Raw genomic sequence first — 204,357 nt, 5'->3', positions numbered from 1 at the left:
GGGAAAAAAATTAAATGACTTTGGCAGCAATTCATAAGACCCATCTGCTCTCCATTTCATGACTTGAGGAAATGGAAATAATTAAATTTACTCTGTTGTTTACATATTAGAGGATTCAATTTTTTTTTCAGTTTAAACTTAATCTCACATGAACTACATTTTCTATTAAAAATATAAAGAGGAGCTGGGTGCTGTGGCACATGCCTGTAATCCCAGCAGCTCCAGAGGTTGAGACAGGAGGATAGAGAGTTCAAAGCCAGCCTCAGCAACTGCGAGGAGCTAAGCAACTCAGTGAGACCCCATCTCTAAATAAAATACAAAATAGGGCTGGGGATGTGGCTCAGTGGCTGAGTGCCCCTGAGCTCAATCCCTGGTACCCCCAAAAGTATTAAAGAGGGTCCAACTCACCAGAAGAATCCAAGATTAAGCTGGGTACCATGGCATGCGCCTATAATCTCAGTGATTTGGGAGGTTAAGACAGGAGGATCATAAGTTCGAGACCAGCCTCAGCAATTTAGTGAGATGCTATCTCAAGATAAAAAAAAAAAAGTCTAAGATTATCAACTTCTTGTATTAAATTATCAAATTCACACTTTGAAGATCTGCAGAGAAACAGAACTCTGCTTTATACTGAATGCCAATTACCTTGAATTAAATTACGTTTAAATTTTTAACAAGAAGTAAACAACATTGGATATTGATGTCCTCTAGTTACTATAGTTCATCTGGGTTACTTTGTTCTATTTTTTAAATGTAGTGGTAATATTTCAATATTTAGAGGAAATAGATTAGAAAATTAGAAACTACAGTAGCTTAAAACAAAGAAAACAGCATAAATGGAGCATGTAATTCCAGGAACTCTGAGGCTGAGGTATGAAGATTACAAGTTCAAGGTCAGCCTCAGCAACTTAATGAGGCCCTGAGCAACTTAGTGAGACCCTGTCTCAAAATAAAAAATAAAAATGGCTGGGAATGCAGCTCAGTGGTAGAGTATACCTGATTTCCATCTCTAGTGCTGAAAGAATAATTTTAAAAAGAAAACTGTAGCATAATTAAATAAAACTTTATCATGCATAATTATACAAATTCCTGGTAGCCTTCCAAACTCACTGAATTTAATAAATTATATAAAGGGATTTCTTTTCTTTCTTTCTTTCTTTTTTTCAGTACTGGGGGGTTGAACCTAGGCCTTGCACATGACGGGCAAGCATTGAGCTACATCCCCAGCCCTTTTTAAAATTTTACTTTGAGGAAAGATCTCACGAAATTTCCCAACCTGACTTCTAACTTGTGATCCTCCTGCCTCAGTTTCCCAAGTAACCAGGAAAACAGGTGTGTACACGGTGCCCGACACAAACACAAAAGAACTTTTAAAGAGGAATCAAATATCTTCATCCCTCAGAGCCTTCCTGTGGTGTCATCCAGCAAAATATATTAAGCACATCTTTTTATGTTAATACCAACTAATCAATTGTAATTGGTATAATTACTACTTTGCCATTTTCTCCTAGTATTCATTATTGCTGAATACATAATTACAGCACAGGATATAATTTATTCTTTGGCAATATGTCAATTATAGACCCAACACTTTCAATACATGTTTCCCTTTATAGAATTTGTATGTAATATAAAGAATGCAATGTAAACCCATCTCTTCGGTGTTATAAACCTGATAATTTTAGTGAAGGCTGAAGGCTGTTTGTCTCTACAATTGCATCTGCTCATCTTGTGGAGGAAAGGACATTTTTAAAAAATAAGGCAGAAGGAAGTGACATAGGCCACTGGCAATATAGATGGTTTTTCTTTCTTTCTTCTTTTTTTTTTTTTTTTTTTTTTTTTTTTTGGTAACAGGATTGAACCCAGGAGCACTTAACTACTGAGCCACATCCCCAGTCCACTTTATTTTTTATTTTGAGAAAGGATCTCACTCATTTCTTGGGGCCTCACTAAGTTGCTGAGACTGGCTTCAAACTTGTGATCCTCCTGCCTCAGCCTCCTGAGTCCCTAGGATTATAGGCATGAGTCACTACACCCAGCTGATGGCCTATTTCTCCTTTCAATCCCTACTTCTTTCCCTCTGAAAAGACACCAGACAATGGTATTATCAAGATATTTTGCATAGAAACTGATGATTCTACAGACACTTGAAAGTACCCATTTCAACACTGCTGATCACATTACTACCACCAAATTCAGAATGATAATGTTTTGTTGTCCATTTTTATTTGAAGTTTTAATTTCTGAACTTTGAAACTAAAAGTAAGGGACTTAGGTGAGAGTATTAGAGTGGTATGTGATTTAAAAAAAAATAGTATGTGATTTTTAAAAATATATTTATTTTTTAGTTGTAGTTGGACACAATAGCTTTATTTTATTTACTTTTATGTGGTGTTGAGGATCGAACCCAGGGCCTCACATGTGCTAGGTGAGCACTCTACTGCTGAGCCACTCCCCCAGCTCAATATGTGATTTTTTTTTTAAATTGGCACTAGATGCAAAGCATATATAATTAAGATATTTTGGGAAAATGCAAAAAAAAAAAAATCAAATGGTATCACAATTTCTTTGTGACCCCAAGCAGCACTCAGTAAAATTTCCAGCTATGAACAACCTCTGTAGAGTAAGTAACTGTAGTCTCCAATCGATTCTATAAAAGGTACTCAGCAATGCGCTCCATTAGCCAAGAGTATATCCTGCTAAGATATAGTTTCTACCAACGAATTATTTCCTTTTGATTGGTATTCATTATGAATGCTATACTACTACTTTCTTCAAACAAATTTAATGATGCATCTTGCCAAAAAGGGGTAATCTTAGACATTACAGGTGTTATAAAAGGTAGACCTACTGGTAGAACATTTGCCTAGCATGCATAAGGCCCTGGGTTTTATCCCCAGTACTACAAAACAAACAGAAGAAGAAGGTAGATCTTGGTGTCCTAAATTACAGATGTCAAAATTGTTGAAGAACATTGCTCAAACCAAAAACTAGGACTCAACAAATTTTGGTTGCATTTGGTTCCCCAAGAAACAAACTCTGAGATGGAAATTGGCATTCAAGAAGTTTATTAGGAGGCTGGGTTTGTGGCTCAGTGTTAGAGCACTTGCCTAGCTCGCATGAAGCACTGGGTTCAATCCTCAGCACCACATAAAAATAAAGGTATTGTGTCTACCTACAACTAAAAATTTAAAAAAATCTATATGTGTGTGTATATCTATATCTATATATATATATAGATATATATATATGTACACACACATATATGTATATATGGGCTGGGGATATAGCTCGGTTGGTAAAGTGCATATATATACACACATATATATGTATATATATTTAATATATATATTATATTTATATTATATATGTATTATTATTTTGAGAAAGGATCTCATTAAATTTCCCAACCTGACCTCTAACATATGTACATGTGTACACACACACATAGAGATTTTTTTAAAGAAGTTTATTAGGGAGCACGTTGGAATGAATACTTGTGGGAGAACCAAGGAAGTATGATTGACCAGGAAATGTTGAACTGTGCCACTTTTGCAAGAGAGGCCTCCGCCAAGCCTATAGCTAGCCTTGGAGCTGGAGTGGCACTTTAAAGTTTGAACTGGGGTGGGCAACCTGTAAAACCCATCAATCAATCATTGAAGGTGGGCTGCTTCTAGTACTGAGGCTGGATGATGGGCAAGGTGGCTCTCCTCAGCTGAGGCAAGTCCCAGAGAGGGACTTGGCTGAGAGGTGCCAGCTGGCTACCTTCCCAGAAGCTGAGGACATAAATGTTTTGGACGTTCAGGTGAGTGATCTGGGCAGCACCTACCACAGTCGTTACAGTGTGAAATTGGCAATGGAAAAGGCATTAAAATAGTAGACATTTTGTACATCAAAAATAGCCATGGGGGTGGGGGTTAGGCTCAGCAGCAGAGTGCTCACCTCACATCTGCAAGGCCCTGGGCTCGATCCTCAGCACCACATAAAATTAAATAGAATAAAGTTATATAAAAAAAAAATAGCCATGGCTGGGGATATAGCTCAGTGGTCAAGAGCTTGCTTGGCATGTGCCAGGTCCTGGATTCCAGATTCAGCACAATAACAACAGTAATAATAATAATAATAATAATAATAATATAGCTAAATCTATTAAAAACACACAAAAATGTATCAGAAACTTTGCAACTGCTAGAAGAAAACATAGGGCCAACATTCCAAAATATAGGTTCAAACAGCAACTTCCTTGATAGGACTCCTACAGCTCAGAGAATAATACCAAAAACTAATAAATGGGATGGCATTGCATTGGAGAGCTTCTGCACAGTGAAGGAAACCACAGAGCCCAAGAATGGGAAAAAAATCTTTGCTAGCTACTCCTCCAGCAGGGGATCAATATCAAGAACATACAAGGAACTCAGGAAGGGGATAGGAGGTAGGAAGGATAGTAAAATCAATCAGACCTTATTACCCTATGTGCATATGTGAATACATGACCAGTGTGATTCTACATCAAGCACAACCAGAAGAATGAGAAGTTATACTCCATTTATGTGTGATGTGTCAAAATAGAATAGTGTCATGTATAACTAATTAGAACAACAACAACAAAAAGAACATATTTGGAACTCAAAAAAACTTACCACCAAAAAAGAAGAAATAAATCAATAAATGGACAAATTAACTAAACAGACACTTAACAAAGGAAAATGTGCACGCTTGTGTGTGTGTGTGTGTGTGTGTGTGTGTGTGTGTGTGTTCAACATCTTTAGTTAGAATTGCAGCCATTGAGAATACAAATAAACGCTGATAAATATGTTGGGGACAGTATCTGTCATTTTGTATAAAAATTGAATAACTGTCCCTATTTAAAAAAAAAAAAAAAAACAACCCTTGTTTAAGCACAAAAATAAAATACTGTATTCTTGACTGGGGATGTAGCTCCATGGTAGAGGTCATATTTACCATGTGTGAAGCCCTACTCAATCCCCAGTACATAATAAACCAGGTGTAATGGTGCACACTTACAATCCCAGCAGTTTGGGAGGCTGAGGCAGGAGGATCAGAAGTTCAAGGTCAGCCTCAGCAACTTAGTGAGGCCCTAAACAACTTAGCAAGATGCTATCTCAAAATAGAAAATAAAAAACACTAGGAATGTGGCTCAAAGGTTAAGTGCCGCTAGGTTCAATTCCCAGCATCACCCCCAAAATCATAATAAAAAACTATATATTGTTCCATAAATATACCACAATCTACAGTTGTGGGCTGGGGTGTGGTTCAGTGGTAGAGTGCTTGCTGGCATATGTGAGGCACTGAGTTCGATTCTCAGCACCACATATAAATAAATAAGTAAAATAAAGGTCATGGACAACTTAAAAAAAAGAAGACTCTACAATAGCTCTCAACTGTGTCTATGCCAATTCTATACCTTATTCTCTGGTTTATAAGATAGATATGGGCTTGGGATACAGCTCAGTATAGAGTGCTTGCCTAGCATAGATAAGGCCCTGGGTTTGATCCCCAATACAGAAGAAAAGAAAAAGAAGATAGGTTTGAGTTGGTTACTAAAGTAGTCCTTATACCCTACTGGTGATGCACACCTATAATCCCAAAGAGACAGGAGAATCACAAGTTCAAATACAGCCTGGGAAATTTAGTAAGACCCTGTTTCAAAATACAAAACAAGGGGCAAGGGGCTGGGGATATACCTCAGTTGGTAGAGTGCTTGCCTCACATGTAGAAGGACCTGGGTTCAATCCCCAGCACCACAAAATAAATAAATTAAAGAATAAAAACCAAAAAGGACTGGGGATGTAACTCAGTGGTTAAGGATTCCTGGGTTCAATCCCCCATACCAAAAAAAAAAAAAAAAAAGAATAAAAGTAATGGGATGTAACTTATTGATAGAACACCCCTGGGTTCAATCACTAGTAACACAAAATTTTTTAAAAAAATAGTAGAACGTGGGCTGGGATTGTGGCTCAGCGGTAGAGTTTGCCTAGCACGGGCGAGACCCGGGTTCAATCCTCAGCACCACATAAAAAATAAAGACATTATGTTGTGTCCATCTACCCCTAAAAAATAAATATTTTTTTATTTTATTTTATTTTTATTTATTTTTCAATTTTCGGCGGACACAACATCTTTGTTGGTATGTGGTGCTGAGGATCGAACCCGGGCCGCACGCATGCCAGGCGAGCGCGCTACCGCTTGAGCCACATCCCCAGCCCCAATATTTTTTAAAAATAAAATAAATTTGGCTTTAAAAAAAATAGTAGAACCTTACTTCCCATGAATTCCCATCTAAGATTTTCAATTTCAACCAGGTAAATAAACTCAGATCCTCATTTCTGCCCATACTAGCCTTCTACCTAATTTGGCCCCTCTCTATTCTCCTCCTCCAGGAGACGTCTGTAAACATATTATTCTACTCTCTGCCTTTTCTGGATCTGCAGACCACAGGCTGTGCCAGAAAACTCGCCTCTTAGTTATACATTATCTCCGTCTCTCCAGGGTCCTGGAGTACAGACGCTGATCCTCAGTAGATGGAAAGCTCCTCTAGAGCAGAGACTGTACCTTGAACCTTCCCTTAGCATCTGCCCTGTTAATGGGCACATGGTGGGCTTAGAATAGATTCGGAGATTTAGAAACAAAAGGGACTTCAATTTCATTTTACAGATGAGTTAACAGAGACTCAGAAAGAATAAGTTGTAATCTTCCTCTGAACTCCCACATTACTCCGTTTGTACCTCTTTTATGGTATTTATTGCTTTCTGTTTGTGTTTTAATTATCTTTCTACCTGTTGTACCGGTCTTTCTCTGTACTTTTATGAGCTACTACTCATTTGCCCTTGGCTTGAATGCTGGTCTTCCCTCCGGCTCTGTCTTGGGTCAGCTAATCTGAGCCATCCATCCCCAAAGCCTTCAGTGACCCCCAATAAAGTGGATGATTCATTCATCTTTAGTCCCACAGTATCTCAAGTGTCAGCTCCGTGGGAATGTACTCCTCCCTAATCCTTGTGTCTAGCGGATGGCCAAATTCTATCCATTTACTATGGAAATGCTACATTAACTCTGATCCCTGTATTCACTGCCGTTTGCCATGAGTTCAGTCCTCCTCGTCCCTTAATGATAGCAAGAGCTTCTTACCTTCTCCTTATAATCTTTCTTTTCCTGTTAATTCACCCTCAAAGTTGCTACCTAAGTTATTTTCCTGAAAAATTAATAAGACCCTTTGACACCTACAATAAAATCTGAAACTTCTGAGGCTACAGGTGTAGTTCAATTGTAGAGTGCTTGCCTCGCTTGTGTGAGGCCCTGGATTTTATCCCCAGTACCACAAAATAAACATATTTCTTAGTCTGGCATGCAAAGCTTGTAAGAGAAAGGCCAATAGTGAAGCCAGTGGTTAAGTTATACTAACTACCAGGAAGTGAATTTTGAGTGTTATGTGAGTGGTATGTGACCTCAGGCAAATTTATTTACTTCTGTGTGTCTGTTTTCCCTTGTTTGAAAAATAAGCACATGCCATGCATGAAGGCATACCCGCCGTAATCCCAGCCACTCAAGAGCTAAGGCAGGAGGATCACAAGTTCGAAGCCAGCCTGGGCAATTTAGCAGGGCTTTAAGCAAATTAGCAAGACCCTGTCTTAAAGTGAAAATTTAAAAGTTCTGGGAATGTAGCTCAATGGTAAAGCATCCCTGGGTTCAATCCCCAGGAACCCACCCCTCACCCCCATCACACACACACAAAAGATCAGGGTGTGTGTGTGGCTCACTGGTGGAATGCTTGCTTACCATGTGCAAAGCCCTAGGTTCAATCTCCAACCCAGAAAAGGAAAAAAAAAAAAGATGCGGCTGGACATGGAGACATGCCCCTGTATCCCCAGTACTCAGGAGGATGAGGGGAGAGAGTCATTTGAGCCCAAGAGTTTGAGACCAGCCTGGGCAACAGAGCGAGACCCTGTCTCAAAAGAATAATAATTTTTAAAAGATGCTATTTGCCCTTTTTGCACAGATTCCATTATCTCCATGGCAAAAACAATCTTCAGGTCAACTTGAAGCTGGGGCTTTTAAGAAAGATGTTATGCCTGAAAAAAACCAACCTTCCTTTCTTAACTCACATTACACTGAGGAAGAGGCTGGAGTCATGGCCAATTACTTGCACATAGCTGCAACGTCTAGAGCAGGAAGGGACCAGAAATTTTTATAACCCTAAGAGAATGGCAAGAGAGCTTCTTGAAAGATCTGATGGTATCTACTCTAATCAGGTAAATCCAGCAAAAGCCAGATGTCCTCAGGGGGGAACCCGGAGGCAGGGAAGCTGTCCCCTGTACCTGTGTATGCTGCCGCATCCTGTCCTCAGCTCCGGGCAACTGTCTTCAAGTCATTAAAATTCTTGTGTATCTACCTGCTTGACTTTGTTGGTGCCTTTTATTTTTTATTTTAATTTTGGGTCTAGGGATTTAACCCAGGGGTGCTTAACCACAGAGTCACATCCCCAGCCCTTTTTACTTTTTGAGACAAGGCCTCACTACGTTGCTGAGGCTCCCGAGCCTCTGGGATTATAGGTGTGCGCCACTGTGCTGGGCTGTTGGTGTCTTTGGATTAATTACAACCTCATCACCCTTTTATAACTACACAGACTGGTATGAGAAACTGGGGGGAGGCAGAGATGGAGCCAGGTTGATCCGTGGGTACTAAGTTATAGGTAGACTGGAGCAAGAATTACAGTTCCGTTATTGCAGAGCAAGATGGCCTTAGATAACAGCAGTGCATTTCAAAAAGCTACAAGAAAGGAGTTGGAAGGTTTTTCATCATAAAGTATTGATGTTTGTCAGATTATCCTGATTTAAAACATTGCACAAGGTATTCAGGTATCAAAGTATCACATGGTAACCCATAAATGATATATGATTTTCAAGTTTTTATATAGAAGATGAAAAAATTAAGTTAACAAATTTTAATAAAAAAAGAAGTGAAATTGGCTGGAAGCTCCTCGATTCTGAAGTTATTTTGGAAGAAGTTTTTCTAAAATTCGAGCAGAGAGAGAGTGCAAGATTCCTAGGTGCCCAGAACACCTTCAGAGGAAGATCACAAGAATATTGTAGCTTAAAGTACAAAGGTACCAACTCAATGCTGGTGTCCCTCAGACCTTGACTTCAGGTGGTTTGGCACCGTAGTTTGGAAAAATGGACACATTGAACGAGGTCCAAAATACTCTCTCCTGGGCATTTTAGTTGCTTTTAAAATTTCATTTTATGATGGTACTAAAAATTGAACCTGGGGAGCTCTACCATCGAGTGACACCCTCGGCCCTTTCTATTTTTTATTTTGAGACAGGGTCCCTCTAAGTTGCTGAGGCTGCCTTGAATTTGTGATCCCCTAGCCTCAACCTTCTCAGTCCCTGGGATTTCTGCTGTGCACCTCCAAACCTGGTTTAGTCTGGGTGTTTTAAATCAGCTCTTGCCAGAGGAGCCTGGCTTCCTGGGGTCCCTAATGTCTCCTTGACAGGTTAACTGGGCTTGTCGATGGGAGAAATTTAAACCAGTGAACCCTGAGGCCTGGGACACATAGCTGGGTTAGAGACTGGTGTCAGCGCAAGAATTGAGGATCCATTCAAACCACGCCACCGCGACCCTGAGCAGCTTCCCGAGCAGAACTGCTGAGGTGGTAGAATTGGGAGTGGACGAGGGTCGCTGAAGCGTGTCCTTTAACTGTCATTGGTGGGGCTTTCAGTGGCATCGTGGAGAAGACAAAGGAAGAAGGAAAGTGAGGCAAATTATAGAGAAGTGAAACATGTTAAATGAGAACAGTAATAGAAACCCTCGGGGCTATAGAGTTACATAAATATTATCGTATCAATGTTTGATTATGTCGACCAGGTAAAGGTAATGGGGTTTATTACCACATTATCACATTACATTTTTTTCCCCATATTTTTTGTTGGTTCATTCTCGCTGCCCCTGATGATGGATGGGATTTGTGATTACATATTCATACCTGCGCACAACATAACGATGTAATTTGGTTAATATCAGCTCCCCAACACTTCGCCCCCTCTGGTTTATGTTCTTCACAGATGCATACTGTTGTTGTTTTTTTTTTTTTAATTGACACATAATATTTGTGCATATTTGTGGGGTATAGTTTGATAATTCAATATTTGTACACGATGTGTGTAATGATCAAACAGGGTGATTAGCATCTCTGCCTCTTCAAGCACTAATTGTTCCTAGGTATTGGGAAGCTTTGGACTTTTCCCTTTGAGTTATTTGAAATATACAATAAACGGTAAGTTACGGCCAACCTACTGTGCTGGAGAACACTCGAATGAATTAACCTCTCCCTAAGCCTTCTCCCCTGGCCCCTTCCTAGCCTCTACTCTCCACTTCCATGAGGTCAACTTCTTAAGCTTTCACAAACAAGTGAGAACATGAGTATCTGTCATCTGTGCCTGGCTTACTTAACAGGATGTCCTGTTCAATCCATGTTGCCATAAATAACAGGATTTCATTCATTTCTATGGCTAAGAGTATTCCGTGATGTGTAGGGACCACACTTCCACTCATCTGCTGATGGACGCCTTGATTGATTCCATACCTTAGCTATTCTAAATAGTGCTGCAGGGCTGGGGATGTGGCTCGAGTGGTAGCATGCTCACCTGGCATGCGTGAGGCACTGGGTTCGATTCTCAGCACCCCATAAAAACAAAATAAAGATATGTGTCCACCTAAAAAAACTAAAAAAATAAATATTAAAATAAATAAATAAATAGTGCTGCAGTAAACATGGTAGTGCAGGGGTCTCTTGGACATTATTTCAATTTTGGGGGACTTAGACCTAGTGGTGGGATAGCTGGAATCCTATGGTAGTTCTATTTTTGGTTGTTTGGGGATTTTATTTTCCCTTTGTTGTTGTTTTGTGGGGCTGAGGAGTTCTACTACTGAGTCCCATCCCCAGTCCTTTTTATTTTTTATTTATTTTGAGACAGAATATCATTAAGTAGCTGGGATTACAGGCCTGCACCACCGTGTGTCTTTTCTGTTTTTGAGACAGTCTTGTTTATGTTTCCCAAGCTGCTCTCCAACTCCTGGGCTCAGGTGATCCTCCCTCCTCAGCCTCCCAAGTCGTGGGGACTACAGGTGCCAGCCGCCATACCCAGCTATTTTGAGGAATCTCCATACTGTTTTTCATAACAGCTCTACTAATTTACATCCTCACCATCAGTGTATTCAGATTTCTCCTTTCTCTGCTTCCTCACCAGCATTTATTTACTTTTTGTCTTTTTTTTTAATGTAGTCATTTTTCTGACTGGGATAAGATGATATCTCACTGTGGTTTTGATTCGAATTTCCCTAATGATTAGTGATGTTGAGCATTTATCATATGCTCTTGTGTAGTTATCTTTTTGCTTTTTGGTGCTGAGGATTGAACCCAGGGCCTCTAGCATGCTAACCATACCTTCTGCCACTGAGTTATACCCCAAGCTCCCTGTATGTTTTTTTTTTTTTTTTCAAAATGTCTATTTATCTACCTATTTTTTTTTTTTTTTTTTTTTGGTACTGGAGATTTAATACAGGGACACTTAACCATAGAGACACATCCCCAGCCTTCCCCTCGCTTTTTTTTTTTCTTTCAATATTTAGTGTATTAGTTGTATTTGGACACAATACCTTTATTTTATTTATTTTTATGTGGTGCTGAGGGTCCAGCCCAGGGCCTTGCATGTGCTAGGCAAGGCTCTACCCCTGGAGCCACAATTCCAGCCCTTTCCCCCACCTTTTATTTTTTATTTTGAGACAGGCTCTCAGTTGCTTAGGGCCTCATTGAATTTTTGAGGCTGGCCTCGAGCTTTCGATCCTCCTACCTCAGCCTCCCAAGTTGCTGGGATTACAGGTATTCAGGATCACACCTGTCTATTTTTTAATCAGATTTTTTTTTTTTTTTTTTTTTTTTTTTTGCTGCTGAGTTACTCGAATTCCTTAAATATATTCTGGAAGTTAATCCCTGTTGGATGTTTAGTTTCAAAATATGTCATTCCATTTCTCAAGTTATCTATTTTCTCTGTTGATGATTTCCTTTGTTGATGGTTTTCCTTTCTATTTTTCTGGTCCTCTCTTCATGAACCAGGACACATTCCCCTTAGCACTGGTGTGTGATAGTATACAGGGAGGATTGGCAGAGAGCTCACTCAGGGCCCAGTGTTCAGATTTTGTTGGGACTTAATTACATAGATAAGAGGAGTTGTTGATGGGTTGATCTCAGTCTCCAGGTCACCTGATACCACCCAAAGCCCCCACCAGGGGTGAAGTAACATTGTCAGTCTTTCTGGTAGGGCCCTAAGTCACACTGTTAGAGTATCCAGTAAGATACAGGCCCCCAGACAATGATTCTCCCGTCAGGCGCAACATTCCAAATGCCTGATAGGAGAATCTTTACAGAGCCTAAGGCAAGGGCCAGAACTTCTCTTTGGGCAAACTCTTTTTTTTTTTTTTTTGGTAGTATTGGGGATTGAACCTCAAACATGGTAGGTAAGCCTCTACCACTAAGCCTTTTTCTTTTTTTGAGTCAGGGTCTTACTAAGTTGCTTGAACTGGCCTGGAACTTGAGATCCTCCAGCCTTAGCCTCCTGAGTAGCTGGGATCACAGGTGTGTGCACTGTGCCTGGTCTGGCTTGAATTCTTTTATTTATTTATTTTATTTTTAGTTGTAGATGGACACAATACCTTTATTTTATTTATTTTTATGTGGTGCTGAGGATGGAACCCAGGGCCTCGCACATGCCAGGCAAGTGCTCTATCACTGAGCCACAGCCCTGGCCCCTTTGAATTCTTTACTTCATGTGTTTATATAAAAAAGCAAGGGGGGCTGGGGATGTGGCTCAGCGGTAGTGCGCTCGCCTGGCATGCGTGTGGCCCGGGTTGGATCCCCAGCACCACATACCAACAAAGATGCTGTGTCCACCGAAAACTACAAAATAAATATTAAAAAAATTCTCTCTCTCTCTCTCTCTTTCTCTCGATCTCTCTTTTTCTCTCTCTTTCTCTCATCTCTCTCTCTTTAAAAAAAAATTATCTAAAAAAATAAAAAAGCAAGGGGCTAGGATGTGGCTCAATGGTAAAGTGCTGCCTGGCATGTGCAAGGTCCTAGGTTCAGTCCCCAGCACTGCAAAAACAAATTTAAAAAGATAGCAAGGAAACAGGCATGCTGGTATACATCTGCAGTCCTATCTACTTGAGAGGCTGAGGCAGGAGGATCTTTTTAGTCCAGAGTTTGAGGCCAGGCTAAGCAACACAATGAAACCCTATCTCAAACACACATGCACAAAAATAAAAGGAAAGAAAAAAAAATAAAAAACAAAAATAAAAGGAAAGAAGGAAGCTTTGTGAACTGGGAATGTTGCTTTGGTAGTGCGCCTGCAGAGGATGTTAAGACCCTAAGTAGGAACTCCAGCAGTGCAAAAATGGATAGAAAAGTAGCTTTGTGTTGGGGCTGGTGTAGAAAGCTCTTGGAACCAGCCCAACACAGTCCCAACCTTTGTTAAAAGAAACCATTAGGGGCATATAAAGAAAAATCTTTTGAAATCTAATGGGAACAAAGCTACACTCCCAAGTACCAGTAAAACGGTGGTTCTAAGAATGTGCAGGAAGAGGGCACCAACTTACATCAAAACTGGGTTTGGGGGCTGGGCTGTGGCTCAGTGGTAGAGCCCTCGCCTAGCATGTGTGAGGCCCAGGGTTCGATTCTGAGCACCACATCGAAGTAAATGAATAAAACAAAGGTGTTGTGTCCATCTTCGACTTAAAAAGTTTCTTTAAAATGTCTTTGTTGGGGCTGGGGATGTGGCTCAAGAGGTAGCGCGCTCGCCTGGCATGCGTGCGGCCTGGGTTCGATCCTCAGCACCACATACAAACAAAGATGTTGTGTCCACCAATAACTAATAAATAAATAAATATTTTAAAAAAAATAAATAAAATGTCTTTGTAGAGGGGTTGGAGGTATGCTCCATGGTAAAGGGTGTGTGTTTAGCATGCTCACTTCAGCATGGAGCTCGATCCCCAACAGCATAAATAAATAGAAAGAAAGAAAGAGAGAGAGAAGGTTAAAAACAATGGCTTTGCACTTTCTGGTTTAGAGTATGGCGTGTAATGAGCCGCAAGTTATCTTTTTTAACAAGGAAACAGCTGGGGGGAAAAACCCAGAATTAACATTTTTTTTTTCTTTTCTGTTACTGGGAATTGCTTAAACACTGAGCCACATCCCCAGTCCTTTTTTATTTTGAGACGGGGTCACACTAAGTCGCTTAGGGCCTTGCTAAATTGCTGAGGTTGGCTTGGAACTTCCGATCCTCCTGCCTCAGGCTCCCCAGGCACTGGGATTGCAGGCGTGGACCACCACCCCTGGCACAACACCTTCTTAGGTCTGTCAGAGAATTGAAGATACGGGGCAAATAACTGTCCCCAAAACTGGACAGACAGGTGGAAACAGAGAATCACAATCAAGGAGAGCTCAAATCTCCATGAGAAAAAGTATTCGTTTAGGGAAACTAGACCAAAACCGACGAAATGCAGAAGACTCAATACCAACAAAATTCTAGGGGCTAGAGGTGTAGCTCAGTACTACAATGTTTGCCTAGTTTAAGCAAAACCCTATTCTAATAATCTCTAGCCCCACAAAGTAAATAAATACACTAAAAATAAAAATAAAGAAAAGAAAAAAAAAAAAGAAAGAAACTGGGCACAGTAGCTCAGGGCTGTAATCCCAGCAAATCATCAGGAGGCTGAGGCAGAAGGATCACAAATTGGAGGCCGGCCTCACAACTTAACTAGACCCTAAGCAAACTGGAGAGACCCTGTCTTAAAAAACAAAACAAAACAAAACAAAAAAAAACACAAAGGACTGGGGATATAGCTAAGTGTTAAGTGCTCCTGGGATCAAGCCCCAGTACAAAAAAAACAAAAAAAACAAAAAAAAGGGAGAAAATGGAATCACATAAAAGACTCAATTAAAACCAGAAAAAGTAAAAAAAAAAAAAAAAAGAGTGGAAAAAAATAGGAACAAATAACTGAAGCAATGAATAGAAAGCGGTAATGATATGGTAGCTGCAAACCCTACTACATCAATAATTCTTTCACTTCTCCATGATTTAAATATAACAATTGAATTAAAAGACAGAGGTGGTGCCGGGTGTGGTGGCATTTGGAAGCTGAGATGCTAGGCGTTCTGTGGTGTGTATTCGGCAGTTTTTCTTTGAAGGAAATTTGGTGTTTCTTTTTTCTTCTCAGAGAGTTCGTTGTCACATGAGGCTGTCAAGGGGGATTGTCTTAACTTGTTTGTGCCGCTATAAACAAATCCCAGTGAAAGGTATAAAAAAAAAAAAAAAAAAAAAAAAAAAAACAGAAATTTGGGCTGGGGTTGTGGCTCAGTGGCAGAGCACTTGCCTGGCATGTGTGAGGCGCTGGGTTCGATGCTCAGCATCACAGATAAATAAATGAAGAAAATAAAGATCCATCAACGTGTAAAAAAAAAAAATTAAAAACAAATAACAGAAATTTATTTTTCACAGTTTGGGAAGCTGGGAAATCCAAAATCAAGCCACCAGCAGGTTCAGTGTCAATTTCCAAGATGGTGCTTTGAGTGCCCTGTCCCCATGAAGGTAGAAAGGGGACCTAGTTAGTTCGTTCCAGCCTTTTTGTAAGATACCGTTCTCATTTCCCAGGGCACAGACCTCCTTACCTTCATCACCTCCCGAAGGCCCACCTCGCAGTGAGGCTGCACTGAGGATTACCTTTCAACACTAATTTTGGAGACGATATAGACATTCAAACTATAAACCGGATTATAGTATTCCTTGTCTTGAAGCCAAATCTACGACTCTTACATACGTCAAATCTATATATGTTTAAACCATATGTGTCAAAATTCACCAAACAGTCCACCTCATTATTTTTTCATTTTTATTTATTTATTTATTAATTATTATTATTATTATTGTACTGGGGATTGAACCCAGTTGCACTCAACCACTGAGCCACATCCCCAGCCCTTTTTATATTTTATTTAGAGACAGGGTCTCCTTAAATTGCTTAGGGCCTCGATAAGGCTGGCTTTGCGTTGGTGATCCTCTGGCCTCAGCCTCCTGAGCTGCTGGAATTACAGGTGGGCACCACTGCATCTGGCTCCAAATTGTCCATTTCAAATGTGCTCATTTATGCACATGTGAGGCCAGAGCACTGAATAAATAAATAGAATGAAATAAAAAGGAGGGCCAGTGTGAAAGTCTTTGGCCTCTTTCTTTGTTCTTGGCAAGGCCCTTATTCTATTATTTCAGTGGCTATACAGGACAAAAGAAGCAGAATAACTTTCAAAAGAGTTACTAGAACCAATTATCAGTAAATAAATTCAAACAAAAAATAAATATCCAAATTTCAAGGAAGCATACTTTGGTAAATTAGATAGAAAGGGATGCTCACTTAAAGGGAAAGAAATTCAGATCAGCACAGACTTCCCAACAGCAAAATTGAATGCCAGAAAACAAGAATAACATCTACAATATACTTAAGGAAAGAAACTGAGGAAAAGATTATTATTTTGGGGGGTTGGGGGAGTACTAAGGATTGAACTCAGGGGCACTTGACCACTGAGCCATGTCCCCAGCCCTATTGTGTATTTTATTAAGACAGAGTCTCACTGAGTTGCTTAGCACCTCCCTAAATTGCTGAGGCTGGCTTTGAACTTGTGATCCTCCTGCCTCTGCCTCCTGAGCTGCTGGGGTTACAGGCATGTGCCACAGCACTGGGCAAAGATTATTTTTTTATTCAGTCAAACTGCCTTTTCAAACATAAAGGTTATAAACAAACACATTTAAGCCAGCAATAACTCAGAGAATATTAATTGCATGCATGCTTCTTGAAGAGACTGCTAGCACTGCCGGGGGAGTGAGGAGGCTGAGGCAGGAGGTTTGCAGTTCAAAGCCAGCCTCAGCAACAATGAGGAGCTAAGCAACTCAATGAGACCCTGTCTCTAAATAAAATACAAAATATAGCTGGGGATGTGGCTCCGTGGTCAAGTGCCCCTGAGTTCAATCCCTGGTACTCAAAAAAAAAAAAAAAAACAAAAAAAAGAAAAGAAAGAAAAACAAAAAAAGCTACTAGCAAACTAACAATAGCCAGCCAAGAAAATGTGGGCAAACTTTAAAGGGACTGGCAGGAGATTTTAATGTTTTGAATTCCAGTTTTCAAACTAGCATGCCAAAATCAAGTTAGGGAGAAGAAAAAAATGAAGGGAATGAAGATGACATAATATTACATACTCTGTCATCGTAGGAAGACTTGAATTACCAAAAAAAAAAAAAAAACTAGAGAAGGGGGAGGTAACTTGAAAACAGAGTAAGTCTGCAATAGCTCAGACTCAAAAGGTATCTTTTAAGTGTGACAAATCAAGTAGGCAGTGGAGTTGGGGCATAGCTCAGTGACGGAGCACATGCTTAACCTGCAAGAGACCTTGTGTTCAGTCCCCAACAGCAGAGACAAAAAAAGCAAGAGATGAATAAGCATATTGAATGACATAAAGGTAGGCCCTGAGTCAGGTAATGCTACCAATTGAAATTGGCTCAAGAAAGGGGAGGGGAGACAGGAGGAAGAGGATGCACACCCATGATGCCCATGGCAGGGAAGCAATAAATACTGTTTTAAAAAAAAAGTGCTCAGGGAGGGCATTATGTAAAGGTAGAATTACAAACATAATCATGAGAAAAAACAAACAGGGGACTGGGGATATAGCTCAGCGGTAGAGCTCTTTCCTAGTATGAGAGAGGCCTTGGGTTCAATACTCAGCACTGAAAAAAATGCACCCATCTGTAGAGACAGAGATTGAAAGCGAACACAAAATACAGAATTGATCTTCTTCACTTTTAAACACATCAGGCACACAGAAAAATACATGAAATATGAATTACAGAATAATCAATAGTTGCAAAGCACATGCTCATTAAGTATTACCCAAGTCAGGAAGCGGAACATTGCTAGCATTCCTTCCTGATCATAATCACCAACACAGATAACTACTATTCTGACTTTCATGATAATTATATGGTTTTTTAAAAAATTTATAGTTTGACAAACTATGTATAGATTCCTAGTCTTGCCTATTTGGGGACTCTTTGGAAATATTATAATCATACTGTATTTATTCTTTTGTATCTTATTTATTTTTTCACTGCTCTGAGAATCAAACTCAGAGCCTGGTGCATGCTAGGCAAGTGCTTTGCACTGAGCTACATTCCCTGCCCATCTTCTTTTATTTAAAAATGTGTTTCAGATGCATCCATTATATTGCACATGTAGGCAGTTTGTTCGTTTTCTTTGTAGGATAATAAACCACTGTTGCCTGAGCATAACAACTATTTACTAAATCCCAATAATGGCGTTGTATGAAATAGAGAAATTGTAGCTCGTTTAGGTTTTCCTTTGCATTTCACTGATCACCAGCCCTCCTTCATGAATTTGTTACCTATTTAAATGCCCTAATTTTTGAATTGTCTGTTCAGGGTGTTTTGCTCGTTTTTCTAGTAGGTTGCTTTTGTTTTCTTGTTTGTTTTTTTTTTTTTTTTTGAGATAGCTTTGTGCGGGGGGTAGGGAAGTATTGAGGATTGAACTCAGGGGTTCTCTGCTTCTGAGATACATCCTCCAGTCCTTTTTATTTTTCATTTTGAGACAGGGTCTTGCTAATTTGCCCAGGCTGGTCTCTAACTTGTGATCCTCAGCCTCCTGAGTAGTTGGTATTACAGGCATGCACCACTGCACTTGGCTCTTTCTATTATCTTGATGATGTTTTTGGATGAACAAAAGTTCTACTTAATATAGACTAATTTATCTTTCTTTTTCTTTACAAGTGATGATTGTGTGTGTGTGTGTTTGTGGATGGAACCCAGGATCTTATGTATGCAAATCAACTGATGTTTTTTGAAATTAAATTAAGAAATATTTGTCTTGGGAGGCAAGTGGTAAGTTTGAGGCCAGCCGGGGCAACACAGGGAGACCTTGTCTCAAAATAAAAAATAAACTGGGTAAGGTGGCGCATATCTGTAATCCTAGTGACAGGAGGATCACAGTTCAAGACTAGCCTGGTCAGTTTAGCAAGATCCTGTCTCAAAAAAAAAACAAAAAAAACGTGCTGCCGACATAGCTCCGTGGTAGTGAGTTTGCCTGGCATGCTGGAGGCTCTGGGATTAATTCCCATCACCACAAAATAAGTATATTAAAATAAAATGAGTTTCAGGACTAGGGTTGTGGCTCCTGGTAGAGCGCTTGCCTAGCATGTGTGAGACACTGGCTTTGACCCTTAGAACCACATAACAAATAAAATAAAGGCACTCTTCCATCTACAACTACAAAAAAACTTTTTTTTTTAAATTTAAAAATAAATAAAATGGGTTGGGATGTAGCTCAGTGGTAGAGTGCCTCAGTACTGGGTTCAATCCCAGGACTATAATAAAAATTTTTGAAAACCAGGAACCAGGACACTTTTGTCGAAGGGTTGGCAGTACCTCAGTAATAGAGTCTTGCCTGGCTTGCATCCCCAAAACAATGAAAAAAGAGTTTCTTTAACCAGAGGTCATGAATGCATATGGTATCACCTAAATTTTTATAGTTTTGTCTTTGGTTTGTTTGTGCTGAAGATTGAACCCAAGGCTACGCCTATGATGGGCAAGTGCTTAACTACTTAACTAACATCAAGCCCTAGTTTTGTCTTTCTGACAGATCCATACCCTTTGGAATTTTCTGGAATTGACTTTTTTTTTTTTTTTTTTTTTTTTGTGGTGCTGGGGATTGAACCCAGGGCCTTGTGCATGTGAGGCAAGCACTCTACCAATTAAGCTATATCCCCAGCCCTTGGAATTGATTTATATGAATGGTACTAGTTACTTTAAAAGGTGAGAATAAGGTTCTGGGCTGAAAATGGGAAATTGCTGAAAGTCAATGTGGAAAGCATTTAGACCACCTGGCCCCTTCTCCACTCGGTGTAGCCAGGCAAGGACCTGTCCAGGTAGGCGATATGGGCTGGGCTTTAGGTGTTTGCACACCCCATACTTGGGGCTAAAAATGGAGGGAATCAATGAAAGTTTGGTTTTCTTCTTCAACTCTGGACCCTGAATTTAGGCAGTTAGGAATATACTCTCTGAGAGACTCGGAATTCTTCTACAAAGAAATTGACCCTGGAGAAAAGACTTAACAGATAAAAACGTTGGTGAATACTCCATCCCTAGGTCCACCAGATCACCTAACAACAACTCAATGGCTTTAAACAACAAATTTAAACCAGGTGTGGGGGTGCACGTGTGTAATCGAAGCTAGTTGGGAGGCTGAGGCAGGAGGATTGCAAATTCAAAGCCAGCCTCAGCAATTTATCAAGGCCCTAAGCAACTCAGAGACACCCTGTCTCTAAATAAGAAATAAAAAGGGCTGAGGATGTGGCTCAGTGTTAAAGTGCCCCTGAGTTCAATCCTTAATACCAAATAAACAAGTAAATTAATTAAATAAATAAATAAATAAATAAATGAATGAATAAAAAGGGCTGGGGGTGTATGTAGCTCAGTGGTAGAGAGCTACCCTAGTGACACACACACACACACACACACGTATAATAATAATAATAATAATAATAAATGTTACAGACTAGAATCACCCAAGGGAAGAGGCACGTAGGATGGGTTCCAGGAGAGTTTTAGGTGTAGAACACCTACCTGTCCTCTCTCAGTGGAGTTTGCAGACAGGTTTTATTTCTCACAGCAATGGTGTGTGACAAAGTTCATGGAGTACTGCCAATCAGGGAAGCTCACCTGAGCCTTGATGTCCAGAATTTTTATTGTGACTTGGTCACGTAGACATCACTGATTGTCTAGGTGGCTGACCCTCCAGCCCCTCCAGAGCTTGAACTGATACTGCATGGTTCAAAGCCCCCACCATAAACCGCATTGTCAGCATAGACTATCTGGCATGGCCTAAGGCCCCCAGGTAAACAAAGACATTCTTATCAGGCAGAACATTCCAAGAGTTTAGAGATTACCTCTCAGGAGGTGCGGGCAAGGGCCAGGCCCCTCTTTGGGTAAGGTTAATGCTTTACTACACATGCATGAACAGCAGGTGAATAGCAGGAGGTCAGGATCATTGGGAACCATCTTAAAAGGTCGCCCATGACACTCACCACTTAGAAAACATAACTACCCCTTAGAAACTTCCCCCTCTGGAGGATTTGGATCAGCTCCCAGCCCCCGATCCCTAAGGATTAAACCCAGGGCCTCATGCATGCTTGGCAAACACTCTGCCACTGGGCCACATCCCCAGCCCATAAGTGGATCATTCTTAAATATAATTAGACTACCACTCTTTTTTTTTTTGGTACTGGTGATTGAACTCGGAGGCGCCTAACCACTGAGTCACATTCCCAGCCATTTTATTTTCTATTTTGAGACAGGGTCTCACTTAGTTGCTCAGAGCTTTGCCAAATTGCTGAGGCGATCCTCCTGCCTCAGCCTCCTGAGATGGTGGGATTACAGGTGTGTACCATGTGTCTGGCTAGACTACCACCCATTTAAGGAAAATCTCCACTCTAGGAGAGAGAGGCCAAAACAAACCATGAAGGAAAAGAGAACTTAGAAAAACCAGAGAGAATTCAGGGAATAAAGCCAGATTAGAGCCTGAGGCTGTAGCTCAGTGGTAGAGAGCTTCCCTAGCACTTGTGAGGCACTGAGTTCAATCCTCAGCACCACATAAAAATAAACAAATAAGGGTTGGAGTTGTGGCTCAGTGGCAGAGCACTCACCTAGCATGCTTGAGGCATTGGGTTCCATCCTTAGTACCACGTAAAAATTAAAAAGAAGTTGTGTCCACCTACAACTAAAAAAAATATATATTAAAAACATAAAAAACAAACAAACAAACAAACAAATAATCTGGGCACAGTGGCACACACCTGTAATCCCAGCAGCTAGGGAGGCTGAGAGAGGAGAATCTCGAGTTCAAAGCCAGCCTCAGCAATTGCAGGACGCTAAGCAACTCAGTCTCAGTGAGACCCTGTCTCTAATAAAATACAAAATAGGGCTGGGGATGTGGCTCAGTGGTTGAGTGCCCCTGAGTTCAATCCCTGGTACCAAATAAAAATAAAATAAAATAAAAGCATGCTATTCATCTACAACTACAAAAACATTTTTAAAAAAGAAAAACTAGATTTTAAAAAAGTAACCAACTGAAAAGCAAAATGAAACAAATGTTACGATATTAATAGAGAGATCAAATATTGCGTCTACAAGTAAAGAACAAGATAATTTAGTTAAAATATGATAAATAAGCTAAAATTTAAAAAGCTTAATATTTGGGGAGATGGGAGAAGGGATGTGCGATGAAGTATTGTGGGGGAAGACTACAAGTTAGGTAAGTCTTCGTTGTCTAAAGTAGGTAGTTGTCAGGGGTGAATTCAGGTTTTGCAGGGCCTGAAAAATACAACTGGGGAGACATTCTTTAAGAAAAGTAATGCAAGGCTGGGGTTGAAGCTCAGTGGTGGAGCACTTGCCTAGCATCTGTGAGGCCCTGGGTTTGATCCTCAGCACCACAAAAAGATAAATAAAGGTATTGTATTCATCTAAACTACAAAAAAATATTTTTTTAAAAAAAGAAAAGTAATGCAAGACTGGTGTAATAGCATGTACCTGTAGTTCCTACTACTCAAGAGACTGAAGCAAGAAGATTGAGAGTTTGAGGCCAATCCAGTCAATTTAGCAAGACCTTGTCCCTTAGAAAAAAAAGGAAGGAAGGGAAGGGAGAAAGGAAGAAAAGAAGAATAATACAAAATTACAAGTTCAAAGTTACTGATGGGATTTTGAAGTCAGATCTGGTGGTGCACTAATTCTAGACACTCAGGAGTCTGAGGTAGGAGGATCACAAGTTTGAGGCCAGACTCAGCAACATGGCAAGACCCTGCCTCAAAATAAAAAATAAAGGACTGGGCAGCAGGGTGTCTCAGTGCTAAAGCATCCCTCAGTTCAATCCCGAGTGTCAGCACCAAATGACGGAGACAGGTGCACACCTCATGAATCTATCAAAGCCTTTGTTCAGCAGCGAAGGCAGGCATCGAATGGACACACATTCTGGAGAGAAAATGGCTGCCATTACAGGAGGGGTCTGGGCTTATGTAAGTTACACACTGGGAGACTTCAACCACTGAAGACTTCAACAGGACTTGGGCATTCAGGAAAACCTTTGCAAACATTAGCAATTTGTTTTTACTGGGCAAGAATGGAGAGTACTGTCACTGAGGAAGGACATATTGGGAAAGGATCAATGCTTGCCCTTTTCCAGGGATTGTCTTGTCACTGGGTGATATGTACTTCCTTCCCAGGAATTGTCCTGTAACTGGGAAAAGACTATTGGGAAAGGATGGATGTTATCAATGTTTTGCCTTCTTCCTCCCTTCCTCTGCTCAACCACACTGTGTTGGGGGTTGTCATCTCCATATCCTTCACCCAGGACCACAAAATAATAATAATAATAATAACAACAACAACAACAACAACATTTAAGAAAGAAAGAAGGGTTTAAAGCTGGAAGTGTAGCTCAGAGTTTAGAAATACAAATACCAAAAGAAACAACTGAAAGGATTGAAGGTTGGGCTGGGGATGTGGCTCAAGTGGTAGCGTGCTCACCTAGCGTGCGTGAGGCACTGGGTTCGATTCTCAGCACCCCATAAAAACAAAATAAAGATAGTGTGTCCACGTAAAACTAAAAAAAAAAAAAAGAATTATATTTTAAAAAAAAGTATTGAAGGTTGGATATTGAAGAAATCTGGGTAGAATGAGATATGCCATGGAATTGCTTTCTTATCAAAAGTCCTAGATGTTATTTGACTTTTTGTCCCATATATAGGTCCCCTTCCTTGTTTAATTCACTTATTTATTCATTCGTTCTTTTCTTGTGGTATAGGGGGTTGAATCTAGGACTTCACACTTCATACATATTAGGCGAGCAAACACTCTACTATGAAGATATAACTGCAGCCTTTTTTTTTAAAATGGTACTAGGGACTGAACGCAGGGGTACTTTACCACATAGCTATTGAGCTACATCCCCAGTCCTTTTTACTTTTATTTTTATTTATTTATTTCAGTTGTCAATGGACCTTTATTTATTTAAATGTGGTGCTGAGAATCGAACGCAGTGCTTCATGCATGCTAGGCAAATGCTCTACCACTGAGCCACAACCCCAGCCCCCACCCCTAGTCCTTTTAACCAGTCCTTTATATTATTTTCTTGAGATAGGGTCTTGCTAAGTTGCTGAGGCTTGCTTCTACTTGTGATCCTCCTTCTCAGCCTCCTGAGTCCAGGGGATTACAGGTGTGTGCCATTGACCTTGCTCTTCAGCTCTTTTTAAAATTTTATTTGGAGACAGGGTCTTGCTAAGTTGCCCAGGCTGGCTTCAAACTTGGAATCTTCCTGCCTCAGCTTCCTGAGTAGCTGGGATTACAGGCTCATTCATTCTGTTTTAACTCCATACCTCAGTTCCAACTCCCCTTCTTTGTTAGAGTGTCATTCTAATGTGTTTAATGACCTCTCTTGATCAATATGGTGAAATAGGCTGTTGGCTCCTTCCCCTGCGTGCAAATGTGGAGAAACTACCTGTTTCCAGATAACAACAAGCAAACTGTAAGAAACTCCTGGGCAGATAAGGTTGTTTTGAACTAGTACGTGTGTACTGGGGAGTTGGAGTGGTGGTTGCACTCTGGGACACAGAGCATTGCCTTGGCTATGAAAGGGTCATTTGGACAAAATCAGCTCATTTTCCTTCCTCTTCTTGCCTCTCCAGCCCCCTGGCATTGGATAATCATTGCCAGCCCCGACTATAGAAATATCTGCAGTCCAATACCAGGGGTGGCTTTATCAGAGCACCAAACCCTGCTAGACTGATGAGTTAGAAAAATGGGGAGGTGGGGGTGGACTGGCCAAGGGCATTATTCCTCCTCTTTAACCAAAAAAATCCCCTCTGCTGGTGGATGGCAATCCAGGGAGGGCTTCCCCCAGTGGTCCTTCCCCAGAGGGTTTGATAGTGAGGTTCAAACTCTGAATTGCTACTTAAAGGAAAGGGAGGAGGTATGATTAATTGGTTTCGTAGTACCTGGGGATATCTACCCTAGGGCTACTCTCCTCCTCTCTCCTTAAACTTTTCTGGGTTAACAAAGAACTAGGATCTGGCTTTTCATCTTTTTCCAATAGGCATTTCCAGAAAGAGTTGCCAACACACTCAAGGAAATATGCATTCACAGGCCAAAGGAAAGCAAGTAAAACTACTCAAAAAGGGTGTGTGTGTGTGAGGTGGGGAGGACATATCTATCAACCAAAGCGCCAAGGAATTAAATAAATGATGAATAATTTGTTTGTGAATAAGTTGTTCCGTTTGGTTTTTGTTTTAAATGTGTGTGTGTGTGTGTGTGTGTGTGTGTGTTGTATGTTGGAGATTAAACCCAGGACATCACATATGCTAAACATGGGTAGTAAAACCACTGAGTAAACCCCCATCCTAAATAGTATAGATAGATAGATAGATAGATAGATAGAGATTGATAGATTTTTTTTTCTTTTGCAATACTAGGGATTTAACCCAAGGGCCCTCTACCACTGAGCTACATCCCTAAACCCTTTTTACTTTTTTAAAAAATTTTTAGTTGTAGATGGACACAATACCTTTATTTTATTTATTTTTACGAGGTGCTGAGGATTGAACCCAGTGCCTCATTCGTGCCAGGCAAGTGCTCTACCACTGAGCTACAACCCCAGCCTCTTTACTTTTCATGTCTCTCTAAGTTGCTGAGACTGGCCTTGAACTTTCAATCCTCTGAGTCACAGGCATGAACAGACCTGTGCCACTGCACCCTGGTTTCAGCTAGCATGTGTCTGTAAGGGTGCTTACTTTTCCCCCTTTCTCTATTTTAACTCCTTTAGCTTTGATGAACCCCCCAAACAGACCTTATCATTAGGACTGTGAGCATAGGTAGATTATATGGCAAAGGATACCAGAAAGGATGGAGAAGCAGAGAGTGGCACATGGCAGGAAAAAGCCAACAAAGAGTCTACAGATGAACAGTTCTGTTGTGGGCAACTGGGACTTTGTTTTGCTGGGGTCCTGCTGAGAAACCACGTGAAATGCCTCAGAATCCTTCCACTGGTGTCACTGAAACCGGAGTTTCAATGTTTGAGATGAGAGTTTGAGAGGAGATTGCCCACGTCAGTCACCAGTTTCCTCCGGGTTCTTGTCTCCCAAATTTTTGAAGAATAAAATCCATGGACAGTCATGCAAGGAAAAGGAAACGGAGCAGGATTTTTTAAGTGAAAAGAGATGGAACTTCCACCATATAGGAGGGGGCATGATAGCAAAAAACTCCATTTTGGTGTGCCAGCTTAGGAGTTTATATGTAGTTCTGGGGAGATCATGGAGCAAAATGTATGTTAAATAGAAACTGAAAAAGTAACAAGGGCTGGGTTGTGGCTCAGTGGTAGGGCACTTGCCTGGTGTGTGTGAGGCACTGGGTTCAATTCTCAGCACCACATATAAAAAAATAAATAAAGGTCCATTGACAACTTAAAAGAAAAAAATATATATATATAGTATCAAGGCTATAGCCTTCCTACCTTCCTATTGTCTTCCATCTGAGTTCACCCCTACTTTCTGATATATATATATATATATATATATATATATAAATATATATGTATATATATAAATATAAATATATATATACATATATATAAATATATATATTTAATATTTTTTAATTGTAGATGGACAAAATACTTTATTTTGTTTATTTATTTTATTGTGGTGCTGCGGGCCTCACACATACTAGGTCAGTGCTCTATCTCTGAGCTACAACCCCAGCCCCACTTACTTTCTGTTTTCCAACTCTGAGACCAAGGGGTTGACCGGAGGTGTTCGACAGGAGAGCCACAGGTTTTTTACATTGAAATAGCCTTGCTAGTGCTCATTAATTTGTCTACGGGTTAGCCTCCAGGTGTGTTTTCTGCATTTGAATAAGACTGAGCATTGATATTCTTATTCACCAACACCCATTAGTTGGTGGCCGCCCTCCCCGACAGATATTAAGTCCCTTCACTTCCACCTCTCTGATTGTGTTGCTCAGCAATTATACATTCCTGGAGATTTCTGAAAAAGACCTCCGTTGGAGAAGGACAGAAACAAAGGCGCTTGAATGGGAATCTCCTAGGGTACTGGGAACTGTTGACAGCTGTAACAGAAGTCAGATGGATTAAGAGAATTTGGAATATGGCATCAATGGTATCTGCTTCTCTCTCTCTCTTTTAATATCACAATGAAATCACCAAGTTAAAAAAAAAAAAGATACCATTTTTTTTAAATTGCTATGACCAAAATACCAGACAAAAACAACTTAGAGGGGCTGGGGATATAGCTCAGTTGGTAGAGTGCTTGCCTTGCATGCACAAGGCCCTGGGTTCAATCCCCAGCACCACACAAAAATAAATAAATAATTATTTGAATATATATTTTTTTATTTAGGAAGAAATATTTATTTTGGTTTAGTGTTTTTTGTTTAGAGTATTCAATCTGCTGGCTCCATGCTTTGAGCTTGAGGTATCTGAAGGGCACGGTAGAGGGAAACTGCTTAGTTCAAGGCAGTTGGGAAACCGAGAGAAGGAGCGGGGCGGAGAGGGAGAGGGAGGGGAAAGGGCCTCGGAGAAGATGAACTTTTCCAGCCCCGGCCCACCCAGGGACCTGTTACCTTTATCTAGGTCCCACATCTCAGTATTCCATTCATTTATTAATGGATTAATCCATACAATGGAAATTAACCCACTAAGGAAGTCAGAACCTTTATGATCCAATCATCGTTAGAAGCTCCACTTCTGAAGACATGACATTTGGAGGGCATTCCAGATCAAAACCATAACAGAGATCTGGGTGGGTGGTGCACACCTGTAATCCCAGTGGCTTGGGAGGCTGAGGCAGGAGAATCGAGAGTTCAAAGCCAGCCTCAGCAACAGTGAGGCAGGCGCTAAGCAACTCAGTGAGACCCTGTCTCTAAATAAAATACAAAGTAGGACTGGGGATGTGGCTCAGTGGTTGAGTGCCCCTGAGTTCAATCCCTCATACCTCTACAAAAACCCATAACAGTCATAATCTTTAACATTTTTCTTTTTCTTTTTTTTTTTTTTTTTGGGTACCGAAAGGGTTCTTATTTATTTATTTATTTATTTATTTATTTATAGTTGTTGATAGACCCTTTATTTTATTAATTTATGCATATGTGGTGCTGAGAATTGAACCTAGTGCCTCACACATATGAGGCAAGTGCTCTACCACTGAACCACAACCCCAGCCCTGAACCCAGGGGTTCTTTTTAACTGAACTCTACATCCTCAGCCCTTTTCATTTCTTATTTTGAGGCAGGATCTTGCTAAATTGCCCAGGCTGGCCTGGAACTGGCCTCAGCCTCCCAAATGGCCAGGATTACAGGTGTGCTTCACAACGCCTGGCTGGATTTGGAAGTTTTTTAAAACAAAAAATCAAAACAGCATGATTTGGGGGCTGGGGACACAGCTCAGTTGGTAGAATATTTGCCTCATCTACACAAGGCCCTGTTTCAATCTCCAGCACCACACACACACACACACACACACACACCACACACACACACCACACACACACACACACACACACACACACACACCACACACACACACACACACACCACACACATATACAAAAGAATGGCATGATTTGGGGGGTTATTCCTTTATTTGTTTTTCAGTACTGGGGATTGAACCCAGGGCCTCACACATACTAGGCAAGCACTCTAACACTGAGGTATATCCTGAGATTATTTTTGAGACAGGGTTTCACCAATTTTCCGAGGCTGGCAGTGAAGTCGTGATCTTCCTGGAAAGGCCTCCCAAGTAGCTGGGATTACAGGTGTGTATCACCACATTTGGCTGCTTTCTACCATGTTATTAATGAGACCTGACTAAATAAAAAAGAAAGAGAGAAAAAAAGAAAACTGGGCTGGGAATAGAACATAGCTTAGTGGTAGTGTGCATGTACAGGTCTTTAACTTCAATTCTCAGCATCCCATTAAAAAAAAAAAAAAGGCAAAAACTAAATTGAGCTTATGGAACACAGTGTGTCCCACATACTAGGCAAGTGCTCTCTACCACTGAGCCACAGCCCCACCCCGGGTGGTCCATTATTAATCTCCCTCTAGATAACATGTCTGATGTGTGGATTACGATGATAATGGTTACCTAGTTTACTCTTTAGGAACCTGAAGGCCACTTTGCTGAAAACACTGACTCTTCACGTAGGCCTGCCCAAGTTGGATGGGTGCCTGACTGAAAGGGGATGAAAAGGCTTGGCATCTCTCTCTTCACTTTGTGTCTGTCTCCTGTGTTGTCCATCAGATTCTACTCAACTCTGCCCATAGACCTATTAAACATTTGAGAAATGTTTTGTCCAAAATTAAAAATAGAGGGGCTGGGATTGTGGCTCAGCGGTAGAGCACTCACCTAGCACAGGCGGGACCCGGGTTCGATCCTCAGCACCACATAAAAATAAAGGCATTGTGTTGTGTCCATCTACATCTAAAAAATAAATAAATAAATATATATTTATTTTAAAAAATTTAAAAATAGAGTTAATTTGACCCAGACTTTAAAGCTAAAGGCACCTGCAGCCACCATGGTTGGAAACCAAGACATAATGAAGAGACGTGCACCCAAGATCTTCATCTATTCCCAGAAAGGATATGAGTGTTCTTCCCCTTTATTAACCTATTCCTCTTCCTCATTATTCCAGAAGTCGGAGAAGGTGATTTGGGAGCAAAGCTTCTTCTTTTCCACACGTTGGCTACTGAATAAAGCCTTTCTCAGGCCCCGACACTCATCTCTTGGGCATTGGTTTTTCCATGGGATGAGCCTGCCAACCTGGGTTCTTTGATTGATTGATTGATTGATTGATTGATTCAGCACTGAGGATTGAACTCAGGGGGCACCTCACTATTGAGCTGTATCCCAATGCCTCCCTGGGCCCTTTAAGATTTTTATGAGGCCGAGGTTGTAGCTCAGTGGTAGAACACTTGTTAGCACTTATTAGGCACTGGGTTTGGTCCTCAGCATAAAAATAAATCACTAAAATAAAATAAATCAATAAAATAAAAGTATCGTGTCCATCTACAACTAAATATATATATATATATATATATATATATATATATATATATATATATAATTTTATTTTTTTAAAGATCTTTATGGTTATGCATAGTAGCTAGATTCCTCCTGACAAACTCAGACACGTGTGGATGATTTCATGATTTCAGTTCATGATCACTCCCTCTCCTCGTCCTTGTCCTCCTCTCCCCTTCTCCTCCCTTTACTCTACCAGACTTTCTTTAGCTTGTTTATTATTTTGTATTTGGTGCTTTATGTAAAAAATTATCCTTCCCTCCCCCTTTCATTTATTTTAGTCTATTTTCCGCATATGAGAGAAAGCATTCAACTTTTGAGTTTCTGAGTTTGGCTAATTTTATTTAATATATTTTCCATTTACATCCTTTTTTTTGTACCAGGAATTGAATCCAGGGGTGCTTAACCATTTAATCAGCTCTTTTTATATTATATTTAGAGGGCTGGGGATGTGGCTCAAGTGGTAGCGCCCTCGCCTGGCATGCGTGCGGCCCGGGTTCGATCCTCAGCACCACATACCAACAAAGATGTTGTGTCTGACGAGAACTAAGAAAAAATAAATAAATGTTAAAATTAAAAAAAAAAAATTATATTTAGAGACAGGGTCTCTGCCACAGTCTGGCTGGGCACAAATCACCGAGCCGCCACAAAGCACTTGTATGTTCAAACAGGAAACTTTGTTGCCCGAACTCCACCAGCACTCCACGCACACTCCTCGGGAACTCTCTTCCACTCCACCGGGCTGCACTCGAACTCACTCTGGGAACCCCGGGAGAAATCAACGGGAACTCCAAAGTAGGGGGCCACTGAGGCAGCAAGAGCGGCCCTATTGCCTGACAGTAAAGGTCTAATATACAATTGAATACACAGCTTAACATAACCATCATCATCTCGGTGGCTCCCTGGCGTCACCTCTCAACCACTCCCTTCTGGCAAAAATGCCAGGCGTGATCCCCAATCGGCTGACTCAGCTGTGGCCCTCAACAGGTCTCATTGAGCTGCATAGGGCCTCCCTAAGTTACTAAAGCTAGCTTTGAATTTGTGATCCTTCTGCCTCAGCCTGCCAAACTGCTCGGATTACAGTGTGCAACACTTTTCCATTCCTTTACTGACAAATGCCATAATTTCATTCTTTTTAGTGGCTGAGTAGAACTCCACTCTCTCTATAGAACACAGTTTCTTAATCCATTCATCTGTTGATGGGCATTTTCCCCAGCCCTTATTTAATTTGATGCAAGGTCTTGTCTAAGTTCCTAAGACTGGCCTCGACCTTTTGTTCTGAAAGAGTAAAGTTTCTAAGCTGCAAAGCCTGAGTTAAAATGTAAAAGACCGGGCATTGTAAAGTTTCTAAGCTGCAAGGCCTGAGTTAAAAAGTGAAGGACCAGGTATTGTTAAATTCCTCTGCCACACCCAGAACCTGAAATTCCTGAGGCAGTTAAGACAACGCCCTACTGGCCATTTAGCCTAGGGCCCTGTGCAGCTTGTCACGTAGGTATACAGGGCCCCAACCAATCAGTTTGAATGTGTACCCCACTTGGGAGTGACCAATCACCCCCCCCCACCTGTTCCCACCAATGAATGTGCTAATCATGTATGAGAGTTGTTGTTCAATTTTCCCGCACCTCATGCTGATTTGTTCTGATGTATACAAAGCCCCGCCCTCCCCAAAAAGTGAAAAGTGTACTTAAGCACTGCTTAGCCTCTACTCTGGGCTCTGGGATGCTCTCACTTCTTGAGTGAGCCTGGAGCCTCAGCGAGCTGAATTGGATCCTCCATAAATCCCCTTCTGCAATTGTATGAGTCAGTCTCTTGGTGGTCTCTTCCTCCGACTTTTCGCCGGACCCTTACAGTTCCTTCTGCCTCCGCCTTAGGAGTCACTGAGATTACAGGCCTGTGCCACCATGCCCTGCCTAAACCTGTAACAAAACTACATTTAGTTGCAAGTTGCTATTAAACTTACTTTCTTCCTTTGTTCATTTTTTTCTGTCTTTGCTTCTTTTCTTTTGTGGTCCAGGGGCACTCTACCACTGAGCTACCCCCTGGCATTTATTTATTTATTGAAGTACTGGGTATCAAACCTAGGCGTACTTTACCCCTGAGCTACATCCCCAGTCCCCCAGCCCTTTTTATTTTTTACATTGAGACAAAGTCTCCCTAAATTGATCTCAAACCTGGAAACCTCCTGCCTCAGCTTCCTGATTTTCTGGGATTATAGACATGCAACAGCATGCCCAGCCAGAAAACTTTCTTAAACAAGAAAGAAATATGGGGACCAGGTTGTCCCCTGCTCTGAGCTATTGCATTTGATAATCAGGATTTTGCTCTGAGCAACTCCATTTTGAGTTCAAGCACTAAGGCAGAATGACTTGGTAACTTGTCTGGGCAGATAGATAACCACTAGAGGTTGGATATACATACAGAATTGATGGAAAGGGACAACCCCCAGATGCTCAGCACAACTATAAAGCACAAACTGATAATTTGTACCAAAAACATTTTTTACCACCTATCCCTGTGAACACACTGAATTAAATCTGAGGCACATGAATGAATCCATGCCATGATATGGGTGTTGTGAGCCAGGCAAGAGGGCGCAGCTCAGTAATCCTAGCTGCTTTGGAGGCTGAGGCAGGAGGATCATAAATCCAAAGCCAGCCTCAGCTAAATCAAGGCGTTGAGCAACTCAGTGAGACCCTGTCTCTAAATAAAATACAAAATAGGGCTGGGGATGTGGTTCAGTGGTCGAGTGCCCCTGAGTTCAATCTATGGTACCTCCCACCCCCCAAAAGTCAGCCTTATCGATTTAGCAAGGCCTTAAGCAAATTAGTGAGACCCTATCTCAAAATAAAAAAAATAAAAATAAAAAGGGCTAGGGATGTGGCTCAGTAGTTGAGCACCCCTGGGTTCTATCCCTAGTATCAAAAATAAAATAAAATAAAATCAAGTGAATGACACTGAGGTCCCTGTGAATCTATTGTTATTTGATAAATTCTGACATTGTGGAAAGACATAAACGTGTCTGGCTTATGTTAACATCATAGCTCACTCACAACTGGCATAGTTGGCAGGATTCCATTCCTTAGAGAAGGAATCCAATGATCAAACAGTGACAAAATAATTGAAAATATTCAAAATATAGGTAAAAATGGCAATATAGATAAATTTTGGCACCCATACCAAGTTCTGCCAACCTAAGGCAAACCATTTGTGGTGAAATCCAACTAGGGCCCTGGAAGGAGAGCACACCTCGGATCTGTGCAGAGAGGTATGGTAGGTTGGAGATCTGGAAGGCACTCAAGCCTGCACTCAAGCCAGTTATGAGAACTGGTTTACAAAAAGAAACATATAAAGTAGCAAAAATAAGGGAAACAAACCTCAGTTCACACATCTACAATTATTCCTCTGTAAGGTGGACAACAGAATTATACCAAGAAATTATTTGAGTGGGCAAGAAAACTAGGAAACCAAAAAAATTAGCTTTAGGAAGAAGATAAGGAACAGAATAAAAAGAAATGCCCTAAAATGGTGCTTGTCTTCAGGGATCCATGGTACCCCACAGAGCAGGAGGTTAGAAGAGAATAGCAATAACAGCCCCAGAGGAGATAAAATTAGATTTAAAGGATCCTACTGATGTAAACCCTTTAATATACAGAGATCCTAAAGAGGAACCTGCAAAATATTAAAAAGCCTGAAACAGGTTGGTTGGGACAGATTTCGAGCAAACTGCTGCTCATAAAATGGGGTAACTCAGGGCAGGGCACAGCCTTTTCTCCACAGAAGTTTATTTATAAACGTCATTAGTACATAGACCACGACTAGTTAAAAGATTTGAAAGATGGAATCAAAGAACCAGCCTTCAGATCTGGGATTGTGGCTCAGTGGTGGAGTGTTTGCCTAGCATGTGTGAGGCACTGGGTTTGATCCTCAGACCTCATAAATAAATAAATTAAATAAAGATATTGTGTCCATCTACAACTAAAAAAGAAAAAACTAGGCTTCAGCTGGGTATGATAGTGCATGCCTATAATCCCAGGGATGTGGGAGGCTAAAGGTAGGAGGGTCAAAAATTTGAGGTCAGCCTCAGAAAATTAGTGAGAACTTATCTCAAAATTTAAAAAATAAAAATAAAAAGATATGGGGATGTAACTTAGCGATAAAGTGCCCCTGGGTTCAGTCCCCAGTACAAAAAAAAAAAAAGGGAGGGGGGACCAGCTTTAGTTGAGCATGGTTATTTCTCAACTCTGGAGGCTGAGGCTGAGTTATACTGTCATGTATAACTAATTAAAACAAATTAAAAAAAAATTTAGATGTTTTTGCTGAGTGTGGTGGTACACTCTTGTAATCTCAGCTACTCCAGGAGGCTGAGGTAGGAGAACCTCAAGTTTAAGGCCAGAGCAGCAATTTAGTGAAAACCTGTCTCAAAATAAATTCAAAAAGGACTGGGGTATTGCTCAGGGGTAGAGTGCTTGCCTAGTGGGCACAAGACCCTGGTTTCAATCCCAGCTTGAATTTGGCTTTTGGGCTGCTTTAGTTTGTTGACTCATAACCTTTGGCATCTTCCCTCCACCCCTAAATGGTGAAGAATTGCCCCAGTACTGTACCTGCTACCTACCCCTCTATATTAGTCAGGATCTCAATTCTTTCATGGTTTTGGGGGGACCTTAGCCATAAAATCCCTCAGCAATTGTATTCCAATCCCAAACCAGCATCCTGGACCATTCCTTGTAGTGATTAATTTGTATACTTACACAATAAAAACACAGCAGTTTTAACATCAAATAAAATATAAATGTAATTTAAAATGGGCAGACAACACGTCCTATTTGACCATAGTACAGTAGATTTACAACTGAAGGAGGTGATAAAGTAAATCCATACATGAATAAATCCTCTAGTAAATCCATACATCTCTGTGACAAATGCAACAATATCACAAAATTTTGAAAAAATCACTTGTAGTTAGTTTCAGAATGCAATTATTTTTGTACACCAGACTTGCTTTCTTATTTCCATTCCATTTTTTTTTAAACAGACAGATAGAGAGAGAATTTTAATATTTATTTTTTAGTTTTCGGCGGACACAACATCTTTGTTTGTATGTGGTGCTGAGGATCGAACCCAGGCCCCACGCATGCTAGGCGAGCGCGCTACTGCTTGAGCCACATCCCCAGCCCTCCATTCCTTTTTTTTTTAGTTGTTGATGGACCTTTATTTTATTCGTTTATTTATATGTGATGCTGAGAATCGAACCCAGTGCCTCACACATGCAAGGCAAGTGCTCTACCACTGATTCACAACCCCAGCCCCATTTTTAAAAATCTTATTATTAATTTATAGCTATCTTTGCTAGGGATACTTTGGAGGATGGTGATTCATTACATAATAAGGTGCTAGAAAGTAAGAAAAGACAATCTAGCAAATTATATCCTATATATCCAAAATGCATACTATAATGAAATGTTATTGTATTAACATGGCATTGGCTGTACGGGAAAGTATTCAAGGTTGTAGTCCTGAAGGTCTATGCTCAAATTCTGATGCTTCAACTAACCAAGATTCTTTTTTTTTTTTTTTTTGATCTGTTTTAACAGAGTGATAATTCCTATTTTTTAGTTTTAAAATTTGTTCACAAACAATTTCAATTCTATTAAAGAGTTACAAGTACAGCACAAAACCGTTTTTCCTGGACCATTTGGAAGCAAACTGCAGACATGATACCCCATCACTTTTGAAATTTGTTGATGTATTTCCTACAAACAAGGATATTTTCCTATTTAGCCATAGTACTACTATCAAAATCAGTAGATTAACACTGATACATTACTACCACCTAATTCCTTAGACCCTGTTCAACTTTTACCAACTGTTTCAATAATGTCCCTGGTACCAAAATAAATATACCATTTTATTTCAATTTATGGTGCTGGGGATCAAACCCAGGGCCTCACACATGCTAGGCAAGTTCTCTGTCACTGAACTATATCCCCATCCCTGACCATTTTGAAGTTTAGTACATGAAGTACATTCATGTCATTGAGTCTGTTGGAGGGGCTGTGAGAAGCTGAGCAGTCCGCTGGGCTAGGGGCCAAATTTTGATTACATCCAAGCACTGCTGAAGCAGGAAAACTGTGGTTACTAGTGAAAATTTTTTTTGGCATATCACTGAATAGTAATAATAAGTACCTATCTGCCATCTGAATAAAACGGTAAGCAAAATCAGGTATCATCCCTTTCATGGAGTTTAATGAGACAAATATCAATCAGATAATAACACTAGTGAAAGCATTAATACAAACAGAGACATTATGATGAAAGTATTATGTACTTCTTTTTTTTTTGAGAGAGAGAATTTTTTAATATTTATTTATTTTTTTAGTTCTCGGCGGACACAACATCTTTGTTTGTATGTGGTGCTGAGGATCGAACCCGGGCCGCACACATGCCAGGCGAGCGCGCTACTGCTTGAGCCACATCCCCAGCCCCAGTATTATGTACTTCTGTGTTAGACCTTGATCTAGATACTTTCCATGTATCAATTTAGCCATCAAATAATTTATTATATGTACTATAGTAAAAATACATATAACTATTTTCCTTGCTGATATGAGTATGTGATGAAACAGGCAGAGAAAGATTAATTAAGTCATCCAAGGTCGAACAAACAGTAGGTGACAGCTGGAATTCAAATCCAGTCAGGCCTGATTTGAATTCCTATTCTATAATGCTTCTTAGAAATAGTCTAAAGGGAAGAAACAGAGATGTATATGAACATCTAACAAAAATTGTTTTGATCTAGACGGGAACTTCTCTAAGTTGGAGGAGGTATTAAATCTGTAAAGTTTGTAGGAAAGGTGGTGCAAAATGATCATTCCAGCTAGAGAATAGCATATGCAGAAAGCCCTGAGGCAACAGGGAGCATGGCACAGTGAAGAAACCAAACCCAAGGCCAGTGTAGCAAGAATGTAGAAAGCCAGTGGAAACTAGGGCATGCTGTGTCTAGTGAGCCAGTCCTGCTCAGATGTTATAGGTTTATAAGCTCTTAAGGATTTTGTTCTTCACTCTAGGATCAATAGGAAGACAGGAATGTTGTTTGGAAGAGCAAGGATCAGCTCCCTTTAGAAAAGATCACTCTTAATGCAGGGGCGTCAGAACTCACAGAGCTAAGGGGGTAGTGTCTTGGGGTGGGAATTAATTTAGGATAGTGGAAATGGAGACAATTAGAGGGATTTGGGCCAATATTTAGAAAGCTAAATCAACAACACTGTGTGATAGATTGGATATGAGGAGTCAGAAACTGCAGGTTTTAAGAATATCCAAACTATCATTATTATTTTCTTTCTTTCTTCTTCCTTCCCTCCCTCCCTCCCTCCCTCCCTCCCTCCCTCCCTTCCTTCCTTCCTTCCTTCCTTCCTTCCTTCCTTCCTTCCTTCCTTCCTTCCTTTCTTCTTTCTATTATCTTTCTTTCTTTTTTAGGGGTCCCAGGGATTGAACTCAGAGGCACTTGATCACTGAGCCACATCCCATACCTATTTTGTATTTTATTTAGAGACAGGGTCCCACTGAGTTGCTCAGTGCCTGGTGTTGCTGAGGCTGGCTTTGAATTCTGGATTCTCTGGTCTCAGCCTTCCCAGTCTTTGGGATCACAGTTATGTGCCATGGTGCCCAGCTGGGGTTACAGGCATGTGCCACGGTAATCCCGTGTAGACACAGCATGCCCTAGTTTCCGCTGGCTTTCTACATTCTTGCTACACTGGCCTTGGGTTTGGTTTCTTCACTGTGCCATGCTCCCTGTTGCCTGCATATGCTATTCTCTAGCTGGAATGATCATTTTGTACCACCGCCCCTAACTCTCTTTCTACTATAACTCAGTACATGATAATATTGAGATAGGAAACATGGAAAATGTAGAGATTTGGGGGGAAGATTCTTGAGTTTTTTTTATTTTTTATTTTGTTTTGAGACATTGTCTCACCAAGTTGCTTAGAGTCCTGCTAAATTGCTGAGGCTGGCTTTGAACTTTTGCTCCTCCCGCTCCAGGCTCCTGAACCACGGGGATTATAGGTGTGCACCACTGCGCCATGGTAGATTAAGTCTTGAATATGCTGAATTTGACATTCATGTGGAAAAATTAAATAGGCTGTTGTCAAGAAGGGCCTGGACCTCAAAGGATATATCTGAACTGAAGATACAAACGTGGGAGTCATGTTCATAGCAGCACAATTCACAATATCCAAACTGTGGAACCAGACTAGGTGTCCATCGGTGGATGAATGGATAAAGAAAATGTGGTATGTATGTACAACAGAGTTTTATTCAGCCATAAAGAACTAGCTGGGGATGTGGCTCAAGCGGTAGCGCGCTTGCCTGGCATGCGCGCGGCCCGGGTTCGATCCTCAGCACCACATACCAACAAAGATGTTGTGTCCGCCGAGAACTAAAAAATGGATATTGAAAATTCTCTCTCTCTCTCACTCTCTCTTTAAAAAAAATATGAAATTATATCATTTGCAGGCAAAGGGTTGGAAGTTGAGAAGGTTAAGTTAAATAAGCCAAACTCAGATGGTCAGAGAGACATGTTTTCTCTCTTATGTGGAAACTAGAGAGGAAGAAGGAAAAGAAAGGTGTGGGGGTGGATCTCATGAAAATTAAAGGGAAGTCAGCAGAGGGAAAGGACCAAAAGGAGAGAAAAGGAAAGAAGAAATACTGGAGTATGATACTGGGCAAATTACATTGTTATATTTGGTGTAGATACAAATATGTAACAATGAATCCCACCATTACCTACCAATAAATAAATAAGGGGAAAAAAACAACAAAGCCACTTGCAAGTTAACTAAACAGAACAAAACAAAATGTGAGAGTTATCATTGTGTAGATGGTGGCATGAATGGATGCTTAGGGGAAAATTATTGAGAAGAGAAGGAAATCTAGGCAGAATTTGAGAAAACCCAGCATTTAATAAGCCCGTGCAGAAAAGGGTTAACTTATTAGGCTTGATTACTAAAATTAAGAACATTCCGGGCTGGGGATGTGTCTCAAGCGGTAGCGTGCTTGCCTGGCATGCGTGCAGCCCGGGTTCGATCCTCAGCATCACATACAAACAAAGACGTTGTGTCCGCTGAGAACTGAAAAATAAATATTAAAAAATTCTCTCTCTTAAAAAAAAAAAATCCAAAGAAAAGCTTAGTTTAAGGCCTCCTGGGAAATAACCTCTATGTACTTGGAATATCCCAATAAGTATATTTTTTTGTATGCCTGAGGCTTGTGAGCATGAAGTCGTTACCTGCCCATGTGACTCTGACATCAGGGCTTTGGTGAGCTTCCCCACTTGGCAACACTGCACATGTGTTGTCACCCATCATTGCTAGGAGAATTAATGTTCGTGCAACTCCAACAGGAGGGGACACCTGGAAACTCGGATTTGTTTTCTTCTGGTCTTTGCTCCCCAAGCCTTTTCCCTTTGCTGATTTAAACCCGTGTCCGATAACTTCAATAAACCATAACAGTTTTCAAACTTACGTTAAGTTCCTCTACCAAATCATTGAGCCTAAAGGTGCGCCTGGGGACCTCTGACACAGTCTGTAAACTAGAAAGAGCAGTCCAAGGGGTTGGAGGAAAATTGGGAGAGGATGGTGTCATGAAAGCCAAGGAAATAAGTAATTCCAGAAGGGAGGTTGGCCAACAATGTTAAGTTCCCTGGAGAAAACAAGTAAGATTAGGGGTAAAATATGTCCATTGTATATCAAAATATAGAAGTAGTCCACAATCATGGTGAGTAGTTTTGTTAGAGTGATGGGAGTGGAAACCTGGCAAGAGTGGAATGTGACAGAGATATTTAAATAAAAAGATCTGTTTTTAAAAAGTTACATGTTAATTTCATTATAAATAAATTTAATAGAAAAATACATCAAAACAATTCATCTAATAATCCAATAGGGATTTCTTTGAATTTATATCATACGTTAAAAACTTCTACAATGGGCATACTTTCTGAATCAGCAATTCTTTCTATTTTAAGAACTCTTCAGAAAAAATAATTATAGATATGCAAAAATCATTCATCAAAATTCTCATCTTTGGGGCTGGGGTGTGGCTCAAGCGGTAGCGCGCTCACCTGGCATGCGTGCGACCCGGGTTCGATCCTCAGCACCACATACAAACGAAGATGTGTCCGCCAAGAACTAAGAAAAAATAAATAAATGTTAAAAATTCTCTCTCTCTCTCTGTCCCCCTCTCTCTCTCTCACTCTCTCTTTAAAAAAAAATTCTCATCTTTTAAAATTTATTTTTCAGTGTTAGGTGGACACAATATCTATTTTATATTTATGTGGTGCTGAGAATTGAACCCAGTGCCTTGCACATGCGAGGCGAGCACTCTGCCACTGAGCTACAACCCCAGCCCAATCATCATTTATATTTATTTTTTTAGTTGTAGTTGGACTAAATACCTTTATTTTATTTATTTACTTTTATGTGGTGCTGAGGATCAAACCCAGAGCCTCACACATGCTAGGGGAGTGCTCTCCCGCTGAGCCACAACCCCAGCCCCCAGGGCCTTATGCATGCAAAGCAAGCACTCTGCCAACTGAGCTATATCCCCAGTCCTCATCATTGTTTTTAATAACAAATTTGAAACCACCTTATTATCTAATCTTATTATCTATGGCTAATATATTATAGTACCTCCACATAATGAAATCTATGTATTATCTAATTGGAATGTCTCTGATTTCAAGAACTATATGTAATGTGTATGAAAACACTTTGTAAATTGTAAAGTACTATTAAAATGTGTTTATTACTGGTATTACCAAAGTGTCCCTGAAAGACCTTTGAAACACAGAAAAGTCAATAGGTAGTAACTAGCTGCAGAACTTTGCTATCTGTCCTGCTTTTCTTGGCCTTAGTGGTTCTTATAGTTACTCAGATAATAGAGCAAGTTAAATGTGCATCATGAAATGCTGAGAAGTGAAGTTTAAATGATAAAATGTCACCTTTCTATTCCTTGACCTTATCCACTGGTGAGTGCAAGCTTGGCATATTTACAGAAATGTCCCAAATCTCAACTGCAGCTCAGCATCCCTCTGCTGATCCTTGGACACTGTTCTGCACCGGCTATTGACCACAGTTGCTCTGTTTGTGAGGTATAGACCAAGTCAGGTGTGATGGGTGATGGTGCATGCTATAATCCCAGCAACTTGGGAGGCTGAGGTAGGAGGATCACAGGTTCCAGGCTAGCCTCAGAAGCTTACCAAGACTTAGACTCAAAAAAAAAAAAAAAAAAAAAAAAGTGGGAGGAGGGTTGGGCTAGGGATGTGACTCAGTAGTAGAGTGACCCTGGGTTGGTTAAATCACACAGATCTCTCTCTCTCTCTCTCTCTCTCTCTCTCTCTCACACACACACACACACACACACACACACAGAGGTACAGACCAGCGAATCCTTTTGCAAATCCTCATGACACCCTCTGGGCTACTGCCTTACTGCTGCCTTCTGTACCTACTCACCTCCAGTGCTGTTTTCTTGAATAACTGGAAATATTCCATTTCTGGCTATCCGATATGTCCGAAGGTTTTTCTCCACAGCAGACCCTATCAATATCATGTTGAGAGGGTCATGAGCTAGGTAAGGGGAATGGCTGGACATAGCCTCTCCCTATACATACTGCTGGGATAGGCCCACAGCATGATTTAGCTTCTTAATGTTTTCTCTCAATAGCACATAAGAAAAGGATTGTTTCCCACACTAGTTCTGTCTCCTTCAGGGAACTCTGGGTCTACTTTCATATCGATGTTTAATCAGACACTAGGTATCATTATTCATACTCCATAAACACTATTTGTCAAACAATCCTGAGGAAACACCCTCTCACAACTGAGAAATGAAGCAAGTTAAGTAAGCTGCCCCAATCGCAAGCCAGTAGGTGGGGAAACTAGGTTTCATAGTTAGCATTTTGGTCCTCTATGATATTTGGTTTCTCTACCAGACAGGTTTCTACATCACATCTCAGACTCTTCTGTGAATTTCATGTTTTCTCAAGTAAGATTTCTGGGTCCCCAGAAATCTTACTTGAGAAAATCAAAGATATTTTAGAGTCAACCCATATTCCATGACAGTTAAATTCTAGGCACTGCTTTCTCAAAGCACCCCGTGCACTTCAGGGGCTGTTTCCTCCTTATTAAAGTAATATAATTTTGGAGGGATATTGAGAATTGAACCCAGGGATACTTTACCTCTGAGCTACATCCCCAATACTTTTTATTTTTTATTTTGAGACTAAGTTGCTGAGTCTGGTCTTGAACTTATGATCCTTCTGCCTTAAGCTTCTGAGTCACTGGGATTATAGGGATATGCCACTGCACCTGGCTCAAGTTATATAATTTTTAAAAACACCCTCACACTTTTTTTTTTTTTTTTTTTTTGGTGCTGGAGATTGAACCTGGGGCCTTGTGCCTACCAGCTGAACTATAACTATATCCCCAGCCCAAATAAAGGGAAACAGTAGCAGGTATCAAAAGGTTAATAAAAACTTTTGGCTGAAAAATTAAGTCCATTAACCTTATTATTATTATCATTTATTGAGACAGGGTTTAAGGTGCTTAGGGCCTAAATTGCCAAGGCTGGCCCTGAACTTGCAATCCTCTTGCCTCAGCCTACTGGTGGCTGGGATTAAAGGTGTGCACCACTGCACATAGCAATAACCTTATTTTTAAAAGTAAATTTATTTATATTCCATATTTTTACCACCTATTAGATACTACCCTGGTCTAATCAACCATTATTCCTTAACTGAATTAGTATTGTATTTGAAATACAACAGGTCTTTCTTCTTCCACTTTTACCCTTTATAGGTGATTTCTCTAGAAAGTAGCCACACTGACTTTTTTTTTCAAGCTTCTGCTTTGAGCTGGGTGCAGTGGTGCATGCAATTTGGGAAGCTGAGGCTGGAGGATGACAAGTTCTGCTTTGAGTCTTTGCTAAAAAATTCATCCAGGGTTTCACATCTTACTCAGTGGTCTTCTGCTTTTTTTTTTTTTTTTTTTTTCAGTACTGTGGATAGAATCCAGGGCCTTGTAAATGCTTTACTACTGAGCTGTAATCCCAGTCCCTTCACTCAGGGGTCTTAAAACTGGGATATGAGCTGGTAGTTGGTGCACACCTGTAATCCCAACAACTCAGGTTGAGGCAGGAGAAGCGAAAATCTTAGGCCATTCTGGGGAATTTAGTGAGACCCTGTCTTAAATTAAAATAAAAAGGGCTGGAGATGTAGATCAGTGGTTGTAGGTCCTTGCTTAGCATCTGGATGGCCATCTTAAGTGAAAACTGCCATCTTAAGATAAATTTTTATTTTCCCTCCCAAGGGCCTTTCTGAGAAAGGCTCACCACTCCCTCATACAAATCCAACCCTTAACCACCTGCATTAGGACCCACCCAGCTCTAATACCTGAGCCTGCCCCACAAAAGTCAGAACCCAAGCCTGTATTGCCTCTGTCTCTGGAGAGATGGCCTTTATTTGTCAGCTCTGACAAATAAACTCTCATGTTTATCTCTGCCTGGTCTCTTTCATTTCTCACTGGCTGGTCTCCTAGTTCCTTGCTTTCCTTTCATTGGTGCTGAAACCCAGGATCAGGTTCCTCAGTGTGCCCACTCCCCTTTTTGAGGGTCTCTGAGTGTCCTGATCTGAATTCCATCATGGAACCCAGCCCTCCATTCTGCTGAACACTCTCTCTGCACCCACCACTGGACATTTCAGTAAGACCCATCTCCAGTCAACTTAAATGAACTACGAGTCCTGGGAAGTGACCATTGATTGTCTGGCACTCCCAGGGTTACCATGTTGTCGGGAGCACTCCCAGCCACAGCTTTCACAGCTATGGCTGATCCCTACTATTGACCAGGTCTATAGGGGGACTTTTATTTGGGTTTTGAGAAAAACTACAGGGGAGGATTGGGAATTGTTCCTGGTGAGACCTCTCAGGCTTGGTTTAATCTCTACGGGCTTCTGCCCTACGTAGTCCTAGCTGGGTACCCAAGTGCCTCTATGGGCCCTGCCCCCAATGCTTACCCAGTGGTGGTGACAACCCCTGAGTGTAACCAGTCCTCTGGACTGGGTGATACTAGAGACTGGGGGAAGCCCCACCTCTAAACTCACCTCCTATATCTCACCATGGGCAGCTCCTCATCCATTCTCTCCCGTAGTCCCCTAGGTTGCCTCCTGGCTAACCTAGAGTCTCTCTCTCTCTCACCCCAGACCTAAAAACCCCAAAACTTATCTGTTTGTGCAACCAGATCTGCCCTTAATATCCTTTGGACTCTAACTGGCTGCTTAATGGCACTTTAGATCCAAATATTATCAGAGATCTTTTCAAGTATTATGAGCATTGGGGAAAATGAAAAGGATATCATATTCAGGCCTTCTCCTCTCTAGTTCTAAGCCCTCTTTCTGCAACTCTTGCTCTCTAGCACAAGTGCTCTTAGCTCTCACCTCCCCTATGCCTGCTTCCAAAGGGACAAAAAAATCCTACCCAGGACTCTTCCTTCTTCAACCTAGCTCATGAGCCTCCACCATACCACAGTTCTCTTTCTGATGAGGCCACCTCAGCAAATGTCCCCTCAGCCCCTCCACCCTTCTCTCCTCCTGCTACACGATCATGGGCTGCTGCTGCCCAACCCACATCTCTGTGTCCTCTATGCGAGGTGGCCTGGGTAGATGATGTAATCTGGGTTCATGTGCTTTTCTCTTTGTCAGATATTTCACAGAGAGAAAAGCCGCTTGGGTCCTATACTTCAAGCCCCACCAAAATTTCAGTATCTGACCCAATCATATGATTTGACTTTCCATGATGTCCGTATGATCTTGTCTAACACCCTCCTGCCTGAGGAGCACAGGTAAGTTTGGGAGCAAGGTAGAAATTATGCTGATGAGGTACATCAGACCTCCCCTCCCCATCTGATTGGCACTGGAGCAGGCCCTGATTGGAACCCCAACTGGGATTATAATTAGCCTGGAGGAGTAACTAGTAGAAACCAATTCATTACTTCAGGACTTAGAAAGGTACCTCATAAGACTATCAATTATGAGAAGCTCCAGGAAGTCATCCAAGATAAAAATGAAAATGCTCAGCATTTTTAGATCACCTGACCAAGGTTTTATTACAATATACTGATCTGGACCCTGAGACTCCAGATGGGAGACAACTACTAATGACCTACTTTTTCTCCCAGAGTTTCCCCAATATTAAGGCCAAACTAAGGTGCCCTGAGAGGGGCCCCTAACTCTCCAAGCTGAGGTTCTGGGAGTTGCCTTTAACCGGAGAGACTAGAAGGTAATCTGCTCAAGCCATCCATCCGGCTTCAGCATCTATCCCTGGTTCCACTGGCCCATGGAAGGGTCCCTCAGGACCACTAGGACCCTGTTTTAAATGTGGTCAGATTGTTCACTGGTCTCATACATGTCCTAAGCCTTGCAAGTCTCTGGGCCCTTGTCCTAAATGCCATCAGAAGGGACACTGTGCTGCTGAATGTCCCTGAACCCATACCAGCCCCGGGCTATCCAGCCCTTCTGATTCCCCTTTCCAACACTTAGGACTGGCTGCAGAGGACTGACAAGGTCCCTATCACCTGACTACTACCATCACTCTGTGGGAATCCAGGGTAACTCTGTGTATTTCAGGTAGGCTGTCTCTTCCTCCTAGGTACTGGGGCTACATATTCAGTCCTCAAGGAGGCCTACCACTCATTCTATGACCTCTATTGTTGGGGTAGAGGGCAAACCTTACCAGCCCTTGCAAATATCTAGCCTTGTTTGTGCCTTTGGCTCTCCAGTTTTCACCCACTCCTTTTTGGTCATTCCACAGTGCCCTATTCCCCTTATGGGAAGGGACATTCTCACAAAGTTGGGGGCTACACTTTCCTTCTCCCCAGAAGGGCCTTATACCATGAGCCCATTCACATTCATCTCAAAAACCCCCTCCATTTTATAAGGGCTTACATTCCTTACCCCGTCTTCTGCCCCCGCCATCCACTTTTATCTCTACACATTTTCCTGGTGGAAGATCCCAGTCTTACTTTCTTTTTTTTTTTTTTTTTTTTAAAGAGACAGAGAGAGAGAATTTTTTTTTTTTAATATTTATTTTTTAGTTCTCGGCGGACACAACATCTTTGTTGGTATGTGGTGCTGAGGATCGAACCCGGGCCGCACGCATGCCAGGCGAGCGCGCTACCGCTTGAGCCACATCCCCAGCCCCCCCAGTCTTACTTTCCATATGTGCTCACCTTTAAATCCTGCTACTCTCCTCCCAGCTCCTCAGGACTCTTCCACCTCTTCTCCTCTTCCCCATTCATGCATTGAAACTTTGGAGAAGTTTCTCCCATATCCCTCCCACATACAGGAAGCCCCCTTGGAAGGGGGTAATGGGAAGGCAACATACACATGGTTCACAGATAGCGCCTCCTTCCTTCAGGAGGGAGTTCATCGGGCAGTGCAAGCTATAGTCTCTCTAACCTCTGTTGTGGAAGCGGCTCCTCTCCCCAATAATACATCTAATCAGCAAGCTGAACTCATTACCCTCATTAGAGCCTTCACTTTGGCAAAGGGAGGCTCCCTCAATGTCTACACTGACTCTAAATACTCTTTCCACATACTTCTCTCCCACTCTGCTATTTGGAAGGAGCGTGGATTCCTCACCACCAAGAGAACTCAATTACTAATGCCCCTTTTATCTCCGGTCTCCTTCAGGCCTCAATGCTTCCCACTGCCATTGGAACTGAAGGATGGCAGCTAAGTAACCCCCTTCTCCAGTGGGCATTTCCTTTCCTGACCTCTCTCCTTGTCATAGGCCTTTTGCTAATGCTTGCCCCCTGTGTCATTAGATTTATTCAAGACCAGATTCAAAGAATCTCTAGCCAAACTGAAAACCAGCTTCTTATACAGGACTTTTAATCCCTCACCAAAATTGGGCCATCCAGAGTCAGCATTGCCCAGCACCTCCTGACCATCACCATTGCCCCTAACAAGGGTCCAGATGCCATCCCTTCCAGGGAGAAAGAAGCTATAGAAGATTGATCTACACCCCTGTCCCTTAAGGAGCCCAATAACAACAAAAAGGGGAGAATGTAAGGTCCATGCTTAGCATCTGGATGGCCATCTTAAGAGAAAGTTTCACTTTCCTACCCATGGGCCTTTCTGAGAAAGGCTCACCACTCCCTCATACCACCCCATCCTTAACCACCTGCATTAGGATCCGCCTGGCTCTAATCCCAGAGCCTGCCCCATCTGCCTGGTCTCTTTTATTTCTTGCTCCCCTGTCTCCTGGTTCCTCGCTTTCTTTTCCATGGTAGAGTGCTTGCCTAGTCAGTGGGAGGCCTTGGGTTCAATAGCTACTAATGAAAAAAAAAAAATGGATGAGGGTATTAAACTCATTTAGTGTCCATTTTTCCATTAGATTTAATTTAAAAATGTCAGTATTACAAAATGTCAGAAATTACACTGCAACTAGTTTAAACTTATGAAAAACTGTAGAGTCAACTGAACATGTTTGAGGAGAGAAAATGTTTTTTCCAAAAATTCTTTAATGGACATAAAATTTTATAAAAATTAAAGACCACTTCTGTATTTGGCCTGGTCTCCTTAATAATTCTCTTATCTTACACCTTTCTACCCTAAACCTTGCTCAAGGCATTCCAGCCACAATGACTCCTAGCTTGTTCCTCTAACAAGCTAAGAATCACTGTTTGCCTCAGGCCTTTACACTTGGAACACACAGAGTCCTTCACCTAATCAACAGAGACATTCCTCAATCATCTATCCCTTTCACTCTTATTTTTTCAGGGAGCTCCTTTGTTTTGTTTTTGCTGTGTAATCTCAGCTAAATCTGACACAAAACAAGGTTAACACTTGTTTTTCTTTTCTTTTTTTTTTGAGAGAGAATTTTCTTTATTTTTTAGTTTTCAGCGGACACAACATCTTTGTTTGTATGTGGTGCTGAGGATGGAACCCAGGAGGCACACATGCCAGGCAAGCGAGCTACCACTTGAGACACATCCCCAGCCCAACACTTGTTTTTGAATGAGTAAAAAAAATGTTCTTTTTTTAGCCATAGGGCAGGCTGGCCTTTAACTTATCCATCTACTTCTACCTCCAGAGTAGCTAGGATTACAGACCCATGCCACCACGGACAGTTTCATATGGTTTATTTTTTGGTACTCCAGAGTCCTTTAATCACTGAGCCACAGCCTCCGTATTTTTATTGTTTAATTTATTTTTTAATAGTTGTAGATGGACATCATGCCTTTATTTATTTTATTTTTTTTTATGTGGTGCTGAGTATCGAACCCAGTGCCTCACACATGCTAGGCAAGTGCTCTGCCACTGAGCTATAGCTCCAGCCCCTCGGTTTTATTTTTTTATTTTAAGACAGGGTCTCCTTAAGCTGCTTAGGGTTCCCTAAATTGCTAAGGCTGGTCTCTCAACTTTCAATCTTCCTGCCTCAGCCTCCTGAGTCTGAGGATTACAGACTCAGTATTTCAGGCATGGGTCACCATTTATGTGGTTTATTTTAAAGACTTACATCAGTATACAGGTAAGTTTCTTGGGAATATTGTCAAAAAACTAAGAATTTATGAGCCTAATACTAAAGCAGCCATTATAATACATAAACCCATCTAAATACTTAAACAATTTTTCTTTAAAAAATTTGTAGATGGACACTATAAGGTCCTTGCTTAGCATCTGGATGGCCATCTTAAGTGACAGCCCGCCATTTTAAGGAAAAAGTTTCACTTTCCCGCCCAAGGTCTCTCCCTCATACCAACCCAACCCATACATTCTTGAGCCTTCCCCATAGTCCCAGAGCTCAAGCCTGTTTTGCCTCTCTCTCTTATGGAGAGATGGCCTTTATTTGTCAGGTTTCACAAATACACTCTGGTGTGTATCTCTGCTTGGTCTTGGGCTCTCATTCCTCACTTTCCCTTCAGACTCAATACCTTTATTTATTTATTTATTTATTTATTTTATTTTTATGAGGTGCTGAGGGTCGGATCCAGTGCCTCCAAGCGCTCTACTACTGAGCCACAACCCCAGCCCTCAAACCCCCCAATACTTTTTCCAGATAAAGACAACTCTTAGGGCGCTGCCACCCTACTAATCCCGGGACTCGAAGAGGGACTCCCAGGACGTAATGATATTGGGTAGAGCGGTGACACCCCACACTGTCACACATCAAAATCTGCTTAAGTGAATTTTCAGCATCCATCAGCTCTCTCTCCCACTTCCTGATTCAGGTCTGGGGTGTGGCCGTGGCATCTCGGCTTTAAAAAGCTCCTCAGTTGACTGCTTCGTAGCAACGTTTGAGATGCACCTTAAGAAGCCCTAAAGAGCCTAAGGAGTTGCTTCCTTAGTGGGTCTTTTCAGGCTATTCTGGTGACCACTATCTATCCATATATAAAAAAAAAAGCCCGCTTTACCGCTCCCCTGGGTCACAACCTCTCAATTGAACAGGCGTCAAAGCACCGCAGAGACCCAGGAGGTGGCCACAGTGGAGCCAAGAGGACTCAGCGTCCGACTGAGCCGCAGGTGAAGCTTCCCCGGAGACGCTCCCGTCGCGAGGGATGGTGCCGCCTGGGAGACATTCGTTCGGGAAGGAATCCGGCCCAGACTCCGACCCTTCCACCCTTCTCCCCATCGCACCACCCCTGCGTCCGAGCTCATAACCACCTCCAGGCAAAGGCCATCCAGTGCCAGTGGCCTCTAGCTTTAAAAGCTCCTTCGGAGCTAAAAGGCCGTCGCGCTGACGCAACGTACCGGCCCCAGAAGGCCGGAGAGGAGTCGAGGACGGCCCCGCGCCCGCGCACCGAATTCCCGCCTCCCTCCGGAGGACGTCCGTGCGTACGTGCGCGCGCCGTGTCCTCTCTCCCTTAACCGCGCGACGCGAGGGCGGGGGCACCCCGTGCGCGCACGCTCTCGTGGGTTCGCTCGCTTGCTCGCTCTCGGCGGCCGCTCTCGCTGCGGCTGCGGCTGGGGCTGGGGGCGGCGGCGGCGACGCGGGCGGCGGGCGGCGCGGGGCGGTCCGGCGGGTTCAAAGAGGAAAACATGGCGGAAAACAAAGGCGGCGGCGAGGCTGAGAGCGGCGGCGGGGGCAACGGCAGCGCGCCGGTAACTGCCGGGAATGCCGGGCCCGCGGCGCAGGAGGCGGAGCCGCCTCTCGCCGCGGTGCTGGTGGAGGAGGAGGAGGAGGAAGGCAGCAGGGCTGGCGCGGAGGGCGGCGCGGCCGGGCCCGACGACGGGGGGGTGGCCGCGGCCTCCTCCGGATCGGCCCCTGCTGCCTCTGCCCCAGCGGCCTCAGTGGGCCCTGGAGTGCCCGGGGGAGCCGTATCGACGCCGGCCCCAGCTCCAGCGTCGGCTCCCGCTCCGGGTCCCTCGTCGGGGCCGCCGCTTGGGCCGCCAGCCTCGCTCCTGGACACCTGCGCGGTGTGTCAGCAGAGCTTGCAGAGCCGGCGTGAGGCGGAGCCCAAGCTGCTGCCCTGTCTTCACTCCTTCTGCCTGCGCTGCCTGCCGGAGCCCGAGCGCCAGCTCAGCGTGCCCATTCCGGGGGGCAGCAACGGCGACATCCAGCAAGGTGAGTCGGAGGCCCTGCCCTACGTCGGGCCGCAGGGGATTTGTAGAGCCCAGGAGGATCTGGGAACCAGGTGCTAGGGACCGAGGCTGCGCGGACCGGCGCGGTCCTGTGGCGGGGGTGGGGTAGGGGGAGTCTAAGACGCTAAAGACATGGCCCCTGGGACAGTTCCAGAGCGGCTGGACCGCCAGAGATATGGGGAGAGTGAAGGGAGGGGTGCCGGTTGCGAGACACTGGGGGAAGGGACTCTGGCTGCGAGGGAGGTTTGAGGTGCGGATACTAGTTGAGCCAGGTTCTGCAGCGTGTGGACCCTGACCGGTAGAAAAGAGGGGTTTGTGAGACCCGTTGTGAGTAGGGTTTTTTGGGGAAAGGCCCGTACCTGGAGAAGGGTTGTTGAAAGAGTGGGTAGGAGATACCGGCAGTGAGGATGGATTGCTCTTCAGGGAGGGAAATGGACCTGTTCTTGCTTAGGAGAAAGAACTACAGCTTAAATGGAGGTAGGTGAAAGACATTTGGAAGCTTGGGGCCAAAAGAAGGCTCGTGTTAGAAAATAATTTTAAGATGACATTGGGAAGGAGAATCTGGGGAAGTGGTAATAGCTGTGAAGGGCCTTCGTGATTAGGGAAAATCCTAAGATTTGAGGATGAAGGAGAAATGAACTTGGAAGGGACATAGGAGTTAGGAGTGTTGGGCATGCATTTGCTTCATTTATTGTACGTTAATGAGCTTGTAGTTAGGGCATTATGCTAGGAATGAATAAAATACCCAACGAAAATGTCATTCACACTCTAGAGAGAAAACGAATATATATCGTGCAATAGTGGAGGCTGGTATTCGGTACCATGGTTGGTGACACAGTGCAAACTTTGCAATAAAGGAAATCCTTGAGATGGCTTCTTGAAGGGTGACTACATCACCGGGTAGGAGGATATTCAGGGCAACAGAGTCCCTTTTTATATTTCTAGAATTAAAGGATGTGTAGTGTGATTGGAGGAAGTTAGATTGGATTAATGGGTGGAATAGATGAGGGTTCCACAGTCCCTTTTCTGTACTCTTAGGTCTAGGTGTGTTTTGGACTTCAGAATATAGTATTTTGGAATTTACCTTTTTCTAGTAAGATCTCTTATGTAGTATGCTAGTGGGATCTGTTTTTAACTTTTTACTATCAACTTGTTTACATTTCTGCATTAAAATATCATGTTGAATATCATGTTGTTGAGATAGACAGTAGCCTCCAGAGATTCAGGTTGGTTTTGTTGCAAGCTTATGAAAAAACTAAAATTTCAAAACTTTATTTTGGTATGGAGGATTGAACCTACTGATTCTTAACAACTGAGCCACATCCCCAGCTAAGTTGCTGAGGCTGGCTTAGAACTTGCCATCTTCCTGCCTTAGCCTCCTGAGCTGGTGGGGTGTGCACTGTCACGCCTGGCTAAAATTTCAGAACTTTTAAATTTTGATTATGGACCTGTTCTAAAGGGTTGGAATTTATCCTGTAGAGTATTCTGTTTAATAGAGGGCCTTCCTGAAGGCTTTTATAATCAATAGTTTAAAAGGATCAGATTTATGATTCAGAAAGATCACTTGAAGCACTTGAGAAATGAAGGCAGGTGAGGCTGGAAGCAGGGAGACCAGTTAGAATCTCAGAAGTAATCTAGGTGAGAAATTATCATTTGAATGGGTAGTTTAGGACTGAAAATGAGGTGTTACACAAGGTAGCATTTTTGTATGGGGGAATGGTAGGCACTTTTTGAAACACTGAGTTTGCATGTCTCCTTTGCCACTTTTTACTTACTGTGTGGATAGATTAATTATTCTTAGCCTCAGTTTTCTCATTTGTGAAATAGGGACAAAACTATACATACTTAATAGAGATATTGAGAATGAAGTAAAAAAAATGTATAGTGACTAAGTACATGGTAGTTACTAATGAAATGGCAACTAGTTTATTACTGATAACTGACTAAGTGGAGGTGGGCATTGAGATTGATGTGAAGGGGACACATGTTGGATGAATTTCAGGTTTCTTGTTTGGTGGGTGGTAGCTCTGTTAATGTAAATAAAGAATTCAGGCATAGGACTGGAAGATGTAGGGTGCTTGAGATGTACAGTGGTAGAGTGCTTGCCTAGCATGTGTGAGGCCCTGGGTTCAATCCTCAGCACTCTTAAAAAAAGAAAACCAAAAAACCCAAAACAAACAAAAAACAGGCACAAAAGCAGGTGTGTGTGGTGGAGGGAGGATATAATGATGAGTTCTGTCAGATATGGTTTTGAACTATTGGGACATGCAGGGAAGAATGTTAATAAGAATGTTAATAAGAATAACAGGGCTGGGCTGTAGGTCAGTGTTAGAGTGCCTGCCTTGCACGCGTGAGGCAGTGGGTTCAGTCCTCAGCACCACATAAAAATGAATAAATATATTGTGTCCATCTACAACTAAAAACATATTTAAAAAAAAAATAAGGTTTTAGTGGATGGAGAAGATGTATCGAGGATAGCTGCTTATGGCCCCATGAGCATGATAAGACACATGGGATTCAATGTTCTTGTGAAAACCTGGATTAGGTGAGAGATTTAGAGGGAACCCAACATGCAAATTATGTTTGTGATTTAGGGACTGAGGCTATAGAGTTGGCTCTGAAATTTATGCAGGAGAGGGAAGAATAATCTGTAAATTCCCTCTTCAATTCTCTATCATTTGTTTTTGAACTAGAATAAGTAAGTGGAAGCAAGTTGATACTGTCAAGAAATCTTAAGTAATTGCTTTCTAAACAACATCTAAAACAAATTGAATGTGGGAATCTACCTTGTTTTTAGGTAGAGCATATAAAAAAATACCTTTTTGGTAGTAACTCATGTACCTTTTGCTCCTGAAAAATGAGAACAGGCAATGCTAATATGGACACTGAATTTAGAGGTAGGGAATATATTTTTGCCACTTGATTAGAGGTAGTTTATGCTTTTTCTGTTATAGTTTCTTTATCTCTATAATGTCATTCTTTAACATTCACTAAGTTGAATTTTGAATCTGAAATTGCCTTATAACTGAAATGCTTTAAAAATGCAAGGTATTATTAAACAACATGTGATTTCATCTTTTCTATTCTGGAGAGCCATAGCTGGTAGTTCAAATCACCATCTTTCCTAAGTGGTTCTCAAACAATCACAAGTATACTACTCTTTCTCTCCTAACTGATCTTTTTTTTCTAAATCTTTTGATAAACTTATTCTCACGGTTTTACTGTCTCTCTAGGTTAATAGTTCTCAAAGTGTGGTGTCTAGACCATCATCATCTTCATCAGCAGCAGCAGCATCTGTTATGAATGCAAATTCTTGGGCCTCATGCCAGACCTTCTGACTGGCAGTCTGTTTTAACAAGTCCTGTAGGTGATTCTGATGCACGCTTGAATTTGAGAACCACTGTTCTTGAACGAAGATCTTCTCACATCAAATGTGTCCTTAGAAAGGCTTTCTTTTGCCTGGTGGTGGGGTGGGGTGAGGATCAAACCCAGGGCCTGTGCATGCAAGGCAAGCACTCTACCACCTAAGCTATATCCCTAGCCTTAGAAAGGATTTTTTTCTTGACTACTCATTTTAAAGTAGTTTTCCAGGTGACTCTGTGACATATTTTATCTTAACATAGCTAAAATAAAAATGTTAGTTCCTGTCTCTTTTTCTAAAAGAATATTGTAGAATGTACAATCAATAAATAACTTTGGATGAACAAGACTCACCTGGAGAGCTTATTAAAATGCTGATTTGAAAAATTCTTCGGTGATTCTGATTCAGTTGGATTGACTTTGCATCAGCACTGTTCTTTTTTTTCTTTAGTGGGGTGGGGGTGGGGTGAAAACAAGCCTTACACATGCTGACATCTCTATCCTTTTTGAATTTTACTTTGAATTTGAGAACCACTTGCTAAGTTACCCAGGATCTTGCTAACAAGTCCTCTAGGTGATTCTGATGCAGAATGATTCTTATGATCTTCCTTCCTCAAAGTATCAAGTGGCCAGGATTATAGGCATACACTATCAAAAAAATTTTTTTTTTTTTTTTGGCACCAAGGTTTGAACCTGGGTCCACTTAAGTAGTGAGCCAAATGCCCAACTCTTTATTTTTCATTTTGAAACAGGGTCTCACTAAGTTGCTTAGGGACTTGCTAAGTTGCTGAGGCTGGTCTTGAACTTGCTATCCTTCTGCCTCAGCCTTCTGAGTTGCTGGAATACAGACATGCATACCATCTACACTTTTATTAAGTACTATATGTGATTCTGGAGCAGGTTATACCTCCGACACTTTGAGGAACTTGAGTAAGTTGCATTTGGTTCTGCTCTTTTTTCTTTCTTTTTTTTTTTTTTTTTTTAGAAGAGAGAATCTTTTTTTTTTTTTTAAAGAGAGAGAGAGAGAATATTTATTTCTTAGTTTTTCAGCAGACACAACATCTTTGTTTGTATATGGTGCTGAGGATCGAACCCGGGCCGCACACATGCCAGGCAAGCGCGCTACCGCTTGAGCCACATCCCCAGCCCTGGTTCTGCTCTTAAGAAGAAGTTATGTGATCTTTGGGAAAGGCACCAGGCATCTTGTCAGGGTTTTAAGTAGTACAAAGAGGCAGAGTTCCTACCTGTAAAATTCTATGATTCTGTTATTTTTTTAATTCTGTTAACTTTTTATATCTGTTTAAGCTTAGTATTATAGTTTGTGGGAAGGAGTGGAAGAATCAACATAAAAAACTATTTTATTTCTGAATTCTTCAGTTTATTGTAAAAAGCCTGAGATGGTAATGGGGAGGAAATACCTCTGGGTTTATTATGAAGAGTACTTCTTCATATTTCTGCTAATCAAACACTATGGTGAGCCACTTTGGGAAGTCTTCTGTTTGAACCCTTGGAATTTCTTACCCTAGGAATACATATACTGCACAGCAGTTCTAACCTCTGTATGACTTATCTGGGCACTTTTTAGTCCCAGCTTTCTCTGATGTCCTATTTTACTGAAATAAGTTGGAGTGTTAGGGATCCAATCTGGGCCTCACGCATGGTACGGAAGGGCTGTAAATTGAGGTATATTCCCAATCCCTTGAATTTTTGGATGGTAATATAGTATCATATCAGCAACCAGTCATTAAAAGATGTGTCAAAGGGAGCTAACGGTCAGACCTCTCTAGCCATCTTTAACTGGTAATAATAGCAAATGATCAATCTGGTTCAGCTTCCTGAATAGCTGGGAATATAGGTGTAAGTGCAGCCAGGCCTACTAAGCAGTGATCTTTAGTTTGGTCCCCAGAATGTAGGTATCATGGTGTCTCTGAGTCCCTATTAAGCTCTGCAAGTTTACTACTGATTTCATAACTTTAGTAGTCCATTATTTACCTTATTTACTATGCTGACATGTTAATGGTGAAATAGCAATAATGGATGAAACTGCTAACACCTTTGGGTAAGTTAATATAGTTGCTTTAAACTATTCATTGTATCTTTATTGCCACATTGGTTTCAAGTTGAATTACTTGGAACCAATAAAAAAAATTTTGGGAGGGTGGGTGCTGAGAGCCATAGCCAAGTAGGAATGACGCATGGCATTTTGGGTTGAAAGGTCACCCTGCTCAGGGATTAGGGTGGCTCAGGGTTTAGGGTGGATCCTGATGGGAATAGGGCTGCTCCAGGTTTAGGGTGGATCCTGCTGGGAATAGGGTGGATCCTGCTGGGATTAGGGCGGATCCTGCTGGGATTAGGGCGGATCCTGCTGCCTCAGGCGCCCACTCCTTTGGAGTTCCTGTTGAGTTCTAGAGGTTCTGAGACAATTGGCCTGTGGAGCCAAATGCCCGAAGTCTGGCTGGGCACAAAATAATCGAGCCACCACACCTTGTAGATTCAAACAGCAACTCTTTATTCCTATTTCCGGAACTCTCACCAGCACTCTACACGCACGTTCTGGGAAAATCAACCCCTCCACCGGGCTCTGCGTACCAAATACTCTCTGAATCCCGAGAGAACTCAACTGGGAACTCAAGGAGCGCTCGCCTGAGGCAGCAGGCCTTGTTAATTTGCTGAGGCTGGCTTTGAACTTGCAATCCTCCTGTCCGCCTCCTGAGCCACTGGGATTCCAGGCATGTACCACTGTGCCTGGCTAAGCATAGTTTTTAAGTCTTTTTTTTTTTTTTTTTAAATATAATGACATAGTCAGTTATCTGACTACATAATTATTTGAAGAGGCTATTGAAATGTATTCTTCTCTTTTCTTAAGCATGTAGACATAGCTATATGAGGTTAGATTTTCTTCAAAATTTATATTCTTTATGTTATTCAAAGAAAACAACTTGTCAAAACAGACAAGTTTTGAGGGAGGGGTGAGGGTGGGGGGATGGGAAGGACAGTAGAATGAGATGGACAATATAAATGTATGGTTGCATATCAATGTGACTTTGCACCATGTATAGGAAGAGGAGGGAGAAGTTTGTACCATTTGTATACAGTGTGTCAAAATGTATTCTACTGTCATGTATAACTAATTAGGACAAATTTTAAAAAAGAACAACAACTTAGAAGAGGAAAAGTTTATTTGGGCCTCACAGTTTCAGAGGTCTCAGTCCATAGACAACTGGCTACATTGCTCTGGGACCAAGGTGAGGTATCACACCACAGAGGAAGGGCCCAGTGGAGGAAAACTGCTCCCTTCATGGCAGGGTCAGGAGAGAGAGAGGGGAGGAAGAGGCCACAGGGAAGAGTTCTTCCAGGGCATGCCCCGAGTGATATACCAACTCCAGCTACATCCTACCTGCTGACTGTTACCACCCAGTCAGTACATTCAGGCTAGGATGGACTGATTATGTTATATCTCTCATAGTACAATCATTTAACCTCTGAATATTCCTGAATTAACAGGAGCTTTTGGGGACACCTCATATCCAAACCATAATAAACGTGTAAAGAGTTGCTGCTGCTAATGATTATTATTCTATTTATGTGTAGTAATGGAGGTTGAACCCAAGGCCTTGTACATGGTAAGCAAGCCCTCAACCACAGAGCTATACCCCCAGCCCTTGTTATTTTATATTGAGACAGGGTCTTGCTAAGTTGCGAGGGCTGGCCTTGAGCTTTGGGATGCTCAGGACATGTCATTTGAGTAGCTGGGATTATAGATGTGCATCATTATGCCCAGTAATAACTCATTTTAAAATAAATTAATATTAAAATTTCTGCTTTAGTTTCTGATGCTTTACATATTGATGGCTATAATCACCTAAGCAAAAGCTCTGAGTTCTCAGTAATTAAGAATGTAATTATGCTGGGTGCAGTGGTGCATGCCTGTAATGCCAGCAGCTCGGGAGGCAGAGACAGGAGGATGGAGAGTTCAAAGCCAGCCTCAGCAACCGTGAGGCACTATGCAACTCGGTGAGACCCTGTCTCTAAATAAAATACAAAGTAGGCGTGGGGATGTGGCTCAGTGAAATTAGTAAAAAGGGGATCCTGAGACTAAAATGTTTTGAGACCTGCTCCCTTAAAGGACAATAAGAAAGTGATAATTTAGATTCATCACGCCAGAAGGAAGAATATTAAATTATAGAACAGTAGGAGGTGGCAAATTTATACATTTATTGTCTTTAATTTTGGTACCCATCACAGTTCAATATAGAGCCTACCCCCAATAGAGTAAAAATGAAGTAAGTATTTAGTAACTGAAGCTTGGCTTTCATAAATAGCTTACTGTAGATCCGATTCATCCTCCTCCCCCATATTTATGACTTAAAGTTCCCTCACTGTACTTTGCTGAGGCCAAGTTCAGAGGCTGGGATCAAGGAGGTAGATAACTGCTTCTCTATTCCTAGTCTTTGGATCCAAGGGGAAGTGAGAAAAAAGTAAGAATGAATGAATGCAGATACAAATTTTTTTGGTCCTGGGGATTGAACTCAACCACTGAGCCACACCCCCAGCTCTATTTTGTATATTATTTAGAGACAGGGTCTCACTCAGTTGCTTAGTGCCTCGCCATTGCTAAGGCTAGCTTTGAACTTGAGATTCTCTTGTCTCAGCTTCCTGAGCTGCTGGGATTACAGGCGTGTGCTACTGTGCCCAGTCAGATACACCATTTTCAGAAAAATATGTGAAGCTTGTGTTCTAGTAATATAAATGATATGCACTATATAGTAATAATGAGCAGTACTTTGTGAGTATGGGTGTATATATGGTGGTAGGGATCAAATGTAGGGCTCATGCGTGTTAGGCAAGTGCTTTCCTGCTGAGTTATATCTCCAGCCCCAGCAATACTTTTTGAATGCTTATAATGTATAATTTATGTTTCATCTATCAATTATTTGTCCATGTGTTTTTATTTTTCTTTAAATTACATTTTTATTTGTTTTATAAACATTCTTTATAGAGTTCATATAATTTTTTTTGTTGGTTATGGAAGTTGAAGATTTTTTTCTGAGCTTATAGCTTGGTGTGATAGTCAGCCTCCAAGGTGGCCCCATATTCCTGTCTCCTGGTTATTTACTTGCTTCTATGATTTCTACACACAGTTTCTCAGGGCTGGTCTCTGTGACCAAGAGAGTATAACAGAATCAACAGTGACTTCTCAGGCTTGGTCATTAAAAGAATATAGCTATTTCCCTGCTCTTTGGATCCCTTGTTCTTGGGCAAAAAAGTTGCCATTTGTGAGAATACTATAGTAGTCCTTTAAAAGTGCCAGAACTGGGGTTTTCTGCCAATACCCAGCACCAACAGCCATATGAATGAGTAGCCCTGGCTCATGTCTGATGCAGCCTTATCAGAGGTACTGAGTCAGAGCTGCTAGCCATGGCCCTGCAAATACCTATTTAAAGGAAACTTTTAGAAATAATTATTGTTATAAGCCACTGAGTTTTGGAATAATTTGTTACACAATGGATAATTGATACACTTGATTTAGCCACTGTTTTCAAATAATTTGTTACACAATAGATAACTGATACACTTGATTTTTACTTTATAGAGAGCTGACTTTTCATGTTTGAGTGTTTTAAAAACTTTTAATCAGTCCATCCCACCCTTCATGCCTTGCTTTTTATTTGTGGTACTGGGGATAAAACCCAGGGGCACTCTACTACTGAGCTATATCCTCAGCCCTTTTTATTTTTTATTTCAAGACAGGAGCCCCCTTGGTTGCTGTGACTGGCTTTGAACTTGGATTCTTTTCCCTTGGCATCCTAAGTTGCTGGGATCATAGGCACACACCACTGTGCCTGGATTCTTTTGAGACAGAATCTTACCAAGTAGCCCAGGTTGGCCTTGAACTTGATCCTGCCTTAGGCTCCCAAGTTGCTAGACTCCCCCTACCCCCATGTTGCTCTATAGCTATTTAATATGCACTTCACATATATCTTGTTCGCCATGCCTGGCTCAACCGACATTCTGAAAAATCCTTTTTTTGGTACCAGGGATTGAACTCAGGGACATGAGACTACTGAGCCACATCCCCAGCCCTATTTTGTATTTTATTTAGAGACAGGGTCTTGCAGATTTGCTTAGTACCTTGCTTTTGCTGAGGCTAGCTTTGAACTCTCCACACTCCTGCCTCAGCCTCTTGAACTCTCCATACTCCTGCCTCAGCCTCAGCTACGATTACAGGCATGTGCTAGTGTGCCTGGCTCCAAAAGATTTTTTTGTTGGATTTAAAAAATCATTTACATTTCATATTTCTATGAGCTTTATTTGGTTTAGTTTCATAGAATACTCCCCACCCCCCCACCGTGGATTTAATATCTTCTTTCTCTGGGGATAATAATTAAGTTTAATGTCCCTAGATATTTTACTATTCTCACTATTTTTTTCTTCTCTACCTGCCCCCTTCTTTTTTCCCTCAGTGCTGGGAATCAACCAGGGACTTCTGCATGCTAGGCAAGTGTTGTACCACTGAGCTAGTTCCCCAGTCTTGTAGTCTATTTAAACAACATTAATAAAAATACCATTGCATACTATCATTTCAAACAAAAGAGGAGAGTGGATTTCATATATTTTGCTCTAAAGGCACAGTGAATTATTTTCATGGTGTTGGCCAAGCATAGTGTTTTTATACTTTGATTTATAGTTATGTTAAAAGATACAGCATGCAGCATACATAGAACCAGACTAAGCGCTAGTCATATTCCCAACTCACAGGAGAGCAACATAAGTAAAGTTTAAAATGAATATTTAATCACAGCGGAACTTTTTAAAGATAAAAGTGAAAATGAGGCTAAGACCAAGGTAAATTTCTGAGTGACGCCTTCATTAGCCAAGCAGAGAAAGCCCTTTACCTGTGGTGAGTTAATTTAAATCATCCTCAGGGCTAGGTGAGGACCTACAGTCCAGCTACTCAGGAGGCTGAGCCAGGAGGATCATTTGAGATCATAAGTTCCAGACCAGTGTAGACAGCATAGCAAGGCCTCCATGTCAAAATAAAAATAAAACAAAAGCAACAACAAAAACCTATAAATCCTCCTCAGTTAAACAGCAAAATGTTATTTTCCAAAAAGAATTTCATTCTTATTAGTTGATTTATTACAGATATTTTATGCCACGTGCGGTGGAACATGCCTGTAATCCCAGAGGCTCAAGAGGTTGAGGCAGGAGGATTGGGAGTTTAGAGCTAGCCTCAGCAAAAGCGAGGTGCTAAGCAAGTCAGTGAAACACTGTTTCTAAATAAAATAAAACATAGGGCTGGGGATGTGGCTCAGTGGTTGCTCACCCCTGAGTTCAATCCTTGGTACCCTGCTCCCCCCAAAAAAATTTTTACTAGATTAATATATTTTGAATTTTGTTGATAATTTTTTTTTCTTATTTAAGTACTTACATAATATCTTTTAATATTATCTGTTGGCCCACAAAGCCTAAAATATTTACTGTGACTTCTGATGCCATATCCCACACTTGAATTGAGTTGCAAGGATTAGACAGTGGTCATGAGTCAGATTTCAAGAAGTGTGATGTATATAGCCTACCTTATTGTCCAGGATTTGTAAGAGTAAAAATTTCTAAATTTCTACTTCTAATATTACAAATGACTGCAGAATAAAAAGTATGAATTACTATGTGGTTTACTAACAGAACGCCAATATCCAAATTATATAACTTTTTTTTTTTTCCATTACTGGGACTGGCTTAAAAAGTAAATCTCATGTTCTAAGTACTTACACAAAAATTGTCACTGAAATGATAACCTATCGGTTTTTCATCTTCAATAGAGAAAATATAAGGGTTGAGTACTTCTGAAAAATTGGAAATAATCATTTTAAGCAATGAATTTCAGCTCTCCTTCATTATATTAAATTTTCTGCTTTGTTCTGGATGTAGTTAATCTGTAGAGTGCTTGCTTAACCTGTACAGGGACTTGGGTTCAATCCCCAGCACCACAGAAACAGCAAATAACACTGGGGTAAAGACTGACATTTAAGCCACCTTAAAAAAATTTTTTTTTCCTGCTTTGTGTTGAGTCTTACCTTTATGTGTTTGAGAAATATTAAAGAGGTATATGTAATGAACCTTGAACTCCTTAAACCTTACTGAAGAGCTAATACTCAGAGTATTAAATAGCATAAGACATACTGTAACAGTAAACTAATCAAGTGTTCATTGAAATATTGTTCAGTAGAAGATTCTGATTAGTTATGGCTGAATTTCGCTGCTTCTCCTCTTATTGTTGATTTAGAGGTGATGATCACCTTTTCTTAGATGATTGTATGCTTTTGGCTATAATTACTTCTAAACTATTCAATTTTCCTTTTTTCTGTTTTCCTTCTTCATTTTATGTTGCATACTTTCAAGATAGGTTGTTTGAATTACAAGAATTAGCGTGGATAGTGTGGAAAGAATTATGTGGATTGTTGTTGAATTATTTGACTAATTCAACAACTTCTTTTTTATAAAATAACATCAGTTTCAAGGTAAAGCTTTTTCTTGTTACTTTAAAAAATTTTTTTTTAGTTGTAGATGAACACAGCATCTTTATTTTTATGTGGTGCTGAGGATCAAACCCAGTGCCTCACGCGTGTGAGGCAAACATTCTACCACTGAGGTACAGCCCTAACCCTTTCATGTTTCTTTATTTGCTCATAAAAATTTCTCGGGGCTGAGATTGTGGCTCAGCGGTAAAGCGCTCGCCTAGCACGAACGGGACCTGGATTCGATTCTCAGCACCACATAAAAAATAAAGGCATTGTGTTGTATCCATCTACACCTAAAAATAAATAAATAAAATATTTTAAAAAATTCTCTCAAAGGGGTAATATTATCCTCTTTTTCTTTTGGTGCTGGGGATTAAACCCAGGGCCTTGAACCTGCTTAGCATATGCTCTGCCAGTGAGTTATACCCCAAATCTTCAATAATTTCTTTCCCTTCTAAGAGGTCTTGTTCTACTGTCCAGGTTAATCTTGAAGTGATCCTCCTGCCATAGACTCCTGAGTAATTGGAACTAAATGTGTATGTCATTGTGTTTTTCTTTTATTTAGTAATATAGGGATTGAACCCAGGGTCTCGGGCATGCAAGTGCTCTACCACTGAGCTACAACCCTAGCTCTTTTTTATTTTTTGTTTTGAGACTGGGTCTCATCAAGTTACCCAGACTATCCTAGAACTTGTGATCTTCCTGCCTCAGCCTCCCTAGATTACCAGTGTGTGCCACTGCATCAACCCTCTTTCCTTTCCCTTTCCCTGTCTCTCTTTTTGTCTCTGTTTCTCTTGAAGCAGAGTGGGGAAATCATACCTAAACGTAGTTCTTCCATGTGGAGATAGTAGGATAAGTCTCAGATACCTTTAGAAACCATTGTAAGACGTAAGGTGTAGTGGAGGTTAACTAGCCTAAAACTGAACTTAAAAAAAAAAAAATCAGTTGATTTGAATTAAAATTTGAATTTAAAAAGTACTCTGTTTTGGCCAAATAATACCAGGTAGGCTGCTAGTTTTCTGCCTTTGTTCTAACTTAGTAGAATCTTATTATTAGTCTCTTTATTTGTATTGGATATAATTAATTATAATTCGACTTCTTAATTTTCTTTTTTTTTTTTTGACTTCTTAATTTTAAAAGCTTAAGTACTTAAGTAAACTTTTTTCTTTAGAGTGTTTCCATTCAGTAAGCTATAGCATAATATGTTCATTAGTAAGCATCACTGTACTGGTCAGTATTGCTTTTTGTATCTAGTTGGAGAAACATTTTGGAAAGTTGATTATAATGCTGTATAAATAAGTGATGCTTAGGTCTCAAAGTAAATTCATAAGTTTTTCTATCCTGTGTTACAGGTACCCTCAGAATTTTACTGATTCTGTGTCTAACCATTTTTGTGGGAGTAGTTTAATTTGTGTTTTCCTGACAACTGGTAAAGTTCAGCATCTTTCTGTGTATTTATGGCCTTTTCCTCCCCCTCCCCCTTTTTTTTGGGGGTGGTGGTGCTGGATATCAAACCCAGCCCTCACTCTTGCCTGGCAAATATTCTACCATTGAGCTTGTGCTCTACCACCAGCTCTGGGCGCCTACATTTTTTTCTTTTTCTTTTCTTGGGGACCGGGGATTGAATTCAGGGGAACTTAACTACTGAGTCATATCTCCAGCCCTTTTTTGGTATTTTATTTAGAGACAGGGTCTCACTTGCCATCGGTGAGGCTGGCTTTGAACTCGTAATTCTCCTGCCTTAGCCTCCTGAGCCATAGGGATTATAAGTGTGTGCCACTGCGCCTGGTTTATATTTTTTCTTAATGGATTGTCTGCCCTTTTAAATTTTTTCCCCTTCCACTGGGTGTGTGTAGGATTCTTTTCATATTCCAAGCATGAATCCCTTGTCAGATATGTTGTCAGATACACACACACACACACACACACACACACACCAGTAATTGTCCCCCTTCCCTCTGCTGGTACTGGGGATTGAGCCCAGGTGGGCTTTGCCACTGAACTGTGCCCCTGCCTCTTTTTATTTTGAGACAGAGTCTTGCAAAGTTGCCAAGGCTGGCCATGAACTTAGACAAATCTTTCTACCTATAGCCTCCCGAATAGCTCGGATTACAAGTGTGCCCAATGACACCTGGCCTTGCCTAGTAATTATATTTTAGAATTTTACATTTATTTTAGCTTTTGAGTAAGTAGTACTTTTATATTGGCTCAAAAATTAATTAAGTCCACAAAATTACATAGTGAAAATCCTCCTTCCCACTCCTTGTTCTCATCTAGTTCCTGTCTCCCCAATAGGTAGCATGTGTTAATAGTTCATTTTGTCTTTTAGTATATCTAAATGATTTTCTACAAGGATGTTAAATCCATTCATTGTTGGAAAGAATAGTCTCTTCAAAGAAATGGTGTTGGAACAATTGAATATTCAAGTACAAAACAATGAAGTTGGGCCTTTCCCATGCATATGCAAAAATTAATTTAAGATGGATCAATAAGCCAGTGGTGGTGTGCACCCCTGTAATCCCAATGGCTCTTGAGGATGAGTTCAAAGCCAGCCTCAGCAATGGCGAAGTGCTAAGCAAGTCTGTGAGACCCTATCTCTAAAAATAAAATACAAAATAGGGTTGGGACTGTGGTTCAGTGGTTGAGTACCCTTTAGTTGAATTCCTAGTAGCTCCCCCCCCCCCCCGAAAACGATGGATCAACAACCTAAAAATAAAAACTGAAATCAAAACTCAGAAAAAAATAGTATATCTTCATGAACTTGAGATTGGAGATGCATTCTTAAATATGAGTAACAAAAGGAAAAAAATAGATAAATTGAATTTCATAAAAAAAAACTTTAAAGTAAAAAGATAACCTATGAAGTGTGAGGAAATATTTGTAAGTCCTATATCGGATAAGGATGTAGTATCCAGAATGTTTAAAAAACTCTTTAACAAACTAATAATAAAGACAGATAACCAAATTAAAAAGTTGGCCAAATATCTGAATAGACAGTTCTGTAAAGAAGATATATACATGACCAAAAAAGAGCACATGAAGGCGGCATGGTGGCGTAGGCCTGTAATCCCAGTAGCTTGGGAGGCTGAGGCAGGAGGAGTTCCAGAGTCAGCCTTAGCAAAGGCGAGGTGCTAAGCAACTCAATGAGATCCTGCCTCTAAATAAAATACAAAATAGGACTGGGGATGTTGCTCAGTAGTCGACTGCCCCTGAGTTCAATACTCAGTACCCCCACTCCCCAAAAAAGCTCATGAAAAGATGCCCAAGATTCTTTGTCATGAAGAGAAATGTAGCCCTGGGTGGGAATATAGCTCAGTGATAGAGTGCAGAGCCCTGGGTTTGATTTTCAGCACTGGAGGGGAAAGTAAAAAGGGAGGGGTGGAAGGAGAAGAAAGGGAGGAAAAGAAGGAGGGAAGGATGGGGAAAGGAAGACAGATACCATTTTATGCCAAGTAGGATAAAACTGGCACCCAGTGTGATGGCTAAGGCAGGAGGATCATGAGTTCAAAGGCAATTCAGTGAGACCCTGTCTCTAAATAAATACAAAAAAGGACTGGGGATGTGGCTCAGTAGTTGAGGGCTCTCTGAGTTCAATTCTCAGTAACAAAACAAAACTGGTAGTGCTTGCTTAGGCAGCAAATACACTAAAATTGGAATGATACAGAGAAAATTAGCATGGCCCCTCCACAGGGATGACATGCAAATTCACAAAGTGTTTCATATTTGTGGAAATAAATGTTTGTAAATAAATAATTAATTTAAAAAAGTGGCAAATGTTGGAAAGGATGCAGGGAAATTAGAACTTTTGTATATTGCTGGTAGGAATAGTGATTCTTCAGAAAGTTAAATGTAGTACTAATATGTAGCTTATTAATTCCATTCCTATATTCTTTCATATCCAAAAGTTGAAAACATTGATTCAGTGATACCAATCAGTGTTAATTGCAGCATTACTTACTAACCGAAAGGTGTATATAGCCTAAGTGTCCATCAGCAGATGAAGTGATAAAATAATGTTATGTACCTAAAATGGAATATTATTTGCCTATAAAATGAAATGAAATTCTGAAACATGTTGCAGCATGAATGAACCTTGGAAATATAAGTAAATTAAGCCAGACACAAGTGGGCAAATATTTTAGTGTCTACACTGATAATGAAACATTCACAATAGGCACATTCATAGAGATGGAAAGTTGATTTTAGATTACAGTGCCAGGAGGTTGGAAGGAATGTTGAATTGTTGCATTTCTGTTTGGGATGATGAAAAGTTTTGGAAAAGGTGGTAATGATTAGATGCTTGCAAAACATTGTGGCTCTTTTAAGCCCACATAGCCATTTTAATTTTTATGTATACGACTATGTGGCCTTAAAAGAGCCACAATGTTTTGCAAGCATCTAATCATTACCACCTGGATTTGGTGGCAGAGGCTCAGTTAGAGGCTGAGGCAGGAGGATTGCTTTGAGTCCAGGAGTTCGAGGCTAACATAAATGACTTAGCAAGATCCCATCTTAAAAAGGCAAATATTGTTTTATATATATTATAACACTAAGAAATGCTCTAAAAAGTGATTTTAAAATCATGTATTTGAGATATTTTTTATCATATATTTAAAAATCAGTTTTGACTGTTTGTGAATTCTTTATTGTAGAAATCACTGAATAAAATTCATTTGTAACCGTAGTATAAATAATTGCTTTACTTTTAGAGTCATTCATAAACTTGGGCAGAGTGGCAAAAAATTTGACTTGCCTGGCAGTGCCTGTATTTCCAGCTGAGATTGAACAAGGCACTGCTCTGCCTGTTTTCAACTCTTTCATTGTAAACAAGTATCCTCTTTAGTGCCTTTTGTTGGTGATTTCACTATTTAAAATGACCCCCAACTGAAACACCTAAATGCCCTAAATGCCCTCTTGTGTCCTTAAAAGCACCAAATGTGTGCTTTTATGGGGAAAATAACTTAGAGAAGTTTCATTCAGGCTTTAAGTTCCAGTACTTAGGCTGTGAATTCCACGTTAATGAACTAGCAATATTGATGAATGAAAATATTGTGACCAGAGGCTTGTAGAAACCTAATCCTATATTTCCCCAGGAGCATTATTTAGAATTTACTAATTTATTGTTTGCATCAACTTTATACTACCTAACTACTCTGAATAATGAGAATTGACCCAATGTCAGAGCAAATAAAGTCTTTTTCTTGGGGAGGGTATGTGTACTAGAGATAAAATCCAGGGCCTTGTGCATATTAGGCGAGCACTCTCCCACTGAACTATACCTCCAGCTCCTAAAGTCATTTTTTTATGTAAATGGAAATACTACTTTGAAGCCTATTTAATCTGATATTAATATAGCCACTTCTTTTTTCTTAAAATATGTTTTTTAGTTGTTGATGGATGTTTGTTTTATTCGCTTATTTATATGTGGTGCCGGGGATCCAACCCAGTGCCTCACACATGCTAGACAAGCACTCTACCACTCTACCCCAGCCCTAATATAACCACTTTTTAAAAATATTTGTTTTTTGATTGTAGTTGGACACAATATCTTTATTTTCTTTATTTATATTTATGTGGTGCTGAGGATCGAACCCAGGGCCATGCATGTGCTAGGTGAGTGCTCCACCACTGAGCCACAACCCCAGCCACTTTTAAAAAGAAAAAAATGCTTAGAACTGTGGGTATATATAGTCCTACGCATAGGACTCTGGGTTTGATCTCTAGCACTGCAAAAACAAAACAAGCAAGCAAGCAGCTGAAAAAACTTTTGGGAATCAGAGTCGGGTGTGTTGCAAGTTTGAGGCCAGCCTTGGTGGCATAGTGAGACCCTGTCTAGGTAGATAGGCACACTGGGGATATAGATCAGTTGTAAAGCGCCCTTGGGTTCTAATTCCCAGTATCAAACAAACAAAAACCTACCAAAAAAACCACCTACAAAAAAACAGTTGGAAGGCAGGTATGTAGTAGCTCTGTGTTATAGTGCCTGCATAGCATCCGCAAAGCCCTGAGTTTGAGTTCCAGAACTACAACCAACTCACCCCATTCCCCCTCTTAATTGACATAATTCACAAACCATATTTCAGACAGTATGTTTTGGTAGTTGTATGTTCACCGAATTGTGCACTATTGCCACAGTCAGTTTTAGAATATTTTCATTATTTCCCATAGAAATGGTTCCCATTATTGATTATTTCATATTTATTGCTTCATCCTCCCCCCATATACCTGTGAAGCTGTTGTCCACTACAGTGTGGAAGTCTCATGTCTCCACAGGGGGCATTGTCTTGAGCATGAGCTATAATGAAAAATGATATAATTACCCGAGATATAATGGTTTTTGTCAGGGTTCTCCTTGACTGTTTCTCTTATCTGTATTAAACTCTCTCCCTGTTGGTATCATACCTAGCTGTTAGGCTCTATTAATTGTTTTGATTACTCTGTTTTTAACAGTTCATTGGGACAGAAGTTTTTCCACAGACTGTTGTGATTGATCCTTCCTCCACCCCCCATAGGTTTTGAGGTTAGTTTTAGGTTTCTTCTGACCCTAGCAGAACTCTTTAGAAATCTTTTTGGTTCTCTCTTGTAAAGTAGTTTGCCCCGTTGTTTAGCTTGCTATTCTTATGGAGCTATCATCTTCCTTTTAATTATTTGCCACCCAAATTTCCTGTTTTTAAGAGTGCCCTTAGGGTTGAATTTATCCATCATTCTGTTCCAGTTCTTTATTCTTTTTTTTTTTTTTATTGGTTGTTCAAAACCTTACACGGCTCTTGACATATCATATTTCAGACATTAGTTTCAAGTAGTTCTTTATTCTTATAGTCCTCATTTTCTCCTGGAAAATTAAGTCTTTGAGCCTCTGCTTCAAAGTTGTTGCTGGAGAAACAATGATCTACTTTTTGGGGGTGACATGAGCAGTTTGTTGGGTTCAGTAGTATTTGGTCTCATTGACTTGCCTCTCCTGGCATGGATCCAGGTGAGCTGTTCCAACATGTTTTGGCTATCTTTGCTCTAGGAATTGGTATTGGTTAGAAGAAGGGAGCTTGTGATTTCTGGGTACACACTGCTTTTGAATTTAGCATTTGCAGTCCAGAGCTAGGTGGGATAAGAAATGTCTGTAGCCCATATCTCCTTGGAGAAGGTGCCTTAGCCCTTGACTTGAAGCTGGTGGGGGAAATCTTTTTGACTGGAGTTGCTGTCACTGTGTTGAGTTGATGGGGAGGGAGAAAGCGTGGGTCTTAGCTCAAGTGCCATAGACCTTACTTGTGTTTACCAAGATTTAGTAGTTTTTCCCTGACTAAATAGTTCACAATTTGCTGTGTGTCCTTAGGTCAATTTCTACATATTTTAAATAGTTGTTATTTTTTTTATCTTTATTTTTATTTTATGTGTTGCTGAGTATCGAACCCAGCACCCTGCACATGCCAGGCGAGCACGTTACTGCTTGAGCCACATCCCCAGCCCGTTACTGCTTGAGCCACATCCCCAGCCCATTTGTTATAGTTTTTTTAAAAAATATTTTTAATCAGTTTTTATCATCTTCTTAGGGAAGGGTATGCAGAACTGCTGCTACTACCTTTCCAGAATTTGTCCTTTTTAAAAAATAACAAGCCCTGGGTTTTGTGGTACATGACTGTAGTCCCAACTACTCAGTAGGTTGAGGCACGAAGATTGCTTGAGCCCAGGAGTTGAAACCTGGTCTGAGCAGCATAGTAAGACTGTTTCAAAAGGGAGTTGGTGGGGGAGTGGGATTAATGGTCATGATATGTCTTTTTCCATCCTTTTACTTTCAGTGAACTGATTTCATGTTTGAAATGAATTTCTTGTAGATAGAAGATTTGGGGGCATGTTTTTATTTTTTCCACTGTGTCAGTCTTTTAATTTGTGTATTTAGAGATATTTAAGGTATGTAGGTATATTTAAAGTTATAATTGTGTTATAGCTTAAGGATGCCTTTATTTCTATTTCTGTTTTCTTTATGTGAATTATCTAAACTTTTTTTTTAAGAGTCCATCTTTAGTTTTTAATCTAGTGTTTTGAATAGTTTCTTAGTGATTGGTTTAGATATAATTATAACTTTCATTTGTAACTTTTAGTTTGTATTGACGTTTTACTACTTGGAGTAACTAAAGAAACTTCAGTTTGGTAAAATTATCTCACTGAGTTGCTTAGTACCTTGCTTTTGCTGAGGCTGGCTTTGAACTTTCTATCATCCTGTCTCAGCCGCTGGGATTACAGGTGTGTGCCCCTGCACCCGGTTTAATTTTATTTGAGACAGGATTTTGCTAAGGTGCCCAGACTGGCCTCAAACTTTGTTATCCTCCTATTGGAACTATAGGCAAGTGCCACCATGCCCAGCTGTTTTTGCTCCATTTTTTTCAAGATAGGTTGTTATTTTAATTTGGATTTCCAAATTAAAATTGATTTTTCTTTTGTTATGTTTTAATCTAATTTTTTCACTGCTGGGACCAAAAGATCTGACAAGAACAATTAGAGGAGGAAAATTTTATGTTGGGGCTCACAGTTTCAGAAGTCTCAGTTCATATATGGCTGAGGTGAGGCAGGACATAATGGTGGAAGTGTATGGTGGAGGAAAGTAGCTTAGGACATGATGATCAGGAATGACAGAGAGAGAGAGGGGGGGGGAGGGAGGGAGGGAGGGAGGGAGAGGGAGGGAGGAGAGAGAGAGAGATATCTCTGTTCAAAAAGAACAAAATATAAACCCCAAAGGCATGCCCCTAGGAACCTACCTCCAGCCATGTACTACTTGCCTACAGTTTCCACTCACTTAATCCCTATTAGGGCATTAATCCACTGATTTGGTTAAAGTTCTCTCTGCTTTTTTTAGTGGGTACCAGGGATTGGACACCCCCTGCCCTATTTTGAGTTTTATTTATAGACAGGGTCTCACTCAGTTGCTTAGTGCCTCACCATAGCTGAGGCTGGCTTTGAATTCTCCATTCTGGATTTTCCTGTCTCAGCCTCCTGAACCGTTGGGATTACAGGTGTGTGCCACTGGGCTGAATGGGTTAAGGTTCTCTTAACCCCATCATTTGGTCTCTAAACCTTCTTGTATTGTCACACATAAGCTTTTGGGGGACACCTCACATCTAAACCATAACAATATGTAATAAACTTTTTTTTTATTTTGTAAAACTTAAATTGTTTATATATATATAACCAATACGTGCACTATAAAATTTGGTACCCTTTGAATTGAGAGAAGTTTTTCTTTTTTTAAATATTTTTTTATTTTTAGGTGGACACAATATTTTTATTTTTATTTTTATGTGATGCTGAGGATCAAACCCAGGGCCTCATGCATGCTAGGTGAGCACTCTACCACTGAGCCACAACCCCAGCCCCTGGGAGAAGTTTTTCTTGCTTGTTTTTGGTAGCTAAAGACAAGGACACATTTTGCTAAATGTTCACAGACATACCAAAGAATGTATGTTTTCTATTCTAGGAATATATAAATAACTCTTTTAAGTTATCCATACCTGTTGCATTTTCTTTTTTACCTCATTTGGAAAGTATACTGAGAAGTCATTTTATTTTTGTCATAGCTTCCCTTCATTTAAATGATTTTCCTGTTACTATTTAGCTAATTTTATTTCTAGATTTCTGTTTATTTCTAGGTAACTATTTTCATATTTTTTCTTTGTCATAGTTAAATGTATTGTTTCTTTATGTTTAATGTATTAGTTCTATACTTGCAATCTCTTTTTATTTAATTTTCACTCATTTTTACTTTTAGTTGATATTTTTTCCTGTGTCTGTCTGCTTTCACTGTTTCTTTTTTGGGTCCGAGGGCAGGGTATAGGAGATTGAATCTAGGGGTAGTTCACCACTGAGGTGCATTATTAACCCTTTTTGTTTTTTGAGTTAGAGTCTCACTAACTTGCACAGACTGGCCTTAAACTTGTGATCCTTCTGCCTAAACCTCCTGAGTAGTTGGGATTATGGACATGCATCAAAGTACCCAGATGCTTTACTTTTAAAAAGATGTCATTGCATTAACTTCTGGCTCTTATAGTTTCTTATGAAAGTTCTGCTGTTACTTTTCTTTATGTTTAAGTATGTCACATATCTATTTTTTCCTTCTGCTTTTAAGACATTTTGTTACTGTTTTTTTAGCAATTTGATTATGATGTGCTTTTGCATGCTTTTACGTAGAGATGTTATCTTCAGGGATTATTGAGATTCTTACATTCTTGGGTTATAGTTTTTATTGTTTGGGAAAACTGGCCATTAGTTCTTAAAATATTTTTCTGATCCTTTTTCATCTTATTTAATACTTCATTGCAGGCGTACCTCAGAGAGTGTTAGTTTTATTCTGGACCACTGTGGTGAAGCAAATGTTGCAATAAACTGGGTCAGACAGTTTTTTTTTTTGTTGTTGTTTCCCAGTGCAAATAAGTTTACATTATACTGTAGTCTTCTAAGTTTGTGATAGTATTATGCCTAAAAAATGAAAAACAACAAAAAACCCCACAGTGTATGCTTTATTAAATGATACTTTATTAGGTTGAGAATGTAATTGAGTGGTAGAACACTTGCTTCGCATGTATGAAGCCTTGGGTTCAATCCTCAGCACCACCCCAAAAGACAAAAACAAAATACTCATGGACACCCCTCCCCCTACATACCATTTATTGTTAGTAAAAGTACAAATGACTATTTGAAACTTCAACAAATTGTAATCTCTTTCCTGGTAGAGTCTTTTTCCTCAATGTTGATGCTTGCCGAGTCTTCTGGTGGCGATTGCTGAATTGGTGAATTGAGTGACTGTAGTATTTTCTTATACAATGAAGTTTGTCACTTCATTTGACTTTTTTTCATGAAAAATTTCTTGATAATGTGGTATTTTTTGATAGCATTTTACCCACAATGCAACTTCTTTTAAAATCAGAGTCAGGGGCTAGAAGTGTAGCTCAGTTATAGAGTTTTACCTAGCATGTGGGAGGCCATGGGTTCAGTCCCCTGCACTGTAAAAATAATTAATAAATTGGAGTCAGGAGGATTATTTGAGCCCATGAATTTGAGAACAGCACGGGCAACATAGTGATACGCCATCTTTTTGTGGTTCTTGGGACTGGATCCAGGGGTTCTTTACCACTGAGCTATATCTCTAGTCCCCTTTTTTGAGTATGCTGTGTTGCCTGTTGTGGCCTTGAATTTGTGATCCTCCTGCCTCATATAGGCATGTGCCACCACACTTGACAAGATACCATCTTAAAAAAACAAAAAAGTAGTTAGTCCTCTCAATCCTTGTTGCTACTTTATTAAGTTGAATAATATTCAAAATCCTTTGTTGTCATTCCAATAATATTCATAGCATCTTCATGAGGGCTATGTTCTATCTCAAGAAACTGATTTTCCTTTTTTCTTTTTCTTTTGGTACTGGGGCTTGAACCCAGGGGTGCTTAACTGCTGAGCTATATTCCCAGCCCTTTTTATTTTTTTATTTTGAGACAGGGTCTCACTAATTTGGTGAGGCTGGCTTTGAACTTGTGATCTTCTTACCTCAGCCTCCCGAGATGCTGGGATTACTTTGTGTGCCACTGTGTCCAGCTCAAGAAACCACTTTCTTTGTTCACCCATGAGAAGCAATTCCTCATCCATTCAGGTTTTATCAAGAATATAAGCATTTGAGGTACATTTTCAGATTCCACTTCTAATTCTACTTTTCTTGGTATGTCTACCACATCTAATGTTACATTTTCTGCTGAAGTCCCGAACCAAAGACATCCACGAGTGTCAGAAACAACTTTTTCCAAACTCTTTTTTTTTTTTTTGATACTAGGCATTGAACTCCAGTACTTGACCACTGAGCCACATCCCCAGCCCTATTTTGTGTTTTATTTAGAGGCAAGGTCTCACTGATTTGCTTAGCACCTTGCTGATGTCGGCTTTGAACTCATGATCCTCCTATCTCAGCCTCCCAAGCTGCTGGGATCACAGGCATGCATTATCGCCTTCCAAACTTCCAAAATTTTATTTTGACCTCCCCACATGAATCACAGATGTTCTTAGTGGCATCAGAATGATGAGTCCTTTCCAGAGGTGGTTTTTTTTTTTTTAATGTTTCTTTTTTTATTTTTTTAGTTGTAGATGGACACAATACCTTTATTTTATTTATTTTTATGTGGTGCTGAGGATCGAACCCAGGGTCTTGCACATGCTGGGCAAGCACTCAACCACTGAGCCACAACCCCAGCTCCCCCAGAAAGGTTTTGATATACGTTGCCCTATTAGTTCAAAGGAATTATTACCTATGGAAGCTATAACCTTACAAAATATCCTCTTTAAAAAAATAGCAAAACTTTAAAGTAAAAGTTACTTCTTTATCCATGAACTGCAGAATGGATGTTGTATTAGTACGCATGAAACTAACCTTAATCTCATATCTCCATTGGAGGTGTTAAGTAATCAGGCACTTTGTCATTGAGCAGTAATACTTGAGAAGAATCTTTTTTACTCAGTAGTTATTTTCTTTCTTTGTTTCTTTCTTTCTTTGTTTCTTTGTTTGTTTGTTTGTTTGTTTCTTTCTTTCTTTCTTTCTTAAAGAGAGAGTGAGTGAGAGAGAGAGAGAGAGAGAGAGAGAATTTTTTAATATTTAGTTTTTAGTTCTTGGCAGACACAACATCTTTGTTTGTATGTGGTGCTGAGGATCGAACCCGGGCCACACGCATGCCAGGCGAGCACGCTACCGCTTGAGCCACATCCCCAGCCCCACTCAATAGTTTCAACAGTGGATTTATTATTTAGTAAATCATGTTGTAAAGAGATGTTCTTGTTATCCAGATTTTGTTGTTCAGTTTAGAGTACAGGTAGTGTAGATTTAATATGAGTTTTAAATGCCCTAGGATTTTTGCAGTGGTAAGTGAGGATTGGCTTCACTTTAAACTTACCGGTGCCATTAGCCCATAATAAGAGAGTCAGCCTGTTCTATTGATTTTCCTCTAGCTATGAAAGTCCTAAATAGTGTCTTTCTGTAGAATTGTGCCTAAATTGAAAATCTTTTGTTTAGCATATCCACTTTCATCAATTATCATAGCCAGATCTTCTGGATAACTTACTGTAAATTCTGAATCAGCACTTGGTGCTGTTTCACCTTTTACTTTTATGTTACAGAGACAGCTTCTTAAGTCTCATTAACCAATCTGTTCTATTTTCAACTTTTCTTTTGCAGTTTCATCACCTCTCTCAGCCCTCATAAAATTGAAGAGATTTAGGGCTTTGCTCTGGATTAGGCCTGATTTAAGAGAATGTTGTGTCTCGTTTGATCTTCTATGCAGATTGCTAAACCTTCCTCTGTATCAGTGATAAAACAAGGCTGTTTTGCTTTCCTATCATTTGGGTGTTCACTGGAGTAGCACTTTCATTTCCTTCATGAACTTTTCATATGTCTCCACAACTTGGCTAACTGTTTGGCACAAGAAGCCCCAGCTTTTGATCTATCTCAGCTTTCAAAATGCCTTCATAGGCTTGATCTGTTAAGTGGGACTTAAAGGGTAACTCTTCATTTCATTTGAACACTTCAAGGCCATTGTAGGATTTTTATTTGCTCTAATTTCAATATTATTGTGTCTCAAGGAATAAGGACGCTCAAGGAAAAAGCAAGACTGGGGCTGCAATGATCAGATCACACAAAATTGATTAAAGTCACCATCTTATGAGTGTGGTTTGTGGTGCCCCCAAAGCAATTATAATAGTGATATTTAAAAATCACTGGTCACAGGTAATCATAAAAGATGTAATACTAATGAAAAAGTTGACATACTGTGAAAATTTAGGAAAATGTGACAGACATGAAGTTAAGTACATGTGTTGGAAAGATGGCATTGATAGACTTTCTTGATACAGGGTTGCCACTAACCTTTAATTCACTGTGAGTGCAATAAAACAAGATTATATGTACACATTTATTAGACCATTTAATTTTCCTGCAGGTGATGAGTCTCTGCTTTTCTGTTTTATTTTATTTATCTCCATTCTATTTTGTTTTTCTGTTTCCCCTTTATTTCACCAGATTTTTCCTTATATAGGTTTGAAGGTGAATTATTAGGTGCACATATGGTTTTAATCATATCTTCCACATAATTGATATTTTTATCATTATAAAAATTTTTGTTATTTTTGTGTACAGCTTGCTAGGCAAATTCTCTGCTACTAAGCTACATTATATCCCCAGAACTTTTATGACATAGGGTCTAGCTATGTTAACTCACAATCCTCCAGCCTCAGCCTTCTGAGTAGCTGAGATTGTGTGTGTGCCACTATGCCCAGACTCTAATTAATTTTTATTAGAATGACAGAGGCCAAATATCTTCTTATATCATTTGTTTTGAACTACTTCCCCCTCTCTACCCCACATGTTGGGGATTGAGCTTAGGGTTGCTCTACTACTGAGCTATATCCCTAGTCCTGTATTTTTTTGTTTTGAGACAGGGCCTCACTAAATTACCCAGGCTGGCCTCGAATTTGCCATCCTTGTGTCTCAGCCTCCTAAGAAGCCGGGATTACAGGCATGCACCATGGTGTCTGGCTGTTTTGAACTATTTTATTGTGAAATAAGATAATGTATACCATGTTAGAAAATGTTTTCTGTTTTGGTAGTCCTTAAAATTTAAAAGAAAATATTTCATGTTTGAACCATAATATTTTTTTCCTAATTGTCAATTATTTTACTTCATTGAGTTGACAGTTTTCTTTTCAGTGAAGGTACTTTTTTTGTTGTTGTTGTTATTGTGGTAGTGGTGGGCAGGCACTGGACTTATGAGATATATCTCAACCCAGCAGGTCATCTTATTTTTTTTTTTAATTTGTTCTAATTAGTTATACATGATAGTAGAATGCATTTTGACATATTGTACACAAATGGAGCACAACTTCTCTTTCCTCTGGCTGTACATGGTGCAGAAATACAACAGTAGTGTAATCATACATGTATATAGATAGGGTATAGATAGGGTAATTATGTCTTCTTATTCTATTATCCTTCTCATCCCCACAGCCCCACCCCTCTCTTCACTCCCCCCTCTAAAACCAAAGTTCCTTCATTTTTCCCTATCCCCTGCCCCACTATGGATCAGCAGTCCGCTTATCAGAGAAAACATTTGGCCTTTGGTTTTGTGTTATTGGCTTATTTCTCTTAGCATGATATTCTCTAGTTCTGTCCATTTGCCTGCAAATCCATAATTTCTTTCTTCTTTAAAGCTGAATAATATTCTATTGTGTATATTTTTCCACTCATTTTTTGAAAGCCATCTAGCTAGGTTGGTTCCATAGTTTAGCTTTTGTGAATTGAGCTGCATCAATGTAAACATTGATGTGGCTGTGTCACTGTTATATGTTGATTTTTTTAAGTCCTTTGGGTATAAACAGAAGTGGGATAGCTGGGTCAAATGGTGGTTCCATTCAGAGTTTTCTGAGGAATCTCCATGCTGCTTTCCATAGTGGTTTCACCAATTTGCAGTCCCACCAGCAATGTATGAGTGTAACTTTTTCTCCACATCTTCACCAACACTTACTTTTGCTTGTATTTTTTTAATATTTATTTTTTAGTTTTAGGTAGATACAGTATCTTTATTTTATTTCTGTATGGTGCTAAGGATTGAACCCAGTGCCTCATGCATGCTAGGCGAGCACTCTACCACCGAGTCACAACCCCAGCCCCTGTGTGTATTCTTTTTTTTTTTTTTTAAAGAGAGAGTTAGAGAGAGAGAGAATTTTTTCAATATTTATTTTCTAGTTTTCGGCGGACACAACATCTTTGTTTGTATGTGGTGCTGAGGATCGAACCCGGGCCGCACGCATGCCAGGCGAGCGCGCTACTGCTTGAGCCACATCCCCAGCCCCTGTTTGTATTCTTGATGATTGCCATTCTGACAGGAGTGAGATAAAATCTTAGTTTTGATTTGCATTTCTCTGATTGCTAGAGATGATGAACATTTTTTTATGTTTGTTGATCAATTGTTTTTCTTTGAAGTATCTGTTCAGTTTCTTAGCTCATCATTTTTTTTTTAAGTTATTGAATTGTTGGGCACAGTGGCTGGGGAGACTGAGATAGGAGGATCGAAAGTTCAAAGTCAGCCTCAGCAACGGGAAGGCACTAAGCAACTTAGTGAGACCCTGTCTTTAAATAAAATACAAAATAGAGCTGACGATGTGGCTCAGTGGTTGAGGTCCCCTGAGTTCAATCCCTGGTACCCAAAAAAGAAAGAAAGAAAAAAAGAAAAAAAAGAGTTATTGAATTATGTCCATATGTATGCAGTCAGAAAAATCTTGTTTTGGAGAAAGGGTCTCACTTTGTTACCTAGACTAATCTTGAACTGGTGGTCTCTAATGATTCTTCCTTTAGCTTGTAGCTTCCTGAGTACTAAAACCACAAGTGTGTGCCATAGTACCCATGTAGTAAAATCTTCAATTTTTAGAATTTTTCCCTTGTTAGTCAGATTTTCTTTGCTGACTAACAGAAGGGCATGGAGAAGGAATGCTGCTTACCTCATGGTAGCCAGAAAGCAGAGAGAATATGAGACAACAGGTACAAAATATAGACTCCAAAGACATGCCCCAGTGACCTACTTTCTCCAGGAAAGCCCCACCTGCCTGCAGTTACTACCCAGTTAGTCCATTCAAAATTATTAACCCAGCAAATGGGTCAATCCACTGATTAGATCACAGCTCTAGTAATTTAATTACTTCACCTAAATGTTCCTGCATTAACATAGGAGCTTTGGGGGAATACCTCATATTCAAACCATAATACTATGGCGAAGGTGCATCATTATAGTTTTGTGGACATAGTAAAGCAGATTCTTTTTCTAAGTTAAAAATTTTCATTTATTGATTCAGCTTTGGGGTGAGATCCTTTTTGGCCAGTTTTATGTGTGTGTTTGTCTGTGTGGTGTGTCTGGGGATTGAACCCAGAGCCCATGCCAGGCAAGCACTTTACCACTGACTTACATATGTTTTTAGTTGATGCATTACCCTTGTTCATATTTGTGGGGTACAGTACTATAATTTGGTATATTTTGTACAGTGTGTAATGATCAAAACAGGGTAATTAGCATTTCCATTTCCTCAAAAGATTTATCATTTCTGTTTACTGGGAACTTTCAATTTCTTCTTGGTATTTTGATATTATATATTGTTGTAGACTATGCTCATTCTAATGTGCTGTAGAACACCAGAACTCATTTCTCCTACTAAGTGTATTTCAGTCTCCATTATTGGTTCTGCCCTCTTCCCTTTCTAGTTTGTAGTGATCACTATTCCATTCTTTTCTAAGAAGAGAATGATTTTTGCAGCTTTCACAAATGAGTGCCTGCCTTATTTCTTATTTCACTTGACATAGATCCCCCAGTTTCATCCATGTCGCTACAATTTTACCCATTCATCTATTGAGGGGCTTTCTTGGGGGGGGGCTACCAGTGGATTTTTTTACTTGTTTATTTGTATGTGGTGCTGAGGATCGAACCTAGGGCCTCATACATGCGAGGCAAGCACTCTACCACTGAGCCACAACCCAGGTCCTTGAGGGACATTTTGATCCTGTATGTTGGGTATTGTGAATAGTGCCACAATAAATATGGGAGTACAGGTATCTCTTTTACTAATGATTTCATTTCCTTAGTGGGATATTTCCAGAATTGGATAAGTAGATGGTAAGGTAGTTATTTGTGGCTTTTGAGGAACCTCCATTCTGTTTTCTATAATGACTATACTAATCTACATTCCCACTCATGTGTATGAAAGTGTTCCCCTTTCTGTTTTACCTTACAAGCATTGTTATTTTTTGTATTTTTGATAATTGCCATTCTCAACTGGAGTGAGGTAACTCATTGTGGCTTTGATTTGTATTTCCTGGTTGGTTGATATATCGAACCTTATTTCATATGCTAATTTCCTTTAGATAATTTGGGGCCTTGTTCATGCTGGAAGAGCATTGTACCACAAAGCTGCATCCTCAGCCCTTATTTGCCCCTTTTAAAATTGGATGATTGTTGTTGTTGTTGTTGTTGTTATTCTTAACTTTTGAGTTCCTCATTTATTCTAAATATTACTTCCTTGTCAGATTGTTGGTTTGCAAATACTTTATTCACTATGAGGACTGTTCACCCTTTTGTTTACTTTGCTGTGCAGAAGCTTCTTTTTTTTTAATTTATTTTTTAATTATTAGTTGTTCAAAACATTACAAAGCTCTTGACATATCATATTTCATGTATTTGATTCAAGTGGATTATGAACTCCCATTTTTACCCCATATACAGATTGCAGAATCATATCGGTTACACATCCACGTTTTTACATACTGCCATACTTGTGTCTGTTGTATTCTGCTGCCCTTCCTATCCTCTACTATCCCCCCTCCCCTCCCCCCCTCCCTTCCCATCTTCTCTCTCTACCCCATCTACTGTAATTCATTTCTCTCTCTTGTTTTTTTTCCCTTTCCCCTCACTTCCTCTTATATGTAATTTTGTATAACAATGAGGGTCTCCTTCCATTTCCATGCAATTTCCCTTCTCTCTCCCTTTCCCTCCCACCTCTCATCCCTGTTTAATGGTAATCTTCTCATGTTCTTCCTCTCTGCTCTGTTCTTAGTGCAGAAGCTTCTTTGTTTGATATAATATCATTTGTCAATTTTTGTTCCCTGTGCTTTAGAGTCTTCAATGGTTACATCTTAAAATTTGATTTTCCTGGCTACTAATTTTCTTCTAAAGAGTTGTCATTCCTTTTTCCAGGTCTTTTAATTTTTATACTATAGAAATTATGTTTATTTATAATTGCATTTTTATAAGAGTTCTGAGTCCTTTTTAAAAAATTTGATCTTTCTATATATACATGACAGTAGAGGTGTATTTTGACATATTATACTTACAAGGAGTATAACTTATTCTAATTAGGATCCCATTCTCTCTCTTGTTTTTTTTTTTTTTTAACTCAATATTCACCTCTGCTTCATTGCTGTAGCCTCTGCCACAGCCACCTCTTCCTCTGCTGCCTCCTCAATTAGTTTTGCCTTAGTAGGAGAGAATATGAGACAACAGGTCCCATTTTCTGATTGTTCAGCTTGGTTGCCCTCAAGTTATGGAACCTCCTTAAATGGGATATACTTGTTCTTTGCCTATTCGTGAGTATGGCTTCTTTTACAGGGTCAAGTTTGGCCATGATTATGTGGTTAGTGGTCATTGGTGAACCATTAGACCAGGGCAGACATGATACATTTTGTTTCATCTGCTCTGTACTGATACTTTTTGAAATTTAATGTCTTTTCCAAAGAGTTGCAGTGCCTCTACTGTTCCCTGCTCAGCTAGTACAGCTGGAGTTAGAGAAGATGACCTTTCATAATCCTTTCATAACTGATAAGTCTGTTAGTGCAGAATTCAAATGACCTCCTAAAGAAAACAGTAAATAAGCAGTTTACTGGATCTAGGCAGCCATGGAATTTGGGTCTTCGTGGTTATGAGCTGAGTCTCCACTGGGCCATTATAATTCTCTGCCTCCTTCTGGCACAAGAGAAAAGAAAATCTAGTTGTATGTAAGTTTAAAGCACACATGCGCACATGCAGACCAAAGCCTTGCCTTCTGTGAACATATATCATTATGAAGAATTATTTCTGTTCGGTTTAGTGAAAAATCAATTTTATGCAACATTCAGTAAACTCTTTGTATAGGACCAGATAGTAAATATTTTAGGCTTTGTGGACTGCATATAATGTTTATAGATTTTTCTCTTTTCCCTTAAAAATATAAAAGTCACCCCCCCCCCCCACACACCTTTTGACATACTGGGGATTGAACCCCAGAGCCTCAGTCATTTTAGCAAGAGCTCAACTACTGAGTTGTATCCTCAACCCTTTTTATTTTGAGACAGAATCTTGCTGAATTACACATGCTAGGTTTTAATTTGCAGTCATTCTCTTTGCTTCTCTTTATTATCAGCTCTTATCACAGGGCAACGAACATTTTACATCTCCAGCTCCTCATGCTAACAGCTGTCTGCTGTTACCTCCTTTGCTATAAAATCTCTAAAAGATCAATGGACCTGTTGTTTCAGAATCTAGTTTTTTTCTTTTTTTGCCTTCATGCCCCTTAGTTAATACATATTTCTTCTTAGCTGCCTATTGTTGCCTATTGTTGGGTACACATAGGATGGAAATAGAGATGAATGGACATAGTATATGGTGGAGAGAAGAATTTGCTTAAGGATGATTATACCTCTCAAATTCAGGGCTGTTGGCACCTCTTGACAATCTTATTCTCTCCAGCTTTCCATTCCCTGGGTTATTTAATTCAGACTTTCAAAAAAACTCAACCCACAAGGAGTTTCTCATTACTTGTACTAGCCTCCTACTTAAGTAGGGGCCATAAGTGATAAATCCCCTCAACTTCTTTTTCCACCTGAAAATGTATCTTTTTCATTCATAATTATTTTCTAAGAGAAAGGAGAGAGTTGTTGATTGAAGGTTGATTGAAGTGGCTGCTGGAGGGTATCAGCAAGAGAGGCTAGGGGTGACTAAATAAAAAGATTGTTAGGTTCAAGGCCAAGAGTCTGCTAACATTTAAACATAGTGTGTGCTGGTGTGGTGGCGCATGCCTGTAATCCTGGTCAGAGACAGGAGGATAGCAGGTTCAAAACCAGCCTCAGCAACCCAGTGAGTCCCTAAGGAACTCAGCTAGACCCTGCTTCTAAATAAAATACAAAAAGGACCGAGGATGTGGTTCAGCGGTTAAGTGCCCCTGGGTTCAATTCCAGGTAACAAAAAACAGAAAGCGCAAAAAAAAAAAAAAAAAAGTATGCAATTCTAAAAGTAAATCAATAAGAGTGATGACAAGTTGACCATAAATGGAAAAGTAGTTTGATTCTTGTTTCAGTTATACATATATGTTTGTGTTCTTTATTTTGATGTTAACATCATGGAATTTGCAGTTGACAGTGTCTGAAAGCCATCTTCTAAATCTGAAACTTCCTTTTCTTCTGATAGACTAATAAATATTGGTACTGTCTTTTTAAATTTCTTTGGGTGATGTTCAGGATTAAACCCAGAACTTTGTGCGCGTTAGGCTCTGTAGCTAGCTACATCTCAGTCTGAGGTATTGTCCTTGACATGGTTTTTCCTTATTAATCATAACTCCTTATCAAATTTGAATTATGTACTGGTGGGTTTTATACAGACTCCTCAGATTCACAACTGTGCTAGTTAAGTAGGATGTACTTAAAGCCTACTCATTACATTTTGGTGAAAATACATTTTTTTCATTGAGTAATTGTGTAATTTTTCATGGATGACCCACACCAGAAGCTTGAGAATCATCTACAATTTTGAATTTCTTTCTTACTGTAACTAATACTACTCCCATCATCATGCAGTCATTTATTGTGCCAGTTGATTTTTCCTCATCTCTAATTATAATCATCTATATTACTATGGAGTTTTAGTTTAATCTTATTTTGTTATTAATAGACAATAGACCAACTTTTTAATTAGAAAGGTAGGTTACCATAGTTTTTAAGAGCTCATTTTGTAATGAAGAAAATGTGGTTTATATATGCAATGGAGTATTATTCAGCCATAAAGAAGAATGAAATTATGGCATTTGTTGGTAAACAGATGCCACTGAAGACTGTCATGCTAAGTGAAATAAGCCAGATCCAGAAAGTCAAAGACTAAATCTTTTCTCTGATATGTGGAAGCTAGTCCAAAATCAAGCGGGGTAGGAGAATTCCATTAAAATAGAAGAAAAATCAGTGGAGCAGAGGAAAGGGTTGAGGTAGAAGGTGGAGGGATGGAATAAGGGAAGAACAGTGGAATGAATCTGACCTAACTTTCCTATGTACATATGTGAATATCCACAAGACACTAATTTTAAAAAAAACCTTTTAAATAAATAGGAGAAAAGTCAGTAGAGAAGAGGGGAGAGAATGGGGAAGTACTTGTGACTGAATTAGAGCAAATTGTATTCCATGCTTTTATAATTATGTCAAAACGAATCCTAATGTTATGTATAACTAAAAAAAAAAAAAAAAAATTAAGAAAAGGACTCATGTTGTAGTCCCTCACATCTTGGTTTCAGATGTTGCCTGCCCTGCCGGGCCCCCTCCACCATTTATATCACCATATGTCCTGGAGAAAGTTTCCTGGTCTCACTGAACCTCTTTCTCCTTATCAGTGTGGAGAGTCACCGAGAGTCACTGAACCTACTTTAACAGGTCTAAATGAACTAATACATATTAATTTTATAGTAAAATCTTATAGTAATGTAAATGTAATTTGACCATGATTGGCTCCTATCTTCAGCAAAGCCTTCATTCTCAAATGGAAACTAGAATTCTTGAGTGGAGTGAGGACAGAAGTGCAGGATATAGCAAGGTTGAGCTGGAAAACATTAGGCAAGGAGCATAGGCAACGGAAAGTAAAGTTCACATGTCTGCAGTAGTTTTTTTTTTTTTTTTTTTTTTTTTGGATATTTTTTAGTTGTAGTTGGACACATACCTTTATTTTATTTATTTATTTTTATGTGGTGATGAGGATTGAACCCAGGGCCTAGGTGAGTGCTCTACAGCTGAGCTACAATCTCAGTCCCTGCAGTAGTTTTTATAAGTCAATTTTTGTGAATCAGGCTGAAAAAATTTGTACCAACCAGCAGAGATTTCTTGGAATTCTTTTTTTTTTTTTTTAAGAGAGAGTGAGAGAGGAGAGAGAGAGAGAGAATTTTTAATATTTATTTCTTAGTTCTCGGCGGACACAACATCTTTGTTGGTATGTGGTGCTGAGGATCGAACCCGGGCCGCACGCATGCCAGGCGAGCGAGCTACCGCTTGAGCCACATCCCCAGCCCCAAGAATTCTTTTTTTTTGTTTGTACTTGGGGTTGAACCCATGGGCACTTTACAACTGAACTACATCCCCAGTCCTTTTTATTTTTAATTTTTTTTCAAAGTTATTTTTAATTTTAAATTTTTTTTTTTTTTTTTTTTTTTTGTGCTAGGGATTGAACCCAGGGCCTTGTGCATGTGAGGCAAGCACTCTACCAACCAGCTATATCCCAGCCTCCTTTTTTTGTTTTGGGGCAGGGTCTTGCTAAATTGCTGAGGTTGCCCTTGAGCTTGTGATTATCTGTCTCAGCCTTCCAAATTGCTGGGATTATAGGTATGCACCATTGCACCTGGCGATTCGTGGAATTCTTCGACTGTGCTTTAGAACAGTTATTCTTAAAGTACTGTTCTCAAAGCTGTAGCTTCAACGTGGCACCTAGTTGTTGTCTTAATCTTTGAAATTTGTTATTGGCTACTTAGTAAGGCTTCCACAGACTATATTCACTTTCCAACAACTTGACTATTTTATATGACCCAATTTCCAGGCCCTCAGATATTGTGTTAAGGAATTGCTTTATTGTAGTTTTCTTCTTGTTTTTCTTTTGGAGGTGCTGGGGATTGAACCCATAACTTTGTTAGGCAAATGCTGTACTACTGAATTACATCTTCATCTCCAGCTCAACCCCCCCCCCCCATCTCTTAGTACTAGGGGTTGAACTTAGTGTTTTATGCATACTGGGCAAGAACACTACCACTGAGCTATGTTCCCATGCCTTTTAATTTTGAGACAGGGTCTTAAAATTGAGATTCTCCTGCTTTACTCTCCCAAGCTCCACCCCCCCCCCCCCACGGTTGTATAATAAACAGTAAGCCTAGAGGTAATTTTATACTATATTTTTAGTGTACCTCTGTTTGACTGTTGACTGGCACATGAGGTTATGAATGGAATTTTCCACTTATGATCTTATTTTGGTTATCAGAAAGTTTTGAGTTTTGGAGCATTTAGCTTTTAGAATTTTGGATTTAGACTCTATAAGTCCCGTGAACAGAAGGGCATTTGGATCCATTCATTAAATCATGATATTTATCTATATAAATATCTATATGCAAATTTTGATATCATGTACCATGATATAGACTGAAGAATGTATATAGACATGATACAATACACAAGTGTGCACAATTATACATAAAACAGACAGGAAACAAAGATTTGGTAACTTAAATCCTTATAGGTAGGTAAAAGAACTATTATATTTAACCCTTTAGAAATTAAAATAGAGCCTGTCACAGATTTTTACAGTATGACCCAGACATGAAAGGGACTTGTGCAGTTTATAGGAATAGTGTCTGTCAGTTATGGTGGGCACCGAAATCAAAGGTTCGGGTGGCCACTCATCCTCAATGTGGGCAGATTTACTTCCATCATCACCACTGTTTATTTTCCATTCTTAGGACTCTTCAGAGGAAAAGAAGACTTTTACATATTGGATCTTTTCATTGTCCTTCTCTGTCCCTAAACCTAGAATTTTTATTCCCTATTCCCTATTTCCTTTCCTTTCCTTTCCTTCCCCTTTTCCTTCCCCTTTTCCTTCCTTTTCCTTTTTCCTTTCCTTTCCTTTCCTTTCCTTCCCTTTTTCCTTTTTCCTTTTTCCCCTTTCCTTTCCTTTCCTTTCCTTTCCTTCCCTTCCCTTCCCTTCCCTTCCCTTCCCTTCCCTTCCCTTCCTTTTCCTTTTTCCTTTCCTTCCCTTTTCCTTTTCCTTTTCCTTTTCCTTTTTCCCTTTTCCTTTTTCCCTTTCCCCTTTCCCCTTTTCCCTTTTTCCTTTCCTTTCCTTTCCTTTCCTTTCCTTTCCTTTCCTTTCCTTTCCTTTCCTTTCCTTTCCTTTCCTTTCCCCTTTCCCCTTTCCCCTTTCCCCTTTCCCCTTTCCCCTTTCCCCTTTCCCCTTTCCCCTTTCCCCTTTCCCCTTTCCCCTTTCCCCTTTCCCCTTTCCCCTTTCCCCTTCTTTCCTTTCTTGTTCCTGTTACTGTTACTGTAATTAAGTTTTCCCCATGTCCTCAATCCCTACACCTTATTGGAGGTTTCTTGTATACTCCAGGTACTCTGTGTGCTCAATCCTTCTTACTGGGGATTTCTTGCACATTCCCCATTCCCCTTTCCTAGGTATGGTTTCATGTTTCTGAATATAGTCTCAATTCCTCCCTTCATAGGGGTTTCTTGCACTCATGTCTTAGTAACACTCAAACAGCCTCTGGTATATCCTGAACACCAAGGAAGTATCTTTCTTGAGAATAGATTTTACCTACCTTGGTCTATGCACGGAGTTACCTTGTCACTGTGATGCTTTTTTGGGTTCATTTTTTGGCCTCAGGGATTACAGTTTCCTTCTCCACTCTGAAGCCACTATGTCAAGGCAGTTGGGTTGTGTCTCCTGTAAGGAGGGAGTCCTCACAACCCCCTAGTTGACTTATGGAGCCCCATGTTGGGCACCAAAATTGTTAGAAATACCAGGAATTCTTCAAAAATTGTTAGAAATACCAGGAATTTTTCAAAATTGTTAGAAGTTAACAATTTCTAAATATCAATTTCTAAATTTCTAAATAAACAATTGTTAGAAATTCAAAATTGTTAGAAATACCAGGAGTTTTACAAAATTGTTAGAAACACCAAGGAATCAAACACATGCTCGGAAATAGCCTGGCAAGGTGAACTACTTCTGCTTAGAAGGGCATGCTACTGTACCTGGCTAGCTAAAATTCCTACATTTGGATCTTACATCCCAATTAAGGCTAAATAACTGTATTTTGAAAATAAGCCATTGAACTTTTTGTTTGTCACCTGACTTATTGTGGTTAACTCTTAAGTCTGGTGAGGATTTTAATCTGTAGGACACCTAAATCCTACTCCATAGCTTTATAAAAGGAAGTTATTTCAACTTTTAAACTTTGTTGCTTTGTTCTCAGCAGTTGTACGGAATGATCCTGTGTGGCCTACTTGAATCAGTGCTGCATTGCTTGGGCTTTGAGTTTCCTGTTTTGGCACTTCAAAATTTCTTCTTGCTTCCAGACTTAATTGTGTATTTATTTTGAAAAAATGCACTAAAATATATATATTTGTAGTTGGACAGAATACCTTTATTTTGTTTATTTTTTTTAATGTGGTGCTAGGCGAGTGCTCTACCGCTGTGCCACAACCCCAGTCCACTTTTAAAATTTATTAATTTTAGCCATTTTATATGTTTGAGAGGGTGTCATTCCACCTTTCAGTTATACTGCAGTCATTTAAGTATACCAGTTGATTTACTGAAAGTAATTCCACTTAACACTGTGAAGACAAATTACTTTGTAGACTAATAATATATTTTGGCCTCTCATTTTTTATAGCGCTGGGGATTAAACCCAACTCTTTGGGCATGTCAGTCAAGCGTGCTACCACTGAGTCCAATTCTGTTTTTGCCTTTTAAAAGAGGCGCATCTCTCCCCTCATCCCCAAATGAAACTTTTTAGCAAATTGGCATTTAAAAGACACCAATTTAGAAAGCACAAGTGGGTCTCTCAGAACTTAGTCTTTGAAATGATGAAATCAGCTTAAGGGATATTTTGGCCACTAGGTTTGGCTTTGAAGCTTGAATGTCAGTTTTGTATAATGATCAGAACTCACCACGGCAATTAGCACTGAATGATTAAGCCAGGAGCACGCTCATTTTCTATACAGTCATTACTCATTCACGAATTCACTTGAAAAGTGTAAAATAGCTCTTATTTTAAATGCAGACATTTATATAATTTTAAGATTTGTTGATAATTAAAGAAGCATATAACAAAATGATCCCTAAGCAAATTTCAACTGTCTTGGGGATCAGTCATACTGGTTGCTGTGCAATTTGTTCTTATAGATTAATTAGTGGGGTTTGCTGATGTCTTTAGACTTGCATTTATTACCTTATGTCTCACTGGGACTTCCTTAATCTCATGTTTCTGAATTCCAAGCTTCTCTGAAAAACTTTTCAGCAAACGAGTCTTTCTTAGGTGTATCCTTGTGTTTCTGATGTACACTTGGAGGGGTTTCTTCTTCACTATTCAGTTATCCTTTTCCATTTAAATTCTCTTAAAATTGCTACTTGTTGATTTGTGTGCCTTGCCCCTTTGTCCACCTTCAAGTTTTTTTCCAGGGTTAGTGTGTTAATCTTCTAAATTTCTTAATATTTTAATGGGGATTTCGAATGAGAAAAAGGTGAATTTGTGTTGTCAGCCTGCTAGATTAAATTGAAAATTTCAGAGAACCTGAGAGCTTGTTGAGCTTCAAAAGAAATAGAATAACTGGGATAACATTGAATCATCCATTTACACAGGAATAATGAGAACTTTGATCATATTGACATTCCCCCTACCCCTGTATTAGGATTTGAACCCAGGGGTACTTTACTACTGAGCCATATCACAAACCCTGTTCTTTAGTTTGAGACAGGTTTTTGCTAAATTGACCATGCTGGCCTTGAACTTGCTGAGGCTGGACTCTTAACTTGTGATCTTCCTGCCTAAACCACCTGAGTTGCTGGCATTACAGGTGTGCACCAATGTGCCCAGTATCTTTTTTTGTTTTTGTTTTTTTTGGATGCTGAGGATTGAATCCAGGGCTTGTGAATGCTAAGCAGACATTCTACCATTGAGCAACATACCCAATCCCAATTTGAGTCTGTCTTACTGTGAGCATAGACTGTTGCTCCATATTTTGTGTTCTTTAACAAAAATATTCCTTTAGTTTGGTGTTGCAAGGTTTACATTAACTTTTTAATAAAATAGTTGTATATGAACACAACACATTTATTCATTTATTTATTTGGTGCTGAGAATTGAACCCAGTGCCTCACATGTGCTAGGCGAGTACTCTACCACCAAGCCACAACCCCAGCCCCCTACATTAACTTTTAAAATATTTTTATATGCAATTATATGTGTGTATATATACATATATTATGCTATCTTTTATAGCCCCTTATCTTTAGTGAACTTTATGTATACTATCCTTTTTGCATCTGTTTTTCCATTCTTAGTTGAGTTGGGTTGTCCTGTCAACTTGGAAAATGATAATCTAATAGAAGGATTCTCAGGACTCAGAAAAACTGCTAGACTCCTGTTTTGTCATAGTGAAAGGTTACATATTGAAATTGGCAAAGACAAAAGGTGTCTAGAGAAAGAAGATGCAAACTTTCAGATGTTCCCTTCTAGTGTATTAAACTGTGAGGTACTTAACTATCCTAGGAAAAAATGTGGGACAGTACACAGCATATTGCCAAGCAGGGAATCTCACCTGAGCCTTGGGATTGAGTGTTTTTATCAGGGGATCAATCTTTAAGGGATGCAGCCTCTGTATAGCTGACAGCAGCAACTATGGATGCCAATCCCCTCAGAAGTCAATATGAATACAGTAGTCCTCTGGTATACTAAAACAGGCATTCTCCCTAAGTCATACTATTGGCATTAAACCGTCTGTCTGAAAGTACTTGGTTGCCTGTAACCTCCAACACGCTAAAAACACTCTTACTGGGCTGGAGTTGTGGCTCAGAGGTAGAGCTCTTGCCTAGAGCATGAGAGGCCCTGGGTTCAATTCTCAGCACTGCATTAAGATAAAGGTATTGTGTCTAACTACAACAAAAATAATAAAAAAATAAAAACTCTTATTTAGGCAGCCCATCCCATTGGTTCAAAGGTTATCTCCAGTTCTGAGACAGGCCTTAAGAATGTGCAAAATTTGACTACTCAGGCTTGCCAAGCAAATACTTTCTTGCACACTATAAATTCATGTTTATTCTTTAAGACTCCAGGTGAGCATAATCTCTTCAGCAAAAAGCTACCTTCTAAGAGTTAGTTACAGCTGGGTGTGGTGGTTTAGGCCTGTAATCCCACCTATTCAGGTGGCTGAGACAGTAGGATTCCAAGTTCCAGGCCACCTGGGTTATTTAGTAAGACCCTGTCTCAAAATAAAAAGGGCTAGGGATATAGTTCAGTGGTAGAATGCCCCTGGGTTCAATCTCCAGTAAAACCTCCCACCCACAAATAAAAATAGTTGCTCCCATATCTTTGCCCCTGCAGTTAATTATACTTATTTCCTTTATAATCATTCTATTTATTTTTCTTAAAAATTTTTTATAGTTGTAGATGCACACAATATCTGTAATTAATTAATTAAAAATTTTAGTTGTTGATAGATCTTTATTTTATTTATGTATTTATATGTGGTGTTGAGACTAGAACCCAGTGCCTCACACATGCTAGGCAAGCACTGTACCACTGAGCCACAATGCCAGCCCTCTTTAGCTCTTTCGTAAAGGCAAGGACTATGTCATTTTCATTCTTATCTTCAATTTTATTGTATTGACTTTGGTGTTTTTTTTAAAGTTCTTTAAACTTTAAAAAATGTTATTTTTTTTTTTTTAAAGAGAGTGAGAGAGGAGAGAGAGAGACAGAGAGAGAGAGAGAATTTTCAATATTTATTTTTTAGTTCTCGGTGGACACAACATCTTTGTTGGTATGTGGTGCTGAGGATCGAACCCGGGTCGCACGCATGCCAGGCGAGCTTGCTACCGCTTGAGCCACATCCCCAGCCCTAAAAAATGTTATGTTACCTCAGCAGTTTTGGTAGTATAAATGAACTTCCCACAGTAGCATAAATTAAAGTATCTCTAAACCAAGTCATAATTTGAGGTTATAAGATTGTATTTTAGTTTTCTATAGCTGCTGTAAACAAAATAACCATAAACTTGATGTCTTAGAACAACACATATCTTACTTATAGTTCTGGAGGCTGAAAGTTTGAAATCAGTTTTAGGTTTGCCTAAAGCCAAAGTTTTGGCAGGATTGATTCCTTCCACAGGTTCTGGTAGGAGAAAATCTATTTCTTTGTCTGTTCCAGCTTCTAGTGGTCCATCTTTCCTTCATCTTCAAAGTACAACACTTTAATCTCTGTTTCCATTACCAACTGCTTTCTGCTTTTCTGTAGTCTAATCTGCATGTACCTCCCTCTTATAGAATCAATTCATTACATTTAGGGCCTTTTGGGCATTCCAGAAATATTTCTAATCTCAAGGGCCTTAATCTAGTCTCATCTGCAAAGTTCCTTTTGCCAGGTAAAGTAACATTTATAGGTTTCAGAGATAAGGATTTCTTTTGGGGCCATTCTGCCAACTGCATCTTACAATAATGAAAACAAAACAAAACAAAACAAAACACTGTTTTGAGGGCATATTAACACTTGTTTTCTTTTTCCTCTAGGGTATCCCCCGCACCTGAAATAACTCTGGGTTATATTACATAGTTCTCTTGTTGCTCATTACTTTGATCTTGTGTGTGATAAATGAATGGTTTTGATCATTCACAATTTCCTTTTATTTCTTTTGAAGAATATTATTTAATGTTGCCATTTTGTGTTGTAGTTGGTGTAATACGGTGCCCAGTATGCCGCCAAGAATGCAGACAGATAGACCTTGTGGATAACTATTTTGTGAAGGACACATCAGAAGCTCCTAGCAGTTCCGATGAGAAATCAGAACAGGTATGCTTCTCAAGTTTTCTTTTAGTAATGTCTTGATATGAAAATGTAAATTATAAGAAAAATGTGTTTGGATAGTTAAGTAGTTTAGGATAGTACTGCTATAGATAGGTCTGTTTCAAATTGAAAATAAAGGATGGCTCTCTACTCTCAAACATTAAATAAAACTTTAAAAGTCAAGTTTTGCATAGACTTTGTGTTCTAAGCCTTAGATTTTTTTATTACTTAAATGTTTGATATATAAGGAAAAGGATTTTGTTGAAGATAAATAGATAACAGAATAATTTTATTCTTTGTATAGTGAATTAACTAGTGTATTTGAGACCCAGTTAGAAAGTTTTCCCTATTTTATTTTGCAGATCTCTATTTGGTAAATTTAATATAGATCAATATTCTTTCAGGTATGTACTAGTTGTGAAGACAATGCAAGTGCCGTTGGCTTTTGTGTAGAATGTGGAGAGTGGCTATGTAAGACATGTATCGAAGCACATCAAAGAGTAAAATTCACTAAAGATCACTTGATCAGGAAAAAAGAAGATGTTTCAGGTAAGATACATGTGTTTTTAACCTTTTTCTTTTGATTCTATACAATTTTTCTACTTTTTTTTTTTTTTTTTAGAGAGAGTGAGAGAGGAGAGAGAGAGAGAGAGAGAGAGAGAGAGAGAGAGAGAGAGAGAGAGAGAGAGAATTTTTAATGTTTATTTTTTTAGTTCTCGGCGGACACAACATCGTTGTTGGTATGTGGTGCTGAGGATCGAACCCGGGCCGCACGCATGCCAGGCGAGCGCGCTACCGCTTGAGCCACATCCCCAGCCCTTTTCTACTTTTTGATAAGTTTTGGATACTAGCATCAATAAGAATTTAGAAAATTAGTCAAAATTTTTATTATGTTTAGTTAAAAAACTATTTTTTTTTTAAATTTTTCTACAGAGTCTGTTGGAGCATCTGGTCAGCGCCCTGTTTTCTGCCCTGTACACAAACAAGAACAATTGAAACTCTTCTGTGAAACATGCGATAGATTGACATGTAGAGACTGTCAACTATTGGAACACAAAGAACATAGGTACAGAAGTCATACTCAATTATTGAGTGCTTAAAAATTACTTATTCTTCTTAAAGCAAATATTGACCCCCAATTTTGTCCCTTAGCATTTTAAATCTAACTTTTGTGTGTTTTATTTCTTAAAGTAGTGTGTGTTGATTGATGAATTATTTGTTTTCATGTTCATGTCTAATTGACTGTCTTATGAATATTTGTCAAAATGTATCATTATGTAGGGTTGGGTTTGCAAGAATGGAATTATATTATTTATTTGTCGTTCCTGTGGTTCAAATAAGCTATTTCCAACTGTAATGTACTTAGATTATGGATTATAATCTGTAAAGCAATGTCCTCATGGATGGTTAATTGACATTCTCATAAATACAGCTAATTGATATCTAACATCAAAGCATAAATATAGATTTCAAATTAGATGTGTTATTTGCAGGAAACTTAGGGATTTATAAACAGCTAAATAAATATAAGCACTAAGCTTAGTTATTCTTCTAATACATAACTTTGTATTTTAACCATATTTTGTCTTGAGAATTAGTAATATTTATTCACTCATCATAAGTCCCTTTCATCTGAACTGTTTGAAACTGTACTGAAAGTCTTAAGTCAGGCATATAAGAAAATTCTTATAAATTTTCCCACCTTCCATGGCACCTGTGTATTACACGTAAAAAAGATTATTTAGTCTATCCATAGTCTAGAATTTTTGAACATGTTTTTATTATGTTTAGTTAAAAAACTATTTTAAAAAACGATTGTTTCAAAGAACAATATTTCTAATGGATGGAAATAAGTTTTCTGAATCTATTGTCAAGAAAGGTTAGGAGAAATTAGTTTAACCATACTTTGTGTGTGTGTGTGTGTGTGTGTGTGTGTGTATGTATATGTATCTGTCCCCAGGCCTCACTGTGTTGCCTGTGTAGGCTGGCCTTGAATTTGCAATTCTCCTGAGGCAGCCTCTTGAGTAGCTGGGATTGTAGGTGTGTGCAACTGTATGATTTCTTTAATGAATTAATTCATGTTAATTGGATCTGATAGTCCTAATTGCTAATAATTATTGCACCTTTACTTTGTGTCAGGCACACCCCCCCCCTCCAAGTCTTTTTTATTTTTTTTATTTTGAGACAGGGTCACACTAAGGTGTTGAGGCTGGCCTTAAACTTGAGATCCTCCTGCCTCAGCCTCTTGAGTCACTGAGATTGTTATAGACATTCGACACCACGCCCAGTTTGTGCCAGGCACTTTTCTGAATGTTCAATGCTCCTTTAATTCACAGCAGCTATTCATGAATTATAAGTACTGGCATTATGACTGTTTTAAAGGGAGACCATCTCCCCACAGAAAGCTTTAGTGGTCTGTATAGGGTCCCATAGCAAGTGTTAGAATCAGGATTTAAGCACTCACATTCAGGTTTCAAAACTCTTAATCTCTGTGCTCATTTCCCCCCATATGGTATATAAAGTATAGTAGATAGAATATCTCAAATTTGATTGTAAAAGGAAATGCTTTTTGTTCTTTTTTTAATGGCAACTTTCACTACTCTAAAAGAATACTTACTAATCCTGTATTAGCCTTAGTTTGTTCTGTTCAGAAATGTCTTATTTTACCTGGAATGTGGCTAATATTTTACTTGAAGTGACTAATCTTATGGATGCCTTCACCTTTAGGGACAAATCCTATCTGTCTATTTATTTATTTAGTTGTAGTTGCACACAATACCCTTGTTTATGTGTGGTGCTGAGGATTGAACCCAGGGCCTCGCACCTGCTGGACGATTGCTCTACCACTGAGCCATAATCTCATCCCCTAGGGACAAATCTTATCATTGATTATTTTGAAATGGTCTCATTAAGACATTAGATTACCTTTCTCAGAGATGTAGTGAGGTATTTTTTTTTTTGAGCACTTAACATTCCTTTTTTTTTTTAAAATTCTGGTTTGTTATATGACAATGGAATGCATTACAATTCATATTACACTTATAGAGCACAATTTTTCATATCTCTTTGTATACAAAGTATATTCACACCATTCATGTCTTCATACATGTACTTTGGATATGCTATCCATCTCATTCCACTATCATTTCTAACCCCATGCCTCCTCCCTTCCCCTCCCACCTCTCTGCCCTATCTAGAGTTTGTCTATTCCTCCCATGCTCCCCCTCCCTACCTCACTATGAAACAGCTTGAGGCTGGTTGTTTTCAAGAATCATAATAATAACCATTATTTATTAGGTGGTTAGTATATGTCCAATATTGTTAAAACACCATGAACTAGATTTTTTTTAAAGTCATGTTTATTGAGATTATAATTTATATGTGGGGCAATTTACTCCGTTTAGTTTTATAGTTATATGAATTTTGATAACACAAGTATAAAAAAGACAGCATATATGGATATATAGTACTGTTGTCAAGATACAGAATATGTTACCTTGTCCTTATTTTTTAAATAGAGAAATTAATTTTAATATTTCCATTTAACCCAATGGATTGCCAACATAATTTGTAAAAAAAATATAATTGTTAGTAAGATATTTTATGTTCATTTTCTTTGTATTAGTAATTCTTTGGAATCTAATATCTATTTAACACATAGCACACTATACATACACATATTTTAAATATTCATTGGCCTCATGTAACCAGTGGCTGTCATTGGCTCTTTTCTCCATCTTTTACCTTTTGGTGAGACATATGCTGTAGGCTGCCTGATAAGTCCCCTTGTTATGTGGTTTCTTGTTGAGTTCCATCAGAAAGGGACACCAAAGAGATGAACTTAGAATATTCAAGAGTAGAGCGAGGTGTTTTATACTATGAGTTGGTTTCTACATGCTTTTGGTGGGAACAACTTCAGTTAGGTCACCTTCTCCTACAAATTTTTTTACTCTGATTGATTTTTTTTCATCCTTGAATCTTGAATAATGGATTTTAAATTATAAGAGAGTAAAATATACCTCATCTCCTATCATAGGCAATGTAGATACACATACCATATTAATTATATATTGAAATATAACATAAAATCCTAAAACTTTTAAAGAACATATGTATAACTTTGTGAAGAGAAATGGAAAACTAAAAATATGAAATAAACAAAAATCTGAAAAATTAGATGATGTTGTTAAATTTTTTTGTGTAAAATTTATTAAAAAGTTGAAAGAGACATGAATTGTGTTACAGGTTATTTTTGTTTGTTTTTGATATTTAGCTTGACCTTTTCTCTTTTGGTTGGCTTTTCCTTTTGTAGTTATTCCCGTTGCAGATTTTCATTGTTGTTTTTTATTTCCTCCTCTTGGGATATTTTGCCAAGAATGTTCTGTAGTGCAGGCTTTCTTGTTATAAATTCTTTTAGCTTTTGTTTATCATGGAAGGTTTTTATTTTATTGTCAAGTGCGAAGCTTAATTTTGCTGGATATAAGATTCTTGGTTGGCATCATTATCTTTTAGAGCTTAGTATATGTTGTTGCAGGATCTCTTAGCTTTGAGAGTCTGTGTTGAAAAATCTGCTGAGATCCAAATTGGTCTTTTCTTATTCTGGATGCTAGGCATTTCATTTTAATGTGTCTTGGTGTAGATCTGTTGTAATTTTGTACATTTGATGTTGTTTAGGCCTCTTGTATTTAATTTTCCAGTTCATCCTTCATGCTTGGGAAATTTTCTGCTATTATTTCTTTGAAGAGATTGTGCATTCCTTTGGTTTAAATCTCAGAACCTTCCTCTATCCCAGTAAATCTTAAGTTTGGTCTTTTGATGGTATCCCATAATTCTTGGATATTCTGTTCATGGTTTCTTACTATCTTCACTGTGAGGTCAACTTTATTTTCAAGATTGTATATTTTGTCTTCATTGTCTGAGGTCCTGACTTCCAAGTGATCTAGTCTGTTGGTGATGCTAAGTATTGAGTTTTTTAATTGGCTTATTGTTTCTTTCATTTCAAGTATTACTATTTTTTTCCCCAGTATCTTTATCTCTTTCTTGAAGTAATCTCTTGCAAGTTGTATTTGCTCTCTCATCTCTTTGTTGGAGTGATCAATTTTTGCCTGTATCTACTCACTTAGGTTGTTTTTTTAATTCCCAAATCATTTTAGTTATGAATATCCTGAACTCCTCTCCTCTGACATTTCACCATCTATGGATTCTCTTGTTGTGGTATATTGGTTTGTTTGGGGCACTTTCCTCCCTTGTTTTTTCATGATGTCTATGAGTCTTCCTGTCTTGCAGTGTAGATCTGAGATATTTTAGCTTCTGCCCTATTGTCTTTTAGTGTCCCTATAGGTTACCAATACCTCACTTTTAATGGATAGATCAATATTACAGCACTCAATGTACCCAAGTGTAGGCATATATCAGTTAGCTTCTATTTTTACATATACAGTTTTGTTGCTAATCAGAAATGATGAGCTTGGATATCTTCTACCTTATAGTCAATAGGTTTGTATAATGGTTTACAGTTTCTAATTGTAGAAGGGGGGGTTTGGGGGATTGGCTGAGATGTTTATGAAGTAGGATGTGAGAATATGGAGGTATTAGATTATATGACAAGTAAGAGGGATAATCATAAGAAGTTGGCTGTTAGTAGGAGAAACAAGAGATAGGCAATCCCATGCAAGACTCCCTGTTACCTCAGCAACAGGATAACTGTTAGCTCCCCTAGTAGTGATACCTTTGGTGCAGCCAGCACACAGGGACCTTGATGATGTCTTATCAGGTCCTTATTGTTGTCCCTTGATAAAAGCAGTGATACCCAGTTTTGTGGTGGTGGCAGCCTCAAGCTTATATGTACCTCTCCTCTGGGTCTTTGGGCTACCGTGCGGCAGGTGGGCCTCTTCTCCGGGTTTCTTATATAGTGTTCTAAATTGATAGTGACGGGCAAGAAGAAAAGGAAGATGTTATACTTTTTCCCATGAAAAATAGCTTTGTTGGGCATGGCTTAAACCCAAGGGGAATTAGAAAGGAAAAGAAAGAGTAGCTTCAACTACATCCATCTCAAAGTTTACTCTGATCCTTCCCTTTCCTTCACTAAATTTCTTAATTCGGACTTAGATATGAGTAATAATGTATTGATGTGTCTACCTGAATATAGGAAAAAGTAACCTTTTTCTCCTTTTATGCTTAATTCAGGACCCCAACCATTTGTGTGGATTTTTTCTTTCACATTGACCAGTTCTCTGATACCAGCTGGAATTAGGAGTCTGTCTGGAATTAAGAATCAGATCCCACTGGTTAAGGGTCTAGTCCCACAGACTACCCACTTCAGATGCCATTTGTAAACTGATGACTTGGGTTTGCTAGATCATTTGCTAGAGTGACTTGCAGAACCCAGGGACATCCTTAACCTACTACTGCTGATTTATTATAAAGGATATTTTAAATAATACACATGAACACCCCAATAATGAGTTACATAGGGAAGAGCTTCCAGTCTCTTTCTGTTCTAGGCTTGTTACTGCCTACACATTCAGCAACCTGGAAGTTTTCAAAGTCCTGTCTTAAGTTTTTAGGTAGCTTCACTGTGTTATGGACAGTGAAGCTACCTAAAAACTTAATCAACTCAACCTTCAGACCCTCTTTTCTTCCTTTAAGCTTAGAGGATAAGACTAGAAGGTCTAACCCTCTAATCATCTGGCTGGTTTCTTGTTGGTTTCCTTGGCTATCCTGGACCCCAAGCAATCAGTCATTAAAAAAATCAGCATATTAAAAACTCTTACCACTTCAGAGATTCCAGGGTTTGTGGAAACTGTGCAGAAAGTGAAGACAACAATTATTTGTAAACTGGTGACTTGGGTTTGCTAGATCATTTGCTAGTTATGTTCCAAACATAGTCAAGGAGGTACTACATTTTTTTTTAAAGAGAGAGAGAGAGAGAGAGAGAATGAATTCTTTAATATTTATTTTTCAGTTTTTGGCGGACACAACATCTTTGTTTGTATGTGGTGCTGAGGATTGAACCTGGGGTGCACGCGAGCGCGCTACCGCTTGAGCCACATCCCCAGCCCCTACAATTTTTTTATATTGTGTGTGTGTGTATACATATGTATATATATGTTTGTATATACATACACAGAGATACATCTTGGTTCCTTAAGATTATCTTTGCCATATAAGTTTTTGCAAGTATGCTCTCTGATGTTCACAGTGAAGAAATTGTCTCTAATGACACAGTTCTCAGAACCTGTCCCGTTATTAAGGGTTGTATGACTATGTGTTGTATCATAAAATCATACTTTTCTTTTTGTGTGTATTTCTGTCATTTTTCTTGGATATATTATTGACAGAACTCATGTCATTTGACTTAAATAGCTCAGGTTCTTATTACTATCAACAGATTTATAACTGGTCTCTCTGGTTTGAGGTTTGCCGTGTCAAATTCATTCTGTCAGTATTGCTCTCAGGATTATTGTGCTGAACGTGTCCCCAAAAAGCAGCAACAACAAAGCACTGCAGCGTTCCTCTCACAGTCAGAGTTCCAAGTTTTCAGCATAGCATACATTATTAATTTAACTAGCATCTTTCTCCTTTAAGTATTTTTTTTAATATTGGGCTTTGCTGTGTTGCCTAGGCTGACCTTAGCCTCACCCCTCCCTGCTACCAGCATCTTTATCATCTGTTTGCAAACACCTTCTCTACTACCACCATCATTCTATTTCCTCCTCTTCTTCTCCTTTTCCTCCTCCTCCTCTTTACTACTACTTCTCCTTTCTTTATTTTCATTTGTACATTACAATTATATATAATAAGACCATATTCTCTGTTGACATTCACTGAAAACCCACATTTAAGGGGAAATAACATGCCTTTTGAACTGATTAGTTTTTACCTTCTTTAGCAAGAGTGGTGGTTTTTTGTTTATTTATTTTTTATGTGGTGTTGAGGATTGAACCCAGTACCTCACATGTGAGAGGCCCTACACCTGCCAAAACCCAAGCCCAAGGGTGGAAGCTTTTTAAGGATGTTGTCTATTTACCTTGGAACTGCTGTCCATAAATGATGTAACTGTTGATTAATAGAGAGCTGTTTATTAGTGTATAGTAGATCCTTAGTTGGTTCACAAGCTAGCCTTAGGGGGAGGATGAGAAGAGGATACCTATTTGTAAATGTGAAGAGTACCTATTTGCATTCTCTTAGTTGTGTGTTCCTGTGTAAACTATTTCCATTTTACAGGGAACTGTTCTGACACTGCCTTCCTTAATAGAGTGTTGTTTTACATCATCGAAGACATGGGTATTTCAGGCTTGAGGATTATTTTATATCCTAAAGTCATCTTTCACCCTCTCCCTGTACTGGAGATTAAACCCAGGGCCTTGAATATGCTCTACCACTGAGCTACATCCCTCAACCTTTTTTAAAAATTTGAGACAGGGACTTAGTTGCCCACGATAGCCTTTAACTTGCAATCTAGTCTGAGCCTGCCAAGTAGCTAGGATTATAGGTGTATCCCACAGCCCAGTCATACATTCTCAACAAATGCCCAAAAGTAGGTAATATTTTCTCAGATGGTATATATTGTATCATAATATCCAGAAGTTTTCTCTTTTAGAATTCTCATGGTTGCCTGTAGATGGCACTTATAGTCTTGTTAAACTCTAGTTGGCATAAGTATATTTTGCTGTCACTTCTAAAATCACATTTGAATGTGGATCATAGTGGCCCAAAAGTATTGAGAGAAGAGACTGCTTTCTATAATTTGGATATGACCTGTTCAGGCCTCATTCAAATATGGATGTTTTATTCCCCCTTTTAGTTTTGTTTGGTTTTATACTTTTTATTTTTTGTGTCTTTATTGTGGGAAATTTCAGACATACATAAAAGTATAATAGTAAAAAAATCCCTGATTTTCCCAGCACATAACTTCAACCATTTTTTTCCCCCTATGTACCCCACATAAGTTCTTCTCTCCCTCTTCCTTTGTCCTGGAAATTATGAAGATTATTCCAGACATGAGGAAGGTCAACATTTAGTTGTGGCTTACAATGTACTAAAAATGTACTGCAGGTTGTGTTTTTGTTGTTTTCTAAATAATACTGTATATAGATGGTTCTAAAGATGGTTTGACTTAAAATATCACAAAGGTAATATGTGTTCAGTAGAAATTATACTTGGAATTTTGATCTTTTCCCAGACTAGCAATATGCAGTATGCTAGGCAATGGCAACAAGCTGTACTTTTGGGTATTTAATCACAGTAGACAGTGATATTCCCGTATTTGGAGTGTATGTCCTTTAAAATTCAAAAATATCAACAAACACTAAGCTTAGTTCTAAGGTAGGTGATAACAGCAGATTTTCTTGATTTGTGGAGTGTCATGATCTAGGTTATTTTTAAAAATTACAACCATTTGAATAGTTTGAACCTTTTCTGGATTTTTTAACCAAACCCTGTTGGTCATATAACCATTGCATTTAAGTTTGTGTTACCTTGTTCTTAGGTTTCTGATATTATCATAATGTTACTCATATAGTGTTATTACACTTGAGACCTGTATTTAGTCTAAATCTCTCTTAATCAAGTTATGACAATTAAACTGGTGAATGGAAGTAACCTTGTGGCAATATGACAGGTATGAATTGGATCCCTCCCATGTGAAAGTAGGTAGTGGTTGGCTTTTTAAAAAATTTGGGTTGCTGGGAATTGAACTCAGGGGCAATCAGCCACTGAGCCACATCCCCAGCCCTTTTTTGTATTTTATTTAGAGACAGGGTCTCACCAAGTTTCTCAGCACCTCGAATTTGCTGAGGCTGGCTTTGAATTCACAATCCTTCTGCCTTAGCCTCCCAAGTCACTAGGATTACAGGCATTCGCCAGTGTACCCAGCTGGCCCTTTTTTCAGATAGAGACAGAAGAATTTTTTTTTTTTCCGTAAGTTCAGCCACTGAGTACCAGTCTTCCTTAGGCAGTTATTTATTTTTATATTAAGACCATATCAGGGACTGTTGATACAGTGGTGACACTACTTTATTCTAATCTTAATAGTCAACTGTGAGTGAGTCTCAATGAGGTATTCACGATTTTCCACAGGCCATGCAGGGCATATTGTATAGAGAATTCATTGGTACCACCTTCTATTTTTTTATTAAAATGATAATCTCCTTTTGTCTACCATATATCCTGTGCTATTTCAAATTAACAACCTCTATGTACTTGAGCAGTTCTAGAGGTTCCCATTTAGCATGTCCAATTAGACTGGCTTTTCTGTGAACTCTAAGCCTTCTGTTTTCCAATACTAGGTGGGTGAAGCATAGTAGACATAATATCCATATCGGTGACATATTCACAGAAAGTTTGTTAAAATATTCTAATTTTATTTTATTTTTTGTTATTGGAAATTAAAACCCAAGTACCCTTTACTATGGAGTTTCACTGCAGTATCCTTTTAAATTTTATTTTGAGATGGAGTCTTGCTAAGTTGACCAGGCTGGCCTTGAGCTTCCAGTTTTCCTCCCAACCTTCCAAGTAGCTGGGAAAATATTCTGATTTTAATGTGAACAATCACTTCAATCCCAGCAGCATTAGCACCTCCCGGTCTAACCTTAACATTTGTTAGAACTTAACTTTAATAATTATTAGAACAGTAAGATTTTGGACTTAAAGTGCATCGGGTTTCCCTGTCAGGGAGTTAAACAGAAAGAAATTAGAAATGTTATTAATGCATAATATGTAGGTAATAGGATATTCTAAAAAATTTTACCACCATAAAATATACATGTCTATTATGAAAATTTTTTAAATTTAGCAAAACTTGGGCTGGTGTTTGACTAACTGGTAGAGTCAAACGTTGCCTAACATGTGCGAGGCCCTGGGGATGATTCTCACCACATAAAAATAAAGAAATAAAAAATATATCGTGTCCAACTCCAACTAAAAAATAAATATTTAAAAAAATTTATCAAAACTTAAATAACAACCCATTTTCAGTTAAGAAAAATGTAAACAGAAAGATGTAGTATCAAATTATGACTGCAAGAAATTAACTGTAGTGCATACTGTACTATGGCAATAATTTTGTGGTCACCCCCTGTTAAATTGTGGTATTGGGTATTGGGAGTATCTGTTTAAAATGCCTTGTGATATTAATCTATATGAGCAATTCATCTTGTCAGTATATTTTGTATTACAGTAAAACGTGATCTCTCCATGTTCTGTAGTATATTTCACTGTGTATAATATATATATGATAAAAATATGTACTAACCAACTGTTTATGTTATTGGGAAGGCCTCTGGTCAGCAGCAGACTATTAGTAGTTAAGTTTGGGGGGAGTCACATGTTATACATAGATTTTACACCATCGGGACAGTATTTCCTGACCCTTGTATTGCTTTGGTTCCCCAATTAGGGGTTGAGTTAGAAGACTTTGCCTCTTCTAGGCATTTCAGTTTTTTAAAAAATTCCTTAAAATTTTAAAATTTCTTCAAACTGGGTAAAGCTAACTTAAGGCTCTTTAAATATTAGGGACTAGATGGGGTTCCTGTTGGTCCACCGGGTTAATGGTGCATTAAGACCTTCCTTTCAAACCCATTAATGTCTGCTTTATTCATCATATTTTACATAACCAAATGTGAGGTAAATCTATTGATTCCTTCCCTTTATCTTTTCCTGCTTTCTTGGGAGTCATTGATTTTCCGTAGATCTCTAAGACCCACAAAGAGAAGCTGAGATACTAAAATCTTATAAGACTTCTTAGATTTTGCACAACTATGATGCATACTCACTAGACTACCATTCATCCCCCGCCCCCGCCCCACCCTCATCCCCCCTTTGGTACCAGGGATTGAACCCAGGGGCACTTAACTACTGAACCACATTCCAAGCCCCTTTTTATTTTTTATTTTAGACAGGATCTCACTAAGTTGCTTAGGGACTTGATGAGTTTCTGAGGCTGGCTTTGAAATTGTAGCCCTTTTGCCTCAGCCTCCCAAGTTGTTGGTATTACAGTACTCCCAGCTCCTAGATGATTATTCTTAACAATAGTGACAGTCTGGCATGGCTGTGTGAGAAGTGTTTCAGCTGCTTATTTTGGGGAGTTCCATTGAGCATTTATAGGAGGACATTTTTCCTTTCTGAGGGCAGAAATAGTGGCTTTTATTGAGTCCAGAAAACTACCTGTCTTCTAAGAAATAAACTACTGTATATCTGGATCATGTATAACAATTAATGGGTGTTTAGTAGTGAGCTGTGTGACCTAAATCAACTCAAATATGCTATTAAATTCCACAGCATTCAAAACCAAAGATACTGCCTCTGTATTAATCACTCTCATAATCCAATTTGGTAAAGGTTTTTCTTTAGGAAGCTGATGCTGTTGATCTACAAAATGAGACAGTTTCTCTTACTATAACTCTTTGGCTTGCTTGCTTATTTATTTATTTATTTATTTATTTATTTTTAAAGAGAGAGTGAGAGAGAGAGAGAGAGGGAGAGAAGAGAGAGAATTTTAATATTTATTTTTTAGTTATCGGCGGACACAACATCTTTGTATGTGGTGCTGAGGATCGAACCCGGGCCGCACGCATGCCAGGCGAGCGCGCTACCGCTTGAGCCATATCCCCAGCCCAACTCTTTGGTTTAGTAGCTTCCTGATTTTGTCTTTTTCTTGTTTGGATTACCTTGTTACCAGGTACCATGCCCCAGGATAAATTTTCCTTTAGAAGTGACACTGAGACTGGTTGTGATATCTTAGACTGGCTGATATATTTATTTGGTGAGTCAGCTCCTTAGGTATAGGGTTTTTAATTCATTGTCAACTTTTACTTCTAGTAACTGCAGCTGCAGTTCCAGCAGCATAGGAATCAAAGGTTTATTAATTCCTGGCCTCTTATCCTACCTCTTCCCAAACGATGTGTTTCGATGATCGGAGTTGCTCAAAGTTGAGTTGAAATCCTCAGCAACTTAGTAAGACCCTGTCTGAAAATAAAAAGGGCTGGGGATATGCCTTAGTGGTTCAATCCCCAGGAACTAACAAAATTAAAAGAAAGAAAAAAAGAAGCAATCATGGGCAGAGTCTAGTAGAGTCACAAATGTGGAGCTTCCAGTTTTTTTCTCTTAGTGTAGTCATAGTTATTGTTAACTCCCCCTGCCAATGATGTGTGACAGTGTGCAAGAATATTGCCAACCAAGGAACCTCATTTGAGTTTTGGTGTCCAGAATTTTTGTCAAGGTTCATCATAAGGACATGGTTCACTGTCCACATGGCAAACTTCAGTTTGCAGGACAGCCCATCTTGAGGTCTATCTGGTACTTATATTCATATTATTGGCATTTACTTATCCAGCTTGGCTCAAGATCCTCAGGTAACAAAGATACTTGATGGGACATTTCAGCTTAGAGATTACCTTCCAGGAACTAAAGGCAAAAGGTAAACCTCTCTTTGGGCAAGGTTAAATCTTTCACAAAATAGTTTGCTATCTTCCACTTGTACTCAAGTAAAACAGTGCTGTTCCAAACTTCTCTGCTTTTTGCACATGTAATTTCTTAGACTTATAGATTCACCCTCCTTATCTGTTAGTAGAGTTGATATGACCTTAAAACTAGTTCACTTCTATTTGTTATCTTAACAAACATGTTCTGTTTCATTTTTTCTTTTCCTTTGTCCCTCCTTCTCTATCTGACTTCATCCTTTGTAGGGCCTGTTGGATTTTAAATTTCTTATATGCTTATCAGTGAAGTCAGGTCCTCTCAATGCCCTGACAACTTACCTTCCCCTCCACCCCAGGTATATCCAAGGGCACTCTACTGCTGACCTACATCCCCAGCCGTTTTTTATTTTTATGTTGAAACGGGTTTGTCTGAATTGCTGAGGCTGGCCATGAACTTGTGGTCCTCCTGTATTAGCCTCTCAAGTAAGCTGGGTTTATAGACATGCTTCCCATTTCTTTTTGAATGAAAACATTAAGTTTTTTTTTTGAAGACCTGTGGCTCTGTCTTTTATGAAATTAGCTGAGTTTTTCCCCTTATTCTTTATTATCTTAGTTTGAGGCTTTTATAGGCCATTTAGTGACTTACCTATTATTTTGTAATTCTCACAGTTCTCTGTTATCCTTATTCATTTTCCCCTTAGTTTGATTTTATATTACTTTTCTTAGATCTTTATGTTGAATTCCTGCTTTATCAGAAAGATGTGAATTTTTCCTCTGAGTACAAATTGAACTTCTTTCAAACATCATTGACTTCTATAGTCAGTAATTTAGTTTTGATTATGTTTTCCTCCCCATTTTCAGCTTATTGAAAAATTGATACATAATATAGTGATAAAGATAGTGAACTTTTGAAAAAAATATTTATTTAGTTGTAGATGGACATTGTTTTATTTATGTATTTTTATATGGTGCTGAGGATCGAACCCCAGTGCCTCACACATGCTAGGCAGGTGTCCTACCACTGAGCCACAACCCCAGCCCTGGTGAACAGTGTGTCTATGCACATCTTTTTTTTTTTTCCCTGATATTTAGCATTGAACCCAGGGGTATTCTACCCCTGAGCTGTACTACCAGCTCTTTATTTTTAAATTTGAGATGGAGTCTTGCTGAGTTGCCTACGCTGTTCTTGAACTTGAGATTTTCCTGTCTCAGTCATCAGAGTAGCTAGAATTACAGGTATGCATCACTGCACTTGGCTACGTGTATTTTTTTTAAACAACAGGCAAACTGTTCAACTTTATTAATAATAACAAGGTTAGTAAAACTAAAACTACAATAAGAAAAACATGTAAACTAAACCATTACATATACACAGTGCCATATTCAGGCAACATGGGAGACAGTTACTTTTAATATACTTAAAATTGGAACTGGTTATATGTATCTTTAAATGGAGAAACTATATTACCAACTTTAAAGTTTGTTGTGAAGATTGAGAATTGTACCTACGAAGTATTTAACATTGTAAGTGCTCCATAATAATGTAGTTTTGATTGACTGTTACTAACATATTGACCTACAAATTTTCTTTTATCTTTAAAATCACTTTCTTGAGGTTTTTGGCATACTTCATGACCTTGGATATTGTTCTCACAAAGGAAAGCAGCTATGAAACTATATGAAATTTTGTACCTGAAAGTCTTATAAGGTTTCTACCCAACAATGGGGTTATTCCTCCTCTCTCTATAAAAGTTTTATTCACAGTAAAGGATTAAAAGAGGTATAGAGCTTAGTATGGTAGCCCACACACTTAATTTCAGCGATTTGGAAGACTAAGGCAGGAGGAGTGTAAAGTTCAAGACCACTCACAGCAGATTAGCTAGACCTCAGTAATTTAGCAAATAACTTAGTAAGATGTAACTCAGTGGTAAAATGCCCCTCAGTTCTGGCTGGGATTGTGGCTCAGTGGCAGAGCGCTTGCCTCGCAAGTGTGAGGCACTCTGTTTGACCCTTAGCACCACATAAAAATAAATAAATGAAATAAAGGTATTATGTCCATCTACAACAAAAAAATATTTTTAAAAATGCCCCTGGGTTCAATTCCTAATGGGGGGACAGAGAGGATGGGAAAGAAACTATAGTGGAAATTTCAGTTAGTTTTCCAAAGCTCAGTGCCCATAGACAGGGGCCACAAGCCCAGCCCTACTACAAGCCTGTGCTTATGTCCTCCCTTGCCTGCCACAGTGTGTGGGGTTCATGACACCCTTGAGAAAGAGGGGATTTGGTGCCTGTCAGGTGTGTCCTGGATCAGGGATGGCTCCCGAGGGGTCTATAGGCTTTCTGCAGGCATGGTGTTTTCATCATAGCTGTTAATTCTTTTCTCTTTTCTTTTTTTTTTGGTACCAGGATTATACTCCTGGTGCTTGACAACTGAGCCACCTCCCCTTCCTTTTAAATATTTTATTTAGGGTCAGGGTCTCCATGAGTTGCCTAGGGCCTCCAGCCAAGGGCCTCACTGAGTTGCTTAGGGCCTGGGTAAGTTGCTGAGGCTGGCTTTGAACAGTGTTCTCCTGCCTCCGCTTTCCAAGTCACTGGGATTACCGGCATGTGCCAGTGGACCAGCTGGTAACACTTTTCTTGAGAGTACCTGGAATGGATAAAAGTGGCAGTTACATCCCCCGTCCCCCTCCCCCCAACCACTGAATTTATATCTGGAATGAAACCCATGAAATTAATCTAGAGTAGGAAATTTCTCAAGACCTGGAATGACTTTGGGCAGCATGAGGAGGCCTTGGAAGGCCTGTTTGAGAGCACAGGGCTACAGAAGAGTTTACCAGCAGAAGGACTTATGGCAAACAATTGATCAGAAACACCATTAGGGAAAATTTTGAATTCTTCAGACAGCTGATTATTGGTTCAAATTAAGTAAAATCTACACTGAGGAGGAAACAGTTTCAAATATGAAAAGCAGGGCTGGGGATGTGGCTGAAGCGGTAGCGCGCCCGCCTGGCATGCGTGTGCCCCGGGTTCGATCCTCAGCACCACGCACAAAGATGTTGTGTCCTCCGATAACTTAAAAAAAAAAAAAAAAAAGCATGTTATTTAGCATTCTAATGTAAATTTAGGAAACAAATGAAATAGTATACCTTATTTATTTTTATTTTTAACTATGGTAAAATATTTTTCAAAGTTTCAGACCCGGGGCTGGGGATGTGGCTCAAGCGGTAGCGCGCTCGCCTGGCATGCGTGCGGCGTGGATTCGATCCTCAGCACCACATACAAACAAAGATGTTGTGTCCGCCAAAAACTAAAAAATAAATATTAAAAAAATTGAAAAAAAAAGTTTCAGACCCGTCTCTAAGAATTTACATGATTCTGAAACTTGATAATATTCCAAATATGAAACATTTCATTGAAAAAAGGATACTTTTTAAAGAAGTGTACCCAAGGAAGAAGATCTCAGAATGGAAAAGTGTTTCTAACAAATTATATACATATGATCTTGGCAGCATAACAGACATTAGGCTTGGTCTTTCAGACTGCTACATTGAATCAATGTTGGATTTCATTCATATGTGCCACAGAACTGACCTGGTTTCCTTCACTTAAAGATTCTACACAACTGTTCCCAAGTTCCAGCTCTCCAGATGTTTTAATGTCAGCACCCTTGAGATTTGGCATTTATACAGGTAGATAAACTTTTGCCCAGTGAGTGCTGCTAATAAAGACCAACATGAGCATTGTTTTCTTTTCTGGCGATGAAGTAAAATCAAGTTATTTAAGAAGAAGAGAAGCCACACTGCATTTCTGCTATATAAGATTACTTTGTCATTGCCTTTTAGTCTTTCTCATATTCTTCTCAATTATCGTGTTGTATTGATTTAGCCACCTGGTTCTGTTCTTGTTAACACACGTCTCTCAGTGCCTTCCCTCTTCATTTTGTCTGTTCCCTCTGTTCAGTTAGGGAAAATATGCAGATATTCCTGTTATTCCTGATGGGATCAGTTCTATCTGTTAAGGGAGAGAAAAGACAGGGTGTTCCAAAAACTAATTTCCCGTGTCTTATAATAGCAATAGCCAGACAAGACTTTGGCAATGGCAGCTTTCTAGTACCGGAGACTAGCCCTTCAGTCATGAGCCGTTATGCCTTTCAACCCGTTACTTTGTATTACTTTCTAATACAAATGCCTAAACCTTCTGTTTCCTTTTTGTGTTTTAAAATGTTTTTCTAAATTGAATAATACTTTCCCTTTTCTTTTCACCTGTTAGTTGTTACAAATCAACTTCAGTAAGAGTAAGTAAGGGAAACATTGAGTTTGGAGTTAAAAATAAACTTTCTAGGATTGAAGCTGAATGATTTCTTAAAATTGTAATGGATAAATTTGGAATCAGGAAGTCAACATTTTTTGACATTAAAAAGAATTAAATTTATTTTAGACTTTGTACTTAAGTAAGACATGCCATTAGTAGGGGCTGAGAAGAAAAGAAGACAACAGGAGCAAAATACAGTGATATAGATGATGCCATCTACATGTGGTACCAATAGAAACACCTAGCTGGACCTGTTAGAGGTGTGAAGCTTTAGGCTGCTGCACAGAGATTTATACAATGTTTTAGGTGAACAGCCTTGAAAGGTCTGTTTGCTTGGCTTTTTAGATTTCCAAATGGGCATACAATCAGGAACCAAAAAGTATGTATGGAACAAGTCCTAAGTTCAGCTTCAGAAAATGCTGTGCCATTAAAAACTGTCTATGATAATGGGGATGAGACTGACCTCTTTTGAAAGTCAATGCCAGAAGGCATTCAGGAAAGTAGAAAAAATCTCCCTGCCAGGGAGGAAAATAAAGAATGGCTGTCTGCCTTTTTATGTGCAAATATAGAGGAAACTCATAAAAATCACTTCTTATTGGCAAATCCAAGCTGTCTCCAATGTGATAGAGGTCATGGGTATATTACTTGTGATGTATAAACCCAGTAAAGATGCTTGGTTCATCAGAGAATTATTTTCAGAATGATTCTTTCAAAACTTTGTTCTTGAAGTCCAGTATTTTCAACCTAATATTCTAAGACTTCATGAAGAGGATGTCAGAGCATTTTACTTTTGGACAATTCCCCAGCTCACCCTTCTGCTAAATACTAACCAGTGAGGACTGTTGAATAAAATACATGTAATTCTCCATAAGGCTTCAACTTGGATTCAAAGAATCAGAGTTTGATCTTCAGTTGCAAATGATTATGAACAAGATAAAGGTGAAAAAAGAATTTCCAAGATTAAAGTTTATAATATAAAAAGAGCAGTTTTTAAATGGGCAAATGTTGGGATGAAGTAAAAACAGATAGCCATACCAAATGCTAGGGAAAATAGGAACCTGACTGTGATTTTTCAATACTTAGGAGATAGGGATTACAGAGAAATTCTTTTTTAGTTTTTAGTTTTAGGTGGATATCTTTATTTTACATTTATGTGGTGCTGAGAATCAAACCCAGTGCCTTGTACATGCAAGGCAAGCACTCTTCCTCTGAGCCACACTCCCAGCCCCAAGAATTGGTGTTTTGAGACCTAGGCATCATGAGATTAAGGGTACCTTCAATATACCTTCAAATTGTGGTTGAAGTAATTATGTTTTAAAGATTTTTGCATTTATATCATCATATATGATATAGGCTTTGAATTGTCATTGTTTTTATCAACTGATATTGTTTTGCATTTTAGTGCCCACTTATGTTGGTTGTAAACTATGCAGTTTTAAAATTTTATATTTCTTTAAAGTGTATATAGAAGCTAGGAAAAATAGATGTGGAAGATCTGATAATTGATCTGGTAGAGTTGAATGAACTCAGGGTATGCTAAGGAAATATAAAAGAAGCCAAATCAGTTTATTTTTCAGAAACGCACAGTATCTCAGGATCTTGAGATGATAAATAGTGTAAAAGTTGAGCTCTTTCTCTAGAGAGAAATAAAATCAGAGACGCTTTGGATTTGGGAATATGAAGCATTGGGATAAGATACTAGGCTAAAATAGAAAAGATTATAAATTTGCTGACTAAACTGTAGGAGCACCCTCTACCCACTTGTTTCTGAATTTCCAATAGTGAGACTTTCCCATTTTATAATCCCTTCCTATATCCCTCTTAGGCACTAAACTTTTCATCATGTGGAGAAAGTCAATGATAAAAAGAGGTTGCTAAAATTTAACACTTGAGGTTCATTTCTAGTTTAAAAGTTGGGTCTTTTCCAGATTTCCTACTCCAGTACATAAATCTTGTTCTCTCACAGGAATCGAAGAGTCTTTTAAGTATATTAAGTATGAATGGATGTTTGAGGATTATGATATTGGAGGGGAGCTACTGTGGCTTATGTTGTGGGATATGTTAAAAATTTCCAGTCTTTGCTGGGCATGGTGGCTATAATCCCAGTAGCTCAGAAGGCTGAGGCAGGAAGTTCACAGCCAGCCTCAGCAATTTAGCGAGGCATTAAGCAACTCAGTGAGACCCTGCCTCTGAATAAAATACAAAATAGGGCTGGGATGTGGCTCCATGGTTGAGTGTCCCTGAGTTCAATCCCCATATCCACCCCCATCCCTGTCCTACCCTGCCAAATTTCAGTTTCTATCTTTTGTAAATCTATTCTTGAAACATTTGTGGTATCAGGATAACTGTAAATTCATAGTTTAGGCTCACTTAAATACAGGCAGAATTCTGCTTAGTGAGAGATTTTGCAGATGTTTTGTTCTTGATAAAAAGGAATAAATGTTGGTGTCAGCCTTTTTTCTGGCTTCTTTGAATTTGGATGTGATGTTTGGAAATCTGATACTACTATTACTATCTGCTGGTGAGGGCAAGTGAAAATACTCTCAAGGGTTCTAGATTTGATGTTGAACTGTTTAACACATCAACTACCTATTTCCTGTCTTTTTTTTTTTTTTTTGGAGGGGGAGTACTGGGGATTGAACTCAGGGCACTTGACCACTGAACCATATCCCCAGCCCTATTTTGTATTTTATTTAGAGACAGGGTTTCACTGAATTGCTTAACACCTAGCTTTTGCTGAGACTTGCTTTGAACTTGCGATCCTTCTTCCTCAGCCTCCTGAGCCGCTGGGATTTCTGTGCTTTGCTCATGTCTTGTTATATGAGCCACTGTTAGTCACTACAGTTGGATGCACATGAAAAATGACCAAGATACACTAGAGAAAAAAGAAGAAGGATGAAAAAGCATGATGTAGGAACCAAAGGAGATGTCAAATTATTAGAAATTACAACATCAAGACCTATATTGAATTGTATACTATCAAAAAATTACAGTATACAATGGATTAAAATTAAGATCATAAGTTTCCAAAGAATATTAGAATGTTGCCAGCCAATGAGATAGGAATCATAAATGGGACCTTAAAAAAAATTAGCAGGGGTGGGGATGTGGCTCAAGCGGTAGCGCGCTGGCCTGGCATGCGTGTGGCCCAGGTTCAGTCCTCAGCACCACATACAAAGATGTTGTGTCTGCCGAAAACTAAAAAATAAATATTCTCATATTCATTCTCTCTCTCTCTCTCTCTCTCTCTCTCTCTCTCTCTCTCTCTCTCTCTCTTTCTTTTTTAAAAAAATCGCAATATCAGGAGCTAGAAGATGTTGGAATAGTGACCTCAGAAATTGAAAGGTGAAGGGAAAAAATTTTTCAACCTAGAATACTACAATTAAACTGTACATTGGTGTGAGTGTAAAATGTATTATACCTTTTTAGCATTCAAACGTTCAGAAACTTTGTCTCCCATGTACCTCTTTATGGAAAGATCAGAAGATATGATCTTCCATAATAATTTATTAAACCAAAGAAAGTAAAAGGAATACCTCAAACAACAGCTCTGCAATTTTTAGACTAAATAAATGAAAGTAAAAATGGAACCATATCTACTATATTTGTGATTGGGCTAATTGAAAAACAATGTTGACAGAAATTTGAGATATATGCTAGATCATAAGAAACGTTAAGAGATTGTCACAATGGGATAAGAGAGAACTTGTCTCTTGAAGTAAGTCTTTTTCTCCTGATGATGATGATCACTGTAAGATCACTTTCATTCTTCAGTCCTTACCTGGTAAAGATGGGGTTGATTTACTGGAAGTAGAATTTCTTGTCCATCTCACAGATTATAGCTCCAGATTCCAATCCTCTTTACCACCAACCTTTGCAGCTTCTCCATTATTACCAGCCTTGAATGTACCAACTCCTTTATCCTTATTTTTTACCAAGAAAGTTCTGTAGTCTGAGATATCTTTCCATCTGTCATCCTTTAATTCCTATAAGACTCAATACATGCCCAATTCTGACCCTTCTTCTACTTGTTCTCTGACCTTCTTGGTTTGTTGTTAAGAGAAAGATCCTCAACTTTGATCTTTTACTGGGGCATATTGCTATAATATACTGCTTCCTCTGCAGCCTTTTTAACTGGTGAATTTTTTTTTTCTTTCATGTCCTGTGTATCACTGGTTGTAGAGGTGAGATAGGTCTTTGCTATTTGTAGGTCATTCTTTCTCCTTCTTTTGGAATATCCAGATTTTAATTTATATTATAATATCCAGATTTTAATTTATGCCACCATCCACAACTCCTATCTGTCCTCTAAAAACTCCATTCCTGGGCTGGGGTTGTGGCTCAGTGGGTAGAGCCCTTGCATAGCATGTGTAAGGCACTGGGTTCAAACCCTAGCACCACATAAAAAATAAATAAAGGTATTGTGTCCATCTACAACTAAAATTTTAAAAAAACAAAACAAAACCCAAAACAAAAAAAACTCCATTCCCTTTTACTCTTGAAGATTTTTGCTTCTGTCTCACTAGTAAACTCTGGAATACTACTATGATCTTAATATCTTGCAATTTTAGTATAGGTAAATTTGGTTCTTCAGAACTCCTAGTCTTTGTGTTCTTTGAACTCTTTTTTTTTTGGGGGGAGGGTAGCAGGTATTGAACTCAGGGACACGCAACCACTGGGCAACACCTCCAGCCCTATTTTTTGTATTTTATTTAGAGGCAGGGTCCCACTGAGTTGCTTGATACCTGGCCTTTACTGAGACTGGCTTTGAGCTATTGATCATCTTTTTTTTTTTTTTAAGAATTATATAAAGGTAATTTTTATTTCATTTTTTAAATTTATTTTATTTTATTGGTTGTTCAAAACATAACAAAGATTGCAGAATCACATTGGTTACACATCCACATTTTTACATAATGCCATATTGGTAACTGTTGTATTCTGCTACGTTTCCTATCCTCTACCATCCCCCCTCCATCTACTGTAATTCATTTCTCTCCTTGTTTTTTTTTCCCCCATTCCCCTCACAACCTCTTATACGTAATTTTATATATCATTGAGGGTCTCCATTGTGTATAAATGCCACATTTTTTTTATCCATTCATCTATTGAAGGGCATCTAGGTTGGTTCCACAGTCTAGCTATTGTGAATTGTGCTGCTATGAACATTGTTGCAGCAGTATCCCTATAATATGCTCTTTTAAGGTCTTTTGGGAATAGTCCAAGAAGGGGAATAGCTGGGTCAAATGGTGGTTCCATTTCCCAGCTTTCCAAGGAGTCTCCATACTGCTTTCCAAATTGGCCGCACCAATTTGCAGCCCCACCAGCAATGTACAAGAGTACCCTTTTCCCCACATCCTCGCCAGCACTTGTTGTTGTTTGACTTCATAATGGCTGCCAATCTTACTGGAGTGAAATGGTATCTTAGGGTGGTTTTGATTTGCATTTCTCTGACTGCTAGAGATGGTGAGCATTTTTTCATGTATTTGTTGATTGATTGTATGTCCTCCTCTGAGAAGTGTCTATTCAGGTCCTTGGCCCATTTGTTTTTTTTTTTTTTTAAGAATTTTTTAATATTTATTTTTTAGTTTTCAGCGGACACAACATCTTTTGTATGTGGTGCTGAGAATCGAACCCAGGCCGCACGCATGCCAGCGCGCTACCGCTTGAGCCACATCCCCAGCCCCTTGGCCCATTTGTTGATTGGGTTATTTGTTATCTTATTGTTTAATTGTTTGAGTTCTTTGTATACTCTGGATATTAGGGCTCTATCTGAAGTGTGAGGAGTAAAAATTTGTTCCCATGATGTAGGCTCCCCGTTTACCTCTCTTATTGTTTCTCTTGCTGAGAAAAAACTTTTTAGTTTAAGTAAGTCCCATTTGTTGATTCTTGTTATTAACTCTTGTGCTATGGGTGTCCTATTAAGGAATCTGGAGCCCGACCCCACAATATGTAGATCGGAGCCAACCTTTTCTTCTATCAGACGCATAGTCTCTGATTTGATATCAAGGTCCTTGATCCATTTTGAGTTAACTTTTGTGCATGGCGAGAGAAGGGGATTCAGATTCATTTTGTTGCATATGGATTTCCAGTTTTCCCAGCACCATTTGTTGAAGATGCTATCCTTCCTCCATTGCATGCTTTTAGCCCCTTTATCGAATATAAGATAGTTGTAATTTTGTGGATTGGTTTCTGTGTCCTCTATTCTATACCATTGGTCTACCCGCCTGTTTTGGTACCATTTTGTTACTATTGCTCTGTAGTACAGTTTGAAATCTGGTATCGCTACACCTCCTGATTCACACTTCCTGCTTAGAATTGCTTTTGCTATTCTGGTTCTTTTATTTTTTCATATGAATTTCATGATTACTTTGTCTATTTCTATAAGAAATGCCGTTGGGATTTTGATTGGCATTGCATTGAACCTATAGAGAACTTTTGGTAATATCGCCATTTTGATGATGTTAGTTCTGCCTATCCATGAACAGGGTATATTTTTCCATCTTCTAAGATCTTCTTCTATTTCTCTCTTTAGGGTTCTGTAGTTTCATTGTATAAATCTTTCACCTCTTTTGTTAAGTTGATTCCCAAGTATTTTATTTTTTGTGAGGATATTGTGAATGGGGTGGTTTTCCTCATTTCCGGTTCAGAAGATTTGTTGCTGATATACAGGAATGCCTTTGATTTATGCGTGCTGATTTTATATCCTGCCACTTTGCTGAATTCATTTATTAGCTCTAGTAGTTTCTTTGTAGACCCTTTTGTGTCTTCTAGGTATAGGATCATATCATCCGCAAATAGTGATAATTTAAGTTCTTCTTTTCCTATCTTAATGCCTTTAATTTTTTTCGTCTGTCTAATTGCTCTGGCCAGTATTTCGAGGGAATGCCTTCAGTTTTTCTCCATTTAGAATGATGCTAGCCTGAGGCTTAGCATATATAGCTTTTGTAATGTTGAGGTAAGTTCCTGTTATCCCTAGTTTTCTGATGTTTTGAACATAAAAGGATGCTGTACTTTGTCGAATGCTTTTTCTGCATCTATCGAGATGATCATGTTTCTTTTTTTTTTTTAATATTTTATTTTATTTTTTCTTAGTTCTTGGCGGACACAACATCTTCGTTTGTATGTGGTGCTGAGGATCGAACCCGGGCCGCACGCACGCTAGGCGAGCGTGCTACCGCTTGAGCCACATCCCCAGCCCGATCATATGGTTCTTATCTTTAAGTCTATTGATGTGGTGAATAACGTTTATTGATTTCCGTATATTGAACCAGCCTTGCATCCCAGGGATTAATCCTACTTGATCACGGTGCACCATCTTTGGAAGTTCTCCCTATTTTTCTGTCTCCTAAAATAGATTGTGGAGTATTGGAATTAGTTCTTCTTTAAAGTTCTTGTAAAACTCTGCTGTATATCCATCCAGTCCTGGGCTTTTCTTGGTTGGTAGTCTTTTGATGGCTTCTTCTATTTCCTCACTTGATATTTTTCTGTTTAGGTTGTTTATATCTCCCTGACTCAATCTGGGTAGTTCATATGTCTTAAGGAATTTATTGATGCCTTCACTATCTTCTATTTTATTAGAGTATAGGGTTTCAAAATAATTTCTAATTATCTTCTGTATTTCTAAATTGTCTGTTCTGATGTTGCCTTTTTCATCCCGTAAGCTAGTAATTTGGGTTCTCTCTCTTTGTTAGCGTGGCTAGTGGTCTATCAGTCTTATTTATTTTTTCAAAGAACCAACTTTTAGTTTTGTCAATTTTTTTGATTGTTTCTTTTGTTTCGATTTCATTGATTTCAGCTCTAATTTTTATTCTACTGTATTTGCTGCTGATTTGTTCTTCTTTTTCTAAGGCTTCGAGGTGTAGTGTGAGGTCATTTATTTGTTGGCTTTTCCTTCTTTTAAGGAATGAACTCCATGAAATGAATTTTCCTCTTAGTACTACTTTCATAGTGTCCCAGAGATTTCGATATGTTGTGTCTGAGTTTTCGTTTACCTCTAAGAATTTTTTAATTTCCTCTTTGATGTCTTCTGTAACCCTTTGTTCATTCAGTAGCATATTGTTTAATCTCCATGTGATGTAGGATTTTTCCTTTCTCATTTTATTATTGATTTCCAATTTCATTCCATTATGATCAGATAAAATGCATGGTAGTATCTCAACTCCTTTGTAATTGCTAAGATTTGCCCTGTGACGTAATATATGGTCTATTTTTGAGAAGGATCCATGTGCTGCTGAGAAGGTGTATCCGCTTGATGTCTGGTGGTATACTCTGTATATATCAATTAAGTCTAAATTATTAATTGTATTATTGAGCTCTATGGTTTGTTTATTCAACTTTTGTTTGGAAGATCTGTCCAGTTGTGAGAGAGGTGTGTTAAAATCTCCCATGATTATTGTGTTGTGGTCTATTAGACTCTTGAACTTGAGAAGAATTTGTTTGATGAATGTAGCTGCACCATTGTTTGGGGCATATATATTAATGATCGGCAAGTCTTGTTGGTGTATAGTTCCCTTGAGCAGTATGTAGTATCCTTGTTTATTCCTTTTGATTAACTTTGGCTTGAAGTCTATTTTATTTGATACAAGTATGGACACCCCTGCTTGCTTCCGGGGTTCGTATGAGTGATATGATTTTTCCCAACCTTTCACCTTCAGTCTGTGTATGTCTTTTCCTATCAGATGAGTCTCCTGTAGGCAGTATATTGTTGGATCTTTTTTTTTTTTTAATCCATTCTACTAGCCTATGTCTTTTGATTGGTGCATTTAAGTCATTAACATTTAGGGTTACTATTGAGATATGGTTTGTATTTTCAGCCATATTTGGTTATGTTTGTTACTTAACATGATTTATTTTTCCTCTATGCTTAGTTTTTCCTTTACTGTACTACCTCCTGCTGTTGGTTTTCATTGTTATTTTTCATTTCCTCTTCCTGTAATGTTTTGCCAAGGATGTTTTGAAGAGCTGGTTTTCTAGCTGCAAATTCTTTTAACTTTTGTTTGTCGTGGAAGATTTTTATTTCATCTTCAATCCTGAAGCTTAATTTCGCTGGATACATGATTCTTGGTTGGAACCCTTTTTCTTTCAGCGTTTGAAATATGATGTTCCAGGATCTTCTAGCTTTCAGAGTCTGTGTTGAAAGATCAGCAGTTATCCTGATTGGTTTACCCCTAAATGTAATCTGCTTCCTCTCTCTTGTGGCTTTTAAGATTCTCTCCTTATTCTGTATGTTGGGCATCTTCATTATTATGTGTCTTGGTGTGGATCTCTTATGATTTTGTACATTCGGTTTCCTGTAGGCTTCTAGTATTTGGATTTCTTTTTCATTCTTTAAGCCTGGGAAGTTTTCTAGTATTATTTCATTGAATAGATTGCTCATACCCTTGGTTTGGACCTCTGTACCCTCTTGTATCCCAATAACTCTTAGGTTTGGTTTCTTGATGTTATCCCATAATTCTTGGATGTTCTGCTCATGATTTCTTAACATTCTCGCTGAGCTGTCTATGTTCTTTTCAAGTTGAAAAACTTGGTCTTCGTTGTCTGAAGTTCTATCTTCTAAGTGTTCTATTCTGCTGGTAATACTCTCATTTGAGTTTTTAATTTGGTTTATTGTTTCCTGCATTTCCAGGATTTCTGTTTGTTTTTTATATCCTCTATCTCCCTATAGAGTTGATCTTTTGCTTCTTGGATTTGTTTATGTAATTCATTGTCAGAGTGATTTTTCATTGTCTGAATTTGCTGTATAATGTCTTCCTTGAGACTCCAGATCATCTGAAGCATCTATATCCTGAACTCTTTGTCTGACATTCCATCAGCTGCAGATATTACCTCATCTAATGTTGAATTGACCTGTATTGTTTGTGGTCCTTTCTTTCCTTGTCTTTTCATACTGCTCATGATTCTTTCTAGCTTTGTGAAACTGTTGTGCTAATATTTTTTCCCCTTATATTTGTATTGTTCTTGTATAGCTCCAAAATCCCTCTTTTGCGGAGAAAGACAATGTTAACAGTTCCCAATATCAACAGTACATTATCTAAGCACAAGTTTTCATTATTAATACATTTATAGTTAGATTCTAAGAGTATAGATATTGGTTTTAATTATTACTTAAGAATATATTCATTAGTTTCATAAAAGGCGTACCATATCTGGTGACATAGAAACCTTAATTTCAGACGAAGGATGTTATACTTAGAGGGAAAGCAGTGAGGGTATGAGGTTAAACTAACCTAGCACCTTTGGAGAACTCTAACCAATAGACTGGTATAGACTCAATGAATGTATAGACTCAAGAATGTATAGACTCAACCTCCTATCTGAATTTAGATAGTTACCGTATGTATAGATAGCAAAGGTTAGGAGATTGAAAGTGGGATGGAGAGAATACGAATAAAAAAAAAGAAAAAAAAATAACAAGGAAGAAAAGAGAAATAAGAGAAGGAATAGGAAAGTAAGATAGAAATAAAGAAAAAAAAGGGGGGGAAGGTGGGGTATATGCAAGTCCTCTATATTATGTTACTTTGGTAATTCGGTTGTTCATGCACAGTTTTTGGTTTCACATGCTATAGTTGTGGAAGAGAGAGAAGAAAAGAGAGAGAAAAAAAAGTCTCTCAGAACACTGTTTTCCTTGCTTCCAGTAGGTGGCGTTGTCTATTCCTAGCTTGAGCCTCTGTATTCAGGGTGGTGGGTATAGCCAGTGTGAAAGGAAATGAGCTTCCACCTGTATCTTCCCTGCTCTAGTCTCTGAGGTAGAAACCAGGTGCCTGTACAGTTGTTGTTTTGCGTTGATAGCTACAACCCCCAAAAGCTTGTGGGAAATATTTTGAGTTATCGCAGCTAAGGGTGGGGGAGTTGGAAACCAGGTACCTGGATCAGCCGCAGAACCATGCTGGTAGCCATACCCCTTTTGATGGGTTTTAAGGGTTGATGGGCTTCCTCTAGGCTAGCGCTCGGGGCGGGGCCAGACCTCCTCCTCCGGTCTGGCTTGGCGCCCTATTGATCATCCTTAAGCCTCTGGAGCTCCTGGGATTACAGGCGCGCACCACTGCACCTATCTTCTTTGAACTCTTTTCTAGTGTTCTTGTTCTTTACTTTGCGATAGTCACAGTCATATAACGATATACTGGATATTGTCATTTCTAGTAATCATACTATTTTCATGTATTTTTCTTTATGGCCTTGTTTTCTATCATTCCTGCTCATTCTATTTAGTAACAGACTTCCACAAGTATTCAAGCACATAGTAGCTGCTTTTAAATAGTTTAGAAACCCTGGCTCTATCTTTTAGTTGGAGGACCTTTCCCTATCTTTTAATTGGAATGTTTAATTCCTGTTACACTTAACATAATAATTTACATGTTAGGTTTATATGTACTATTTGGTTTTTGTTGTGTTGCTGGGTAGAATGCAGGGACTTGCACATGCTTACTGAGTTACATTTCAGCCCAACAGTTTTTTTTTTTTTTTCGATCTGCTCTTGGCCTTTTTTTTTTTTTTTAATATTTATTTTTTGGTTGTAGATGGACTCAGTACCTTTATTTATTTTTATGTGGTGCTGAGGATTGAACCCGGGGCCTTGGACATGCTAGGCTACCGCTGTACCCCTGAGCTGCTGTATCCCCAGGTGTTGGCTTTTAAAGCTCTACATCTTCATGCTTATGAGTAATTGCTTTAGGGGTAATGATTTGCAGCTCTAACTTAATGACTCCTTAAAGTATTGTACCATTTCTCACTTTTTAAGATTTTATTAGTAACCTTACAGTAGTCTTATAAAACTAATTTATTATCCAATCCCTATTTTTATTTTTTTAAACACATTATAACTTACCTTGTAGTGCTTTTTTAAAAAAATAGCTGACAATTTTAAGACAGTTATAAGAAAGGAAAATAAAAGCCTAGTGTTTTATACTTACTCACTTATTACCATTGCTGTTTCACCTCATTCCTTCCTAAATATATAAATTTCCATCTGTTATATTCTGTTGCCTGAAAATTGTACTCCAGCATTTTTTGTTTAGCAACTCCACTCAGCTTCTGTTCATATGAAAATCCTTAGTTTAGAAGAATAAATTCCTCTAAAATTCTGGGTTGACAATTTTTCCTTTCAACATTTAAAAAAAGTTACTTATATCCTTGCCAGTGTTGATGTCCATATCATTCTTTCCTCCATGTTATATGCGTTTCTCTGTTTGCTTTGCCAATTTTCTTTTATTTTGGGAGCAGGTACACACTTGTAATCCCAGCCATCCAGGAGTCTTGAGGCAAGAGGGCCACAAATTCCAAGCTAGCCAGTGTGGGCAATTTATCAAGACCCTGTCTCCAAATTAAGGAAAAAAAGAGGGGGGACTGGGTATGTAGCTCAAGGATAGAGTGCATTGAGTTCAACTCCCAGTATTTACCTGCAACACACACAAAAAATATTTGATCTTCCTGTTGGCTGTGATTTTGTCAGATATGTATTTCTGTTAATCCTGTGTGCAGTTCACTGAACTTCTTTTATCTATGCCCCCACCTCCCCCCCCCCCCCCCAAAGAAGAGATGGGGTCTTACTGTGTTGCTCAGGCTAGCCTTGAATTCCTGGGCTCAAGTGATCCTCCTGCCTGAGTCCTCCATAGTGTCTTGAAATATAGACATGCCACTGATTAGTTTATTATTTCTTTAAAAAACAACAACAAATGTTCGATGGGCATGGTTGCACACATCTGTAATCCCAGCAGCTCAGGAGCCTGAGGCAGCATGGTGTCATTCAAAGCCAGCCTCAGCAAAAGCAAAGTGTAAGCAACTCAGACCATGTCTTTAAATAAAATACAAAATAGGGCTGATTTGCTTAGTGCCTCATCATTGCTGAGGCTGGCTTTGAACTTGTGATCCTCCTGTCTCAGCCTCTGGAGCCGCTGGGATTACAGGCCAGCACCACCTGGCTGTTTAATGCTTTCTTTAGTTATCTCTGATTTGTTGCTAAGTCCATCAAGGAATTTTAAAATTTTAGATATTGTATTTCTCTAAAATTTTAATTTGCTGCTTTTTTGGTTATTTTCTGTGTTGAGATTTCTTATGTACTCATTGAGCACCTGTGTTCATTTAAAGTTTTGAATACACAATAGCCCATTTAAAGTCTCAGCTATTAAAACGTGAACTATTTTGGTGTCCGGTTATTGTTGAGTGTGCTTGTATTTACTGTGACTCATTCTTTATTGTTTCTTTGATTGATATATATATCACACACACACACACACACACACACACTAATGTATTTATTTATGGTACTGGGGATTTAACCTACAGCTTTGTGCATGTTAAGCAGATGCTATAGTATAATACTATCCTGTCTACCAATTTTTATTGTGATTTGGTCATTGTGTATAACACATTGTTGAAAGTTTAAATTCTTTTCATCTTCCGAGAACTGTTGGTTATTCTCATAGACAATTAAATTAATTATGGATCACTTTTATTCTTTTATAAGTTTGTTTCTATACTTTGTTAGGAAAGATCTGTGAAGAGTCCAAGGTATTTCCTTTAAGCCTTTGTAACTTCACTTTCTAAACTGTTTCTTGGAAGATCTTGTCAAGTTTTGGTTTAGCCTTTTTTTAGGCTAGGACAGGCCTAGACTAGAAGTTAGTGTCAGGGAGTGGTCTTTTATATCAAAATGTGACCTTTCTGGTTTTTCGAGTAGGTTGCCCAGGAAACACAAGTCCCTTTTTCCCCTGGAAGGGGAATAAATTGGAATTCTATCTAGCAGGCATTGCATAATCTCATCCTGTGCATAACCACCCAGATTTTGACCAGGGATTTGTGAGGAATTAACATTTATTCTATATCTTTCCTTTTCCTAGCCTCTTTGTGCCTCAGCCTCACCTTCTGTATATCTCTATTTCTGTGCCCTGCCCCTTACACTCCAGCCACTCAGAAGTTCTAAAATTTCTGTGTGTGGTTTGCTGGATCACTAGCTATGTATTTGAGTTATAAAATTCTGAGCTGCAAATAGCTCATTGAGACAGTGGGTGCTTAGCATATGCAAGGTCCTAGATTAGACCCCCTACCTCCACACACACACACACAAAAAGGATAAATCTCTTTATAGAGAGGATAATTTGCAAAAATTGCAGTCTTTAAAGGATTTCATACTTTGTCTGTGGTCCAGTGACTTTGTATAGCTGCCTCCTAGATTTCTGTCTTGTTTTACAATTTTAGTGACAGGACTAGTCTGGTGCCAGTTACTCTGTCATGGGTGAAAGTGAAAGTCACCTTTGCTCTACCTTAAAATTTTTTATATCCTATAGCAATTTTGTGTTTTAAGGATCAGTGTGGTTTGAAAAAGTGGCTACTTAAAACCTAATAATAGATGTTTTTCTTAAGGAATAAGATATAATAATGGTCACTTTTACGGGACTGTATAAGTGAAATTCCTCTAAAATGTTTTCCTAAAGAAATAGTTTTTATTGGCATTATGTTTTTAAATTAAAGTGTTTGCTTTAAAGCATATATTCAGTCCTAGATGTATATTAGAACTCCCTAAGGAGATTAAAAAAGAAAGTAACTATTGCCTTAGTTCTATTCCTGCATAGCAAAAACATTTTATGGTATTTAAATAATACTGGTAAATCACCTCAGATGTTTTTCCTTATTTAGTTAAGGTGAAGAACTACTTCCTTAGAAGGACCTTTAGCAAAATTATTGTTTCAATTCTTCTAAAAAATTAAAAAATCTTTCAGATAAGTTCTGAATACATTTTTTGGTTAAAAAGTGTGCATATGTATATAATCAGTCCTCTTAGGAAGCTAGATTTAGAATAGTGGCAATAAATCAGTATTTCTTATCTAAGCACATTTTTTTTCATTAAACACATTTATTGTCAGAGACAAAATAACTTGCTTATTCAGTATTTATTGATCTTATTTGTTCAGTAGATACTTTCTTGCTCACCATGTACCAGATACCATAGTAGGTGGTGACTATCTTAGAATTTTGTAGTCTGTGAGACTGAGATTGAGTGTGTGGCTCTGTGGTTCCATAATAGTTCATCAAAGTATCTCCAATATAAAATTGCTTTATTTAGGTATTGCGTCAAACAGAGGTTTGCTCTGTGTGTGTGTGTGTGTGTGTGTATGTGTGTGTGTGTGTGTGTGTGTGTAGTACTGGCGATTGAATGCAAAGTCTAACTTGTGCTGGGTAAGTACTTTCTCACTGAGCTGTATGCTCAGCCCTTTTTATTTTTATTTAAGCTTTTTTTTGTTTGTTTTTGTGTTGAGGAATTGAACGTAGGACTTCATGCATACTAGGCAAGAGCTCTACCGCTGAGTCACATCCCTAGTCACATACACATATACTGAGCCCTTTTCATTTCATTTGAGACAGAGTCTAAGTTGCCTAGCCTGGCCTTGAACTTGTGATCCTTCTCAGTCTCAGTTTCCTGAATAACTGGGATTAGCTGTGTTAATTTTAATATCATAGTTTTGGGGGCCTAGTAGAATACTGTCCAAGGAATCCATAGAACAAAATGATTGTTTATGATAGAGAATATTTGAATATGACTAAGAGTTAGCTTGAAAGAGAGGAATATCAGGAGAGAAAACATGAAGAAACAGGGGCTAGGGTTGTGGCTCAGTGGTAGCATGCTTGCCTAGCATGCATGAGGCACTGGGTTGGATTTTCAGCACCACACACAAATAAATAAAGGTCTATCAACAATTTTAAATATATATATATTAAAAAACAAGAAACAGCCAGACAGAATTTTCTTTCAAAAAAAAAAAAAAAACCTAAAAACAAAAAACAAAAAAACTCTAAGAAATAAACATAAAAAACATTCAGAGTGGGTATTTCCACAGATAAGTGTTACCCATTTGCCAAAGGGTTAAATGGTATATTGGATGAAAATTGTGTTAATTGATAAATTTATTACAAAGATTGAAATCCCATAAATTAGCCATTTTTCTTTAGAGCAGCGCAACTTGACCTAAACATTTTTTATTTATCTCTGATCTTTTACTGTATGCCTGTTTTCTGTCTTTGAGATGGTAGAAATATCATGACTTGAGGAGCCCTTGTCTGTGTATCCATACAGTGTAGAATTTTTAGCCACTAATCCTTTTTATCACATCACCCTAATAAAGTTTTTGTTTTCTTCTTGGTTACAATGTAAGGAAAGGAAAAATGGGACTTTGTTTTACCTTGTTTATTGTGTTATTTCTTCCTATCAAATATAGAGTCATTGCATTACCAATAACAACTGCTTTAAATCGCAAGATGCATCATAAACACAGAAGTACCTATAAATCTAGTGGAAAGAGTAACAAAAATATTTTTTAAAATCTGGTCTAGTATTATGTTTTTCAATCAGTAATCTCTAAATATTGAATCTGTTGCATTCTTTATTGTCTTTTAACCTTTTTTTCGTGTTTTTCCCCCCTGTGTCTCCCAGTTTTTAATGTTCAAAATGCAAGACAATCTCAGTTGAGAAATGTTTTGGTTTGTTCTCTCCCCCTCCCTCCTTTCCTTCCTTGTAACAGAGACTGAAACCAGGGGTGCTCAACATCCCCACCCCTTTTTATTTTTTAAAGACTGGGTCTTGCTAAATTACCTAGGCCTTGCTAAATTGCTGATGCTGGCTTTGAACTTGCAGTCCTCCTGCCTTAGCCTCCCAAGTGGCTGGGATTACATGTGTGTGGCACCATGCCCTCCACAGATGTTTTCTTGAGCTGTCTGAACTGCTACTAAAGCCCACCCATTGCATGTAATATATTTAAAAGCTGTCAACCATTCCCCCTTTAAATTTTTTAAAAATTTTGAGACATAATGTTACAGATTCATAGAGTTGCCTCCCTCCCCACAAAAATTTCAGATGTCTTTTTTGCTTTTCACTAGGCCTTTAAGATTGTTGCCTGAATATTTTCTAGTATTTCATTCTTTCATGCATTAACATTTTGCTGCTGTTAGTGGATCTTTTCTTCCTCTGCTACTTCTTTTTATTTTTACTCAAGGTGCCATGTTTCCGAGAGAGAGAGAGAGAGAGAGAGAGAGAGAGAGAGAGAGAGAGAGTGTGTGTGTGTGTGTGTGTGTGTGTGTGTGTGTGTGTATATAGAGTATTTCAAACTAGGAACTTCTCACTTTCTTTGAAAAAAATACTTAAGCAAATTCTTGGTTAAAGGGTTTTCTTCAATAAAGGATTGAATTTCCTGTTGTCATTGCCTCAGGGCACTACCAGTTTAGGACAGTTACATTTCTAAAAGTTTTGAACCACTCACATGCCGTGCATTTGTCTGAAATTCCATATGTGGGACATTTTATTGCTGCAACATCTTAGGGTTCTCCTCTCTACTGTTCCACAACACCATTGTTTTGTCTTAGATCCAGGGCAAATTTCCTTTATCCTGATTTCAGAGCACTTTTGGTTCTCTGCTTATTCAAATTTATACCTATAAAACAGTAATTATAATGAAAACAATGAATCTATTAATAGCAAAAGTTTAGATTTGAAAGACTTATAAGTGATAAGTCTTATTCTAGGTGGGCAGTTTTCCATAATTTAAAAATGTTGCTCTGCTCTGGTGACTTTCATTGTTTACATCAAGAAATCTGTAGGGCTAGGGATATAGTTCAGTTGGTAGAGTGCTTGCCATGTATGCACAAGGCCCTGGGTTCAATCCTCAGCAACACACACACACACACACACACAATCTATATATGTACCTAATATATATTTTTTCCCTCTTGAGCTATTTTAAAATTTTTATTACTGCTTTTATGTTGTTTGGAATGATATATCTTAATATTCTTTTCTTTTTTTTTAAAGAGAGAGAGAGAATTTTTTAATATTTATTTATTTTTTTTAGTTTTCGGCCGACACAACATCTTTGTTTGTATGTGGTGCTGAGGACTGAACCTGGGCCGCATGCATGCCAGGAGAGCGCGCTACCGCTTGAGCCACATCCCCAGCCCAATGTTCTTTTCTTAATATGTTTGGGGATGTTGAATTTAGATGTATGGATTTATAGTTTTCATCAAATTTGGAAATTTTGTTCCACAATTATAATTGTTTCCAGTTTTTTTTTCTTCTCTTTGCAATGCCAATTATACCTTATATCATTGTAGTTAGGAGCCACCTTTGTTTCCTTTGATTCCCTCCAGTTTTTCTGTTTTCATTTTGCATACTATTAATAACAGATTCTTTATAGAAGAAAAGATTAGATAGAGAGAAAGATGTGTGGTGGTGTATGGGGGAGGAGAGTAAAAGATTGTAATTTATTAAATTAGAAAACAGATATAGAACTGGAATTGATTTGAGTAAAATTGTGCTGTAAACAGCACAATGTTTTTCTTTAAAAAAATAAATAAATAAGAAAGAAAATGTTTCTAGTATCAGACCAGCAGTATAGAAAGTAAAGCATACAAGTACCAGTATGATACTCCTGATTTGCAGTAGTGCAACTTTTTTTTTAAAATTTTATTTATTTATTTATTTTTAATATTTATTTTTTAGTTCTTGGCGGACACAACATCTTTGTTGGTATGTGGTGCTGAGGATCTAACCCGGGCCGCACGCATGCCAGGCGAGCGCGCTACCGCTTGAGCCACATCCCCAGCCCCAAGTAGTGCAACTTTTAAGTTCATATTTTTTGCACCATTCATAGTCCACATGCAGTTATAGCTCCACACTTTACAACATGCCCACAGATCCTAAATAAAACTACTAAGAAAAAATAACCCATATGTTCACTTATTTGACCAGCTCCTCTGACTTTAAAAGTGCAAAAAGGCTTACATATATACAGATCAAGCCATACACAAAATATTACTTTATCAACTAGTAATTTTCTAAAATAAAGTTTTAGTACAATGACAGTAAAGTAAGGGAAGAAACCTGAAGGAATGAAGTCCTAATTACTGTACGTGCCTTTTAAAAAAAAAAATTAACTTTTGGCAGTAGGGGGAAACCTATTATATCAGTTACAAACAAAAGTCAAGTAATTTTTTGCAAGAAATTTAACAATTGGGTACAATGTCTTTCCTTTGTTGCCATTACTTCATAGTTTACTTATCCATTATCATCAGTATTTGCTTCCCTGATCATTTTATCAGGTTCTTCATCCCTTAACTTCTCAAGATTAGTCATCACCTGGTGAAGCTCTGCTGTACTGTTAGAGGCATTGCCAGCCTGAATCACACAGAATTCTTCTCTAATTTCATCTTCACTGTCTGTGTCTTTAATTTTTATTCCACGATTGTCAGAAGTTTAATATCATCAGATATGCCATTATCAGCATCTACATCATTAATTATGTCCTGTACTCCTCTTCTGTGGAAATCTGCCCAGGATACTTCATTTTAGTTCCCAGTTTCTTTGTTGTTGCACTTCTATCACCATCCTTGTCAAATAATGGAAACAACAATAACAAATAAACTTCTTTGAATTCTGTAATCTGCAATTCCAACAGTTGGTCAGTCTTGCTATAAGTGCTGCTGGTTTTGGAGACACTGCTGCCTAGTTTACTCACTCCATTCGAAATCCATGATATCAGTGATATCAGGCTTTAAACTCTTATGACTCTTATTAATACCTTTAAGCCTTAGGTGCTTTATGTGTTTTGACCAGTTTATTCTTAGTATAGTTCTATAAAGGTAAATATCGAGTTGTCCATAGCACCCAACTAATTAGATAGCATCTAGAGCTCGGTGAGGTGGTGCACACCTGTAATCTCAGCAGTTCAGGAGGTTGAGGTAGGAATATCTCTAGTTCAAGCTAGCCTTGGCAAAAGCGAGGCACTAAGCAATGCAGCGAGTTCCTGTCTCTAAATAAAGGGCTGGGGATGTGTTTCAGGGGTCGAGTGCCCCTGCGTTCAATCTCCAGTACCCTCTTCCCTGCAAAAGAATAGTATCTGAATCATTAAGTTTTTCTAAAGATGTAAGGTCTGGTGGTATTGATGGTATAAGCATATAATTCAGTTGTCCAGGGCTTACTGGACATGCACAAGACCTGGGTCAGATCCCCAGGACTGAGTGGGGATTGGGGGATTTAGTGAGAGAATCCATATGACATTTTATTAAATTCTCAAATTCTAAAAAAAAAAAAAAATCTCAAAAAAGTCTAGCTGATGCTATCTGTAGATTGAGAAGTGCTTAAATGAAAAATGATGTTCAAGATTTTCTTCACAGTAATCTAGGAGATGGTGTAGGTGAATATGTTGATTAAAATTTGCCATCAAGTTTGAAAGTGGATGATAGGTTCAGTAGAATTGAGACTCGAATGTATGTTTGAAACATCTTTAATTTCAAAAAATTCTTTAATTTCAAAAAGTGAAATAACTGAAGAAAAATGACACAGCTAATTTTTTAAAAAGGCCCCTTGTTGGGCTGAGGTTGTGGCTCAGTGGTAGAGCTCTTACCTAGCATGTGCGAGGTACTTGGTTCGATTCTCAGCACCACATATGAATAAATGAATAAAATAAAGATTCATCAACATCTAAAAAAAAAAAATGCCCCTTGCTGGGCATGGTGGTGTATGCCAGCCATTAGGCTGAGGCAGGAAGATTGTAAGTTCAAGGTCAGCCTAGGCAATTAAGTGATGACCCTATTTCTAAATAAAAAATTTTAAAAAGGTCTGTAGTAGCTGATGTAGTGGCATATGCTTGTCATCCCAGCAACTGAAAAGGTTGAGGCTGGAAGATCACAAGTTTGATCCTAACCTCAGCAACTTAAGTAAGATCCTGTCTCAAAATAAAAAGGGCTGCAGATGTGGCTCAATGTTAAATTGCCCCTAAATTCAATCCCCAGTACAAAAAAATAAAAAATCTGGGGTTCAAATTCCCAATCAAGTTTCCCAGGCTAATTTGATTTGAATACAAACTAGCATAAATGTTTTCCCAGATGCTTCAGAATTAAATCATTAACAGTCACTAAGTACTTATTTGGCAAGTCAGGTAGTAATGTCCAGGATTTACTAAAACACAAGGTGTGCATTCAAAAGTTTGAAGTTATTTATTAGCTGAGGTGGTTCTCAACCTTTTAAGATAACACCTTATTATTCATCCATCTCCCATCTTTTATTCATGAGCACTGTAATTTCAAAAATAGCTCAACAAACTGCATTAAAAATGGGTTCTAATAATAAAATAGCATGGGCATGATGATTCATTCTGTTAAAAACCAGATTACCAGTTGTATATTTAGTATACTGAGTTTCTATAATTTTAGCCTAAAGCTCAGGAAGTTTTCTTTGATTTTCATCTTAAATTAAATCCTGGCATATATAATTTTTACTTAGATGTTTTGAAATACTAGTGAAAACATTGTGTCTGAGAAAGCACATTAATAATTGTTAGTTCACAATCTAAGATTAAAATTAAAAAATACTTTCAAATGTTCTTATATTAATCAAATTTATACTTATTTCATCCATTTATTCTTCCTTTTTCTTGTTTCTAAAGTATTTCAGTTAGACTTTTGATGAATTAGAAAAATATTTGTGCTAGGTTAAATCTATAAACTATGGGAGATAATTTATAATCAAAACTATCTTTATATTTTCCCCTTTTTGTTTTATTTCACCTGTTTGAAAAACTCTAGTGTTCTCTTGTTCTGATCATACAATTGAAATTTATTTAAGTGAACACAATTTGATCATCACCTTTTATTTAAATCCCTGATAATTCACATTATGTATTTTTTAAAATTTTATATTTCATTTATTTGTTTGTTTGTTTTTGGTATTGAGGATTGAACTTAGGGGCGCACAACCACTGAGACACATCCCCAGCCCTATTTTGTATTTTATTTAGAGACAGGGTCTCACTGAGTTGCTTAGCACCTCGATGCTGCTGAGGCTGGCTGTGAACTTGCAATCCACCTGCCTCAGCCTCCCCAGCTGCAGGGATTACAGGCGTGCATCACCATGCCCAGCTTTTATATGCCCTTTTTAGATATACATTGACAGTAGAGAGTATTTGACATAGTATAATTTTTCATTCTTGTGCTTGTTTATTCATGTATGAACATAGGAAAGTTATATCTGATTCATTACATTGGTTGTGTATTCATGTATGAACATAGGAAAGTTATGTCTGATTCATTCTACTGTCTTTCCTATTTCCATCACCCTCCTTCGTTTCCCTTTGTCTAACCCAATGAACTTCGACCTCCCCCTTTCTGCCTCCCATTGTGTCCACGGATCAGAGAGAACATTAGGTCTTTGGTATTCTGGGACTGGCTTTTTTCTCTTAGCATGATAGTTTCCAGTTCCTTCTGTTTATCAGCAAATGCCATCCTTTATCACTGAGTTATAGTTCATTTTCTTTATCCATTCATTTTTTGAAAGGCACCTAGGTTGGTTCCATAGCTTAGCTGCTATAAACATTTATGAGGCAGTGTCACTATAGTAAGCTGATTTTAAGTCCTTTTGGTACATTCCAAGGAGTAGGTTAACTTAATCAAATGTTGGTTCTATTCCAAGTTTTCTGAGGAATCTCTGTACTGCTTTCCAGACTGGTCGTACCAATTTGTATTCCCACCAGCAATGTGTGTATAATTTCCCCTGCATCCTCGCCAGCATTTATCGTTTTACCCTTATTTATTATCTGAACCTATCTTCAGCAAAATGCACAGGCTTCTTAGCTCTAGTACTTCTTCACTCTTCTACCTTTGCCTTCTATTAGGTCAACCTGAAAATAACAGGTGGTTTTAAAACTCTGTACTTTTAGGGTTTTTGTTTGTTTACAGTGCAGTTATTGCATTCTTCTAAGTTGGTCTCCCTAGAAGGCTATCATTTATTTATCCTTCTGCATTCAACTCAAGTGTCAATCACTATATAAGGAAAGGGAGGTATACATATTTTCACTTAGGTATACATGTTTAGGAAAATATCATACTTGCTTGTTTCTTGTTCACTTGAGTGCTTATTTTGGAAGCATGATATTTGTTCAAAGTTAAATTTATGGATTAGGATTTTGTGAATTTTGATAATAGTAATTGAGTTTTCCACCAAATTTCTTCTTATTTGCAGACATAATGAAGCCTTCCTTCAAAAGATTTTCTTTTGGGGGTGAAGGTTACAGGGTATTTGAATCCAGGGGCACTTAGTCACTGAGCCACATCCCCAGCCCTTTTTATTTTTAAATTTTTATTTCATTTATTTTTTGGTACCAAGAATTGAACCAAGGGATGTTTAACCACCAAGCCACATCCCAAACCCCTTTTTATTTTTTTAATATTTAAAAACAGGTTCTCACTAAGTTGCTTAGGGTCTCCCTAGGTTGCTGAGGCTGCCTTTGAACTTGTGATCTTTCTGCCTCAGCCTCCTGAATCACTAGGATTATAGGTATGTGCCACTACACTCAGCTTCAAAAGGTCTTTCTTCTTCACAGTGATAGTGGTTTTTTTTTTTAAGAGAGAGAGAGAATTTTAATATTTATTTATTTTTTAGTTTTCGGCGCACACAACATCTTTGTTTGTATGCGGTGCTGAGGATCGAACCCGGGCCGCACGCATGCCAGGCGAGTGCGCTACTGCTTGAGCCACATCTCCAGCCCGTAATAGTGTTTTTTAAGTCAAAAGGATTAGCATGGAATTTTGATACTTGTACTTTATTTGTATAGATTTAGCATAGTAAAACATTTCTTATTGGCCATAAAGAAATCGTTGTATATGGAATAAATCAAATGCTGGTCTTCATTGAAAGAACCAATTCTCATGGGTACCCTATCCAAAAATAGGACAGCTTTAAAGTGGAATGCGTGCACATGTGTTTGGGGTGCTGGGGATTGAACCTAGAATCTTTAGCATGCTAGGCAAGCCCCTTAACCACTGATGTATACCCACATCCCAGCCCTTTTTTTAAAATTATGAGATAGGGTCTTGCTAAGTTGTCCAGGCTGAACTTGTGATCCTCCTGCTTTAGCCTCCTGAGCTGGTGAGCTTACAAGCATGTATCACCATGCCCTGCTAAAAGTCTTCTAAATTAAAAAACCACATGTATAATGGGGGCTGTTTAATTAATATCTTAGATTTTAATATGCACAATCTTACAAACAGTTTGATTGCTTAAAAATAGTCATACTGCCCAGATGTGGTGGTACATACCTATAATTCAAGGGACTTGGGAGGATAAGACAGGAGGATTCAAAGTTTGAGGCCAACCTCAGCAATTTAGTGAGGCCCTGTCTCAAAATAAAAAATAAAAATGATTGGGAATGTAGTTAAGCACCCCTGGGTTTTATCTGTGGTACCTGTATAAATAAAAGATAAATAGTTAATTAATAAATAGATAAATAGTTAAACTGGCTGTGCTCTGGGTTAAACCAGGGCCTTATTCATATCAGGTAAGCTCTCTACCACTGAGTCACATCCTTAGCCCCTGGCAAATTTTAATATATGTATTTTACCACAGTAAAATTTTTCTTTAAATCAGCACACAAAATAAAAACCTGATCAACAATTTATTATAACACAGATCTGCATATTGCGCTACACTTTTTCTTACTGCCCTCCATTCTTAACCTAGTAAACTTCCCTTTATGTTAATTTTATAGCATTTCCGCATATCTACCTGAGATAAAGACATCTAAGTGTTCCTAGGCTTTTTATTTGCATGTCTATTCCTGCCTTTACTTTTGTGATACCAGTGTCTTAAAGGATGATTACATTTTTGTCAGTATCTTAGATGCCTCATTCCTTGTGACTTTTCCTTGACTTTGCTTTAACTAGGCATTGAATTTTTCAATTCTAACTATGGGCCTTGCCATAGCCACCTCCCAGATCAACATTGCTTTTGATCTTTTACAGAGTCATTTGTTCCTGCTTGTTTGGTTATATCAACCAGTAATAGTACTCTGTTCCATCATCTGAATGGTCTATCACCTATCTTGGAGTTTTAACTGGTCTTTCATTTCCAGAGGCAGACTGTAAATGACCTGGTATACCATGGTACCTTCCTTTCTTTCTTCATTAATTTGTACCCCGCCCCCATCCCATCCCTCTGTTCCTTCCTTCCTTATTGAACCCAAGAGCACTTTGCCATCAAGCTAAGTCTGCAGCCCTTTTTATTTTTTGTTTTGAGACAGGGTCTTGTTGAGCTGCTTAGGGCCTCACTAAGTTGCAGAGGCTGGCCTCAAACTTGCAATTCTCCTGCCTCAGCCTCCCAAGTCACTGAATTAGATGTGTGCATCACCATGCTTAGCTGCCTCTGGATTTTTTTTTTAAATCAGTTACTGCTTTATCTTCTGTCCTTTGCATATTCCTTTGACCATCTTAATGTCTTTATAATATATTAACTGTGCCAACAGAGGTTTCTGTTCTGACATCTCTGTGAAGTTTTCCTTGCTGTTGAGGCTGATTTAGTTAGTAGATTCTTGTTTTAGATTATAATATACACCACCATTATAGCTCTTGTCACAGTGTGGTATCAGCTCATATTTGTGCCTATATATTAACTATACTATGAGCCAGATGAATCTTTTCTACTCATGTAGAAATCACATAGATAAACTACAAAAAGGAAAGAAAACTATTATTTTAGCTTTCTAGTAATGACTAACCAGTAAAGTCTATACTTCCTTCACTAGAAAATTCTAACATATACTAAATCAAGTTGACAGAGTTGAAATTAAACTGGTATTGGTTATATTTTAAAAAAATACGTTTTTAGTTGTTGATGGGCCTTTTTTTTATTTATCTGAGGTGCTGAGAATCAAAACCCAGTGCCTCACATATGTGAGGCAAGCACTCCTAAGCTACAACCCCAGCCCAATATTTTTAATTGATATAATCATTTTGAAAAGTTTGACAAGGCATCTCGAATTCAAAAATTATTTCAAGTATGATTATAAAGACAAGATAAAGAATAAAATTCATCAATCAAAATTTTAACAGAAAACATTATTTCAGTCTTTTTTTTTCTTTAATAATAGCTGTCTATGATTAGAAGAAAAGGAATTTCTATTTAAAAGTTGCCTTTGAATTAATACACAAGTGACTAGCATGTGGAGTTGATTATTTATGTAAGGTTTCAAGGTTGACTTAAGTTATTCTTCTTTATATCCCGATTTCAATTTTAAATTTTATATTTTAAATGTTTTTGTTTTTATTTAAAGGTATCAGTTTTTGGAAGAAGCTTTTCAAAATCAGAAAGGTGCAATTGAAAACCTATTGGCTAAGCTTCTTGAGAAGAAGAATTATGTTCATTTTGCAGCTACTCAGGTGCAGAATAGGTAAGTGTATTGCCTTAAAAGCATAATTTCATATTAAGAATTATCAAAGAGGAGTAAATCCACTTAAAAATGTTTATTTACTTATTAAACATATACAGAAAACCTAATTTTTAAAAAATAATGATGTAATTTGAGTTTGGGTTTATAGTATTTGTTAAGCAAAATTTAATTGACTAGAAAATTTTTATACTCTTAGCATATGTGTTTGACTATTTTATAATTAAAAAGATTAGTCTGTATAAGTTTTAAACTTGGAAAAAGAATTTAATATATAGAGAATTGAATTATAGAATTTAAAGTAAAGATTGTGTGGGAGGTACAGTATAGAGGAGCAAGAACAAGTATAGTGAACAAATTTATTCTCCCGTCTCTAAAACAAGCATTAAAAACAGTATTTATCTTATTAGTAGCATTATAATATGAATATATAATATAGTTTTTCGCATATTGTAAGCACCCAGATTTTAGCTGCTGCTGTTATTTTTATCAAGAGAAGAAGTTACACTTATTTTGGTACATTTCTTAAAAAATTAAATTAATTTATAGGGGAAAATAGGAATAAGTTCCATGGGCAAATAGGTTAACAAAGTTAGGACTCTTACACTAGAAAGACAAACACTTGGAGCTGGCATAATTAAAACATGAAAATTCTTAAAAGTATGAAGAGGGTCACAATATAATTATTGCATAAGCTCACAAATATTGGAACTTTGTCCTGACTATTAAAATTTATTAATTTGTTATGATTAAAATGGCACATAACAAGCTGGGCATGATGGCACATACCTGTAATCCCAGAGACCAAAGACTAAAGCTGGAGGTTCACAAGTTCAAAGCCAGTTTGAGCAATTTAGGAAGGCCCTAGGTAACTTAGTGAGACCCTATATCAAAGAAAAGCGGTGGCAAGGCTGTGAAGGTGGGGTTGGGGATGTGGCCCAATGGTTAAGTGCTCCTGGATTCAATACCTGGTACCGCAAAACAAAACAAAATACAACACACACACACACACAACAGATGCTCAAAAATATCAAATAGTTGAATGAATGAAAATAGTGCTTTAAACATGTTACAACTTTTTATCCTAAGTAACAAAAGAAAATGAAAGGCTCCTATAGATAACAAATGTAAATGCACATACTGTCCATTGATGGTTTTCTCTTTTTGGGGGTGGAGAGGCTTATTGTTGAATGATGCTTGATTGTTTTTTTTTTTTCTTTAAGAAATGTCAGGATGTTTTAGATTAAATTGCTGATATGTTGTGGTTTATGTTGAAAAAGATAAATGTGTCTTCTCGGAAGTTATTGATAGATGACCCTTTCAGAGGAAGATAGTTGATTCATATGGCAATCCCAAATTTTTAAATGTATGCTTTGTATGTATTTTTTACATATGTTCCTGGATTTGTATTCAGAAATAGAACAAAATGTTTATCTTTTATATTATATAGCTTTGGGTAAATTAATGATTTCATCAGAAAGCTTTAAAAAATTCTAATAATCTCTCTTCTCCTCTCCTTTTTGTTTTTGAGGAGTTTCAAAAAGCTAATGTATCTAGTAGCCACATCCTGAACAACGTTTGAAAAATAAAAGCAGTTCTTTTCACAGGAAAGAGAAATGTACTTTTCTTTTTGTTTGTTTTATTTGCCTCATGCATATTAAGGAAGTGTTCCACACAAAGTTACATCCACCCCCTGCCCCCACCAGTGTGTGTGTGTGTGTGTGTCTGTCTGTCTGTCTCTCTCTCTCTCTCTCTCTCTCACACACACACACACACACACACGTGAAAACCGGGGTAGGCACAGGCTCACAGCTGAGCTACATCTCCAGCACTTTTTAATTTTATTTTGAGACAGGGTCTTACTGGGGTTACAGGTGTACACTACCATATCCAACCTGTTATTTGTTTATTTATTTTTGCTGTATAGAAACATTGTTTATTCAAATTGCAGGAAGCATGGCAGCAGCAGGTGAGTACGGATAGCCAGGCAGGAGCTGACAGGTTAACACTGCTTCCTTTATGTTCCCCGAAATCCTGCTTTTAGATGGCCTGTTATTTCTAAATGTACATATTTTCTTCCTTCTTGCTTAAGTCCAATAAGACTCAGGCTAACTCTTCTGCTTTCACCATGCTTAATGATTTTCATCTTTGGCTCAGTCATTTTATGTGTAGGACTTAACATTTCTTATCCCTAGTAATTAGTTCCTTTATTTTTAAAAAATGTATTCCACTCACTTTAATAAGGACAGAATTCAATAAAATTTTCAAATAAGTGTCCAAACAAGCTGTGATATACAGGCAACGGAGGAAAAAAAAACTATAAAACTATTGCTTAGAGTATATTAAAATTACTCAGATATGAATTTAGCCAAATGAAAGGCAGTTTGTACCGAAGTAAAAAATATAAAAAGTAAAGACTGCCTATTATGGTTTTATGTTGGCATTTTATTTGTTTATATTGATGGGATTGCTTTTGTCCCATTTTGTAAGTTATCAAAACTTCCACAACCATTATGGGTGCTCATACCTATTTCTAAAACCAATGGCTATTTTTAAAATTGGATCTAGGGACTGGAGATATTTGGGGTGTTGCTCAGTGGTAGAACACATGCTTAAATTGTAAGAAGCCTTGGGTTCGATCCCCAGCGGCACCTGCCCTCCCCCCCACCCCGCCAAAAAAAGAAAACAAGATTGAAAATGTTTTAATGTTCTTTTTACTGTATACACTAAGAAACTGTTATGAGAGGAAGTTATGGAAGGAGGGAGAATATCAGAACCCACATTTGAAGTGTTTTAAGTGAAAACAAACAAATGCTTTCAAGTTTGATGCCTGCCCTTTCAAAGGGTGATAATAGGTTCCCATCTTTGCACATTATTCAAGGAAAATATTAATATTAAATAGTACTAATGGGCCAAATTTGACACTAGCCAGCAGTCCTTGGTGTATTAGATGTTTGTATATCGCATTCATGTCCTAGTGATTAAAGGAGATTTTTCTCCAGCTTAATGAACTGACCTTTTATAAGCTTGATTTAAATTTCCTAAATATTAAATTCATTCTTTGTCTCTATACATAGCTTGTTTGGACCAAATTTAAGTGGTAGATCTGCTGAAACATAAGTTGTACACTTTGACAAAGTTTTGACTTTAATTTCTTGATTAAGTGCCCAGTTGAATTTCTGTAACAGTTGATGACTCAAAGACATAGGATAAGTTGATAACCTAATGATGCATTTCTCTTATTCAGGATAAAAGAAGTAAATGAGACTAACAAACGAGTAGAACAGGAAATTAAAGTGGCCATTTTCACCCTTATCAATGAAATTAATAAGAAAGGAAAATCTCTCTTACAGCAGCTAGAGGTATGGTTCAAAGCCAAAATAAAACAAAAACTGCTTCTCTTGCTCTTCAGCTGTTTTTAATGTTTATTGAAAACTCTTTTTAAATGGTTGGGGATATGGAAGTAAAGTAAAATTTAAAAATTTTTTTAAAATTTTCTATTGGGAAAGAGACCTTTTTTCTAGATAATTACTTGCGGCCCAATTTGATAACATTAGTTTTAGCTGTATACATAGAGTTAGTGATATCCTCCCTGGGAATGAAAAAAAAAAATTATTGAAATGTGATTTAAGTGAAGACAAAGCAGGCCTGTCACATTTTTTTCATTTAAATGCATGTTGGGCTTCTGCTTGAGCCATTTGTGTATTTCACCTTATTTTAAAATATTTCCATAGTTTTGCCAAACATGCTGCTTATGTTGAAATTTATAAATTTTCAATATTGATATTTTTATGGTGTTAGGTTTTTGTGTTACATATTTTTAGATGATTATGTAGGTGTTAATTTCTAGAGGTGTACCTAGTTATTTTTGTTAAATTCAAATTAATTTTAAATCAGTGACTTTATTGCCTACAGGTCTCAACATTTCAAATGTGAATTTTCTGAGAAATTGAATTTCTCAGAAAAGAAACTTCTCACCTTGAAATTTCCTGTTTGAAATTTTGTGCTCTTAATTAAGTAGGCTCAAATAATATGGGGTTATGTTCTTTACACCATTGAATATTAATTTAAGCTATGTATTGATTAAGTAACTTTCATTTATCTCAGATTGCCCTTAAATTTTTTTCCATTCAATTTCTGCTTAGAACTCTTAAGAAATTAGAAACATTAGTTACATGCAAATAAAAGAAATTATGTGAACAAAATATTATCTCTGAATTTCTGTCTTTTAAATACATCTTTCCATTGAAACACAATTGTGAAATTAAAAGTATTCTTGCCCATATCATTGAAATTGGGGGTCTCTTTCCTGTTGTACATCTGGTTAGTTGCTTTCAACCCTAACAGATGGTTCTTACCTTCCTGCAGAGGACCGTGTGAATGGAGAGCATTTAGCAGTAACTATTTTTGATACAGGTTAATGTATTATAAATAAATTTTAGCTATACATCCAAGAAGACATTTTAAAAACCATTTCAAGGGCTTCAGAATTAAAAGATGCCTCTTAAGGATAAAGTGTATGTATGTAAATACCTAATAATGAATATGCCATATACTCCTAACATGATAATAATTTTAAAATTTCTAGTGTAATATGTTCCTACACTTTGTAAAAGAGAGGTTTTCCTAAGCTTTATAAAAGTAATGATTTCTAGTGAGGTTGTAAATCAAATTTGTCAGTTGGATACTTTTATTCATTGATTTTCATTATAAAATTAGACACTTATTTCCTTAGTCAAAAATATTATGCAATAAATTAAGTTGAATAATTTTGGTGGGAGAAAAGATTAAGAAATAAGTAGGTAGGTTGTTTGAAAGGCTGAATGTCAGAATATATCAGATATTACCCATTCCTTCAAGGGATTTCAGTTTCTGTTAAGTAGTTTATTTTTCCTTTGCAGGGGTTAAGTAGTTTATTTTTCCTTTGCAGGGATTTCTGAAATTGGTTTTTCTAGTTTGGTCAGTCTTCACTTCTTTGTTCTTTTTTTTGTTGTTTGTTTTTAAAGAGAGAGTGAGAGAGAGAGAGACTATTTTTTAATATTTATTTTTTAGTTTTCGGCGGACACAACATCTTTGTATGTGGTGCTGAGGATCGAACCCGGGCCGCTCGAGTGCCAGGCGATCGCACTACCGCTTGAGCCACATCCCTAGCGCCTCTTTGTTCTTTTTAAATTTGTCATGTCAAAAGTTTTCCTGAGTTGGTGTTGTGGCTCAGTGGTAGAGCGCTTGCCTAACAAGTGTGAGGCACTGGGTTCCATCTCAGCATTACAGAAAAATAAATAAATAAAATAAAGATATTGTGTCCATCTACAACTAAAAAACGTATATTAAAATTTAAAAAACACTTTTTAAAAAGTTTTCCTAATTCTACCCTTAGAGCTCTGGAATTTATCTTTTTGTTTTAGACTAAGTTAATATAAAGTTTTCACTAATTTAATTTGAGCTGAAGAAATTTTAACTTCAGCATCATGCCACACCAGTAAAAATATTTTTGGTAGTTTAGAAAGTCAATTCTAGGGCTGGGATTGTGGCTCAGTGGTAGAGTGCTCACCTAGTACGGGTGGGACCCGGGTTCGATTCTCAGCACCACATAAAAATAAAGGCATTATGTTGTGTCTATCTACAAAAGAGATTCATTAAAAAAAAAAAAGTTTCTAAAGTATTTCTAAAGGTCAGCTTATAATTTCATATTGTATATTGGATTAACCTAATAGGAAGACACCATTTTAACAGACATTTTATATCCTGTAAGAAAAAAAAACCAACATCAACTAACATTAATTTCTATTTATAGATTCTTTTAGCTTAGTAAACTCAAGTTATAGTCCCACTTTTGTTACTGATCTTTCCTCTTACGGATCATAGGCTCATTAAATAAGCATGAGCTTGTCCAGTTATCTTATTTTTAAAGTAAACATAGGTGTTGTGTACATATGATTTTTATATATGATTTTTATTCTTCAGTAAAGCTCTTGTTTTTTTTTCCAGAATGTTACAAAAGAAAGACAGATGAAGCTACTACAGCAGCAGAATGACATCACAGGCCTCTCTAGGCAGGTGAAGCATGTTATGAACTTTACTAACTGGGCAATTGCTAGTGGCAGCAGCACAGCACTACTGTACAGCAAGCGACTGGTAAGACATAAAATATCTTTATTTCTCTTTAATCAACTTTATTAAGGTATTATTTAACTAACTTCAACTGTTTAAAGTATCAGCTTGAATTTTGGCAAGTGTAACTCCCCCACATCAAGATATAAAAAGTTTTCATTGTGTCCTTGTCCCTTCTACCCCTGACCCTAGGCAAACACTAATCTGATTGCCCTCCTCTTCTAGAATTTGATATAAATGAAATCAGACTGTATTTATTCTTTTTAGATACCTAGTACCTTAATATAATTTATTGTCAGAGATGGCAGAAGAAGTATATACATTTTATTTGAGAGCTAATTTAAATATTGACACTGTCTCATCTGAGATTTGACATAATTGGGCTGTGTGATGACTTTTTTCTATGTTTCTGTCTTGTATGTATAAGACTAATATGAATTTTTTCCCTCTAAGATTACTTTTCAATTGCGTCATATTTTGAAAGCACGATGTGATCCTGTTCCTGCTGCTAATGGAGCAATACGTTTCCATTGTGATCCTACCTTCTGGGCAAAGAATGTAGTCAATTTAGGTGAGAAATCGTTTTATGAGTATAACTTTTAAATACCAAATTGAGAGAAGAAAACATGTCAAGCAAGTTTTAGATGAAGTTTTTAACCTTAAAATGCGAAAGACTTGGAATATATTTATTCATTGGAAACTCTACTTATGGTTTGTGTTGCTATTTCATTACATCTTAATACTTAAGAGTTTGTCAATATGGGGGGTTTTTGTTTGTTTTGTTTTGATGATGAGGATTAAATGCTGGTCCTTGAGTTCTACCACTGAATTACACCCCAGTCCCTGTAGTGGTGTTTTTTAATGTGTACCACTTCTAGTGTTTCATTTTACATCTTTTAAAGTTAATATTGATTGTTTTATGTAGACATCTTAGCAAATGATTATTCATTCTCTGGAAGAATTTTGTAGATACTTAGTAATTAAATAATGCCAAATAATGCACTATAGAAGGACCTTCAAAAAGCTTCTATATCCAGTAGTCATGTCCTGAGGAATGTCTGAAACACAAAAGCAGCTCTTTTCACACAGATGAAAAATGGACTTTGCTTTTGTTACTCCACACTGTGGACCTAAAGACCATGGGTGAAAAATTACAGAGAAAGAGAAAAACAGCTCTAATTTAAAAATGGTGGTGGGTGAAAGAGGGTTACAGGTGTGGCAGATAGCAATTCTACCCAGAGAATTTCTCAGAGACTAGGAGTTTGAGGTCAACTTGGGCAGCATAGTGAGACCCTGTCTTAAATAAAAAGTTGCCCATCAGTTAGAAATGTCTAACCGAACGAATAACTACACTTTCAGAATAGACAAGTCCTTAACATTGGGAATGGTTAAAGTAGAGTTTTCATGGGTTTCTGTTTAAAAATGGTAATCTTTGGGTTAAAAAATATCTATATATTCAAATTTGTCTATAATTTTTTTTAAAATAGTAATCTTTGGGTTAAAAATTATATACAAATTTGTCTATAATTTTTGTTAAAAACAAGCAAAATCAGAATCTGTGTGGCAGGTTTTTATGTGGCCTGACAACTTCTGCCCTAAATCACACATAGCTAAAATTTGCCTTCTAACTCTAGAAAGTAATAGCTCTAATTTTATTGAGGATTTTTGCAACTACGTTCATTAGAGATATTGGTCTGTAGTTTTCTTTCTTTGAAGTGTCTTTGTCTGGTTTCGGAATCTGGGTGATGTTGGCCTCATAGAATGAATATGGAAGAGCTCCCTCTTATTTCTATTTCCTGAAATAACATGAAAAGTATTGGTATTAAAGTTGGCTTCGATCTACATATTGTGGGGTCGGGCTCCAGATTCCTTAATAGGACACCCATAGCACAAGAGTTAACAACAAGAATCAACAAATGGGACTTATTTAAACTAAAAATTTTTTTCTCAGCAAGAGAAACAATAAGAGAGGTAAATAGGGAACCTACATCCTGGGAACAAATTTTTACTCCTCACACTTCAGATAGAGCCCTAATATACAGAGTATACAAAGAACTCAAAAAATTAAACAATAAGATAACAAATAACCCAATCAACAAATGGGCCAAGGACCTGAACAGACACTTCTCAGAGGAGGACATACAATCAATCAACAAGTACATGAAAAAATGCTCACCATCTCTAGCAGTCAGAGAAATGCAAATCAAAACCACCCTAAGATACCATTTCACTCCAGTAAGATTGGCAGCCATTATGAAGTCAAACAACAACAAGTGCTGGCGAGAATGTGGGGAAAAGGGTACTCTTGTACATTGCTGGTGGGGCTGCAAATTGGTGCGGCCAATTTGGAAAGCAGTATGGAGACTCCTTGGAAAGCTGGGAAATGGAACCACCATTTGACCCAGCTATTCCCCCTTCTTGGACTATTCCCAAAAGACCTTAAAAGAGCATATTATAGGGATACTGCTGCAACAATGTTCATAGCAGCACAATTCACAATAGCTAGACTGTGGAACCAACCTAGATGCCCTTCAATAGATGAATGGATAAAAAAAATGTGGCATTTATACACAATGGAGTATTACTCTGCACTAAAAAATGACAAAATCATGGAATTTGCAGGGAAATGGATGGCACTAGAGCAGATTATGCTCAGTGAAGCTAGCCAATCCCTAAAAAACAAATGCCAAATGTCTTCTTTGATATAAGGAGAGCAACTAAGAACAGAATAGGGAGGAAGAGCATGAGAAGAAGATCACCATTAAACAGGGACGAGAGGGGGGAGGGAAAGAGAGAGAGAAGGGAAATTGCATGGTAAAGGAAGGAGACCCTCATTGTTATACAAAATTACATATAAGAGGAAGTGAGGGGAAAAGGACAAGAAAACAAGAGAGAGAAATGAATTACAGTAGATGGGGTAGAGAGAGAAGATGGGAGTGGAGGGGAAGGGAGGGGAGGGGGGATAGTAGAAGATAGGAAAGGCAGCAGAATACAACATACACTAGTATGGCAGTATGTAAACAAGTGGATGTGTAACTGATGTGAATCTGCAATATGTATATGGGGTAAAAATGGGAGTTCATAATCCGTTTGAATCAAATGTATGAGATATGAAATGTCAAGAGCTTTGTAATGTTTTGAACAACTAATAAAAAATAGAAATAAAAAAAACAACTAAAAAAAAAAGTAATAGCTCTGGGAAAATCCGGGAAAATGGTCACTTCTAATGTTATAAATGGTTCAAACCGTGCAATATTTCCATAGAACACAGTTTTGTAACCATATAGTACTTTGTCCTTCATATATCAGCAATTCAAAAACTTAAGGAATTTAGTATCTTTTTTAAAAAACTATTTTTAATTGTAGATGGACACAATACCTTTATTTTATTTGTTTATATTTATGTGGTGTAAGGGATGTCTCATGCATGCTAGGCAAGCACTCCACCACTGAGCCACAACCCCTGCCCTGGAATTAGTATCTTTTGAGTCTTATCATGAAGAGATATTTAAGCTTGGCACAGTGATGTACTCTTGTAATCCCAGCAACTCAGGAGACTGAGGCAGGAGGATTGCAAGTTCAAGACCAACCTCAGCAACTCAGTGAGATTCAACATAAAACAGGTTGAGGATGTGGTTCAGTGGTTAGGATACCATGGTTCAATCTCCAGTATCAGAGAGAGAGAGAGAGATAAATATGAATTAGACAGTCTATATGGGCATGTCACTCAGCTCTTTAATTTTCTATACAACCTGTATAAACAAAGAATAAGAGCAGATTATATATTCTGATTACTTAAAAGTTGTTTGGGAGGAGGGTTTCACAATGTTAGGTTTCTGATCATCTTCTTTCCCATCCACCTCCTCTCCTACCCCCTCCTCCAGCTCCCATCCCTGGTATACCCGCGTACTAGAAGCTTTGCAGTGCTGAGAGTTGTCAGAAAAGGAAGAGAATATAGTGAATAATCTGCGAAGTAGTTGATTATATGCAAATTCTTTTTATTTTTTTAAATCCTCAGGTAATCTAGTAATAGAGAGTAAACCAGCTCCTGGTTATACTCCTAATGTTGTAGTTGGGCAAGTTCCTCCAGGAACAAACCACATTAGTAAAACCCCTGGACAGATTAATTTAGCACAGCTTCGACTCCAGCACATGCAACAACAAGTATATGCTCAGAAACATCAGCAGTTGCAACAGATGAGGATGCAGCAACCACCAGCTCCTGTACCAACAACAACAACAACAACACAACAGCATCCTAGACAAGCAGCTCCTCAGATGTTACAACAACAGGTGAGTATTGTATCACTACATTATTGATACACATAATGAACAAATCAAGACTATTCTTTATCTTATATAAATGAGTCATACATTCAAAGTTACTAGCAGGAATAGAGTTCAAAGGTCAGATTATTTGCTCTGGTTGTGATAGGACTGCAGGGGAAGTGTGAAGAAGAAAAACTATAGATAAATAACTTACCATGGGAAATAAAATGAACTTCTTATTACTCCAAAAGTGCTGAGGCTCTTGTCTTCCACACAGGATCTTTTTTGTTTTTCACATGGTTGTGGGACAAAGAACCACATTGTCTAAGCTCTGATATGTTCCTTACCCATTTTTTTTTTCATATCAGTCCCATCTCTTTGTCTTTCTTGATCTTTCTGCCCCTCACACTCAAAACTGTTACTTCTGAGTGAGATAAGTTAGTGTGCTTTAATTACACACACACACACACACACACACACACACACACACACACACGAGACAAGAAATTTTGGAGTGATACACACACTTTTGATTATTAATACTTCTCTGAGAACAATGATTTTGATATTTTGCTTTATACCCTTCTATCCTGACTGAATTATTTTTTAGCATAACATATTGTAATGTAAAGATATTTATAAAAAATATTATATAAATTGCAATTTCTACTTTTTATAGCCTCCAAGATTAATCAGTGTGCAAACCATGCAAAGAGGCAACATGAACTGTGGAGCTTTTCAAGCCCATCAAATGAGACTGGCTCAGAATGCTGCCAGAATACCAGGGATACCCAGGCACAGCGGCCCTCAATATTCCATGATGCAGCCACATCTCCAAAGACAAGTATGCCTAGAGTTACATTTGTAAGAATCATACAATTTTAAAACTAAAAAGACATATTTTTTTTTCCTAATTATTTGGTGGGAGCAGTTCTTTGATATGTTTGGAAATGTGATTAATTCTGTATGTCCTCTTGTCCCAAAAGAAGTACACATACACATGAAATTTTGTCTTCAATTTTAAGAATTGCTTTGACCTTTTAATCCTATCACATACAGTTTGGGTTAAGGATCCCTGATACAGTCCAACCTATTTACTAACAAAGTGAAAAATAATCTCCAGAACTTTTGATGTACATATAATCACAAGAGAATAATGATAAGGTCAATCCTAGAATTTCAATTTTCTGATATTGTTCCTTTGCTCTTTTAATGTGACTTTTTAATCCTAATATTAACCAGGACTTTGAAAAGTAATACAGATAGCTATATATAACTTTTTCTTTTCTGAAGTATTATTTTGTTTAGAGTGTAGAGTATATGTTTAACCTTAAGAATAAGGGTATGATGGGGATCTAACTCAGTTGTGAAGCATGCACAAGCCTTAGGAACAATCCACAGTAATCCCCCAAATGTATTTAGAGACAAATGTATGATCTTTACCTGAATAGTATATCATATTTGTATAGGAGATATGATTATAAAATGAGGAAAGTTTTACATAGGATTTTAAAGTAATTGCTTTTCCTGCAAAAAAGACTACTAAATGTCAAAAAATACATTAAGCCAGGCACGGTGGTGCACAAAATGACAAAGTTCATATTTTAATTTGTAGTAGTGTTTCTCAAAACATGTTTCAAAAGCCATCAGAATCACTGGTCAGATTGACTTAGAATGCGGGGGCCTTGTTAAATTCTGAGCCACTGAATCAGAATTTCCAGTAGGAGAGTGCTTAGTAAACTTTTACTGAGTTAAAACTTTTAAAAATAAATAAATATATAAATAAACTATTACTTAGTAAACTTTTACTAAGTCTCTTGGATCAGCTTGCATGCTAAAAGTTGAGAAAACTCTATTCTAAAGCTGAGATCCTTCAGCTTTTTGGTCCAAGTACTTCCAGAACGACTTTTGAAAAATATATCCTCCCTCACATTTGGCAGGTTTCATTTCAATTTTTCATTGTAAGCTTATGAATAGTTGCAAAAGACATACTTCCTAGCATAATAATTTTGGCATTATAAAATGAAACCTTGGGGCTGGGGATGTGGCTCAAGTGGTAGCGCGCTCGCCTGGCATGCGTGCGGCCCGGGTTCAATCCTCAGCACCACATACAAACAAAGATGTTGTGTCCGCCGACAACTAAAAAATAAAAGTTAAAAATTCTCTTCTCTCTCTCTCTCTCTCTCTCTCTCTCTCTCTCTCTCTCTCTTTAAAAAAAAAAATGAAACCTTGACATCATTCTTTTGTTTGTTTGTTTGTTTTGTTTTGTGAGAGGCAGGGTCTTGATAAATTGCTGGGGCTAGCCTCAAATTTATAATCCTTCCAATTTAGTCTTCCTGTAATCATAGTGGTTACAGGTATGTACCACCAAACCTGGCTTATCATTCTTTAAATGACTATTGGAATCTCAAATATCATGGCAAGCTCTTTTAAAAGTTATCAAGTTTTACATACTTTTGTCCTTGAACTCGAATTTTACTGCAGAATTTTATCTTACTCTAATTTTTTTTATTTGTTTTTGTTTTGGTACTGGGATTTGAACTCAGGGGCACTTGTCCCCTGAGCCACATCCCTAGCCCTGTTTTATATTATATTTAGTGATAGGGTCTCACTGAGTTGCTTAGTGCCTTATTTTCACTGAGGCTGTCTTTGAACTCGATCCTCCTGTCTCCTCCTTCAGAGCCGCTGGTATTACAGATGTGTGTCACAGTGCCCTAATGTATTTAGGCTTAATGTATTTCTTGATAGACATTTATTAGTCTTTGTAATTTTTTGCAGGAAAAGCAATTACTTCATGATGCTTTGTTAAATTTTAAGTGACAGTAAGGCTGACATTAAATTTCAAAATTTTTCCTGTGGATACAAATTATCATTAAATTACTTTTACATAATTGTTGAAACAGATTTTTTTGTTGTTGTTGTTGTTCCTGGGATAGAACCTAGGGATACTTAATAAGACATTGCTGAGATGATAAGGGCCTTGCTGTGTTGCTAAGGCTGGCTTTAAACTTTCAGTTTTCCTGCCTTAGCCTCCTGAGCTGCTGGGATTACAAGCATTTGCTATCATGCCCCGCATATTTTTTAATCTGTTATAAGAATATTAGAAAATAGTGGATTCATATGACTATGGCTGTGGCTGTGGCTCAACGGCAGCACACTTACCAGCTATGTGTGAGGCACTGGGTTCAATTCTCAGAATCGCATATAAATAAATAAAATAAATGTCTATTAACAATAAGGAAAAAAAAGAAAATAGTGGGTTCAGGGCTGGCTTGTGGCTCAATGGTAGAGTGCTTGCCTAGCATGTGTGAGGCACTGGGTTCTCAACACCACATGTAAATAAATAAAGGTCCTTCACAACTAATAAAATTTTAAAAAAGAGAAGAAATGAAAAGAAAATACTGGGTTCAATTTCTAGGACTACAAAAAGAGAAAAAAAATTCCTTTGGTTATAACCATCTCTGTGAGATAGATGGAGTCTTTTTATCCCTATATATATATGTTTGTATGCTATAGCATGTTGTTAGAATAAGAATCAAACACTGGATTTTTTTTTTTTTTTGAGGGGGTGGGGAGTACTGGGAATTGAACCCAAAAGCACTCTACCACTGAGTTCCATCCCCAACCCTTTAATTTTTCTCATTTTGAGATAACCTAAGTTACCAAGACTTGCTTTGAACTTGAATCCTCTGGAAGAATTGCACCAGGATTGCTCCTGTGCTCCAACACCCAGCTCAACATTAGTTTTTCTTTTTTTTTTCAACAAAATTAACATTGATTTTTATTAATAGTTTTGGTTTATGTTTTCGTGAGTTGCTCTGGAAGCTTGTTCTAAAAAATAGGTATTTAGGAATTAAAAGTATTTTATTATAGAAATGTTCTTTGGTTCTTCAAATTTTCTAGATTATAAATCAGAACCAGTGATCTAACTAGGTGTGGTGGTACATTCCTGTAATCCCAACAGTTCAGGAGGCTGAGGCAGGAGGATCAGAGTTTAAAGCTAGCATCAGCAATTTAGCAACGCCCTGAGCAACTCAGTGAGACCCTGTCTCTAAATAAAATATAAAAGGGTTGAGGATTTTACTCACTGGTTGAGTGCCCCTGGGTTTAATCTCTGATACCCTCCCACTCCTCCACCCCCACACCCAATCCAATCCCGAAAAAGAACAGTGATCTACCAGAACTGTTTGAAAATTGTTTTAATCAGTGATAGGTTCATCAGGTCTTCACTTTTGTTGTTCATCAAATATTATAAAGATTTGTTAAGTTTCAGAGTTAGTCACTTATTACCCACCCAACACTATTATTAATTAAGTGGAAGAAGGGCAAGAGCCAAAGAAGTGGTGAAAAGATAGTAGAGTGTAGCACTTTTTTTTTTTTAATTTTTTAGTTGTTAATGGACCTTTATTTTATTTATTTCTATGTGGTGCTGAGAATCAAACTCATTGCCTCATACATGTTCTGCTACTGAGCCACAACCCCAGCCCTACACATTCTTACACAAAAAGTTCTTTTTTTTTCTTTGTAAAGATTAGTAAATAAGATGATTGAGGATGTAGATATTAAGTTTCTTAAAACTATTTTAGATCCCATGTACCCCTTAGCTCCTTGAAAGTACTGAATTTAAATATTATGAAAAGCTAGGTGATCCCCATTTCAAAGAGTACAGAAGCAACAGAGTCAGACTAGCCAAGTTTCTCAGAACATTTTCCTTAAATTTTAGGGCTGACCCTAACAGAATCATTGAATGTTAGTAGTTGTAGTTTTTAAATATTTCAGGTGGTTATATGTGTATAGTAACTTTTCCCCAAACATCTTTATGTACATGACTTTCAATCATCCTCGTAACAGATGTCACAATAAAACAGGTGAGGTATCATTTATCCTTATTTCTAAATTGCTGTGATTGTGTGACTTGGCTCAGGTTGTATACTGTTAGAGCCAAGAGTCAATGTCATATTTAGTCTATAAATTAATTGTCCTTTCTGCCATGTCAAGCTGCATTACATAATTATTTTTATTAGAAAAGAGTCTAAAGGATCAAGGAAGTATAAGGAGAAAATGGTGACTTTCTTGGCCTGGTAAGTGACAACTTGGGGGCTTCCAGATCGCCTTCTTAAGTATATTCTTGTCTGTCCTGAAATAGGATCATATCACCAGGCTGACAGGTAGAAAATGAATCGGCTAAGTCTGAATTCTTCTGCGTAAGTTTGAGAGGGGCCATGTTGTTGCTCAGCCACGGGCCCCAAACACATCAGAATCTTTTCTAAACAAAGAATCGCCATGAAGGTACAGTTCAGATACCCTGGCAGATCAAATAATAATGTCTTCTTTCTTAACAGCACTCAAACCCAGGGCATGCTGGACCCTTTCCTGTCGTATCGGTACACAACACCACAATCAACCCAACAAGCCCTACTACAGCAACTATGGCCAATGCAAACCGAGGTCCCACCAGCCCATCTGTTACAGCAATAGAGCTTATCCCCTCAGTTACCAATCCAGAAAACCTTCCATCATTGCCAGATATTCCACCCATACAGGTTTGTATTTGAGTTGAATGAGTCATTTGAAGCCGCATATTGATCTCATACTGATTCAAGAGTTGAGTATTTATTCCAGAGTGGTTCTTTTTTGTTGTTGTTGTTTTGTTTTTAATTTTTTTCAAATTCCAACAATTTGAAATTTCCAGAAGGAATACATAGTTGAATTTTGAAAAGTTCTTTTGCTAGAGCTGACATTCCTCAGTAGTTTTAAGTTAGAGGAATTTGAATATTCTCTGTTATGAGACTATCTAATAAAATAACAGATTAATATCAGCCTTGCTAATAGGCTACTTCTTCCTGTTTTTCTACCTGCCAACAAGCAGACTTTGTATCAGATGTTGTACTCCTGCTGTGAGTTTGTAGCCAGCGAGGTAAACCAGGATGAAAATGTGGTCAAATCTTTTGTCATTCTTCTTCTTTTTTTTCTTATGTTTATTTTTTTAGTTGTAATTGGACACAATACCTTTATTTTATTGATTTATATGCGGTGCTAAGGATCGAGCCCAGGGCCCAGCATGTGCCTAGGAAAGTGCTCTACCGCTGAGCCACAACCCCAGCCCTTGTTGTTCTTCTTTTAGATTGATAAGGAAGGATAGTTAACTCCTCTTGCAGTCTTGTTGGGCTAAGAATGGAAGTTATAGATATCAGGCACTATGAGGCATACAGTAAAAAGAAAATAATGGTGAGGAATAATTGCTAGATTATGAAGGGCCTCTAAAGTTTCTTGTCCCTTTCAACTCTGGCATATCTCTGAAGACAGATATCTCCATTGCCTTCTGGAATTTCTAATTAATTTGAATTAAAAAATTTTTTATTTTTCAAAGGCATAGATGGGTTTATTAAGCCAAATAAACACATGTGCAAGGGAGCATGGGGGAATCTCCAGAGAGAGATGTCTTTGGTGTACAGCAAGGACTGTGCATTCAAGGGAGAATACAGGCTATCTCCAGAGAGAGAGAGAGAGACAGCCAAAACATTTTCTTTTTAAATGTAAGTATAACCTTTAAGGATTATACTGAATTAATGTCCTGCATTATATTACTTACTTGGTGTCAGAGGTCACCATGGTAGCAAGGAGCAGTGCAACTGCTGAAACAGCAGGGCCCTTAACACTCTTCCTGTGGCTGTCATTTAATAATTTTGTGTACTTATCAGTATATGTAGGAGTCTTAAATGATATTCTTACTATTTCAGAATTGTTTGAAAACCACTGACTTGCGAATTTTCTTCTCTGATACTAATAGAGCTTTTTTGGCTAAGGGAATGGCAGTGGAGGAGGCCTGGGCCATGTAGAATGGACAATTGGAAAAATATAAATATAAATTTAAAAGTCACACTTCTAAGTTAAAAGCAAAGTGCTTTCACAGGTATTATATTAGTTTAATACTTGAATTCACCTAATTTGATATGTAATATCCCTATTTTATGATGTGAGTAAGACAGGTTAATGATTTTCCCAGAGTCACACAGTAAATGGAAAGGTTGAAATTTAAAACCCAGTCTCTCTCCACTATCCACAGCAATAACAAGGAGACAGTTTGGAATTGTAGGCCTAGAAAAGTGTATGGAGAGTCTTTGGGCAACCAGAGGCATGCATATTGTTAAGTGAGTAATTCACATTTTACTAAGGACTTATTATATGGTTAAGTCCTTGGGTATTGAGGACAAGAAGAGAAATAAGACTTGGTTTCAGTTGATAAGAAAGTTAACAAAGGGAGAAGGCTGATTATAAGTGTCACATTTAACCTAATTTCCTAGGGTTCAGTCTTCCTACAGAAACCAGGTGGAGTAAGTGTAGATGCTCTACATCTTTGAAAAGCTGAGCATCATAACCTTTATTAGACCTAACCCTGTTCTACTCAGAAGAACTTTAAGATCAAAACAAGAAACTTCCTATCTTTAATTTTTTTAGAGTGGGGTAGGAGGAGCAGATTCATGCCTTTTCCTATAAACCATTCTCTTCCCTTTAATTGCAGATGTGTTCTGTTTTATTAGGGTGTTTTAATTGAGTTATGTTTCATATACCATGAAATTCACTCAAAACATATAATTCAGTGTTTTTTAGTATGTTATATTATTGTTTAACCATGACCTGTATTTCAGAATATTTTTATGGTTCCCTAAGAACTGTTACTCTACATTCTCTTCGAGCCCCTAGAAACCACTAATCTGCCTTCCATTTGTATATACTTGCTTTTTCAGGGCATTTCATGTGAATGGGATTATACACTGTGTGGCCTTTTGTGGCTGGCTGGTTTTTCTTCGTGAAAGAGTATTTTCCAATTCTATGTTATTGCAGGTGTCAGTACCGAATTCCTTTTTATGATTAAATGATATTCCATTGTATAGATATGTTACATTTTGTCAGCTGGTGGACATTTGGGTTTCTACTCTTAGACTAATAGGAAAATGTTGCTGTAAATTTTTCTCTAAGTTTTTATATATATAGTTTATCAGCTTTCTAAGGTAAACATCTAGGAGTGTAATTGTGGGGTCATACTGTGAGCATCTTTAACTAATTGAGGAACTGTCAAGCTGTTTTCCACAATGGTTGCATCATTTTACATTCTCATCCACAGTGTGTGAAGGTTTTGGTTTCTCTGTATACTCACCAATACTTGTTATAGTCACCTGTTCTTTGTTTTGTTTTGAGAGGTACTGGGGTTTGAACCCAGGAGCACTCAACCACTGAGCTGCTTAGCTTAGCACCTTGCTTTTGCCAAGGCTGGTTTTGAACTTTTGATCCTCCTGCCTCAGCCTCCCAAGTCACTGAGATTGAAGACATGTGCCACCCTGTCGAGCAAAAACAAGCAGTTAGATGTGGTTACAACAAAAGCACCAACAAAGTAGTTAATATAATTAAAAATAGAGAAGAAATCTGTCTCTTAAAGTCACCTACTTTCCCCATTAACCTTCTGTAGAATGGTATAGTAAAAAGAAACTCCTGGGAGGCTACATAGAGAGCAGATGAGGTAGCATTAATTATGCAAAGCAAATAAAATACATACAAAAGCCAAACTTTGAATATTTGCTGATTTATCTTAGTACTGATCATTAGAGCTATTCTTGTAGAGTAGAACGTAATTTATTTTTTTCCCCTGAAATTAGAGCTATTTATTTTTTATGTTGTGCTGAGGATTGAACCCAGTGCATCACGCATGGTAGGCAAGCACTCTCTACCTCTGAGCTACAACTCTAGCCCTATTATTTGATGTACTCAATTTTTAAAAGACCTCTAGACCTTATAAAAGTAACATTGTAGTTTTTAAAAAAAAAAAGTTTCTCAGGAAAAATGAATGTCTCCCCGATTTTTTTTCACCCAACCAAGTGCACTTTTACTAATTGGTGTACAATCTTTCAGATATTTTTCCAAAAATATATACAAATAAAAAGTAACAGAAAATGAGATTGTACTATACGTACTTGCCTGGTATGTAGTATAAATATTTTCTTGAAAGTTTTATGTTTTTGTACTTTTGTCATATTAGTTCATACAATTTTCTTGATTTGTTGGGGGGATGGGGAGATATACACACACACACATACATTTTTTATTAAGCCCTCTGTTGGTGAACCTTTGGTTTGTTTCTCGTATCTCACTATCAGAAGTTAAGCAGCATTTGTGTAAAAATGCTAACATGATTAGTCATTAGGTAAATGAAAGTTAAACCCAGTGAGTGATAATATGACACACCTATTAAGATGACTACAGTTTTAGAAGACTCATAACAAATATTGGGGAGAAAGTGGACAAACTAGAGGCCTCATACATCATTGGTGGAAATGTGAAATGGAACAACCACTTAGAAAAATAGCTTCTTTGTTTCCTAAAAGTTAAACATACATGTACCACAATGATCCATCCATTCTACTTATGTATTTGCTGAAGAGAAAAGGAAATATATGCCATGTAAAGATTTACACAGCAATTCATGGCAGCTTTATTTTGCAATAAGACCCTGGTATCAATCTAAATGTCCCCCTTCAATAAACAAAGTACATTCTGTACAATTCCATTTACATAAAACCCTAGGGGAACTGGGCACAATTGTGCATGCCTATAATCACAGCAGCTCTGGAGGCTGAGGCAGGAGGATGGCAAGTTCAAAGCCAGCCTCAGCACAAGTGAGGCGCTAAGCAACTCAGTGAGACTCTGTCTCTAAATAAAAATATAAAATTGGGCTGGGGATGTGCCTCAGTGGTCAAGTACCCCTGAGTTCAATCCCCAGTACCAAGAAAAACAAACAACAACAACAGCAGCAAAAAACCTCTAGGGGTTTTTATAAGCTAACTAACAAACTGATAAAAAGTAGATCAGTGATTGCAGACAGGTTGAGAGGGGGCAGGAGAGTGATGATATAATGAATTTTTTCACTGTTCTTCAGTTTGGTTTTCCAGTTTCTTTGAATACGTTTATTTTATTGTATATTATTTATGCGTTAGTGCTATTTATAAAATATTGCATTTCGGCACAGTAAGCATGTAATTGAAAACACATACAAATACTTCTGTAAGATAGTTTGGTACAAGTATAATTTCTGGGTCAAAAGTGATTACACATTTAAATTTTGCTATTGACATTTTCAAAAACATTGTACCAGCATTTTGAAAGTATCTATTTCTGCCCTGTTTTCCCAACACAGGGTTAAATTAAGCATTCTTCTTGTCCATCTTTCCTGATAGGCAAAATGACATTGTTGATTTGATTTTCATCTCTTTAGTGTGGTTTGGCTGTCTTAATGTTCATGAGTTATTTTTATTCTTCGAATTATCTTTTGTCTTTTGTCATGTCTTGGCTCATTTTTTCTATTGAATTCTTTTTCCTTTTTGTATCATAGAAGTTATTTATGTAACACTTATATATATACGTTCTATGCAATTCAAGGATGCTATGTAGCCCCACGTTTATCTGTGGCCTACCTTTAACATCCTCCCTCTTCACAAACCTTCAGTTAATTTGAGGTGCAGCTAGGGATAGTTATGAGCTTACAAGTGATTCCTTAGCCAATAGTCATGGCCACAGGATAAATTGACACAACTATTACTATCCTTTAATTGTCCTTCCATCTAATCCACAGCCTCCTCTCACCTTTAGTCTTTCATGTCTCTGTCATGAGACTTTTTATGGACTTTGAGAAAATTGTCCTATTTACTTAGGAGGATCTTCTGTGCCTGTGGTATGTTGTAAATTGCTTTCAGTCCCAACTCTACTTTGGTTTATATGTATAGTTTCCGCCAGAGCCTGTACTTGGATGTTATCATTTCCCTTTTTTGTTGTAGTTGTGAAAAACCAATGCCCTTTGGGGAAAAAAAAGAGCAAGAAGTAAATGCATGTGTTCCCTTTTGTCTTGAATCAGAAATAGAGTTGTATAAGAAATAATCTGGAGACCAGGAATGTGTTTAAGTAGTAGAGCATTTGCCCTGCACGGGGGCAAGGGGTTGGAAAATTTGACCTACTCGGAGAGGAGATAGAAAAGCCGGCAAGTATAGATACAAACAGACCTATAAGCAAGAAGAGTAGCAAGAACAATTTTACCATATCTTATATGAAATGGTACAAATTTAAGGTAGTGTTCATGCTTTACTAATACCTTTTTACTCTTGCTTATATATTTTCTTATTCAGTCATCACAGTTCAGCACTGTAGATGGGATAATTTTTTTTTAAAGGTTACCTTTTTTTTTTTTTTAGAAGGAGAGAGAGAGAGAATTCTAACATTTATTTTTTAGTTTTTGGCGGACATAACAACTTTGTTTGTATGTGGTGCTGAGGATCGAACCCGGGCCTCACGCATGCCAGGCGAGCACACTACCGCTTGAGCCACATCCCCAGCCTAGATGGGATATTTTAAAGATCGGAAACTTGTATTTATTTTGGGAACCTGACCAAAATCACAGTGCTGGGTCCTCTGTTCTTATTCTACTGTCTCTTAAGTACAAACAGTTTCAGATGTCCTGTGGATTCTGTTTCATGTGTATAATAAGAGGCCTTGTATGCCAGGCTTTCTGTGGACTGCAATAACTTTTTATTGCTTTTTTTGGGTTTTGACATGATTGCATTTCTACTTGGATGAATGAGTATGGCAAGGCTATGGACATTGAAATAGAGAGAAGGAAACTAGGGACAAGAAGACTGATAAGTACAGTCCTGTAGCAATTTTGAGAAAACATTAAAGTGTCCAAACTTTTTTCATAATAGAACATACAGGATTTAATGGATCATTAGGTTTTTGTCTTGAGTGATTAATATAAATTATAGTCTCAACTCACGTAAATTTTGTACTGTGTGAATTCTCAGAGACGCATAAAGAAGCAACAATTAAGTTGAGCTTGATATTAGAAAATCTATTAGTTTATTAGTAGACTGAATATAAGTAGTGACAGTAATGAAATTGATTACTTCTCTGCTCTGCTTTAATCAAAGCAAATTTATCTTTATCTTCTTTCCCTTTAGTTGGAAGATGCTGGCTCAAGTAGTTTAGATAATCTACTAAGTAGATACATCTCAGGCAGTCACCTACCCCCACAGCCTACAAGCACCATGAATCCTTCCCCAGGACCCTCTGCTCTATCTCCAGGATCATCAGGTAAAGCAAACAGGGATATTGCCTCATTTTCTTTAACACCTTAAAAAAAGTCTCTTAGTATCTGTATCAGAAAGTTTTTTTTTAAGAAAAGCAGAAACGAGATAGGTGGATGCAGAAGAGACACACACACACACAGAGATTGAATGATTGACCTTAATGAATTAACTCCCATGATGATGTGACTGTGGGTATTGTCAAGTCCAAAATGTACAGGTAGAAGTTGACTTGCTTAGAGACTCAGGGAAGTTATGTTACAGTCTTGATTCCAGAATCTGTAGGCAAAATTCTTTTAGGGGAGTGGAGAGAAACAGCTTCTCAAAGTCTCAGCAGGTTAAATAAGGCCTACCTACATTGTGAAGGATAATCTGCTTTTCTCAAAGTCTATTGCTTAAATGCTAATTACAAATACATCTTCACAGTAATAACTAAATAGTGTTTGGCCAAACAGCTAAGTACCATCTTATATATTTACAATACAGATTGAAGAGTTCTTTGGTCTTGACACAACTTTAAAATTTTAAGATTTGTTTAAAAACTGAGGAATGACAAGTGAATTTTCCAAGTATAATTTTTTAAAAATCACTGGAAACCCATGAGGTGTAGCTCTCTTTCAAAATCTCAGGGTTTTTTTTTTTGTTTGTTTGGTTGGTTGGTTGGTTGGTTGGTTTTTTGATCCTACTACAAGGTTATTCAGCTGAATACTCAGGAATACATGATTGAAGCACTACTAGATAGGTTAACAATCCAGAAGTGGTTATGGAATACATTTTTCTGATATAACCCTACTTTTTTCTTACTGAGGTAGACCACTTCATTATTTCTGCAAGGAGAGTTCAAATATAAATGTAGATTTTACATGAGGTACATCATCAACATTTTTTGAATCACAAATTTTTTTAAGGTATAATAAGAATTATTGTAGGACTTCTAAAACAAATGAAGGGTAATGTAAGTAGAATATTTTGTCAAGTAGTTTTGTTGATTGAGTAGTATTCTGAAGAGGATTCTAAGGCGATGTCTGGGCTCTGCAAAGAGAAACTGGTTGATGTCTGCCAATGGTTATACATGCCATCACTGATTTTGCTCTTATTTCCAGGAGTTTCTGAATTGGATTATAGTAGCCTTGAATTCTGAACATTCTTATATGCATTGGTACTCAGTTTGACTTACTATTTTTTAGGTTTATCCAATTCTCACACACCAGTGAGACCCCCTAGTACCTCTAGTACTGGCAGTCGAGGCAGGTGAGTATTATGCTATTAATAACTTTTTTCATTTTATGAAAAAATTCAAGTATTTAATAAACATAGACTATATAGTCCCTATATACTTGTCACATAGTTTCAACATTGATTAAGTTATAACTGATCCTTTGCCCATTCTTTCCTGGTCTGTATTATTTTGAAATAAATCTCAGATATCATGTCACTTTACTTGTGACCATTTTAGTATCCCTTAAAAATAAGAATTTTTAAAAATTTTGCATAGAACCATTATCACATTTAGAAAAATTGGTAGCCAATTGTTTAATATCAGTACAGATCCAGTTAATATTCAGAGCTTTCAGTTTTTGCCAAAAAAAAATTTTAAAAACAGAATCTTATTTCAGATTTCTTTGAATCAGATTCAAGATAAGCTCTGTAGGTTGTCATCATCTGAGATGCTTACATCAGTATCAGTTTATTCGTTGTAGATGAAGTTTCTCCTATAGAGCTTTCCCTGTTTTTCCATCTTGTCATTTAAATGTTTTAAATATGTTTTTTGTGTATGTTGACATTCCGATGAGGTTTGATCATATTTCATGTTTGCTTTGGGAGAAGTGAGGACAAGAATACTTTCACTTCATGTTAGTACTGTATGTCCATCAGGGACACCTAATATTCATTTGTGTGTGTGTATGGTAGCAACCATTAATGATCATTGAAAAACGTTATTCTGATTCTCATGTTTCTTTATTAGTTTAGGATATTTTTATAAAGAAATAGACTCTGTCATCATTTATCAGCTTAATTCGGAAAGCAAGACAAATTCTTATTATTAACTTTCTTTCATGATAATGAGTTGATTCCCAGCATCCTTCAAGACTAAGCAACTAGTTTTATTATTACCTTTAATGAACTCATATATTTACCCATATTTTTGTTTTAATCCACTATAAATGTTATTTTTGTTGAAGCTTAAGCTATTCAGTTGGCTTGTCAGAGGTTTTTCGGGTTTGCTTCTTACTTTTTCTATAATCCTAGCCTCCTTATTTCCTATGAAACAATGTGCCAGGTTCATCTTGCATGTTTCTTGCCTCTGTCCTGAAATCAGCCCTTTTTCTAAGAAATCCTAGTCATGTTAGTGGGCATATGTTACTACTAAATTGTACATTGTTTCTTAAGTCTTTTCAGTGGGTAGAGTTAAGACATAGGAATGTGTATGTGTGTGTGTATGTTTAAGATAAAATATAATAAATATTGACTGTTTTTTATTCTTTTGTACTTGAAGTAATTTACAGTCTACAGTTTTATTTAAGATATTACATGAATGGGATGTTTTTTCTTTGTTTCTTTTTTTGTTTGTTTGTTTTTGTGCACATGAGATTGCACTCCATCACTGAGCTATATCCCCAGCCCTATTTTGTATTTTATTTAGAGATAGGGCCTCACTGAGTTTGCTTAGTACCTTGCTTTTGCTGAGGCTGGCTTTGAACTCACAATCTTAATTAGTTTTTGAAAGAACATACAAACTGAGTGAAAGTTTATATAACATTAGTCTTACCAGTTATTTACTTAATAGTGATTTTGTTTTTGTGTTTTAGGTAAAAGTAATTAGTTTTATACCTCTCCTTTTGCCACTCATTTGATGATTTTGAATCATATAAGGATGTTCCAGGTTGTTTGCTTCTTACCTTTCAGTCTCCTTTTCTCACAAGCCAAAATAATCTCTCCTTAGATGAGTCTTGCTGAACTGCTGTTTTTGTTTTGTTTTGGTACTGGGGATAGAACCCCAGGGGCATTTTACTGCTGAGATACAGCCTCAGCCTTTTTATTGTTGTTTTTGTTGTGCTGGGGATTGAACCTGTGAATAGTAGGCAACCACAGAGCCACATCCCCACCCCCATGAACCACTATTTGTATTGTTTAGTTGAAAGTAGAAAGAGAAGCAATCATGGACCTTTTATACTACAGGTCGAGCACCCCTATGTGAAAATCTGAAATCCAAAATGCTCTAAAATCAAATTTTTTGAGTGTTAACATAATCCCACAAATGGAAATTCCCATTCTACCTCATGTGGTTAGTCATAGTCATAATCCAGTGTGCACTAAAAATGTTGCATAAAATTTACCCTCAGGCTATGCAAATAATGTGTATAAGAATCATAAATGAATTTTATTTTTAGATTTAGATCCCATCCCTCAGATATTATGTATATGCAGATATCTAAAAATCTGAAATTTCAGGCACTTCTGAAACCAAGCATTTCAGATATGGGAGACTCATGGAAAATTGATTTTTTTTTCCTAGACTCCTTAAATGATTTACTATAAAAATAATAAAGTGTATTTTTAGGGTCTTCTGAATGTTTGCTTTACATTCTTAAAGAGATTTGTAGCTAGGCTTAACTGCTTTATAAGTTGTCCTTATTTTCTGTGAAATGATTGTGTGTTGCTTTAACTTTAATGTTACTTTTCTTTCTTTCTTTTTAAATTTATACCATACAAACATGTGACCTTTATTTATTTTGTTTATTTATTTATTTATTTGTATTAGTTGTGGATCATCAGGAAGAACAGCTGAGAAGACCGGCCTTAGTTTCAAATCTGATCCAGTGAAGGTCAAGCAAGAACCTGGGACTGAAGATGAAATATGTAGCTTTTCAGGAGCTGTGAAACAAGAAAAAACTGAAGATGGCAGGAGGAGTGCATGCATGGTAAGCTCCTACCAGGATCTGACATTGGGTTAAGGAGGTCACTTCACTGATTCCCTGAGTGTATCAGACTGAATAGGGGTTCTAGGTATATTCATTTGTCTTTGAATTTTTATGCCTGATAAATACAAGTGTCTCTTTTTCTAACAAGTTTTTTTTATTTTGTGTGGTTTTAGGGGAGCAGCAGGGTATGTCTAAGAGTCAGCTACAATTAATCAGAAAAAGACTTTATTGTGTTAAGTACTCATTTGAAATTATCTTTGAATTTGTATTTGGTTAGTATTTTTGACATGATGCTGAATTGAGTTTTATCTTGTTCTGAATGTATTGATCATCTTGATATTTGAAGTGAGTGTCAGGCAACAAAATGTCTTTATGTGTTGTCCATGACCTATGAGCTCAGCATTAAGATTGCTGGTATATGGGGCCAGGACTGGGCACAATGGCACATGCCTATAATCCCAGTGGGCTGGGAAGCTGAGATGGGAGGATTTTGAGTTCAAAGCCAGCCTCAGTGACTTAGCAAGGCCTTAGGTAATTTATCAAAGACCCTGTCTCAAAATTTTAAAAAAGGGTGAGGTTTTGGCTCAGTGGTTAAGTGCACCTGGGTTCAATCCCTGGTATCCCCCCCACAAAAAAAGAAAGATTGCTGATATGAAAGAAGTTAATTGATCAAATACTTGGGATGGGAAGATTGCCGTTTTGGCTTATAAATTACCATTCTAGAGTTTCTAGGATGGAATATTTTATAAAATTTATAATTCAGAATGAAGAAAGCACAAGTCCCTCTTTATTTAAAAATTTTGATTTTTTGTTTTTCTAGCCAGGTTTCTATCTTACTTTCTACATGATTGGAACATAGTGAATTTTTTAAAACTTCATTGTCTTTATACAAATTTGTCTTTATACATGACAATAGAATGTATTTTGACATTGTACAAATATGGAGTATAACTTCCCATTCTTGTGGCTATACATGATGTGGAGTTAATACTGCTCGTATTCATATATAAACAAAGGAAAGTTGTGTCTGATTCATTCTACAGTCTTTCCCATTCCTGTGCCCTCTCTCCTCTCTGGCCCCTCCCCTCCAATCTGGTGAACCTCCCCTCCCCCCTTATCCCCCACCTATTGTGAGTCAGCAGGCACATATCAAAGGGAACATTTGTCCTTTGCTTTGGGGGGATTGGTTTGTTTTGCTTAGTATGTTAGTCTCCAGTTCCAGTCATTTACTGGCAAATGCCAGAATTTCATTCTTCTTTATGACTCAGTAATATTCTGTTGTATATATGTACCACATTTTCTTTATCCCTTCATCTATTGAAGGGCACCTAGCTTAGCTGTTGCGAATTGAGCTATGAACATTTGTATGACTATATCACTACAGGATGCTGATTTTAAGTCCTTTGGGTATAAACCCAGGAATGGAATAGTTGGGTCAAGTTTTCTTAGCAATTCCATGCTGCTTTCCAGAGTGGTTGCACCAATTTGCAGTCCCACCAGCAATGTATGAGTGCACCTTTTCCCCTATATCCTTGCCAATATTTATTGCTACCTATAGTCTTTTTTTTTTTTTTTTTTTTTTTTTTTAAGAGAGCGAGGGTTGGGGATGTGGCTCAAGCGGTAGTGTGTTCGCCTGGCATGTGTGCGGCCCGGGTTCAATCCTCAGCACCACATACAAACAAAGATGTTGTGTCTGCCGATAACTAAAAAATAAATATTAAAAATTCTCTCTCTCTTTAAAAAAAAAAGAGAGAGAGAGCGAGAATTTCTTTAATATTTATTTTTTGGTTTCTGCAGACACAATATCTTTGTTTGTATGTGGTGCTGAGGATCAAACCCAGGCCGCGCGCATGCCAGGCGAGCGCGCTACTGCTTGAGCCACATCCCCAGCCCCTGCTACCTATAGTCTTTAATTGCCACTGTAACTAAAGTGAAATCTCAATGTAGTTTTGATTTGAATTTCTCTAATTGCTAGTTGTGTTGAACATTTTTTTTTATGTATTTATTGACCATATTTCTCTGTGAAGTGTTTCTTCAGTTCCTTTGTCCATTTATTGATTGGGTTATTTGGGTTTTTTAGTTCTTTATATATCCTGGAGATTAATGCTCTATCTGAAGTATAGTTGACAAAGATTTTCTCCCATTCTTCAGGCTCTCATATCATGGAACATAGAAATTTTTATCTCAGGGTATTAGTATACTCAACATAGTATATACATAGATTTAGAGAGCAACAGATTTAGTCTTGGATTTAAAGCAGTGTCACACCTGCCTTTAAAACTTAATTTGCAAAGTACCCCATAAAAATGGACACAAAAAAAAATGGTGAAAGATTTTACAATGTCATAATCTTCCTATATTAATAGAATGATAGGTGAGCAGAAGGATAGGATAGAATGCTTCTGGTTGTGGAAAAAAAGTGCTGTTATCAGTTCTCTATAACTCTGGGCACACCTCTCAATGTATTTAATGGTATAATTAATTTCCTTGTTATCTTTGTGAACCAGTAATAGAGGGACAGGTATCCAAAAATCACATAAATAACCTTAGAGTTCTTTTGAGTCCCTTAATCAAAGTTACTAATATGATTTATAAAATAATTTTAATTTATGTCAGTATGTATATTGATGTAGCTTTTAAATAACACACACACTGCATGCAATAAGGATTAAATGTTTTTTTCCCCAAGAATGTCTTTGTTTTCTTTCAGTTGAGCAGTCCTGAGAGCAGCTTGACACCACCTCTTTCAACCAACTTGCATCTAGAAAGTGAGTTGGATGCATTAGCGAGCCTGGAAAACCATGTGAAAACTGAACCTACAGATATGAATGAAAGCTGCAAACAGTCGGGGCTCAGCAGTCTAGTTAATGGAAAGTCTCCAATTCGAAGCCTGATTCACAGGTCAGCAAGGATCGGAGGAGAAGGCAACAGCAAAGATGATGACCCAAATGAAGACTGGTGTGCTGTCTGCCAAAATGGAGGGGATCTCTTGTGCTGTGAAAAGTGTCCAAAGGTCTTTCATCTAACTTGTCATGTTCCAACCCTTCTAAGCTTTCCAAGGTACTGGTGATATAAATAATTTTTGTTTTATGTTGTCATAAGTTAAAAGTGTAGCAAAAAATTATTCAGGGCAAAAAGCCCTTTTTTGTTTGTTTTTGCAATAATTGGGATTGAACCCAGGAACTCTCTATCACTGAGCTACATTACCACTCCTTTTTATTTTTTATTTTAACAGTGTCTCTCTAAATTGCCAAGGCCATCCCTCCACTTGAGTTATCTCCTTCCTCAGCATCCTGAGTAGCTGGGATTACTGGTGAATGTTACCACACCTGGCTACAAATGGCCTTCTTAACCAAAACATACCATTTCTATAAAACTTTAGTATTAACTTAAAGAGTAGATGTCATCTCCTGGCCTTCAATTTATACTTCAATTTATACTCATTGTAAGCAAATTTGGTAAAACTCCTAAGATGGAGAAGAGCAAGGGAATCGGTGAGCTAGAGAAAGTCTGTTTGCTTCTGAAGGTGACTTGTAAGTTTAATTTTGGGGGCTGGGGCTATAGCTCAGTGGTAGAGGACTTACCTATTATGCATAGTCCTGAGTTTGATTATCTAGCCCCTCTCCCAAAGTCTAATTTAATTTAATTTTTAATTTTATTTATTGTTCTCATTGTGGGGATCTATCTCACCCAGGGCCTTGTATCTGCTGACAAGCACTTTTAACGTGCATGTTAGGCAAACACTTTACTTAAATTTGTATTAATTATTAATGGACCTTTATTTTTATGTGGTGCTGAGGTTCGAACCCAGTGCCTCACACATGCTAGAAGTTCTAAAAGAATTCTACCAATGAGCCACAACCCCAGCCCCAATTTCTTTTTAAATAATAGTTAAATCAGGAACAGAGGTGCTTGCCTTTAATCTCAGCAACTTGGGAGGCTGAGATAGAAGGATGGTAAATTTTAAGGCTAGCCTCATCAATTTAGTGAGACCCTGCCTCAAAACAAAAGGGCTGAGGATGTAGCTCAGTGGTAAAAGTACCAAATAGATAAATATATACTAGATGTATGTATCAGTATATCTCTGAATCTATAAAGAGAGAAGAGAATAGAAATGTGAATGAATCATTTTGGAATTTATAGCTTGATAGAAATCCTGATAAAAACAAAGTATAGGGCTCAGGGTTGTGGCTCAGTGGTGGAGCTCTTTCCTAGCATGCGTGAGGTACTGGGTTTGATCCCTGGTACCACATAAAAATAAAACATAAAATACAGATATTGTGTCCATCTACAATTTAAAAAAATATATATTTAAAAAACAAAGTATAGACCTAATCCCACTGGCTGAGGAGTCTGAGGCAGGAGGATCACGAGTTCAACGCCAGCCTCAGCAACTTAGTGAGGCCCTAAACAACTCAGAAAAGGGTTGGGGATATGCTTCAGTGGTTAAGTTCAGTCTGGTAAAATTGAACCAGGTTCAATCCCCAGTACCAAAAAAAAACAAAAACAAACAAAAAAAGATACACAGTATGTGTCTACAGATATGTGTTTGTATTTTCTGTCTTTTGATTGGCCATGAACTTGATTTATTGTTGGCATGTTTAGTGCATGCCAAAACAGTATAAGATACCTGAGGTATTCCATGTCTTCTACACTAGGTCCATGTTATAGTACTATGGGGACCTGAGAGAATTGGTCTTTGGTCTTATACAGCAAATACTTATCATTTTTGTGCTATGACTACATAGGCCCGTTTACTGCAGTGTTGCCACTTACATTTTCCCTGAAGGTAATCACTTGAAGGATGAGTTGGAATAGTATGGGAGTAGGAGGGTTTCACACAGTTTTCAAAATTGGAAACTAAAGAAAACAAACTAGAGACCTGCATCCAGAGAACTAGGGTCTCTAAAGCAGACTTTGATGTAATTACTTGGACTGATTGCCTGTTTCCCTGTTTAGTGGGGACTGGATATGCACATTTTGCAGAGATATTGGGAAGCCAGAAGTTGAATATGATTGTGATAATTTGCAACACAGTAAGAAGGGGAAAACAGCACAGGGATTAAGCCCCGTGGACCAAAGGGTAAGTGTCAAATAAGTTGATTTGTTACTGAGGATTCTGTAGTTACTTGTTGATACATCCTTTATTTTTTTCTGTGTAATGTACAGATAGGCTCATAACCTATTACTTTATAATCTTGTTGTCATCTGATTGCATCATTTATGACTTCTGAAATCTTTGTTACTAACCTTGTGCTTCAGACTCTTACATTCAACTTTATTTTTTTTTCCTTTTCCTTTGGTGGTATTGGGGATTTAACCCAGGGCCTGTGCATGCTAGGCAGGCATTCTACCAACTGAGCTATATTCCCAGCCCTCTATATTCAACTTCTTCAAACTTACCGTGTCCCAGTGAAAATCTTTTTTTTTCCCCCCTTGTAGTCCTGGGCATCAAACCCAGGTCCTCACCCATACAGGCAAATGTTCTTCTACTACTGAGCCACATCCACAATCCCCAACAAAAATCTTGATTTCTAATCCCTACCTCAAAAAACAAAAGCAAATAACATTAAAAACTGCACTCAGACCTTCATTGTAATTTTTTTTTTTTTGGCGGGGGATGGGGGGTATTGGAGACTGAACTCGGCGGCACACAACCACTGAGCCACATCCCCACCCTTATTTTGTATTTTATATAGAGACAGGGTCTCAAGGAGTTGCTTAGCACTCCGTTTTTGCTAAGGCTGGCTTTGAACTCCCCATCCTCCTGCCTCATCCTCCTGAGCTGCTGGGATTACAGTTGTGCGCCACTGCGCCCAGCGTGTTTTCCATTATTTAATGGCACCACCACTCACCTCTTGCTCAGACTAAAATCCTATTAGAAATTAAAAAATACTCAAACATGACTTTTCCTACTTCCGTCACTATTGCCACCCTAGACATCTATCATAATCTCTTTCTTGGTCTTTCTTGTTTTTGGTACTGAGGATCAAATCCAAGGGCACTTTACCACTGAGCTACAGTCCCAGTTGTTTATATTTTTATTTTTTTATTTTGAGACAGAATCCCGCTAAGTTGCTGAAGTTGACCTCAAACTTATGATCCTCCTGCCTTAGCCTCCCAAGACACTGGGATTATAAATGTGTGTCACAGTACTCAGCCTATCATAATTTCTTATCTGGGCTTTTATTATAACTTTGTAGCTAAACTCCATTTTTCTACACTGCATAGTGTTCTTTAAAAAAATAAATAAATAAACAAGTCTGTTACTTCCTTTCCTTGCTTAAAATCCTCAAAACAGTTTTTCATCATTTAAAAAATAAATCTAGAGCTCTGTCCTCACTTCCGACTTTTGGTGATTTAATATATAGTCTTATTTCCAGAGGCAAAATATCTGTCACATAGTTCTCTGATCAAGTTTGTTTCTAATCTGATACACATATGCGTGCGCGCGCGGGCGCACGCGAACACACACACACACACACACACACACACACACACACAATCCTTTCTCCATTATCTGAGGAGGAAGTATGTGTTTAAAATGTATAAATTAAAGAAGTTGAAATAAATAGAAAACTATAAATATAAAATGTATGTTAGTGTCCTGACTATGAAAAGAAAGAGTTTGTAATTAGATTGAGAAGACAGACAGGTTTTATTTATTTTGAATCTGAATGGAGTCATTTGAAGAAAGGAGATAATGTTTGTTTCCTGCTTCAGAGAATTATAATTGGGTACAATAGTAATCGGTTACTTACTTTTTTATTACCAGGTAATATATGTTTTTGTACAGAGCAATACATTTTGCTTTTATGACTCACTTTCCATTTGTATAAGTAATATGAGTTGAGAAAATCTTAGAATAGACACTTCCTTAAAGTAGAGACAAACGTAATCTCAGTTAAATTGAAAGCAAGGTGGTTTTCTTTGTATGTGATTCAGTTGACTTGGATAGCTGTTTTGTAGGAGGTTGATGTTCAGGGTTTGTTTGTTTGTTTTTTTCCCCCAATAATATTTTGTAGTGATATTGTTCTCATTCTCAAGAATGTCTTATTAGGTGAGACAAATACTTCACATGTCTTCCTTTTCTTTTTGGGGGCCAGAAATGTGAACGTCTTCTGCTTTACCTCTATTGCCATGAATTAAGTATTGAATTCCAGGAGCCTGTTCCTGCTTCGGTGAGTTGTGCAACTTAATACTACCTGCCTAATGAAAAATGTCTCATTGAATAGGACTGTGGGCTCTCTTATCTTAGTCTGGACCTGTATTGAAACTCAGGCTTCTTCAATAAGCTCCTCAGCTTATCTAAGACACAGTATATTCTGATACTATTTATTTTTTCACTTGATCTCATTTTTTAATTCCTTTCCTTCCCTTTTCCTTTTCCTCTCTCCCCTTCCTTCTTCCTCCCCAACCCTCTCTTTCATAAAATTTATGGGGTTGTGGTGAGGTAATTTAATACATATATACTATTTCTTACCTAATTAGGTTATTCTAAGGATTATAATCAATATAAAGTGTTTAGCATAGTACCGGATAACATAGTGGGTATTTATTATTTACAGTTAAAAAAAATTTGTTCTCATGGTTCTGGCAACAAACAACTCTGTAACTCTATAATTAGGTGAAACTATACACCTTTCCTTTTTAACTGTAAAGTGGGATTATTAGGCTAAATTATTTCTAAGATTCCAGTTCTATTCTTTACCTTGGGTAAAAAACAAACCATGTAAATATTAATTGAATAAAAATATACAGTTCAGTCTTTCACACTGGCTCTGCCATCATGAGCCTTCTTACACAGTCAAGATTGAGGAAAAAAACACTGGAGAAGTTTTGCAGGTCAGTGCTTTTTGTTTATCTTACAGATGTCTATTGTAAGGATAAAGACAGAGATTCTCAATGCCTAATAAGTGGGATAAGAATATGTTGCATACATTTTATTTGCTAGCCCTCTGTTAATCTTTTCATGGAGTATTTAAATAGTTGCTCTCTGTTCACTTATTTCACAAGGGTAGAAATATATTTGGCCATGGACAAAGTCAGAAGAATACTAAATGGTTAATACATTCTTTTATGTTATAACAATTTTTCTTTCGGAGTTGCTGAGCTAAAACTTATAAGTAATAATTTCTAGGATATCTTCTATAAGACATCATATTCTAATCATAACATTAGTCTATTTTGTAACTTTTCTCCTTTAGAAAAAACAAACTCTTTAGGAGTCATAAACTGCTAATGAGCCAAATATGGCCTTAAGAATACTGGTATAGGTGGGCACGATGGCACACACCTGTAATCCCAGCAGCTCGGTAGGCTGGGGCAGGAGGATTGCAAGTTTAAAGTCAGCCTCAGCAAGAGGGAGACACTAAGCAACTCAGTAAGACCCTGTCTCTAAATAAAATATAAAATAGGGCTGGGGGTGTGGCTAATAGATTAAGCGCCCCTGAGTTCAATCCTAGAGTCCTTCCCCCACTCCACCCCATCCTATCCCCCAAAAAAGAATACTGGTATAGGGCTGGGGTTGTGGCTCAGTGGTAGAATGCTTGCTTAGTATGTGTGAGGCACTTGGTTTGATTCTTAGCACCACATATAAATAAATAAATAAAATTAAAAAGGTCCATCAACATCTTTTAAAAGAGAGAGAGAATACTGGTATAGGCTGCCCCTGCTGGTTGCTTACTTTCTATGTCTACTTATTATTAAAGATTTGTCTTTGAATTCCGTAGTCGTGGAGATTGGCATATATTTTGCAATAAGATTTGGTTTTTATTATATAATTGGCAGAAGATTTAAAGTATATTCACTATTCTCCAATATATCCACTATTAATGTGATGAATATGCTATGCATTTTAAAACTAAATCAGGGGCTGGGGATGTGGCTCAAGCGGTAGCGCGCTTGCCTTGCATGCGTGCGGCCCGGGTTCGATCCTCAGCACCACATACCAACAAAGATGTTGTGTCCGCCGAGAACTAAAAAAAAATAAATCTTAAAAAAAAAAATTCTCTCTCTCTCTTTCTCTCTCTCTCTCTCTCCTCTCTCACTCTCTCTTTAAAAAAAAAAAAACTAAATCAGTTTGGCATTTTAGAAAATTCTTATCTGCCCTTATTTATTTATTTTAGATACCAAACTACTATAAAATTATAAAGAAACCAATGGATTTATCCACCGTGAAAAAGAAGCTTCAGAAAAAACATTCCCAACATTACCAAATCCCAGATGACTTTGTGGCTGATGTTCGTTTGATCTTCAAGAACTGTGAAAGGTTTAATGAAGTATGTTAGCTTCCAACCTATAGAATATTAATTTTTTAGTTTTTGTTTGCTTATTTGTTTTTTGGATTTTGTTTTACCTGAAGGAGTTTTGATTAACACATTTTTCCTGCTTCAGTCCCGTCAAAAGTAAAAATTGATTTTATTTACAGCTCCAAAGAAGAAAGTTTACTGTGTATAATTTGGAGTATATAATTAATATTAAGAATGTTATTGAATATCCCTTGGGTACAGAAAAGTAGCCCGCAGTTAAGTAGATTTTGTAGGGTATGGTTATGAATAACCTGTATTTTGGATACTTATAGAAAATATATATGTACTCATGTTCTTAGATTTTATTTTTAACCACAGAAATGTAGAACCTTAAAATCATGAACATATCCTTGTTGACTCATCTTGAATAATACCTTTCAATGTGTAATGATGAGTTACTGATTTCAACAATGTTACCTTTATTAACTTTAGGACTTTGTTGTTTTTGAGGATAAGAATGAGTTATATACACCTCAAGAAGAAATGTGTTACATAACATTTTGTATTTATCTTTGGGATAAAATCAAAGCTACTGTAGAAGTTTTCATTATAGGAAAAGAAAATGGAATTGGATAAGAATCTGTAAAATCTTTATAAAGATTAATACTAAAATCTTTTTATTGCTGATGAAATTTGGGTGCCATATGACTTAGTAAAATAAATCACATTGAGTCAAAGTCATAGTTTGATAGTTTCTGGGGGCATCCAGATGGCATTTTAATATTAAAAACATACAAAATCTTTATGAGTTTAAAAGTCTAGTCACCTTTATAGCAATATGCCACAGAGTAAATTATTAAAATCTCACTAATATAAATTTTAAAAATACAGTCCCAAGCTTTTTGTCTTATTTTTAATTAGTTTTATTGCTTTCAGATAAATGTGCTTTTATGAACTATAGTTGACAGAAAGACCCAGTTTACCTACTTAATTTTATTAACATATTACCTTAAAGATAGAATCTGGTTGTTTTTCTTTTGAATGGATTGATGTGTTCTGACCAATTCCTGCTAAGATTAACCTCACTAATTTAGAATGAGGCAATTATTGAGGTTTCACAGTAGCTTTAGTAACAGAACTTTGTAAAGAAAGTGGTTCCTTGTTCTATAGAATTTTAGAAGGCACTTAATCTGGTTATAGCAATTTGTTCTCCCTAGTATGGCTGACTTTCGTCACCAATCCTGTGCAGTCTCATAACTTTAGAAAGGATTATAATTTCCCTTTTTTTTTTTTTGACTCTGGTGTCCTTTTTAGATGATGAAAGTTGTTCAAGTTTATGCAGACACACAAGAGATTAATTTGAAGGTAAGCTTTTCAGACCATGCAAACTTGGTGAAGGAATATGCATTACCAATAGGTGAATATTCCTATCTTTTGCTTGCAGGCTGATTCAGAAGTAGCTCAGGCAGGGAAAGCAGTTGCATTGTTCTTTGAAGATAAACTCACAGAGATCTACTCAGACAGGACCTTCGCACCTTTGCCAGAATTTGAGCAGGAAGAGGATGATGGTGAGGTAACTGAGGACTCTGATGAAGACTTTATACAGCCCCGCAGAAAACGCCTAAAGTCAGACGAGAGACCAGTACATATAAAATAAAATGGCATGAACTTAAATCAGTTGTTTTAAAAAAAGAAAGAAAGGAAAGGAAAAAAAAAAAAAAGCCTTTTATTTAAGTGTTGCTGGAATATCCTGCCTACAGTGGGCACCTCCTTGAAGAAGCTGATAGCTTTTATACAGTATTAGATTGAAATAATGGACAGAAAACATTCTTGTCAAGAAAAGGGGAGAGAACTCGATTTGCAACTTTAAAGTAAAAACAAAAAGTAAAAGTGAAATGACTTGAAGATTTGTTACTAACGAGGATGATTCTCTGATTATTAGAAATTGCAAATGTTTATGATCATGTGGTACTGATTGGTGCAGGATACTGGGTGTACAAGTAAACATGTAAGGCTCATGTTGCTTGATGAATTGTTTTTTTTAATTAGAGTGCAGTTATTTAGACAACTTTTAAGCCTCCTCCCTACACATACATTAACATACTTTGTTGTTTTCTAGTGAAAAATCAGTGTAACTCAGATTCCACTTTAATATCAACCAGGTATAAATTGAATCATCATGCCAATATATATTTTTTTTCTCATTTTGATGTTGTTGGGCCTTAGTTTTTTCAATTGGTTTAAAGAACTCAACAACAATTTTATTTTCTATTGATATTTAGGATCTAGGAAACATGACCATTGATCATCATTTAATCAACTTCAGTGGTCTACTGAAATAAGTATGGTAACTTTTCAGTAGTGGATCATATAGAGTTATAGTAGTCATTTCCAGAAAACACTTCCACACAGTTGTACTTCCCAGTCACATCATCTGATCATACAATTATTCCCATGAAAGGCAGAATGTTGGTTTCAAAATTAATCTAGTTTTCTGTACATTTGAATTTGAGAAGGTGACAACTGGCTCTTATCCAGTCTTCCTTCATATCAGTTTTCTGATAGACCACTATTGGCAAACAGTAATCTGTCAACTACCAAATGTGTAAAATTTTCTGTATTTCACTTTGTCTTATTTGTAAATAGTGAACTAAAACTTCTGGCAGATCAGCAACATTTGCTGAGCCTGTTTTTTAAGCTAATGTGTATTCTTACTAATGTTCCTATCAAGAATGGATTTGTAATATATGCTGTCTATTTCTAATGTTCACATTCATATTTTGAGGTTCTATCTTATTTTAATAGAGAACAGACTTCTCAAACTCTTCAGAAGCAGCTTATTATTGAAATATCAAAATATTGAAATAAACCCGGTGGGGTTAGATTACTCATCCGTCCACCAAGTGGGACATTTGCATGGACTTGGGGGCTTAAAGGACTTAGAAGAGACCTGTAAGTAAATCCTAAAAATGAGCCAATCCCCACTTGAATGGTTACTGGAGTAAACCCACCTTTGCTACCCTGATTATAGTACTTGAGGCAGATAACCAACGTGGCTCTGGTTCATTTTTCTTCTCTTCATCTGTGATGCTCAGATTCAAAATGTGTGTTCTAGACTGTATACAGGCTTCTCTTTTGTTGGATTAAAAAACTTTAGTCCTACTTTTGTATGGACACATTAGAATATAAAGTGACCAAAATAGAAGAATTTGCCATTAAATATTTTTCAGACGTCAGCAGATTTGTGGCAAATCACTCACCTTTTTAAAAATTCAGTTTAAGCAATTCAGACCATAGATTACTCAGATTATTTGACATAATTGTCTAAGAAGCAAATATTTTTAGTGCGTATTGAATCAAATAAAGTGCTCTAAAGAAATTATTATACAGATTTCTTTGGGTTGTTTTTCTTTCTTAACAAGGAAGGGGTGGGGGTAAACAGGAATATGATTCAGACCTTCTAATGGTATATTTAAACAGTACTAATTTTATTATTGCTTCTTTCATCTCTGACTTCTTTTTAGCTTCTCCTTTTTCTTTTCATTGTAAATTAGGCTTTTAAAAAATATAGACTAAACTATTTTATTGTTTCACTCAAATTTCAAATTCCTAAGAAGAGGGTTTTAAAATTTTTTGAATTTATTTTATTTTTTTTGTAAGTGGAAAAATAATTTAAAAATGCTTTTTACCTCTGCCTACTCCCCCTTTTGCACAATATCCATGATTTTAATAAGTAAAAATATATATAATGGTACTTTTTGGAAAGTATAACTTCATTTTATGAAGTTCTGATATTTGAGTTCTGATGTTTTGTTTTTGCTTTTCATATGAATACTTTTCACAATTCCTGTGTAGATTCTATCAAATGAAGGTAAAAGCAAATTTTAATTAAATACTTTTAATAATTGGAACCCTAAAAGATAATGTGTTCCCATAAAAACATTTTCATGTTAGGTAGATCCCCCCCACCTTTGTTTCTTTTAATTTTGGAGTGGTTAAGTCAGTCAGTTAAAAAGCCATATAAAATAATAAATGTCAGCATTTAGTAGGCTCCATTTCTATTTACAAAGATTATTTTTACTGCTGAGGAAGTAGTATTAAATTAATAGCTGTCAATAAGCCACTTTTTGGAGATATTCAGTTTAAATTTTATTAAATTTTTTTTTCTTGCACACCGATCATTGTGTTTCTAACCTCATTTGTTGAGTTCTAACATAACGGTGGTTACAAAGTATTAATGTTCAGTTAAATGTTTTTCCTATTAATTTATGTTAAAAAAAATACTGAACTTCTGAAGGCAGTTGTTATCTTCACATTTCTATTCTTTTTTAAGAATTTATTCTAGTATTTTATTTATTATAGCTAGTATTTTAGATTTGGAGAAAAGTCTACCTAACAATGTTTCCTTAAAAGCTTTCAAAGTTTTGGCCACAGTTCAGTTTGTTCTCATTTCTCTGATGGGAGAAATAAAGTGTTTCTCAGTCTGTTCTGCTGACCCCCTCCCCTTTTTTTTTTTTTTAGCACTTGGCTCCACTGATTCACTGGCCTAAGGAATTGCTGTATAAGGTGCAGTGTGTGAAAGTTCCAAAGTATGATTAGATTGTAGGTTATGCTCTATACGTCAAACCATCACTGAAATGAGAAGGCATTAGATATACTATTGAAATTTCTTCTTTTGGGAATCAACAAGTTGGTTTTTTTCTAACTTCTATTTCTTACATAAGGGAATTTTAGATAATTTTAAAAGTCATTTAAATTCTCATTTGTTTTCTCATAAAAGATTTTGAAATTTTTAGTTAATCCAAAGAAATAATGCTTTAAAGTGTGCAAATTGTAGATTTATCAATTACCTCAGCAGGTATCCTGCCGTTTAATTATTAGTAATTAGTGTTGATAAGCCAGTAGATTCAAGTCTTCCGACTATGCCCTTGGATTGTCTCTTACTATCCAAAATGGGACTAGATGCTGTTGCTCCCTTCTTCCTTAGCCTTTATACTCTACACCAATTCACATATAACACATGAAACAAAGATATCATTCCTTGGACTGAGGAGGTAGCTCAGTGGTAGAAGTGCCCCTGGGTTCACTCTCCAGTACTGCCCACCCTACCCCATAAAAGAAAGATCTCATTTCTTGTCAGAACCAGCACTGCTTATTTGCCTGCTCAACACTGGATCATTGAGTAGTTTTATAAAATCTGCCCATCCTAAATCCCTTAGTTAAAGCAATCGTTTTAAATTTGCATCATGAACTCTTAATTTATGCACCTATATTTATTATCTGCTGAAGGTGATTCAAGATTTTGAAGGTGTATTATAGTTGGATCATGTATCAGATGTGGATGTTAATTTTTTTCTCCCTCCCAGTTATCTTCTCCTTGATAAAGCAATAACACTGCTTTAAGTCTGTTGGCTAATAGCATGTCATAATTCTCTCCTGGATGGTGATTTTATAGGAAAGTTTGTATGCATATCACCCAATCTATCTTTTAAAAAAAATTAAGAAATTTAAATGTATGCTGGAGGTAATAACAATATATTGTGGCATTTTATTTTAAAAATTGGGGAAAGTTGCATATTTTTTTAAAAGTAGGTGTTTGAGTAAAAAAAAAAATTGAAGGTACTTTTTTAAGGAAAAAATTTATATGCCACAGTTTACATAGACATTTCAGATTTCAACATGTACTCTTGAATATAATGGCTTCTTTTACTTGGCCAAAAGCATGTCTTACTTGGTCAAAATGCATTTCTTCCATCTTGGTTTCTTATGTTTGCTTACATGGTTTTTTATATATTTTTATTGTATCTTAGAAACAAAATTATCTTAAAGATTAGTTAATTTGGGCACATTTGTCATATTAAACTACAGGATATATAAAATTAAGTTTAGCCCTTTGTAGCAATTATCTTTAAAAACTGAAAATTCTATTTTAAATTCACATGTGGGAAGGCACCAAAATGATTTTGCAAGTGCCATTGCAATATTCCCATTCAATTGTGGCCTAAATTTCATTCTTAAGAATGAAATGCATGTCTGCTCCTGGTCTGAAAAATGTAGGCATTTACTATGTTTTAAAACAGCAAAACATGTATATTAGCCTATAAAACAAAGATTGTGCAATTGGAAAGCCTGTGATTTTTCTATGTAGACATACCTACACACAAAAGGGTTAAATTCACAGCCTTACTCTAGTTCCTTGCTTCCAGTATTTCAACTGGTCTCCTCCCCTCTTTATTATTATTACTATTACTATTATTTTTGCACATAGTTAACTACCCTTCAATATGATTCTTAAAGAAAAAGTGCTGTTTCTGTGGTATTGTATTCTCTAAATGATCATATTTAATTTTTTTAAACAAGGTTGCAGTTTCTAATTGTTCTGTTCCTGTGTTTTTTGCTGGTGTGTAATAAGAGCAAGTTTTTTCTTTTCATGGTTATTTAATACATTAGCTGCCTGTAAATAATTCTTGTTATAATGCTCTGGAATGTGTTGTAGAAGTTGTATTAGATTAGTTTAAAGCCTTGTTTGAAAAACCACATTGTTTTGGTTATTTCTATTAAATTAGAAAATTGAAAACATTTTCAAATGAATTTCTTTTTTTTTCCTCCCCTCTTCTGTGAGTTGGGACTTCATAATTCCAATTTATTTTAAAAATGTGTGCCAGGCTCTGGAGATACAGTTGTCAACAAGATAAAATATAAACCTTGCCTTATAGTATTTAGACTCTGTTAGAATAAAGAATGTTGTGATAGAGATTAATACAGAAATAGTTGGAATGCACAGGGAAGGATCTAATCCAAAATTTTTTTAAAAAATGTTTTGGTCTTAAACTAAACAAGGAGTCCACTTTAACTGTGAAGAATGGGTTATGGGGAAGCATGGAGCTAAAGACAAACTTGTAGGCTATAAATAATCCATGTGAGCCTTAAAACTAGCAATCTGGCAGTGGAATGGAGAAGATAACTGTTGAATTTTGGGATATGTTGAGTTTGAGGTACTGAAGGGAAGATAAGGTGCAGGTGTTCATGGTCCTGGCACTTATGAGAGATCCCTGGACTGAAGAAAGCTGTAAGATCCATCTATTGGGAATTGTGCCTATTTTTATTCTCTGGTGAATATGCCTCATGGTAGGCATTTAGTAAGTGTCTGAAGTTGAGCTAAGAACATAATAGCTGGTAACTCAAGCAATTTAAAGTATATTTTCTACAAAATTTATATAATGAGAAGAGAATTATTGAAAGAGCAGAGGAAACAAAAGAAGTAGAAAAGGAAAGCGCTTTAAGACCTATGTTAGGTGGGAAGAAAGGAGAGTGATAATGGAACATAAGCTAAAGGGGTTTCAAGAAGGGGTGGTGTAATTATTAGTGATATTAAGTGTTGGCAAAAGATACAGTGACTGCCAGGTGCAGTGGCACACGCATGTAATCCCAGCAGCTGGGAAGACTGAGAGGAGTTCAAAGCCACCCTCAGCAATGGCTAGGCGCTAAGCAACTCAGTGAGACCCTGTCTCTAAATAAAATACAAAATAAAGCTGGGGATGAGGCTCAGTGGTGGAGTGCCTCTGAGCACCAAATAAATAAATAAAGTGGCTATTGAGTTTAGCTGTGACAAAACCATAGATGGCCTTGGTAAGAGCTACTCCAAATAGAGCAGCAACAAGGAGTCTGTTAATTAAATGAGTGAGGCATGGAGGGAACAACTGAGTGAGCATACTCTGGTTTTCCAGGAATTCTGGCTTTTAGTTTTCCTTAGGTTAAACAGAATTTACACAGCCATGAATAGCCAAGTAAAACATTCAAGTGCAAATTTCTAATCTGGGGGATTTTGTATAGCCTGAAATCCCTGGGTTTTAACTACCCATGAAGTTTTAATTTTAACCCTAGTTTTTCCAGTTCTCTTATGATCTAGGTTTCACTTGGTTTGTTGTGAAAATGAGGATAGTCATATCTGGTTCATGAAATTCATATAAAGATGAATTTAAGTCATAGCATATGGTTGACACATAGTGAGTTCTTCACAAACATTTGGTTTCTTTTTCATATCTTCTATCACCATGAAAAGGGGCAGGTTAGAAAATCATTTCTCCCGTTTTAATGAGGAGATGAGAGAAAAGGCATCCTTTAAATTTGTCCTCAGCTCTTAAAAATTAATGTAATTCTAGCCCACCGTTCTGTGTAATTGAGATGCACCAGTTAAAATACTTAGAACAAAAATTGAGACCTTACTATCAACCTCATTTTTGAGTGCTCCAAGAAAAAGGAAACAAGCTGAATGTGGTGGCACATGCCTAAAATCCCAGTGGCTCAGGAGCATTATAAATTCAAAGCCAGCCTCAGCAATTTAGTGAGGCTCTAAGCAATTCAGGGTGGCCTGGTCTCTAAATCAAATGCAAAAAGGCTGTGGCTCAGGGTTGAGTGCCCCTGAGTTCAATCCCCAGCACCAAAAAATAAAAAAAGAACTGAATGACTTTCAACATGACAATGTAATAAGTACTGCTTATTGACTCCCAAGGGAAACATGAAAATTATTAAAAACAGACATGTAGGGCTGGGGATATAGCTCAGTTGGTAGAGTGTTTGCCTTGCACGCACGAAGGAAGCCCTGGGTTCGATCTCCAGCACACATACCCCCCCCCCCAAAAAAAAAAAAAGAATCCCTTAAAAAACAAACCAGGGCTGGGGATGTGGCTCAAGCAGTAGCGCGCTCGCCTGGCATGCATGCAGCCTGGGTTTGATCCTCAGCACCACATACAAACAAAGATGTTGTGTCCACCGAAAAATGAAAAATAAATATTAAAATTCTCTCTCTCAAAAAAACAAACCAAACATGTAAAGCTTCTGTAAAGGCCCTCAGAGGGCTGGGGTTGTGGCTTAGTGGTAGAGTGCTTGTCTAATGTATGTAAGGCCCTGGGTTCAATCCTCAGCACCACATAAAAATAAATAAAAGGTATTGTGCCCAACTACAACTAAAAAAAATAAATATTAAAAAAAAAAAAAACAGGCCTTCAGACATGTAAATCTTCTGTAAATGGCCCTTTGGATAAAAAAAATCTATTAAAGAAAACCCATTAAAATTCTGTAGGAAATGTGTGTGATATCTAATCCCATATGTTCCTCTTCCTTCCTTGTTTAGCAGCATGGAGACTCCGGACTACTTTAGCCAAGAACAACAGGTTCCTTGTCAGACTACGAATTCGATTTTTCCAGAAAAATATACTTGTAAAAGTGAAGTGAAGTGAAGTTCAAACTTAAAGGCACAATACTGGAGGTTGTACTAAAAATAAAAAGCAGCTGAGATTGAAAGTACTGTCTAAACTGTGGGTCCTCTTAGTCTATAGGGAAGGATTGGGGAGTGAGTTCATAGAAGATCTCCTGGTATTAGACGAGTATAAAACACAGACCTCAGAATTCCTTCAAAGAAGCCAGAAGGTGGTCAGATTAGTTTATAGAGCAATTGGTGCCCCAGAGTATTGTGGAAAGTAATAGAGCAATCAGTGGTGACTTAACATCTGGGCTTGTTCAAGGAAAATAAGACATCCCTAAAACTTCTTTCATTCCAAAGAAATTGGGCATGGCCAAAGCTGTAACCATCTGTGGATCTCAGCAGAAGCTTAATAGTGATGGAGGGGAGGGAATAGACTTCATCATTGAGATAGTCACTAAGCAATAACAAATCCCAGGTTGTGAGAAAGGAAGGACTAGAACCCACTGTTGCTACAACATATGATCTAAAATATCCAGTCCCTAACATACCAAGTATGCAGCTCATACACTGAAAACACAAGCAGGCAACAGAGTGACTAGATGTCGTGTTATAAGAAAAAAACTTGAAAATTGCCATTAAAATATGTTCCAGAACAAGCTGTGCACACTGGTGTACCTTGTAGTCTAGGCTACTCAGGAGACTGAGACCCAAAGATCAAGGTCAGCCTGGGCAACATAGTGAGACTCACATCTCAAATAAAAAAATGTTTCCAGAATTAAAGAAAACTGATTAAAGAAGTAGTACAGCTGGGAATGGTGATGCATGCCTGTGTGCTTGTGGCCAACCAGGACAACTTAAGATCCTGTTTCAAAACACAAAAATAGTGGCTAGGGATATAAGGCTGATCGTGCGCTGGACTACCATATGAGATCCTGTGTTCAATCCCCAGTACCACAATAAATCAAAGACATTTAAGAGAAGAAGATAGAAATTCTGAAGTTGCAAAGAACAATAACATTCACTAGAGAGACTCAATGGTAGACTTTAACTGGCAGAAATAATGGTAGACCAAGAGGACAGACTTAAGAAAAATGTTTCTTCAGAAACAACTCAGTGACAACCAATACCAACACAGGCAGCAGAAGCAGCAGAAGGAGAGAAAGGAAAACAATACCCAAATAGCAGCCCCAAACTCCCCAAATTACTTGCACATCCAGAAACCTGTATGAACCCTAAGTTGCATACACACAAAGACTTCAACAGATATAAAAACAACAAATGGTGACAGAGACAAGAAGAAAGGTAGAAGGAGAAAAACATCTTATTTTCATGGAGATAACAGCTGTTTGCACAGTGAATGCAGCTAGAAGGTAATGGATAACTTTCAAAATGCTGAAAGAAAAAAAAACTGTCCAGCAGGAGGATCATGAGTTCAAAGACAGCTTCTTCTAAAGGGAGGCACTGAGCAACTCAGTGGGACCCTGTCTCTAAATAAAATACAGAATAGGACTGGGGATGTGGCTCCATGGCCAATTGCCCCTGAGTTCAACCCCTAGTACCCTGCCCCCTCCCCCCGCAAAAAGAATTCTCTGTTCAGCAAAACCCTTCAGAAATAAAGGTGAAATACACTCAGATAAAAAGAATTTGTGGCAGACTTGTCTACGAGAAATATTAAAGGAGGATTCTGCTGAAACAAGTGATTTTTATGTAATTACCACATGGGCCAATACAAATGAATATAGATCCCTTAAATTTCAAGTCAAATTCTTATAAAAGACCATCTGTATTTCCTCTTGATTGATTTTAAAATAATTGAATACAATTATATACATACTATTTGCCCTATAAATATAAAATTTTAATAAATGTGTGTTTCCTAATAGAACAAAGGAGGTGGGCCTGGAGCAAAATTGTACAGGAACAGGGACATTACAGTTGGTAAAAATAACAAGGTTTTGGATTTGTGACATTAATGGGGTAAAAAAGCAAATTAAACACATGTTAATACATAATAGCAGTGCTTCTATATGGAATTTGCTTAGTGTAAATTTGAAGCATACTCTGATGAGATGTAAATGGCAAAGACCAGATTAGCTAAAAATATCCTCAGAATACGTACTCTGTGAGAAAACATTAAAGAAATAAAACTGCTGCAATCAGGAAATATTCACTTAATTCAAAAGAAGCATTAATAGAGAAATAAAGATAAAAATATGTAAAACCAAGAAGATATGTAAATCTTTCAATACCAATAATCACATTAAATATAATTGGATTAAACAAAAGGCATTATAGATTCATAAAACATGATACAAGTATATAAAGGAGACACTTTAGATTTAAAGCTAAATATGATTCAAGTAAAAGGATGGAATTGGGAGTGTAGCTCAGCTTGCCTAGCATGCACAAGTCCCTGGGTATGATCCCCAGCAAATGAAAATTTAAAGGATGGAATATGATATGTCATGCAAACAGTAATCATCAGAAAGACAGAATGACTTAAAGAGAAAATAGAAATTAAAACAAAATTATATGGAAGGACTTTTTTATATATAAGATAAAAGGGTTAATTTACCAGGGGGATAAAACAGGTAAACATAAATTAATAAACCTTCTGATGGGACACCAAAATATATGAAGCAAATGCTGACAGCAAGCTAGGACTGGTGGTGCATGCCTGTAATCCCAGTGGCTCAGGAGGCTGAGGCAGGAGGATCTCGAGTTCAAAGCTAGCCTCAGCAAATTAGTGAGGCCCTAAGCAACTCAACAAGATTCTGTCTATAAATAAAATATGAAAAAGGGCTGGGGATGTGGCTAGACTTCAATACCCTACTTGCAATAATGGATAGAATAACTCCAAAAGTCAATAAGGAACAGAAGAAGACTTGTACTATGCTAAAAACCAACTCATCTAATGGACATTTATAGTCTATTCCTCTCAACAAACAACAGAATATACATTGTTTTCAAACACTAATGAAACATTTCTCAGGAAAGGAAAGAGTGTGTTAGTCCATAAAACAAACCTCAGAAAACTTAAAAGAATAGAAATAATACAAAACATTCTTCAATTACAGTGGAATGAAATCAGAGATTGAGGGCAAGGAAAAAATTGAGAAACTTATAAATATGTAGAATTATTAAACAACACTTCTAAATATTAATGGGTCAAAGAATAAAATAAGAAAATACTTTGGAATGAGAAATGAAGGTAAAATATAACCGAACTTAGGAAATTAGGCTAGAGCCCTGCTCAGTGGGAAATTGGAGGAGGGCAGGTGGAGATTTTTTCTTTTGCACCCTGCAATCAGGCAGAATTTATGCCTGGGATGTAAAGTCAAATTGTTAAACATCTGAAAGTAAATGTAATATGTTAATGTAATAAAATACAAAAAGTACATAATATTCCAATAATTACAGAGGAAGTATTTAGCAAAAATCCAATGTCCTTTCATTACAAAACCACTCAACAAACTAGGTACAAAAGGGAACTTCCTCGACCTGATAGAATATCTGTGAAAAACACACATTAATGTCATAACTCATGAAAATATCATCTTGAGAGCCAGGGGCAGTGCACACGGAGGCTGAGACAGGAGGATCACAAGTTCAAAGTCAGCCTCATCAAAAGGGAGGCACTAGACCCTGTCACTAAATAAAATACAAAAAATAGGGCTGTGGATGTGACCCAGGTCAAGTGCCCCTGAGTTCAATCCCCCTACCACCACCCCCCGTACCCCCCCACAAAAAATATGGTGAAATATCACCCTGTGATATCATGGTGAAAGCTGAATGCTTTTTCTCAATGTCAGGAGAAAAGGATGACTGCTTTTACTACTTCTACTCAGCATTGTGCTGGAAGTTCTGGCCAAGGCAATTAGGCAAGGGAAAAAAGAAGTTAAGATTGAAAAGGGAGAAGTAAAACTATCTCTATTCATACGCATACAATTATGCATAGAAAATTCTAAGGAATTGAATTTAAAAACTTTGAAAACTAATAAACAAGTTCAATAAAGTCACAGGATCTAAAGTCAATGTACAAAAGCTATTATATTTCTACACCTATCAAACTACTGTATAAACAAAATATATTTTATCCATAGAATGGAATATTAGCCAGAAAAAAAGGAACAATATGAATGAACCTTGAAAACATTCTAAATCTAAGAAGTAAATCATGCATACACTGCACACTCAATTCATAATCCATACAAAATATTCAGCAAGAGAAACTTCATAGGGATAGAAAATAAACTAGTGTTTACTTACAGCTGGGCACTGATGGATTGGTGGGGTTGATAGCTAAAAGGTATGTATTTGGGGGGAAGGTGATTAAAATTGTCTAAAACTGAAAAAGATCGTGTAATATGTATAAATATACTAAAAATATTGGATTTTTATACTGCATGGGGGCAAATTGTATAATGTGTGAAATATCTCAATCTGAGAGAAACAATAAGAGAATAAAAATACTGAACGATAACAGCATATAAGTTGGAAAGGGGAACTCAAAATCAAAACATTTTGACTCTTGAATTTTTTTTGGTTAAGATGTTAGTTACCAGGAGCTGGGGTTGTGGCTTAGTGGTAGAGCACTTGCTTAGCATGTGTGGGGCACTGGATTCGATCCTCAGCACCACATATAAATAAATAAAAATAAAGTTCCATCAACAACTAAAGAAAATTAAAAATAAACAAAAAAAAAACAACTTAAAATGTAACCCTTTAAAAAAATAATAGAAATAGAGTGTGTAATATACATAAAAGGGAAGATGAGAAAATCTGAAGGAAGGAAGGAGTAGTGGTGCATTAAACATGATGAATAGAAAGTAAAAATAATATAAAAATAGGTTCAAATGTTAATGAATAGAAATGTAAAAAAGAACTGCATTTAAAAATCCATATACCCACCGGACATGGTGGTGCACACCTATCTATAATTCCAGTAACTTTAGGGGCTGAGGCAGGAGGAGTGCAAATTTAAGGTCAACCTCAGCAATTTAGCGAGACCCTGTTTCAAAATAAAAAATTTTTTAAAAAGGCTAAGCTTGTGGCTCAGTGATAAAGTGCCCCTGGGTTCAATCCTCAGTAAGGCCACCCCAAAAGAAAAATACTACGCATACTAATAAATTCACTACATGATAAAAGAGCCATTTTGCCAGGAATATATAACTATAATAAACTGTAACCACCTAAAAACATAAATCCAAAACAGAGAAGGACTGATAGAACTATAAAATGAAGTGAAAAATTCACCATTTTAGTGACATTTTTAGAACTGGGGATATAATAGTGGTAAAGCACCCTAGGTTCAATCCCCAGTACCAAGCAAATAAACAACTCTCCCCACCCTACCCCACCCAAAAAAATCCTTAAAGAAATCATGAGTATAGGTTAGGATGCTGGTTACTTTCAGAGGGAGGCAGTGGGCTGATGGGAATGTGGCATACCGTGTGCTTTCTGGGATGGCTGTCAGAGTTTTATCTGTTGATCTGATTTGTAGTTACAAAGGATGTCAACCCTATAAAAATTTGCTAAACTATACAGTTGTATTATTTTTCTGTATATGTTTTATTTTTACAATTAAAAAGATTTTTAAAATATTTTTTGTAGTTGTAGATGGACAGAATGCCTTTATTTGTTTATTTTTATGTGGTGCTAAGGATCGAACCCAGTGCCTCACGCATGCTAGGCAAGTGCTCTGCCACTGAGCTACAGCCCCAGCTCACAATTAAAAGATTTAAATGAGTTATAAAAACAGATCTGGACAACTTTATGCCAATAAACTTGAAAATTTAGATGAAATTAACAAGTTCCTAAAAAAAAAAAAAAAATCAAACTGGGGCTGGGGACATAGCTCAGTTGGGAGAATGCTTGTCTTGCATGAAGAAGGCCCTGGGTTCAAACCCTAGCACCACCCAAAAAAAAAAAAAAAAAAAAAAGTCAAAATCAAACTGATGTGAATTTTAAGAAATTAGATCCATAATTAATCATCCACTGGAGAAAACTCTGAGGATAAATGTCTTCGGGTTTTTTTTCATTTTACTTTTTTTTAAAGATGGGTCTCCCTATGTTATCCAGGCTGGCCTCAAGCCCATGGGCTTAAGTGATCCTCCTGCCTTATCCTCCACAGTAGATGTGACCACAGGCACACTACCACGCCCATTCTACTAATTCTACCAATCGTATGAAGAAGAAATAATGCTTACTTTATACAGTTCCTTTTAAAGAAACTAAAAAAGAAAATACCAACTTCTTTTCTATTCAATTTTCCTCCCCAAGATTAGAAAACCCAACCAAAGGGTTGGGGGTTAGATTTTTCGTTCTTTGATGATCTCCCTAAGCTCATGATCTTTTCATCCTGTCTCCATCCCTTATCCTTCAGTCCTTCATCACAGATGTGTTGACCTTCTTCTACTTCCATATGCATAATCTTCCTGACTACATGGTGTCCGTCAATACATGACTATTTGTTTGCTAATTTGTACAAGAGATTTCCTAACTGCTGAGTCTCTGGAAGATATATATTTTTTCAATCTACTGAATAAACTTCTGCCTACATTTAAATAAACAGTAGAGTCTTGCCTTTGAAGTTAAATTCTTGCCTCTTGGCATTTTCCATTCTTCTGGGTACCAGGACCCTCGTGGATGACAGTCATGTCCCTGGGCATGAGGCTGCAACAGGAGCCAGTCTGTATGCTGATGTTTGGTAGTAGGAGAACCCCTGTTACTGCTTGGCTAACCGGTTTCTGTTCCTGTTCAAGTGGCTGCTTAATTAAAAAGTGACACCTTCCTCTCCATTGTCTTCCAAAGAAAGATCATGCTTGGCAATTAGGTAAAGCCTTGAGTGATGATAGCTGGTTGTGAGTCAAGAACGGTTCTCATGATCATTAAATAAGCCTTGACAGTGGTATACAGTGTGTGATCCATCCAGGGGCTTGACAGTCTGGAATTTTTCTGGCATTAAATCGGTTTTATATATTTTTTTATTTTTACATTAGTCGCTAACATTTCCTGAAATTACCATGGAAATATTTCAGTATTTTAACCATGAAGTTGTGCTCCATTTGTGTGTGTACAATGTGTCAAAATGCATTCTACTCTCATGTATAACTAATTAGAACAAATAAAAAATAAAATATTAAAAAAGAAAAAAAGCTTTTTAAAAAAAGCATTTTTGTTATATTGCAATAAACTTCCTTGTAGCTGGAGAAACACACACACACACACACACACACACACACACACACACCGTGAATGTGGTATGTACTGGCCAAATATCAGCTCTGGTGTATCCACTGAATTTAACTCAGGGGCTGTGAGTGTTGGCTTCTTGATGAACAGTCTCTCTCTCTCTCTCTCTCTCTCTCTCTCTCTCTCTGTCTGGAGGATGGATATTGAATAATGTCATACCTGGGCCACTTTAAAAAATTCATAATTTTGTTTTACAACATATCACTTTAAGAACTAAACAGGGTCCAAACAAGTAATTTGAAAAGTACTAAAATTGACAATGAAAACAGATGCTACTAATAAAACAATTGTAACTGGGGAAAAATTTTGAGGCACTTTTAATTGCCAGGAGTATAGGACAAATTGAAATGATGAGTGAAGAAAATTGATAAAAGAGAACACATTAGGACCAGACACTGTGGCACATGCCTGTAATCCCAGTGACTCCAGAGACTGAGGCAGGAGAATCAAGAGTTTGAGATCAGCCTCAGCATTTTAGCAAGGCCCTAAGCAACTTAGTGAGACCATGTCTCAAAATAAAAAAAAAAAAAATTAAAAGGGCTGGGGATGTAGCTTAGTGGTAAAGCGTGCCTGGTAAGTCCTCTGTACCAAATGGACCAAGATAAATAAATTTAATTAAATTCTTTAACAAGAATTTAGAAAACCTGGCTGCCCACTAGAAATGGGGGAGGAGAGAATAAAGATTTCAAACCTGAAATTAACATCACAACCGCCCCCCCCCCCACATCTGCATGTCTGACTTCTTCCTATCCAGATAAAGGCTTTTCTCCAAGAAACCTTGCCTAATCCCCTAGCAGCTTTTTCCTTGGCTGAATGCTGAAGCATGAAGTCTAAATCTTGGATTACTTAGCACATGCCACTCTATGATGCTAGATACCTGCCTGAAAGTACATTCTAAACACCAAACACCCCTACCCCCCAGCTACATCCCTTGCCCTGTTCCCCTCACAAGGCTTTGTTTCTTTCAGTCCCACAGGACACCCTTCTCCACCTCAGTCTGGAGCACCCTTCTCATTTCTTCTCACCAAATTCCACTAAGCTTAGGACAAAAGCTCCCCACCCTCGGGAGGATTTCCTAGTGGGCTGGAGTGGCTACAGCCTTTCTGCAACCCAGTCTCTACAGGAACTCATTTGTTCTTAGATGGCAGGGGACCCACACCCAGGACAAGTCTCTAGATTTGCTGAATGACTCAAGAAGCAAGAATGTTCAGTCCCACCCCCACCCCCACCCCCTCCTACCAGCCTGCCTCATTCAGCTACTAGGTGCTGGGGTACCTTAGTCCACACTGCAGCAAGTTACCTACCCAAAGAAGCTTAGTCTGCTCACCGATTCAAGAGTTGTAGGTGTTGTGAAGGGCATGGAAGCACTGGGCCTCACCTGTCCACGAGGCCACGTGTGCCTTGCCCAGGGGCACTGTACCACTGTGCTACATCCCCAATCCTTGTTATTTTTTATTTTGAGACAGGGTCTCAGTAACTTGCCCAGACTGGCCTTGAACTTGCGATCCTCAGCCTCCCAAGTTGGCACTGAATCTTGCAGGGATTGGCTCTGTTGAGGTCTGTGATGCCAGCAGGGAAAAGCAAAGCTCTCTGTGGCCATGACATGGTGACTAACCACCTTCCTGGCCATCCAACACCTGCACCTTCTGCTCCCACCCTCCAGTAGCACTAAGGCAGCAGAGGAACCATCTGTAGGACAGACAGGGTGATCTGTGTCCTGTCATTTAGGATAAAGAGGAGGAGACAGAAGAAGGGCTTGCGGGTAGGGATCTATAAGTCAAGCCGGCTTCCATTTCATACACACTGGCTCTCGTGGTGGGAAGCTTTCCCTCCTGTGACTGTGGGGAGACTGAGCGCTGCCTGCTTTCCTCCTAGCCTGAGCTTCCCGTCCAGGCCAGAGCAGATCTCATCATCTCAGTGAGGGCCTTCGCTCAGAAGCTACTTAATGAATCCTTCCCAACTCAGATGAGAAGAAATCTCATCTAATTAAGTTACCGATCTCTAATTAAAATTCTATCATTAATTGTGGGATGTAACCCCAACTTCCCAGTCCTAGACTCCCCCTACCCACAGGGTCTCCTAGAAAGGCTCTAGGGAAGGAGAAGGGCTTAGGGGGAAGGTTCCCCTCTCCCTTTGGCTGCTCAGCAGAGTTGCCTCTTGAGAAAGGCTGCCCACCTGCCTGCCCGGGCTGGCCTCTCAGCTCCCATCTGCCAATCCCATCTGCTCTTCCCAGACTACCCTGCCGCTGCTGCTGGGACCCCTCTCCCATCACTTCTGGTTCCCTGCAAACCCTGCCACCTCTCAGCTTCTCCCTGGGGAGCTGTTGCCCAAACTTTCTTTGCATCTCCTCTCCTGCCAGAATTGTGTGTGTGTGCGTGTGTGTGTGCATGCTGAGGATTGAACCCAGGGCCTTGTGCATGCAAGGCAAGCACTCTACTAACTGAGCTATATCCCCAGCCTCCTGCAGGTGTTATCTCAATTCCTTAACCAGCCCCTTCCCCACTCATTCCTCCTGCCAGGCATCTCAGGAGCCACTGTTCAGCAGTCAAAAGAAACCAGCACGGAACTCTGCCTTTCTACATGCACGCCGCTCCAACTCCTTGTTCTCCTCACTGTCAAGGAGAGTGAGAACAGAGGGTCTTCCCCCAAGACAGATCTCTTTTGGTGGTTCGCAAGCCTCCAGGTGGGGAACAGACAGAATCGTATTCCTCCCTGGAATGTCACACATGAAGCCCAGAGGTAGAGAGGTAAAGGGAGCCCTGTGAGAGATATCATGGACCAGATAACTCTACTGGTTAGTTGCCTCTGGAGCCTGGAACATGTTTTTTTGACTGCATCCAGTGAACATTTGCTGGGCGTCACCTATGTGCCACACAGTGAGTCAGAGCCACTGCCACCTCAAGAAGCTCCTGATCTTACTGGCACTCCCACCCCAGGGCTCTTCCCAAGTACAGCTGCTGCTAGGGGATGGATTTGGGGTCACTGTTATAAGAAGAAACGACTGATTCTAATTTTCCTGACCTCCTGCATGGCGAGGTGTTGAATGTCCTTGCATCCTTATTCAATGAATCTGTCTCCTTTTCCCTAATCTAAGATTTACAACAGCAGGGGCCACACAACCCCTCCTGTTGCTGTGGAGTAGGACTGTCCAGGTGCCTCGGGGGTCTGCAGTCAGACTGATTGTGATCTAGTTTCCCCGACTTCACAATCTCGGGAGCTCTTTTCTCCCTGGGACAGTTCTCTACGGGCAGCCCCCTAAAATGACATCCTCCATTCTAGAAGGATGACAATAGCCGACGTTTATTCGGTACTTACTTTGTGCAAGGTATTATTTTAAGCACTTTCAGCAGAGCAATTCTTCCAGTCCTCTCTGACAAGTATGCAATGGGCTCTCTATTTATTTATTTATTTATTTATTTATTTATTTATTTTGAGGTGCTGGGGATTGAACCCAGGGCATTATACATGTGAGGCAAGTTCTCTACCAGCTGAGCTATATCCCCAGCCCTGAAAATGGGTTATTAACACCATTTTGCAAATTAAAAGAATAGACCTACCAAGGGGTTAAATAATTTACTTAAGAACTGGGGTTGTGCTTGCCTGGAACTTATGAGGCCTGGGTTGGATTCTCAGCACCAGATAACAATAAAAAACTAAAATAAAGGTATTGTGTCCATCTACAACTAAAACATATTAAAAAAAATAATAATTTACCTACTTTGTATACAACCAGAGATATGAAAAATTGTACTCTTTCTATATAATATGAATAGTAATGCATTCTGCTGTCATATATAACAAATTAGAATTTTAAAAAATTTACAGCCTGATGCAGTGGAACACGCCTGTAATCCCAGCTGCTCTGGAGGATGAGGCAGGAGGATCTGAAATTCAAAGCCAGCCTCAGCAAGAGTGAAGCGCTAACCAACTCAGTGAGACCCTGTCTCTAAATAAAATACAAAATAGGGCTGGGGATGTGGCTCAGTGGTTGAGTGCCCCTGAGTTCAATCCCTGGTACCAAAACCAAAACAAAACAATAATAATAATTTGCTTAAGGCTCCAGTTGCTGGTAACAAACCTTCGATTTAAATTCAGTTAACCTGGCTTCCAGTCTATGTGCTTAACTGCTCTACCACCCTGCCTGTTGGCACACCTCGTCACTATTACTCTGGCATGGATTCATTTCCCTGGACATCCTCCACAGCAATTTAAGAACATCTATCCGGGTGAGGGGGTACAATCTTGTGTGGGTGTGTGGGTGGGGGTGATCCATCCTGGTCATCAGTTCCCACTTCTCTAGATCTGGCAGGAGTTAAGGATAGTGTCTGTCCCATCAAGGCCCCATCATCTGTTGAGGGCCAGAGACTCTGTGCCCTGGGCCTCAGCCTGTCAGCCTGTGGCTGCGGCCTTGGGGATTGCCTGGGGTGGTGTAGGCCTGAGGTTTGTGGTGGCTGGGACGCGTGGGCTTGTGCTTGCAGAGCCTGGGATTCCACCCTGTCTTCTGCCACTCTGCTCTGTGCACTGAGGAAAGTTACCCACCCCGTCTGTCACTGAGCCAGGACATCTCCTCAGGAAGAGGTCTGGGCACGATGGCCCATACAACCTCAGTGTCCTCCACACCCGCCTGGTCCTGTGGGAAGGAGAAGAGAACAAACGGTTTGGAGGAGACTGGAAAAAGCCCCGGAGGCTCAAGTGACCTCAGCATGCTCCAGGGCTCCTGGGGTCCCTTTGGAGGGAAGAAGAGGTGGGCAGGCATCTGAAATCAAGTACCAGGGACACAGGTGGGCAAGACCCCTGGCTGGGAGCTGCAGACCCTCTCCATTTGTCTGGGTGCATCCCTGGTTCCTTTGGAGACTAAGACAAGACAAAAAGGGAAAGTTCACCTGCTGGAGGAAGAGGCTAGGCAACAGGAAGGTGGTGTCTCTCAGTGGTGGGATGGGAGGTAGGCAGTCGTCTACTCTGGGCGTGTGACCAGTGAGCCTACGACCTTCCCCAGCCTCTCTTGTCTGAGAGCCAATCCTGCCAACAAGATGTGAGCTGAAATAAGACACCTAGTTCCTATTCCTGTGATTAAAAGGACAGAGTGTGGGCTTCCTGCCCGCTGGCTGGGACGCTGCAAGGATTGCATTGACCATTTGGATTTGAAACTGAAGATCACGTGCTGAGGTGCACACACCAGCCCTGGCTCGCCCGTCCACTTCTGGACTGTTACCTGAGAGACAAGGAACTTCTGTTTCTTTGAACCCTGTGGTTTTAGATTTTCTTTTTTTTCTTTTTTGTCATTGCACTTACCCTATATTCTTGGACATGGACTTTGACTTGGAAAGGTAGAAGGAAGCAGGGAGCCCGTATTGGAGAAGGTGTAATGTTCTCAACCTGAGCAGGGCAGAATGTAAGAGGGACTTTCGGAAGCTCTGGAGCTGGGCCTCCCCCATTTCCATGTAAAATGGACCTGGCAGAAGGGAGGCCCCAAGGAGATCCTTAGTGGATCCTTCTTAACCTCAACGGATGGGATGCAGGTTGGGAGAAGCACAATTCCAGGACACCTGGAGCTGGAGTTGGGACCCTGCCTGTAAAGATGGCCTAGGCAGACCTGAGGTTGCTTCTTAGGTGTGAGGCAGGCATGGATCGTGCTGGAACACAACACACATAAAGTGAGCCGTGAAGTTTACAGGAAGCACCATTTTCCCTAAGGACACGCTGCCACTGTATGTCACTGTCACAGTCCCTCCTTTGAGTGAGTTTTGTTCTCCCACTCACTGAGGAGCTTTGTTCTCTAAAGTCATGGAATCAGAAATTTCACTGTTTGAAATTTCATCAGTAAGAATGAAACACCCCCCTCTTGTTTGGACACAGGCAAGGGGCCTTGATTTGCAGCCCAGGTATAGACCTTCAAATGGGGGTTTCTGGACCCCACATTCTCGATAATGTATCCTAACTGAAGATTATAAAGACGGAGGACCTTGGGCTCACTTTGCAGCTCAGACCTGACACTGATTCTTTCACACTCAAGTTCGATTTTCTATGAGCCTCATGAAATACTGGTCCTTTTTTTTTTTTTTTTGGTGGTGCTGAGGATTGAACTCAGGGCCTTGGGCATGCTAGGCAAGCCCTCTACCAACTGAGCTATATATATCCCCAGCCCCAATTTTTTTAATATTTATTTTTTAGTTATAGGTGGACACGATGTCTTTATTTTACTTTATGTGGTGCTGAGGATCCAACCCAGGGCCTCACACATGCTAGGCGAGCGCTCTACTGCTGAGCCACAACCTCAGTCCCCCCAACTCCCATTTTTTAAAAATATATTTTTTAATTGTCAATGGACCTTTATTTTGATTATTTATATGTGGTGCTGAGAATTGAAACCAGTGCCTCACACATGCCAGGAGAGTGCTCTACCATTGAGCCAAAACCCCAACCCTTTTTTTGTATTTTATTTATAGACAGGGTCTCCTTTGTCAAGGGCCTTTGTTATGCTCGAATTCGGGACCCCCAAAAGACCACTAGAGACCAAGATTGATGTAAACAGCAAAGAGGTGTGTATTGCGAGCTAGCTCGGTCCTCTGCGCACACACACAGCAACTGGTGACGCTGAGAGGCCCCCAGCCCAGGGTTTGCAGCAGTTTTATACATTTTTGGAGAAGGCAGGGACGCCCACATACATCATAGCATCCCTTAGCAAATCATCACACACCGCACACCACGGGAAAATCAAATAACAACTCTAAAACATGATTAGCACATTCTCTGGCGGGAACAAGTTGGGTAGGGGTGATTGGTTACTACAAGAGGGGGATTCCTTTGAACTGATTGGTTTAAGCCAAGAGGGGTGTTCATGCTGAACTACATGGTTTCCCAGCACGTTGGGTATTTCCCTGTCTCATGCTGATTGGTGGCTGCTAGGGGGTTGCTATGGGTCCCCACCTAGCCTGACTGAGTCAGGAACACCTGGCACAGCAGATCTCTCCTGGTATTTGTAGATAAACCACTTAGCAGGGTGGGAATGTGCCTAGGAGTGCTCTGTGGGTCTTTCCAAGGACAAAGGTCATGTCCCTTCTTTGGATAGGCTTTGCTCTGAAGTAGAGGCTGGTTTTTCACCTTGTCAAGTTGCTGAGGCTGGCTTTAAATTCGTAATCCTCCTGCCTCAGCCTCCCAAACGTCTGGGATTACAGGTGTGTGCCACTGTGCCTGGCGTAACACTGGTCCTTTGAATGTCACTCAGACTTCGTTGTCTCTAACATTCTCTAGTAATCTTCTCCTGCCTTTAGTGAGATGCCTCGTATTCCCCTGGTGTGTAGCTCCCTCAACGTCAGGTCAGCCTGTAAGGTCCATCTCAGGTTGTCCCTGGTGTTGGCTGGCTGTTTGGTCTAAGAGAGGCATGTACTTTGGGAACATGGAGAAAATCGAACAGCACAGGGACTCTAGCTGAAGGGTTGCACTGTGGGGCAAGACTAGGCAGTAGTTGGGGCTTTGAGGGGTCTTACTGGCTGCAGTTTTGAAGAAATAGAAACCAGAGAGGCCAAAGCTATAAGGTGAAGAAGATAAATAAAGGAGCCTAAAAGCAGCAGTAGTAAGTCTGAGTTGGGAGAACAGAGCAGATCTTCACCCTGACAGGTAGGTGAGCAAGGTGGAGACTTGGCTCCTCCCAGGAGCCATTCCTCCCAGCTCTGACTCTGATCGATCTTGGAATGTCATGGTACTGGGTTAGTCTGTGACCCTCTGCATCCTGTCAAAAGACAAACTTACAACAAATCAAATTTTTTAGTTTTTCAGATTTTTTTTTTTTTTTTTTTTTTTGGTGCTGAGGATGGAGCTCAGGGACTTGCACACACTAGGCAAACACTCTTCCGCTGAGCTACACCCCTGGACTCTTGTTTTGTGGCTCATAATTGGCTTTATTTGCAATTCTAGAACTGAGCAGCAGTCCTGACCAAAAATTGTTCAAAATGTTTGTTTCCAAGGCTGGGGATTTAGCTCAATTGGTAGAGAGCTTGCCTTGCATGAACAAGGCCCTGGGTTCAATCCACCAGCACCACACACACACAAAACAAAACAAAACAAAACAAAACAAAACAAAACAAAACGCTTGTTTCCACATGATAGGGAATAGCCAGAGAAAAGGAAATGACTTATAGAAAAAGGAAGTGAGGTCCAGAGGCAGCCCAACTGGTTACAACTCACTTGTTGCCTTATTTGAACAAGCTCTGGTAGGTTGCTGGCGATTGGCTGAGACTCGGGAATTTGTAGAAGAGTGGATTACAGTCTCCTTACACAAGTTGGGTTGCACTTCGCTATTTACAGGGAAAACTTTAGGCCAAACTTAACAATAGTTCCTTACAACTTAGCAGTTTAATAGAAATGTGTTACCTCTCCTGTGCCCCTGAAAATCAGACCTGAGACAGGTACCCAGCACAGGTCCAGGCCTGGGCCACACATACATAAGCTGACTTTCTAGATGGCCACATTCTTCTTTCATTCATTCCATATCTGTGTATGGAGCAATCTCCCAGATGTAAGTTTTCTTAGCAAAATACACAGTGGGAGGGAAAAACCCCACTCAACAGCCAATGCCTTTGTGATTAGTAATGATCGTGCTGAAAACCAGATCCAGACAAACGAGGGAACCTGGCGGAAGGGAGAAGGGCCAGGAGGTAAGGCAGAAAGTGAAGGAGAACCTGATGGTGGGAAAGGAAAGACCCCCGGGGGAGAAGGGGCTTAGGGGGGCTCAGGTTGGGCAGGCTTCTCCCACTCAGCCAGCCCTGGTGCCACGCAGCTCAAGTGCGACAGTGTTGGTTTTTTTGGGGGGTACGGGTGATTGACCTCAGGGGCACTTGACCACTGAGCCTCATCTCCAGCCCTAGTTTTTGTATTTTATTTAGAGACAGGGTCTCACTGGGGTGTTTAGCGCCTCGCTTGTTCCTGAGGCTGGCTTTGAACTTGTGATCCTCCTGTCGCAGTCTCCAAAGCCGCCCGGATTACAGGCGTGTGCCACGGCACCCAGAGGACTGTGGTTGGTTTTGAAGAAATGGAAACTCAGGTTCCAGGGGGAGTCTGTGGCTCTGAAAGAAGAACCAGGGTAAAGGGGAAGCAGAAGGGGGAGGAGAAGGGCTGTGCCCTCCAAGTTCAACACCAGAAGGAAGCAAGAAGGCCTGGCGGGGAATTTAAGGGTGAGTGTTCCCTGGGGTAGGGGTGGGGGGATGCCTGGGGCCTCCATTGTTTGCTCCTAATGGGGCTTCATTGGTCTGTCCTCCATGGGCTGTACTTGCCCCTTCCTGGGTCCCTTGTCTCCCTGACACATAATTAGCTCTATACATAAACTCTCCACCCTTGTTCCCTGAGCTAGGATTGAACCCACTGAACCTGGGGCATTTTACCACTGAGCTAAATCCCTAATAGCTAAATCCCTATTTTGAGACAGAATCTCACTCAAATACTAAGGGTCTCATTAAATTAACTGAGGCTGGCCTCCAATTTGCTATCCTCCTACCTCAACCTCCTACCTCAATCTCTGGGATTACAGGCATGCGCTGCTGTGCCAGCCACAACTCATATTCTGACAATCAAATATTTTCTCTTTGTCGCCCCATTCTTGGAAGTGTTATCTGTCCCGACCAGCAGGACACATCAACGTGGGCAGCGAACGGGGAGGAATGAAGGGACAAGAGACACGAAGGATGAGAGCAAGACAGGAGTCTGATCAAGCTGCAAACTTTTATTGTTCACACAGGGGTATTTATATGCTGGGGAATGGGGAAGCTCTCTAATCAGCAATTGCTGGATGTGGGTCGTAAAACTGCCAGCTGCAAGATGTCTGATGATCCTGATAACTGCAGGATGTTTCAGGGAGATAGGTAGCTGCAGGATGTCTCCCAGGGGGCTGTCAGGCTATTCTTTGAAGGAGAATTTCCTTCTAGTCCCTGACAGTTATCTAGTGGTTAAGAGTGAGGGCCTGGGGTTGAACCCCAGCTTGGCCTTGGGCAAGCCACTCATTCATTCTGTGCTTCAGTCTCCTCACTACCTGCCTGGAAGGTCTGCGTGGATTTAAGGAGTCAAACCAATGGTACACATCCGAGTCACTCAGAAAATGTTCAGTACCATTATCAGATAAATCACACTCAGTAGGTCTGTCTACTAAAATAAAGTAGATCCCGGACGAGCCCCCATATGTTATGCTCGAATTCGGGACCCCCAGAAGACCACCAGAGACCAAGATTGATGTAAACAGCAAAGAGGTGTTTATTGTGAGCTAGCTTGGTCCTCCGCGTGCACGCACACACACACACAGCAACTGGTGACGCTGAGAGGCCCTGAGCCTAGGGTTTGCAGCAGTTTTATACATTCTTTGGAGAGGGCAGGGACTTCACATACATCATAGCCTCTTTTAGCAAATCATCACACACCGAGGGAAAATCAAATAACAACTCTAAAACATGATTAGCACATTCACTGGCGGGAACAAGTTGGGTAGAGGTGATTGGTTACTACAAGAGGGGGATTCATTTGAACTGATTGGTTTAAGCCAAGAGGAGGAGGGGTGTTCATGCTGAACTACATGGTTTCCCAACACGTTATCAATCACCATAAACTACTGGGAGGGTCATCTGGCATCCCAGGTACTTCCTGTCTCATGCTGATTGGTGGCTGCTAGGGGGTTGCTATGGGTCCCCACCTAGCCTGACTGAGTCAGGGACACCTGGCACAGCAGATCTCTCCTGGTATTTGTAGATAAACCACTCAGCAGGGTGGGAATGTGCCTAGGAGTGCTCTGTGGGTCTTTCCAAGGACAAAGGTGATGTCCCTTCCTTGGACAGGCTTTGCTCTGAGGTAGAGGCTGGTTTTTCAGATGCTGACCTGCTTCTTTTAAAATAAAGCATATATCATTGCTGAGGGCCATTGCCAAGTAGGAATGACACATCGAAATTTCCTTGCCAGCGTACCCCATGTTAAATGGACTTGCCTTGGAAATTTGCTGTGACATTGCATGTGTGTTTGAGAAAGGTGACCCTGCTCAAGGACGAGGGTGGATCCAGGTTTAGGGTGTATCCTGCAGGTTTTAGGAAGTATCCTGGTTTAGGATAATTTGGGTTTAAGGCGTTCCTGGTTTAAGACAATCTGGGTTTAGGGAAGTTCCAGGTTTAAGGTTATTGCTGCTGGGAATAGGGCGTATCCTGCTGCCTGAGTTCCCGTTGAGTTCTCGTGGAATTCAGAAAGTATTTGGGACGTGAATCGTGCGGGAGAACTTGGATTTCCCCAGAACGTGTTTGTACAGGGCCGGTGTGAGTTCGGGAATAAAGAATTGCTGTTTGAATCTACAAAGATGTGAGTGGCTCTTGATTTTGTGCCCAGCCAGACTTCGGCATATCATAATAACTAGGGGTTTAGGGGAAACAGTGTGTGTTTTGTATGTGGATGGGCACTTTGTTGCACTGTGTGGGTCTCACCTACCCTGGGGTTGTGGCCATCCATTACTCTACACATAAACTCTCCACCCTTGCTCCCCGAGCTAGGATTGAACCCACTGAACCTGGGGCATCTTACCACTGAGCTAAATCCCTAACTCTTTTTATTTTGAGACAGAATCTCAGGCCCAGCCGGCCTGCCCCAGGAGGAGGCTCAGGGACCCTTGGGGGTGGGCCTGATCCAGGAAATGGGAGCTTCCCTGGGTTTCTCTAGCTTCCTGAACTGAATAAGCTCCAGGCCTAGAGCCAGGGGCCCCTGGCTGGGTAACCTCAGAACGGGCCATTTCAGAAGTCCAAGATCACCAGGTCTGACACAGCTCCTAGGAAAGTCCTGAAGTGAGAAAAGTCAATAGCAGAATGTAAACGTCGTTGGGTGTGATCTCAGACGTGACCTTTCGGTCAGTCCTGCTGGGTTCCCAGGAAAGGGCAGGGTGGCACGGGGGCTCTAATGTGCAGAGCCCTGCAGAGGTGGGGGAGGGTGCCTGAGGCTGCACAAGGCCTGGGGCCACTAGTCCTGAGAGCTGGAGGGCTCTGCTTTCCCTTGATAACTTCCTGGAGGAAGACCCCCGGGGGGAGGGTGGTATGAAGTTGGAGGTTCTTTGCAGTAGGTCAGCATCTGTCTGTGAAAACCCAGCCTCTATCTCAGAGCAAAGCCTGTCCAAGGAAGGGACATCACCTTTGTCCTTGGAAAGACCCACAGAGCACTCCTAGGCACATTCCCACCCTGCTAAGTGGTTTATCTACAAATACCAGGAGAGATCTGCTGTGCCAGGTGTCCCTGACTCAGTCAGGCTAGGTGGGGACCCATAGCAACCCCCTAGCAGCCACCAATCAGCATGAGACAGGGAAATACCTGGGATGCCAGATGACCCTCCCAGTAGTTTATGGTGGATGTAGTTCAGCATGAACACCCCTCTTGACTTAAACCAATCAGTTCAAATGAATCCCTGTTAGGGTCTGTAAACAAGTCAAGATGGCGCCTGGCATTTTGCAGAGGGAGTGGTTTGTGAAGTAACGCCAACGAGCCATCAAGTGTGGAGATTCCTTATTGGTTGACTGCTGTATCTAGTTTATGCTGATTATAAGATAAGCTGTGTGGAATGTATATACCCCTCCTGTCCTACAATAAACGGCTCCCATTCCTGCTGTATCAATCTACACAGGTTGCTCGTCACCCCGGGTTATTTTGCTGCAGCTGGACTGAGGCAAATCCCCCTCTTGTAGTAACCAATCACCCCTACCCAACTTGTTCCCGCCAGTGAATGTGCTAATCATGTTTTAGAGTTGTTATTTGATTTTCCCTCGGTGTGTGATGATTTGCTAAGAAATGCCATGATGTATGTGAAGTCCCTGCCCTCTCCAAAGAGTGTATAAAACTGCTGCAAACCCTGGGCTCAGGGCCTCTCAGCGTCACCAGTTGCTGTGTGTGTGTGTGCGTGCACGCGGAGGACCAAGCTAGCTCGCAATAAACACCTCTTTGCTGCTTACATCGATCTTGGTCTCTGGTGGTCTTTGGGGGTCCCGAATTGGAGCATAACAGCTGCTGCCAGAGGAATGGGCTGGGGCTGAGAGTGACAGTGGGGATAGAATTTTCTATCACTTGGCTTCACTGAAATTTGGGAGACTGAGGTCGATGAAGGAAAATAGGTTTAGTCAAAGCCAGGCTTGAAAAGTAGGAAACACTATCTCCAGTCTTCATCTTTGGGGTACTCTGGGCCATAGACAGATTTAATTTTATTCTTTCTGTTTTTTTTTTTTTTTTTTTGGAGGTGGGGGTGGCATTAGGGTTTGAATCCTGGGGATGCTCTACTAATCAGCTACATTCTTAGCTGTGTTTTTTTTTTTTTAAATATATATATTTTTAGTTGTAGATGACAAAATACCTTTATTTTATGTGGCACTGGGGATCAAACCCTGTGCCTCATACATGCTAGGCAAGCGCTCGGCCACTGAGCTACAACCCCAACCCCCATTCTCAGCTGTATTTATTTATAATTTATTTATAATTTATATTTTTAATTTTGAGACAAGATCTCAGTAAGTTGCCCAGACTGGTCTTGAACTTGCAATCCTCTTCCTCTTGCCTTAGCCTCCAGAATAACTGGGTCTACAGGCAGGCACTAGATGTGCTCCACACAAACAGCTTTTGTAGGAGAGGGGGGGTACAGTGGGACAGAAGGCAGGAGGTATCTCTATCCGTATGTACATATAGATAGCTCCGTTGTGCAGGTCAGAGATAGGTCATAGTCTGTTTCCTTCGTGTCCTGCCTCGCTCAGGGGCAGCTTCTCGGTTTTCCATTCTCAGGAGGTATCGGGAGCAAGGTCTGTTCCTGCAGTTCCAGACCTCAAGAATGACTGCCCTACAAGCCCGGTGGGGCCAGGTTTCCTGTGCTCAGACTTTCTGAACCAGCTCAGGAGATGATCCTCCCCTTCAGGGCAGTCAGTGGGCACCAGAATTTTTCCATCAGGAGCCTCTGGGAGCCTTACCCAGGACCTCGACAGCCGGAGGACTGGCTGACTGGCCTCCTCCATGGCCAACGTGGTCTCTGCCACTGCCCAGCCACCAGCCCTCAGGAGCCAAACCTCCTCCCCAAGTCACCTTCTGGGAAGGGGGCAGAGGAACCGCCTCTATAGGACACAGGGAATCTCAACAACTTTGACCAAACAACTCTAGAAGCAGTGATGGAAAACATTTGGGATAGATTGGGGTGAAAGGTATTAGTGAATAGGAATACCAGTGGCCAGTCTTATTCAAACCAGGAAACACACCTGGAGGCTAACCTTAATGACCTTAAGGAACACCTGCCAGGCCTATTTCAAATGTAAAAGACGATGAGGCTCTCCCTTGGGAGCACCTCCTGTCAACTCCTTTGTCCTAGAGGTGGAAAACAGAAAGTGGGTTCATCCCCAGGTGGAGGTTACAGGAAGGGAGGTGGGGGTGAATGGATGGAGGTTTTGGGAAGGCGATGGCCTTCAGACTTTTTCAATGCCTATCTTACATAAATTTTGCACCAGGCTCTACCAGAACCGTGTATAAACTCCTGATCTGACACTCCAAATGTTTTTTTTCCTGCTATCAAGCCCCCTCCCACATGTCAGCAGTTCTACCTCTTCTTGCTTCAATAAATCTGACTACATTGACTCTTCCTTTCCATGATTATCCTTGGGTTTTATTCTTCAAAATTTGTGAGATGTGAGAACCCAGAAGGCAATAGGTAAAGCGGGGAATCTAGTCTCATCTCAAAAACTCCTGTTTCACTATGGGAAATGCAGCAGGTAAGTGCAATTACACCTGGTAGGAAAAATAAATACACGAGCTTTTCTTTAGAAAACCCCTTGATACTGGGGAACTATATTGTCCAAATTACATTGTCATATGGTGTATGTACACAAATATGCAACGATTCCCACCATCGTGTATTATTATAATGCACCAAGAAAGATACGGAAAAAGTAAAATTAAATTTAAAGCATTATTGTTACTCCTGTCAAAAATAAATAAATAAATAAAACTAAAAGAACAAAGAAAAAAAAAACACTTGCCTTTGAATCCTAACTATATGCACCCATAAAATACAAATGCATTATATCTTGGAAGACATATTATTTAATTAGGAGTCTGTTCCAGATTCTTGGAAACACCATAGAATTTTTTTTCTATTTCTTTATTAAAAAGACCATTTTTTTTTTGTAAT

At 38.5% G+C, this 204,357-nt stretch overlaps 1 protein-coding gene and 1 non-coding gene across 5 annotated transcripts; both read left to right on the top strand.

Moving 5' to 3' along the window:
• Nucleotides 1-50,311: 50,311 nt before the first annotated feature.
• Trim33 (tripartite motif containing 33) lies at nucleotides 50,312-178,777 on the top strand. 4 transcript variants are annotated; one of them, XM_026394124.2, is made up of 20 exons: nucleotides 50,312-50,875; nucleotides 93,026-93,144; nucleotides 93,543-93,687; nucleotides 94,072-94,204; nucleotides 136,949-137,065; nucleotides 140,310-140,424; nucleotides 143,051-143,197; nucleotides 143,627-143,744; nucleotides 147,192-147,466; nucleotides 148,122-148,286; nucleotides 152,785-152,985; nucleotides 159,442-159,574; nucleotides 160,755-160,818; nucleotides 163,331-163,490; nucleotides 166,201-166,550; nucleotides 168,450-168,573; nucleotides 170,597-170,671; nucleotides 172,619-172,771; nucleotides 174,056-174,106; nucleotides 174,186-178,777. In XM_026394124.2, exons 1-20 carry the CDS (start codon nucleotides 50,350-50,352, stop codon nucleotides 174,396-174,398), a joined length of 3,384 nt encoding a protein of 1,127 aa, XP_026249909.2. In that variant the 5' UTR covers nucleotides 50,312-50,349; the 3' UTR covers nucleotides 174,399-178,777. The 4 variants fall into 4 exon arrangements, with proteins under 4 accessions (XP_026249909.2, XP_077647140.1, XP_077647139.1 ...); XM_077791014.1 differs by lacking the exon at nucleotides 148,122-148,286; XM_077791013.1 differs by lacking the exon at nucleotides 170,597-170,671.
• On the top strand, nucleotides 66,399-66,501 carry LOC113186682 (U6 spliceosomal RNA). Its single transcript, XR_003301321.1, has one exon. It is a non-coding gene; the product is annotated as a U6 spliceosomal RNA (small nuclear RNA).
• Nucleotides 178,778-204,357: the final 25,580 nt, after the last annotated feature.

The sequence above is a fragment of the Urocitellus parryii genome, chromosome 11 (genome assembly GCF_045843805.1).
Source record: "Urocitellus parryii isolate mUroPar1 chromosome 11, mUroPar1.hap1, whole genome shotgun sequence".
NCBI classification, from domain to species: domain Eukaryota; kingdom Metazoa; phylum Chordata; class Mammalia; order Rodentia; family Sciuridae; genus Urocitellus; species Urocitellus parryii.
The sequence above is the reverse complement of the archived record's forward strand: the minus strand, read 5'-3'. Positions and strand labels throughout refer to the sequence as shown.

Bases quoted from the DNA above. Each gene is read 5' to 3' on its own strand.
- Trim33 (XM_026394124.2), top strand. From the start codon at position 50,350: ATGGCGGAAAACAAAGGCGGCGGCGAGGCTGAGAGCGGCGGCGGGGGC. The intron at 160,819-163,330 runs GTGAGTATTATG...TATTTGTATTAG, and splicing joins AGTACTGGCAGTCGAGGCAG to TTGTGGATCATCAGGAAGAA. The intron at 166,551-168,449 runs GTACTGGTGATA...TTCCCTGTTTAG, and splicing joins ACCCTTCTAAGCTTTCCAAG to TGGGGACTGGATATGCACAT.